General features: G+C 45.6%; 3 protein-coding genes and 1 non-coding gene across 6 annotated transcripts; 2 read left to right on the top strand and 2 right to left on the bottom strand.

Annotated features, from left to right (window-relative positions):
• Positions 1-10,055: 10,055 nt before the first annotated feature.
• Positions 10,056-47,445, bottom strand: FAM83F (family with sequence similarity 83 member F). Its single transcript, XM_038756811.1, is given in 6 exon segments — positions 10,056-10,154; positions 21,551-22,290; positions 23,485-23,606; positions 28,155-28,322; positions 46,971-47,111; positions 47,113-47,445. Coding segments are annotated over 6 exon segments (1,551 nt in total). The 3' UTR covers positions 10,056-10,107.
• A 28,394-nt stretch (positions 47,446-75,839) lies between these two features.
• Positions 75,840-162,269, bottom strand: GRAP2 (GRB2 related adaptor protein 2). 3 transcript variants are annotated; one of them, XM_038756702.1, is made up of 10 exons: positions 162,127-162,269; positions 161,902-161,965; positions 154,561-154,620; positions 104,492-104,583; positions 94,839-94,930; positions 88,525-88,644; positions 84,084-84,252; positions 81,094-81,312; positions 79,851-79,973; positions 75,840-76,285 (listed from the first exon to the last, which is right to left on the bottom strand). In XM_038756702.1, the coding sequence occupies exons 4-10, from the start codon at positions 104,567-104,569 to the stop codon at positions 76,106-76,108; spliced, it is 981 nt and encodes a 326-aa protein (XP_038612630.1). In that variant the 5' UTR covers positions 104,570-104,583; positions 154,561-154,620; positions 161,902-161,965; positions 162,127-162,269; the 3' UTR covers positions 75,840-76,105. The 3 variants fall into 3 exon arrangements, with proteins under 3 accessions (XP_038612630.1, XP_038612631.1, XP_038612632.1); XM_038756703.1 differs by lacking the exon at positions 154,561-154,620; XM_038756704.1 differs by lacking the exons at positions 154,561-154,620; positions 161,902-161,965; positions 162,127-162,269 and adding an exon at positions 153,250-153,306.
• A 5,048-nt stretch (positions 162,270-167,317) lies between these two features.
• ENTHD1 (ENTH domain containing 1) lies at positions 167,318-241,373 on the top strand. Its single transcript, XM_038756715.1, has 7 exons — positions 167,318-167,359; positions 173,319-173,790; positions 189,949-190,191; positions 198,741-198,859; positions 210,829-210,952; positions 229,751-230,209; positions 240,076-241,373. Exons 2-7 carry the CDS (start codon positions 173,442-173,444, stop codon positions 240,699-240,701), a joined length of 1,920 nt encoding a protein of 639 aa, XP_038612643.1. The 5' UTR covers positions 167,318-167,359; positions 173,319-173,441; the 3' UTR covers positions 240,702-241,373.
• On the top strand, positions 210,531-210,601 carry TRNAV-CAC. The gene has a single exon. It is a non-coding gene; the product is annotated as a tRNA-Val (tRNA).
• Positions 241,374-288,358: the final 46,985 nt, after the last annotated feature.

Here is a 288,358-nt window from a genome sequence, read left to right as displayed (position 1 = left end):
AAGCGCTTAGTACAGTGCTCCGCACATAGTAAGCGCTCAAAAAAGTGTCCTACCAATCTTTTTTTTTCAATCGTATTTATTGAGCGCTTACCGTGTGCTTGGGAAGTACAAGTTGGCAACACATAGAGACAGTCCCTACCCAACAGTGGGCTCACAGTCTAGAAGGGGGACACAGAGAACAAAACCAAACATATTAACAAAATAAATAGAGAACTCTCCAAAGCACTTAGTACAAGCTTTGCACACAGTAAATGTTTAATAAATTCAATTAAATGATCGATTGTGGGCCACTTAGAGTCATTCAGGGAGGGAAAAAGGGACCCACCAGTTGGCAGGGCAGGAGAAGAGCGGCCAGATACCCTGGTGGTGGCAGGGAAGGGGTGACTTGAGCTGCTATTGCCCTGGATATAATAATAATAATAATAATAATAATAATAATAATAATAATAATAATAATAATAATAGCACTTATTAAGTGCTTACTATGTGCAAAGCACTGTTCTAAGCGCTGGGGAGGTTAACAAGGTGATCAGGTTGTCCCACGGCGGGGGGGGGAGGGGGGCTCACAGTCTTCACCCCCATTTTATAGATGAGGTAACTGATATCCTTTGCTCACTCTCCTTCTAACTCTGCCAGTCGTTATGGGATCCTTGCTCCAAGCCTGGCCCCTATTAGTTACCCCAACCTTACTCTCCCAAGCCTCTCAACCGATAGCAAGTTGAGCAAGCCTCTCTCCTCCCCATCCCACCCGCCTTACCTCCTTCCCCTCCCCACAGCACCTGTCTATATGTATATACGTCTGTACGGATTTATTGCTCTATTTTACTTGTACATATTTATTCTATTTATTTTATTTTGTTACTATGTTTTGTATTTATTGCTCTATTTTACTTGTACATATTTATTCTATTTATTTTATTTTGTTACTCTGTTTTGTATTTATTGCTCTATTTTACTTGTACATATTTATTCTATTTATTTTATTTTGTTACTATGTTTTGTATTTATTGCTCTATTTTACTTGTACATATTTATTCTATTTATTTTATTTTGTTACTATGTTTTGTTTTGATGTCTGTCTCCCCCTTCTGGACTGCGAGCCCGCTGTTGAGTAGGGACCGTCTCTATATGTTGCCAGCGCTTAGTCCAGTGCTCTGCGCACAGTAGGCGCTCAATACATACGATTGAATGAATGAACCAGAACCACTTACCTGCCCCAGACTTACCGCAAGTGATGGAAAGTCACTCCTTCGGTCGACTATCCACCAGATGTCACTCTTATGCCACGGTGGCCTCAGCCTGAAGCTTTCCCCACAGGATGCTCAAAGGCAGAGGCGGGGGCTTGAAAAGAGAAGTGATTCAGTAGCAGGATTCTCAGCCTGGCTCTGGTTTATTATAAGGAGGCAGCAGGCCCTGTCAGAAGGAACCCATCTCAACCCTTCGGTGGTCCTACATTTGGTTTTCTTTGGCCCCAAATTTTGGTTTGATCCAGCCAAGAATGTAAACCTCATTCTCTCCTGTCCCGCCGTCAACCCCCGGCCCACGTCCTCCCCCTGGCCTGGAATGCTCACTTTCCTTCTAACTCTGCCAGTCATTATGAGCCCACTGTTGGGTAGGGACCGCCTCTACATGTTGCCAGCTTGTACTTCCCAAGCGCTTAGTACAGTGCTCTGCACACAGTAAGCCCTCAATAAATACGATTGATTGATTGATTATGGGATCCCTGCTCCAGGTCTGGCCCCTATCAGTTACACCCACGTCCTCCCCCTGGCCTGGAATGCCCTCCTTCCCTCCGCACATCTGCCAAGCTACCTCTCTTCCTCCCTTCAAAGCCCTACTGAGAGCTCACCTCCTCCAGGAGGCCTTCCCACACTGAACCCCCTCCTTCCTCTCCCCCTCCTCCTCATCCCCATCCCCCCAACCTTACCGCCTTCCCCTCCCCACAGCACCTGTATATATGTATATATGTTTGTACGTTTTTATTACTCTATTTATTTTACTTGTGCATATTTATTCTACTTATTTTATTTTGTTAATATGTTTGGTTTTGTTCTCTGTCTCCCCCTTCTAGACTGTGAGCCCGCTGTTGGGCAGGGACCATCTCTATATGTTGCCAACTTGGACTTCCCAAGCGCTTAGTACAGTGCTCTGCACACAGTAAGCGCTCAATAAATACGACTGAATGAATGAATGAATAAGCGTGAAGGATCTCTCAAAGGCCAGGGCCAATAGAAGGGTGGGTCCCAGACACAATCAATCCAAAGCAGCGTGGCTCAGTGGAAAGAGCCCGGGCTTTGGAGTCAGAGGTCGTGGGTTCCAACCCCGGCTCCGCCAATTAGCTGTGTGACTTTGGGCAAGTCACTTCTCTGTGCCTCAGTTACCTCATCTGTAAAATGGAGATTAAGACTGTGAGCCACCCGTGGGACAACCTCATCACCTTGTAACCTCTCCAATGCTTAGAACAGCGCTTTGCACATAGTAAGCGCTTAATAAATGCCATAAAAAAGGTATTTATTGAGTGCTTACTATGTGCAGAGAACTGTGCTAAGTGCTTGGGAGAGTACGATACAACAGAGCTGGTAGACACGTGTTCCCTGCCCACAGTGACTTTACAGTTTGGAGGGAGATGAGATCCAATAGATCTGATTGATTATAGTAAAGTTTAATGAATAACTGTATGAACTGGTAATTATAAACACCCATGAGCACATGTGTTGGAGAAGGTTTTTGCTAATACCATGGGTTGATTGCCCGAAAATCAAACAAATGGATTTGGGAGCAAATTAAACCAAAGTGGTTTTTGGCAGGCCAAATGACTCGACTTATATTAGCATATTTTGGACAAACTATCAGGAGGACTAAATTTCGGAAGAAGACACTAGTGCTAGGAAAAGTACAGGGAAAATGCGGAAGAGGCAGATTGGCAGCTAGATAGATAGAGAACAGATCAGCGATAACAGAAGAACCATTAGAAAGGTGGCAGATTATGGTAGAGAACAGGGCATTCTGGAGAAAGTATATCCATGGAGTCACTATGAATTGGAAATGATTCGACGGCACTTAATAATAATAATAAACGAGCTCATGAGCACCAAAGGATGTCACGCCCATTGGCCCTGAAATTATGAAACCCACCAGACAACCTGATGGCTCAGTGGAAAGAGCCCGGGCTTTGGAGTCAGAGGTCATTGGTTCGAATCCCCGCTCCGCTACATGTCTGCTGTGTGAACTTGGGCAAGTCACTTAACTTCTCTGAGCCTCAGTTACCTCATCTGTAAAATGGGATGAAGACTGTGAGCCCCGTGTGGGACAACCTGATTACCTTGTAACCTCCCCAGCGCTTAGAACAGTGCTTTGCATGTAGTAAGCGCTTAATAAATCCCATCATTATTATTATTATTACCTTCAGGAGGAATGAATGAATAGCAAGTGGCGAAGAACAATCAGTCAATCCACCAAAGACTGTAAGCTCGTTGTGAACAGGGAATGAGTCTACCAACTGCTGTTGTATTGTACCTCTCCCAAACCCTTAGTAATAACAATAATAATGATAATTACAGTATTTGTTAAACATTTAACTATATGCCAGGCACTGTAATAATAATACTAATAATGATGGCATTTATTAAGCGCTATGTGCAAAGCACTGTTCTAAGCACTGGAGAGGTTACAAGGTGATCAGGTTGTCCACGGTGGGCTCACAGTCTTAAAACTCATTTTACAGATGAGCGAACTGAGGCACAGAGAAGTTAAGTGACTTGCCCAAAGTCACACAGCGCCGACAGGTGGCAGGGCCGAGATTTGAACCCATGACCTCTGACTCCAAAGCCCAGGCTCTTTCCACTGAGCCACGGGGTGCATACGAGCAGATCGAGCTGGACAGAGTCCCTGTCCCATGTTCACAGTCTCAATCCCCATTTTCCAGATGAGGTAACGGAGGCCCAGAGAAGTAAAGTGAATTGCCGAGGGTCACCCAGCAGACAAGTGGCAGAGTCAGGATTAGAACCCATGACCTGATTCCCAGGCCCATGCTCTATCCACCACGCCATGCTGCTTGAGTATAGTGCTCTGCTCCCAGTAAGCACACAGTGCCATCAATTAAGAAGCAGAGAAGCGGCACGGCTCAGTGGAAAGAGCATGCACTTTGGAGTCAGAGGTCATGGGTTCAAATCCTGATTCCACCAATTGTCAACTGTGTGAGTTGGGGCAAGTCACTTCACTTCTCTGTGCCTCAGTTCCCTCATCTGTCAAATGGGGACAAAGACTGTGAGCCCCCCGTGGGACAACCTGGTCACCTTGTAACCTCCCCCGCACTTAGAACAGTGCTTTGCACATAGTAAGTGCTTAATAAATGCCATTATTATTATTATTATTACTATTATTATTACCACCAGGAACAGACTGCCCTGGGGTTGGCTCCCTAGCCTGCCAACACAGCATCCCCGCCCTGCCACTCTGCAGCCGAAGCCTTAGGGGACTCGCTGTCCACTTTGTCCCCTTGAAAAATTTTTTATGGTATTTGTTAAGCACTTACTATGCTCCAGGCACTGTACTGAACACTAGGGTAGATACGAGAAGCAGCGTGGCTCAGTGGAAAGAGCATGGGCTCGGGAGTTAGAAGACGTGCGTTCTAATCCTGGCTCCGCCACTTGTCTGCTGTGTGACTTCGGGCGAGTCACTTAACTTCTCTGTGCCTCAGTTACCTCGTCTGCAAAATGCGGATTAAGACTGTGAGCCCCAAGTGGGATAACCTGATTACCTTGCATCTACCCCAGTGCTTAGAACTGTGCTTGGCACATAGTAAGCGATTAACAAATACCATTATTATTATACAAGCCAATCAGGCTGGACATAGCCATGCCACGCGGCTTCTCCCGTACTCGTTACGTTGGCAGGGTGGAATGATTGGGAATTGATGTGTACGTATTTATTCTATTTATTTTATTTTGTTAATATGTTTCGTTTTGTTGTCTGTCTCCCCCTTCTAATAATAATAATAATAATAATGTTGGCATTTAAGTGCTTACTATGTGCAAAGCACTGTTCTAAGCACTTGGGGGATACAAAGTGATCAGGTTGTCCCACGTGGGGCTCACAGTCTTAATCCCCATTTTACAGATGAGGTAACTGAGGCTCAGAGAAGTTAAGTGACTTGCCCAAGGTCACACAGCAGATATGTGTGAGCCCGATGTCTCTAGATGTTGCAAACTTGTACTTCCCAAGCACTTAGTACAGTGCTCTGCACACAGTAAGCACTCAATAAATACGATTGAATGAATGAATGAATGTCTCACATAGCAGCTTTAATCCCCATTTTACAGATCAGGGAGCTGAGGCACAGAAAAGTGAAGTGACTTGTCCAAGGTCACACAGCAGACAAGTGGCAGAGCCAGCAGTAGAATCCAGTTTTTCTGACTCCCTGAAATGATCATCAATCGTATTTATTGAGCGCTTACTGTGTGCAGAGCACTGTACTAAGCGCTTGGGAAGTCCAAGTTGGCAACATACAGAGACAGTCCCTGCCCAACAGTGGGCTCACAGTCTAAAATGCCAGTCTGAAATGCCATCATTATTATTATTATTACTCTATCCATTAAGCCACACTATTTCTCATGAATGAACCTGCTGCTCCTTCCTGCACTTCCAGCATGGAAACAGAATGGGAGAGGACAGCCCCTCTGCTGCCCTGACTTGTTTCTTACGTTTAATTATTGAAATTTGAGTTTGCCATCTTAAACCATTAACTACTTCCATCTTATTCCTCTTAGATTGTGACCTCCTTGAGGCCAGCAGTTGCCTAATTAATTTTTCACTTAATATCCCCAAGGGCCTAGTTCAGTGCTCTACCCAGCATAAGTGCTCACTAAATCATTTTGATGATGATTTCTAGGTTAATCCTCCCGAGAAGCCAGGGGAATCCGTGGTGGATTTCTCACTGGGATGTTTATCCCTTGTTTTAGTAAAGCAGCCAGGAGAGACACTCACTGTTCGCCCTTTCGAGTTTGGGGATTTGATAAACCTGACGACGAAAGCTATTTTGGGCCCCATTTCATTTCATTGCTGTTCTTTCCTGAAATACTCATGGTATATGTTGCCAATTTGTACTTCCCAAGCGCTTAGTACAGTGCTCTGCACATAGTAAGCGCTCAATAAATACGATTGATGATGATGATGATGATGTAGCTTTATCCACAGTTTTCCCATTAGCTCCAACAGCTACAAAGGAGGGAATTGGAGAAATGAAGTCCAAAATTCAAAATCAAACCCAATTAGCAAAAGTCTACAATGCACGTACATTTTCCCTCTGACACGAAAAGCCACCTCTTCCAGGAAGCCTTCCCTGGTTAATGCCCACTTTCTGGGTCACCTTAGCACAAATATACGTAATAATAATGGCATTATTAAGCACTTACTATGAGTCAACCCCTGTACTAAGCACTGGGGTATATACAAGATAATTAGGACAGACGCATATCTCTTTACTTCCCTACTTTGGTTTATCATTTGTGTCTACCCTTCTCCTCTTTTCTTTATTGTATGTTTGTAATTTGGTTCCACTTGTCTTCCCCATTAGATTTTGAGCTTGCTGAGAGCACAGGTAAGGTCTTTTACCTCTGTTCAAAGTTTCCTAGCACCTAATACAGCGTGACTCAGTGGAAAGAACACGGGCTTGGGAGTCAGAGGGCATGGGTTCAAATCCTGGATCTGCCAATTGTCAGCTGTGTGACTCTGGGCAAGTTACTTAACTTCTCTGTGCCTCAGTTACCTCATGTGTAAAATGGGGATGAAGACTGTGAGCCCCCCGTGGGACAACCTGATCACCGTGTAACCACCCCAGAGCTTAGAACAGTGCTTTGCACATAATAAGCGCTTAATAAATGCCATCATTATTATTAATACTGTTGGTATACTATGCGCAGTTGGCGCCATAAACGTTGCCGCTCCTGCTGCCGCTGCATATGCCAGTAGTGAGGAGGGAAGATTTATTGGTTCCCTGTCTCAACAGAGTACAGACCATCCCTCAACCTGGAACTCCTCTTCCTCCTGGCCGGGACTCAGGCTGTCCTTCCAAGTGCATCTGCACATTTTGGGCAAACTTCTCTTCCAACTCTCACCTCCAGGAGCTGGGAATATGTCAGTTTATTGCTGTATTCTCCCAGGCGCTTAGTACAGTGCTCTGCACATGGCAAGGACTCGATAAATATGACTGGCTGACGGGTGGGGTGGGACAGGAGAAAGAGTGAGCAAACCAAATCCGGAAGAGTTCCCCTTTAAGTGGTAACACTGCTGGCCCAACCAAAGCAGTGTGGCCTAGTAGGGAGAGCCCGGGCTTGGGAATCAGGACATGATTTTTAATCGCCACTGTGTCACTTCTCTGCTGTGTGACCTTGGGTAAGTCACTTCACTTCTCTGTGCCTCATTCGTAAAATGGGGATTAAGACTGTGAGCCTCATGTGATACATGGACTGTGTCCAACTGATTCGCTTGTATTTATCGCAGTGCCTGACGTATAGTAAGCACTTTACAAATACCATAAAGAAATGAAAGAACACACATAGTTTTTCTTTTAAGATTTCCAAAATGTTTTAAGAGAGAAAAAGTTCCCTGCCCCGGGCAGCCATTCCGTCTCCCAGGCTAATTCCTCCAATGAAGTGCATTGGGGTGCTTTATCTCCATTTGACACGTGGGGAAGCTAAGAGAGACAGACAGGCAGACAGTCAGAGAGAAGGAACTAGTCGTGATAAAAACAAATGAGTAAGTGGTAGCCCCAAGGCTAGAAGTCTCTCTGCAGCCTTCAGTTTCCACAAGAAAGCTTCTCCCACAAGCCAAATGGCGATTGAAGGGGAGGCAGGAGGAGGATGGGCTATTTAATTTTGAAGGAGACAGAAGATGAGGAGGGGGGACTCCTGAAGTGGGTAGGGAATGTGTCTGTTTATTGTTACACTGTTCTCTCCCAAGCGCCTTGTACAGTGCTCCGCACACAGTAAGTGCTCAATAAATACAATTGATTGACTGATTAATGATAAACATTGGCGGGACAAGAGGACAAGAGGAAGAGTAGGAGTGCTGGAGTTGGACTACCTTCCACTTCCCAGAGGAAGAAACAGTGGGAAAGAATTTCACCGCCTCCCATCCCTTTCTAGTCCTTCCCCATCCTCTCCTCCGGGGATTCCTTCCCTCCTCCCACCCCCCAAAAGTCAGCTCCTGTTGGCATGGGGGAAGAGGGTGGCACTTGCCATAAAAGCTCTGCATGGAAGGTGCTCTAAGTTTGTTGTGGGCAGGAAATGTGTCTGCTTATTGTTGTACTGTACTCTCCCAAGCGCTTAGTACAGTGCTCTGCATGGAATAAGTGCTCAACAAATATGATTAAATGAAGGAAGGAAAGAAAGGGGAGGCAATGGGGGAGGATGAGGAGGAGAGTGGATCAGTGCAGTCTTCATTCAGTCCCAGGAGGAGAAGTGAGAAGGTATGAAGTATCAGCTTTCATGGCCCCTGAACCTCCTCCCTCCTTCCCCAGGAGAGCCTAGCGTTGAGCCCCAGGAAGAGAGAAATGTCTGTCCAGGATGCCATGAAAGAATAATAATTGTGGTAGTTGTTAAGCACTTACTTCGTGCCAGGCGCCGTTGTTCTAAGCGCTGGGGTGGATACAAGCAAATCAGGTAGGGCATATTCCTGTCTCATGCGGGGCTCACAATCTCAGTCCCCATTTTCAGATGAGGTATCTGAGGCCCAGAGAAGTGAACTGACTTGCCCGAAGTCACACAGCAGATCTTGGTGGCGGAGCCGGGATTAGAGCCCATGACCTTTTCTGAGTCCCAGGCCCGGGCTCTATTCTCTACGCCATAAAGCCCCTCTGCATCTTGCCGAGAGACCACGGAGCCTCTCTGCGGGATTCCAGGCACTGTGACACCTCAGTCATCCTCTGGGACCCTGGGAGGTGGCCTGCAGCGCCCCGGACCCGAAGGAAAGTCGTCCCCTTCCCTGCTGGGCCCGGGCAGCAGAAAGGGCAGGTGGACTGGGGCTCCGGGTTCCAGCTTCTTCCTAGACTTGGTGAAAATGAGGCCGGGAAGGGATAGAGTATCGACCCGGCCTCCTGACAAGTCACCTTGGCCGGGAAGCAGGGCGAGGTGCCAGGCACGTGGAAAAATTCCCAGAGTCGCATTGGTACCGAATGAGGATGAACGGAGGCTTTATTGCAGGCTCGTGTTTGGGATTACACCAGCATGCCTTGGGCCAGGGACCCATGGCGAAACACAGTACTCTGAGGGGCTCAGGTAAGGGATGATATGGCAGTTGAACCCCGCCCGGGCCCTGGCCTCCACCTTAAGCAGAGGTAGACTCGCTCTCAGCCATCCCCAGCCTTGGGAATGAGGTGGCAATGGAGTAGGGAGAAAACATTAAGTCTTCCACCGTCAGGGCAGCCCTTCCCTTGGTAGTCCCAGAAGCCCCATGCTAGCCCTAGCCTCGGCGCTTCTTCTCACGCAGAGGGGTTGGGCTCATGGTGTGATCCAGCACTGTGACTGGGCTGAAACCTGACCCTCCCCACCCCCAGAAAGATTTCAAACTTAGGTGCTAACAGGTACCATCCCCTTCCCCTTCCCTCCTCTCTTCCCATCCAATGTGCCACCACGTCATGGGAAAGGAGAAGGCGCCCACATCTGCCTTAAGGTCCCCAGGGTTCAAAGTCAAGTCCACAAGTCCTCGTCCCCTTCCGACCCAGTAAGTAGGAAAGCGTCTCCAGGCCCGTCTGGGCCCCATCCCACACCCCAGCCTGGAGCCACGTGACCTGGAAACAGCAGCCGGAAAAGATGGAACATTCCTCCGCGTGCCTGGCTGTAAACAAGGAGGAAACGTGGTCGTGGCTGCTGCTTTGAGGAAGCCAGCCGGAGAACGCACGCCTGTTCCGCAGGGTTGGGTGCCGCCAAGCTCTCGGGCAGGTCGGGGTGGGCCGGGGACGGTGGGGGAAGGTTCCCCAGGCCTGAGGCGGAGGGGTTCGAAGTGTGCAAACCGCTGCCATTTCCACAGGATGAGCAGGCTGGGGCGGGTGGGTGGGCAGGAGGAGTGGCCAAGTCAGTCCATCTGGGGGGTCCCCCCCGGGCACCCGCCTCATGAAATCACACAGTTTGACTTGGTGGAGCCAGAACTGGTTTTACCTGTGGAGAGATTAAAGAGGATGAAATACTGTAGCGTCACTGTCTCTTTGTACTCATTCAATTTATTCTTTCATTCAATTGTATTTATCGAGTGCTTAGTGTGTGCAGAGCACTGTACTAAGTGCTTGGGAGAGGACAATATAACAATAATTTCCCACAACAAGCTTCCCGAGCAGCCACTGTCTGAGGGGCCAGGGTATACCCAGGGACAATCCGTGATCCATTCCCCTCTACTCCTTTGGGGCCTTGCCATCTTGGCATTTTTTCATTTATCTGTTAACTTGGTGATTCATCTGTCTCCATTATTTATCTCTGATGATGATAGTATTTATTAAGCGCTCACTGTGTGTCAAGCCCCGGGGTAGACACAAGCTAATCAGGTTGGAAACCTTCCCTGTCCCACTTGGGGCTCCCAGTCTCAATCCCCATTTTCCGGATGAGGTAACTGAGGCGCGGTGACTTGTCCAAGGTCACACAGCACACAAGTGGCGGGGCAGGGATTAGAACCCACGACCTTCTCACTCCCAGGCCGGTGCTCTATCCACTATGCCATGCTGCTGCCCTGTGCTGCCTTACCACATTCCACCCCTTCTGTGACCTGGGACAGGACATATAACCTCTCGTCGTTTTCGCGTCCATAATTATGGTATTCATTAAGCACTTATTATGGGCCAAGCATCCTTCTCAGTGCTGGAGTAGATACAAGACAATTAGTTTGGTTATAATCCCTGTCCTCCTTGGGGCTCCCAATCTAAGAGGTAGATTTCTCATTATACAGATGAGAAAACTGAAGCACCAAGAGGTTTTGTGATTTGCCCAAAGTCACGGCGATCTGGGATTTGAACCCACATTTCCTGATACCTAATCGTATGCGCCTTCCACTAGACCACTCTACCTCCTCCTAGGAACAACTGATCCCTGCACCGACAATTTACGTCAAAACAATTGCCATAGGATGAGGAATTTGAGGGGCTGAGCTTTTAAAAGACTCATTTTCTCCAAACTGCTGGTATGATAAAGTCCTAGGGAAAAGGGACCCAGGCAATCTTGTATCTACCCCAGTGCACTGAACGATGCTTGGCACCTAGTAAGCAGTTAACAAATACCACAATTATTATTATTATTATTATTATTAATATTAATTGAGGCCAAGGAGAGGGACACTTAAAGGAGGCAGAGAGAGAGAGGAAAAAGGCACTTTTTTTTTAGCAGCTAAAGAGAAGAACCACTTTCCCTCCTCTCGCTCTTCTGGATAGTAGGACTGGCTTGAGGGGAATTTGCCCTTTTGGCGTCCACGGCACTCCACTCTCACCCCATCGTTGGGCTGTACAGCTGTGTGACTTTGGGAAAGTCACTTCACTCTCTGTGCCTTAGTTACCTCATCTGTAAAATGGGGATTAAGACTGTGAGCCCCAGGTGGGAAAGCCTGATTGCCTTGTATTTACCCCAGTGCTTAGAATGGTGCTTGGAACATAGTAAGCACTTAACAAATACCATTATTATCATTATTATTATGCTTTTATTTCCTCCAAGGAGCACCTGGGGACCACATTGCAATCCGAAAGGAGAGTTTGCCGAATCTGACCAGGTAAAAAATGGAGGCAGGATACTCTTCCAGTTTCTTCTCCGATTAAAAGGCCTTCTCTTTTCACCACCTCCCTCTTCCTTCTGAATCTTGATAGTCGCTTGATATTGGAGGCAGAATACTCTTCCAGTTTCTTCTCCGATTAAAAGGCCTTCTCTTTTCACCACCTCCCTCTTCCTTCTGAATCTTGATAGTCACTTGATATTCACCCCACCTTCAGCCCCACAGCACTAATGTACATCTCCATAATTTATTTTACGTAAATGTCTATCTCCCCCTCTAGACAGTAAACTCATTGTGGGCAGGGAACATGACTGCCAACTCTGTTGTATTGTTCTCTCCCAAGTGCTTGCACACGGTAAGTGCTCAATAAATACCGTTGGTTGATTCTCCCTCAATCATTATCACTGCCCTCCGTGGTGATCACGGATCTAACGATGTAGGTAACGTTAACTTACCTCTGTTCCCTGGCCAACACCAAAGACCCTACCTAAATCAAAGGAAGCATCAAATGGATTCCTGCAGCCTTCCCTCTAAGCCAGTCCCCCAGCAGGTCCTCATTAGCCCCTGCTTAAGGGCCAATTTCTTCTCCCAGGGAACATGCTCACAAACAGGATAAAATGAATTTGTTTCACTGGTTGTCAGCAGATCTCGCTAACCGTTCGGATGTTAGAGAAGCAGCGTGGCTCAGTGGAAAGAGCCCGGGCTTGGGAATCAGAGGTCAGGGGTTCTAATCCCAGCTCCGCCACATGTCTGCTGTGTGACCTTGGGCATGTCACTTAACTTCTCTGAGCCTCAGTTACCTCATCTGCAAAATGGGGGTTAAGACTATGAGCCCCATGTGGGACAAACTGATCACCTTGTGTCTCCCCCAGTGCTTAGAACAGTGCTCTGCACACGGTAAGCGCTTAACAAATGCCATTATTATTATTATTATGTTACCTTCTTGGGGTCCCCTTAGCTGCTAAAGCCCAGTGACTTCAGGAATACTACAACTACTACTAATAATAATGATAATGGTATTTGTTAAGCTCTTATTATGTGTCAAGCACCGTCCTAAGCATTGGGATTGTCAGTCAATGGTATTTATTGAACACTTACTATGTGCAGCCCACTATACTAAGCACCTGGGAGAGTACATTATACCAATAAACAGACATATTCCCTACCCACAGCAAGCTCACACTCTAGAGGGGGAGACATACATTAATACAAATAAAATGCAGATATGTACGTAAGTGATGTGGGGCTGGGAAGGGGGATGAATAAAGGGGGCAAGTCAGGGCAACGCAGAAGGGAGTGGGAGAAGAGGAAAGAAGGGTTTAGTCAGGGAAGGCCTCTTGGAGAGGTGCCTTCAATATCAATCAATCGTATTTATTGAGCGCTTACTGTGTGCAGAGTAAAATGGCTTTGAAGAGGGAGAGAGCAACTGTCATCAGGTTGGACACAGTCCCTGTCCCACTTGGGGCTCACAAACTTAATCCCCATTTTACAGGTGAAGTAAGGGAGGCACGGAGAAGTGAAGTGACTCGTCCAAGGTCACACAGCAGAAAAGTGGCAGAGCCGGGATTAGAACCCACGACCTCTGACTCCCAGGCTTGTGCTCTATCCACTGAGTCACGCTGCTTCTCCAGTCTCTACTCCTTCATCCCCCTCAGTGGCAGGAGGGGCTCCTTCCTGCCTCTCACCTTTTTATTCCCCCCGCTGCTCAGGGTTTTTGTCCTCCGACAGAGGTTGGAATGGCTCGGGGGGGGGGGGGGGGGGGGGGGGGGGGGGGGGGGGAGAGATGGAAAAGGAAGGGCTCAGACTGGAAAGGCAGTCTGAGAAGCAGCGTGGCTCTAGTGGAAAGAGCCCGGGCTTGGCAGTCAGAGGTCACGAGTTCAAATCCCGGCTCTGCCACTTGTCAGCTGTGTGACTTTGGGCAAGTCACTTCACTTCTCTGGGCCTCAGTTCCCTCATCTGGAAAACGGGGACGAAGACTGTGAGCCCCCGTGGGACAACCTCATCATGATCATCATCATCAATCGTATTTATTGAGCGCTTACTGTGTGCAGAGCACTGTACTAAGCGCTTGGGAAGTACAAGTTGGCAACATATAGAGACAGTCCCTACCCAACAGTGGGCTCACAGTCTAAAAGGGGGAGACAGAGAACAAAACCAAACATACTAACAAAATAAAATAAATAGAATAGATATGTACAAGTAAAATAAATAGAGTAATAAATATGTACAAGCATATATACATATATACAGGTGCTGTGGGGAAGGGAAGGAGGTAAGATGGGGGGATGGAGGGGGGACGAGGGGGAGAGGAAGGAAGGGGCTCAGTCTGGGAAGGCAACCTGATCACCTTGTATCCCCCCCAGCGCTTAGAACATAGTAAGTGCTTAACAAATACCATTATTATTATTATTATTATTATTATTAAAGGCTCAATAAATACCCATTAATTGATCGACTGATTGACTGCAGCTCCAAGGGTTAGTGCCCTGTGGGGCTGGGGCAGTCACCGACTTCACCAGCAGGGGGCGCCAATGTCCGGGCCCAAGCCTGGCCTGGGGAAATGATGATGATCAATAATAATAATAATAATAATAATAATAATAATAATGTTGGCATTTGTTAAGCACTTACTATGTGCAAAGCACTGTTCTAAGCGCTGGGAGGGTACAAATCAATCAATCAATCGTATTTATTGAGCACTTACTGTGTGCAGAGCACTGTAGTAAGCGCTTGGGAAGTACAAGTTGGCAACATATAGAGACAGTCCCTACCCAACAGTCTAAAAAGGGGGAGACAGAGAACAAAACCAAAACATACTAACAAAATAAAATAAATAGAATAGATGTGTACAAGCAAAATAAAGAGTAATAAATATGTACAAACATATATACAGATGATGATGATGATGGTATTTATTAAGTGCTTACTATGTGCCAGGCACTGTAATCATAATAATAATGGCATTTATTAAGTGCTTACTATGTGCAAAGCACTGTTCTAAGAGCTGGGGAGATTAGAAGGTGATCAGGTTGTCCCAGAGGGGGCTCACAGTTTTAATCCCCATTTTACAGATGAGGAAACTGAGGCACAGAGTAGTGAAGTGACTGTACTAAACACTGGGTTAGATACAAGCAAATCGAGTTAGGCAAGGTCCCCGTCCCATGTGGGGCTTCACCGTCTCAATCCCCATTTTACAGATGAGGGAACTGAGGCACAGAGAAGTTAAGTGACTTGCCCAAAGTCACACAGCTGACAGTTGGCGGAGCCGAGATTTGAACCCATGACCTCTGACTCCAAAGCCTGTGCTCTTTCCACTGAGCCACGCTGCTTCTCGGCATTGTGGAGCAGGGAGGGAGAGCGGTATAGAGAGGGGGGCAGACCTGAGCAAGGGAGGGCTCTTCACACAAAACCTCAGTCCAGCAGGGATGTTCTCTGTCTCCCCCTTCTAGACTGTGAGCCCACTGTTGGGTAGGGACCGTCTCTATATGTTGCCAACTTGTACTTCCCAAGCGCTCAGTACAGTGCTCTGCACACAGTAAGCGCTCAATAAATACGATTGATTGATTGATTGGTTTTGAAATGTAGTTGGTGTCCCTGGCCTTCGATAGCTCAGGGAGAGGGGGAAATAGAGCTCAGGACTCCAGTGCCTCGGTGCCCTTGGAAGGGAAGAGCTCCGTTCTTGCCCCTCCAGCCCTCCTCTGTGTACTTCCAAAGCGCTTAGTACAGTGCTCTGCACATAGTAAGCGCTCAATAAATACGATTGATGATGATGATGACTGCAGAGTAACAGTAATAATAATAATAATGGCATTTGTTAAGTGCTTTCTAGGTGCCAAGTGCTGTACCAAATGCTGGGAAGAAAACAAATAAGAATAATAATAATGGCATTTGTTAAGCACTTACTATGTGCAAGGCACTGTTCTAATCAATCAATCGTATTTATTGAGCGCTTACTGTGTGCAGAGCACTGGACTAAAAGTGCTTGGGAAGTACAAGTTCTAAGTGCTGGGGAGGATACAAGGTGATCAGGTTGTTCCACGTGGGGCTCACCGTCTTAACCCCCATTTTACAGGTGAGGTAACTGAGGCACAGAGAACTTAAGTGACTTGCCCAAAGTCACTCAGCCGGCAAGCGGCAGAGCTGGGATTAGAACCCATGACCTCATCTCCTCCAGGAGGCCTTCCCAGACTGAGCCCCTTCCTTCCTCTCCATCCCCCCCATCTTACCTCCTTCCCTTCCCCACAGCACCTATATATATGTATATATGTTTGTACATATTTATTACTCTATTTATTTATTTATTTTACTTGTACCTATCTATTCTATTTTTATTTTGTTAGTATGTTTGGTTTTGTTCTCTGTCTCCCCCTTCTAGACTGTGAGCCCACTGTTGGGTAGGGACTGTCTCTATATGTTGCCAGCTTGTACTTCTCAAGCGCTTAGTCCAGTGCTCTGCACACAGTAAGCGCTCAATAAATACGATTGACTGATTGATTTCCACTGAGCCACGCTGCTTCCCCGGTCCCCTGTCCCACATGGGGCTCACAGTCTCGATCCCCATTTGACAGATGAGGTCGCTGAGGCTTGGAGAAGTGAAATGACTCGCTCAAGGTCACACAGCTGACAAGTGGCGGTGGCAGGATTAGAACCCATGATCCACTACACCACAGCTTCCCATTTTCAGGTCTGGTCACTAGGGGGGAGTGTGAGTTTTCAAACTGGCCTGGCTTTTGGCTCCCAGCCCCCGGGCCTTCATTAGCCGCTCTCCAGGGCCACATTCATCCGTCAGAAAAAGGGTAGGCGTCATCTGCATACACTGTGATGGCCCCCTCGTATTTATTGAGCACTTACTGTGTGCAGAGCACTGTACTAAGCGCTTGGGAAGCACAAGTTGGCAACATATAGAGACGGTCCCTACCCAACAGCGGGCTCACAGTCTAAAAGGGGGAGACAGAGAACAAAACCAAACATACTAAACAGTGGGCTCACTTTTAGACTGTGAGCCCACTGTTGGGTAGGGACTGTCTCTATATGTTGCCAATCTGTACTTCCCAAGCGCTTAGTACAGTGCTCTGCACATAGTAAGCGCTCAATAAATACGATTGATGATGATGATACTAACAAAATAAAATAAATAGAATAGATATGTACAAGTAAAATAGAGTAATAAATATGTACAAACATATATACAGGTGCCGTGGGGAAGGGAAGGAAGGAAGATGAGGGGGATGGAGAGGGGGACGAGGGGGAGAGGAAAGAAGGGGCTCAGTCTGGGAAGGCCTCCTGGAGGAGGTGAGCTCTCAGTAGGGCCTTGAACCCAAACAGTCTCTGAACCCAAACAGCCTCGGCTTTCCCAGTCTCAGGGGGCCCCAACTTTGGTCCCATCCATGGCCCTAATCGCTGGATATGTTTGCCTGCTGCTCCCCCAGGGGGGCCTCCAGGATTTCCCCAAGGCCTCAGCCATTTAGAGTAAGGGGCCTCAGGGGGGTGAGCCTGACTCTTTTACCCAAGAAGGCCCTGTAAACCCGGTGCCTTAATAATAATAATAATGGCATTTGTTAAGCGCTTACTATGTGCAAAGCACTGTTCTAAGCGCTGGGTGGGGGATACAAGGTGATCAAGTTGTCCCACGTGGGGCTCACAGTCCCCATTTTACAGATGAGGTAACAAGCTCAGAGAAGTTAAGTGACTTGCCCAAGGTCACACAGCAGACATGTGGCAGAGCTGGGATTTGAACCCATGACCTCTGACTCCAAAGCCTGGGCTCTTTCCACTGAGCCACACTGCTTCTCTGCCTTGTGACCAAAGCAGCTGCTGAAGGGAGTGGGAGGGCTCCCCTCAATGGGTCTGGAGTTTCCCCACACTGTGGTCACTCCTGCCCTCAAAGGGACAGAAAATGGGTCTTGCGGTCAGGCTGCATTAGGTCACTTAACCCCTGTTACTTCCTCTATTCATTTTAGTTAGGCTCCCCGCCACAAGTTTATCATAAGCGTGGTGTGGGCATTTAGAGAAGCAGCGTGGCTCAGTGGAAAGAGCACGGGCTTGGGAGTCAGAGGTCACGGGTTCAAATCCCAGCTCCGCCGCTGGGCAGCTGTGTGACTTTGGGCAAGTCACAACTTCTCTGTGCCTCAGTTACCTCCTCTGTAAAACGGGGATGAAGATTGTGAGCCCCACATGGGACAACCTGATCGCTTTGTATCCTCCCCAGCGCTTAGAACAGTGCTTTGCACATAGTAAGGGCTTAAATATCAAAATTATTATTATTATTATTATTATTATTATTATTATTATTATTATTATTATTATTATTATGTGCCGTGTCCAATTTGGAAGTGAGGTGCAGCCGGAACAGGGGAGCAGGCTCAGCACCTGACTGCCCAACACGCTCCAGCTTGCGTGGCTCAGTGGAAAGAGCCCGGGCTTTGGAGTCAGAGTTCATGGGTTTCAGACTGGGAGCCCACTGTTGGGTAGGGACTGTCTCTATATGTTGCCAAATTGTACTTCCCAAGCGCTTAGTACAGTGCTCTGCACACAGTAAGCGCTCAATAAATATGATTGATGATGATGGGTTCAAATCCTGGCTCTGCCAGTTGTCACCTGTGTGACTTTGGGCAAGTCCCTTAACTCCTCTGGGCCTCAGTTCCCTCATCTGTAAAATGGGGATTAAGACTGTGAGCCTCCTGTGGGACAACCTGATCACCTTGTAACCTCCCCAGCGGTTAGAACAGTGCTTTGCACGTAGTAAGCGCTTAATAAATGCCATTATTATACTGACAGTTTCGGAGGGGTGTGTGTGTGTGTGTGTGTTTGTGTGTCTGTCTCTGTTCTGGGCAAGAACGAGTCCTGAGAAACGGAGGCAGTTTGCCTGCTGCTCCCCCAGGGGGGCCTCCCGGATTTCCCCAAGGCCTCAGCCATTTCGAGTAAGGGGCCTCAGGGGGGTGAGCCTGACTCTTTTACCCAAGAAGGCCCTGTCAGCCCGGTGCCTTAATAATAATAATAATAATGGCATTTGTTAAGTGCTTACTATGTGCAAAGCACTGTTCTAAGCGCTGGGTGGGGGATACAAGGTGATCAAGTTGTCCCACATGGGGCTCACAGTCTTAATCCCCATTTTACAGATGAGGTAACCGAAGCTCAGAGAAGTTAAGTCAGGCAGAAACTCCTCACCCTGGGCCCTGGTGGAAGGGAATGGACATGAAAATGGGTCTTTTCAGTTTCCATGGAAACCCCAGCACAGACGGGCTAGGTGGGGGACTGGACAGTGGGCGGGGGGGGGGGGGGGGGGGGAGGAGAAAGGGAAAGACGAGGCAGAGAGAGGCAAGGATATCTATTTCATCCATGAAAAGCCAAGTTCAGAGGGACTTGGGATTCAGTTTCCCCATCAGGGATGCCTCTCCCCGCTTCTCCATGGCCATCTGCCAAGCACCCAGGGCAGAGTTTAAGATGATGATGATTTTGGTATTTGTTAAGCGCTTACTATGTGCCAAGCACTGTTCTAAGTGCTGGGGGAGATACAAGGTCACCAGGTTGTCCCAGGTGGGGCTCACAGCCTTAATCCCCATTTTCCAGATGAGGTAACTGAGGTAAGTGAAGTGACCTGCCCAAAGTCACACAGCCGACAAGTGGCGGGGCTGGGATTAGAACCCGCAACCTGACTCCCAAGCCCGTGCTCTTGCCACTGAGCCGCGCTGCTTCTAAGCAGCGTGGCTCAGTGAAAAGAGCACGGGCTTTGGAGTCAGAGGTCATGGGTTCGAATCCCGGCTCCACCACATGTGGATTGATCCTTCTTTCCTCTCCCCCTCGTCCCCCTCTCCATCCCCCCCGTCTTACCTCCTTCCCTTCCCCACAGCACCGTATATATGGTTGTACATATTTATTACTCTATTTATTTATTTATTTATTTATTTTACTTGTACATTTCTATCCTATTTATTTTATTTTGTTGGTATGTTTGGTTCTGTTCTCTGTCTCCCCCCCTTTTAGACTGTGAGCCCACTGTTGGGTAGGGACTGTCTCTATGTGATGCCAATTTGTACTTCCCAAGCGCTTAGTACAGTGCTCTGCACATAGTAAGCGCTCAATAAATACGATTGATTGATTGATTGATTGATTGTGAGCCCGTGGGGCAACTTGATCACCTTGTATCCCCCCAGCGCTTAGAACAGTGCTCTGCACATAGTAAGCGCTTAACAAATGCCATTATTATTATTATTATTATTCTCTAACTGAGAAGCGGCCCTCTCTAAGCTCCGGGCTCTCAGAGCGGATGGAGAGAGGGCTCAAGAGTATAAAGGAGAGAACAACAGTCCCCCCCCGCAACTTCCCTGGGGGACCTCTCCAGCTCGGGGAGGACAGGAATGAAAAAGGGGTGCCCCAGGCCCGGGGAGCTCCACAAGTCCTCGGGTGCCCCTCTTCCCCTGCACCCCAGACCAGGCCTCAGTCGATACCCCCTCCACAACCCGAGAAAACCCAAGCAGGGTGGCCTGCCCATCCCTATCGCAAAACTCCCGTAACGGCAAAGACCTCCAGAAAGCCTCCTTCCACGACGGCAAAGAGCTCCAGAAAGCCTCTTCCCCGTGATTTTCTTTGTCCCAAGCCTTGGCTGGGGCAAGAAAAGCTTGGTCAAGTTGAATGTCACCTCCTCCTGGAGGCCTTTCCACACTGAGCCCCTTCATCATCATCATCAATCGTATTTATTGAGTGCTTACTGTGTGCAGAGCACTGTACTAAGCGCTTGGGAAGTACAAATTGGCAACACATAGAGACGGTCCCTACCCAACAGTGGGCTCACAGTCTAAAAGGGGGAGACAGAGAACAAAACCAAACATATTGACAAAATAAAATAAATAGAATAGATTTGTACAAGTAAAATAGAGTAATAAATATCATCATCATCAATCGTATTTATTGAGCGCTTACTATGTGCAGAACACTGTACTAAGCGCTTGGGAAGTACAAATTGGCAACACATAGAGACAGTCCCTACCCAACGGTGGGCTCACGGTCTAAAAGGGGGTGAGCCCCTTTCTTCCTCTCCCCCTTGTCCCCCTCTCCATCCCCCCCACCTTACCTCCTTCCCTTCCCCACAGCACCTGTATATATGTATATATGTTTGTACATATTTATTACTCTATTTATCTTACTTGTACATATCTATTCTATTTATTTTATTTTGTTAGTATGTTTGGTTTTGTTGTCTGTCTCCCCCTTCTAGACTGTGAGCCCGCTGTTGGGTAGGGACTGTCTCTATGTGTTGCCGACTTGTACTTCCCAAGCGCTTAGTACAGTGCTCTGCACACAGTAAGCGCTCAATAAATACGATTGATTGATTGATTGATGTTTTCCCCATACATAGAAGCCTCAGCTGTTCAGGCGTTTAGCACGTGGGGAGCTCCTATCGCCTAGGGCTATTACCGTGGTCATCATCATCAATCGTATTTATTGAGCGCTTACTGTGTGCAGAGCACTGTACTAAGCGCTTGAAGTGCTTTAAGTGGTCGGCCCTGTCTCTCCCAGCAGAATGAAAGCGTTTCCTTCCTCTGTCTCTCCCCAGAAATCTAGTATACGGCGGGTACCCCCCAACACCGCTGACTGACCAAGCTGACCTGTGGAGGACGCGGTCACCCCTAAGGCGCCGATGACCGAGGCCGGGAGGAGGGACTGTGAGCCCACTGTTGGGTAGGGACTGTCTCTATATGTTGCCAATTTGTACTTCCCAAGCGCTTAGTACAGTGCTCTGCACATAATAAGCGCTCAATAAATACGACTGATGGTGCTGATGACGAGGGAAGGGAGAAGAGACGCTCACCTGAGACGTCGGGGCTGCTCCGAACCGTCGAGCCACTGACGGTGCTGAGGCTGAGGGGTTCCGGGTCCGGTCTCCTCACCACCACGAACTCCCCCTCGGAGAAGGTCTCGCTGGACAGAGAGCTGACCAGGCCGTTGGGGGGCCGCTTGTTTTTCCGACTGAACAGCCCGCTGCCGAAACGCTTGCCCGTCTTGGCCCGGCCGGCCTCGCCGTTGACGGCCACCACCACCTCGCCCTTCTTGTTCGGCGAGGGCGGCTCCCGCGGCCTGGACTTCAGGTCCAGGTGGAAGCGGGAGACCAGCTTGCTGGCCCCGGCTTTGCGCGCCACGTCCTCCAGCGGGGGCTCGATGGGCGGCAGCGACTGCTCCACCGTGACGAGGTCGTGGAGGAAACTCTCCAAGCGGCGGGTCGACTCGCTCCGGCCCTCCTCCTCTTCCTCCTCCTCCATCCTCCTGCCGGCCGCCTCTTGCCTCGGTCGCGTGGCCCAACGCATCATCTCCCCTGGAGGGTGGCGGGTCACCAGCCCGTACTTGGGGTTGATGAGCTTGCGGGCCACGGTGGAGGAGGAGAAGTTCCGGTTGGGGCGGCCGGCCGGGCCCCCCAGGCCCAATCCCCGGTACAGGTCCACCTCCTCCGAAATGGCGTACAGCTCCCGGAACTCCAGGTCGAAGGGCTCCGCGTACTGCCCCGTCAGCACGAGGAGGATGTTCCTGTCCACCCGGGAGGAGCTCCACGTGAACCTACGGCGGGGGGAGAAGGGGGTGGGAAGGAGCGGTGGGCCGCTCCATCCGCCACGACGGACGGAAGCCATACCTGTCAGCCGCACTCGGCCCCACCACGGTCACTGACGCCCGAGCCCGGGAGGTTCCGGACTCATGCCCTGAGCCCGTGTTCTCGCCGGCCGAGATTGGGAATGGGAAACCACGTTAACAAGCTTCCCCGGGCCCCCTCACCTACCCAATCCAGGGCAGCTTTCTGGCAACCTAAGCTAAAAAACCGATGGATCATTCTGCCAGTCTGGGACTTTTCCCATAGGCTATAACTGGGGTGGACAAATCAATCATTCATTCATTCATTCATTCAATCATATTTATTGAGCGTTTACTGTGTGCACTGCACTATACTAAGCCCTTGGGAAGTACAAGCTGGCAACATATAGAGATGGTAATTCATTCATTCATTCAATTGTATTTATTGAGCGCTTACTGTGTGCACAGCACTATACTAAGCTCTTGGGAAGTACAAGTTGGCAACATGTAGAGACGGTAATTCATTCATTCATTCAATCGCATTTATTGAGCGCTTACTGTGTGCAGAGCACTGTACTAAGCGCTTGGGAAGTACAAGTTGGCAACATATCATCATCATCAATCGTATTTATTGAGCGCTTACTATGTGCAGAGCACTGTACTAAGCGCTTGGGAAGTACAAATTGGCAACATATAGAGACAGTCCCTACCCAACAGCGGGTTCACAGTCTAGAAGGGGGAGACAAATAATGACGGCATTTGTTAAGCGCTTACTATGTGCCAAGCACTGTTCTAAGTGCTGCGAGGGACACAAGGTGATCGGGTTGTCCCACGCGGTCCCTACCCAACAATGGGTTCACAGTCTAGATGGTCAGGTTTTCTCTCCCGGTGGGAGAGATCAGCTTGTTGCCAACTTGTACTTCCCAAGCGCTTAGTACAGTGCTCTGCACACAGTAAGCGCTCAATAAATACAATTGATCGATTGATTGATGATCCAGTGCCGATGCAGATTTGGGAGTGGGGAAAACGAGATTTTCTGCTCTGTCCCAATGCCCACTGACCCTGAAGGCCTGTACTGGCCTTGTTGGAGCTGCTTTTCTAATTAGAATTGGGGTCAGATGGGCATCCAGTCGCACCTGAATCCCTCTTGACCTTCCCCACCCCACCCCGGGGCAGAGGACCCACCTGTATGACCCAGTAGCCACTTTATCACCATCCACCATCAGAAATCGGGAGGCCAAGGTCCCTTTGACCTTGCCTGTGGGCATGTAGAATCCGACGCCTGTCACGCAGCGCACCCGGATGTTCTGGCGGGAGGAGAGGAAACAAGGGAAAAGCTCATCCATGGCCACGGCCACAAAAAAGACCAATCTGGCCCCCAAGATTCTCATTCTCAGTGAGAAGCAGCGTGGCTCAGTGGAAAGAACCTGGGCTTTGGAATCAGAGGTCATGGGTTCAAACCCCGGGCCCGCCAATTGTCAGCTGTGTGACTTTGGGCAACTCACTTAACTTCCCTGTGCCTCAGTTACCTCAACTGTAAAATGGGGATTAAAACTGTGAACCCCCTGTGGGACAACCTGATCACCTTGTACCCTCCCCAGCGCTTAGATCAATCAATCATATTTATTGCGCACTTACTGTGTGCAGAGCACTGTACTAAGCGCTTGGGAAGTACAAGTTGGCAACATATAGAGACAGTCCCTACCCAACAGTGGGCTCACAGTCTAAAAGAACAGTGCTTTGAACATAGTAAGCACATAATAAATGCCATTATTATTTATTATTTATTCACTTAGCCCTTTCTTCTTCTCCTACCCTCTCTGCGTCACCCTGACTTGCTCCCTTTACTCATCGACAACTCCCAGTCCCACAGCGTTTATGTACATATCTGTAATTTATTCATTTCTATTAACGTCTATCTCCCGCTCTAGGCTATAAACGTGCTGTGGGTAGGGAATATGTCTGTTTGTTATTGTACTGTACTCTCCCAAGCATTTAGAACAGTGCTCTGCACGCAGTAAGTGTTCGAGAAATACAATTGACTGACTGACATTTCATGGTTAAATTCCCAGTCTTGAACACCAAGAGGAGAAGAGCAGGCTGAACCTCAGGAGGAACGGGCCCTGACCTGTTCTCCTCAGGCAGCTCGGAACACGCTTCGTACCCGTCCCTACTCGCACTCGGCACCTGGGCTCCAGCGTCCCCGTGGCAGCTTGTTGCTGGGTGGAGCAGAGGGAGGCCTGGGGCTCACCCTGGTCATGCCAGCAGCATGACCTAGTGGATACAACACGGGCTTGGGAGTCTGAACGTCACGGGTTCGAATCCCAGCTCCTCCATTTGTCTGCAGAGTGACCTTGGACAAGTCACTTCACTTCTCTGGTCCTCGGTTCCCTCGTCTGTAAAATGGGGATTAAGACTGTGAGCCCCGTCTGGGACAGGGACTGTGTCCAACCCGATTATTCTGTATCCTCCCCAGAACTTAGAACAGTGCCTGGCACATAGCAAGTGCTCAACAAATACCATAATTATTATTACTAACTTTCCAACCTGAGGGAGGAGTGGGATGTGACCCAATCAATCAATCGTATTTATTGAGCACTTACTGTGTGCAAAGCACTGTACTAAGCGCTTAGTACAGAGAAGCAGAGTACAGAGAAGCAGCGGGGCTTAGTGGATAAGAGCACAGAGCTGGGAGTCAGAGGGAACTGGGTTCTAATCCCAGCTCTGCTGTGTGGCCTGGGGCAAGCTACTTCATTTCTCTGGGCCTCAGTTCCCTCATCTGAAAAATGGGGATTAAGGCTCTGAGCTCCAGGCAAAACAGGGACTACGTCCAACCCGATCAGCTTGTATCTACCCCAGCACTTAGCACAGTGCTTGACACATAGTAAGTGCTTAACAAATACTATAATTATTATTATCCGGGGGCTGGATTTCTTAGGGAATGTGACCGGCCCCCTACTCTTCAGCCTTCCCAAATGCAATTGCCCGGCTCCCTGGCGCTAACCCCTCCTTCCTCTCCCCCTCCCCATCCCCCCTGCCTTACCTCTTTCCCCTCCCCACAGCACCTGTATACATGTATATATGTTGTACATATTTATTACTCTATTTATTTTACTTGTACATATTTATTCTATTTATTGCCAGCTTGTACTTCCCAAGCGCTTAGTACAGTGCTCTGCACACAGTAAGTGCTCAATAAATACGATTGATTGATTGATTTTATTTTGTTAATATGTTTTGTTTTGTTGTCTGTCTCCCCCTTCTAGATGTGAGCCCGCTGTCGGGTGGGGACCACCTCTATATGTCGCCAACTTGTACTTCCCAAGCGCTTAGTACAGTGCTCTGCACAGAGTAAGCACTCAATAAATACGATTGAATGAATGAATGAATAACGTGGGGTCCCGTGCCAGCACCGGCCCAGGAGGATGAGGGCACCGCCCTGAGACCGCCAACTTCGCACGGGCCTGGAGGTTGCAGAGGCCCAGGGACTGAGTCAAGCAAGCACCAGGCCTTGGATTTGCCCGGGGGAAGGGCCCGCTCTCAATCAATCAATCAATTGTATTTATTGAGCGCTTACTGTGTGCAGAGCACTGTACTAAGCGCTTGGGAAGTACAAGTCGGCAACATATAGAGACAGTCCCTACCCAACAGTGGGCTCACAATCTAGAGGAAGGATGCAGATTCCGGCAGAGGCAGGTCTGGATGGTGTCTGCCACCAGGGATGGGGTGGGACCCTTCTCTGCCACAGGCCCAAGCCTCACTACCAAGGCCAGTCGGTAATAATAATAATAATAATAATAATAATAATGGCATTTATTCAGCGCTTACTATATGCAGAGCACTGTTCTAAGCGCTGGGGAATTTACAAGGTGATCAGGTTGTCCCATGTGGGGCTCACAGTCTTAATCCCCATTTTACAGATGAGAGAACTGAGGCCCAGAGAAGTTAAGTGACTTGCCCAAAGTCTCATCATCATCATCATCATCAATTGTATTTATTGAGCACTTACTGTGTGCAGAGCACTGTACTAAGCGCTTGAGAAGTACAAATTGGCAACATCTAGAGACAGTCCCTACCCAACAGTGGGCTCACAGTCTAAAAGGAGGAAACAGAGAACAAAACCAAACATACTAACAAAATAAAATAAATAGAATAGATATATACAAGTAAAATAAATAAATAGAGTAATAAATCTGTACAAACATATGTACATATATACAGGTGCTGTGGGGAAGGGAAGGAGGTAAGATGGGGGGATGGAGAAGGGGACAAGGGGGAGAGGAAGGAAGGGGCTGAGTGTGGGAAGGCCTCCTGGAGGAGGTGAGCTCTCAGTAGGGCCTTGAAGGGAGGAAGAGAGCTAGCTTGGCAGATGGGCAGAGGGATTGGGGGCATTCCAGGCCCGGGGGATGACGTGGGCCGGGGGTCGATGGCGGGACAGGCGAGAGCGAGGTACGGTGAGGAGATTAGCGGCGGAGGAGTGGAGGGTGCGGGCTGGGCTGGAGAAGGACAGAAGGGAGGTGAGGTAGGAGGGGGCGAGGTGATGGACAGCCTTGAAGCGCAGGCGGAGCTGGGATTTGAACCCATGACCCCTGACTCCAAAGCCCGTGCTCTTTCCACTGAGTCCCTCTGCGGTAGTCAATTGCATTTATTGAGCGCTTATTGTGTGCAGAGCACTGTAATGATAATAATGATAATGGTCGTATTGGTTAAGCATTTACTGTGTGCCAGGTGCTGTATTAACCACTGGGGTAGATATAAGATAATCGGGTTGGACACAGCCCCTGTCCCTTGTGGGGCTCACAGTCTTAATCCTCACGTCACAGATGAGGTCACTGAGGCACAGAGAATAATAATGATGGTATTTGTTAAGCTTTTACTATGTGCCAAGCACTGTTCTAAGCGCTGGGGGCGATACAAGGTGATCAGGCTGTCCCACGTGGGACTCACAGTCTTAATCAGCGTGGCTCAATGGAAAGAGCATGGGCTTGGGAGTCAGAGGTCATGGATTCAAATCCCGGCTCTGCCAACTGTCAGCTGTGTCACAACTTCTCTGTGCCTCAGTTACCTCATCTGTAAAATGGGGATTAAGACTCTGAGCCCCACGTGGGACAACCTGATCACCTTGTATCCTCCCCAGCGCTTAGAATAGTGCTTTGCACATAGTAAGCGCTTAACAAATGTCAATATTATTATTATTATTAGTCCCCATTTTACAGATGAGGTAACTGAGGTCTAGAGAAGTGAAGTGACTTGCCCAAAGTCACACAGCTGACAAGTGGTGGAGCCGGGATTAGACTGCATGACTTCTGACTCCCAAATCCAGGCTCTTTTTATTAAGCCGACTACGGCAGACCAGAGGCAGAGCCGGAATTAGGTCCTCCAACTCCGAGGCCCAGTGCTCTTTCCACTAGCCCATGTTTCTAAGCGCTTGGGAGTGTCTAATATAACAATGAACAGATCAAAGAAGCAGCGTGGCTCAGTGGAAATAGCCCGGGCTTTGGAGTCAGAGGTCATGGGTTCAAATCCCGGCTCCGCCAGTTGTCAGCTGTGTGACTTTGGGCAAATCACTTCACTTTTCTATGCCTCAGTGACCTCACCTGTAAAATGGGGATGAAGACTGTGAGCCCACCGTGGGACAACCTGATCACCCTGTATCCTCCCCGGCGCTTAGAACAGTGCTTTGCACATAGTAAGCACTTAATAAATGCCATTATTATTAAGGCTAAAGGCTACAGAGGAGGGGGCCGAAGGGAGCGGGGAGAGGAGATGAAGCGTACTCTTTCCAGCGTCCTAGCGACCGCTCCCTCAAACCCCGATCCCCGTAGCCTAGATTCGGGGAGGGGGTGAATAAATACCCGGATCCGGAAGTCGCTCAATTCCAGGCTGCCGCACATCTCCAGGAAGAACTTCACCCCCGCCTCATCCAGGATGATGTACACAGGGACCTGACGCTTGTTGGCGGCATCGACGATGTCTCGAAAGAGGTCTCCGTCTGTGAACTGGTCCATCACCACAGCGATCACCTGGTGGGCCGGGGAAGCAGTCAGTCCGTCAATCGTATTTATTGAGGGCTTACTGCGTGCAGAGCACTGTACTGAGCGCTTGGAAGACTACTATATGGATAACAGACACATTCCCTGCCCACTACAAGCTTACAGCCTAGAGGGGGAGACAGACATTAATATCAACAAATAAATTACAGATAGGCGATAACAGACACATTCCCTGCCCACAACAAGCTTACGGCCTAGAGGGAGAGACAGACATTAATATTAACAAATAAATTACAGATAGGTGAAAACAGACACATTCCCTGCCCACAACAAGCTTACAGCCTAGATGGAGAGACAGACATTAATATCAACAAATAAATTACAGATAGGTGGTAACGGACACATTCCCTGCTCACAACAAGCTTACAGCCTAGAGGGAGAGACAGACATTAATATCAACAAATAAATTACAGATAGGTGGTAACGGACACATTCCCTGCCCACAACAAGCTTACAGCCTAGAGGGAGAGACAGACATTAATATCAACAAATAAATTACAGATAGGTGGTAATGGACACATTCCCTGCCCACAACAAGCTTACAGCCTAGAGGGAGAGACAGACATTAATATCAACAAATAAATTACAGATAGGTGATAACAGACACATTCCCTGCCCACAACAAGCTTACAGCCTAGAGGGAGAGACAGACATTAATATCAACAAATAAATTACAGATAGGTGAAAACAGACACATTCCCTGCCCACAACAAGCTTACAGCCTAGATGGAGAGACAGACATTAATATCAACAAATAAATTACAGATAGGTGGTAACGGACACATTCCCTGCTCACAACAAGCTTACAGCCTAGAGGGAGAGACAGACATTAATATCAACGAATAAATTACAGATAGGTGGTAACGGACACATTCCCTGCCCACAACAAGCTTACAGCCTAGAGGGAGAGACAGACATTAATATCAACAAATAAATTACAGATAGGTGGTAACAGACACATTCCCTGCCCACAACAAGCTTACAGCCTAGAGGGAGAGACAGACATTAATATGAACAAATAAATCACAGATAGGTACCTAAGTGCTGAGGGGCAGGGAGGGGGGATGAATAAAGGGAGCAAGTCAAGGTGATGCAGAAGGGAGTGGGAAAAGAGGAAAGGAGGGCTTAGTCAGGGAAGGCCTCTTGGAGGAGATGGGCCTTCAGTAAGGTTTTAAAGCAGGGGACAGTAACTGTCTGTCGGATATGAAAAGGGAGGGCGGGTCCAGGCCAGAGGCAGGATGTGGGCGAGAGGTTGGCGGTGAAATAGATGAGACTGAGGCACACGAGAAGATTGGCATTAGTGAAGCAAAGTTGTACGGGCTGGGTCGTAGTAAGGGAGTAGCGAGGTGAGGTAGGAGAGGGCAGGGTGATTGAGTGCTTTAAAGCAGATGGTAAGGGGAGGCAAGAGAGTCATTCATTCATTCATTTATTGAGCGCTTACTGTGTGCAGAGCACGGTACTAAGCACTTGGGAAGTCCAAGTTGGCAACATATAGAGACGGTCCCTACCCAACAGCGGGCTCACAGTCTAGAAGGGGGAGACAGACAACAAAACAAAACATATTAACAAAATAAAATAAATAGAATAGTAAATATGTACAAGTAAAATAGAGTAATAAATACGTACAAACATATATACAGGTGCTGTGGGGAGGGGAAGGAGGTAAGATGGGGGATGGGGAGGAGAAGGAGGAGGGGGAGAGGAAGGAGGGGGCTCAGTGTGGGAAGGCCTCCTGGAGGAGGTGAGCTCTCAGTAGGGCTTTGAAGGGAGGAAGAGAGCTAGCTTGGTGGATGGGCGGAGGGAGGGCATTCCAGGCCAGGGGGAGGACGTGGGCCGGGGGTCGATGGTGGGACAGGAGAGAACGAGGCCTAACGGTGAGGAGATTAGTGGTAGAGGAGCGGAGGGTGCGGGCTGGGCTGGAGGAGGAGAGAAGGGAGGTGAGGTAGGAGGGGGCGAGGGGATGGACAGCCTTGAAGTCGAATGTTCACCTTTCCTAGGATCTGTCTAGCACCCTTCCTAGGATCTGCCTAGAATCTTGGTGAGTGAGGGGAGGGTATGAGAGCACTCAAAGCCAGTCAGCTACCCCGAGGGACCACAATGCAGGAGGGAAAGCAAAGGGAGCACTGGCACGCTCATCTTGAATGGGCATGGAGCAATGTTTAGACTCCCACATGGTGCCTGGATCAAACCTGTCAACACCCTTTCTTGTCCATGACTGGTCTCACTCTACAGTCCCCGCGGCCCCCGTCCTGACCTGCACTCCCACTAAGTGCTGCTTCTCCAGCACTTAGAACAGTGCTTGGCACAAAGTAAGCGCTTAACAAATACCACCATTATTATTATTCTCCTCTCCATTCCCCCCACTCCACCACCACCCTCTTCGTTTCCGTGGACAGAAAAGTGCTCCGTGAGAAGCAGCTCCGCAGAGTGGCTAGAGCACACGCCTGGGAGTCGGAAGGACACGGGTTCTAATTCCGGCTCCACCATTTGTCTGCTGAGTGACCTTGGGCAAGTCACTTCAATTCTCTGGGCCTCAGTTACCTCATCTGTAAAATGGGGATTGAGACTGTGAGCTCCATGTGGGACAGGGACGGGGTCCAACCTGAATTGCTTGTACAGTGCCTGGCACAGAGTAAACGCTTAACAAATACCACAATTATTATTACTATTATAGAGTCATTTTCACATTAGCCTCCCGGAGCCCACCTCTAACTCCAAATAAAAGCAACAGCAGCGACCCCCCTCTAGACTGTACGCTCACTGTGGGCAGGGACTGTGTCTATTAACTCTGTTATACTATACTCTCTCAAGCGCTTACTAGACTGCTCCGCACACAGTAAGAGCTCAATAAATACGATTGATCGACTGACCACTCGCCCGGAGCTCGCCACAGATGCATGGTACCGGTCCCTTTTCATGGAAGGAGAAACTGAGGCAAGAAGGGACACACAGAGGCTAAGATTCCAAATCCCCCAGCCGCGTGCTTCCCGTTAACCTGCCCTCTGTGAAGCTGTTAAATTTCTACCACCGGTACTTCCACTAGAAGAGATGGAGAAATAGCGCTACTTTTTTTTTTAGATCAATTACTCCCGAGTCCCGTGGTCTAGCTGTAGCAGAGAGCTCCAAGGGTACTGTGACATTTAGCTGTGTGTCATCAGGCCTGTGAGAATCGGCACCCTTTGTCGAGCCTGCACGCTTATTTCATTTATTTCCACGAGTTCACCTCCCCGAATGTAACCTCTGGGCTCCCAGAATGCAAATGCGCAGAGTCGGGAAGACTCGGGCGTCACCGACCCACATTAATAGGACGGGGACGTTGCCAAGAAAGAGCAACGTATCTCCGCCCTCCTCGACATCTCCTTTTCGTGCCTCTACCTGTGTCAGACACCGACTCAGGAAAAGGTTAATCAAAGAAGGGCACAGGCTTTTAGAAGCTGCCAGGGTCCCAAGACAAGATGGGGGCAGTTGGTGTCTCATTAGCTCAACTTTCTCTCATTTGACATCCTGCTGAAGAGCTGGGGAGGCAGGATGAGGAGGGAACTCAAAGCTGTGCGCCACTTGCATCTCAGCTTTGATTAAACACCCCAGTTTCTTTCTCATCCCCTGCTAGACTCTTAATCACCATTAAAGGGGGAAGGAGAAATAAAAGGCTTCACTCCCGCAGGGCCTCTCCTCCCAACACCAGTCAGGAATTACCAAATCCCTGGAGGTTCCCTTAACTCTTCACTCCCTGACTCCTTAAGTTCTCAGCAGCCTAGCCACTTCCAGTGTTCCCGCAACAGGGAAATCAAGAAGGTCAAATCCTGAGCCCATTTAAAGAGGCTGGAAAGTCTCTGGCTAAGCGGCCGATGGACGGGGAATGAGAAGCCCGCAGATAATAATAATAATTGTGATATTTGTAAAGCACTTACTATGTACCAGGCACTGTATTAAGCACTGGGGTGAATACAAGCAAATCAGGTTGGACACAGTCCCTGTCCCATGTGGGGCTCACAGTCTCAATCCCCATGTGAGACTCCATCCCCATGTACTCGATCTTGTACATATTTACTATTCTATTTATTTTATTTTGTTAATACGTTTGGTTTTGTTGCCTGTCTCCCCCTTCTAGACTGTGAGCCCACTGTTGGGTAGGGGCCGTCTCTATATGTTGCCAACTTGGACTTCCCAAGCGCTTAGTACAGTGCTCTGCACACAGTAAGTGCTCAATAAATACAACTGAATGAATGACTGCTTTTATAGATGTTGAGGCACAGAGAAGTGGAATGAAGCAGTGTGGCTCAGTGGAGAAGAGCACGGGCTTTGGAGTCAGAGGTCATGGGTTCAAACCCCGGCTCCGCCAATTGTCAGCTGTGTGACTTTGGGCAAGTCACTTCACTTCTCTGGGTCTCAGTTACCTCATCTGGAAAATGGGGATTGAGACTGTGAGCCCCACGTGGGACAACCTGATCAGCTTGTAACCTCCCCAGCGCTTAGAACAGTGCTTTGCACATAGTAAGCGCTTAATAAATGCCATCATTATCATTATTATTATTATTAAATGACTTGCCCAAGGTCACACATCAGACAAATGGTAGAGCTGGGATTAGAACCCATTACTTCCTTCCTCCGAGGCCGCTGCTTTATCCATTTCACCAGTCGGCTCCCGCCCCTGGCCTTTCCACTGAGCACAGAGGCCAGCAGTAGAGAATTTCACCTCTGAGGGAGATGGAGGAAGCAGTGTGGCTCAGTGGAGAAGAGCCCGGGCTTTGGAGTCAGAGGTCATGGGTTCAAACCCCGGCTCCACCAATTGTCAGCTGTGTGACTTTGGGCAAGTCACTTAACTCCTCTGTGCCTCAGTTATCTCATTTGTAAAATGGGGACTGAGACTGTGAGCCCCACGTGGGACAACCTGATCACCGTGTAACATCTCCAGCGCTTAGAACAGTGCTTTGCACATAGTAAGCGCTTAATAAATGCCATATTATTATTATTATTATTAAAGAGGGAGTGGGGCAGGGCCTTCTGAGCACACAGGGCCGAGGCTACAAAATGAAGCTGGCACAGGCTCTGGGGAATGAGAAGCCTGCAGATAACAATAATAGCAATTGTGGTATTTGTAAAGCACTTACTATGTACCAGGCACCACATTCAGGCGAGCTGTGGCTTCTAGAATAGCCTTGCCCAAACCTCACTGGCTCCCAGGGTCCGAGGAGGGAAAAGGAAAAGACAAGCAGCGTGCCCTATTGGGAAGACCATGGGCCTGGGAATTAGAGGCCCTGGGTTCTGATCCTGGCTCCTCCTCTGGCCTGTTGTGTGACCCTGGGCAAGTCGCTTCGCTTCTCTGGGCCTCAGTTTCCTCATCTGTAAAATGAGGATTCAACACCTGTTTGCTCTTTCCCACTTTTAGACTGTGAGCCCACTGTTGGGTAGGGACTGTCTCTATATGTTGCCAATTTGGACTTCCCAAGCGCTTAGTACAGTGCTCTGCACACAGTAAGCGCTCAATAAATACGACTGATGATGATAGATTGCGAGCCCAATGTGGAACACGGAGAGACTGCAGCTAAACTGATTAGTGTGTCTACTCTAGCCCTTGGTACATTGTAAGTGCTTAAAAATGCCCCAGTGATTATCATGAAGTATCCTTTCCTCCTGGGCCCAGTCCAAAACCCAGCTCCGAGTCACCATTTTCCCATCTGGCTGAGGGGCGGCTCTCGGGCAGGTCTGAACGCAAACTTGATAGAGGATTAATTAATGGGACATCGCCCCACGCCTAGGGGCCTGACCCATGAGCACCTTTGGCAAGGTGAATGACAGAGAAGAGAACAAAGACCCCCAACTTTCCACCTCGTGGACCCTCCAAGGAGAGGAGAGCAGAGAGGCAGCTGCTTTTAAAAAGTCAGTCCATCCAGATAATTGATTGAGGACCTATTGTGCGCACAGCGCAGAGGGTAGGCACAGAAGAACACACCACGATCCTTGCCCTCGGCGAGCTGGGCAGGACAAGACAAAGAGCACTCAAGTCAACAAAACTGGAATGAAAAGAATAGAGGTTACACAAACACACCTCTTCTGGACACATTTCTAAGGGGTTACTGGAGAGAGAAAAAAGTGAAATGGGATTAATCGGGGAAGGCTTTTCAGTCTAATCCATTTGATTGCACAAAGCGGGGTTGGAAGAGCCACATTGGGACAGAACAGGGTGGTGGCGTTGATAAAGGCATCCTCCCTCTCCAATCTCTCTACCAGGGGCCTTAGGATCTAATCTTCCATTCAGCAAGGGTAGGAAGGAAGGAGAAGTTATTGCTTGTCCAGTTCCCCATCTCCTATCCGACATAGGACTTTGGGGAGAGGGTTGGGGCAAGTCATCATCATCATCATCAATCGTATTTATTGTGCAGAGCACTGTACTAAGCGCTTGGGAAGTACAAATTGGCAACATATAGAGACAGTCCCTACCCAACAGTGGGCTCACAGTCTAAAAGGGGAAGACGGAGAACAAAACCAAACATACTAACAAAATAAAATAAATAGAATAGATATGTACAAGTAAAATAGAGTAATAAATATGTACAAACATATATACATATATACAGGTGCTGCGGAGAAGGGAAGGAGGTAAGAAGGGGGGGATGGAGGGGGGCGAGGGGGAGAGGAAGGAAGGGGCTGAGTGTGGGAAGGCCTCCTGGAGGAGGTGAGCTCTCAATAGGGCCTTGAAGGGAGGAAGAGAGCTAGCTTGGCGGATGGGCAGAGGGAGGGCATTCCAGGCCCGGGGGATGACGTGGGCCGGGCCAGGCAAGTCACTGGGTGCAGAGCAGTCTGCCCGAAGGCTGGGAGGAAGGTGATTTAAAAAGCAATCTTTCCCTTAAATAGCTTCCCACCCCAGCCCCCAGAACGAGTGGGGTCCCCCAAGGCCTGTTTTTGTTTTATGCTGTCGAGCCATGTCCAACTGATAGCAACACCATGGACACATCTCTCCCAGAATGCCCCAACTCCATCTGCAATCGTTCTGGTAGTGTATCCACAGGGTTTTGGCAACTACTTAATCCACCCCACCTTCGGAACTCCCCCCCCATCCCACCCCTTGACCACCCTTCTCCCCATTCCCTGTCTCAGAGAAAAGGCAAGGAAAGGAGCTAGGCTAAGACAGAGGTTAGACTTTGGGCATATCCCAACCATCACCATCCCCCCAGCTCTGTCGATCCTCTGTGAGGGTCATCACCGCAGGACTCGATCAGACTGTGGGAAGGTGAAAAGACCCACGAAAGCATGACTCTGGCCAGGTACAGGTTGGATCGGGCAAGGAGAAGCAGCATGGCCCAGTGGCTTGGAAGTCGGATGGACTTGGGTTCTAATCCTGCCCTGCCAATTGTCTGCTAGGTGATCTTGGGCATGTCACTTCACTCTGCCTCAGTTCCCTCACCTGTAAAATGGGGATTAAGACTGTGAGCCCCATGTGGGACAGGGGCTGTGTCCAACCTGATTAGCTTGTATCTAACCCCAGGCTTGGTGCAGGGCTGGCACATAGTAAGCACTTAATACCATAAAAGCAAACCAGGACAGGAAAAAGCCCCACTGGTCACCACAATCCTGCACCAATCCATCAGTGGTACTTCTGAGAGCTCACTGGGCACAGAGCACTGGACTAAGCTTTTGAGAGAGTACAATGCAACAGAGTTGGTAGGCACATTCCCTGCCCTCAAGGGGAATTAAGAGGAAGCAGAACCATCCCTCCCTAGATTCTGTTGCTTTCCTGGGTCCAACCTCATGGGGGGTTGCTAAGCCCTAAATGTGGGGGGAACTCTGGATCCTTCACTACAACACCCTCCACTCCTCCAGATCCTTCAAAACTCATCTGGTTCTCCCATGCCATCCCAAATTCATCTCCCATGCTCTCAGTCCCACCAATCACCCAAGTAACCTGGTGCACTTCTGAACTCCTCCCTACCAAATGCTAGACGACGCTGTTCTTGGTGTCCTTGTGTCATGCACTGTTAGACTGTGAGCCCGTTGTTGGGTAGGGACCATCTCTATATGTTGTCAACTTGTACTTCCCAAACGCTTAGTACAGTGCCCTGCACACAGTAAGCACTCAGTAAGTACGATTGAATGAATGAATGCATGTTTACATTTGTTTCTGTCTGCCTGACCTGGGGTGGATCTTGGCTTTTGTCAGCATATTTGTCCCAGCTCTGAGGGTAGGGCCACATCTTCCCTTTTTCTTGGTGCAGGCAGGCCGGTGGACCTTAAACCCCAGCACAGGGAGAACTTTGAAACAGCTGCCTGGCCTGGGGAGGGCTTAGAGGAAAGGGGAACCCGCTAGGTTGTGAGCATGGCTGAGCCCGGGTGGAGCGCGGCATAAAAAAGGGTTACTTGAGAAACCATTCTCCCTCTCCCTTGAGGCCAGAAGGAAAAGAAATGGGGCTGAGCTGTCAATTTTCTGTGTCTGAAGGAGTTAGCTTAAAAAGGAAGAAAAAATTTCCTGGGAGGGTGGTCTATTGGGATTCTCAACTAACTCAGGAATGATTTTGGGTTGGCTCTGCCTGGAGTCTTGAGCGGGGTGGAATAACTAACTGATCCCTGTGGGTCTCTTCGAGTCAGAGGAGGCTACGGAGTCAAGGTCAGGGTGGTAGGGCCCCTTGCAAATGAAGGCCTAGCTACAGACGGTAATGTTTTCAAGGATCACAGATAGGGAACCTGATCACGGATAAGGGATTGGTCTGATGAGGCCAACTTCGGGCTCCCAGGGCTGGGTCAAGGGCACAGCCCGTCCTTTTGGCCAGAAGCCCTTAGATAATAATAATAATAACGGCATTTATTAAGCGCTTACTATGTGCAAAGCACTGTTCTAAGCGCTGGCACTGTTCTAAGCACTGACGCCCTCAGTTCCATCACTCAGACCCTCATGGCCAGTGGCCACTTCCCACCAGTCCTCTATAGCCCCATCCCCAACAGCAGTGACAGGCAATGACTCTCCCCGCCTTCAAAGACTTATTGAAAGCACATCTCCTCCAAGGGGCCTTCCCTGACTCAGCCCTCTTTTCCCTCCCTTCTGAATCACCCTGACTTGCTCCCTTTATTCACCCCCCCCATCCCCTCCCTCCCAATCCCACAGCACTTATGGACATATCTGTAATTTATTGATTTCTATTTATGTTGGTCTTCCCCTCTAGATTGTAAGCTCACTGGGAGTAGGGAATGTGTTGTTATACTGTACTATCTCAAGTGCTTAGTACAGTGCTCCGTACACAGTAAGCACTCAGTAAATATGATTGACTGACTGGAAGCAGTGGTTCAGCTCTCCATGTCAGTTCTCCTCCTCGGCCAGGTTCTGTTATTTCAGGATCACGGACCAGACATTGGTCCATTGAGTTGCCTCGATGCTGGTCCTTTAATGGACAGGCAGCGTCTGGAGCGGGCTGGGTAGAGTTCTCTCACCCAGCTGGTTTCCTCCTTCCAGGGCCGATGATTTCAGAACCACTCCATTCCCAAACCTGGGGCAAAGTCTCCGGAGGTCAGCGGTCTTCCTGCAGCACCTCAAAGGCTTGGCTCTTGGGTCAGTCCCATACTAATCCGATCCAGAGGTCACACACACGAGCTCTGCGACCCAGAGCCAGTACACCTAAGTGTAAAGATTGGCAACCCTAATGTGGCCATTCTGACTCGGGGTAGTAAATAAGATAGGACGATGAGGCAGAGAAGGCAACATCATCTTTTCCCTTTTCCCCCCGCGCTGTTCAGAGTCCTCCATAGATCTGCTCTCCTCAGTTCTCTGAAGGCGCTCAGAAGTCGTTTGGGCGAGACATTCTTCATTCATTCACTCAATCGTATTTACTGAGTGCTTACTGTGTGTAGAGCACCGTACTAAGCGAATGGGAGAGGGCAATATAACAATAAACAGACACAATCCCTGCCCACAACAAGCTTACAATCTAAAGGGGGAGATATTCTTCCACTTGACAGCCCAGAGATGGGAAGCGGCTTGCCCCGGGTCACACGGCATTTCACTGGTTCAATCGGGACAGAAACCAGCAGCTCCTCTGGACCCTACCCCTGTCCATAGCTGACTGGCCTCAGAATCAAACGTGGAGGGGAAGGAGGATAGAGGGAGGGTCCGGCCTTCATCCGGCAGATCCCAGGTGGGTGGGAGGGACAGCAGGGGACCGGACCAGCTTCTCGGTCGTCTGCTTGGCTGCCTCCCAGAAGTACCGACAGCAGACGGGGAGCTGGGAAGAAGCGGGGCCAGGGACGGATGCCGGCCCGGTGCCAGGGCTCGCCCTCCCCGTGGGCTGACTCGGCTAGGACTCATTCGATCTTCCTCTTGTTTGCTCCCAACGGTGTATCCATCCCCAGCTGGATTACTCATGGTGGCGGGAGAATCTGACCACCACCAGAGGCAAAGCCCTAGGCAGGAGGGAGGGACACAGGCGGGGGCGGGTTCATCCCAGTGTTTATTGTTTAGAACTCCAGGTCCAGGGAATTCTCTTTGATCCTAGGAATCCCATCGCCTCCAGGCCTCCCCACCTCACAGTCCCATTTGGCTTTTCTTTCCCTCTTTCAAGAGCGAGGACAGTTGATGTGGAAGGTGACTGTCTGGCCCAAAGTGGCATGTATGGGGCAACCGGGATTCGTGTTCAGCTCTTCAGACTCTCCTCTCCCTAGCTCCTGAGTTGTGCTATTTATGAAGCAAGTACTGAGTGACAACACTGGGGCAGATTCAAGATCACCACACGAGACACAGATCCTGTCCCGAAAGGGGTTCACAATCTGAAAGAATCCCATTTTAGAGATGAGGAAAACGAAGCCCAGGGAAGTGACTTTTTTCTTAAAAGGTATTTGTTAAGCGCTTAGTACGTGCCAGGCACTGTACTAAGCGCTGGGGTAGATAAAAGCTAATCAGGTTGGAACCTATCCATGTCCCACGTAGGGCTCACATTCTTAATCCCCCTTCTATAGATGAAGGAACTGAGGCCCAGAGAATTGGTCACACAGCAGACAAGTGGTGGAGTCAAGATTAGAACCCAGATCCTCCTGACTCCCCTTCCCGTGCTCTATCCACTAGGGCATGCTGCTTCTCTTGTTTTAGGTTACTCAGTAGGTCAGTGGCAAAACGGACTAGTCCGGGAGGCCACTCCCTTTCTACTCCTGTTGCCGTTTCTTCTAAGGACGCAAATCTTTTTGACAGGTCTCTTTCTGGCTTGAGTATCTCCCAGACTCATATGCTAGCGATACTGAAAGCCAAGCACACCCTCCCAGGCGGCTCACTCTCCTATTAATATTAATTTTGCCCCGCGTCGGCCTGGGTCTGGAAGCTGGGGAGTCTGATCCTTCCATGAGAATCGCTCTAGGTGACCTTGCTTTCGGGGTCACTTCGCTTCTCTGTGCCTCAGTTCCCTCATCTGTAGCCTGGGAGTTGGGACCGTGAGCCCTATGCGGGACAGGGACCGTGTCCAACCCTATTTGCTTGTATCCGATTCAGTTAGTATAGTGCCTTGCACATAGGAAGCGCTTAACAAATACCATAATAATAATAATTACTAACAATAATGGGCTCATAATCCTGGACCACACCAGACACCGACCCTATTCCCTCCCCTCGATTCTCCTCCATCCTCCTCAACCAAATACTAGACTGTGAGCCCGCTGCTGGGTAGGGACTGTCTCTATATGTTGTCAACTTGTACTTCCCAAGCTCTTAGTACAGTGCTCTGCACACAGCAAGCGCTCAATAAATACGATTGAATGAATGAATGTCACCATCATCCAGGGCAGCTTCTATCAGTAATACTGGGACACCCAAGGCCCCAGGTTCTAATCCCAGCTCTGCCACATGTCTGCTGTGTGTCCTTGGGCAAATCACTTAATTTCTCTGGGCCTCATCCACAAAAAGGGGAATTGAGACTGTAATCAATCAATTAATCGTATTTATTGAGCGCTTACTGTGTGCAGAGCACTGTACATCCCAAAAGGGACAGGGACTGTGTCCAATTTGATTAACTTGTATCTAATCCAGTGCTTAGAACAGTGTTTGACAGACAGTAAGTGCTTAACAAGTACCATAATTGTACTTATTATTATCCAAAACTTTCACGACTAATCATTAGTATTTATTGAGCGCTTACTGTGCTCAGGGCACTGTACTAAGCGCTCGGTAGAGTACAATATAACAGAGTCGATAGACAAGTTCCCCACCCACAAGGACCTACAGGGATATCAATACACTAATAAACGCGGCCCAGGGTTAAACAGGGAAATCAATACACTAATAAACCTCGCCCAAGGTTAATGGGAGGAAAGGATTCTGGATCCAGGGAGAGGACATGCCTGGAAGCCACAAGGCTCGACCCACCCCCACAAACTCAGGGCTGTTCTCTTTGGGGAAGAAGGAAATAGTTAAGCTCCTAAGGCTTTTGGGAAGGGCTACTGGCTTTCAACTCCGCCTGCCCTTGCTCTGATTCCAGCAGAGAGCTGCATGATTCAAGCAGTGCTACGGTCTGCTTTAACAACAGTTACATTACGGACCTTTTGCACATTACTTTTGGCATTTCCTCACCTCACTGGGCTCAGATTTACAGTGTTCACGGCACAGGAAGCTGAGGTTTTTTTGCATTCGCTATAAATTAATCTTCGCCTCTAACAGCACACCGAGCAAGATAAACTACGCTAATGCCCCAAATGGCTGATGGAACAGTGCACTGGGAATCATAACTTTGGAATTTGCTTCCATCTCCTCCTTCTAGCCAAACACTAATGGGACCGGGGAACTTGGTGGGTGCTTGTGCCTAAAGATGAGGAAGTGGGCACTTTGCATTTAAATCAGGGGTTTAATAGGAAGGACAATCCCTAACGGCTCCTGGGAGAAGAGCTTAACTCACCTTTAGCAGACAGAGGAGCAGGAAGAACAGAGAGTAGGATCAGGCTGAGGTGGTTGCCCCTGGGCAAGGTGATGAATCAGTCTGGGAAGTCCAACGGGGAAGCGCTTAGTACAGTGCTCTGCACACAGTAAGCGCTCAATAAATACGATTGATGATGAAGGGGAGGAAGGGACATCTGTCTGAAGATATCCATACAGATAGCCCATCCCATGGAGGCACCCACACGGAGCCCAGCCTACAGTCTTGGAGACTTTCAAGCTTAATCGTAACCCAGAGGCTAGGCAACTGGACAGTCCGGCTCACTGGAACGTCACCCCTTCCAAGCCAGCTGCTTCTCGGTTCTTCTTGCCATCGCTTCCTTACTCTCTGGGGTTGGATGTCAGACCCCCAACCCCAAACCCTGGAAAACATGCCAGGCGGTTCCAGAAAGAGCCTCTCCCTGCTCCCTCGCCTCTTGAACAAGTCCATTGCAGGGTGGGAAGGGGAGTCCAGCCCACACACTCCGCTCCTCTGCCGCTAACCTCTTCACAGTACCTCGTTCTCATTCATTCATTCATTCGTATTTATTGAGCGCTTACTGTGTGCAGAGCACTGTACTAAGCGCTTGGGAAGTACAAGTTGGCAACATAGTTCTCGCCTGTCCCGCCATCGACCCCCGGCCCCCGTCCTCCCCCTGGCCTGGAATGCCCACCCTCTGCACATCCGCCAAGCTAGCTCTCTTCCTCCCTTCAAAGCCCTACTGAGAGCTCACCTCCTCCAAGAGGCCTTCCCGGACTGAGCCCCCTTTTTCCTCTCCTCCTCCCCCTCCCCACAGCACCTGTATATATGTTTGTACTGATTTATTACTCTTGTACATATTTTCTATTCTATTTATTTTGTTAATGATGTGCATTTAGCTTTAATTCTATTTGTTCTGACGACTTGACACCTGCCCACATGTTTTGTTTTGTTGCCTGTCTCCCCCTTCTAGACTGTGAGCCCGTTGTTGGGTAGGGACCATCTCTATGTTGCCAACTTGTACTTCCCAAGCGCTTAGTACAGTGCTCTGCACAGAGTAAGAGCTCAATAAATACGATTGAATGAATGAAAGAATGAACAGAAGGGGCCCCTCTGGCTCCAGGCTGAGTCACTGGGCAGGCAAACACTGAAGTGATTGGCCAAGGAGGTAAATATATCTAAGATCAGAGATTTATGTGCCTGAGGTAGATTAGGTCTGGTTTTTCCCTGGGGATTCAGGTGACCCTTTGGACACAAGCCTCCTGATTCTCCCTTCCTCAAGGCTGTGCTCGGCTGTCACTTTGCTGGGCCAAACCACTTTGTCAGGAGTCATCCTCCCCCAGCATTATGGCTCACATCGAAGGAAAAATGGCAATTAGCCAGAACAAGCCCCTCCAGCTGCCAAGCGCCCACGGGCACGTGTCCCCACTGTGGGAGAGGGAGCCGTGCCCTGCTGTTCCAGCTGGCCTGGGGAGCCAACTCCCACTCCCTCTCTCACCTGCTCTTCTCCTCAGAAATCCCTTGGTCCGGGCTTAGAGTAGGACAGGCCTCTCAGTCCTCTAAACCGTAAGCCTTCTGTGGGCAGGAAACTCATTCATTCAATCGTATTTATTGAGCGCTTACTGTGTGCACAGCACTGTACTATGCGCTTGGGAAGTACAAGTTGGCAACATATAGAGACGGTCCCTACCCAACAGTGGGCTCACAGTCTAGAAGGGGGAGACAGAGAACAAAACAAAACATATTAACAAAATAAAATAAATAGAATAGTAAATATGTACAAGTAAAATAGAGTAATAAATACGTACAAACAGATATACAGGTGCTGTGGGGAGGGGAAGGGGGAGAGGAAGGAGGGGGTTCAGTCTGGGAAGGCCTCCTGGAAACGTGTCTACCAAGTCGGTTGCACTGTACTCTCCCAAGTGCTTAGTCCAGTGCTCTGCACACAGTAAGCGCTCAAATACTGCTTAGTTGACTGATTGACAGGAAAGGACGGGCACAACATGGCAGCCAGGGACTCAGGGTTCTGCATAATTGATATGCAGACTCAAGTTTACATAAATGAGGGTCTCTGTTAACAACCAACTTGGACTAAACATCCAAGTCTCTTTTACACCCCCCACACAACTTCCTCCCCGATTCTAGACTGGGATGGAAGGCAGGGATTTAAGAGTGAGGGGAGCAACCTTTAGCACAGTACCAACATTGTAGGGCAGACAATGACTCTCCCTACCTTCAAAGCCTAATGAAAGCAAATCTCCTCCATGTGGCTTTCCCTAAGCCCTCCTTTCCTCTTCTCCCACTCCCTTCTGCATCACCCTGACTTGCTCCCTTTATTCATCCCCCCCTCCTAGCCCCACAGCCCTTATGCATATATCTGTAATTCATTTACTTATTTATTAGTATTAATGTGTCTCCCCCTCTAAACTGTAAGCTCTTTGTGGGCAGGGAATGTGCCTGTTTATTGTTGTAGTGTACTCTCCCAAGTGTTCAGTATAGTGCTTTGCACACAGTAAGCTCTCAGTACAACTTAATGAATATTGTACCATCCTAAGTTCCTAGTATAATGCTCTGCATGGTGCGTTTAATGAATACAACTACTTGATACCAGAGGGTGGCCCATAACCATTGATTTCAGCCAACCCCAGGGAATAATCAATTGTTTTCCCCTCTTCCTGGTCATTCTCTTACTTCATGCCCGACACTGGCCAACTTTCCCCAGCACCAGATCCCTCCCCACAACTCTTGGATCCAGGACAAACCCAGTCCAACTGCCTCACTACTCAGGGACAAGCTCCCTTCAGGGGACAAGGTCGTTCTCCCTCCCAGTTTTCTGGAGCCGGCCCCCCCAATTTGGGGGTAAACAGAAAAGTTTACCACTTCCTGGTGAAACTTTATCCCTTCTCACCCCTTTTCCTGGGCTGGTTGTTGAGCAGTGTCACATGTCATGAACAATACGTTTGCACAACCAACGCTGTATTGACGTGAAAAGGTTCTCTTCCTCAGCTTCAGATGAACAGTATTCCAGCCAAACCTGTTCTGGGGTGAATTGCCTTTACCCAGAACAGCAAACCAAGTCTGTCGGTCAGTAGTATATATTGAGCACTTACTCTGCAGAGTACCGTACTAAGTGCTTGGGAAAGATGAATACTTAATAGACATGACTCCTACCCGCAGAGATCTTACAATACAGCAGAGGAGATAGACACTAAAATAAAGATAGGGGAAAACACAAAACGCTTTCCCAGCCACTTGGCAATTGGGAAAAGCAGTGCAGCCTGGTGGATAGAGCGTGGGCCTCGGAGTCAGAAGGTCCTGGGTTCTATCCCTGGCTCCGTCACTTCATTCATTCAATCGTATTTATTGAGCGCTTACCGTGTGCAGAGCACTGTACTAAGCGCTTGGGAAGTACGAGTTGGCAACATATAGAGACGGTCCCTACCCAACAGTGGGTTCACAGTTTGACTTGGGCAAGTCGCTTTAACTTTGTACCTCGGTTACCTCATCTGTAAAACTGGGATTAATCAATCAATCAATCGTATTTGAGCGCTTACTGTGTGCAGAGCACTCTACTAAGCGCTTGGGAAGTACAAGTTGGCAACATATAGAGACGGTCCCTACGCAACAGTGGGCTCACAGTTTGACTTGGGCAAGTCGCTTTAACTTTGTACCTCGGTTACCTCATCTGTAAAATTGGGATTAAGACCGTGAGCCCCACGTGGTTTGTGTTCAACCAGACCACCTTGTATCTTCCCCAGTGTTTAGAACAGTGCCTGGCACATTCATTCATTCAATCGTATTTATTGAGCGCTTACTGTGTGCAGAGCACTGTACTAAGCACTTGGGAAGTACAAGTTGGCAACATATAGAGATGGTCCCCGCCCAACAGTGGGCTCACAGAGCTTAACAAAATACAACAGTTATTACGGGTCTGAGCACAGGTTTCGGGAGAGAGATGGTGTGGGGGAGGAGAGAGTGAGTGAGTGGGGAGGTTGAGTGGGTGAGGGTGTTAACCGAGATATCACACACATACAGACACACAGACACACACACACACACACACACAGAGCACACCACCCCCCAGCCCCAGAGCAGGCTGAGCTTGCTTTCTTTGAATGGGGACTAAATGCCTGTGGTAATTCGTTCATTCAACCCTATTTATTGAGCTCTTACCGTGTGCAGAGCACTGTACTAAGCGCTTGGGAAGTACAATTCGGCAACAGGGACAGTCCCTACCCAACAACGGGCTCACAGTGTAGAAAGTAATGGGGCCTGGATCAGGCTACTCTGGAAGACTGTTAGCCTGGCTGGGGGTGATGTAAAGTTGGGAAAGACTAGGGAAAGGGGGAAGGGGGTGGAAGGGAGTGGAAATGAGGGTGGAAGGGAGTTTTAACTCCTTGCTACCGAAGAGGCCATAGAAGCAAGAGTCCTAGGGAGCAGGGGTAATGTATGGAGTTGGGAAGGACTAGGGAAAGGGGGAGTGGGATGGGAGAGAGTGGAGAAGAGGGGCGAAGGGAGTTAGGAGAAGCAGCATGGCTCAGTGGAAAGAGCATGGGTTTTCGAGTCAGAGGTCATGGGTTCAAATCCCGGCTCTTCCAATTGTCAGCCGTGTGACTTTGGGCAAGTCACTTCACTTCTCTGTGTCTCAGTTACCTCATCTGTAAAATGGGGAGTAAGACTGTGAGCACCCCCGTGGGACATCCTAATCACCTTGTAACCCCCCCAACGCTTAGAACAGTGCTTTGCACATAGTAAGTGCTTAATAAATGCCATTATTATTATTATTATTTTAGCTCCTTGTTACCCGAGAGGCCATAGAAGCAAGAGTCCCAGGACGCAGGGGTAATGTATGGCGTTGGGAAGACTAGGGAAAGGGGGAGTGGGGTGGGAGAGAGTGGAGAAGAGGGGTGAAGGGAGTTTTAATTCCTTGCTACCAGAGAGGCCATAGAAGCAAAAGTCCTAGGGTGCAGGGGTAATGTATGGAGTTGGTAATGGTGCCTGGATCAGGCAACTTTGGGAGACTGGTAGCCCCACTGGGGGTAATGTATGAAGTTGGGAAAGGTTAGGGAAAGGGGGAGTGGGGTGGGAGAGAGTGGAAATGAGAGTGGAAGGGGGTTTTAACTCCTTGCTCCCGAAGAGGCCATAGAAGCAAGAGTCTTAGGGCACAGGGGTGATGTATGGAGTTGGGAAGAACTAGGGAAAGGGGGAGTGGGATGGGAGAGAGCGGAAATGAGGGTGGAAGGGAGTTTTAAGTCCTTGCTACTGAAGAGGCCATAGAAGCAAGAGTCCTAGGGCACAAGGGTATGGAGTTGGGAAGGACTAGGGAAAGGGGGAGTGGGATGGGAGAGAGTGGAAATGAGGGTGGAAGGCAGTTTTAAGTCCTTGCTACTGAAGAGGCCATAGAAGCAAGAGTCCTAGGGCACAGGGGTATGGAGTTGGGATGGCCTAGGGAAAGGGGGAGTGGGATGGGAGAGAGCGGAAATGAGGGTGGAAGGTAGTTTTAAGTCCTTGCTCCCGAAGAGGCCATAGAAGCAACAGTCCTAGGGGTAATGCATGGCGTTAGGAAGAACTAGGGAAAGGGTGAGTGAGATGGGAGAGAGGGGAGAAGGGGAGAGAAGGGAATTTTAACTCCTTGTTACCCGAGGGGCCATAGCAGCAAGAGTCCCAGGGTGCAGGAAAGTCACGGGGGTGAAGATGGAGGAGGGGCAGGCAAGGCCGCCCGTTAGGAGGGAAAGAGCGGGGCCCTCGGGGGGCCCGTGGGTACCTTCTGGGCCTGCTGGAGCATGACTCTGACGACCTCCTTGAGGTGGGGGCCCTTGTCCTCCTTGGGCGGGTGGGTGAAGAGGGTGACGCGGCTCAGGCCCCGGTAGAAGCCCGTGTGGGCCCAGCCCAAGTCCAGGGGGGGGGACCTCGGTGTCCGAGCGGTCGGGCCAGTAGGCCAGCGACGGGCTGGCCCCGGCGGGGGCGGGGGCCCGCTCCCTGCCCTGGCCCTTGGCGGGCTCCGGGGCCGGGTCTCGGTAGGGGCTCCAGCCGGCCCTCAGGGCCTGGCACTCGGGCCCGGACAGAAAGTCCCTTAGCTGCTCCTTGCTCAGCCGGTCCCGGTAGGCGGCCGGGCCCCGGCCCAGCAGGGCCTCCAGGGCGGCCCGCTGCCTCTCGCAGTAGTAGAAGGCGGGCTGGGCCGCCGTCAGCCGCTCGTTCACGTGGGCCTCCTCCAGGCAGCACAGCTGCGACTCGGCCATGGCTCGCCCGGCGCCCGGCGGCCGCCCACAGCCGCACCTGGGGCCCGGCGGGGCGGGGCGGCGACCCGGGGACCGCTCACCTGGACGGGAGGGGAGGAGTGGGGAGGGAAGAAGAGAGGGGAGGGGAGGAGTGGGGAGGGAGGAGGAGTGGGGAGGGAAGAAGAGAGGGGAGGGGAGGAGTGGGGAGGGAAGAAGAGAGGGGAGGGGAGGAGTGGGGAGGGAAGAGGAGAGGGGAGGGAAGAAGAGAGGAGAGGGGAGGATGGGGAGGGAAGAGGAGTGGGGAGGGGAGGATGGGGAGGATGGGGAGGGAAGAGGAGAGGGGAGGGGAGGATGGGGAGGGAAGAGGAGAGGGGAGGGGAGGATGGGGAGGGAAGAGGAGAGGGGAGGGGAGGATGGGGAGGGAAGAGGAGAGGGGAGGGGAGGATGGGGGAGGGAAGAGGAGAGGGGAGGGGAGGATGGGGAGGGAAGAGGAGAGGGGAGGGGAGGATGGGGAGGGAAGAGGAGAGGGGAGGGGAGGATGGGGAGGGGAGGGGAGGATGGGGAGGGAAGAGGAGAGGGGAGGGGAGGATGGGGAGGGAAGAGGAGAGGGGAGGAGAGGGGAAGGAAGAGGAGGGGGAGGAGAGGGGAAGGAAGAAGAGAGGGGAGGAGAGGGGAGGGAAGAGGAGAGGGGAGGGAAGAAGAGAGGGGAGGAGGGGGAGGGAAGAAGAGAGGGGAGGAGGGGGAGGGAAGAAGAGAGGAGAGGGGAGGGAAGAAGAGAGAGGAGAGAGGAGGAGAGGGGAAGGAAGGAGAGAGGAGAGGGGAGGAGAGGGAAGGGAAGAAGAGAGGAGAAGGGAGGGAAGAAGAGAAGAGAGGGGAGGAGAGGGGAGGGAAGAAGAGAGGAGAGGAGGGGGGAGGGAAGAATGGAGGAGAGGGGAGGGACTGGGGCCCAGGGGCCCTTGGAAAGGCCAGTTTGGACACGGAGAGAGACGGGCTCCCAGGCTAGGAAGGGGGAGACGGACAACAGAACAAACCCAGTAGACAGGCGTCAATGCCATCAAAATCGATAAATAGAATTATAGACATTCACTTAGTCCTACTGACTGAGCGCTTACTGGGCACAGAGTACTGGACTGTCACGGAGACGGCCCCGACTCAACAACGGGCTCACAGGCCAGGAGGGGGGAGGCGGACAACAGAGCAAAACCAGTAGACAGGCATCAATATAAATAAATAGAATTATAGCTATTCATTCAGTCGGATTGATTGAGCGATTACTGGGCACAGAGCACTGGACTGAGCCACGGAGAGAGACGGTCCCGACCCAACAACGGGCTCCCAGGCTAGCAGGGGGGAGGCGGACAACAGAACAAAACCAGTGGACAGGCGTCAATGCCATCCAAATAGATAAATAGAATTATAGACATTCACTTTTAGTCCTACTGATTGAGCGCTTACTGGGCACAGAGTATTGGACTGTCACGGACAGAGACGGTCCCGACCCAACAACGGGCTCACATGCTAGAAGGGGGGGGGGAGACGGACAACAGAACAAAACCAGTAGACAGGCATCAATATAAATAAATAGAATTATAGCTATTCATTCAGTCAGTCGTATTGATTGAGCGCTTACTGGGTGCAGAGCACTGGGCTGAGTGCTTGGAAAGTCCAATTAGGCCACAGAGGGAGACGGTCCCGACCTAACAATGGGCTCACAGGCTAGGAGAGGGGAGACGGACAATAAAACAAAACCAGTAGACAGGCATCAATATAAATAAATAGAATTATAGCTATTCATTCATTCAGTCGTATTGATTGAGCGCTTACTGGGCGCAGAGCACTGGACTGAGCGCTTGGGAAGTCCAATTCGGCCACGGAGAGAGACGGTCCCGACCCAACAACGGGCTCACAGGCTAGGAGGGGAGAGATGGACAATAAAACAAAACCAGTAGAAGGCATCAATATAAATAAATAGAATTATAGATATTCATTCAGTCGTATTGATTGAGCGCTTACTGGGCACAGAACACTGGACAGAGCGCTTGGAAAGTCCAATTCGGCCATGGAGAGAGATGGTCCCGACCCAACAACGGACTCACAGGCTAGAAGAGGGGAGATAGACAACAAAACAAAACAAGCAGACAGGCATCAAGAGCATTAATATAAATAAATAGAATTAGAGTTATATACACATCATTAATAAAATAAATTGAATAATAAATATGTACATGCATACACAAGTGCTGTGGGGTGGGAGAGGGGTAGAGCAGATGGAGGGAATGAGGGTGATGGGGAGGGGAGGAGGAGCAGAGGAAAAGGGAGGCTCAGACTGGGAAGGATTCCTGGTGGAGGTTCTAATCGTGGCTCTGCCACTTGTCTGCTGTGTGACCCTGGACAAGTCACTTCACTTCTCTGGGCCTCAGTTACCTTATCTGTAAAATAGGGATTGAGACTGTGAGCCCCCCCGTGGGACAGGGACGGGGTCCACCTCGATTCGCTTTTATCCACCCCAGCAGTTAGTACAGTGCCTGACACAAAGTAAGCACTTAACAATTACCATTATTATTATTATTATTATTAACTTCTGTGCTTCAGGTTTCTCAGCTGTAAATTGGGCTTCAATACCTGTTCTCTCTCCTCCTTAAACTGTGAGCCCTTGTGTGGGACAGGGACTGTGATCTGATTAATAATAATAATAGTTATGGTATTTGTCAAGCGCTTATTATGTGCCAGGCACTGTATTAAGCGCTGGGGTAGATACAAGCAAATCGGGTTGGACACAGTCCCTGTCCCACATGGGGCTTACAGTCTCAAACCCCATTTTCCGGTTGAGGGAACTTTTTACCCCAGTGCTTGGCCCATAGTAAGCACATAACAAATATCATGATTATCATTGTTCTCCATGGGTATGAACTCAAAAGAGAACAGGACCTGGTCCCAGGATCAAATAAGTTAATAGTATATTGTGAGGGCTTACTTAGTCTGTAAGCTTGTTATGGGCAGGGAACGTATCTGCTAATTCTGTTGTATTGTACTCTCCCACGTGCTTAGTACAGAACTCTGTACATAGTACAGAGTCCTATGTACATAGTCCAGCACTTAGAACAGTGCTTCACACATAGTAAGCGCTTAACAACTGCCATTATTATTATTATAGCAAGCGCTCAAATACCATTGTTTGATTACAGAAGACAGTAAGCGCGCTTGGTAGAGTGCAGTAGAGTTAGTAGACAAAATCTCTCCCCACAGTGATTTTGCAATCTATCCAAGAGGCAGTTTGGAAAGTCATTAAGGCATATAGTCCATTCCCTCCACTTCTGGCCCATTGCAACAGCTCTGTTTGTTTCCTCATTCTTCCAGGGTCACAAAAAACCTCCTCCACCCACTGTCCCTCACTGAGAACTTGATGGCCGGGGTAAAGTTTAACGGAAATGAAGACAGCACCTCCTGAAAGCTGATAAGTGGGGTTGCTTGGTGCTGAGGCCCCTAAATTGCTCTTCTCCTTCCTGGAAGCAGAGGAGTTTGTAGGTCAGGCAGCTGCATGCTGTTGTGGTGTGCGATTGTGGTTCAGCGTAAATACAGAACACCGTATCCCCCTTCCCCCCTCTGCCTCTATCAGCACTGTACCTGCTCTGGGAATGGCAGACTTCAGAGACCATCAGTCCAGCACCTTTCTTCAGCTTTGAATCAACTCAAACATTTAAATGAAAATGGAAAGCTTTTCACCAATAATCACATCTTTTCTGTTGCTTTTAATAATAATAATGATGATGATGGCACTTATTAAGTGCTTCCTATGTGCAAAGCACTGTTCTAAGCGCTGGGGAGGTTACAAGGTGATCAGGGTGTCCCAAGTGGGGCTCAGTCTTCATCCCCATTTTACAGCTGAGGGAACTGAGGCCAAGAGAAGTGAAGTGACTTGCCCATATTGAAGCAGCGTGGCTCAGTGGAAAGAGCCTGGGCTTTGGAGTCAGAGGTCATCGGTTCAAATCCCAGCTCCACCACTTGTCAGCTGTGTGACTTTGGGCAAGTCACTTAACTTCTCTGGGCCCCAGTGACCTCATCTGTAAAATGGGGATTAAGACTGTGAGCCCCACGTGGGACAAACTGATCACCTTGTAACCTCCCCAGCGCTTAGAACAGTGCTTTGCACATAGTAAGCACTTAACAAATACCATCATCATCACCATCATCAAAGTCATACAGCTGACAAGTGGTGGACTCAGGATTTGACTCCAAAGCCTGGGCTCTTTCCCACTGAGCCACGCTGCTTCTTTTAGTCCCCCCATCCCCATTAATCGGGGCTGACAGAGGCCTGATTACAGTAGTAATGATTCAGATTACATTCTAGTGTCCAGGGAGACTATATACAACTAGATCAGCTGCTTTCCATGTGATTGAACACTGTACAATCACCTTCATTATTTCAGTTTCTTTTGATCATGCCCTCTGCTGCTCAGTTTGAAACTATAACGTCAGAAAAGATTACCATATCATAGCAACGGCGAGTTCATTACACCCTCATTTTTTCATCTTTGCTCTGTGCTTTGTTCCTTCCAATGATATTTTCGGTATAGGGCTAAACTCAGAGAACCTAGAGTAAATGAGAATTTCAAGAAAGAAGTGCAGCAGTTTAGGAATGAAGCTGGGGAAGGGAAATTCCTATCAAAACAATTAGTTGCCGAGATGTATCAGTCACTACTCTGCTCAGGCATTTACATACCTTTGCTATCATCAAGCTGGCCATTTATTTCATCTTCCTTTTCCTATGTTCTGTTCCCTTTCCCTCTCCCAGTGGGAGACCAGTGCCTGGTGCTCCTGAGCCTCACATGGGGAATTTCTGGATCAGCAGAAATGGAGGTTTTTAAATTGATAATTTTAAATCCTTACAGATCAGGTTAAACAACTTAGCTTGCAAAAATGCCAATACCCTTGTCCATGCTCATAACCATGAATGAATGAATGCTTGAATCAATCATATGTACTGAGCAGTTACTACATGCAGAGAACTGTTTAAAGCACTTAGGAGAGTACAGTACAACAGAATTAGCAGACACGTTCCCTGTCCATAAGGAACTTACAGTCTAGAAGGAGAGACAGACATTAATATGAATATATAAGTAATTTATAATAAATACTTTAAAGATATGCACTGAAGTGATGTGGGGTTGGGGTGGGAGGAATATTAAATGTCCAAAGGTCACAGATCCAAGTAAGCAGCATGGCTCAGTGGAAAGAGCCCGGGTTTGGGAGTCAGAGGTCATGGGTTCTAATCCTGGCTCTGCCACATATCTGCTGTGTGACCTTGGGCAAGTCACTTAACTTCTCTGAGCCTCAGTTCCCTCATCTGTAAAATGGGGATGAAGACTATGAGCCCCACGTGGGACAACCTGATCACCTTGTATCCCCCCAGCGCTTAGAACAGTGCTTCGCACATAGTAAGCGCTTAACAAATGCCCTCATCATTATTATGATTATAGACAATGCAGAAGGGAGAGCGAGCTGGGGAATACAATTGAATGAAAGGAAGAGGGGGCTTAATCAGGGAAGAGCAGTGGTGGCCTGGAGTATGTGGACAGGGAAGGAGTTCCAGTCGAGGGAGAGGACATGGGAAAGGGATCGGCGACAAGATAGATGAGATGAGATGAGATGAGATGACCAGGTGACCTAAAAGCTGAGGGAGCAGCATAGCATAGTGGATAGAGCACAGGCCTCGGAGTCAGGAGGTAATGGGTTCTAATACCCGCTCCACTACTTGTCTGCTGTGTGGCCTTGGTCAAGTCACTTCACTTCCCTGTGCCTCAATTACCTCATCTGTAAAATGGGGATTAAGACTATGAGCCCCATCTGGAACAGGGACTGTGTCCACCCCGATTTGCTTGTATCCACCCCAGAGCTTAGTACAGTGCCTGGCACACAGTAAGTACTTAACAAATACCACAATTATTATTTTTATTATTAAAAAAGCACTCAAGGAGTCCTAGTTACAATTACATTAAATCCAACGCCTGGTTTCTTTTAACTCAGGCACTGCAGGCCCATTCTATTTACTTACCTATTCAGTTGCTTACTTATGTTTCTTAACGACTTACATTTTACTCTCTTACTTTTTGCCTCTTGTACAGTCGTCAATTTGGGTCCACTTACCTTGCTCCTTAGAGTGTAAACTCCTGGAGGGAAGGGACAGAATCTTTTACTTCTTTCAATTGATAGATCCCTCAGTGGTATTTATTGAGCATTTACTGTGTGCAGGGGACAATACAATAGAGATGGTAGACAGAACTCCTGCCCTCAAGGAGCTGATAATATAGAGATCCAGTGCAACTCTGTTGTAGGTTGTGTGTGCGTTCCCTAAGCACCTCAATTATGCACAATTATGATATTTGTTAAGCACTTTCTAATTTTCAGGCACTCTACTGAGTGCTGGGTATAGTTCTCATGTTCACAGCTGGTGCTCAAAAAATGCTTTTGTTGATGATGATGATGATGGTGATCAAATGGATGGGTATAAATGACATCCAAGGTCAAACTAGGAAAGATTCCTGGCAGTTTTTCGGGTCCAGCCTCTCAGGTGGTTGAGGAAGAAATGGGCTAGTCCCACAAACCCAAGCTGTCACATTTTCTCTAAGGGAGCTGAAACATCTTTCTGAAAATTCATGTCTCTTTTAGTAATTCACCACTAACATCCCTTTATTCTTCTTCCTTCCTCAGATACCTCCCACTTGGAGACCAGTTTCACGGGTGTAATTGCCTCACTTTCCTTCACAGTGCAATGCAGGTTGTGTGTTGGATAAAGATATGACACCTTATATTTAGCATTCATTGTAGTTGTGCTCACCCGTAGCACATGGCTGTATTCCCAACCCCTCCTGTGTAATTTGATTCCCTAAATAACCCACCTCATGATATATTCTTAGGTACATTTCCCACGGGGTGGGGGATTTTTTTTTTTAATCTTCCTGTAGCAATTTGTGTCACACGTTATAAAACTTTGGGCTTCCTGACTCAAATCGCTAGGTCTGCATTTTTTGCCCGTTCATTCCAGTGGCTTGTCCTAGGAGAGCAGTGTCACCCCTCACCTTCGTTGAACTGGGGAGGGGAGGCAGTTCTAGGGCAAAGCGGGTTGGTCAAAGACAGGGGAAGTGTGGCTGAAGAACTGAGGCTAGTGAGGCTTAGTACAGTGCTAAGCGCTTAGTACAGTGCTCTGCACATAGTAAGCGCTCAATAAATACGATTGATGATGATTGACTGGGTACCTGGGTCATTTTCACCAGGGTCTCGTGGGTGGCCCTGGCCAGCGGCCACTCCGGAAGGCTAGGAAGTCCAAAAGCTAGTTGGTAGTCCATTCAAGGAGCGGGGAGAGCCTTGAACTGCTAGGGATGAAGGAAGTAGAATAAGGTCAGGCCAGGAAGTGGTGGGACAGACTCCAAAAAACTGTTAGATGCAACTGCCAGAGATATATAAAGGTACCATTTTGGAGCTGGGTAGTTTCTAATAATAATAACTATGGCATTTGTTAAGCACTTACTTTGTGGCAGATACTATACTAATCACTGGGGTAGATACAAGCAAATCGAGTTGGACACACGGTCCCTGTCCCATGTGGGCCTCATAGTCTCAATACCCATTTATAGATGAGGAAACTGAGGCAAAGAGAAGTGAAGTGGCGTGAGCCCACTGTTGGGTAGGGACTGTCTCTATATGTTGCCAACTTGTACTTCCCAAGCGCTTAGTACAGTGCTCTGCACACAGTAAGTGCTCAATAAATACGATTGATTGATTGATTGATTGATTGGCCATGGTCACCCTGCAGACAAGTGGTGGAGGCAGGATTAGAACCCACGACCTTCTGAGTCCCAGGCTCGTGCTCTATCCACTATGCCACGCTGCTTCTCACAGGGAAGTGTGGTGCCCAACTAACCTAATCTCTCATCCCCCAAGAGAAGCAGCGTGGCTCAGTGGAAAGAGCCCGGGCTTTGGATTCAGAGGTCATGGGTTCAAGTCCTGGCTCCGCCAGTTATCAGCTGTGGACTTTGGGCAAGTGACTTAACTCCTCTGTGCCTCAGTTACCTCATCTGTGAAATGGGGATTAAGACTGTGAGCCCCCCGTGGGACAACCTGATCACCTTGTAACCTCCCCAGTGCTTAGAACAGTGCTTTGCACATAGTAAGAGCTTAATAAATGCCATTATTATTATTATCCCCCAACCCTATTTCCCTATCTACTGAATCGCCTCTGCACTTGAAATCTCATACCCTAAATATTTGGGTACCCCCCCACCAGGACTCATATAAATAGCCCTGTTCCCCATTAGAGAAGCAGCGTGGCTCAGTGGAAAGAGCACGGGCTTTGGAGTCAAGAGGTCATGGGTTCAAATCCCAGCTCCGCCACTTGTCAGCTGGGTGACTTTGGGCAAGTCACTTAACTTCTCTGGGCCTCAGTTCCCTCATCTGTAAAATGGGGATGAAGACTGTGAGCCCCACGTGGGACAACCTGATTACCTTGTATCTACCCCAGCGCTTAGAACAGTGCTTTGCACATGGTAAGCATTTAACAAATACCATTGCTTCCCGCTATCTTTCATTTATTTTAGTATCCATCACCTCCACTAAACTGTAAGCTTGTTGAGGCAGGGATCAAGTCTCCTAACTCTTTTATATTATCCCAAATGCTTGGTGTAGTCCTCTGCCCAGAGTAAGCGCTCAGTTACCACCATTGATTGAGTGACTGATTATTCTGTGGTCTGACTCATCTCTGCTTCCCCGAACTAGTCTCTGCCACACCTGCAGAGCAATGTGAGATCAGATTAGCTGGGCCCCTGGGGACCGGGTTGCTGCTGGACTGACCTGCCCCAGTCAGAAAGGAAGGATTTCTGAGCAGCAGCATGGCTCAGCGGAAAGAGCAAGGGCTTTGCCTCCTTCCCTTCCCCACAGCACCTGTATATATGTATATATGTTTGCACGTATTTATTACTCTATATTTATTTTACTTGTTCATATTTATTCTATTTATTTTATTTTGTTAATATGTTCTGTTTTGTTCTCTGTCTCCCCCTTCTAGACTGTGAGCCCACTGTTGGGTAGGGACCGTCTCTAGATGTTGCCAACGTGGACTTCCCAAGTGCTTAGTACAGTGCTCTGCACCCAGTAAGCGCTCAATAAATACAATTGATCGATTGATTGAGTCAGAGGTCATGGGTTCAAGTTCCAGCTCTGCCAATTGTCAGCTGTGTGACTTGGGGCAAGTCACTTCACTTCTCTCTGCCTTAGTTACCTCATCTGTAAAATGGGGATTAAGACTGTGAGCCCCCCGTGGGACAACCTGATCACCTTGTAACCTCCCCAGTGCTTAGAACAGTGCTTTCTACATTGTAAGAGCTCAATAAATGCCATTTTAAAAAAAAGGATTTAGCTCCTCCTCTTACTGGAAATTCTTCTCAGAGGAGTTTTCCACCTCTGAGATGCTCGGAGGATTTCCTGCCATTTTCTAAAGAAAAAACCCCATACTGCTTGGCTACCATGCCCTCTGCGGAAAACCTCATAGGGGTAAGGTGAATGGGGTCCTTCCCTACACAGGGGAGAGAAATAGTGTGGCATAGTGGGGAGAGCAGCAGCCTAGGAATCAGAGGACCTGGGTTCTACTCACAGCTTCGCCACTTTTTTTTAAATACTATTTTTTTAAGCCCTTACTATGTACCAGGAACTGAACTCAGCACTGGGGTAGATACAAAGTAATCAGGTTGGACACAGTCCCTGTCCCACAGCTGGCTCACAGTCTTAATCCCTATTTTACAGATGAGGCAACTGAGGCACAGAGAAGTGAAGTGACTTACTCAAGGTCATACAGCAGACAAGCGGTGGAGCTGAAACTGGAACTCAGGTCCTTCTGATTCCCAGGACTGTGCTGTCTCCACTAGGCCCTGCTGCTTCTCACTTGTCTGCTGGGTGATCTTGGGCAAATCACTTAATGTCTCTGGGACTCAGTTACCTCTGTAAATGGGGCAGCGTGGCTCGGTAGGAAGAGCCCGGGTTTTGGAGTCAGAGGTCATGGGTTCAAATCCCAGCTCCACCAATTGTCAGCTGTGTGACTTTGGGCAAGTCACTTCACTTCTCTGGGCCTCAGTTACCTCATCTGTAAAATGGAGATTAAGACTGTGAGCTCCCCGTGGGACAACCTGATCACCTTGTAACCTCTCCAGTGCTTAGAACAGTGCTTTGCACATAGTAAGTGCTTAATAAATGTCATTATTATTATTATCAGGACTGTAAGCTCAAGTAGGACAGGCTGTGTCTTAGTATAGTGCTCTGCACACAGTAAGTGCTTAATAAATAAGATTGAATGAGTGAATGAATGAATGATAGCTTGTATCTACAGCAGGGCTAAGTAGAATGGCCCACTGTAAGCGCTTAACAAATGCCATTAAACCCCTACCCAAAAAAAAACCCACCCCCAACTCTTAAGTCGCTACTTCATGAGGCAAATGTCATAAGTCTTCAGCCCCAGCTCTAATATGCCACTGCCTGAGGTCTTGCCCAGATTCACTGTTGGATGTCCAGAGTCCCAACTTCCTCCCCTCCTCCTGGGCTATTCCCAAGGGACTATGAGCCTCCGGATAGGTGGGAAAGGGGAGGAATTGGGAGGAAGTTCCTCCCTTAAATCTCTGTCCTTTCATGCCTCCTGGCCCTACCTGATGGAGTTGAGGGTGGCTCTGAGATTCCCCTTCCCTCCTCTGTTTCCTTTCTTCCCTCCTTCAGGCCCTCTCCTCCCTCTGTCTCTCTTCTTGCCTTCCTTCCCTTCCCTCTCCCCAGTTCCCTCCACCTTGGGGGCCTTTACAAGGAGATCACACTGGGCCTGCTTCCTGTTTCTTGTTTTTTCCCCCCTCCCTCCTCTCTCCCCACCTCCTCCCAGGTTGGGGTGTGGAGGGGAGGGGGGGGGAGAGAGAGAAAGAGAGAGAGAAAGATAGAGAGAGAAGTGTTGTTGTGATGGTGGAGAGAAATTCGGACCTCAAGTTCACAACTTTGCAGTGTGAAGAAGGACACTGTTGTGTTCAGATCTAGGCCATTCCTTCTGGGTTCCTCAGAGGAGACATTCCAGCACATGCTGGGATAATAATAATAATAATAGCATTTATTAAGCGCAAAGCACTGTTCTAAGCGCTAGGGAGATTACAAGGTGATCAGGTTGTCCCACAGGGGGCTCACGATCTTAATCCCCATTTTACAGATGAGGTAACTAAAGCACAGAGAAGTGAAGTGACTTGCCCAAAGTCACACAGCTGACAATTAGTGGAGCCGGGACTTGAACCCATGACCTCTGACTCCAAAGCCCGTGTTCTTTCCACTGAGCCACGCAGCTTCATTCCAGGGATACTTTGGAATGAAGAACAGTGCAAAGAACAGTGCTTTGCACATAGTAAGCGCTTAATAAATGCCATCATTATTATTTGGACCGATCCCTGTTGCCCCAGTTTTTTTGTGGCTGCTGGTTTCCTTGAGGGGACAGGGCACAGAGCTCCAAAGGGGCACAGACCCAGAGAAGGTGAAATCATGGGGCTGGAAAGTTGGTGTAACAGCAGGACTCCACACAGGAAGGCCACCCTGTGAGTTCCTCAGATTTTCATTCATTCTGCAGATCCTGAGAGACCTCAGTTATGGGCGCATGATCTTCCGACAAGAACTGTCACCTGGGGAGAAGGAGGATCAGTTTGGTGGGTGGGGATTGTTTCCCCAGGTCTTTTCCTCCCCTCTCTCCTCTCTCTCCCTGCACTGGCCTTGCTGAGTCCAAATAATAATTGTGGTATTCAAGTGCTTACTATGTACAAGGCACTGTTTTAAACATTGGGGTTGATACAAGGTAATCGGGTTGGACATGATCCCTGTCCCCAATAGGGATCACAGATGAGGGAACTGAAGCACAGAGAAGTGAAGTGACTTGCCCAAGGTCACACCACAGACAAGAGGCGGAGCCGGGACTAGAACTCAGAACCGGGACTAGAACTCAGGCCCACGCTCTTTTCACTAGGCCATGATGCTAATCCCCTCCATTTGTGCTGCTGCTTTTCATAGCCATGCAAGACAAATCCTGACTACAGGCCCCGTGAGAAGCGGAGAACCCCGGAAACCCGGAGTCCCAGATTGTGGTTCCTCCCGCAAGCTTCAGCAGGACTTCCAGGGATAGTGTGTTTTAATGCTGAAAACAAGTTTGGAAGGCGCTCCCTGCCTCAAAGCCCCAGGAGGGACATTCCTCCCACTCACCAGTGACCACCACACCCTAGTGTGGCCATCCGGAGAATCAATCAATCAATCGTATTTATTGAGCGCTTACTATGTGCAGAGCACTGTACTAAGCGCTTGGGAAGTACAAATTGGCAACATATAGAGACAGTCCCTACCCAACAGTGGGCTCACAGTCTAAAAGGGGGAGACAGAGAACAAAACCAAACATACTAACAAAATAAAATAAATAGGATAGATATGTACAAGTAAAATAAATAAATAGAGTAATAATAAATAAATAGAGTAATAAATAAATAAATAGAGTATTCTAGCCAAGAAAATCCTGACAGTCCCACGTGAATCGAACTGGGAGAAACTGGAGGAGCTCAGCAACTCGAGAAGCTTTTGGTTTTAGGTAGGACGCTGCACTTGAATGATGATCAAAACCGAGCCCCTTCACAGGACTCTTACATCCTTCAGCAAGCTGCTGCTGCAAAATCAGCTCCAAGTCGCCCTGTGCTCTGCACAGTCATGATTAACCACACCACGGCCCCAAGCAGTTGAGTAATCTGCCCAGCTCTAGGGCAATATAACGGCTGTACTTTCCAAACTGAGCTAGCAAATCAGAAGGTAGGGGATGAGCCCACTGTTGGGTAGGGACTGTCTCTATGTGATGCCAATTTGTACTTCCCAAGCGCTTAGTACAGTGCTCTGCACATAGTAAGCGCTCAATAAATACGATTGATTGATTGATTGATTGATTAAAAGAGACGGTCCTAGAGCTGGCCTTCTAAATTGGAAGTTGGGAATGTTAGGTGAGTGGATTTGGAGGCAAGGGAGGCCCTCCCTTGGTAGAGCTGGGAGTCCATCCCAGACAGGCACTTAGCTCCGGTCTGCAAGTGTCTGAGGTAGCAGCAGGATGCTAAAAGGCTGCAGTTAGGAGAGTCTTTGCAGTTGCAAGCTTTTCTGTGATCATCTGACTGTTCCCCTTGCCACATTAGCACAAGGAGGAAGTGCTACTTGTCATGGACCCCTGTAAAAAGGGGGAGGGAGAGAGGAAGGGCAATCCCAGGGTGCACAAGTGGCTCTCAGAACATGCCTACGAGCATTTTGTGGGTGGGATGCTTATAATAATAATAATGCTTAGTGGAAAGAGCCCGGGCTTAGGAGTTGGAGGTCATGGGTTTGAATCCCGGCTCCTCCACTTGCCTGCTGTGTGACTTTGGGCAAGTCATTTAACTTCTCTGTGCCTCAGTTGTCTCATTGTAAAATGGGGATTAAGACTGTGAGCTCCACGTGGGACAACCTGATAATCTTGTATCTACCCCAGTGCTTAGAATAGTGCTTGGCACATAGTAAGCACTTAACAAATACCATAATAATAATAATAATAATGGTATTTGTAAAGAGCTTACTATGCACTATGTCACCGTGTCAAGTACTGTGCAGATACAAGATAATTAGATTGGACACAGCCCCGGCTCACAGTCTTCACCCCCATTTTACAGATGAGGTAACTGAGGGACAGAGAAGTTAAGTGACTTACCCAAGATCACACAGCAGACACGAGGCAGAGCTGGTATTTGAACCCAGTTTCTTCTGACTCCTGGGCCCGTGCTATGTCCACTAGGCCATACCGCTTCCCCTGTTTCTCATGTTAAGGTCACTGAACCCCAGGAAAAGGACTTTGCCTTCAGCCCCACTAGCTACGGTACAAAGATGGAAGGACGCAAGAAGAATCAGAGACAGGGAAGCAGGGTGGCCTAGTGGATAGAGCATGGGCCTGGGAGACAGAAGGACCTGAGATCTAAAACCTGGCTCTTCCACTTGTCTGCTGTGTGACCTTGAGCAAGTCACTTCACTTCTGTGGGCCTCAGTTACCTCATCAGAAAAATCGGGATTAAGGCTGTGAGCCCCATGTGGTCCAGCTTGAGCTCTAGATTGTGAACTCGTTTTAGGTAGGGAATATCACTGTTTATTGTTGTATTGTATTTTCCCAAGCACTTAATGCAGTGCTCTGCACACAGTAAGTGCTTAATAAATACTATTGAATGAATGAATGAATGAATGAATTACTTACCTTGTATCAACCCATCACTCAGAGCCTGGCACATAGCAAGCCCTTAACATATACCATAAAAAACCTCCAAACAAACAGGGTTTTAACTGGGGCTACTGGATCACACCTTCTCTGGTGGATGAAGTACTGTCAAATGAAGGAAGACTTTAGCTCTCCAACCCCTCCCCCTAAATTTGTGCTTTCTCTCAGTTTTCCTGCAGCTGGGCTGACAAAAGCTCTAGTTCTGGGCAAAAAAAAGTCCGCAGGAATTCAAACCTTTCCATTCCGCAAATCTGCCGCCTGGAGTCCTGAGGTCAGGATTTGTTTCAACCTGGAGGCTTGCAAGCCTCAACATTTGCCGGATTATTAGCTCAGTCCACAGAGGGCTCCCAGTTGGCCACCTCGGAAACGGAGCCACTTCTGGGGTGGGAAGCCATAGCTGGGAACCGTCACCCTAGCAACTCCACAGAACCAGGTCAGGGCCCAGGGAAGTGGAGCATGATTCCTGAACAGAAATTACCCGGGGAATTCAGGTCTGCAGAGCGTAATTACCCAAGGCGGAAATCAGACGGGAGCCACGCAGCAAACACCCTGGCCGGAATGAAAGACACCAGATACTCCCTTTCACCCCCGCTACTCTGCAGAGGTCTCGGCCTCATCAATCAGTCATATTTATTGAGCACTTACTGTGCGCAGAGCGTAATATAACAGAGTCGGCAGACACGTTCCCTCCCTCGCAGCGAACTTACAGTCTACAGGAGGGAGACGGACGTTAATATAAAGAAATAAATTACAACTGAGGACATCAGTGCTGTGGGGCTGAGGCGGGGGGGAATAAAGAGAGCAAATCTGGAAGATGGAACCAGTGGCCGGCAGAAAGAGCACCAGGCTGAGGGGATGGTGCTCTGCACACAGTAAGCGCTCAATAAATACGATTGAATGAATGAATGCATAGTGGTGTTTTTTCCCCGTGAGTCTCTCTTCTCCTGGAGGCCTTCCCAGACTGAGCCCCCTCCTTCCTCTCCCCCTCATCCCCCTCTCCATCCCCACCGTCTTACCTCCTTCCCTTCCCCACAGCACCTGTATATATGTATATATGTTTGTACATATTTATTACTCTATTAATTTATTTTACTTGTACATATCTATTCTATTTATTTTATTTTGTTAATATGTTTGGTTTTGTTCTCTGTCTCCCCCTTATAGACTGTGAGCCCACTGTTGGGTAGGGACCGTCTCTATATGTTGCCAACTTGTACTTCCCAAGTGCTTAGTACAGTGCTCTGCACACCGTAAGCGCTCAATAAATACGATTTATTGATTGATTGATTGACTCCCATTCAAGCCCTCTGTTTCGTCTACTTCATGCGGCTATAGGAAAGAGCCCCTGGGCCTGGCTTTGACCAAGGCTTCCCTCTCTATAGTGCTGGGACTCTGGGCCCAGATTCTCATCCTTCTAGTCCTTGTTTTCCTCTTTCTCTACATCCTCAATTCATCAATCCATCATATTTATTGAGCGCTTACTATGTGCGAGCACTGTAATAATAATAATAATAATAATAATAATAATAATGTTGGTATTTATTAAGTGCTTTCTGTGTGCCAAGCACTGTTCAAAGGGCTGGGGTAGATACAAGGTGATCAGGTTGTCCCACCTGGGGCTCACAGTCTTAATCCCCATTTTACTGATGGGGTACCTTAGGCACAGAGAAATTAAGTGACTTGCTCAAAGTCACACAGGTGACAATTGGCAGAGCCGGGGTTCGAAACCATGACCTCTGACTTCAAAGCCCGGGCTCTTTCCCCTGAGCCACGCTGCTTCTCTAACTGCACTAAACTCTTGGGAGAGTTCAATATAACAGTTTCGGCAGACATGTTCCCTGCCCTCATTGAGCAGCTGGCCGAAGTGGATAGAGCACGGGCCCGGGAGTCAAAGGGTCATGAGTTCTAATCCCGGGTTTCTAATCTGCCACTTGCCTGCTGTGTGACCTTGGGCAAGTCACTTCACTTCTCTGGGCCTCAATTCCCTCATCTGTAAAATAGGGATCGAGGCTGTGAGCCCCGTGTGGGATAGGGACTGTGTCCAAACCGATTTGCTTGTATCCACCCCCAGCGCTTAGTACATTGCCTGGCATATAGTAAGCACTTAACAAATATCACAATTATTATTATTATCTGGTTTTCTCCTCTTGCTCCTCCGGTGGAAGTGTGGGTGCAGGGTTGACAGCACTTGTATATATTTGTACAGATTTATTACTCTATTCAACTTGTACTTATTTATTGTTCTATTTATTTTGTTAAGGTTCATTCATTCAATCGTATTTATTGATTTTAGACTGTGAGCCCACTGTTGGGTAGGGACTGTCTCTATATGTTGCCAGTTTGTACTTCCTAAGCGCTTAGTACAGTGCTCTGCACATAGTAAGCGCTCAGTAAATACGACTGATGATGATGATGATTGAGCACTTACTGTGTGCAGAGCACTGTACTAAGCGCTTGGGAAGTCCAAGTTGGCAACATATAGAGACAGTCCCTACCCAACAGCGGGTTCACAGTCTAGAAGGGGGAGACAGACAACGAAACAAAACATATTAAGAAAATAGAATAAATATGTACAAAGTTTGTGCTTATAGCTATAATTCTATTTGTTCTGATGCTTTTGACACCTGTCTACGTTTTGTTTTGTTGTTTGTCTCCCCCTTCTAGACTGTGAGCCCGTTGTTAGGTGGGGACTGTCTCTGTATGTTGCCGACTTGTACTTCCCAAGCGCTTAGTACAGTGCTCTGCACACAGTAAGCGCTTAATAAATAGGATTGAATGAATGAATGAAAGGGTTGAAGCGGGTAAGGGTGTGGGAGTATGTAGGGGTGCAGAGCTTCCCCACCTACCCTTGCTTTGGGCTAACTGGATTTCCCCTAAAGTTCCCCAGGAAGGCCTTGTGGGGTGGGAGTGGTTTTCCAGCAACAGGGGCGAGATAGTTCCTTGGAAGAGAGATCAAGGGTTTGGCCTTTTGATATGAAAATGGTGGGTGTTCCGGGACTAACAGTTGCTGGGCTCCTGCAGATACTTGTCTTGGTCTGACGGGAACTAATCAGCAGGTCATTCATGCAATCGTATTTATTGAGCGCTTACGGTGTGCAGAGCACTGGACTAAGCGCTTGGAAAGTACAATTTGGCAACATCTAGAGACGGTCCCTACCCAACAGTGGGCTCACAGTTTAGAAGGGGGAGACAGAGAACAAAACAAAACATATTAACAGAATAAAATGATTAGAATAAACATGTACAAGTAAAATAAATAGAGTAATAAATCCGTACAAACATATATACATATATACAGGTGCTGTGGGGAAGGAGGTTAAGGTGGGGGGATGGAGAGGGGGAGGAAGGGGAGAGGAAGGAGGGGGCTCAGTCTGGGAAAGCCTCCTAAAGTCGTCGGGTGTCACCATTTTCAGGTGGGCTATCCTGCCCCTTATGGGAATGCCCCACATTTTACAAAGACCACCGGAATGGGAGAGTCCCCAAATTCCCTTTGCTACGCATTGTCTAGTTATTATTAGAGAAGCAGCGTGGCTCAGTGGAAAAGAGCCCGGTCTTTGGAGTCAGAGGTCATGGGTTCAAATCCCAGCTCCGCCAATTGTCAGCTGTGGGACTTTGGGCAAGTCACTTCACTTCTCTGTGCCTCAGTTACCTCATCTGGAAAATGGGGATGAAGACTGTGAGCCCCCTGTGGGACAACTTGATCACCTTGTAACTTCCTGATTGTAACACCTTGTAACAACCTGATTACCTTGTATCTACCCCAGTGCTTAGAACAGTGCTTGGCACATAGTAAGCGCTTAACAAATACCATCATTATTATTATTATTACCCCAGTGCTTAGAACAGTGCTTGGCACATAGTAAGCGCTTAACAAATACCATCATTATAAATATATCTATCCCAGTATTTAGTACAGTGCTTGGCACATAGTAAGGACTGAACAAATACCATTATTATTATTAGTGGTAGTATAATAACAATGGCATTTATAATAATAATAATAATAATAATAATGCTTACTATGTGCAAAGCACTGTTCTAAGCACTGGGGTAATAATAATAATAATAATGATGGTATTTGTTAAGCACTTACTATGTGCCAAGCACTGTTCTAAGCGCTGGGGTAGATACAAGGTAATCAGGTTGTCCCACATGGGACAAACTTAATCCCCATTTTACAGATGAGGGAACTGAGGCACAGAAAAGTGAAGTGGCTTACTCAAGGTCACACAGCTGACAAGTGGCAGAACCCACGACCTCTGACTCCCAAGTCCCCGGGCTCTGGCCGCTAAGCCACGCTGCTTCTCTAGATATAAAATAATCAGGTCCCACAGTGCAAGTGAGAGGGAAAACATGTACTGAATCCCCACAATAATAATGATGGTACTTGTTAAGTTTACTATGTGCCAAGCACTGTTCTAAGCACTGGAGTAGATATAAATAAATCAGGGTGGACACAGTCCCTGTCCCACATAGGGCTCGCAGTCTTAACCCCATTTCACAGATGAGGGAACTGAGGCACAGAGAAGTTAAGTGAATCGCCCAAGGCCGCATAGCAGACAAGTTGCAGAGTCAGGATTAGAACCCAGATCCTCTGACGCCCAGGCTCGTGCTCTTTTCATTAGGCTGTACCGCTTCTCCAAGGTTTTTGCTATGGGAAAATAACTTCCTTACTAGAGCCATCCTTACGATCACCATCATAATCGTCATCAGTCTTTATTGAGTGCTTACACTGCGCAGAGCACTGTATTGCTTTTAGACTGTGAGCCCAATGTTGGGTAGGGACTGTCTCTATATGTTGCTAATTTGTACTTCCCAAGCGCTTAGTACAGTGCTCTGCACATAGTAAGTGCTCAATAAATATGATTGATTGATTATTGGGCATTTGGAAACACTGTTGGGTAGGGACTGTCTCTATATGTTGCCAACTTGTACTTCCCAAGCGCTTAGTACAGTGCTCTGCACACAGTAAGCGCTCAATAAATACGATTGATGATGATGATACAGTAAATACTGAGGAAGATACAGTCTCTGCCCTCGAGGAACAGATTTTCCCTTAGCCGGGGATGGGGGAGGGAACCGGCAGATATGTCCTAATGGATAGAGCATGAGCCTGGGACTCAGAAGGTCGTGGGTTCTAATCCTGACTCTGCCACATAAAAATAATAATAATGTTGGTATTTGTTAAGCGCTTACTATGTGCCAAGCACTGTTCTAAGCGCTGGGGTAGATACAAGATAATCAGGTTGTCCCACGTGGGGCTCACAGTCTTCACCCCCGTTTTCCAGATGAGGCCCACAGAAGTTAAGTGACTTGCCCAAGGTCACACAGCTGACAAGTGGCGGAGCCGGGATTTGAACCCACGACCTCTCTGCTGCATGACCACTTAACTGCTCTGTGCCTCAGTAATCTAATCTGTAAAATGGAGATTAAGACGGTGAGCTCCACATGGGACAGGGACTGTATCCAACCTGACTTGGTATCTACCCCAGAACAGTGCTTGGCACATAGTAAGTGCTTAACAAATGCCCCAATAATTAATTATTATTATTAAATTGGAAAAATAAAAAGGAAGCACATGGGGAAATAGGTACAGCTGGGAAAACGAAAGTAGATAAAAAGAAACGAATACACAAATAATGAAAACTGATGCAACGAATACACAGAGTGCGTAAACTGATGTTCACAGGAGAGCAAAGAGTGGATTACATACGTGGAAGATGGGGAGGAATATGGTTTGGCTGATTTGAGATGAGAGGGGGTTCTGTGTAGAGGGAGGGGCTGGAGACAGGGGATTCAAAAAAGAAACTCAATTAGGTTAATTTCGGAGAGGAGAAGAGTGAAAGCTGGGGTGAGGGAGAACAAAAGGGTAGGAAAAGAGACAGCCGGAGGAGAGCCTGGAATTCAACAGCCCAGAGACTGTTTGATATGCAGAAACCTGAGAGTCTCTGGGGGATTTTCAAAGGGAGGGATTTGTTGGGGGTCTCATTTAGGATGAACAGGGCAGCTAAGTGTGAGATAAACTGAAGATCAATCGATTTGGGCAAGTCACTTAACTTCTCTGTGCCTCAGTGACCTCATCTGGAAAATGGGGATTAAGACTGGGAGCCCCACGTGGGACAACCTGATCACCTTGTATCCCCCCGCAGCGCTTAGAGCAGTGTTTTGCACATAGTAAGCGCTTAATAAATGCCATTATCATTAACCCCAAAGGCCATAAACGATTCAGTCTGTCCTAGGCAAACCTTTGCTGCAGTCAGGCCTTTAATGCTTAATTTTGTAAGGGAAGTGGGGTGGGCCCTAAGCCCCCTAGAAGACTCAGGGCGTATTTAAGTGTGGAGCAACGTGGCCTAATGGAGAGACCTCGGGTCTGGGAGTTGTTAATATGTTTTGTTTTGTTGTCAGTCTCCCCCTTCTCTACTGTGAGCCCGCTGTTGGGTAGGGACCGTCTGTATATTTTGCCAACTTGTACTTCCCAAGCGCTTAGTACAGTGCTCTGCACACAGTAAGCGCTCAGTAAATACGATTGAATGAATCAATCAATCATTGGTTCTTATTGAGTACTTACTGTGTGCCTCAGTTACCTCATCTGTAAAATTGGGATTATGCCTGTGAGCCTCATGTGGGGCAACCTGATTACCTTGTATCTTCCCCAGTGCTTAGAACAGTGCTTGATGCATAGTACACGATTAACAAACACCATCATTGTTATATGAAGGGAGTGGGAGTTCCAAGCCAGGAGGAAGATGAGGGCAAGGTGTTGGTGGCATAGAGAATGGAGAGAAGGCTAATGCAGTAGTCAACGCACTTATGTACGGACCTGTAATTTATTGATTTATATTAATGTCTGTCTCCCCCTCTAGACTGTAAACTCGTTGAGGACGGGGAAAGTGTCTTTATATTGTTATATTGTACTCTCCCAAGCTCTTAGTACAGTTCTCTGTACACAGTAATAATAATGATCGCATTTGTTAAGCGCTTACTATGTGCGAAGCACACAATGTGGGAGGTGAAAGACAGAAGAGTCAAAGTTTATAACGAGGCTGGAAAGTTTTTGAACAAGGAGCATGCTGGCATGCTCAGCCATGGTCTGATAGTTAGGGGAAGTTATGTAGGAGGGAAGATGGAGTTCAGTTTTCTCCATATTGATTTTAAAGTGGTAGCAGGTCATCGGTGAAGAGGTATCTCAGAGGCAGGAGGAGCACACTATTTTTCATTTATTTCTATTAATGCCTGTCTTCCCCTGTAGACTGAAAGCTCATTTTGGGCAGGGAAAATGACTACCAACGCTATGGTACCCTCCCAAGCTCTTAGTACAGTGGTCTGCACTGTAAGCGCTCAGTAAATATCACTGATAATGATGAGTAGGAAATGCAAGATTATAAAGTAAGTAGGTGAGAGGTTGGACTGAAGAGTCATCATCAGAGAAGCAGTAGCTGAAGTCAGTGAGAAGAGTAGAGATTTGAAGGGTGAGGGGTAGGGGGAGGAGAAGGGCCAGGAGACAAAGGAAACTAGGTCAGGGCCAGGAAGAGGAGCAAAGCAGAGTATTAGATGGTGAAACCAAAGCCAGAGTTTTTAGGGGAGGAGAGTTGTCAGCTGGGTCAAGGGTAGTTGAGAGGTCAAGAAGGAGTCCAGCCCTTTGGACTTGGTCATAAGGCAGACATTGGAGAGACTTTAATAGTAATAATAATAATAATAATGGCATTTGTTAAGTACTTACTATGTGCAAAGCGCTGGGGAGGATACAAGGTGATCAGCTTGTCCCACGTGGGGCTCACGGTCTTAATCCCCATTTTACAGATGAGGGAGCTGAGGCCCAGAGAAGTGAAGTGACTTGCCCAAAGTCACACAGCTGATAATTGGCGGAGCCGGGATTTGAACTCGTGACCTCTGACTCCAAAGCCCAGGCTCTTGCCACTGAGCCACGCTGCTTCTCTAAGACTGACAGCCCCATGTGGGATAAGAACTGTGTCCCACTTGATTAGCTTATATCTATCCTGGCACTTAGTACAGTGCCTGGCGCATAGTAAGAGCTTAGCAAGTACATAAAACAAGAAAAAAGTAAATGTGTTTATCCTGAGAGTTGCAGGGAGGTGTCTAACTCATTGACCAGAACTTTATTCATGTTATTTCCCAGGTAGAGACCTGATTTCACAAAAGGTGAACTGACAGGTGCAACAAGGGAGAGAACCTCGCATAAAGCTCCAAACTGGTTCGACAGGAGCCATCTGTACCCTGGAAGTTCCCTTCTCTCAAGTAACGCTCACTACTTTGGTTGCAGTATGTGGTTGACTTCTAAAAGTGCTGAGTTTTTGTTGCTGATGAAAGATGCTTGGAGGGAAATTCTCCCCTGGGCCGTTTACACTGCCCTTTTCCCAACAGGTACTAACAAAACCAAAGCCACAACGAATGAGCAACTTTCCCTGCGTTCTGTTTTTACCGACACTGGAGTCAGCTCGAGGCAGCCTTCAAGGAAGGGAGGACTTTCCTTTCCTTTGGGGCGGTCTGCTGCTCCTTGACCTCCCTTCAGGGCTCCTAGCAGTGGAGGGGATCAGAACAGGGAATCAGGACAGGGAGTGCACAGCGGTTTGGGAGATGTGGCTGGATTAGGATTTGAGAGTCCCAGAAACTCCTACCATAAATCTTCATCAGATTAGAACCCCCTCTGAACACTTCGGGTAGTTGGCAGCTTTTTGTTCTTTGATCTCCCCCGGAAGAATCACACTGGAGAACTCCCTTGGAGAACTCATTTGCTCCCACGGCTTCAACTACTAGAACAGTGATACAAGAACAATGCTCGGCACAAAGTAAGTGCTTAACAAATACCATTATTATTATTATTATTAACTACCACCCCTATGCAGATGATACCCCAATCTACATCTCCAGTCCTCATCTCTCTCCCTCTCTGCAGTCCCGCATTTCCTCTTGCCTTAAAGACACCTCACTTGGATGTTCTGCCATCATTTTAAGTTTAACATGTCCAAAGCAGAACTCCTTATCTTCCCACCCAAACCCTGTCCCCCCCGACTTTTCCATCACTGTAGATGGCACCACCATCCTTCCTGTCGCACAAGCCCATAAACTTGGCGTTATCCTTGACTCCTCTCTCTCATTCAAACCAAATATTCAATCCATCACTAAATCCTGTCAGTCCCACCTTCACAACATTGCTGAAATCCACGCTTTCCTCTCCATCCATACTGCTACCACGTTAATGCAATCCCGCCTGCATTACTGCATCAGCCTCCTTGCTGACCTCCCAGCCTCCTGTCTCTCCCTGCTCCAGTCCATACTTTGCTCTGCTGCCAGGATCATTTTTCTAAAATAACGTTCAGGACATGTCATCCAGCTCCTCAAAAAAACTACAGCAGTTGCCTGTCCACTTCTGCACCAAACAAAAACTTCTTACCATTGGCTTTAAAGCACTCCACAACCTTGCCCGCTCCTACCTCACCTCACTACTCTTCTACAATCCAGTCTACATACTTTACTCCTCTAGTGCTAACCTTCTCACTGTGCTTCAATCTCACCTATCTCGCTATCGACCCCTAACCCACGTCCTGCCTCTGGCCTGGAATGCCCCCCCTCCTCAAATGCAACAATTCCTCTCCCCCCACTTAAAGGCTTATTGAAGGCACATCTCCTCCAAGAAGCCTTCCCAGACTAAGCACCCTTTTTCCTCTTCTCCCACTCCCTTCTGCATCACCCTGATCTGCTCCCTTTGTTCTTTCCCCTCCCAACCCTACAACACTTATGTAAATATATGTAATTTAATTAATTCCTTCATTCATTGATGTCTGTCTTCCCTTATCTAGAATGTAAGCTCGTTGTGGGCAGGGAATGTCTGTTTATTGTTGTACTGTACTCGCCCAAGCGCTTACTGCACACAGTAAGCACTCAATAGATAGGATTGAATGAATGGACTGGAGAAGCTGTGTGGCCCAATGGATAGAGCATGGACCTAAGAGTCAGTAGATCAGGGCTCTGCTCCTGACTCTGCCAATTGTCTGCTCTATGAGCCTGGGCAAGTCACATAACTTCTCTGGGCCTCAGTTACTTCATCTGTAAAATGGGGATTAATACTGTGGCATAGTGGATAAAGCAGAGGCCTGGGACTCAGGAGGTCATGAATTCTAATCTTGGCTCCACCACCAGTCTACTGTGTGACCTTGGGCAATTCACTTAACTTTTCTGGTCCTCATTTACCTCATCTGTAAAATGAGGATTGAGACTTTGAGCCCCATGTGGGACAGGGATTGTGTCCAACTCCTTTTACTTATATCCACCTCAGTGCTTAGTAGAGTGCCTGGCACATTCTAAAAGCTTAACAAATGCCACAATTATTATTATTATTTGGGACATGGACTGTGTCTAATATGATTAGATTTATCTGCCCCAGTGCTTAGTACATTGATTGGCACATAGTTAGCACTTAACAAATACCATTTTTTTTAAAAAGGAATCCTCTCTTTCCTCCACGATCCAGAGACTGGGCCCCTGGTTTTGTCCCCACTGTCTCCCCACCCCCCACTCCCAGCATGAAATGATGTTTGTTGTGGGCAGGGCTAGGGAACGTCTAACCCACGTGGCAAACTAAGGGGGGTTATTTCTTTTCAAATGATTCAAGACTCATGCTATATACAACAATCACATAGTTTAAATCCCTTTTTGGAATCCTGACTGCCGGCCCTCCCACCAAAAAGACAAAATAGAAGTTTGTGAGCTGCTGAAAACATATGGTTTGTAAATACTAGGTACAATATTACCCTACCCAATTTATGGATTATTTACTCTAATAGTTTTGAATCGGAACAATTTAGAGAGAGATCAGGCCTTCTCTCCTTTGTTTTCTTCCCCTTTCGTCATCTGTTCCTTTTCCCATCTGATGTTTGTTTTTTTGGTTCTCTGATCGCCACTCTCCCATCTATTTTTCATTTTCAACTGCTTCTTGCTTTCTCTCCCTGCTCTTTCTCTCTGTGCCCTGGACTCTCAGTGCACTTATCCTCCTTGCTGTTTTTTCTTCTTTTTATGGTATTGGTGAAGTGCTTACTATGTGGCAAGTGCTGTGGTAGATATGTTTATCAGTTTGGACTCAGTCCCTGTCCCACAAAGGGCTCACGGTCTAAATTGGAGGGAGAAGGATTCACAGAGTACAGTGACTTACCCAAGGTCACACAGCAAGCAATTAGAAGAGCCAGGATTAGAATCCAGGTCCCCCGGCTCCCAGGTCCGTGCTCTTTCCACTAGACCACGTGGCTTCTCGTTCCATTGGGATGCGTTGGCTTTCTTCAATCCTTGGAAGAAGTCTCCTATTAGTTTTTCTTTCACTTTCATTCTCCATCTGAAACACACCCCATTCAGAGCCTCTATCCTTCTCACACTGTATCGCTCCCCCTCAATCTCCAAACCCCCTTTTGATTCCATCCACTTTTGATTTTCCATCCACTTTTGATTCCACTTTTGATTCAGAAGGAAACAGAAGCACCTGGGTTCTAATCCCAGCTCCGCCACTTGTCTGCTGTATGACATTGACCAAGTCATCTCACTTGTCTATATGTGAGTTCCCTCATCTAAAAAATGGGAATTAAGAATGTGAGCCCCATGTGGAACAGGGGATGTGTCCAACCCAATTACCCCAGGACTTAGAACGGTGCTTGACACATAGTAAGTGCTTAACAAATGCCATTATTAATATTATCTGGCTTCTCTCCCCATCCTCCCGGGGGGGATTGCTGGAATACTGAAAAGCACAACCTGCATTTCACTGTCAAATGTTTCTCTCCCAAGCTCTCGGTACTGTCTGCCTTCCTAGAGTACAATCGGCCTGCTCTGCTGGTAGATTGTAAGCCCCTTCAGGAAAGGGATCATGTCTATTAACGTCACTGGGCTTTTCCTAGTGCTTAGTTCAGTGCTCTGTGCAGGGGAGACACTCGGTAAATCGGTAAATACTATTGATTGAAAGTAGGCCAGAGGAAGAGAAAAAAGAACTTGGTCTGAAACAATGATAATATTTATTAACTGCTTACTGTGTGCCAAGCACTGTGCTAAGCGCTGGAACAGATGCAAGATGATCACGTTGGATACAATCCCTGGCTAGACTAGACTGTGAGCCCATTGTTGGCTAGGGACTGTCTCTATATGTTGCCAATTTGTAATTCCCACACACCTAGTCCAGTGCTCTGCACACAGTAAGCAATAAATAAATAAATACAATTGAATGAATGAATCCCTGCACAACATGAGGTTCACTGTCTAAAAGTGGTGGGGAGAATGGGTATTCTCCCAAGCACTTAGTAATAATAATAATAATGGCATTTATTAAGCACTTACTATGTGCAAAGCACTATTCTAAGCGCTGGGGAGGTTACAAGGTGATGAGGTTGTCCCACGTGGGGCTCACAGTCTTAATCCCCATTTTACAGATGGGGTAACTGAGGCACAGAGAAGTGACTTGCCCAAAGTCACACAGCTGACAATTGGTGGAGCCGGCATTTGAACCCGTGACCTCTGACTCCAAAGCCCGTGCTCTTTCCACTAAGCCACGCTTCTTCTCTGTGCTTTTCACACAGTAAGCACTCAATAAAGTCTCTGGATTAATTCATCAATCCCCATTTTATAGACAAAGAAACTGAGGCACAGAGAAGTTAAGTGATCTGCTCAAAGTCAAGCAGTAGACAAGTGGTGATGAAAACGCAGGTCCTCTGGCTCTTTCCACTAGACATTAACATTTTCACCCTAACTGATTCTTCCTCAGCCCCAGAGAAGAACACAGGCCCTTGAACACGGGCCCTTCCACCCAGACAGTTCCAGTCAATCCACCTCACACAAAGTGCTCCTCTCTCCATCAACCTCCTCATTGGTCCTGGATCTCAAGAGAGTCATTTCTTGCAATCCAACCCCTTTGATGGTTTAAAATCACTCTGGATCTTTCTAGCGAGGGCAGACAGTAGGCGTTCTAGCCTTTGGGGAACCTCTCCAGAAACCACCGACAGGAATCCACAGACCCAGGTTTGGCAGGAACTAACTGATCCAAAAAACGATCAGCATCCCCTTCGGAGCTATGACATAGCCTCTCCACTCGTCGGTTGACTCACTGAAGTCGTCGCCCATTTCTGAGGCGTGGAGTCAGGCCCCTACAGGCCCAGGTGCCACAGGGGAAGCAAACAGGTTCCAGTGGGGATCGCCCCACAAACAGGAGCGATAAAACAGATATTACGAGTCTCATAGCAGGCTCTGTCCAAAGGTCTCAAAATACAGGATGAGTAGGGGATCCAGTGATTCTCTGGGAGATCTGTGGCAACTTGAAGGCCTCCTCATCCTCACTTCTGGGCCTTGGACCACCGTGGCCTGGGTTTCTCCATCTGTTCGGCGAGGCCATCCTACCTAACTCCACTGAGGGATGGCTGTGTCAGCAAACTGATGTTTACTTGCTAAAGAAGAAAAATCCCGGGTAAAACAAAATCAAGGGCTCCAGAATCTCCTGGGCAGAGTCCTCGAGGTGATTTTTCTCTCCTGCCAAGGAGAGATTCCCTCTCCAAGGGCCCACCGACCCTCACCTGAACCACGGCACACCGACTTCTACTCTGGCTCTTCTATTTAATACTAAAAAGGCCCTGAGGAGAAGAGTGGATGATGTCCGATTTGAATTTCAAACTAAAATAGGGACTGAGGAGTGCAACAAGCAGGGCTGTGTGTGTGTATGCGTTTGTGTGTTTTATGGTATTTGTTAAGCATTTACTATGTGCCAGGCACCGTACTAAGCGCTGGGATAGCTACAAGCTTATCAGGTTGGCCACAGTCCCGGTCCCACCTGGGGCTCACAGTCTTAATTCCCACTTTACAGATGAGGTAACTGAGGCACAGAGAAGTTAGGTGACTTGTCCAAGGCCACACAGCAGACAAATGGTGGAGCCAGGATTAGAACCCAGGTCTTTCTTCACTCCCAGTCTCATGCTCTATTCACTAGGCAACACTGCTTCTCTGCGGTGACCTAAAACACACCTCACATCAAAATGGACTCTACCTCCTTTGTTTGGCACCCAGCATAGTGAAGACATGTATCAGACTGAAATGCCCATGACAAGGGGGGGATGTGGAGAGATTTAATGGACAAGGACAATCAAAGGGTTCCATTCACTCCCTTAGCACACTTGTTAGGAGGAAGGAACAGGAGGACAAATATCTCGATTTCAGCCCCTTTCAGACCAATTATTCAACAAAATCGCCAATAAATTATGGTAATAAGACAGTGTACATCTAGGCGTATATACATAGGTACCAGCTAGGCCGGAGAGAGCAGTTCCGTGCCGGGCTCCCCTTCCACCTCCCCCCGCCCCCCAACTCTTTCCCACAGCTCAGGGCGGCTCATCGGATCACAGGGATGACGTAGTTGGCCGGGAAGAGGCCCAGCCGGCTGTTCAGGAGCCCCGTCCACCAGAAAGGGTCGGAGCTGTCCAGGACCTCCACTATGTCTCCAAAGCGGAACCCCAGCTCGTCGTCCTCCACGGCCTCAAAGTCGTACAGGGCGCGAACCCACTGCACTCGCTGTCGGGGAGAAGAGACAGAGAGGCCCGGCTGAGCTTTGGGGCGGGGGCAGGATGCCGGAGCTGGAAATGGAATTTGCAGCAAGAGGGGCCATGAAACCATCGCGTGATAACAGGACGGCCTCATGGAGGATGACCCCCATCTCCCCGCCCGCCACCTCACCCCACCACAAGACAAGCATGTGATTCTCGAGAGGGACTCCATTCCCCACACCCCCACCCAAAGAGTACCACTTGAGGCATAAGATCTTCTGAAGCAGCGTGGCTCAGTGGAAAGAGCCCGGGCTTTGGAGTCAGAGGACATGGGTTCAAATCCTGGCTCCGCCAATTGTCAGCTGTGTGATTTGGGGCAAGTCACTTAACTTCTCTGGGCCTCAGTGACCTCATCTGTAAAATGGGGATTAAGACTGTGAGCCTCCTGTGGGACAACCTGATCACTTTGTAACCTCCCCAGCGCTTAGAACGGTGCTTTGCACATAGTAAGTGCTTAATAAAAGCCATTATTATTATTATTCCACAAAGAGAGGAGAGGTGAAGTTCTGAAGCAGCAGAATGAGCCAGGTGAGATCCCAACCCCAGAACACTTCTCCCTGCATCATTTTGTTTTAGACTGTGAGCCCACTGTTGGGTAGGGACTGTCTCTATATGTTGCCTATTTGTACTTCCCAAGCGCTTAGTACAGTGCTCTGCACATAGTAAGCACTCAATAAATACGATTGATGATGATGATGATTTTGTTAGCTTTTTGGCTTTTTTAACATCTTCATAAATGATTTAAAGAGGAGTTTGCTGTGAAAGTACTGCATCCGCAGGTGATTCTAAGCTCTTCTTGTGGTGAAATGTCACACAGGGAGGGACCAACGGTAGGAAGCTGAAGGAATGTGTGGAAAAATGGCAAGTGGTTTCAGTGTGAGCATGTGCAAGGTACAAGCACTCGGGAAAATCATCCCAGTGACGGCTACGTGATGGGATCAAAGCAACAGGTCCTGACTCAGGAGAGTGATCTCTGAGTCACTGTTGCCGTCCGATGTGTGGCCACAGGCAAAAAGACCCAGAAAATGCCCGGCGTCTTCATAAAGTGGATTGGAAATATATCTGAATACTTTCGCCACTCTGTTAACCCATGGTGTGCCCTCATCTGGAATATAATACTAATGATGGCACTTATTAAGTGCTTACTATGTGCAAAGCACTGTTCTAAGCACTGGGGAGGTTACAAGGTGATCAGGTTGCCCCACGGGGGTTCACAGTCTTAATCTCCATTTTACAGATGAGGTAACTGAGGCACAGAGAGGTTAAGTGACTTGCCCAAAGTCACACAGCTGACAACTGGCGGAGCCGGGATTTGAACCCATGACCTCTGACTCCAAAGCCCGGGCTCCTTCCACTGAGCCACGCTGCTTTTGTGTGCCACATCCTAGGAAAAGCATAAAGGAGTTGAAGTAGATTCAGAGATGGGCGATTAACTCGCCCAACACTTAACCCTTTTGTGCACATATCTTTAAATTATGTATTGTAAATTATTAATTTATATTCATGTCTGTCTCTCCCTCTAGGCTGCAAACTCACTGTGGGCAGGGAATGTGTCTGCCAATTCTGTCTTACTGTACTGTCTCTCAAGTGCTCTGCACATAATAAGAGTTCAATAAATACTACTGATGATGATGATGATATTAACTAAAATAATCAGGGGGGATGGAGAAGATTACCAAAGAAAACACCCTGAAAAGATAGAACTCATCAGGCAGTCTGAGAGGAATAGTGTCTGAAATTTACAAATCATTAGGTTGTAAACTCTTCTTAAGGGCAGGAATCAATCAATCAATCGTATTTATTGAGCACTTACTGTGTGCAGAGCACTGTACTAAGTGCTTGGGAAGTACAAGTTGACAACATATAGAGACAGTCCCTACCCAACAGTGGGCTCACAGTCTCGAAGGGGGAGACAGAGAACAAAACCAAACATACTAACAAAATAAAATAGAATAGATAGGTACAAGTAAAATAAATAAATAAATAAATAGAGTAATAAATAAGTACAAACATATATACATATATACAGGTGCTGTGGGGAAGGGAAGGATCAGGTCTACTTATTCTAATGTCCTCTCCTGAGTGCTTAGTTTAGTATTCTGCACATGGTATCAATCAATCGTTAACTATCAAGTGCTTACTGTGTGCAGAGCACTGTACTAAGCGCTTGGGAGAGTACAATATGACAGAGTTGGTTGACATTCCCTGTCCACAACAGTAAGCACTCAATAAATATTTGGGATGGATTAAGAAGATAAAGTCAATACCTATGCCTGAAGGAATTGTCCATTCCTCAAGTCCCCTTATGTGTGAGTGAGGGGACACCCATTGAAGCATGCAGATAATAGGTTCCAACAGACAAAAAGAAAGATCTCTTCCCAACGTAGGTGGAAAGCCTACCAGATTTGTGACACTAGGAGGTTGTGGGGACCAAAAATAATCAGCGGCTTCAAGAGCGGGCTGCATAAATTCCTGGACTGGTGGCCCACAGTGGGTTGCTAGAGGGTAAGTTAGAAATGGAGAGGAAGAATGTGTGGGATGTTCGATCAATCAGTGGTACTTATTGAGCGCTTACTATGTGCAGAGCACTGTACTAAGTGCCTGGGAAGTTATCATACAGCACATTCCCTTCCCATAATGGCCAATTCCTAAATATTAGGATGGATGCCAAGGAGGGCCACCATCATCCCCTGGGCACTGTGGTAGACTGAATACAGCGGGCTGGAAGGATCATCTGTCCTTGGCAGCAGGGGAAGGGGAAGGGCTAGGCCCTGCTTGAGGGGGACAGCCTGCAACGCCTGGACCAGGACTGGGACCTCCTCCTCCTCCTCTTCCTCCTCTTCCTCCTCCTCCTCTGCAGCCATGGTGAGAACCCAACAACCCTCTGAGGCCCCCACGGTGCCTCTGGGCATCTATATTCCTCTCCCCCTCGTCCCCCTCTCCATCCCCCTCATCTTACCTCCTTCCCTTCCCCACAGCACCTGTATATATGGATATATGTTTGAAAAGATTTATTACTCTATTTATTTATTTATTTTACTTGTACATATCTATTCTATTTATTTTATTTTGTTAGTATGTTTGGTTTTGTTCTCTGTCTCCCCCTTCTAGACTGTGAGCCCACTGTTGGGTAGGGACTGTCTCTAGGTGGTGCCAACTTGGACTTCCCAAGCGCTTAGTACAGTGCTCTGCACACAGTAAGCGCTCAATAAATATGATTGATTGACTGATTGATCTGTCTGTCCCAGTGATGACATTGCTTATGTTCCTGGGTATCACAGTATTTGGAAATCCTAGCAGTGTGGCCGATTGGGTGCTTCCCTAATTGGCGTGTGATGGGCAGACAGACCATATCCTGGCAGTGAAGATGGCGGAGATCCCCCTGGCAGCAACAGAGCGATGTCATGCAGGCGCTTAATACAGTGCTCTGCACACGGTAAGCACTCAATAAATATGATTGAATGAATGCGAGCGGGGACGGGCCCTGGAAAGGTACCGCTGCAGGCCGGATTGGAAAAAGGCCGGTCACCTACCCCAGTCACCTGCTGGGTTACTGGGTCTGTGTGCCTGCGATGCATGAGGGCCGCGTTGCCTTCACCACTCGCTGTCGGGCCCCGCTGCCCGTCATTCATATCCAGGCTGCCTCCGCGCCGATCCTAGGAAGCAGGAGAAAGGGGGAGATGGTGAGCGTGTCGTAGTGCCCTCCCCCACGGTGCCTGGCAGTGCCTCGTCTATGCGGGGCTCAGGGCGGCGGGCACTTGAGAAACATTGCATAATAATGAGGAGAGTGGCATTTGCCAAGTGCTTAGTAGTTAAGCACTGTGCTAAGCTCTGAGGTAGATACAAGACAACTAGGTGGGATAACAGTTCCGGTCCTCCTTGGGGCTCACAGTCTAAGAGGGAGGGAGATGCTTGATGGGGACTTCAGTCCCGGCCCACAGATCTGGTCAGTCAATCAATTCTACCTATTGAGTGCTAACTGTGCGCAGAGCACTGTACTAACCGCTTGGGAGAGTCCAATGTAACGATAGCAGGAGGTGATTGGATAGCAGGAGGTGGCCCCTTTCCTCAGTGTGTCAGTTCTGATGGATGCGTTAAGGAGTATGAACGGGGGGGATGCACCCATTCTCCAAAGTGGCATTTGGGTGGTGGGTTCCCTAGGTAAAGTGTAACCATGAGAAGCAGCATGGCCTAGTGGCAAGAGCCCAGGCCTGGGGGTCAAAGGACGCGGATTCTAATCCTGGATGCTCCATTTGTTTGCTGCACGACCTGGGATGGGGTCAATTAACTTCTCTAGGCCTCTATGCCACAGTCCCTTTTAGACTGTGAGCCCACTGTTGGGTAGGGACTGTCTCTATGTGTTGCCAATTTGTACTTCCCAAGCGCTTACTACAGTGCTCTGCACATAGTAAGTGCTCAATAAATACGATTGATTGATTGATTGATTGCCTCAGCTTCCTCATCTATAAAATGGAGATTCAATCCTACTTCCTCCTACTTATACTGTGAGCCCTGTGTGGGACAGGGACTATGTCCAACCCCATGAACAGCTAGTTACCCCAGCGCTTAGATAGTAAGCACTTAACAAATACCATAATTAATTAATCAGATCGGTGCTTGGTACGTAGTAAGTGCTTAACAAGAACCATAATTATTACCATTATTATTATTATTATTGTTCTTGTGGCAGTGGCCAAGTGAGCAGAGTATGACAAAGGCATATGCTCACATCCTAGATTTGCCCTCCCCTGGCCATCCGGGTTCTCCCTGGGGCACCTGCTGGAAAGGGTGGTGGGGCTGATAGCGTTGCTGAGGCTTCTGGGCCTGCTGTGCTCGTTGATACTGGTGGGCCTGCTGATGCTGATACGTGGTTGGAGGGGGAGGATGGAGATCTGACATCTTCCTGTTCACAGGCGCCCGGATTTCTTCTCCACAAGCCCCGCCGAGACCCAGGCCTTCCTGGGCTTTGCGGTCCAGGCTTCCGCCCCTCCGCTCCTGGAAGAAGAGCAGAGAGAAACCATCACCGTCCGTCCCGCCAGGCCCCTTCCTCTCCTTGACCAGCCCTCGTGGGTCCAAAGCTTCCAGCAGCGTGGCTCAGTGGAAACAGCCCAGGATTGGGAGTCAGGGGTAGTGGGTCCTAATCCCGGCTCCGCCGCTTGTCAGCTGTGTGATTTTGGGCAAGTCACTTCACTTCTCTGGGCCTCAGTGACCTCATCTGGAAAATGGGGATGAAGACTCTGAGCCCTACGTGGGACAACCAGAACACCTTGTATCCCCCCAGTGCTTAGAACAGTGCTTCATACATAGTGAGCGCTTAATAAATGCCATTATTATTATTGTTTTTATTATTAAACTGCAAGCAGGGAATCTGTCTGCTAATTCTTTGGACTGACTCTCCTCAGTCAGTGGTATTTATTGAGTACTTACTAGGTGCAGAGTCAGTTAGTCGTATTTACTGAGAGCTTACTGTGTTCAGAGCACTGTACTAAGAGCTTGGGAGAGAAGAACACAATATAACAGTTGTATTTCCTGCCCACAGAGAGCTTACGGTTCAGTACTCCCCCAAGTTTGTACTTTCCCAAGAGCTTAGTACAGTGCTCTGAACACAGTAAGCGCTCAGTAAATACAATTGATTGATTGATTTCTCTCCAGTCTCCTATAGGCAGCTGATAAGGGAAAGGCCTTAGGTTTAGGCCCCTAAATTAAAAAGGGGGCATCCATATTCACTGTCTACCTAGACAGTCTTCTATTCTAGAAATTCAAAAGAGGCTTTTTGCCCCAGGGTTTCCCCACTTACAGACCGGGAGTCATTCGTTTACTTCATTTCTACAGAGCACAGATTGCCTTATTGGTTTATTTGTCTTCTTACAGCACAAATGGATGACACAGTGTTTTTATCTGGCGTCCCATGTCCTCACTACTTCCACACACCCAGCCCCTCACTAGCTCTTGCTATTGACTTTGTTGTACTGAAACCCGTTTTTATACCTTGGTTACCTAGAAACAAACACAGCATCTGGGCAGGAATGAGTGGTATTTACTGAGTGTTTACGGTGCGCAGAGCACTGTACTAAACCCTTGGGAGGAGGACAACGCAACGGATTTAGTAGACATGATACTAGCCCACACGAGATTATAACCGATGAGTGGGGTCAGACCAACTGAGTGTTACCCCTGTTTATGGGTGGGGAAAGTTGCCCTCCTGAAGCTCTTAGTTTTAGATGCAAATCCTGGTAATTTGATGCCTTAGCCCACTTCCTGATGGAGAGAATCCTCTAACCTTTGTAACCTTTTGTTTTCCTTCCTGGACTTGTGTGTGTTTTGTGGGTGACACTCCCCGGGTGTTTCTGTGCCCTTTCTATTTTCTCAGGCTCGGTTCCAATCAGCAGTGGGTTGGGCAGACTTTTCTTACGTCCTTCCACCTGCTGACCTCGGGCTTCTGAAACCCCGCTCCCTCCCCTAGGCTTTCTCCGTTGGCCCTCTAAAAGTAGTTCTCAGGTCCAAATTACCAAAAGAAATGAAGAGTCCATAGTCCAAATGGAGGAGAGGCTGGATTACAAACCATTCTAGGGGGCCAAAAAAATGGATTCAGTCTCTTGTTCCTCATCTCTCACTGCCCTATTTCTGGACCTCACTCAGATCTGCCAAGCCCCCTCCATTTCCAACTTTCTTGGCTACCTGAATGTTAGACTGTAAGCTCGTTATGGGCAGGGAAAATGTTCGCTAATTCTGTTGTATTGTACTCTCCCAAGTGTTCTGCACATAGTAAGAGCTCAATAAATGAACTGATTGACTGACTGGGCATTCAAATGGAGGCCAGACTGTAAACCCTGTCGGTTCACGCTGTGCCTCTGCAATGGGGAAAAACTAACTTGTTGAGCCGATGGGTCCAACAGACTCATTTCCTTAGTGTCCCACCCCAATTCAAACCGATTCATCCATTCATTTATTCAATCGTATTTATTGACCGCTTAGTGTGTGCAGAGCACTGTACTAAGTGCTTGGGAAGTACAAGTTAGCAACATATAGAGACGGTCCCTACCCAGCAACGGGCTCACAGTCTAGAAGGGGGAGACAGACAACAGAACAAAACAAGTAGACAGGCGTCAATGCAATCAAGCAAAAACTCCTCACTCTCGGCTTCAAGGCTCTCCATCCCCTCTCCCCCTCATCATCAATCGTATTTATTGAGCGCTTACTGTGTGCAGAGCACTGTACTAAGCGCTTGGGAAGTACAAGTTGGCAACATATGGAGACAGTCCCTACTCAACAGTGGGCTCACAGTCTACCTCACCTCCTTTCTCTCCTTCTCCAGCCCAGCCCACACCCTCCGCTCCTCTGCCACCGCTAACCTCCTCACTGGGCCTCGTTCTCGCCTGTCCCGCCGTCGACCCCCGACCCACATCCTCCCCCTGCCTTGGAATTCCCTCCACACATCCACCAAACTAGCTCTCTTCCTCCCTTCAAAGCCCTACTGAGAGCTCACCTCCTCCAGGAGGCCTTCCCAGACTGAGCCCCCCTTTTCCTCTCCTCCTCCTCCCCTCCCCATCACCCTCCTCTCTGCCCAACCCCTTCCCCACAGCACTTGTATATATTTGTACATATTTCTTACTCTATTTTATTTGTGCATATTTATTACTCTATTTTATTTGTACATCTATATTACTCTATTTATTTTATTAATGATGTGAATGTAGCTATAGTTCAGACCTCGCAGAGCCATGCCCCAGCGTTTGGGAAGAAATGTGCTAGAGGTTGGCACCTACCTGATCTTCTCGGGTCCCATCCCTCAGAAAGATCTGTTTCTGCCTGGAGATGGAAGAGGTTTTGTAGTACTCCACCAGTCGATTTAGGGACTGGAACTTTTCTGTCCACAGGAAATAGTGACCTTTGGCATCCCTCATGACCTTGAAATGCTGAACGTCATCCTCATGCCTGGGGAACACGGCAAACCACAGAGAAGACTGCCGATCAAACAATCGATCGATCGATGGTGTTTACGGAGCACGTACGCAAAGCACCGCACTAAACTTTTCATTCATTCATTCATTCAATTGTATTTATGAAGAGTTTACTGTGTGCAGAGCACTGTACTAAGTGCTTGGGAGAATACAAGATAACCCAGTTGGTAGACACATTCCCCGCCCACAAAGAGCTTAATAATAATAATAATAATAATGGCATTTATTAAGCGATTACTATGTGCAAAGCACTGTTCTAAATGCTGGGGAGGTTACAAGGTGTAACTTACAGTCTAGTTTCCATTAAACACTAGTAATGAGGCCAGCAGCCTTGAGCACTGTTCTCCTCCAGATCCCCAAAGTCTTTCGACCACTGAATTACTCTCCCATCACTGAAGTGCAGTTGCTTCTGGGGTAGGATGAAGCAGCGAGGCTGCACCAGTGAAACTATAACAGCAGGTCTTCAGGAGGGGCTGTGTGGAAGGCCGCAAAATTGTAGGCGGGAATTTTGCATCAGCAGAACGCTGGAATCTGTCCCTGGAGAGGCTCACAATTTCTTTATATTATTTCATCTTTCCTACTGGGTCTGTCGCCAAACCCTACCCCACTACTGGAGAAGCAGCGTGGCGTAGTGAACCAAACACGGGCCTGAGAGTCAGAAGGTTGTGGGTTCTAATTCCGGTCCACCACTTGTCAGCTGTGTGACCTTGGGTAAGTCCCTTCACTTCTCCGTGCCTCAGTTACCTCATCTGGAAAATGGGGATGAAGACTTTGAGCCCCACCCCCACCCCCGTGGGACAACCTGATCACCTTGTAACCTCCCCAGTGCTTAGAACAGTGCTTTGCACACAGTCAGCGCTTTATTATTATTATTACAAGGTGATCAGGTTGTCCCAGGGGGGTCTCACAGTTTTGACCCACCTTACCTCCTTCCCCTCCCCACAGCACCTGTATATATGTTTGTACATATTTGTTACTCTATTTATTTTATTTGTACATATTCATTCTATTTATTTTATTTTGTTAATATGCTTTGTTCTGTCATCTGTCTCCCCCTTCTAGACTGTGAGCCTGCCGTTGGGTAGGGACTGTCTCTATATGTTGCCAACTTGGACTTCCCAAGCGCTTAGTACAGTGCTCTGCACACAGTAAGCGCTCAATAAATACAATTGAACGAATGAATTTACTTTTATCCACTGCAGCTCTTAGTACAGTGTCTGGCACACAGTAAGTACTTAACAAATACCACAGTTATCATTATTATTATTACTACTACATCTTATTTTTAGATTGTGAGTCTCTGGAGGGCTAGGGACCATGTGTGGTTTTTTTCGGGCCACTTTTTCCAGTGCTCCAAACACAGAAAGTGCTTAATATTATTAATCAGGCAATCCATCAATCATACTGATTGAGTACTTACTGTATGAAGAGCACTAAGCACTTGGGAGAGTGCAATATAACAGAGTTGGTAGACACATTCCCTGTCCACAACGAGCTTACAGTCTAGAGGGCTGTTCACTTATTATTAGTCACTCAGACCGGGTCCCTACGTTCCTCTAAAACTTGGCCAGTACACGGCACAACAGAATCAGTAGACACATTCCCTGTCCACAACGAGCTTACAGTCTAGAGGGCAGTTTAATTATCATTAGTCACTCAGACCGGGTCCCTACATTCCTCTAAAGCTTGGCCAGTACACGACACAACAGAATCGGTAGACACGTTCCCTGCCCACAATTAGTTTACAATCTAGAGGGTTGTTTACTTATTAGTCACTCCAGCTGGGTCTCTACATTCCTCTAGACCTTGACCAGTAAGACAACCAGTGGAGATGTAATGGAGGCAATCGATCACTTGTATTTATTGAGTGCTTACTGTGTGCAGAGCATTATACTAAGCACTTGGGAGAGTACAATCTAACAATATAAAAGATACATTTCTCACCCACAATGAGCTTACAGTCTAGAGGGCCAGGGTCAGTATCCGATCTGCTTATCTTGTATCTGCCCCATTGCTTAGTACAGTGCTTGGCACACAGGACTGTACTATGCTGTTTTAATTTTTAACAAATACCACAATTATTATGATGATGAAACCAGAGACATTCATTCAGTCAGTCAATCGTATTTATTGGGCGCTTACTGTGTGCAGAGCACTTGGGAAGTACAAGTTGGGAACATATAGAGACGGTCGCTACCCAACAGTGGGCTCACAGTCTAGAAGACAAAGAATGGCATGGGGAGTCTTGATCACCAATCCAATCTGATCCCAATCACATTCTGCTGACTGTACACTTATTTCCAATGAGTGAAGGTGGTCGTAACCGCTCTTAAATGGATACTTTTTCCATTGGAAAAGGTCAGCCGGCATCGATGGCTCCCTGGATAGCCATCTTACTAGAGCGAGACTGAGAATAGAAAGAGCTCTGAGAAGTGACTACTCTTTTGAAGAACAAGAGTGGTCCTTCTGGAATGGGCTTTTGTGTTCTCATATGGAAAGGTGGTACTGTTCTCCCCACTGCCAAACCTCGTCTCTCCAGCCAAACGAAGAAGAGGAGGTAACGGTCTGCTGAGTTTTGGTCAGGTGGGCAGTCCCACTCAGATACTTCAGGTAGCCATGAAGACAGTCCTAAATTCAGTGGCCCACTGGATAACCTTCCACTTTGCTGTCTCTGCGAAGACACATTTATATTCACTCTTTTATTCCAGGACCTCGAGGACTTAGCGAGTACATATTCTGCTTCACAACATCCATGTGTGGAGGAGGAAAAATTACGCCCATGATATTACCATTATTCATCAATTGCCTTTCATCTAAGGTTTCAGAAGGGCCCACCTTTAACCCATGCATTTGCTCCGCAATTTTGGATTAAGGTTGGGGTGATATTTGGCGTACTGAGGCAAGCAGTGGCAAAGTGTTCTGCCCAGTGCCAAACATCAAAACAAGCAGAAATGTTCTCCAGGACTCCAGGAGCTTATGCTTTCAATTCTGAGTGTTTTACCAGTGGGAAATAAAAGCAAGCATGATTCTCTCCTTTTTTGAAGGGTGAGAATACCCAGCTCTGTGGGATTGCTTGAGCCGAGGTGTTTGTAAACTCACACAAATTACCCATGGATTCTAGCTTCTGACACCAATAGACCTCACTTTTCAATGAGTATGCACCTCCGCCCTCCAAAAACGGGAGAATCAACATCAACTAGAATCCGTCGGGATAAGAACCACCTCCACAATAACTAAAAAAGGAAACCGCGATAGTAGAATGGGCTGATGGTTTGGTACTTGAATTGATAGAGAAAGGGGGAAAATAAAGACAAATTTCCAGATTCAGTGACCAATCATTATTAGGAAAACTAAAAAGATATACCCTCTCCGATGTCCCCAAGTACTACTTAGGCGGTCTGCAAAAGGGCAGGCCCACTATTGTCCTCACATTAGTGCTTTTGTAGCAGATTTACCGATGAACTTACATAGATCTCATCCATCTTGCCGACTGGAACTCCCTCCCCTTTCTTATGCGGCAGACCATCGTTCAAAGTCTTATTAAAATCACATGTCCTCCAAGAGGCCTTCCCCGACTAAGCCCTCATTTCCCCTTCTCCCTGTGGCCTAGAGAAGCAGCACGGCTTAGTGAAAAGAGCAACGGCCTGGGAGTCCGAACGACCGGGGTTCTAAACCTGGCTCTGCCACTTGTCTGCTGTGTGACCTTGGCAAGTCACTTCACTTCTCTGGGCCTCAGTTAAAAATGGAGATTAAGACTGTGAGCCTCATGTGGGACAGGGACTGTGCCCAACCCAATTTGCTTGAATCCACCCCTAGTACTTAGTACAGTGTCTGATATACAGTAAAGGCTTAACAGACACTATTTATTATTATTATTATTATTATTATTATTTGTATCACCCTTGCACTTGGATTTGTACCCTTTAAACACTTGCTATTCACCCATCCCGAACCCCACAGCACTGATGTCATATCCGTAATTTATTTTAATGTCTGTCTTCCCCTCTGGACTGTGAGCTTCTTGTGGGCAGGGAACATGTCTATCAACTCTATTATACTGCACTTTCCCAAGCGCTTAGTACAATGCTCTGCCCACAGTAAGCACTCAGTAAATACGATTGGTTGATGAAACTGTCGATGATGTTTTTTCCTGTACTTATCGATGGGACTGCAAAGGAAGATAAATTATCTACAGTTCCTGCCCCAATCAAGGCAAGAGCAACTAAGCAAGATATTAGTTGGTTACCTCACGGAGATGGAGAAGTCACCCGGGGAGCTCTGACTGGCTCGGATGATGAAGGAGCCAACTTCTTTGCCCATGAGTAAGCTTTCTGCTTCGTGACGGGAGATCCCCTCGTGGAACCAGCTGTTGGGTGGGATAAAGTAAGGGACAAAATTGAGAAACGGTAGCGATGGGAGGTGGGAGAGGAAAAGACAGGGAGTAAAATGAAAGCACTAAAAGGAAAGAAATAGGAAGAGGCAGGGAAGGGGCCGTGGGGAGAGAGGGGAGAGAGGAAGAAAACACGATTTGAGGGTTAGCATTCTTTGCAGCGTGACCTAGTCTTTTAGACTGTGAGCCCACTGTTGGGTAGGGACTGTCTCTATATGTTGCCAACTTGTACTTCCCAAGCGCTTAGTACAGTGCTGTGCACACAGTAAGCGCTCAATAAATACGATTGATTGATCGATTGATTGATAGAGCATGAGCCTGGGAGTTTGAAGGACCTGGGTTTTAATCCTGCCACTGCCACTTGTCTGCTGGATGCCCCTGGGTAAATCACTTCACTTTTCTGTGCCTCAGTTACCTCATCTGTAAAATGGGGATTAGGGGACTGGGAGCCCTATGTGGGACAGGGACTGTGTCCAATCCAATTATCTTGTATCTACCCCAGTGCTTATACATTGCTTGGCATATAGTAAGGACTTAAGAACACCACAGTTACTATTACCATCAACATCATCATTATTAAAAATCCAATCCTTTGAAATGCCCTTGGGGGAAGCCCAGAAAAAATTCAACCTGATCCCCCTCCCTTCCCGCCTCATCCTGATAAAAGACCTTCCCAGCCTGGAGAACCTGATTCATGGCAATGCGTGGCTGCACAAAAACAACGAGTGAGTCATTTTCGAAAGCGGTGAGGACTGAAAGGGTAAAAGGGAGAGACGGTGAGGTGAGAGCTGCGCATTAGAAAAAGGTTGCAGGCTCTCTGCACCAGAGAGAGGGAAAAATGCATGATCCTAACCATGCCATGAGGCAGAGGACTCTAAAGCTTCCCGCTTCGACTCTGAAGAGGCCTCGTCCCCGGCCAACTAGAGAAAAACCGCCCTAGCCGGGAAAGCGCTTAGTACAGAGAAGCATTGTGGCTCAGTGGAAAGAGCACGGGCTTTGGAGTCACAGTCATGGGTTTAAACCCCGGCTCTGGCAATTGTCAGCTGTGTGACTCTGGGCAAGTCACTTAACAATAATAATAGTAATAATGACATATATTAAGTGCTTACTATGTGCAAAGCACTGTTCTAAGCTCTGGGGGGATACAAGGTGATCAGGTTGTCCCACGGGGGGCTCACAGTCTTCATCCCCATTTTACAGATGAGGTGACTGAAGCGACTTGCCCAAAGTCACACAGCTGACATTTGGCGGAGCCGGGATTTGAACCCATGACCTCTGACTCCAAAGCCCGGGCTCTTTCCACTGAGCCACGCTGTAACTTCTCCGTGCCTCTGTACCTCATCTGTAAAATGGGGATGAAGACTGTGAGCCCCCCGTGGGACAACCAGATCACCTTGTAACCTCCCTAGCGCTTAGAACAGTGCTTTGCACATAGTAAGAGCTTAATAAATGCCATTATTATTATTATTATTATTATTATTATTATTATTATTATTACAGTGCTCTGGGCACAGTAAGCGCTCAGTAAATAGGATGAGAGGGGACGATCGGCCTGCAGGGGGCGCACCTGGTCCGCTCTTCCACGTGGTCGAAGCGACATCATAACATCATATTTATTGAACGCTTCCTGTGGGCAGAGCACTGTACTAAGCGCTTGGAAAGTACAATTCGGCAACAGAAAGAGACAATCCCTACCCAACAACGGGCTCACAGTCTAGAAATAATAATGATGGTATTTGTCTCGGGTAACGAGGTTGGAGCTCTTAAGGAAACAAAACACACCGTCTAGGAAAAAAGGAATCGTCCAGGATGTCATGCGGTGTCCTTTGAGAAGGGAACAATGGGGCCGAGGGGGAGAGGAGCCAGCTGCCAGGAAAGAAAAGTTTCTACCGATTTCTGGGAGGTTTGGAAGGGGACTGTTTTCTTTAATACTCTACTCTATCTTTATTTATTTACTCTACTTACTCTATTTTACTTGTACATATCTATTCTATTTATTTATTTTGTTAGTATGTTTGGTTTTGTTCTCTGTCTCCCCCTTTTAGACTGTGAGCCCACCGTTGGGTAGGGACTGTCTCTAGATGTTGCCAGCTTGTACTTCCCAAGCGCTTAGTACAGTGCTCTGCACACAGTAAGCGCTCAATAAATACGATTGATTGATTGATTGGGGGCTGCTCCTCTGCCTCACACAGCCTCCCGCCTCCACCGGAACCAAACTGGAGGCCTTACCAGACTGAGCCCCTTCCTTCCTCTCCCCCTCGTCCCCCTCATCTTACCTCCTTCCCTTCCCCACAGCACCTGTATATATGTTTGTACATATTTATTACTCTATTTATTTATTTTACTTGTACATATCTATTAAATTTATTTTATTTTGTTAGTATGTTTGGTTTTGTTCTCTGTCTCCCCCTTTTAGACTGTGAGCCCACTGTTGGGTAGGGACTGTCTCTATATGTTGCCAACTTGGACTTCCCAAGCGCTTAGTACAGTGCTCTGCACACAGTAAGCGCTCCATAAATACGATTGATTGATTGATTGATTGATTTAAAGGGATTTGTTAAGCGCTTTTTGTGTGGCAGGGCGCTCTACTAACAGCTGGGGCAGATACAAGCTAATAATTATGATGGTATTTGTTAAGCGCTTACTATGTGCCGAGCACTGTTCCAAGCACATGATGGGAATGAGACAGCAGCATAATATTGTGGTATTTGTTAAGCGCTTGGATAGATACAATCAGATCAGACACCGATCAGAGGGGAGAGAGAATGGGCCTTTAATCCTTGTTTTATAGATGAGGAAACTGAAGCACAAAGAAGTTAAGTGACTTGCCCAAGGTCTCACAGCAGGCAAGTGGCAGAGTCGGGATCAGATCTTGGATGTCTACTGACTCAGGTTGGACACAGTGCTTGTCCCACATGGGGCTCACAATCTTAATCCCCATTTTATAGATGAGGGAACTGAAGCACAGAGAAGTTGCTGTGGAGATAATGGTTACCAATCTCCAATCTCAAGTTATTTGCACTGTATGCTGTATATTATAATGAGCCTCCAAATGAGCAACCTTGAGGCACTTTTCAGTTGGCTCCCCAAAATTCCGCTCCCTGAATAATAATAATAATAATAATAATAATAATAATAATGGCATTTATTAAGCACTTACTATGTGCAAAGCACTGTTCTAAGCTCTGGGGGGGATACAAGATGATCAGGTTGTCCCATGGGGGGCTCACAGTCTTCATCCCCATTTTACAGGTGAGGTAACTGCGTCACAGAGAAGTGAAGTGACTTGCCCAAAGTCACACAGCTGACAATTGGCGGAGTCGGAATTTGAACTCATGACCTCTGACTCCAAAGCCCCGTGCTCTTTCCACTGCCTGGGACCTGAAGTGCAAATCTACACCCAATCACAAATCCCCAGGAAGACCACCAACCTGATTACCTTGTATCTAGCCCAACACTTAGAACAGTGCTTGGCACATAGTAAGCGCTTAACAAGTATTATTATTATTATCATTACTACCACAAGGGCTCCTGGCCTAGCCTGCTGGATGAACTGTGGATCATCATCATCATCATCAATCATATTTATTGAGCGCTTACTATGTGCAGAGCACTGTACTAAGCGCTTGGGAAGTACAAATTGGCAACATATAGAGACAGTCCCTACCCGACCGTGGGCTCACAGTCCAAAAGACTGGATGCCGTGGAAACTTACACCAAGGCTGGGGCTGGGGGTCAATTTCCATACTTCTCTGGTCCCCTCTTATAGCCCCCTCTCCCGAAATGGGGTCTGATGACTTCAGCTGAGATTCTCCTGGGTACTAGGGGAACCCTAGGCCGTATCACTAAATTTTGATCGCTATCCTCAGCTCTTCCTCTTGGGAAATGCTCAGAATCGCCTCCCACAATGGTAAGCGTGCTGCTGGACATCTGTCACGAATCTCCAGTGGCTACCAATCAATCTGCGCATCAGGCAGAAACTCCTCACCCTGGGCTTCAAGGCTGTCCATCGCCTTGCCCCCTCCTACCTCACCTCCCTTCTCTCCTTCTCCAGCCCAGCCCGCACCCTCCGCTCCTCTGCCACGGCTAATCTCCTCACCATACCTCGTTCTCACCTGTCCCGCCATCGACCCCCGGCCCACGTCATCCCCCGGGCCCGGAATGCCCTCCCTCTGCCCATCTGCCAAGCTAGCTCTCTTCCTCCCTTCAAGACCCTACTGAGAGCTCACCTACTCCAGGAGGCCTTCCCAGACTGAGCCCCTTCCTTCCTCTCCCCCTCACCCCCCCCATCCCCCCATGTTACCTCCTTCCCTTCCCCACAGCACTTGTATGTATGTTTGTACATATTTATTACTCTATTTATTTATTTTACTTGTACATATCTATTCTATTTTATTTTGTTAGTATGTTTGGTTTTGTTCTCTATCTCCCCTTTTTAAACTGTGAGCCCACTGTTGGGTAGGGACTGTCTCTCTGTGTTGCCAACTTGTACTTCCCAAGTGCTTAGTACAGTGCTCTGCACACAGTAAGCGCTCAATAAATATGATTGATGATGATGATGATGAAGAAGGAGGCCTTTGGCAGACTGAGAGGAGGAATTTTGAGCAGCCTCTGCCTGGCCAGGCAGAGGGAACCGGACCTCCGGAATGTTCGACTATTTGCTGTCCCATCCCAACTCTCCAGAGGGAAAGGAAAAGTGGAGAGGATGGGAAGGTGGATGAGCAGTTTTGTGCACTTAAAGTCTTGCCTTCTGACAACACTGCAATGCTTGGGCTAGAAACCGGCACATAGGCACACATGCAGAATTATGCTCCTTGTCTAGTGGACAGAATGGATAGCAAATCATGCCCAAATCAAGATATTCCTTATTCCCCTTACCCCCTCCCCCCATCCTCCACCTCCTGAGGGAAATTTCCCATCCTTTCCCCTTTGGACTGTCTATGTCTTGCAGGTTTCTCCACCTTTACCACTGCAAGACATAGACAGTCTTCTTTGGGGCTGCTTGGAAATCTATATGATTCTTCTCAATACACAGCCATGCTATTTGGAGGAATAAACAACATTCACAGATGTGTGGGGAGGTAGGAAGGGAGTAACACAGGGAGAGAATTAGAAGAGTTTGGGCTAGAATAATAATAATGATGGTATTTGTTAAGCGCTTAATATGTGCCAAGCACTGTTCAGACCGCTGGGAAGAATCAGGGGTTGCGTGGATGGGAAGGTTCGGGTTCAGGTTCGGAAGTCAGGAGATCTGGCCTCTAGTTTCAGCTCTGCCACTGGCTTGCTGTGTGACTTTGGGCAAATCACTTCACCCCTCTGTGCCTCAATTTCCTCATCTGTAAAACAAGGATAATACCTGCCTCTCCCTACCTTACAGATATGCTAAGAGAATAAAATATGACATTTTTATGGTGGTTATTAAGCGCTTACTATGCACCAGGCACTGTACTAAGCTCTGGGGTAGGTGCAAGCTAATCAGGTTGCACACAGTCCATGTCCCACGTGAGACTCAAAGTCTTAATCCCCATGTTACAATTGAGGTAACTGAGGCATAGAGAAGTTACATCATCATCATCAATCATATTTATTGAGCGCTTACTGTTTGCAGAGCACTGTACTAAGCACTTGGGAAGTACAAGTTGGCAACATATAGAGACAGTCCCTACCTAACAGTGGGCTCACAGTCTTGACCAAGGTCACACAGCAGACAAGTGGTGGAGCCAGGATAAGAACCCTGATTCTTCTGACTATAAGGCTCAGGCTCTATCCACTAGACCACACTGCTTTTCCGTGAAAGAACTGTAATATTTAGAAATCCTAGACAAATCAAAAGTATGATTACAGTTACATATTTTGCAGGGCCAGACTGGGAATACTTCCACATCCACTCTGTTCTCTAATGACGGGGTTACATTTCTGACAATTCCGCATTAAGGAAGACTTGCATGTTAGAAAACGTGCACATAAGCATTTCATCTAACGTCACATTGAGTTCGAGACAGAGAGTTGCACGTGGTTGGGAAACTTGCCCCCAGATTCCCTAAGAGCATAGTGAAAACACACATTTCGGAAGAACTAAGTATGCTGCCGACCCAGTGACCATTTCCAGCAGAATATGTGGACCAACTGAGACTCCAAGGACCCCAAAAGGGAACCCTTGTGGTACTTACCCAGGGATGTGGATCTCTATGAAGTTCTTGGGGACATAACCTTCGTGACTCTTCAGCTCAGCTTTGAACCACTCTTCTTGAGAGCTTAGAATCTGCAGAGAAGAAGGTGCATGACTAAAGAATCATAAGCAGGACCACTAAAGCCAGAGAGAAATTTGGAAAAAAATTAGCTAAAAGATGTAGTTGGGAGACAAGAGTTGGCTTTCGTGCTTGTCAGAGTCTAGGCTCTCTGCTTCCCTTCTGGCCAGCTGCGTGCAAATAGGCTGATGAGGAAAGCTGCTAAGGTTGAGGGATCGCTACTAATTAGATTAATCTCTGGTCTTAAAGAGATATTTGGCCAGCAGACGTTTGTCCTGCAAGTTTATCCCGATGCTTCCACCATGATGGAACAATACAGCTCTAACATTTAAAATGGCAAAGAAATTCTTTAAAGATTTCAGGGTGTGTGTGTGCTTGTGTGTAGCATGTGTTGGCTTTGAGTTTAATGTTGAATTTAACAAGGAAATAAAAATGTGTCACACATTTGAAAGCCCCGGAGATTGCAAAAATAAAACCCTGCATTGTGTTGACTGTTGATTGTTTATATGATTTAGTGTGTTTCTGACAGTGCCTATCTGGTGACAAACCTAACAGCAGATTGAAAAAAAAAAATTAAGGATCTCTGCATCTTAAATGGCACGAACAATATCTGACTCGTTAGCCACTTAGCAGGAGGAGAATTTGATACCAATATTTTCGTGTGGAAGGGCTGGAAGGTATTACTACTTGTACATATCTATTTACTTGTACATATCTATTTACTTGTACATATCTATTCTATTTATTTTATTTTGTTAGTATGTTTGGTTTTGTCTCCCCCTTTTAGACTGTGAGCCCACTGTTGGGTAGGGACTGTCTCTATATGTTGCCAATTTGTACTTCCCAAGCGCTTAGTACAGTGCTCTGCACACAGTAAGCGCTCAATAAATACGATTGATGATGATATTAGGCCGAGTTTTTATAGAGAGCATATTTTTTTGCGTGAATGCCATCTTCATAGGTCCTGTCTCCTGCTTAGCCAGAGAATCTGCCCGACTGGCAGCCGCTCAGCACTGCCCCAGAACCACGATTATAATAATAATTGTGGTATTTGTTAAGTGTTTACAATGTGCTAAGCACTGTACTAAGCGCTGGGCTGGATACAAGCAAATTGGGTTGGACACAGTCCCTGTCCCATGTGGGGCTCACAGTCTCAATTCCCATTCTACAGATGAGGGAACTGAGGCACAGAGAAGTGAAGCGACATGCCCAGGGTCACACAGCAGATAAGTGGCCGGGCCGAGATTAGAACCCATGACCTTTTGACTCTCAGGGTCATGCTGTATTTGCTACGCCATGCAGCTTCTCTAGGCCAAGCGATGCCTTTGCGGTGCCACGATGTCACGGCCAACCTAACCGCCCGGATTCGGACGGCTACCTCGGGGTGGCGGGACCAAGACTGGAAGGGTGGAAAAACTGGAAATGGAGGGGCTGACATCAGGATTTCTGGGGCCAGTGATTCGTACTTTCTAAACTGCTACTGGATGGTGCCATCCCCGCTATGATGCTTGATGCTTAACATTTGGTTTGTCCCCTGCAGAGTCAGGTCAAAAGTGGATTCCTATAAAATAATTCTCTTCATAAAATATCTATAACTACTGTGGGATGGCACCAGGGAGCAGATTAGGGGTTCTGGGAGCAGTGGGTGGAAAAGCATATGGAAATTGTTATCCCAGGAAGTCGCATGGGCGGAGAATACCAATAGGGTTAAGAAGGATCCTTCCCGTCTCACAAGCCCATAACCTTGGCGTTATCCTTGACTCCTCTCTGTCATTCAACTCACATATTCAATCCGTCACCAAATCCTGTCGGTCCCACCTTCACATCACCGCCAAAATCCACCCTTTCCTCTCCATCCACACTGCTACTACGTTAATACAAACTCACCTGGATTACTGCATCAGCCTCCTTGCTGACCTCCCAGCCTCCCGTCTCTCCCCACACCAGTCCATACTTCACTCCACTGCCAAGATCGTTTTTTCAGCAGAAGCGTTCAGGACACTTCACCCGGCTCCTCAAAAAACCCCAGCTGTTCCCCACCCAGCTTCGTAACAAACAAAACTCCTCTCCACTGGCTTTAGAGCACTCCATCACCTCGCTCCTCTCCTTCTACAACCCAGCCCACATACTTGCTCACTATGCCTCGATCTCGCCGTCAACTCCTAGCCCACGTCCGGCCTTTGGCCTGGAACGCCCTCCCTCCTCTAATCCGACAGACAACCACTCTCGTCCGCTTCAAAGCCTTATTTGAAGGCACATCTCCTCCAAGAGGCCTTCAATCAATCAATCAATCATATTTATTGAGCTCTTACTGTGTGCAGAGTACTGTACTAAGCGCTTGGGAAGTACAAGTTGGCAACATATAGAGACGGTCCCTACCCAACAGTGGGCTCACAGTCTAGAAGGGGGAGACAGAGAACAAAACCAAACATATTAACAAAATAAAAGAAATAGATATGTACAAGTAAAATAAATAGAGTAATAAATATGTACAAACATATATACATATATACAGGTGCTGTGGGGAAGGGAAGGAGGTAAGACGGGGGGGATGGAGAGGGGGACGAAGGGGGAAGGCCCCTTGAAGGAGATGTGCCCTCCATAAGGCTCAAAACGGAGGAGACTGACTGTCAAATATGAAAAGGGAAGAATTTCCCGACTCTGGTCTCTCCATCTAGATTGCAAGCTCGTTGTGGGCATGGGAGGTGTCGGTTTATCGTTATATTGTATTCTCCCTAGCGCTTAGTACAGTGTCTGCACACTTAGCGCTCAGTAAATATGACTGACTGACTCAGGGGCCCAGAGAGATTCGATGACCTGCCTGAGGTCACGCAGCATTCATTCATTCACTCATTCATTCATTCATTCATTCAATCAATCAATCGTATTTATTGAGCGCTTAATTCTCAGACTAAGCCCCCCTTCCTCATCTCCTGCTCCCTTCTGCATCGCCCTGACTTGCTCCCTTCGCTTCCCCCCCGCCAGCCCCACAGCACTTACGTACATAAATATCATTTTATTTACCCCTTTGCTCTTCCCCTCTCCCAGCCCCAAAGCACTTAAGTACATATCTGTAATTTTATTTATTTATATTGACGTCTGTCTTCCCCCCTCTAGACTTTGAACTCGTTGTGGACAGGGAATGTCACTGTTTATTGTTGTATTGTACATTCCCAAGCACTTAGTACAGTGCTCTGCACACCGTTAGCGCTCAATAAATACGGCTGAATGAAGGATTAGGATACTTCCTGGGTAGAAGGTACCTGAGGGTTTCCTTAGAGGTAATGCTAGGGCCAAGGAGGAAAAAGTTAGATACTTTACTTGATTCACCCACAAGCATCAAGATGGAGGCCAAGGAGGGCAACTATCAAACATCCCCAGGAGGGGGTGGATTTGAGGTCTGGATGACTTGTACTTTCCAAGCACTTAGTACAGTGCTCTGCACACAGTAAGCGCTCAATAAATACAATTGAATGAATGAATGAATGAATGGGACAGCATTACTCTTGGCCTTAAAAAAGTACTAGGGAAAATAGCTTGCAGTCACTTAAGACATTTTTACTTGTCAATCAGTGATGATGATGATGATGGTATTTGTTAAGTGCTTACTATGTGCCAAACACTCTCCTAAGTGCATCCATAAAACATCATCATCATCAATCGTATTTATTGAGCGCTTACTGTGTGCAGAGCACTGTACTAAGCGCTTGGGAAGTACAAGTTGGCAACATATAGAGACTGTCCATGATTACTATGATTACTAAGTAATCATGAAAACATCCATGATTACTATGTACAAAGCACTGTTCTAAGCGCTGGGGAGGATACAAGGTAATCAGGTTGTCCCACGTGGGGCTCACAGTCATCACCCCCATTTTACAGATGAGGTCACTGAGGCACAATTAAGTGACTTTCCCAAAGTCACACAGCTGATAAGTGGCGGTGCTGGGATTAGAACCCATGACCTCTGACTCTCAAGCCTGTGCTCTTTCCACTAAGCAACGCTGCTTCTCAGTGAACCATATTATGTGTCTGCTGTGTAAAGAGCACTGCCTAAGCACTTGGGAAGTCCACCAGAAGCATGTCTTGGTCCTCTAGGGGTTTTCAATCTTGTAGGCAGACAAATTATTTCAAATAATGGGAGGAAGAGGAAGAACAAGAATATGAACACAGAGAAGCACAAATAAGTCAGGATGAAACATATGAATGTTCTTCTTCTAGACCGTGAGCCCGCTGTTGGGTAGGGACCGTCTCTATATGTTGCTAACTTGTACTTCCCAAGTGCTTAGTAGAGTGCTCTCCACACAGTAAGAGCTCAATAAATACGATTGAACGAATGAATAACTGAATATAATAATATGCGCCTATGAAAGCTCCCTCTAGACTCATTGTAGGCAGAGAATGTGTCCTCCAACTCGGTTTTTTTATGGCATTTATTAAGCGCTTACTATGTGCAAAGCACTGTTCTAAGCACTGGGGAGGTTACAAGGTGATCAGGTTGTCCCATGGGGGGCTCACAGTCTTAATCCCCATTTTACAGATGAGGGAACTGAGGCACAGAGAAGTGTAGTGACTTGCCTGAAGTCACACAGCTGACAAGTGGCGGAGCTGGGATTTGAACCCTTGACCTCTGACTCCAAAGCCCAGGCTCTTTCCACTGAGCCATGCTGCTTCTCCCCCGGTTGTATTGCATTCTTCCCAAGAGCTTAGTATAGTGCGCTGCGTATAGTAAGAGCTCAATAAATACCTTTGATGATGATATAACCAAGTGCAGAGGTGGAGTATTTAGCCATAAGTGCTATATTCTTGTATTCCTACCCTCTTTCCTTGGAATGGAGAATTCCCTCCTCCTACCATCTGGATGTGGCAGACGCATAAATAAGTTATGAGAGGAAGGAGACAACTCAGAAAATGGCACCGCTTCTTCAACCCGATCACTCTACCTTGAAACCTGCTGCAGTTTTAGCCACTGTGGCCTAAATCCCTCCCTCTCTTTTGCGGGGAATGAAAAGATGGTGAAAAAGGGAAGGGCAGCGTGAGCCCCCAAATGGTATAACATCTTGCCTTTGGAAGGGCTTCTGGGAAGGTTGTGGAAAACCCAAATGAGACTCAACTCGCCTCGCCTCTCCTCTTCATTCTGTTGACTAGTCAAATACTGCAAGATCATGGTCTCCACATAGCAACCTCTCCCTCCCCCACGTCCCACCACACCTGGTGCCTGATCTGCTCGAGATTGTGGTTCTGAAGAGGTACATTTGCAGGCTCTTCATGTGCAGGAGGCAAGTTTTCTCTTTCTCTTGTTTTCCGCACCAGGGGCTAGGTGGGGGGAGGTGGTTTCCTCCTGCCTCTGTTGGCTCAGGGCCTCGTGCTTCCTGTTCATCTGATCTCTACATCACTACAGTTTCCCTTATCTCCTTCCCTTATCAGATCGGCCCCAGCATGTCGCACAAGATCTGGGAGGGAAGTTACACACTTGAGTTTTCGGATTCTCAGCTCTTACCGAGCCGCCGAACTCCAGGTGCATGATATGCAGGGCTAGGGAATCGGTTAGCTGAGAGGTGGACGGGTGGGAGGACCTAAAATCGGATGGAAAAAACTGTAGGCAGATCTCGGCGGGATGGGGAGGCGAGCTGTTGGCATAAAAAAGGTGGATGGGTGGAGATACGTGCCAGGGAATTGTAGGCCAACAGACTGGAGGTTATTTGTTGTGTTTATGGTGTTCGTTAAGCGCGTGCGATGTGTCAAGCCCTGATCTAAGTGCTGGGGTAGATACAAGTTTATCAGGCTGGACACAGTCCCTGTCCCACAAAGGGTTCACAATCTAAGTAGGAGGGAGTAGGTTTTAATCCCCATTTTGTTTAATGGGATTTGTTAAGCGCTTATCATGTGCCGGTCACTGTACAAAACGCTGGGGAAGATACAAGCTGATCAGGTTGGGCACAGTCCATGTTCCACATGGGGCTCCCAGTCTTAAGACCCATTTTATGGATGAGGTAACTGCGGCACAGAGAATAATAATAATAATGATGATGGCATTTTTAAAGCACTTACTATGTTCCAGGGACTGTACTAAGCGCTGGGGTGATTACAAGCAAATTGGGTTGGACATAATTCCTGTCCCACATAGGGCTCCCAGTCTTCATCCCCATTTGACAGATGAGGTAACTTAGGCACAGAGAAGTGAAGTGACTTTCCCAAGGCCACACAGCAGACAAGTGGCAGAGCCAGGACCTTCTGATTCCCAGGCCCATGCTCTATCTACTACGCCATGTTGCTCCTGAGAAGGAGAATTCAAATATGCCTTTGGGTAAGGGATGGAGTAGGTGAAGAAGCACATTCTGAAAGCTTTGGTTCAAGACAGAGAAGGAGGTTAGAGGAACTTGTATAAGTAACTGCCCTTCATACTTACAGGAGATCATACGGACAGGGGAGTTCAGCTATGAGTACCTCTGTGGCTGAAAAGGCCATTAAGGGGCCCACAGTCTCGACCGCATGGTGCAGACACAAAGACTGGCTTTTGTTGGGCTAGTGTGTTTGTTGCGGAGGGTGCCTGATGCTGTTTTCGCTTTTGTCTCTGTCTCACAATCCATTTGAAGTCAGCACTGAAAGGCACCGCTTTTTTCTTTCAGGAGGCCGGGCTGGTGTATTTGCTGCGTTGCCTCTCTGCTTTCAGCTGAGACGCAGTGTTGGTAGAGGTTTTGCTTTGTTGCATCCATAAAACATCCCCCCTACCCCCTTATTTTCCGTCGCCCAATACCAGCTCACTATTCAGCAGCTGTTTGGGTATCCCATTATCATCCATTCTCCTAGCATGTCCCACCCAGCAAAGGTGTGTTGAAGTGAACGGAGCAAACTGACTGCGGTTCAGGACTTTTTTATTTTGTCTGTGATGCACTTGAATATCTGGAGGGGAGAAGGCTCTTGAAGTGCAAAAAAACAAATGGTTTCCTTCATTCTTAGTAGAAGACTGGTATTAATCCAAGTCATTTGCAGGGTGTTAGTGCCCCTACCTTCAAACCCGTTAAAAATGATCTGGAGGTGTTTTGGGATATTCGTCACACTCTTAAAGAAAAATGTATTTTACTTGAATAGACCAAAGTCAAACAAATGAATGTGGGAATCCATAACTGGATGACAGAGCTTAGAATGTAAATGAATTTGACAGTTGAGGGAAGTTTCACTTGTCTTGGTGGGGTGGGGTGGCATTCATTCATTCATTCAATCACATTTACTGAACGCTTCCTGTGTACAGAGCACTGTACTAAGCACTTGGGAGAGTACAATATAAAAATAAACAGACACATTCCCTGCATCAGGGAAACGGTGGTGAAGGAAGGGTTTCAGGATGGTTTCAGCAAGCTCAGATAATTAGGGTGCACACTATGGAAGATGTAAGCATTGCCTAATGACCAAAGAGTGGGTGAAATTTAGGTTTGGAATCTCTTCAGTAGCTAGGGATGGACAGGAGGGCTAAACTCTCAGTCTCCACCAGGTCACAGAAAAGTGATTTCTCACAGCATAAAACAACGTGCACCGGCCCTGCCTGAAAGGGTGCCCAAAGACACCGTCTAAAGTTTTTCCTGTATTTGACAAGATCAGCATTGCTTCATTATAAGGTTCAAAGTTAAGACGAGTAATGGCAGAAATTGGGGTTGGGTTCTGGCAATCTAAAATGAACTCTCCTGTAGCCTGAATCTAGATATGGGGCATGTACTTTTTTTTAACGGTATTTCCGTTTTTAACCCAAGTCTGCAAGGGCAAACTTAATGCTTGCAGGTAGTACTTCGCACAAAGGAAATAGTTTTGCAGCTGCTTAACCCAAATTTTTGACCTCTGAGCTTGCCCAGGAATCTTCTGTATTAGGGTGACTGGCTGGTTGTCAGACTGTACATTTCAGGCTTTTCCAAGCTGAGCCATTAAGAAACCTGTGGCTGAAGTTATTTGGCAAATAGATGTTTGCTCTACCTCAGGCAGACTTGGCCAGAGAGAAATGATTTGGCTTGTGTCCTACAATTATTTTCTCTAGACTATAAGCTCATCTCTAGACTGTAAACTCGACTCTAGACTGTAAACTTGTTATGGGAGGGGAATGTTTCTGTTAATTCTGTTATATTGTACTCTCCCAAGCACTTAGTACAGCACGCTGCACGCAGTAAACGTTTAATAAATAAAATTGAATGAATGATTGATTGTTTTTCCTCTTTGACCAATGTGAGTTCGTGACGATGTGGTTCCTTTATCGGAAGGGTGCTCAGTCTATCAATCAAGGATATTTATTGTGAATTTGCTCTGAGCAGAGCACTGAACTAAGCACTTGGGAGAGTACAACTGAATAAGTAGACATGATCAAGGAGTTTACAATCTGGCCGGGGAGACCTGCAAGAGAAGCAATGGAGCATAAAGTTATGTATGTAAGTGTTGAGTGGTTTAGAGGGTGGGTGGATTTCTAAGTGCTGAGAGTGTGAGGACTCATATTTACAGGTGATGAAGTAGGGAAGCGCTCCTGAGCTTTCGGACCGAAAGTGGCAACAGACTGTGAGCTCCATGCAGGACAAAGACTGTGTCCAACCTAATGAATTTCTATCTACCCCAGAGCTTAGAACAGTATTTGACACATAATAAGCACTAAACAAATACCATTAAAAAAAAAAAGAATGGAGGAGGATTGATCATCAGATGGGAGTGTGGGCTGGACAGCAGGGAGTTCTCGGGAAGCAAAATAGAGGGACCCAAGCATAACTGGGAGTTGTGAATGATCTCCAAAAGGGAAGCCTTGGATGGAAAGCAGCATGACATAGTGCACAGATCATGGGTCTGGAGTCAGAAGGTCAAGGGTTCTAATCCCGGCTCTGCCATTTGTCTGCTGTGTGACCTTGGGTAAGTCACTTCACCTCTCTGTGCCTCAGTTACCTCATCTGTAAAATGGGGATTGAGACTGTAAGCCCCACATGGGACAAGGGACTGCGTTCAACCTGATTTGCTTGTATCCACCCCAGCACTCTGTGCAGTGCCTGTCACATAGTAAGCATTAACAAATTAACAAATGCCATAATAATAACATAATAATAACAATAATAATTATTGGCAGGGTTGGTAATGTGAGCTGCATGTGGATAGGGTTATGTGGGAAACACACAACTAGAGGAAATCTGGAAGACCAGTGAAACTTGACTGTGAGTCCCATGGGTGGGAAAAGGACTGTATCTGGCCTGATTAAGTTGTACCTACCCCAGCGCTTAGAATGGTGCTTGACATATAGTAAGGGCTTAACAAATACCATTAAAAAAAACCCCAAATACCAACCAAAGCCTTAATAACTGTGCAACAAAATACCGACAAACATCTATGGACAAAGAAAAACTGAAAAAATGAACATGTGCTAAAAGAAACAGGCACTTCCTAGAAGGACCTAAGTCCTTCCGTTCCAAACTTGTAACTGCCATTATGTTTAAATCATTCAGGAGAATGAAATAGCTACCCGAACTCCTTAAGAAGACTCCATTAAGCCACGATCTCATATTGATTCTTTACCAGAGCTGCCCCATATCAATACAAATAGGCTTTGTCCCTCGTACCTTCAGAATATCCCCAGCTCGAAAGCTCAGCTCATCCTCCCCAGAGGCGTTGAAATCAAACTTGGCCGTGGCTTCCATATCGAAAGGCGAAGCTGGAAGAGAAGACATCCTGTCATTGCTTTTCGTTGTTTTGTTTTGTTTTCCTGAATGACAAGGATATTCATTCATTCATTCAATCGTATTTATTGAGCGCTTACTGTGTGCAGAGCACTGTACATAGCGCTTGGGAAGTACAAGTTGGCAACATATAGAGACGGTCCCTACCCAACAGCGGGCTCACAGTCTAGAAGATATGTGCCCTCAAACCAGACCAGACCAAACCACACTACCGACACTAGTTTGACTGGCTTAACTGCAGAGACAGCAATGTCACGTGGTGATGACTCGGTTAGGATACTGGAATCAATGGGATACTGTGCCCTGCATTTAGGGAATTCCCCTAATCTCCAGACGCGGATGGCAGGAAGTGCAGAAGGTTTTCGAGGACTCACGCCAACGCTTCAGCGGTCTATTTTCCTCTTTGCCTTTATCTCATTTTAACTCGGGGCTGGTGCCCCTGTCTGTCATCCAGTTCTAGTGATCTCTGTTTCCTGTAGATATGGGTAAGAGATGTGGCTATCTCTTCTCACTTAAGACAGAAGCAGCTGTTATTCATTGACAAGACTTTACTGTACACGCTGCCTATTTCCTTTGCAACCATATCTCATGATGTGGTATGAATTAGGCATAAGATTTTTTTTTTTCTTCTCTGGACTAGGTTCCCCCAAGGCCCTACTCAGAGAAGTGGATAGGGCTCTGGACTCGTCTATCTCACCACCTATCTCACCACCGAACACTCACCTCTGGCCTGGAACACCCTCCCTTTTCATATTCAACAGACAATCACTCTCCCCACTTTCAAAGCTTTATTGAAAGCCCATCTCCTCCAAGAGGCCTTCCCTGACTAAGCCCTCTTTTCCTCTCCTCCCACTCCCTTCTGCGCCATCTTGATTTGCTTCCTTTATTCACCCCCCAATCCAGTCCCACAGCACTTATGTACGTGTCTGTAATTTTATTTATTTATATTAATGTCCGTCTCCCTCTCTTGACTGTAAGCTCATCTTGCGGAGGGAATGAGTCTGTTATACTGTTATATTGTACTTTCCCAAGCACTTAGTACACTGCAACACACTGGACCGACTGACTGACTGATTGAGAATTGTGTCTTTGCATGACCCTGGAGAAGTTTAGTATCTGGCCAGGTGTGTGTTGAAGACAACAGTGGGTTCGGTGATGGCTCCCCTGCCTGCTGGTTGGTCAGTCAGCCAACTGTATTTTCTGAGCACTTACCATGTGCAGAGCACTATACTAAGCACTTGGGAGATTAAACTACAACAGAAATAGCAGACACGTTCCCTGCCCATAACGAGCTTACAGTCTAGAGGGCAGTGGGCACAGGAATGTCGAGATGAAAGAGTGTGGCAAGTGGCACTGAGCCAATCACTAACTGTGGTACTTGTTAAGCACTGACTATGTGGCAAGCACTATACAAAGTACTGGGGTAGATACAGGATAATCAGGTCTCACCTGGGGCTCACAGTTTAAGTAGGAGAGGGAACAGATACTGAATCCCCATTTTGCAGATGAGGGAACCGAGGCATAGAGAAGTTAAGTGACTTGTCCAAGATCACACAGCAGGCAAATGACAGAGGTGGGATTAGAACCCCAGACCTCGGGCTCCCAGCCCAGTGCTCTTTCCACTAGGCTCACTGCTTCTCATCAACTCCATCGTGCAGGTTCCCCAACTTGAAGTCTTCCTGACAGAACTGAGGTTGCTTAGGAATTATTTCAGACCAAAATGAGGTTGTTTAGAAGTGAGATTTCAGCCACACAATGGAAAAAGAAAACTCACCCCTTATTTCACAGGGGTGATATGTGGGAGATCATCTATGAACGTTTTATTTTTTTTGCAGGCTGATTTTTTAAATGCAAGGAATTATTACTTGTCCAACCTGGCCGAAAGGATCATAGAGTCCTTTCATTCTCAGCTCTTCTAAAAATTCATCTTATTACGGGGCTGAGTTTAGTCTCTATGACCCATTAAATCCTTGTCCTCTGGGTTAGGACTGACTGTCAAGATGAGTACAGTGTTGCAAGCTGTAATTTGGCAGACATTAACCTTACGCTGCTGGGAATTGGACTGAGACTCAATCAGTCACTTCATTATGTGATATCAAACTCTTAATTGCTAGTAAGCTAGAATCAGGCTGGTATTAAAACAGGACATTCCACATCCTAATTTTCCTTCCTAGAGTCTTCCAATCTACACTAGGAGATGGGGAAAAGAGTAGACAGTACGTGACTCCAGATGAGGAGGAGCTGCAGGGATAATGCTGATATTTTTTTCTGTCAGCAGCAGTAGTAGTAAGAGGATTTATTGAGCACCGTATGAGTGAAATACACTATACTATATGGCATGCCCTAGTGGAAAGAGCATGGGATTGGGAGTCAGAAGACCTGGGTTCTAATTCTGGTTCCACCCGTGGCCTGCTAGGTGACCTTGGGCAAATCACTTCACTTCTCTGTGCCGCAATTTCCTTGCCTATAAAATGGGGATGTTCTCCCTGTTCTCCCTCCCCCTTAGATTGTGAACCCCATGTGGAACAAGGACTGTGTCCAGCCTGATTATCTGATATCTACCCCATGGCTTGGTACGGTGCTGCTCCCATAACAAGTGCTTAACAAAGACTACTGACATATTTCTAGACTGTGAGCCTGTTGTTGGGTAGGGATTGTTTCTATTTGTTGCTGAACTGTACTTTCCAAGCTCTTAGTACAGTGCTCTGCACACAGTAAGTGCTCAAATATACTATTGAATAAATGAATGAATGAATTATGCACTTGGAAAAGTACAACAGAAGCACAAAGCACACTCTCTGTCCATAAAGAGTTAACAATCCAACGGAGGAGGTGGACGTAAAAATATTTACAAAGAGTGGAACCGATAAATAATTGAATGTTTCATGACTTGGGGTGTTGGGAATTAATTAGGGAAGGCCTGGTGGACAGGATAGGATTTTAGGAGTGCTCTGAGAGTGGGGAATCGTTCAATGGCATTTATTGAGAACTTACTGTAAAGAGAGCACTGTACTAAGCTCTTGGGAGAGTACGATAATAATAATAATGATGATGGCACTTATTAAGCGCTTACTATGTGCAAAACACTGTTCTAAGCACTGGGGAGGTTACAAGGTGATCAGGTTGTCCCACGGGGGGCTCACAGTCTTAATCCCCATTTTACAGATGAGGGAACTGAGGCACAGAGAAGTTAAGTGACTTGCCCAAAGTCACACAGCTGACAATTGGCGGAGCCGAGATTTGCACCCATGACCTCTGACTCCAAAGCCCGAGCTCTTTCCACTGAGCCAGGCTGCTTCTCTATGTAACAATACAACAGGAAAATTCCCCGCTCAAGACCAGTGTGATCGATTTGGGGAAGGGGAGGGTTTCCCAGGCCAGGAGAACAGTGAGTGAGGGATCAGAGGTGGTTAAGATAAGAGTGGGATAAAGTTAACTGGTGGGCTTAGAAGGAGCGAAGGACAGTTTGCCTTTCCAGAAGATGACATTTAGGGATGTGCGATACCTGATCCCAAAGAATATAATACTGATCCTAACCCAACTCTCTGAGGCAAAGATAAATATCACTTTGGAGCCACGACATAGTTAGAGATCTGCCCCCATTGTTATATTTCCGAATAAGAAGTATACAAATTTCACACACTTCCTTCTTCAGTTTTTGCTGATCTTATGATGAGAAGTTGGAGTCCACTGCCAAAGCGCTGAGCAGTATTGTGTGTGAAGATGGTGCAGCTTGGGGCCCCAGCCCTGCTGTGTGAAATGGGCTACTCCTCCTTTCTCAGGTTCTAGTCTCAGTCCAGTCAAGTTTAGTTTACCATGAGCAAATATTAAGCTCGAGGAGGATTGCTTCTCACTCCAGTTAGCCTTCTGTGATTCACTTCAAATCTTTCCCCATCGATCAATGGTATTTATTGAGCATCTCCGGTGTACTGTTCTAAATGCTTGGGAGTAGTATGACACAACAGGATTTGTAGACACATTTCTCATCCACAAGGAGCTTACAATCTGGAGGGGAAGACTGACACTAATGTAAATAAATAAATTACGGATATGTACATAAGTGCTGTGGGGCTTAGGGGAGGGTGACTATCAAGTGTTTAAAGGTTGCAGAGCCAAGTGCAGAGGTGACACAGAAGGGAGAGGGAGTAGGGGGAAAGAGGGCTTCATCGGGGAAGGCCTCCTAGAAGAGATGTGACTTTCAAAGGCTTTGGAGGTGAGGAGAGTGGTGGTCTGTCATCGGCGGATGCGGAGGGAGTTCCAGGTCAGAGGGAGGATGTGGGCGAGATAGCTGAAATTGAGGTACAGTGAGTAAGTTGGCGATGGAAGAGCAAAACATGTGGGCTGGGTTGTAGTGGGCAATCACAGAAGTAACATAGGAGAGGGTGAGCTGATTGTGTGCTTCAAAGTCGATGGGAAGGAGCTTTTGTGCTTAGAACAGTGCTTTGCACATAGTAAGCGCTTAATAAATACCACTATTATTATCGTGTGTCGTGGAGGTGGCGATAACCGGAGGTTTTTGAGGAGAGGGGAGATGTGGTCTGAGCATTCTTTTAGAAAAATGCTCCAGGCAGCAGATCATTAGCCAATGATGGAGAGAGACAGGAGACAGGGAGGTCAGTAAAGAGGCTGAAGCAGTAGTCAAGGCAGGATATAATAAGTGGATTATTTGCTTTGGATTAGCAAAGTAGCAGTTTAGTACTTTCTCCTCACCTAAACACTTAAATACAATCCTGTGGCACTTACCTAAGTATCTTATGTACCTGATTATTTCCTCCTCTAATAATAATGTTATTAAACACTTACAATGTGCCAAGCACTGGGCTAAATGCTGGGGTTGAGAGAGATAATAATAATGGCATTTATTAAATGCTTACTATGTGCAAAACACTGTTCTAAGCACTGGGGAGGTTACGAAGTGATCAGGCTGTCCCATGTGGGGCTCACAGTCTAAACCCCCATTTTACAGATGAGGGAACTGAGGCACAGAGAAGTTAAGTGACTTGCTCAAAGTCACACAGCTGACAGTTGGTGGAGCCAGGATTTGAACCCATGACCTCTGACTCCAAAGCCCGGGTTCTTTCCACTGAGCCACGCTGCTTCTCAGTGAGCCACACTGCTTCTAAGTGAGCCACTCTACTTCTCAGATAATCAGATATGCCACAGTTCCTGCCCCACATGGGCTCAAAGTCTAAGCCAGGCTGATCTGCTTATATTGTATTTACCTCATATCTACCTCAGTGCTTAGTTTGTCACTTAGTAAATACTTAACAAATATCACAGCTATTAAGATAGAGGGGGGAAATAGATATTTTACTCCCCTCATTTTACAGATAGGAAAACTGAGGCTCAGGGAGGGGAATTAATTTGCGCAGGGCCACAGTGCAAAGAAGTAGCAGAGCTGGGGCTAGAACCTGAGCCTCCTGACTTCTAGTTAACAATAATAATAATAATGATGGCATTTATTAAGCACTTACTATGTGCAGAGCACTGTTCTAAGTGCTGGGGAGGTTACAAGGTGATCAGGTTGTCCCAGGGGGGCTCACAATCTTAATCCCCATTTTACAGATGAGGGAACTGAGGCCCAGAGAAGTGAAGTGACTTGCCCAAAGTCACACAGCTGACAGTTGGTGGAGCCGGGATTTGAACCCCTGACCTCTGACCCCAAAGCCCGGGCTCTTTCCACTGAGCCACGCTGCTTCTAGTTCTGTGCTCTTTCCAAGAGGCCCCGCTGCCTCTTGGCATTTTCATTCGTTCATTTGTTCAATCGCATTTATCGAGTGCTTGCCATGTGCAGAGCACTGTACTAAGCGCTTGGGAGAGCACAATACAACAATCAACAGATACTTTCTCTGCCTACAACCAGCTTACAGGCTAAAGGGCAGGGAGACAGACGTCATTACAGATAAATAAATGACAGATATGTACATAAGTGCTATGGGGCTGGGAGGAGGGGAAGAACGAAGGGAGCAAGTCGGGGCGACCTTAGTCTGGTAAGGTCTCTTGAAGAAAATGTGCCTTCAATAAGGCTTTGAAGTGGGGAGAATCATCGGATTTGAGGAGGGAGAACATAATTTACTTTGGTGTCTATCTTCCCTGCTAGAATCTCAGCTCCTCGAAGGCAGGGCTCCTGTTTATTAAGTCTACTATCCTCTCCCAAGTGTTTGCTACAAATTTCTGTACTCAGCAGGTGCTCAGTAAATCCCATTGACTGATCGATTGATCATCGTGGGCCATACTGGGTGGTGTTAATCATTCCTTAGATCACCAACCTGTTTGGTGCCTTCAAATGGGTAGCTATTATCCACCCTGAGAACTACCCTGAAAACAAAGATCCTATTTCCATGCAAATTTCTCTTAACAGAAGGAAGGGAAGAGATAGACTACTTAGTCTAATAGAAAATTACATAAATTAGAGGCAGAAAATACAGATAAGGCGCACTTCAAACACAACTCTGAGCAAGTAGAGGATTGTTTCCACACTGCAGGTAGCTCAGCGTGGGCTTAAGTGCAGTATTTAGGCCGGGTGGGTTTTAAGCGACTCCACTGAGGCAGGCAGTCTGAAGCAGAAGGTTTCTGAGCCGCATGACTGGTAAGATGTGAGGTGGATGATCTGGGAACATCTTGTGATTCCTCCATTCAAAAAATTAAAAGACTTTTTTTCTGATAGTTCCTTTTCGTTTTGTTTTTTTTTTTTGTTTTGCTTCGATGGTATTTGTTAAGCACTTACAACGTGCCAGGCTCTATACTAAGAGCTAGGGTAGATACAAGATAATTAGGATGGGCACAGTCTTCCTCTCACGTGGAGCTCATAGTCTTGATCTCCATTTTACAGATGAGGTAATTGAGGCACAGAGAAGCTAAGTAACTTCCCCAAGATCACACAGCAGACAAGTGGCAGAATGGATGTTGGATCTCAGGTCCTTCTGATTTCCAAGCCCGGGGATCTATACACTAGACCCCGCTGCTTTATTTCCTTTGTGAATTGAAAGCTCTCAGGGCTTCACTTAGCAAGGGTGTGAACGAAAAAGGCAAGGAAGAAGATGATGGGGAGGGGAGAGAGAAAAGGGGGAGTTATTTTTTTAAACACAGTTACTGTGCCGTGCTGGGGACAAGAAACGGACAAACCAACTCCCTCCACCCGTCCGCCGGCAGCCAGCCCTGAAGAAAAGGAGCAATGTTCAGAAAGCATTTAGCGTCTTCTCTTGTCTGTTTTCAATTTCAGTGTTTCTGACCTCAGGTGAGAGCTGGAGAGAAAGACGCCTCTTCAAAAAACCTAACAGGAGGATTCTGTGTGCTTTTCCTTGCCAAGAGTTGAATCTTTAAATGACTGAAGCGACTCCCCACAGTACTTTGGAGAGCATGTCAGGTTTGGGCTAAATAATGCCTTCTCTGTCAGCCTTTCCCCTATCAGTTCTTACCGTCCATTTGTCAGTAATCCTGACTGTGAACCGGGCCTGGCTCACTCTCTCACCTCTGCTTCCCACCTCATCTCTTTGATTTCTCTCTTGCGTTCTAATCTGCTCCTCCGTAAGAATTTGTACAGGATGCCCGCCTCCTTATACCCTGATCCTGTGGTAGAGAATTGCCCTTACCCCTGCTTCCATTTGTAATGTTTAAGCCTGTTTGCCCCAGAGAAGCTGGGAGCATTAATGCCAGCACATTTGGAGATAATAATAATAATAATAATAATAATAATAATAATAATAATAATGCCATTTATTAAGCACTTACTATGTGCAAAGCACTGTTCTAAGTGCTGGGGAGGTTACAAATCTGGGATCAGGTTGGCCCACGTGGGACTCACAGTCTTAATCCCCATTTTACAGATGAGGGAACTGAGGCACAGAGAAGTTAAGTGACTTGCCCAAAGTCACACAGCTGACAAGTGGCAGAGCCGGGATTTGAGCCTATGACCTCTGACTCCAAAGCCCGTGCGCTTTCCACTAAGCCACGCTGTGCTGCCTCCCGGAGAGGAACCCAAGAGCTAACAGGCATTAACACTGAAACTAGCTTTTTTTTTCCAATGGTATTTGTTAAGCGCTTACTATGTGCCAGGCACTGTTCTTAGCACTGGAGTAATCAATCAATCAATCAATCAATCGTATTTATTGAGCGCTTACTATGTGCAGAGCACTGTACTAAGCGCTTGGGAAGTACAAATTGGCATCACATAGAGACAGTCCCTACCCAACAGTGGGCTCACAGTCTAAAAGGGGGAGACAGAGAACAGAACCAAACATACCAACAAAATAAAATAAGTAGGATAGAAATGTACAAGTAAAATAAATAAATAAATAAATAAATAGAGTAATAAATATGTACAACCATATATACATATATACAGGTGCTGTGGGGAAGGGAAGGAGGTAAGACGGGGGGATGGAGAGGGGGACGAGGGGGAGAGGAAAGAAGGGGCTCAGTCTGGGAAGGCCTCCTGGAGGAGGTGAGCTCTCAGTAGGGCCTTGAAGGGAGGAAGAGAGCTAGCTTGGCGGATGGGCAGAGGGAGCAGGGCATTCCAGGCCCGGGGGATGACGTGGGCCGGGGGTCGATGGCGGGACAGGCGAGAGCGAGGTACAGTGATGAGATTAGTGGTGGAGGAGCGGAGGGTGCGGGCTGGGCAGTAGAAGGAGAGAAGGGAGGTGAGGTAGGAGGGGGCGAGGTGATGGACAGCCTTGAAGCCCAGGGTGAGGAGTTTCTGCCTGATGCGCAGATTGATCGGTAGCCATTGGAGGTTTTTGAGGAGGGGAGTAATATGTCCAGAGCGTTTCTGGACAAAGATAATCCGGGCAGCAGCATGAAGTATGGATTGAAGTGGAGAGAGACATGAGGATGGGAGATCAGAGAGAGTAGGCACAAGGTAATCCAGTTGGACACAATCTCATTCTCCATTTTACAGATGAGAGAACTGAGGCACAGAGAAGTGAAGTGACTTGCTCTAGGTCCCACGGCAGACAAGTTCAGAGTCGTTCTTAGAACCCAGGTCCTTCAGACTCCTAGGCCGGTGGTTTAATCCTCAGGCATTCCTGCTTCTTCCCCTGGATGGAAGCCGGGGTTTGGCTGGCGAAACAGAGTTATCTCCAAACTGAATCTGTCCAATATTAACAATGTCTCTACAAGTTCTCAGTTTTAAATCTCACTGTGAAGACAACACTTAACCTTCTCACTGTGCCTCGAGCTCATCTATATCGCCGCTGGCCTGGAATGCCCTCCCTCCTCAAATTTGACAGACAATAACTGTCTCCTCTTTCAAAGCCTTATTGAAGACACATCTCTTACAAGAGGCCTTCCATGACTAAGCCTTCCTTTCCTCTTTTCCCTCTCCCTTCTGCGTTGCCCTGACTTGCTTCCTTTATTCCTTTATTATTATTTTTGAGAAGCAGCGTGGCTCAGTGGAAAGAGCACGGGCTTTGGAGTCAGAGGTCATGGGTTCAAATCCCAGCTCTGCCAATTGTCAGCCGTGTGACTTTGGGCAAGTCATTTAACTTCTCTGTGCCTCAGTTACCTCATCTGAAAAATGGGGATTAAGACTGTGAGCCCCCTGTGGGGCAACTGATCACCTTGTAACCTTCCTGGTGCTTAGAACAGTGCCTTGCACATAGTAAGCGCTTAATAAATGTCATTATTATTATTATTATTTATTCATTCCCCCCGACCCAGCCCCTCAGCACTTATGTACCCATCTGTAATTTATTTATTTATAGTAATGTCTGTCTCCCCCTCTAGACTGCAAGCTCATTTTGGGTAGGGCATGTGTCTGTTTATTGTTATACTGTACTCTCCCAAGAGCTTAGTACTTGAGTACAGCACTCAATAAATGCGACAACGATTGAAGGAATAGTGTCTTCAACCAAATACCAGAGCAGAAGGCCAGGACCACCTCACAAGGACAAAATTCAAGGCTGAGCCCTTAGAACCATTTCTTGCTTTAAGAAGAAGGTCTCCATTCCAGCATTCAGTTGACCGGCCTCCGGTTATACAGCATGACTAAAAGAAACTCACGGCAGGCGGGAAGAATATATTATTTTCACGTTCGTGACTTGTTGCCTGTTCTTCTGAACCAATCTGCCACCAAAGGTTTTCTCACAAATTACTGTAATTCTCACTATGCATGAAATGTGTCGGTGGGATTTTTCAAGGTAATGAAGGATTCCATTCACCTTTTGAGAGCGACTCCGGCTTTTAGAACAATCACAGAAGCTATTTGCAACAGCCTGGCTGAACAATGCTGCGAGGGAAAATTCATTAGCCAAGGAGACCGGCGGCGTGTCTGCTCCCTGCAAACCCGACCGAGGTTGGAAAAAGTTCATGAATTCTGCTTGTCCCTTATCTGCGCTACTGCTACCCAACTTCTTAGCAAGCTCACAACGAGGGGGTTTGGCAACTAATACTCGCAGTCACAACTGGACTCTGTAGGGCTGAAAAACGCTGAGGTGAGTTCGAGTAAAGAAGGCTCCGATTGCTTCTTTGTACTTGCCTTTCTGTGGCCCAGAACTGCCTACGCCGTTGCCATATTGAGTGCCCACTTTGTGCAGAACACAGTACCCGGTGGACAGCTGCTCTTGTTCCACTGATGTGAATTTTCTCTCTGTCTACTATGCCAACTTGCCAAGGTCAGGATTCCTGATGTGACTTGGAGTTACAATCAATCAATCTGTGGTACTTATTTAACTCTAATGACGTGCAGAACACTTTACTAAGTGCTTGGGAGAGTACAGTGCAAGTACTATGAGTACGATGAAGTAGCATGGCCAATCAGAGAGAGGACTGGTCTGCAGTCCGAAGGACCTGGTTTCTAATCTCGGCTCAACCACTTGTCTGCTGTGTGACTTTGAGCAAGTCATTTAACTTCTCTGTGCCTCAGTTACCTCATCTGTAAAATGGGGATAATAATAATAATAATAATAATGGCATTTATTAAGCACTTACTATGTGCAAAGCCCTGTTCTAAGCTCTGGGGAGGATCCAAGGTGATCAGGTTGTCCCACGTGGGGCTCACAGTCCTAATCCCCATTTTACAGATGAGGTAACTGAGGCCCAGGGAAGTGAAGTGACTTGCCCAAAGTCACACAGCCGACAAGTGGCGGAGCAAGGATTTGAACCCATGGCCTCTGGCTCCCAAGCCCGGGCTCTTTCCACTGAGCCACGCTGCTTCTCTGAGAAGATTTAGAGATTAAGAGATTAGAGATTAAGACTGTGAGCCCTATGTGGGAGAGGGACTGTGTCTAATCCAAGTACCTTGTATCTACCCCAGCACTTAATACAGTGCCTGACATATAGAAAGCAGTTAACAAATACCACAATTAGTGTTATAATTATTTACTCAGAAAGGGCTTAAAAATACCATGACTATCATTCCCCATTCTCCCTTTACCAGACTGACATGCTGCTGGCATCTCCCTGTCCTTTCCAACAGGACTCTGTATAGCCCTGGGCCTTGTGTCCATGGTCCCTTCCCTCCAGGCTGATGGGTCTCTGGAGAAAGACAGCAGTGCAGGGAAGCAAGGAGACTTGAATCAGGCACCCCCCTCTTATAATAATAATAATAATAATGACATTTATTAAGCGCTTACTATGTGCAAAGCACTGTTCTAAGCGCTGGGGAGGTTACAAGGTGATCAGGTTGTCCCACGGGGGGCTCACAGTCTTAATCCCCATTTTACAGATGAGGTAACTGAGGCACAGAGAAGAATAATAATAATGACGTTTGTTAAGCGCTTACTACGTGAAAAGCACTGTTCTAAGTGCTTGGGGGATACAAAGTAATCAGGTTGTCCCACATGGAGCTCACAGTCTTAACCCCCATTTTACAGATGAGGGAACTGAGGCCCAGAGAAGTGAAGTGACTTGCCCAAGGTCACACAGCTGACCAGTGGCGGAGCAGGGATTTGAACCCATGGCCTCTGGCTCCCAAGCCCATGCTCTTTCCACTGAGCCATGCAGCTTCTCTAAGTGACTTGTCCAAAGTCACACAGCTGACAGTTGGCGGAGCCGGGATTTGAACCCATGACCACTGACTCCAAAGCCCGTGCTCTTTCCACTGAGCCACGCTGCTTCTCTGGCATTTTATGGCATTTGTTAAGCACCAGACACTGTACTAAGTGCTGAAGTAAATACAATCCAATCAGGTTGAATACAGTCCATGTCCCACATGGAGCTCACGGTCTTAATCCTCACTTTACAGATTAGGCAATTGAGGCACCGAGAAGTAAAGCGACTTGTCCAAGGTCACCCAACAGACCAGTGACCCAGCTGGGATTAGAACCCACATCCTTCTGACTCTTAGGCCCAGGTGCTAGCCAATAGGCCACACTGCCCCTGCTCCTTTCCTGAAGTCTCCCTCTCCCCATCTAGATCATTGTAAGATCACTGTGGGCAGGGAACATGCCTGTCAACTCTGCCTTAATGTATTCTCCCAAGCGCTTAGTACAGTGCTCTGCACACAGTAAGTGCTCTGGGCCTCAGTTCCCTCATCTGTAAAATGGGGACGATGACTGTGAGCCCCCCGTGGGACAACCTGATCACCTTGTAACCTCCCTGGTGCTTAGAACAGTGCTTTGCACATAGTAAGCGCTTAATAAATTCCATTATTATTATTATTTATTCCTCTATTTTACTTGTACATATTTACTATTCTATTTTGTTAATGATGTGCATTTAGCTTTAATTCTATTTGTTCTGATGACTTGACACCTGTCCACATGTTTTGTTTTGTAGTCTGCCTCCCCCTTCTAGACTGTGAGCCCGTTGTTGGGTAGCGACCGCCTCTCTATGTCGCTGACTTGTACTTCCCAAGCGCTTAGTACAGTGCTCTGCACACAATAAGCGCTCGATAAATACGATTGAATGAATGAATGAATGAATAATACTTCCGACTGACTGACTGAATGCTCAGTGGGAAAGAGCACGGGCTTTGGAGTCAGAGGTCATAGGTTCCAATACTGACTCAGCCAATTAGCTGTGTGACTTTGGGCAAGTCACTTAACTTCTCTGGGCCTCAGTTACCTCGTCTGTAAAATGGGGATGAAGACTGTGAGCCCCCCGTGGGACAACCTGATCATCTTGTAACCTCTCCAGCACTTAGAACAGTGCTTTGCACATAGTAAGCGCTTAATAAATGCCATTATTATTATTATTATCATTATTATTATTATTATTATTATTGTTATGTCCTTCAGGGTGGTGGCCGCTTTGTTGAGTCCCACCCACTGGGAGGTGTGAGGTCACCAATTACCCCCCACCCCCCACCCCCAGGAGACAGCCCTGGGACAGTCTCCTCTTGCGCAGAATTGGGGCAAATCAAAACTGCTCCTAAACAATTTTCTCCCTCCAATTTGTTCTCCCATTAAGGCCTGTCTTCTCACAGTCAGGAATGGAGCTCATACATAACCTGTTTCGGAAAATAATTCCGGTCTCTCCCCACTGATTTTAAGGACAAGCTCAAAGGGCTTTGGGAAGAAGGCTGGCTTTGAAAGCTTGAAGAGGAGGAGGTCCCTGTAAAATAATATTTTCCTGTAAATATGAGAAGAGAAGCTGGTCTGATGTGTTCTATCCAGTAGAGGACAGCAGTGCACCCCAAGCCTTCATCCACGTTGCCAGTCCATTTAATGCCTAAAAATGCCCGGAAATCCACAAATTCGGCAAATGAGAGTGGAACTAATATCTAGATGAAGAAGTCCGATTTATTTCATCCGACAGAGGGCAATGATGCCCCCAGAATTTCATCTGGCCATTTCAGGCGATAAGGTTTCTTCTCAGACGGGTTTTGCATGAACTCTCTACAAATACTTGAGTTTTTAAGGAACATCAAATTTCACACATTGCAAGTGATCCGAGACACAGAACAGAACATAAAACTTCCTGAGCTATGAACTTCCTGGCTTCCGTTACTGCTTCTAACAAACTCCCCTTTGAGGAAACCGCTACGACGCTACGAGCTGTTGTGTCCACCCTCACATCTAGCCTAAATAATAATAATAATGATGGCATTTGTTACTATGCGCCAAGCACTATTCTAAGCGCTGGTGGGGGGGATACAAGGTAATCAGGTTGTCCCACTTGGGGCTCACAGTCTTAATCCCCATTTTACAGATGAGGGAACTGAGGCACAGAGAAATCAAGTGACCTGCCCTAAAATCATCTGCTTTAGGAAAAAACCTCCCTATTAGCGCAACTCTGACGACTTGACACCTGTCCACATGCTTTGTTTTGTTGTTTGTCTCCCCCTTCTAGACTGTGAACCCGTTGCTGGGTAGGGACCGTCTCTAGATGTTGCCAACTTGTACTTCCCAAGCGCTTAGTACAGTGCTCTGCACACAGTAAGCACTCAATAAATATGATTGAATGAATGAACTCTAGAATTTGCCAGTGCAGATTCCTTTCCTGCACAAGGTGGGTTTTAGAACTGTTGCCAAATCTCCTTTCCTGGTGATTTCAAAGAAGAGGTAAATCATCTTTCTGGGGTGAAAGCAGGGTGATGGGTCAAACGATTCATTATGGGGGCTCTTGGGTGGAAACTCCAAAAGTTCCATTACAGAAATAAAAACAAGCAACTGTCTGGTTATGTCTGGTCCCATGGAGGAGTACTTTAAGCTCAGCTCCAGGAGTTCAGCAGTCTTCTCAGAGCACGGTGCCTTCCCCTCTGACGGGTTAACATTATCCTTGCGGAGCAGGTTCGACATTTTAACTCCACGGCCTGAGCAAGGTTTTTACTTCTCCTTGGGACTTGACCTTGAAGTGTTCTCAGTTAGGCAGCCGCTAAAGGATCAATGGGATTCTGCAAGATTTTGTGCCCAACAAGTCTTCTTATCTGGGGGTGGTGGTAATGGTAGTGGTGATGGTTATTAAGTCCTTTCAGTGTGACAAACCCCGAAGTAAGTACTGGGAAGAAATACAAGAACAGTGATTCAGACCGAGCGTCTGGACTCACTGGACCGTGGGCTTAGTGGGAGAGGATGGGGGGAGGGGAAAAGGAAGGGAAATATGAGGAGGAGGGAAAGGAAAGGATGGAGAGGGAGGAAAGGATGGAGAGGGAGGAGATAAGAAAGGGTTGGAAGGAATAATAATAATAATAACGATGGCATTTGTTAAGTGCTTACTATATTACAGGCACTGTACTAAGCGCTGGGATGGATATAGGCAAATTGGACATATGTGGGGCTCCCAGTCACAATCCCCATTTTACAGTTGAGGTAACTGAAGCCCAGAGAAGTGAGGTGATTGCCCAAGGCCACACAGCAGACAGGCGGCTGAGGCGGGATTAGAACCCTTGACCTTAGAGAAGCAGCGTGGCTCAGTGGAAAGAGCCCGGGCTTTGGAGTCAGAGGTCATGGGTTCAAATCCCGGCTCTGCCAATTGTCAGCTGTGTGACTTTGGGCAAGTCACTTAACTTCTCTGTGCCTCAGTTACCTCATCTGTAAAATGGGGATTAAGACTGTGAGCCCCCTGAGGGACAACCTGATTGCCTTGTAACTTCCCCAGCGCTTAGAACAGTGCTCTGCACATAGTAAGCACTTAATAAATGCCATTATTATTATTATTATTATTATTATTCTGACTCCTAAGCCCATACTCTATCCATAACGACATGCTGCTTTTCAGTGATTTGTCTTCCCAAGGTTTTAGAATTGGCCCGCTTCTGCCCAAATCTCCTGGGTTTGGCTTGGGACTGGTTTGGGTCTAGACTCCTCTGAGGGTCTTCTCCAGGGAAGGGCAGCCACTCCTGACCATTTGAGCTGGCCCCCACAGATTCCCAGGGCTGAGGACTGTAGGGAGACAGGATCGGTACTGGCTTCTTCCTCAGAGCCATGGGGTGCTGGCCTTTCCCAGCTTATGGCTTGGGGATGTCCCAGCAGAGACCCCTCAGAATGTGAACTAGTTCTTCCCTGAATCGGGATGGATTCAGACACAACCCAAGCCTTTCCTAGTCCTTAAGCAGGGGACTAGCATCATGTGGACAGAGAGCAGACTTTCCCTTAGGCTTTAGATATTTCTATCTTAGCTACAACTGAGGCGGCGAGGTAACCAGCACTGCCCATCAGAGATACTCTATCCTTGCATCAGTCAATCAATCAGTGGTATTTATTGAGCATTTACTATGTGCAGAGCACTGTACTTAGTGAAGCAGCATGGCCTGGTGGCAGTAGTCCAGGCTTGGGAGTAGGAGGACGTGGATTCTAATCCCATCTCTGCCACTTGTCTGCTAAGTGGCCTTGGGCAAATCACTCCACTTCTCTGGGACTCAGCTCCCTCGCTTGTCAAGTGGGGATGAAGACTGTGAGTCCCACGTGGGACAACTCGCTTACCTCAGCGCTTAGAACAGTGTCTGCCACGTAGTAAGCTCTTAACAAATACCATTATTATTATTCTTAGCGCTTGGGAGAGTACAACAGAATTAGCAGAAACACTCTCTATCCCAAATGAGCTAACAGTCTAGAGGGAGACATTTATTTCATTAATAGATGATATATTAGTACAGTGCTCTGCACATAGTAAGTGCTCAATAAATATGATTGATGATGATATATGCAATATAAATAAATAATTTATAATCTATAATTGCATCAACATTATTCTTATCTTACCCCATTCTTTCCTCCACCAGTTGTTTTTCTTTCTGTCCCTGGGAGAGGAGCACTAGCGCTAATACCTCAGGCTGAGGGTGAGGGTGAAGCGGTAGAAAGCAATGATTCCACTTTTAATCTAGACTGGCAGTGCCAATCCAGAAGACCCCAAGAAACAGAGAATTATGAATAGAGCTGTCCAGGTTTCCCCGGTCTCCCATCTATTCCTGTCCTGTGCTCAGGGATGTTTGACACCGAACAATTCATCCTCTCTCAGGACCCTACTTTATCTGAGCACAGCCAGCTGGAATGCCCGGAGTGACAAGTCGCTAACTGTAGTTAATCTTCGGTGAAGAATTAAGGACAACAGCACACGGCAGCCGGAAGGGTGGGGTACGTATGGGGTGTGTGCCTGAAAGGATAGCAAAACTGATCCGCAGACACCTTTTTAAGCCAGCCTAGAGCTCTTCACAAAGCCCTGTCAATGCCTGTCAGTTCTGCCCTGTGATATCTGGTGCTATTTCAATCCTCAATACCTCCTCCCAGCCGGGTTAATACCCTTCACCCTGAGCCTGCTCTCTCAAATAAGAACCATCTCCCTATTTTGGTTTAAGGTTGGGAAAGACTGTCATTGCTGTGTTTTTTCAACAATTTATAGGCAGGTTTTTTTTAATAGAATTTGTTTTAGCGCTTACGATGTGTAAAGCACTGTTCATTCAGTCGTGTTTATTGAGCGCTTACTGTGTGCACAGCACTGCACTAAGCACTTCTAAGTGCTGCGGTGGGTACAAGTTAATCAGATAGGACACAGTCCCAGGTCCCTATGGGGCTCATTGTCTAAGTAGGAGGGAGAACAGGCATTGAATCCCGATTTTACAATTGAGGAAGGAGACCCAGAGAAGTTGAGTGACTTGCCCAAGGTCACAGAGCAGGCAGGTGGTAGAGCCGAGATTAGAACCCAGGTCCTCTGACTCTCAGGACGGTGCTTTATTTACTAGGCCACGCTGCCTCCAGACTTTGCGCAACTGAATATTTTCTCAGAATCCCTTCTCTCCTCGTGTAAGCCAAGTTGTCGGGCCGCAAGTCCCTTTCTGCCAATGTGAAATAAGTGAGATTTCATTCATCTCAGTATTACTTTTCTCTCATTTTAATGAGCTCCTTCTGCTTCCTGAACAAGGTTTTTGGGCAATGGGAGCTGTCAGAGGGCATCTTTCCATGAAGGCAACAGTGCTGATGACCTAGCTCTTTGGAGCAAAGGAAGGCAGGAAAACCGGCTATTTATGTAGGAAAAAAGTTAACATTTGATCCCACCTCCCCCGAGTTCTCCCCACCCCCGCTATTCTTTACCTTCATGGGCTTCATTTAAATCTCAAAGGATTAATATTTTGTCACTGGTCAGCTCATTTCTTTTGAGGCGCTTCAAGAGCTTTGCATATCATTTTGGGAGGGAACACAACAATCCTGAAGATTCAGAGTAAAACCTGGCAAACTGGAATCCTGGGATACAAATATTATTGTGAGCAAAAGCTACCCAATATTGCTAATCTATTTATTATCAGAGTGCTAGCCACATTTTTGTATAATCTTTTCACGCCTCATAAATAAGATGGTGACCCATATATGTAGTTTGTTTTAACCAAATAGTTGTATCTTTGCCTACCAAACATCTCGCCTTGATCTAGGCTCGAGTGATAACCTCTCCTTCCCTGCTGACAAATGAATGCAAATATTTTATTATCTGAATCTAATAATAGCTAGGATCTCTGATTCTTGGGATTTTCCTTAACATTTATGTAACTTCAAGTCCAAGAGACCTTCCCTGATTAATTCCTCATTTCCTTTACTCACTCCCCCTTCTGTGTCACCTATGCACTTGGCTCTATACCCTTTAAGCATTTAATATATGCTCCATCCTCAGTCCCACAGCACTTACATACTTAACTAAAATTTATTTTAATGTCTGCCTCCTCCTTTAGACTTTAAGCACCGTGAGGCAGGAAATGCTCTAGACTATAAGCTCGTTGTATGCAGGGACTGTGTCTGTTTATTATTATATGGTACTCTCCCAAGTGCTTAGTACAGTGCTCTTCACACATTATCATCAATCATCAATCATATTTATTGAGCGCTTACTGTGTGCAGAGCACTGTACTAAGCGCTCAATAAACATAACTGAATGAATGTGTTCACCGAAGATATTATTTTGTCCTCTCCCAAGAACTTAAGACATGCTCTGTGCACAGTAAGTGCTCAGTAAATACCACTGATTGATTCTCCTTCAATTGTCACCAACTGCTGTTTAGTCAAAACAGTCTATAGACCTTCTATCAGAGACTGTCGTTCCCTTTTCTCCAAAATGGCATCAAAAATCTCCACAAACACTTCATCTGTCAACATTTGTCACAAAATTCAGAGTGCTCCACATGTAAAGTTTTATTTAATGCCAGCCCTTCCCTGTACGCTGCCATTCTCTTAACTCACTTTATTGATATATCTTTCATTCCTTTTTGAGCTTTTCTCCGTATTTATTTAGATTTTCTCCAAGAGCTCAGCTCAGCAGCTCAGTTTCTTGAACTGATGCTGTTTACTCAACTGCCTTTAAATGTTTCTGCTCCTCTTTGGCTTCTTTACCTTTCCAAAGCATCTTCCACCAACCTGGAGCATGCTGAAAGGAGAGGAATGCTTCACAGCCTCTGGTTTTCTGACTCCCATTGCTTACGTATCCCTGTGCCAAGGAAATGGACTAGGTCTTTTTGCCTCCTTCCTAGACTTGCCTGGATTTTGAGGTTCAATCTCCCCTTCAATGCAGTTCTTCCATCAGCATGGAGCAGGAAGGAGAGGGGGTGAGGGTGAGTTGGGGGTAGAGGGGGGCGGGAACGGGGGTTAGGACAGAGAGGGAGGACTGTGAGCCCCCATGGGGGACAGGGACTCGGTCCAACCTGATTTTCTTGCATCTACCCCAGTGCTTGGAACAATACTTGGCATCTAGTAACTGCTTAACAAATACCACCATAATAATAATAATGATGGCATTTATTAAGTGCTTACTATGTGCAAAGCACTGTTCTAAGCGCTGGGGAGGTTACAAGGTGATCAGGTTGTCCCAAGGGGGCTCACAGTCTTAATCCCCATTTTACAGATGAGGTAACTGAGGTAGATGAGGGAAGTGAAGTGACTTGCCCAAAGTCACACAGCTGACAATTGGCGGAGCTGGGATTTGAACCCATGACCTCTGACTCCAAAGCCCATGCTCCTTCCACTGAGCCATACTGTTTATCTAATAATAATAATTACAATAATGATAATAATAATAACAATTATTACTATTATTATCAGTTACATTCCAAAGTACTGATGCATTTTTTGGGCGATTATCTATTTGGCTTTCTCTCTTTTCCTCATTGTAAGTAAATTCCCAAGAATCAATGGCGGCCTTGTAAACAAAAAAATTGGCAGTGGAGGCATGGAAACAATACAGTAAATTTCTATTGATTTTTTTTCCCAAGTAACTACAGCAGCATATGGGGAAGAGGAAGTGGAAGATGGAGGGGTGGATTACTTATCTTGGGTAGAAAGGGGAGAAGGGGGACTTGCTTCCCTGCCCTTGGCCTAGAGAAGCAGTGTGGCCTAGTGGAGACAGCATTAGTCTGGAAGTCGGAGGGTTCCAATCTCAGTTAATAATAATAATGTTGGTATTTGTTAAGCGCTTACTATGTGCCAAGCACTGTTCTAAGCACTGGGGTAGATACAAGGTCATCAGGTTGTCCCATGGGGGGCTCACAGTCTTAATCCCCCTTTTACAGATGAGGTAACTGAGGCCCAGAGAAGTTAAGTGACTTGCCCAAGGTCACACAGCAGACAAGTGTTGGAGCCGGGATTAGAACCCACGACCTCTGACTCCCAAGCCCGGGCTCTTTCCACTGAGCCATGCTGCTTCACAGTTCTGCCACTTGTCTGCTTTGTGATCTTGGGCAAATCACTTCACTTCTCTATGTCTCAGTTCCCTCATCTGTCAAATGGGGGGTTTATACTGTGAGCCCCATGTGGGGCATAGACTGCATCCAACCTGATTATCCTGTATCTACCCCAGTGCTTAATACAGTGCCTAGCACATGGTAAGCACTTAACAAATACCACTGACAACAACAGCATCAATCCCACTCTGATGCTTCCCATGTTTAGAATCACATTGGTTGATTAGAGAAGAATCTTTAATGCCTGCTTCCTTGTACACATTGCCAAATACTTACACTCAAATATTAAGAGTCCCTACTTGCCCTATCGGGCATCTCTTTTTAAACAAACATAGACTATTTCAAACAATATTCCTATCTAGTGTATACAGAAAAGGATACATCCTTGCAAACAATGGTTTACTTTATGTATTTTTACGTAAGGCATAGAAGTTGATTAATCTTATCTTCCCCCCACCCTGTTGGATGTCCAATATCTTTCCTCAGCAGCAAGAATTTCAAATATCTTGCTCGCCTTTAGGCTATTTGAAAAAGTGGGGCTACTGACTTGTTTCCTTCATGGAACAACAGGAAACCCCATGATCCAACCCACTCTCGCATTGAATTCCTCCCTCTCTGAACATATTCTGATTTCCCAGGGGGGGATTATGCCTAATGTTTCTTCTTTCAAAGATTCATAGCCTAGATCCATACTCTCCTCTCTCAACCTCATTTCCATTGATTGTTCCTAACCTTAATTGGTCTTTTGTTATTGGTTATGTTCTCCCCAGCCTGAGCTAACTGCAAAGCTTATTTCCAGTTATTCCTCACCCCCTTCCTCCCCTGATTTGTTTTCCCTTTACATTATCCTTCACCAAGATTCCCTTTCACCTACTTCATGTTTGCAAATTCCTCTGGGCTCCTCTCCAAAGCCTTTCCTTGCAAACACAACTCTGCCTTCTCCCTTTTACAATAAGCTTTCCCCTGGGTCTGTTTGCCACTCCCTGATGCTTGAGCAGATGAAAAATCAGCAGTGATGATTTTTCATCATTGCTTTCTCTCCAACCCTTCTTTCTCTGTCAGCTTTCTCTTTTACCTCACCACCATTTTCAATTCCCCACCTACATTCCCACCCTCGCCCCACCACCCTGCTCTATTTTGTTTCCTTTTCACTTGAAACTAGTTTTCTCTTCCTGTATCTGTAAGACTCCAACAGGTCCTCCTTCCTGGGCCAGGATCCACTGTGGCCATCCCTTCTGCTGCTATTTTCTTGACAACCATCTTGTTTGGAGCTGGCTCTGAACTAGAATCTGGGTGTCTCCTTTTGGGGAAGAAACTATGCCAGGAGATAAACAATATTATTATTGTTATTATTATTATTAGTAGTAGTAGCTGTTCTATGAATCTAATGTACCCTTTATTAGCATTCAGGTTGAAAAACTCTCAGGTACGGGCTTGATTCATTCATTCAATCATATTTATTGAGTGCTTACTGTGTGCAGAGCACTGTACTAAGCGCTTAATCTTAAACCTTGCCACAATTTTACCTCATGTCTATGTTCCTCCAAACAACCCTTAATGTATCCAAGATCTTATTTGGATGGTTACCATTTCAGTCATATTATAATATCCAATTCCTCTAATATTTTATTTTTTTAGTAGAATACACGCAGCCTCTATTCTAGATCTACTTAATAACATCAATGCAAACTGCTTCCAGCGCTCTGTGTCTTCTCTATCTACCGAATCCAAAAGCCTACCCTGTCCAATCCTTAAGTTTACAGCAAATTATTTCATGCCCTGGAGTTGTATACTGGCAAAAACATCTCTGGGCACCACCTTTAAGAAATGATTTAGTTGTGTTCATGCCCTATCTACATTGGCATTTGCTTGTATCCCCGTATATCTAATCCTGATTTTGTCCTTTAAATGGTTGATTCTTCTTCCTAAGAGACTATGTAAATCTTTCTTTCTCCTGTGGACTTGTGTTTTCTTCTTCTTGGGGAATTATTTAGGGAAAAAAAGTGGTTTGCCACTGCCAGAACCAGTAATAGTTTTTGCCCTTTTCTCTTCCCCTTCCTATTAGGGAAGTGTCCTTCCTCCTCCTTCAGCAGTAATTCCTGTACCACCTTCACTTCTTCCTTCCCCTTTCCACACTACGATTGGATAGAGCACGGGTTTGGGAGTCAGAAGGTTATGGGTTCTACTTCCAGCTCTGCCACTTGTCTGCTGTGTGACTTCAGGCAAGTCACTTTGCTTCTCTGGGCCTCAGTTACCTCATCTGTAAAATGGGGACTAAAACTGGGAGCCCCATGTGGGACAGGGACTGTGTCCAACCTGATTTCTAGTCTGATTTCTAGTCTTCTAGACTGTGAGCCCACTCTTCTAGACTGTGAGCCCACTCTTCTAGACTGTGAGCCCACTGTTGGGTAGGGACCGTCTCTGCATGTTGATAACTTGTACTTCCCAAGCGCTTAGTACAGTGCTCTGCACACAGTAAGTGCTCAATAAATACAATTGGATGAATGAATGATTTGCTTGTATCCACGTCAGCGCATAGTACAGTGCTCGGCACATGGTAAGCGCTTAACAAGTACCATAATTATTATTATTATAACTGGGGCTGGCACACCCTAGAAGATCCCAGTTGCAGCCTGGATAGACTGACTGGTTCATATTTTAAAACAGCAGAGTGTTCCTTCCCCATGCTACTTCCCAACCAATTCCTCCAGCAACTTGTCTTTTCTCACTCTGCGCTAATCTCCTTCTTCTTCCATATCGATGGCAACCATCTTAGTGTATATCTATGAGTTCACAGAACTTCTCTGGGAGGTGAGGGACTCGTCAGCATTACCCCATATTACAGAAGGGAAAACTGTGGCCCAGAAAAGCTATGGAAATTAAACAAAGCTACACAGCAAGTGAGGGGCTTAACCAGGGACTTGTTTTCCTCAAGGATGGGTACAATGAATGCTCTTTCCCTTAGATCAATCGATGGTATTTACTGAGCGTTTACCGAAGGCAGAGCACTGAACTAAGAGCTTGGGAGAATACGATATAATAATATTGTATATCATATAATAACAATGTGGTATTGAACACAATATGACAGAGTTGGGAGATGTGTTCACTACCTACAAGGAGCTTACAGTCTAGAAAGTATAACTGACCAACCTCCAGTCTAGGTGTGGCAAAATGTGAATAAGCGAATGGGCCTAAAATGCCACATTTAATAATAATAATAATAATGATAATAATAATGATGGCATTTATTAAGCACTTACTATGTGCAAAGCACTGTTCTAAGCGCTGGGGAGGTTACAAGGTGATCGGGTTGTCCCACGGGGGGCTCACAGTCTTCATCCTCATTTTACAGATGAGGTAACTGAGGCCCAGAGAAGTTAAGTGACTTGCCCAAAGCCACACAGCTGACAACTGGTGGAGCCAGGTTTTGATCCCATGACCTCTGACTCCAAAGCCCGGGCTCTTTCCACTGAGACACGCTGCTTCCCAATAATGTTGGTATTTGTTAAGCACTTACTATGTGCAAAGCACTGTTCTAAGCGCTGGGGGGACTACAAGGAGATGAGGTTGTCCCATGTGGGGCTCACAGTCTTCATCCCCATTTTCCAGATGAGGGAACTGAGGCCCAGAGAAGTGAAGTGACTTGCTCAAGGTCACACAGCAGACATGTTATTATGTGGGGGAGGCGGGATTCGAACCCGTGACCTCTGACTCCCAAGCCCGAGCTCTTTACACATATGTGCTATGTTTGTTGCCAGGACTTCCAACACTTGTTTGGGTGTTGTACACTTTTTACCTTCAGCGGAGTGGCATATCTCCCATGTCACGAGCCATCAGATGCTTCTAACCCACCTAAACCAAAGTTTCCTCCTGCACTTTCTGCTTCTGCAAGTTAAAGCTAGCTGAATGATGATGATGATGGTATTTGTTAAGCACTTACTATGTGCCAAGCACTGTTCTAAGCACTGGGTAGGTACAAGATAATCAGGTAGTCCACGTGGGGCTCACGTCTTAATCCCCATTTCACAGTTGAGATAACTGAGGCACAGAGAAGTTAAGTGGCTTGCCCAAGGTCACACAGCAGACAAGTGGCAGAGCCGGGATTAGAACCCACATCCTCTAACTCCCAAGCCCGAGCCCCCTCAGGACACTCAAATTGCCAGGGAAGATGGCTTGGGTTAGGCCCCTACGTCACTGCCTTCTCCAGCACCTGAATGAGAAAAATTACTCAATCGAAGGGGTTAGCCTCGAATCCTCATCTTAGAAACCTGTGCAGATCATCATCATCATCATCAATCGTATTTATTGAGCGCTTACTGTGTGCAGAGCACTGTACTAAGCACTTGGGAAGTACAAGTTGGCAACGTATAGAGACAGTCCCTACCCAACAGTGGGCTCACAGCCTAAATCCTAACTGAGGTCAGATCTGACAGGCGAACAACAAGAGAACCATTAAAAGGGGCTTTAGCATGTGTTTTTTTGGTCTGTCAAAACCTGAGAAATTTCTCCCATCGGAGGGGGGATTCTTTCAGTCGTTCCCCTGGATTCCCAATGTGTAAAAGAGGCACAGAGTCTGGCCTGAGTCTACAACAAGAGACAAACCTCCCTCTGACATGATGATACCCTCTTACTTCCAAGCAGTGAAGGTGATCCTTGGGCCTATCAATCAATCAATCATATTTATTGAGCGCTTACTGTGTGTAGAGCACTGTACTAAGCGCTTGGGAAGTACAAGTTGGCAACAAATAGAGACAGTCCCTACCCAACAGTGGGCTCACAGTCTAGAAGAGTGGGCTCACAGTCTAGAAGCCTATCCCATCAAGATTCCCGTGATCTCCATTTGAAACTCAGGATAGAGAAAGGGAGGCCCTATGGGCCTTCAGGACCACATTAAAAGTGGGCTGCACAGATGGCTGGTTTCTCTCTGCTACCCACTCCTACCCAAACAGAAAGAACAAGGTAAAAAGAAGGGAAGGGAAAAAAGGACATTGAGTGTCAAGGCCTCCATGGGCAAATAATAATAATAATAGTATTTTTTAAGCACTTACTATGTGCCAAGAACTGCTTTAAGCTCTGGGATACATACGAGGTAATCAGGTTGGACACAGTCCCCTGTCCCACATGGGGCTCTCAAGTCTTAATCCCCATTTTACAGATGAGGTAACGGAGGCACAGAGAAGTGAAGTAACTTTCCCAAAGTCACACAGCAGACATGTGGCAGAACCCGGATTAGAACCCTCATCCTCTGACTCTCAGGTACGTGCTCTTTCCAGTAAGCCATGCTGCTTCACATCTTGACTCTGCACCGCGCTTTCAACTTCAGATTGAAGTGACCCCATTTGATGAACGTTTTGGGATTTGTTGGGCCTGATCCAACCTGCCATCAAGGAAAGGGATGGCATTCTCGCTGATTCCCCCTGCCTCCTCCTTTCCTTCTCTAATCACGACAAATATATTTATACTCACTTGATGAAGTCAGCCCGACAATGCACCCCTAATCTGCAGTGATCTGGGCTCCAGAATTGCCGGGGTGAACCTGCTGTCTCTCTCGGACTAAGCAACATGAAACGGCTAATACAGACCCCGGGAATAATTTCCTGGGGAATAAAAAGCAATCCCTCGACTCAAGCATAGCAATGAGTTTTCCAAGCTGCTCCTAACGAGCCAGCCCTTAAGGAACGCAGCCTTATATGAACTTGGCGACAATCAGGCATTTTTGTGAAGTTTCCCCACCCCCACAAATGAATGCATATTAAAAAAAAAAGAAAACGCGGCCACTTCCTTCTGCTTGGGTGGTTTTTTGATCTTATGGCTTATGGAGCTAACTGTCTCTCAATTTTGGTTCATGGTTCTTTGTAAATTTCTGTGACATCTGCTACATGGCTTAATTCAAATTCGTTATCTGAATAACAGTTGCTGATGTACGAGAATATACGTGTGGGTGGGTGTGATATGTATACAAGTTTAAGCTCTGTAGAGAGGCTTTAAACATGGATATTTGGATGATTGGAGGGAGTGTATGGATATGTGTGGATTACATACATGTATGCAAATGAATATCTGGGTATTGTTTGTGTATCTGCTCTATGAGCAGAAAACTCACTTATTTGCAAAGTCAATTTCACTTGAAATTGCACAAATGCAACAAGGGATAAAATTTGGATCTGCGTGGGTGTTAGGATAATGAATGCATTCTTTGCTGTGTAGTTGAGTGAAAACATTGAATATGCATACTACATATGTTCATACGCATATCTGGGAAATGCAGTTTTGTAATGTACTAAGACCTAGGAAACATTCTGGTCTGAGAAGCATCTTGGTCTAATGGGAAGAGTGCAGGCATAGGAGGCAACGGACCTGGGTTCTAATCCTGACTCTACCACTTGTCTGCTGGGTGACCTTGGGTAAGTCAATTTACTTCTCTGTGTCTCAGTTTCCTCATCTGTAAAATGGGGATTCAATACCTGCTCTCCCCCCCCTACTTAGACTGGAAGCTCCATGTGGGACAGGAATTGTGCCCAATATAAATATCTTGTATCTATCCTAGTACACAGTACAGTGCATGGCATACAGTAAGCACTTAAGAAATATAATAATAATACTAAAAATTAAAAAAATCTCTTGCCGAGGGGGAGTCATCAATGCCATGTGACAGTATCTCTCATGTCTGAGCAGCAATGCTCATCTGAATGGCATGGGACCAGAAAAGACGTACTACTACATTTAGATTTGCACCCTTTATTCACCCCTCCCTCAACCCTACAGCACTTACGTACATATCTGTAATTTATGTATTTATCTGACTGTAAGCTTGTCCTCTATACGGTAAACTCAACATGGGCAGGGAACTTATTTGCTAATTCTGTTGTACTCTCCCACGTGCTAATACAGTGCTCTGCATGTAGTAAGCGCTTGGTAACTACCATCGATTAATTAATATCTGTCTCCCATTCTAGACTGTAAGCTCGTTGAGGGTAGGGAATGTATCAACCAAATCTGTTACACTGTACTCTCCCAAGCGCTTAGTACAGTGGTCTGCACATACTAAGCACTCAATAAATGCAATTGATGGGTTGATTTGCTACCAAATTTTCAAGGCCATAGTGTGTACAGAGAAGTGTTTTCCAACGATCTTGTCACATAAGAGTATATATGGTGTATATATGGTTGTACATATTTATTACTCTATTTATTTATTTATTTATTTTATTTGTACATATCTATTCTATTTATTTTATTTTGTTAGTATGTTTGGTTTTGTTCTCTGTCTCCCCCTTTTAGACTGTGAGCCCACTGTTGGGTAGGGACTGTCTCTAGATGTTGCCAATTTGTACTTCCCAAGCGCTTAGTACAGTGCTCTGCACATAGTAAGCGCTCAATAAGTACGATTGATTGATTGATTGATTGATAAGGGTACACTCTCACCTGCAGCAGTATCATCTTCAAACACAAAGGAAAGCTCTGCTCTCAGGACCCCAGTAAATAATTGGAGCCAGCAGTGATTGCAGTGGAGGTTGAAAGAGTGAGTCAAGTCCAGGGGGTTGTGGGAGAAGAGGCAGGAGGGTCACAAGCCGTGACCTAGACTGTAAACTCCTTGTGGGCAGGTAATGTGTCTTTTTATTGTTACATTGTACTCTTCCAAGCATTTGGTACAGTGCTCTACACACAGTAAATGCTCAATAAATATGACTGACTGACTCCACCCATAACTGGATCTCTCCCTGTAGTCCTCCAAAGCTCCTCCGTGTTAGCTCTCTCCACCCCTTTAGCCTCCCCAAAGAGGAAAAAGCAGAACAGATATCTCTTGGCCAGAAACTCCTGTTGAAGTGCCCAAGAGTCTCCTATAACCAACATCCCTGTTTGTATTTTAAATGAATGGTATGTGGCTCATGACTAAGGTGTCATTTCCTCTTCTTCCACTCCTTTCTGTGCTGCCCTTGTATTTGGATTTGCTCGCTTTATTCCTCTCTCCCTCAGCCCCCTGGCACTTATACGTCCAAATCCATAATTTATTTATATATATATCAATGTCCGTTTCCCCCTCAAGACTGTGAGCTCACTGTGGGCAGGGAATGTGTCTACCAAATCTGCAATATTGTACTCAAGCTCTGCTCCCAGGAAGCGCTCAATAAATATTACTGATTGAATAATTACACCTACAAATTCCTGATAAGGAGGGTCCCTGCTCCCAGCATACTCTGTGCACACGGGGCTCGGGACAAAAGCCAAGACTCTGAGCCCATTTTGTGTATTTGTGTTGTGTCATAATCTTTCGTCACTCCCAATATGTCTGTCTCCGATCCCTTCCCTCCACTTAAACTCTAGATTATGAACCCCACCGAGAGACAGGGACTGTATCTAATTTCTACTTGGGTATTCTTTCCCAGTGCTTAGTACAGTGCTCCGCACAAAGCAAGCACTTAATAAATACTGTTACTACTATCACTTCTAAACTCTACCATATGTAAACACACTTGTGAGTGCACAGGGCATGAGTTTGTGGATATGAACCTGATTATAATATTGTGGAACACGCAGCAAGATTGAAATGATCAGTACCTGCTTAATTTCAATTTTTAATTAACCTTCATTGTTTTAAAAAATAATTGCTCTCAGGCCAAAACTTTGTCCTTCATTACAAAATGAATAATGTTTGGGGGAAGATGATGAAAATGGCCTCTGACAGTTTTGAGGACAAAAACGTGAAGTGTCTTTTCCTCCAGCTAACATCCCATTCCCAATTACTGTATTTCTTTAGAGTTTGACATTCATTCATGAATGAGTTATTTCACAGACCAAAAGTTTCCCACAGCCAGAAAATAGTCTATGCTAAAATTGAAGACAAAGGGATTGAAAGCGGCAATCTGCAAGAATAAAGTTACGTGACTGTAGATAAGCGGTGATTCCAGTTGTTTCTGGCTCTCAGTATGCAGTTTTTATTTGCATTTCCCACTACCTGGGCCAGCCAGAGGATTTTTCACACAACTGGAACCGGCATTAAATCAATAAAGGAAAATTACCATTTCCTTAAGGGTCTAAAAAGCATTTAAGGAAAGCGGGTTCTGCCTACACATAAAATTGGGCAGAATTTGTATCTGTGCAGTTATAAATTGCCACCTAGACTGACAACTCTTATTTGCCTAGAAGTACAACTGTGGCGAAATCTGGGGAGGGAAAAAAGCATCTGAATCAGTTTAATGGCATAGCTTCTTTTGCATAAATTGAATCCACCAGTAAAAAACCAGGAAAAAGTGGGTTAGTTGCAGCATTTTTCTCCCTTTTCTTTAGTTATAAAGGAACCATTCCTTTTTCTCTTAAGTCATTCTAATGCCTCTTTGAATTTGACTTTTTAAATGCCCCCCAATTCAAAATGAAAGTTTCTGGGTTTTTTATGGTAATTGTGAGGGCCTTATTATGTGCCAGACACTGTATAAGTGCTGGGGTAGATCCAAGCTACTCTGGTTGGGCACGGTCCCTGTCCCACGTGGGGCTCACAGTTTTAATTTTACAGATGAGGTAACTGAAGCACAGAGAAGTCGAGTGACTTGCTCAAGGTCACACGGCAGACAAGTGGTGGAGCTGCGATTAGAACCCAAGTCCTTCTGACACCCAGGCCCGAGCATTAGATGTATATATGTTTGTACAGATTTATTACTCTATTTATTTATTTATTTATTTATTTTACTTGTACATATCTATTCTATTTATTTTACTTTGTTAGTATGTTTGGTTTTGTTCCCTGTCTCCCCCTTTTATACTGTGAGCCCACTGTTGGGTAGGGACTGTCTCTATATGTTGCCAATTTGTACTTCCCAAGCCCTTAGTACAGTGCTCTGCACATAGTAAGTGCTCAATAAATATGATTGATTGATTGATTGATTAGGCCACACTGCTTCTCCAGCATTCATGGTTCCCTCATAATTGCCCTTGTGTACGTTACAACGACTGTACTGAATGCTTTAATTTAGGCCATCTCGTTGTGTCCAAGATGAGGGATAGTAATTTGCCCAATTAAGAACAGAGATGAGAAAAGTGCTCTTCCACCTTTCCTGCATGCTCTCCAGTAACCTAAGCTACTGCTAGTAAAGGAAAAAAAATGCTCCGTTGCATTGCTACTGAAGCGAAATAACAAAGCTCATTCCAGGGAGTTCAACAGCTGGGAGCAGCAGAATTGTTGCTAGGGAATGGTTAGTAGAATTGTTGCTAGGCTATAGTACCCAGCTCTACCCTAAATGTGACCGTGCTTGCTTATTTTAAGGGACTGTCCAGCTGGGGAAAGACACAGAAGAACTCCCTTCCCCCTCTTCCTCACCCGCCCCGACAGAACCATCCTCTCTGCCCTCTGTATAAAACTGCGAGAGAGTAAAAGATTCCTGGAGATGAGAATGGAACTCACCTTTGTACTAAGGTGCATCTTTTAATTTGAAAATGGAAAAGAATAAAATAACTGCAAACATCTAAATAGAAAACACTAAACTTGAACAGGATCAGACGGGAAAAGAGTTCAAAAATTCTTGAACACCTAGAAAATTGAGCCTTTCCTAAAAGGAAATTGGAACTGGTAAGGGAGGTTATGAAGCAACTTAATAACTGCTTCACACATATGAAATCATTGGTACAGAGGATGGTGACCAAATATTCTTCGTGTGCTAAAATTGTAACTCTAGGGATTTTTAGGTTTACTCTAAGAAAGAAATTCTCACCTTGAAAGGTTGGTAGATCTTGGAGGGCAGATGTTAAAGTACAAGAGCCTAACAAATATCACTATTATTACAAGGTGGATTACCATCTTATGTTTTGTTTTTAAGTGGTATTCGTTAAGCGCTTACTTTGTGCCAGGCACTGCACTTATGTGCTAGGGTAGATACAAGAGAAGCAACATGGCATAGTGGATAGAGCACGGGCCTGGGAGTGAGACAGTCACGGGTTCTAATCCCTGCTTTGCCACTTGTCTGCTACGTGACCTTGGGCAAGTCACTTCACTTCTCTGGGCCTCAGTTACCTCATCTGCAAAATGGGAATTGAGACTGTGAGCCCCATGTGGGACAGGGACTGTGTCCAACCTGATTTGCTTGTATCCACCCCAGTGCTTAGTCCAGTTCCTGGCACACAGTTAGCGCTTAACAAATGCCATGATAATTAATACGAGCTAATCAGGATGGACACAGTCCCTGTCCAACATGGGCTCACAGTCTTATTCCCCATTTTACAGGTGAGGTAACTGAGGCGGAGAGCAGTAACTTGCCCGAGGTCACATAGCAGACAAATGGCAGAGCTGGGATTAGAAGCCCAGTCCTCTCACTCCCAGGCCCTGGCTCTTTCCACTAAACTACACTGATTCTTGGCTCTTCTGTTTCTTGCGGGAGCAGCAGGACTAAAGTTGATCAGTCAGGAAGTCCCTAATGCATGAGCATGAATATGATAGACTGTGGGACCTGATTTTTTTGTATCTACCCCAGCGCTTAGTACAGTGCTTGGCAAATGGTAGCCTTTAATGTGAGGAGGGAATGTGTCTGTTTTTTTGTTGTATTGCACTCTCCCAAGTACTTAGTCCAGTGCTCTGCACACAGAAAGCACTCAATAAATACGATTGAATGCTCTGCACACAGTAAGCACTCACTAAATATGATTAAATGAACAAATATGTTTTGTTTCTCTGTCTGTCTCCCCCTTCTAGACTGTGAGCCCATTGCTGGGTAGGGGTAGTCTCTATATGTTGCCGACTTGTACTTCCCAAGTCTTAGTACAGTCCTCTGCACACAGTAAGCACTCAATAAATACGATTGAATGCTCTGCACACAGTAAGCACTCACTAAATATGATTAAATGAATAAATATGTTTTGTTTCGCTGTCTATCTCCCCCTTCTAGACCGTGAGCCCGTTGCTGGGTAGGGATCGTCTCTATATGTTGCCGACTTGTACTTCCCAAGTCTTAGTACAGTCCTCTGCACACAGTAAGCACTCAATAAATACGATTGAATGAATGAGTAAATACCATTATCATTATTATTATTATTATATGTGCATGCATACATGGTGCAACATTTACAGTAGCCAGGTCACTCTGACTTTTAGATCCAGTATGCCGGTCTTGTTAATAGCTCAAAGAGCTGCTTCCATCTCCAAGCATGCACCGTCATTACCCTAACTTCTAGATCCTTTTCTGCTTCCGACAGAAAGGGAAATTTAGGGGAAATGGGGACTTTGAAGGGCTCTTGAGGAGCTGGAAGAGGGAAAAACAAGTCAGTTGTCGCCACCACCCAGAAAACCACAGAATCTGGAAGAATCTGGCATTGAGACAATGGTTGTGGACACCACTACTTTCCAGTTTCCCCAAACTCTAGTAATAATAGTAATGATAATACTGATATTTATTAAGCTCTTATTATGTGCCAAGCCCCACACTAAGCGATGAGGTAGAAGCAAGATAATTAGGTCCCTCATGGGGCTCATGGTCTAAGTCGGAGGGAGAGCAGGTATTTAATCCCCATTTTACCGATGAGAGAACTGAGGCACACAGAATTGAAGTGACTTGCTCAAGGTCACACCGCAGGTATGTGGTGGAGCCGGGATTAGAACCCAGGTCCTCTGGATTCCAGGCCCAGGCTTTTCCCACTAGGCCATGCTGCTTCTCTACCATGGTCTCTTTAAGAATCAGAACAGAAGCCTCAATTTCCAGGCTTCTGGGCCAGTATTAATGGATGGCAACATTGATTCCAATTTTCTGCCTTTCGTGCTCTTTGTCTATCGCCTTTTACCATCATACATTTTTAGGGCAATGACTCCACCGGGCATCTTTTCGATGGGGTTAGTGTGCATGTGTGGGCAAAGCTGTTACGGTAACGAATAGCAGAAATTGGCTCTGGTTTAGAAAACCATGTCACCTTGAAAATGATGCATTTTCTTCTCCAAGCTGAAAGTCAGTTTCGTTTCCTCTTTAAGTAGTATTTTCCTAGGTGATTTGGTTCAGCTTGCTTTGGGGGTATAGGCAGTGAGATCACAGTCAATATGACAAAGCATAGCCCGATTTGATGAACAACTTAAACACGCCCCCCAATCCAAATCAATATTAATCTAGTCCCCCCAGGAGAGTGATCAAGATTATTTTTGGCACCAGGGGCTCAGAAGGCCATTAGGGCTCCATTTGGTCAAATCAGTGCTACACAAAGGCAGTCCTCAGGAAAGGATGGAAATGATTCCCTCAACATTTCTCGTTGCCTGGAATTGTTCTACTCTGACTTTCTCTGAATGTTGATACAAGAAGCAGCGTGGCTCAGTGGAAAGAGCCCGGGCTTGGGAACCAGAGGTCATGGGTTCTAATCCTGGCTCTGCCACTTGTCAGCTGTGTGACCCTGGGCAAGTCACTTAACTTCTCTGTGCCTCAGTTACCTCATCTGTAAAATGGGGATTAAGACTGTGAGCCCCACATGGGACAACCTGATCATCTTGTATCCCCTCAGCGCTTAGAACAGTGCTTTGCACATAGTAAAGCACTTAAAAAATGCCATTATTATGATTATTTTCAATGTTCATGAGAAAAGAAATTAGTATATACTTTTGGGGCCTATTTGACACGGGACTTGATAAGATTTTAAAGTAAGGCATGATAGTCCTTAAGCAAACTGTTGTGAATGTGCTCGTGTGTTCCTAAAGTCATGTTGGCAGACTGTCTGACTTCATTTGCTGTCACCGTGTAGTGAAAAGCTAGGCAATAAATGCTTAGAGAAGCAGCGTGGCTCAGTGGAAAGAGCACGGGCTTTGGAGTCAGAGGTCATGGGTTGAAATTCCAACTCCACCACATGTCTGCTGTGTGATCTTGGGCAAGTCACTTAACTTCTCTGGGCCTCAGTTACCTCATCTGTAAAATGGGGATTAAGACTGTGAGCCCCACGTGGGACAACCTGATCACCCTGTATCCTCCCCAGCGCTTAGAACAGTGCTTTGCACATAGTAAGCGCTTAACAAATGCCAATTTTTGTTATTATTATTATTATTATTATTATTATTTGTGGCTCAGTCTTGGGGCTTCTTTTCCTGCTGTGACCACTTGCCCCCTGGCCCCTTCCTGGCTGGGATGTTCTGCTTTTTGCAGTTTGCCTCCATTCCCCACTGGTTCTGCGGTTCTGGGCCCTGTTGCGGATTTGCTCTGCAACTCTTTCAAGTCACCCCTGGCATAAGCCTTTTTTTGGGGGGCGTCTTCCCCAGTACTCAAACAGGGGTGGAAGAGCGGGGTTTAGTGGATAGAGCACGGGCCTCGGAGTCACAAGGACCTGGGTTCTAATTCTGGCTCTGCCACTTGTCTGCTGTGTGACCTAGGGCAAATTCTTTTTTCTTTCTTTCTTTCAGTCATATTTATTGAGCGCTATACTAAGCGCTTGGGAAGTACAGGTCGGCAACATATAGAGACGGTCCCTACCCAACAATGGGCTCACAGTCTAGAAGGGGGAGACAGACAAATCACTTCACTTCTCTTGGTCTCAGTTCCCCCATCTGAAAAACGGGGATTAAGAGTGTGAGGCCCATGAGGGACAGGGACTGTGTCCAACTTAATTAGCCTGTAGCTACCCCAGTGCTTAGAACAGTGCTTAGCACATAGTAAGCGCTTAGCAAGCTCCATAATTATTATTATTAATTGTTATTAATGTAAGCACTGTGACAATCTTAATAGGCAGCTCTGGAGGGGGGGTGAGGGAGGTACTGTGAAGGAGAAGAGAAGCAGTGTGGCTCAGTAGAAAGAGCCCGGGCTTTGGAGTCAGAGATCATGCGTTCAAATCCCGGTTCTGCCAACTGGCAGCTGTGTGACTTTGGGCAAGTCACTTCACTTCTCTGTGCCTCAGTTATCTCATCTGTAAAATGGGGATTAAAACTGTGAGACTCCCATGGGACAACCTAATCACCTTGTAACCTCCCCAGCGCTTTGAACAGTGCTTTGCACATAGTAAGCGCTTAACAAATACCATCATTATCATTATTATTGCTACTGTGGTCAATTGGGTTATTTTACCTTACCCCATCTACCTCTTTTCCTTTGTGTGCTTTTTTCCAAGAGAACCGCATAGGGGTGAAGGCCCCCAAGATCTGGGGGTGGACTCTCCAGCTGGCTTGCACTGGATCCCCTAAAAGATGCGGGTCGGATGTAGCCGAGGCTACCCGGGTAACTGACTGAGCTGAACCAGTAATAATAATAATAATAATAATGATGATGGCATTTATTAAGCGCTTACTATGTGCAAAGCACTGTTCTAAGCGCTGGGGAGGTTACAAGGTGATCAGGTTGTCCCACGTGGGGCTCACAGTCTTAATCTCCATTTTACAGACGAGGTAACTGAGGCACAGAGAAGTTAAGTGACTTGCCCAAAGTCACACAGCTGACAATAGGCAGAGCCTGGATTTGAACCCATGACCTCTGACTCCATAGCCCGTGCTCTTTCCACTGAGCCATGCTGCTTCTCTTCACAAAGTAACCAGTGTCACTCTGCTTCAGTCAATTAATCAATCAATCATATTTCTTGAGCTGTGTGAGGAGCACTGTATGAAGCACTTGGGAGAGTACACTGTAACAGAATTGGTAGACACATTCCCTGCCCACAACAGTCTACAGTCTATAGTAGCCTCAAATAGGGGAAAAAACAAATTACTGAGCCTTCTCTAGCAGGGCATAGTCTTAATAATAATAATAATAATAATAATAATAATAATAATAATGGCATTTATTAAGCACTTACTATGTGCAAAGCACTGTTCTAAGCACTGGGGAGGTTACAAGGTGATCAGGTTGTCCCACGTGGGGCTCACAGTCTTAATCCCCATTTTCCAGATGAGGTAACTGAGGCCCAGAGAAGTTAAGTGACTTACCCGAAGTCACACAGCTGACAAGTGGCAGAATGGGGATTTGAATCCTTGACCTCTGACTTCAAAGCCCGTGCTCTTTCCACTGAGCCACGCTGCTTCTCATGCCCAATTTGAGGGGGTTCCACAGCATTAACAGTTTGTTACCCCTTTGAATGCATTATTTTAGCAGCATGGTCATGCTCTAGTTTTCTAGATTCATGTAATGCTCTGAGATGGAAGCCAGGGCAGCACAGCTAAGTGTGGGAGAGCGTGCAGGACTTCAGTCTGTAGAGAAATGACTTAGAAAGGGTGGCAGTTCTTCAGTTGGTCTGTTAAAAGAATGAAGGGAGAAGAAGCTGCATGGCCCAATGGAAAGAACAATGGACTGAGAGTCAGAGGATTGGGGTTCTGATCCCAGCTCTGCTATTTACCTGCTACAACAACTGGAAAATGGGGATTAAATGCCTCTTTGTGCCCCTTATGGGCACAGGACTTCATCTTTTCTGATCGTATAGTACCTACTCCAGTTCTTGGCACGTACTTGGCTCAGTGGAAAGAGCACGGGCTTTGGCGTTAAAGGTCGTGTGTTCAAATCCCGGCTCCACCAATTGTCAGCTGTGTGACTTTGGGGAAGTCACTTCACTTCTCTATGCCTCAGTTCCCTCAGATGTAAAATGGGGGTTAAGACTGTGAGCCCCCAGTGGGACAACCTGATCACCTTGTAACCTCCCCAGTGCTTAGAATAGTGCTTTGCACATAGTAAGCACTTAATAAATGCCATAAAAAGTGCCACCATTATTATTACGTGATTATTACAATTATCATTAGAATGGAGGAGGTGATGGTTGTGCACAAACAATGCAGGGGGGGACTCTGTTAAGAAGTCAGGAAGGGAGAGATTTATTCATGGATGATGGAAGTCTAGTGATGATGACTTTAAAGGAAAGAGGAAAATGTTTTCTAAAATAAGTGAAACCTAGAAAACAGAAGCAGTGCCAGGAAAGGGTTTGGGGGGGCCCCATCTTGAAAATGCTCACTGAAGGGTGAGAGGAACCTAGAGGTACAGTACGCAAAGCACAGGAGAGCCGCAACAACAATCTGAAATCCTGATTCTAGTTAAAACCAGCCAAATTCAATTTAGCGTCACAGAAACCGTTACAGAACATTGGGATCAACTAAAAACATACCGCAGAGGAAAAGGACCAATTTAAAGTAAAACCTAAAACACTGTAAAAGTTAGTTCTGCTATCACTAATAGTATCTTAAAACATCAAATATGACTAACATTGTTTCCCTTTTTCCTCCTTCACAGAATTATGATAATGAAATGAAATTGGTCTGTTTCACTTCTGTTTCTAGTTAGCATCACTTCTTAGTTTTCTCATGCTACTAGGATTTGCGAGCATCTTGTTTTCTGTTATTTCAGTTTAAAGGAATTCATCCTATAAAATTCCTCCTTTTTTAAAAACAAAATCTAAATTTTGGGTGGTCAGCTGGTGCCGAAAACATCTTTTAAAAATGTTGCCTGTATTTCATATTAAGAAAATGCGTTCTGCTTCTTATTGGAGAAGGAGCAAAAAAGCTATATTACCACAGTATGTCTTTGCTACAGCAGGAAGCAACAAAACTCTACCTGCACCATTTTAAACAAGCAAAAAAAAAAAAAAAATGAAAACCCAGCTCAGAACTGTTTTCACAATTAGGGGAATTGATGGTAACATTTCCAGGAATAATTATTATTTACATAACACCTTTCACACCATTTAATAGAATCCCAATTATGTAAATAAAAGAGTCACATACTAATTCCACCAGACCCTCCAGGGTTGAGTCTAATCAACTGTGTAAGCTGGACTATACAAATGAATATGCCTGTTTTAGTATTCATATTTGGTTTCATAACTCGATGGCTCCAAATATGGGGATTTTCAAGCTGAAATAAGAATACAGGCAATATTAAACCACAGCTCTGGGGGCAGGAAATCAATCAATGATATTTAATGAGCGCTTATTGTATACAGAGTACTGTACTAAGTGCTTAGAAAGTACAAGGCATCAGAGTTGGTTGGCATGGGCCCTGCCCACAAGGGCCTTACAGTATGAGAAGGAGCTTGGCTCACTGGAAAGAGCACGGGCTTTGGAGTCAGAGATCATGGGTTCAAATTCCGACTCCGCCAATTGTCAGCTGTGTGACTTTGGGCAAGTCACTTCACTTCTCTGTGCCTCAGTTACCTCATCTGTAAAATGGGGATTAAGACTGTGAGCCCCCCGTGGGACAACCTGATCACCTTGTAACCCCCCAGCGCTTAGAACAGTGCTTTGCACATAGTAAGCGCTTAATAAATTCCATTAAAAAAAAGAAAAAAAATATTTTTGTAGTGTAAGCAAAGGTGGGAGAAGGTAACGAGACATTTCCCACTACAAGTCAACCCACACACTCTGCTACTCTAACTAACCTACTCTCTGTACCTCGCCATAGATCCCTTGCCTACACTCTCCTTCAGACATAAAAGCCCTCCCCCTTCACGTCCAAAAGACCACCACTCTCCCCCCCAACCATTTAAAACTTTCCTAAAAGCACATTTCCTCCAAGAAGCCTTCCCAGACAAAGCCCCTTATTACCCCTATCTGCCCTCCCCTCTAAATCGACTATGGACTTGGCTGGGAACCCCTTAAGCATTCTGACACTCACCCCAGCCCCACAACAGTCATGTAAATATCCTTATATTCATTCATTTATTCAATCATATTAATTATTATTATTATTATTATTATCATTAATAATAATAATGGTATTTGTGAAGCACTTACTACATGCAAAGCACTGTTCTAAGAGCTGGGGAGGTTACTAGGTGATCAGGTTGTCCCACGGGGGGCTCACAGCTTTAATTCTCATTTTACAGATGAGGTTACTGAGGCACAGAGAAGTTAAGTGACTTGCCTAAAGTCACACAGCTGACAAGTGGTGGAGCCGGGATTTGAAACCGTGACTTCTGACTCCAAACCCCGGGCTCTTTCCACTGAGCCACGCTGCTTCTCGAGCTTATTGAGTGCTTACTGTGTGCAGAACACTGAACTAAGCACTTGGGAAGTACAAGTCAGCAACATATAGAGACGATCCCTACCCAACAATGGGCTCACATTTTCCTCTGTCCCCAACCTACTTTAATGTCTGTCTCTCCTTACAGACTGCAAGCTATCCATGGGCAGGGATTGCATCTGCTAGGTCTGTCGTGTTGTACTTTGCTTCCCTGAGTATTTAGTACAGTGCTCTGCTCACAGATAAGTGCTCAACAAACGCCACCGATGGCTTGACTGATTTCTCTGTGCCTTAGTTTCTTCTCAGCCGCGGCAAATGCCACTGATTGCTTGACTGATTTCTCTGTGCCTTAGTTTCTTCTCAGCCGGGGATGTGGCAGAGATGAATAAACACAACGTCTGTAAGCAACCTGAGCATTTTGCAGCCAAAAGAGATTACACTCGCCTGAACGTTATCGGTTTTAGAATTCTGTAAGACTAGGGTCCTAATTTGAAAGGGTCATTTACTATTTCTGAGCAATGAGACTCTCTCAGTGTTCTGTCGCATTCCAGCATTCCCAGGAGCATTGTTTCCCCGGCTTCTGTGTTTGAAGATGGCCCTTCCGATGGTGAGGTTACAGACGCAACTGTGCTGTTTATGAGAAACAATCTCTCCCACACAGGGCCCATAAAAAGGCACCTAAACTCTCTCTAAGTTCGTTGTGGGCAGGGAATGTATCTATTTATTGCTTTATCGTACTCTCCCAAGCGCTTTGTACAGTGCTCTGCACGCAGTAACCGCTCTATAAACACGACTGAATGAACCTTTTCTCACTTCTTAGCATTAAGGTAAACATAGGCTCTTAAAGGAGCAATACTCAAATATCAAGGGTGCTGTAAGTAATAATAATAATATTATTGTTAAACACTATTGGTGTCAAGTACTGTACTAAGTGCTGGAGTACCTACAAGATAATCAGGTTGACACAGTCTCTGCTAGAGACCAGAGTGGGGCTGCCTGTATTTGCCTTTAGTTTGGGGTGTTTTGGAGTATGTGTGCCTGGAAAGCAGCAGTATCTGGGGTGTGCTACCTGGGAGAGAGAGCTCGGGCCATGTCACCGATCCTAAACTGGTTCTGGACCTTCTGGGACCCAGGGATCATCAGCCTGAAGTCACTGCAATATGGTCTGCCCCAGGGCTGGGCCGACTTTGGAGCTTCAGAAGTTCCCCTCAAGAGGATGGGACGATCCTAGCTGGGTCCCCTATGGGGTTCAGACCTCTTTGGAGGATGGGAAGGAAAAAGACCAGATTGGGCTTCTAGCCCCACCAAAGGACCACAGCTCTGAAAGGGGCTACTGAAATGAATCGGACTTTCTGGGTACCCTCCAGATGAATCGGTATGGAGTAATAGGCTTCCTGATCCAGACCCACATCAGCTGGGGAGTCTTTAAAGCTCTGGAAGTGGTCTGCGGCCAGTGGAAGTGGGCAGTATTCCCCACTGCTCATGTGCACTTTTTGAAAATGGTATTCATTAAATGCCTACAATGTGCAAGACCCTGTACCAAGCACTGGGATAGATTAGAGCTAATCACGTTGGACACAGTCCAACATGGGGTTCACAATCCCCATTTACAGACGAGGTTACCGAGGCCCAGAGAAGTGAAAAGACTTGCCCAAGGTCATGCAGCAGACAAGTGGCGGATCTGAGAAGCAGATTTGAGAAGTAGCGTGGCTCAGTGGAAAGAGCACGGGCTTTGGAGTCAGAGTCATGGGTTCGAATCCTGGCTCCGCCACATGTCTGCTGTGTGACCTTGGGCAAGTTACTTAACTTCTCTGAGCCTCAGTTACCTCATCTGTAAAATGGGGATTAAGACTGTGAGCCCCACATGGGACAACCTGATCACTTTGTATCCTCCCCAGCGCTTAGAACAGTGCTTTGCACATAGTAAGCACTTAACAAATGCCAACATTATTATTATTATTATTATTATTATCTGGGATTAGAACCCAACTCCTTCTGACTCCTAGGCCTGTGGTCTAGCCACTAGGCCACGCTGCTTCCCTGACACGAGGAACTCCAGGCAACATAAAGACCCAGTGCCAAAGAGTCCAGGAAAATATTTAAATAGGTGGTTTGTGCTTCATAGAGTGAACCCCCAAGCACTTCATATTTTCCCACACATTTTCCAAGAGTTCCATGACTCTATCGAGGGCATCGAACCAGATCAAATGTATTGGAAAAAATGAGGCCTGCTTAGTTCCCAGGATTGTTTTCTTCAGTACCTTGAGGGTTTCAAGTACGAAGAGGACACGGCTCGGCCTGTCTAGTGAAATCTAATGCGATTACCTCTCCAGGTGAACTGCTCCTACAATGATGTCTTCATATCAATTATAATTCAATATGGTCAGAAGCCAAAGCATTCCAGAAGCACTTGAGGTCAAGTTATACTTATCAAATAACAAGGTCAGTAATCTAATCAAAGAGGGAATAATCTAGCATCTTAAGAATGAGTTAAGTGGCTTTTTACAAGAGCTCTTACTTAAGGCTACAAGAACACTCCAAGCTAGTTACAGAAGGGATAAGGCAATTCTACATTTCCTCGTGAATGCCCCTCGTGTCAAGGTAGAGTGTATCTAAGACCTGGAAACTTTGGGTAAGTGAGGGGAAGGAACAGAGTCATTAGAGAATTGGCTAAGAAAACGATTCAGGAACTGAGGGTATGGTAAGAAACCAGAGCCAGATTTACAAGACTGCCTTCTCACGGATTTTACATGATTTTGTGGGTTTTAGGAACAAAGAAAGGACTTCAACGACTTCATGGATTTTGAAAGTTGTTCATTCTTTTCCATTTCCATTCCATTCCTCAAATCTGTAAGCCCTCTTAGGAAGAAATTTCCCTTCAGCCTACCACCTGGACTAGGTAAATAGTTATCTATTCACTTTTTCAGTTTTCCAGTCTCCTGTTATAGCCAGTTTTTTCTCTCTATTGTGTCCTAACTGCAGATAATTTTACATCTGTCTGTCCCATTAGATTGTTGACTCCTTGAGGACAGAGGTTTTGTCTACTTGCTCTCTTCTAGGCTGTGAGCCCATTGTTGGGTAGGGAACATCTCTATATGTTGCCAACTTGTACTTCCCAAGCGCTTAGTACAGTGCTCTGCACACAGTAAGCGCTCAATAAATACGACTGAATGAATACTCTACTCTTCTAAAGTTTTGGTATGAAACTCTTCACACAGTAGTAGCTAAATAAATGCTATTGACTGGTTGATCAAATGATGGTTTCTGGGTGGGGGGAGCCCCAGTTGCTGTGGCTGGTGCTCACTGGACTCAGTTTTTTTTTCTAATGGTATTTTTAAGCACTTACTATGTGGCAGGCACTGTACTAAGCGCTGGAGTAGATACAAGATAATCGCAGTTCCAGTCCCACATGGGGCTCATAGTCTTAATCCCCATTTTACAGACGAGGTAACTGAAACGCCAGAGAAGTTAAGTGACTTGCCCAAGGTCATACAGCTGGCACATAGCAGAGTCAGGATTAGAACTCAAGTCCTCTGACTCCCAGGACTGTGCTCTTTCCACTAGGCCACCCTGCTTCCCAGTTCAGTTATGGGCTCGGGGGGGCGGGGGGGGCGGTGAGGGGGATAAAATTTTCAAACGTTTTTCTAGGTTCAACTACGTCCTTGACAAAAATATTGAGTGGCTTCTCTAGTATAGGGCTGGAACATCCAGCAATTTAAAAATCCAAATTGGAGTCCCTGATGGATGATGTGAGGGAAAGTTGGAAAGCTCAGAATCTCAGGAGGGTGTTTAAGTCAGGCTGATTCTATGGAAATTTTATTAGTGGTACTTCAGGGAAACAGTAAGTCTTCAAGATATTTAAGTAATAATGGCAGACAAAAAATTAGTCCCCTTTCTGAGATAAAAAATATAATCTGCTCTCATAAGACCTTTTTTCTTTTATGTCAACTCTCCACCCACCGTCACTTCCCATTTTCTATTATTCTTACAAGATAAGATAATTTGGAAAATTTATGCATTGCTTGATGCGTGAAAACAACTGATGTTACATTTCATTTCAAAAGTGGCTAACGCTGTTATTTTTATTGTTCGACATACATGGTTTAGTTGGATTCAGAGTCTACCACTGAAAAAAAAGTCCCACTGCACCAAACCAAAAGAACTCGGATCATAAGACAACTTGAAGGGTGTGTTATAATAGAAGTCATCTGTTTTATCCCAAAGGAGCCTCAATAACTTTACAGAATCAATACTTTTACAGAATTATTGTACACAGAAATCCCTATGTACATTGCATGCAGCTCCTAATGCAGAAAACAGGGGCTGCTTAATGGGGCTGACGATGCAATATATGAAGCCCAGGTCAAGAAGTGAAAAATAGCTTTCACAATTCAAACTGTTGGAAGGATCTCAGGCAAACAGTCGAATTGGAATTTGGCTTATTAAGTACCTTAACTGTTTTACAAACGTTATGGAATCGTTAGAAATCCATTAAGATGACATTGCTTCATTTCTGAGCTATGTGGACATATTGTGTAATAAGACAAATACGGTAAGGGTTCTATGTTTACTTCTAGGGCAGCATTAAACAAAAAACAAATGCCAGTTGGGACAAATTTGTTATTAAGATCCAGCACTAAAATGAAAGCTTAATAATCAAAGATTTGAAAGAAAGGGAAAAATCCCTTTCTCCTGGGTGAACTTACAGTTATTAGAGAATCCCATTAGTGACATTATAACTCGGCTGACACTTTTTTTCTTGCCCCAAATTGAACTAAAATATCTCACAGGAATTTGTTTTGAAATGTAAACATTTCTGTAAGCTTGAAACTTAAAAATATGCATTTCCTAAAACCCAAGTTGTCTGATTCTTTCCTTGTACAGCTTGGTATCAACTTTTTGTGTGTGAGGCACTGGGGGGAGAAGAGAATTGAAAAGCGAAGATGTAGAGCTCACATAAAATTGCTAAGTTTTTGCTAAGCTAGTTGTGTTGTCTCAAGCTGTTTTCAAAAATCTGGAGGCCCTGAAGCCAAAATCTTTGGCAGCTCTCCTGTCCTAACGTATGGAGGAGTTTTAAACGGTTTTCAGGCGAGCAGGGGAATGAGAGAAAAACCATTGCAGGCTGAACTTTGCAATGAAACAGATGTCATTCTTTTTACTATTCACAGCAACTGAAAAATTTAATTTTGAACGACAAAAAGGAAGTATCACTGTTCAAAGTGCATTGTCAGTACATGCGAGTTGCTCCCACAGAGGATCAGATAACCGGTTGCATCTTAAAAAAGGGTCAGATGTTTTATAACTATCGGGGACATTTAATATGCAGTAAAAGATAAGATTGACCACACCTCGTAATCCTGAAGAGAAAATGGATTGCCTAATGACCAGAAATATGCCACTTCTCTTTGAGTGCCTTTTTCTGTGGAAACCTGTAGAGCCACAGCCAAATTCGTTTTTACTGTATCTTAATAAGGGAAGTAGAGACATGCGCTATTCTCCCTATTTTACAGATAGAAAAAATGAGGAACACACTGGTTAATTAAGCTTATCCCAAAGACTGTGGGATACGGAAATGAAACCTATCCCCGGGGTCTACTGTTAGAGACCTACAGTGCAATTAGTGAGTAAAATTAGAAAAAAGGAAATAAGTGCTCGATTAAATGTTCACTACATTCAAGTAGCACTCAACTAGCACTGGATAAGGAGATGCCTGTGACATCACATGTTTCTAGACTGTAAACTCGTCTCTAGACTGTAAGCTCATTGTAGGCAGGGAGTGTGTCTGTTTAGTGTTCTACTGTACTCTCCCAAGAGCTTAGTACAGTGTTCTGTGTGCAGTAAGCGCTCAATAAATACAATTGAATGACAGAATGAATAAAAATGTCCCACCTTCTAGCTGACTCAGCACTCACACCTTTTATCCACTCCTCCCTCAGCCCCCCAACAGTTATGTACTTATCTGTAAATTATTTATTTGTATTAATGTCTGCCTCCCCTCCAGACTGTAAGCTCACTGTGGGCAGGGAACGTGTCTACCAACTCTGTTATACTGTACTCTCCCAAGCGCTTAATACAGTGCTCTGCACACAGCAAGTGCTCAATAAATATGGCTGATTGATTACTCACCTGAACCTTCTAGACTGTGAGCCCGTTGTTGGGTAGGGACCGTCTCTATATGTTGCCAACTTGTACTTCCCAAGTGCTTAGTACAGTGCTCTGCACACAGGAAGTGCTCAATAAATACGACTGAATGAGTGAAATGAACGTAAAGTGGGCCCTGAAGGCACTGATGGGCAGAAAATGGGTAGAGGGAGAAACGTTTGAAAAGGGCTGATGAGGATGATTGCAATTGCACAAATGTACTTGCCTGACACATAGTAAGCGCTTAATAAATGCCATCATGATTACCGAGTGCCCCATGGCAGCAGACAGCAGACTTATTGACCTACCGGCTTCCAGGCCTGAATTTTCGGAAGAGTAGGAACCCCCAACAATTCATTCAAAGTTAGGTCAATAATCCAATTTTGTGCGCAGGGATGCTTTGGAACTCCCATTCCTCTGAACCCCCAAAATGTTGCAAAATTTTACCACGGTGGCCCCTAATGTACAAAGGAAGCAGTCCAGTACTAGTACTTAGGACAGTGCTTGGCACACAGTAAGCGCTTAACAAATGCCATCATCATTATTATTATTATGAGGGCCGCATCTAGACCGTGAGCTCCCTCTAGACTGTAAGCTCGTTGTAGGCAGGGAATGTGTCTACCAACTCCATTCTGTTGTTCTTGTACTCTCCCAAGCACTTAGTACAGTGCTCTGCATAGGGTAAATGCTCAATAAATATGATTGATTGATTATCATCCTGTGGGGAAAATGAAGGCCTGACAGGAATCTGGATTATTCATTGAATATTTTGCTAGTCTGTATAGACCAAGATATATAAATGGGACCTAATGTACTGACTTTTTCTTCATGTATCCTATTTTATTTTGAGGGAGGTGCCTAGACTTTTACCCACTCTCTATGTCACTTTTATTCATTCATGTACTGCCTCCACAGCTACACAGACCACGATGACCCGGCCGATAACTTTGCCTCACAAATTAGCCTCCGAAGATGACTTTATAGTAACCTGAATGCATTAATCATCAGAACACTCCACAGGTAATAGGCGGAGGGCTAGCACTGATCATACTGAGCGGCAAATAGAGAAGCAGGCAGGTCACAATGAGTCATCAACGAGACCAGACACTGAACAGATGACAATAAGCCGGTTCTGTACTGGACGAACCTCCTGGGAGTTTGAAATTCTTTTTTTTTTTTTTTTTACAGAATCCAAATTTTTCTTATGACAGAAGACACTGGAAAGTTTTGAGCCTAGCATTTTCCATTGCAGTTCAGCACAGTAGCAGTCTCAAAATTCAGGCTATGGTAGAGACCGCAGACAGGGTATTTTTGGATGAGAAACGGTTCTCCTGTGTGCCTTTCCATCCCCCTGAATTTGAATGACTGACAGGTTTTTGCCACCCTTCTCTCTACTGCCAGAAGGTTCGGACTCTGGGGAGGGGCCCATTGGGCCAATGGCCATCGGGGTGGGGGGCTGATAAAACCCAAAATGACGAACTGTCAATTCTTGATCTCATAAACTCATTGTGGGCTGGGAATATGTCTATCATATTGTTACATTGTCCTCTCTCAAGTGCTTATTACGGTGCTCTGCACACAGTAAGCACTCAATAAATACGGACGACTAACTTACCAACCTCAAAGCTCCTGGTTGGGAGTAGGGGGCGGTCCGTGGGGCATCTCTGCTATGCGGCTGCAATCCATAATTCTTCCCACACGGTCCAATCTCACTAGTTATGTTGCAACTGAAACTTGCATTGTACTCTCCCAATAATAATAATAATTATTATTATAGTATTTGTTAAGCGCTTACTATGTGCCAAGCACTGTTCTAAGCGCTGGCATAGATACAAGGTAATCAGTTTGTCCCACAGAGGGGCTCACAGCCTTAATCCCCATTTTCCAGATGAGGTAACTGAGGCACAGAGAAGTGAAGTGACTTGCCCAGAGTCACACAGCTAACAAGCAGCGGAGTCGGGATTAGAACCCACTACCTCTGACTTCTAAGCCCGTGCTCTTTCCACTGAGCCACGCAGCTTCTCCAGGTTCTTTAGTACAGTGCTTTGCACCCAGTTAGTGCTCAATAAATGCGATTGAATGAATGAATGATTGGGCCGGGAAAATACCAAATTTTTACTTGCCAGATCCCAAAGTATCAAGGTAAGGGGCCATGGAATCATTAATGAGGTAGATGAGAAAGAAACAAAATACAACATCTCTTCACCAAATGTGTGGTAATCATATCCAATTAATTACCATGGGAAATGGTGCCAGTTGGAGAGAGGTTGGGAGAAAAAACATGGAAGAACAGGGAAATTTAGAGATGTAGGGGAAAATGCTAGAGGTGTTAGCATTCCCCCCCTTCAAAAACCTTTAACTTTTGCCCTGTCGACCTACTCTGGCAGGTTGATGTCAAGGCTCCTCCACACAACCTGCAGTGTCTATCAGAGACAGAATTCTGGATCTGGGAATAGCATTTCTTATTTCCCGGTTCCAACCCAAGCAAATCTCATCCAGAAAAGTTAATTTCTTTTAGGAAAATGTCTTTCTATAAATATGCCTGCCACCCGCCCCCCCATCTCCACCCCCACAGCGGGGCCTGATTTCCCCAGATATATTTGCTCAGAGTTCTCCAATCCCCAGAACTCTGGGCACCAGTAAGGCTGGTGAGCAGAGAGGAAGACTTTTTCTTAATTGTATCTGTTTAGCACTTATTATGTGCCAGATCCTGTTCGAAACGCTGGAGTAGACACAAGGTAATCAGTTGGGACAGCCACGTGGGGCTTAATCCCCGTTTTACAGATGAGGTAACTGAGGTACAGAGAAGTGAAGTGACTCGCTTAAGGTCACAGAGCGGACAAGTGGCCGAGCAGGGACTAGAACTCAGCTCCTTCTGATTCCCAGGACCATGCTCCATCTGCTAGAACATGCCACTTTCCCTTCGTGTCAGGCTGAGCGGCTCACGGACGTCTCTTTATTTCTGTCGCACCACGTTCATTTGTTCCAAGCCGAGAGCAGCTGAGAGCCACATAGGCTAATCGAGCAGCAGAAGTAAAGGAATTTCCACTCTTCAATCTCCATCTTCTAACAAATCTGTCTCTAATTCATACCTGCCCGGGGACACCGCCACCCTTATTCCAGGCCCGCATGCTGGCAGAATCTCGGTTCACGCTTCATTGCTCCAATCGCAGGAATATGCTCCCTTCCACCTCCAGTGGTTTGGTCCACGCTTCTGGCAAATTCTTTGTTCTTATGGAAACATTGACAGAGCATCTTTTGCCAGCCTGAGATTCGATTGAAAATTCTAAAGAGAGAAGGATACTAAGGAAGGGTCACCCTCAGCTATGAATGGCGACGTAGAGGTCACCTCTGCTCTGCCTTGCTCCTAGGAGTGAAAAATGGCAAAAATGTTCTCATTAAGAGGGAGACGATCTAGTGGAAGGAAAATGAGAGTGAGAGCCATGGCCTTCTGTGCGCTTTTGAACAAGTCTCTTCACCTGATTATGCCTCAGTTTCCTCATCTGTACAAATGGGGATATTAATACTTGCCCTTGCCTACCTCAAATAGACACTGTGAGGAGAAAGATGAGATCAAGTAAAGTGAAAGAGCTTTGGGAAATAAAGTGCCATGTATATTCAAGGTACATTATTGTTAAATCTAGAGCACTGTAATATTTTTGCCTGATGATCGGACCCACTTTATTGACTTGGGGAGTGTGGGGAAAAATATATCTTTCCAGGTCAGGTTAGCTGGTAGGAGATTTGAGAGCAGCATAACTGAAATACTTTAAAATAGTTGTTGCTTTATATTGTGTCGGGATTTGGGAGTATTTGTGATGGACATATTGCAATATAATCCCCCAAATGAATAAATAGGAGGATTTTACTCTGAATTTTGGTCAAAAAAATTTCCATGGACCAAAGAAGCTAAAGGGATTTTTTGTTGGTCTTTTAGTTCCTCTTTTAAAGGCTTCTCAACGCAGAGATTCAGATCCTCTGTTGGGTGCCCAAATATGTTGTGGCGTACTCCATTTTACTGGCACTGAAGCATTTAACATTTAATAAAGAAAAATCAGAAAGGTTTCGTGTTCTTCAAGTGTCCTCTAAAGAAAGGGGTTGAATAAGGCCAGACCACAACTACCGTGTTAATAAGACTTAATTTTGGCATTGGATCCCAAATGGTTTTGAAAAGGTCAATAAAATCCCTGGTTACATTTTCAAGTGCAATAAACATGTGGCTGAGCAGCACAGGAAAATGAAATGGCTCCACGTTTAAGCTATTTGAGACCAGAATGTCAATCAATAACTGGACAGTTGCCTCCTCAGCACTACATCATAGTTATAGGAGGTAATGGTGTATGCTATTGGCAAGAAAGGTCTCTTTGACCTCAGGAGAGGTTAAAAAAAGTAGTTAAATATACCTGTTTTTTAGCGGGAGATCCCCTTGAGCCACTCAGCATTCAACTGGTACTCCAATAAGGCTGTTAAACCAAAAAAATAATAAAAAGGAATTTTGATTTACAAAATAAACATTTGGCCTCTTCTAAATTGCCTGTCACTCTTGGAGATATTTCCCATTTAATATTTTCAAAAAAAAAATACCCCGATGTAAGACTTACATGTTTCCATAAAAAAATTAGACCAAAAGGGAGACCCTCTGATTATTTATCGAGTGATGACTGAGAGCTCAGCTCCATCTCTCATGATTTCACATAAAATGCTAGATAAAAGAAAAACCATAAAATATGCCTAGATCATTCCGTTAAGCTCAGTTTCAGAAGCTGGAGGGGAAATGGGAAAAAGTAATAAATTGAAAAGATTATTCATGACCAATTGATCAATTAAGCCGGTTTTCACTGAAGAAAAAAAGGTGGGGGCAGAGCCAATTTAACACGGAATGTGTCAGACTGAAGTGGAAACTATAAAAATGATTAATACTCCCTCATTTATTTTTTATTTCCCTTTAGAAACAGCATTTGAGTAGTTCAGCAGCACATTTAGCTACCGGGAGGCAGGCACGCGCTCTGCTGTGAAGACAAACACAAAAGTTGTTTGTTGCAGGAGTAAGAATCCAGGCATGACCTGATGGGATCTCCCAACCAGAATAGCGGACAAGCTTTGGTCCCGAAGCTTCTGGACGGGGAATGTGAACGCGGGTCTTAATTGGAGAGATAGTGGTTTGTGCAGCCTCTCCCCCTCGTCCCCCTCTCCATCCCCCCATCTTACCTCCTTCCCTTCCCCATAGCACCTGTATATATGTTTGTACATATTTATTACTCTATTTATTTATTTATTTTACTTGTACATATCTATTCTATTTTATTTTGTTAATATGTTTGGTTTTGTTTTCTGTCTCCCCCTTTTAGACTGTGAGCCCACTGTTGGGTAGGGACTGTCTCTATATGTTGCCAATTTGTACTTCCCAAGCGCTTAGTACAGTGCTCTGCACATAGTAAGCGCTCAATAAATACGATTGATGATGATGATGATGATATGTTGCCAACTTGTACTTCCCAAGCGCTTCGTACAGTGCTCTGCACACAGTAAGCACTCAATAAATACGATTGATTGATTGATTGATTGAAGTGACAGTTGCCCTCCCATTTTTCTTAGTTACATTCCCATGGGACCATGGAGTGCAACATGCAAGTAGCATAGACTTCGGAGTCTAACCTCGGCTCTGCCACTTCTCTGCTGTATGACCTTGGTCATGGCTTAGTGGATGGAGCACAGGCTTGGGAGTCGGAAGGACATGAGTTCCAATCCCCGCTCTGCCACTTGTCTGCCGTGTGACCTTGGGCAAGTCACTTCACTGCTCTGGGTCTCAGTTTCCTCATCTGTAAAATGGGGATTAAGACTGGGAGCCTGATCCAGCACTCGGAAAAGTGCTTGGCACCTAGTAAGAGCTTAACACATGTCATAATTGTTATTATGTGGGACAGGGACTGTGTCCAACTTGATTTGCTTGTCTCCCCACAGCGATTAGTACAGTGTCTGGCACATAGTAAGTGCTTAACAGCAGGAAGCAGGGTGGCTCAGTGGAAAGAGCCCGGGCTTGGAAGTCAGAGGTCAAGGGTTCTAATCGTGGCTCCGCCGCTTGTCAGCTATGTGACTTTGGACAAGTCACTTCACTTCTCTGTGCCTCAGTTACCTCATCTGTAAAATGGGAATTAAGACTGTGAGCCCCACGGGGGACAACCTGATCACCTTGTATCCTCCTCAGACCTTAGAATAGTGCTTTGCACATAGTAAGCACTTAACAAATGCCATCATCATCATCATTATTATTATTATTAACAAACACCATGATTATTATTACTATTAACCTGTCTGTGCCTTGGTGACCTCATTTGTAAAATGGGGATTAAGAGTGAGTTACACATGGGACAGGGGTTGCATCCAACCTGATTATTTTGAATCTACCCCAGTGCTTAGACCAGTACCTGGCATATGATAAACACTTAACATATAACATTAAAAAAAGCAGCATACCGTGGAAGTGGACGCTAAGGTATTTTCTATGCAGAACATGTTTTACAGCCAAAATGACCACGGCAGTGCAAATGCTGTGCTGTAGTACTGAAGTAGGGACTGTCTCTATATGTTGCCAAGTTGTACTTCCCAAGCACTTAGTACAGTGCTCTGCACACAGTAAGCGCTCAATAAATACGATTGATGTTGATGATGAAGTCCATTGATAGCCGCCGTGGTCTTCGCTGCCCGTATTAGCCATTTTTCAGGATTCCTGCCCACCTTGGGAAACGCCCTAGGTCAGCGTGGCTCAGTGGAAAGAGCTCGGGCTTGGGAGTCAGAGGTTATGGGTTCTAATCCCATCTCCCCCACGTCTGCTGTGTGACCTTGGGTAAGTCACTTAACTTCTCTGAGCCTCAGTTACCTCATCTGTAAAATGGGGATTAAGACTGTGAGCCCCACGTGGGACAACGTGATCACCTTGTATTCCCCCCAGCACTTGGAAAAGTGCTTTGCACATAGTAAGTGCTTAACAAATGCCATTATTATTATTATTATTATCAATTAGCCCATCAATCGCTGGTATTTACTGAGCTCTTACTGTGTGCAGAGCCCTCTACTACACGCTTGGGAGGGTACGATACAAAAGAGTTGGTTGACATGACCCCTGCCCTCAAGGAACTTACTATAGTGGAGGAGACAGACATTAAAATAAATTACAGATCGAGGAAGCGGCAGAGCAGGAGGGTGTGGATGAAAATGCTGTGGGGCTGGGGGTTGGTGAGGGTCAGGGACTTAAGGGGTACAGACGCAAATGCATAGGCAACTCAGAAAGGAAAGCTTTGAAGACGAAGGGAGACAGAACCCAAGTCACCTGTTTCCAGAACTATGCCCTTTCCACGGTCACGCTTTCAACAGAGCAAAACTGTTGGTCTGTCCAATACGGTCTCTTATTTTGGATAGTCATCAACAGTGTTTGTTTCTCAGAATCAAATTCCTTGCAGCGTAGACAAATTAAAATCAAGCCAGATTTGAGTTCTAACTCTAGCAAACAGCTTTTATTTTTATTTTTTTTTGCCCTGAAGTTTTGAGGCTTTATAACTTCTTATCTGTTGTGTGATCATGGGGAAATCATTTTCCTAATCCCTCCAATCAAGCAGTGATACTTACTGAGTGCCTACTGACTGTGTAACACTGTAGTAAGCCCTTGACTAGTGCCAGAAAGATTAGTTCAATAAATATATGTCTCTTTATTCCTCAAAATTCATTAATCAATCAATCGCATTTATTGAGTGCTTACTGTTTGCAGAGCAGCACAAAATGTAACACATACCATCCCCATACTGTGTGGTAGACATGTTCCTGGCCCACAAGGAGCTTACACGAGACGGGCATTAATATAAATAAATAAATATAAATAGATAAATAAATTATGGATATGAACACAAATGCTGTGGGGCTGAGGGAGGGGCAAATAAAGGTGCAAATCCTAGAAGAACCCAAACTTTCTGAGGACAGAAATGATTTAGAAAAAAGAAACTTCGTTCTTCAAAGATTTGTAAAATGAAAGCGGATATTTTCCCTATTTTCAGCAGATGTAGGCTTGTACGGGCAAACGCTTCTTTGACGGGGCAAATTATGATCATCAGTCTGTCTCATGCTTTGAATATTTGAGGGCAGACTAAGTGGATGTTTTTTCCCCACCATTTAAATCCTAGAATATCCTGAGACCTGCCAGTAGCCTCCACCTTTATTGAGTTAAGAAATCCCAGGTGAAGGTTCTATCGGAGGTTAATTCTTGAACAGTTCCAGAGCTATCCTGACTCAAGATAAAGGGGTGAATTCTTGTCACAGAGGGTCATGAGTCCTAAATCACTAAGCCAACCACAATCTTCGAAAAGAGGTTATAGTTTCTGGGAATAAATGGCTGAGAGGCAAATAGGATCATTTTCCACTCTTCTAGAAAACAGTAAAAGCTAAAAGCGATGGGCTGAAGATGAACACCTATAAATTCAGATGAAGCCACTGGGAGAAAACAAACACGCTTGGAGGCAGTGAGAAAATGAATGAATAGCAAGGAAATAATTAATAATAATGGTACTACTTTGAATTTACATTTCTTCATATCTGTGTTATTTCATGTATCCTCATAAAATCTTTGTGAGCTATATTTAAAAAAGCCAAAGCCAGTGGGTAGGGGGGGAAAGGATGGTTATCAAGGTCAAAAGTGCTGGAGATATTCCAAAGAACACTGCCACGGCTATAGAGATACTTCTTTATTTTGGACAAGGCTGCCTGTCTTATCTCCTCCCTAGAAACATAACAGGCATTTTAGGAAGGAAAAATGACCAATTTGGGAAAGGCTGTAAGGAGGTCTCACTATTTCCTACCTCAATTTTTCACTGATTTGGTAGACACAACTGAGAATCCTTCATCCATTGTAATTGTTGTAATTGAAGTGGGAACCGAAAAGAGGGAGCGAAAAAGGGGAGAACTACATTAGTGAAAAGTGTCAAGGGTCAAACTTATTTTGTGAGGCTAGGGGCTAGTTCCCCAGAGCAGTATGGGAACATACAATCTGTGGCAGTTGCTCACGCTAGTACTCTTCATCATCCTTCCCTTTTGTTTCCAAGTGGGTTTTTTTTATAGTATTTGTTAAGCGCTGACTATATGCTGGGCACTGTACTGAGCACTGGTGTAGATACGAGTTAAACCGATTGGGCACGGTCCCTGTCCTACATAAGGCTCGCAGTTTTAATTCCCATTTTCTAGATGAAGTAACTGAGGCACAGAGAAGTTGAGCGACTTGCCCAAGTTCACACAGCAGACATGTGGAGGAGCCGCGATTACAACCCAGGTCCTCCCTACTCCGAGGTCCATGCTCTATCCACTAGACCGTACTGCTTCTCGCAATAATGCTACTCCAACTATAAATTACCATATTTGGGGAAAATAGACTCTCTCTCCCTCTCTAGACCAAAAGCTCCTTATGGACAAGGACTGTGTTTACCAGTTCTATTGTACTGTGCTCTCTCAAGTGCTTAGTACAGGGCTCTACACACAGAAAGCACTCAATAAATGCCTTTGATTGATTACTATATTGTCTACATTCATTTATGCAAATTTTATATTATATTAAAAAGTCTGGTTCTAAGTACATCCTATAATATTCATTAATGTGTCATCATCTGGCAAGAGTATTTAAGTCAAAATTCAGGAGTAACTGGAGGTGGTGAGAGAAGGAGTATGGCCTAGTGGATATAACATGGGCCTAGGACTCTGGAGGATCTGGATTCTAAACCCAGCTCCACCACTTGTCTTCTGTGTGACTTTGGACAAGTCACTTCACTTCTCTGTGCCTCAGTTACCTTACCTGTAAAGTGAGGAATAAGACCGCGAGCCCCATGTGGGACATGGACTGTGTCCAACCCGATTATCTTGTATCTAACCCAGCCCCTGGCAATAATAATAATAGCAATAATAATTGTGGGATTTGTTAAGTGCTTACTATGTGCCAGGCACTGAACTACATGCTGGGGTGGATATAAGCAAATTGCGTTGGACATAGTCCCTGTCCCATATGACTTAACAAATACAATAAAAAAAAAAAGGAATAGGGGTACTGGGACCTGTCAATTTTCTGCACGGCAACAGGCTGGCTTTTTCCTGTATTTCAAAGTTGGAGACAATTCTGGGGGAGTTGAATATCAACAAGTAAAGGGACCAAAACAGAGAATGTCCCTAGAAAGTAGGAATCTTAAGAAGGAACCTGGTTGCGGTAAAATTTGACATCGTAAAAGGAGCCGGTTATATTTGACAAAATTTGACATTGTAAAAGGGGCCGCATATGTATCGTGGGGTGAAAAGATTTGATTACAGGAGGTCTGCGTGGAATATTTCATTCCACGCTTCCAAACCAAGTAAGAAAAGGGAGATGTTTTATGAGGAAGGCAGAGAAAATGTTTTAAAGATTTCCTCAAACCCAACTTATAAAATGCAATGCAAATCAAGCATCTTGAGACAGTTTTCTAAGGCTCCTAAAACAAAAACACCAAACCATTAATTTTCAAGCTCTCCATTATCTTTCTCTGACCTACTCTCCTGCTCCTGCTCTATCCCAGTTCACCTTCTGTGCTTTCCCCAAACTACCGTCGAACTATTCCTCACTTCTGACTAGTCTGGGTTTGCTTATACTTTTCCCCTTGCATAAACTCCTACCTCAAATCTACCAAACCAAGTTCCTCCCCATCTTCAGAGTCCTCCTAAAATAATACCTCCCCAAGAAAGCTTTCCCCATTTACTACTCTTTGAGCTTTGTTTAGTAAGCTGATTTAGTATTGTCTTATTTTTCTTTATAGGTTTGCAATCAAACCCCTGCCTTATTCTTATATTGTTAGCCTCTAAATGGCCAGGGACTATGCAAATTCTCTCCATGTATTTTTTCCCCAGTCCTTAGTACCATGCTCAGCATGCAATAAACTCTTAATATATATGGATACTACTACTACCCACCTATCTGATCATACCCTCTTAAACTGTAAGCCCCATGTGGGACCGGGACTCTGTCCGATCTGACTGTACTGAGTCTAACCCAAGGCTTCGCTCAGTGCAAGTAAGTGCCTCACTAGTACCACCATTATTATTTAGCACATAAGTAGTTAACACTTGATGATGCAGAGGAATAATTTATCAAAAGGGGCATAGTTATTTTTTTAAAGGAGATGGAAAGGAAAAAGCGATGGAGGCAACAAATTACAAACTCAGTATGGCCTACTCTTTATGACAATACTTTCCTGAGCTGCAATGCAATCTGTCAGTGAATAACTGGCTTTCCTAGCTACATGCTAATGCCTAAATATCTCTGTGGGGAAAAAAAAATCATCCTCGTTCATGAGGAATAGCTACTGTTGCCGCCGCTGCTGCATTTAGATAGCGAATACAGTAGTAACACGGGTATCAAAAAAACCAAACCCAAAACAACCTAGCAACAAAATGTACTACATCATTCATTTTTGCCTTCCGCAACTGTTAATCTTGACTGAGGGGCAGAAGGAATTCTGGAGTGAAAATGGGAATTTAACCTCTATTGCCCAATAAATCCTTAGCCTCTCTGCTGAGATGGCCAATAAGAGGCCGTTAGTGTCAATTACTGTGATGCTCTTTGGGCTGCAGACGTGTGTCCCAGAAAGAAAAGTCGGACTGCTCCCACACCCAGCCCCCTCCAGTTAATTAACTAAGACATTTTCCAAAAAAGGAATAAAGCGTACATCAATGCAACGAGGATGACATACCTTTTAGGGTAGGTAAGGCTGATTCGGCGTCCCTGTGTCAGTTTCCAAATTGTGATATTCCACCCTAAAAAGAAGATGAAATCAAATATCAAAAATTTGGTATTTTCAGAACGGCAAGGCCATAGCGTTCTCCTTCCCAGACAAAAATCCTAACAAAGGGTAGAAGCCCGCAAACCCATTAATAAGTACTTTGACCTCCATCCTCCCCTCCCCCGGCCCCCTTACCCTTTCTCCTGGAGTTCAGCCAATCATTCAGTCAGTACGCTAACCACACAGGAACTAACAGACACGACGCCTCAGTGAGTTGGGTGTGAGTCTTAGTTTGTGTGGTTTTGTTTTTCTTGCTGCCAGGGCTGACTGCAGGAGGTTCAGTGAGCCTCGCTGGCTTCTGTTGGGGTGGCGTTTGAACAGAAGTTGCATGCCTTAAATTACATTCACCTAAGGATAGGTTGAAGACTCCCCCTTCTCACAACCCACCCCCCCACCACGCATCTGCTCCTGCCTACCCCAGTTGGCTAAAATTTGGTAGTTCTTCAGCAGATGCCACACTGACCACAGATTTGGCGGGAAAGAGGAGGTTATACAGCCATGGCAGCCCCACGAGGGAAGGACCCCTGTGCGAGATGCAGGGGAAGGAAGAGGGGAGGGGCCGTACGTGAGGTCTTCACTGCCATCAGCTTACTCTCCCTCGTCCCCCTGCTCGACTTGACGGGGGTCAACTTGGAAGAGAGGGCACATTTCCCACTTCAGTCAGCTCCTGCCCCTCCAACCCAGTGGATACCATTAGGCAAAGCCTGATAACTACCACGATCATTCATTTTTCTGAGTTTGTTCAGCTAGTTTCTCACCGAAGAGCTCGTGATTACCTTTCCAAAAGCATAATCTGTTTTAAGGAAGCTGGCATCGCCTCATTTCACATTCAGAATGAAACGTTCTGATCCCTCTGAACGATTAGCACCCACTGTGAAGGGCAGGCAGGAATTTTACACGCAAGAGCTATTTATGGCCCGAGTGACTCCGGCAGAGGTCCAGTGGCGTGACTTAGGGCCACGGTCTGACCGGTGGTTGCCAGGGTTAGCTGCTGCGGTCTTCACTCACAGAATGTGAGTCCCTCAAGGGTCAGGGACAGTGTCTCATTCCCACCTGTATACTTTTTCCCAACACTTAGTACAGTTCTTTGCACACAGTAAGTGCAAAATAAACACTATTACTACTACTACTAAAAGCAGAAAGGAAGAATGGCCAGAAGAGATAACGTAAAAGGGAGTAGGTGGGAAGGAAGGGGAAAAGTCATTCCGTGAGTTGGCTGGTCAAATCCAACCTTGTAAAGTTTTGCTCTTCAAGCTCCTTTTCTCTCCTCAGGTCATGGGTTCTAATCCAGTTCCACCACTTGTCTGTTGTATAGCCTTGAGTAAGTCACTTCACTTCTCCGTGCCTTGGTTACCTCATCTGTAAAATGGGGATTGAGACTGTGAGCCCCACGTGGGACAGGGACTGCGTCCAACCTGATTTGCTTGTATGTACTCCAGTGCAGTGCAGTACAGAGGATGGTACATAGAAGGTGCTTAACAAATACCGCAATTATTATTATTATTATTGCCTCGATGCCTCTTCTAGCGATCTACTGCTTTCCATTCTCCTCTTCACACATCAACTTCCAAGCTGAACCTACAAAGCCACCAAACCAGTTGCCTCCATTTTAAAATCTATCCAAACGGGGCCAAGGCTATGAAATCCTAAGCCCAACACAAGGTTGTTTCTTTAGCCACCCACTCTCCACTTATTCCTTTCCCAGTTGCCTCATTCCTGTCTCCTCCTTCCTCAACTTACCTATAATTATAATAACAGCATTTGTTAAGCACTTACTAGGTGCCAGGCACTGTACTGAGCGCTGGAGTAGATACAAAATAATATGCTTGGACACAGTCCCTGTCCCATATAGGGCTCACAGTCTTAGTCCCCATTTTACAGATAAGGTAACTGAGGCACAGAGATGTTAAATGACTTGACAAAAGTCACAAAGCAGACAAGTGCTGAAGCCAGGATTAGCAGCAGGTCCTCCTGACGCTCAGGCCCACGCTCTATCCACTAAGCCACGCTGCTTCTGCTTCTCTATTGCTTCTCCATTCCCTTGGAAGGCAGGACTTCCAATATACACTACAAATTTATAATAACAATAATAATGATGGCATTTGTTAAGCGCTTACAAGTACTGTTCTAAGCGCCGGGGTAGATACAAGGTTGTCAGATTGTCCCAACGTGGGGCTCTCAGTCTTAATCCCCATTTTACAGATGAGATAACTGAGGCACAAAAAAGTGAAGTGGCTTGCTCAAGGTCACACAGCAGACAAGTGGCAGAGCTGGGGTTAGAACCCGCGACCTCTGACTCCCAAGTCCGGGCTCTTTCCACTTAAACCATGCTTAGACACCACCGAGATAGAGGGTGTCAGAAGTCCCTGTTTACAAATGATAAATTCACTTCAGAGAAGGATCTTATGCGACTTGACATATTAGCGTGACCACAGTGACTGTAACAAGGTTCCTCAGGGTTTCTCACTTGAGGCGTTCCTCCAACTGAATTGATCTGTCTTTGTAAACAGGGTAAAGGGTGTAGATGTGTATCTCCAAGGAAGTGGGGACCATTTCCAACATTTCTCATAACATAGCCATGCTGGGTGCACAGAGGCTAAATAGGTCTTCTCGTCCACAGTAATTGCACAGATTTGAACTACATAGCTGAAAACTTGTCAACTTAAACTACCAGAGCAAACTACTATAGATGAACAAAGTAATAATAATCATGGTATTTAAGGGCTCACATCCATGTTCTCTTAAAGTGCAACCTCCTTCTGGGTAGAGAATATGTGTTTTGTTTTCACTGTACTTTGCCAAGACAGTATCGTCCAATCAATCAATCAATCAATCAATGAGTCAATCGTATTTATTGAGTGCTTACTGTGTGCAGAGCACTGTACTAGGCATTTGGGAAGTACAAGTTGGCAACACATAGAGACGGTCCCTACCCAACAGTGGGTTCACAGTCTAAAAGGGGGAGACAGAGAACAAAACCGAACATACTAACAAAATAAAATAAATAGAATAGATATGTACAAGTAAAATAAATAGAGTAATAAATATGTACAAACATATATACGTATATACAGGTGCTGTGGGGAAGGGAAGGAGGTAAGATGGGGGGAATGGAGAGGGGGATGAGTCCACTGTACTCAGTAGGTGGATAGACCATACTGTTACTACTTCTGCTGTCTGTACAAACAGTCAAGATCTTATGGCCCCTGCTCAGTTTAACAAGGCTCATCAGCACTTCCTCGGATCTCTCTCTAGTTCAGGAGCTAAAGTAGTAGCTAAACTCTTTCTAGTTTAGCAGCCAACCCTCTTCCAATCTCGTTGGGGGGGCCTCTTAGAAGTGGAGGCCTGAAGAGGGGAAGGCAGGTTTTAACATCTCCCAACCTCAGTGAGGGAGATAATGCTACTAAACCTCACTCCAGGCAATATTTAGTGCTTTGTACTTAGGGCGGGATCTGAAGGCTATGTCTTTAACTCACTCAGACTCAACCACCCATTCTCTGGGTAGCTAATGCAAGGTTCCTTAGATAACTGCTTCTGAAGATGTGTTTCTTTTGCAAACCCTTTATTTGATGATAACATAAGATTTGATTTAAGTATTAGCAGAAATAGCCATGTATCACCCAGGTATGATAATAATAATAACGATGGTATTTATTAAGTGTTTACTATGTGCAAAGCGCTGTTCGAAGTCCTGGGGGGATACAAGGTGATCAAGCTGTCCCACATGGGGCTCACAGTCTTAATTCCCATTTTACAGATGAGGTAAATGAGGCACAGGGAAGTTAAGTGACTTGTCCAAAGTCACACAGCTGACAAGCAGCAGAGCTGGGATTAGAACTCATGACCTCTAACTCCCAAGCCCGTGCTCTTTTCACTGAGCCACGTTGCTTCTCTAAGCACTCTCTCTTTCTGACAGATAATTCCTCTTTTCATGTAACTCTCTCATTCTCATCTCCCCCGTCTCTCTCTTTTCTCTTAATGGTGCTCAATTCTTCACTTCCCTAGGCCTCAGTTCACGTTTGAGCAATCCTAGGGCTTTTCACCAGGGGGATCTTTGCCCCTAACTTGCTCCATAGCATTTGACATTCTCCCAAATCCATATAATAATGATAATAATAACTCTGGTATTTGCTAAGGACATACTATGTGCCAGGCACTGTACTAACTGCTGGAATGGATACAAGCAAATCCAGTAGGACACAGTCCCTGTCCCATGCTGCAGTCTCAATCTTCATTTTACAGATGAGGTACCTGAGGCCTAGGGCATAAAGTGACTTGCCCAAGGTCACACAGCAGATGGTGGTGGAGCCGGGATTAGAACCCATGACCTTCTGACTCCCGTGCTCTATCCGCTATGGCCACGCTGCTTCCACATGAACTTGGACACCATGTCCATGCTGCAGAATTCATTCTATTTATTTTATTTTGTTAGTATGTTTGGTTTTGTTCTCTGTCTCCCCCTTTTAGACTGGGAGCCCACTGTTGGGTAGGGACTGTCTCTATATGTTGCCAACTTACACTTCCCAAGTGCTTAGTACAGTGCTCTGCGCACAGTAAGTGCTCAATAAATACGATTGATTGATCGATTAATCATTATTACTATAATAGTAATAAACACCAGTGATCGATTGTGTATCTATGTATATACATGTATATATGTGTATATATATACCTGTATATGTATACCTATATATGTATATATATGTATATACATATATACAGGTATATGTATATATACATATATATGTATATATGTATATATATATACCTGTATATATGTATATATGTTTGTACATATTTATTACTCTATTTATTTTACTTGTACATATCTATCCTATTTATTTTATTTTGTTAGTATGTTTGGTTTTGTTCTCTGTCTCCCCCTTTTAGACTGTGAGCCCACTGCTGGGTAGGGACTGTCTCTATATGTTGCCAATTTGTACTTCCCAAGCGCTTAGTACAGTGCTCCGCACATAGTAAGCGCTCAATAAATGCGATTGATGATGATGATTGATTGATTGATTGATTGGTGTATCACTGTTTCCCTGTGGGCAGGTTGGCTGGCCATCTTTGACGGCCAAGGCCGGAAGTAGTTCTGGTGAGGGGAGGCCTACTGGTCTTGACCCCTCCCCCACCCCGCCCTCCTAACGGTCGACCGCCACGGACCAATCGCGAGGCGGCACCTCGAGGGGGCGGGCCGGTTGAGGGGCCGAACGAGGCGCGAGGCCGCCTGGCCGCCTCCCTGATTGGAGGTTGGCGGCGGGAGCCCGTTTTGATTGACAGCCGCTCGACATTGGGCGGGAAAAGGCCCGCCGGCCGCCCGCCGGCCTCCCTCCCCTCAGGGCCTCCCCTCAGGGCCTCCCCTCAGGTAATGGCGGCCCCGCCCCTCGTCCCTCGCCCTGGAATTAGCCCTCCCGGCCCAGCCCAGCCCAGCCCAGCCCCACCAAGCTAAGGGGCGTCGAGGAGGGGAGGAGGAAGAGGAGAAAAGAAGGGGATGGAAGGGAGGAGGAGGAGGAGGGAGAGAAAAGAGGAGGAAGAAGAGAAGAGAGGAGGAGGAAGAGAAGGAGAAAAGAGGAGGCAGGAGGAGGGGGAAGAGAAGAGAAAAGAGGAGGAAGAGAGGAGGAGGAGAAAAGGAGGGGGAAAGAAGGGGAGGAAGAGAAGAGATAAGAGGAGCGAGAAGAGGAGGAGGAAGAGAAGAGAAGAGGAGGAGGAAGAGAAGGAGATAAGAGGAGGCAGGAGGAGGAGGAAGAGAAGAGAAAAGAGGAGGGGGAGAGAAGGGGACGAGGAGAAGAGAAAAGAGGAGGAAGAGAAGAGAAAAGAGGAGGAAGAGAAGAAAGGAGGAAGAAAAGGAGGGGGAGGAGGAATAGAAGAGAATAGGAGGAGGAAGAAGAGAAAAGAGGAGGAAGAGAGGAGGAGGAAGAATAGGAGGGGGAGAGAAGGGGAGGAGGAGAAGAGAAAAGAGGAGGAGGAAGAGAAGAGAAAAGATGAGAGAGGAGGAGGAGAAAAGAGGAGGAAGAGAGGAGGAGGAAGAAAAGGAGGGGGAGAGAAGGGGAGGAGGAGAAGAGAAAAGGGGAGGAGGAGGAAGAGAAGAGCAGGAGGAGGAAGAGAAAAGAGGAGGAAGAGAAGAGAGGAGGAAGAGAAGAGAGGAAGAAAAGGAGGGGGAGAGAAGAGGAGGAGAAGAGAAAAGGGGAGGAAGAAGAGAAGAGAGGAGGAGGAAGAAAAGGAGGAGGAAGAAAAGGAGGGGGAGAAAAGGGGAGAAGGAGAAGAGAAAAGAGGAGGAAGAGAGGAGAGGAGAAAGAAAAGGGGAGAGAAGGGAGGAGGAGAAGAGAAAAAGGGAGGAAGAAGAGAAGAGAGGAGGGAGAGAAGGGGAGGAGGAGAAAGGGGAGTAAGAAGAGAAGAGAGGAGGAGGAAGAGAAGAGAATAGGAGGAGGAAGAGAAAAGAGGAGGGAGTGGGGAGGAAGAGAAGAGAGGAGGAGGAGAAGAGGAAAGAGGAAGAGAGGAGGAGGAGAAAGAAAAGAAGGGGTAGAGAAGAGGAGGAGAAGAGAGGAGGAAGAGGAAGAGAGGAGGAGGAAGAAAAGGATGGGGAGAGAAGGGGAGGAGAAGAAAAGACAAAAGAGGAGGAAGAAAGGAGGAGGAGGAAGAGAGGAGGAGGAAGAAAAGGAAGGGGAGAAAAGGGGAGGAGGAGGAAGAGCAAAGAGAGGAGGAGGAAGATAAGGAGGGGGAGAGAAGGGGAGGAGAAGAGAATAGAAAGGAGGAGGAGGAAGAGAAAAGAGAGGAGGAGGAAGGTAAGGAGGGGGAGAGAAGGGGAGGAGAAGAGACTAGAAAGGAAGAGGTAAGGAGGAGGAGGAAGAGAAAAGAGGAGGAAGAGGAAGATAAGGAGGGGGAGAGAAGGGGAGGAGAAGAGAAGAGAAAGGAGGAGGAAGAAAGGAGGAGGAGGAGGAAAAGAGGAGGAGGAAGAGAAAAGAGAAGGAGGAAGACAGAAGGGGAGAAGAGAAGAGAAGGAAGAGAAGAGGAAGAGAAAGAAGAGGGGGAGAGATGGGGAAGGAGGAGGTTAAACGCTTCGAACCAGTTCTTCTTCTTCTGAGAACTTGAATTCTACCAGGCTCCTCGAATACCACTGACTTTGCAGGCATTTTGCAGCAAAGATGATACAACCCAAAGAGCTGGTTGAGAACGGCCCTTCACCATTCGAGGACTAGATAGAAGAGGCTCTCCAAGGATGTCAAGCCCCCAGTGCCTAACAGCTTTTAAACTTCCCATGTCTCCTGCTTCATTCATTCAATCATATTTATTAAGCACTTGCTTACTATGTGCAGAGCATTGTATTAAGCTTAAATTGAGTGCCCTACCATAGCTTTTTTTCCGTACGGTATTTAAGTGCATACTTTGTGCCAGGCGTTATACTAAGTGCTGTCATCCCCATTAAGGCTTTTCCCCATGCAAGACCAAGGGCCCTCTGGTTTACCCGAATTTGCAGGGCCCGATTTAGCCGTAGGGCAGTGGCTGCCCCTGCTTGGAACTCCCAAATTGTCATTTCTGTCCCCGGATTCAACGCTTTCTAGAAATACCATGAAAGCAATGCAATGCTAACAACCTGCTACTCTTCTCTGTTTCACTTTATAGAGAACTCTAAGGTAGAATAAGGCTTGATAACTACTTTCCTGTCATTATTTGGGCTATTTAAAAAAGCATCATGTTAATACCATAGAGCAAGGGAATCAAAACAAAGCAGCCTCAACGTTGGAACAAATCAAGTTTAGTCTGCAAGCTAGACTCTAGACGTAAACTCACTCAGTCAATTGTGTTTATTGGGCACTTACTGTGTGCAGAGCTCTGTATTAAACTCTTGGGAGAGTACAATAAAACAATATAATAGACATATTCCCTGCCACAACGAGCTTCACTCTAGAGGGGGAGACAGACTTTAATAAAAATAAATAAATTACAGCTATGTACATAGGTTCTGTGGGGTTGGGGGAAGGATGAATGGCACTTAGTACAGTGCTCTGCACACAGTAAGCGCTCAATAAATATGAGAGTAAAAGGAGCAAGTCAGGGGGATGCAGAAGGGAGTGGGAGAAGAGGAGAGGGCTTAGGAAAGGCTTCTTAGAGGAGATGTGCCTTCAATAAATTTTTGAAGTGGGGAAGAGTAATTGTTGGATATGAGGAGGGAGGGCATTCCAGGCCAGGGTCAGGATGTGGGCGAGAGGTCGACGGTGAGATAGGCAAGATCGAAGTAAGGCAGACCAGATGGGCAGGGAACGTGTCCATTAACTCTGTTGTATTGTGCTCTCCCAAGCGCTTAGTACAGTTCTCTGCACCCAGCCCTCAACAAATATTGATGATGATGATAATGATGATGACAAACACCGTTGACATAGTGATTTGGAGCCCCGCCCCCCCCCCGCCCCCAACCAACGCCCAAACAAAATGATCAAGTATGTTAAATCTACAAACTACATGGTCTGAGTTTGCAGCATTCCTGAGAATTGAAGTTTTGGGCTCTAGAGACTTTCCCTTTGCTGGAGGCTCTAAGATAACCGAAACTGGGGAATAAAAGACTTTCATCTCTACAGGTTCTAATATAATCTCAAATGAAACATCGCAACCTCAAGGCATTTGAGATTTGAGCAGTTTTGGGGAGATAGGTAACCGACACAAATAAAAGCAACTGACATTAATTATTATTCCCTCTTTAGTGTTCTTAGAAGATAGCAATAATTGAACAGATCTGGAAAATTCACTTAACGATATTGAACGCCCACTACTACTAGGTGCTAGGGATTAGCCTGGAAGCACAATACCTTGTGGTGCTGTTGAACTTGCAGTATTTGTTCTTGGTGAATGTGAGCCAGTGGGCGGGGATCACTTTCAATCCTTTTTGTGCAGCAAAGACTAGGAATTCCTGAGCCCAAAGCAGGACTATTTCTTATTCCTCCCCTGAATCCATCTTATCCTTTGCTCCCTTCCTCCTCTTGGCCCAGTATTGTTTTTAGAAGCCTCCACAACCAGACTATAGTCCAGGAAGCAGTAAGCTTCAGTGGAAAGCGCACAGGTTTGGGAATCATCTCAGCTCTGACGCTTACCTGTTGGGTGATCTTGGGCAAGTTGCTTAACTTTTGTGTGCCTCAGTTCCCTCATCTCACACAATGGGGATTTAATACCTGTTCTCCCTCTTACTTAAACTGTGAGCCCCATGTGGGACAGGAACTGTGTCCAGCTTGATTATCTTGTACATCCCCCTGTGCTTAGTACAGTGCTGGCCACATAGGAAGTGCTTAACAAATACCATAATTATTATCATTATTATTTAGCCTCTGCCATTCCCTATGGGCTGCTCTGCTGAATAGTACCCACTACCGTAGGTAACATGGTGTTTGAGGAACAAACGGAAAATTAGAATCCAGGTGTAATTCTGGAATTTTTTAGTGGGAGTAAATAAATATAAGAAAATCCTTCACAAGCCCGTGTGACAAATAGTAGTAAAGTCCAAAGAAAAGTCAGGAGTGTTCACAAAAACGAACATAGGTGGTAAAGAAAACAAGCAACTGATGTCGACAGTTCCACCCCACCGGGTTATGATTCTAAACAGTGGGTTTTTAATCGGCTTGTAAAGAAACAGATCAATATTTGCTGTTTTAATCAATGTCACAGTGCATCACTGCATCAGGTGAGATTTGGGAGAGGGACAAGAAAGGACAATGGTGAACGAAAACCCTCATGATTGAAAATTGTAATAGCTTACTGAAACACATTATGCATCAGGTTTTTCACTGCCGGAGTGAGATAGATAAAAAAAAATGCCTCCATTTGAAGTTCAAACCAGAGAAAAACCACGGAGTTGTAAAATGTGCAACTCCCTACTCATAAAAATCCTTTTTCTCTTCTGCTTCGCTGGGTTTGTGATAGTCTCTTCCTGAGAAGTCTTAATTAAACAGATATATTTCCCATCTAGCTTATTTGAGGGTGTGCATACTTCGATAAAAAAGGTTAATTGTCAAAAAAAGAGGGAATGAGTTCAATCAAATTTACGCCCCTCTTGCCCAAAACCCACTAATCAATCAAGCCCAAATTAGGGGTCAGGAAGGACCAGAAGGTGAAGCAAAATGTAAACAGATTTGTTAGGAATTTTGATATCTTTCCTTTTGTGTGCGTGCAGCTTTATTAATAAAATCCGATTACGGATTGTCTCTGCTTCATTGGGACTGGGTACTTGTCATGGCTTGAAATCAATTCGCTGCACGGAAACATGGCAGCCTGTGATGGAAACTGTAAGAATACTGACCCACCCTACTGCAAAATGCAGTGATGAAAAAGAAGAGAGGAAAGGGAGTAGTCGAGTCTCATAAAGATATAAATTGACTATTCACAAGTATCATTTAACATTTATGGAGATTCATCCTCTTTTCATGTTATCAGCATAACAAATAAAATGCAGCCCTTGATATGAGAATGTTGTGAAACCTAACAGACACATTTTGTTCACTAAAGAAATCAGTCTATATTATCATAGTTCATCTGGAAAATTGTTAAGACATTTGCGACCCAAAAAAAACAAACCCAAAACAACTCTTCCTGGAAATTTATCAGCTTTTCTCTCACTAGAAAAGTGTTCAACTCTTCATCTCTCCTTCATACCTCTCCGAGGCTGTTTAGATGATCCTATCTCCCCAGAGCAAAACCTGAATTTAGAAATAGGAATGTAAACTCACTGTGGGCAGGGAATGTCACTGTTTACTGTTGTGTTGTACTTTCCGAATAGTACAGTGCTCTGCACACAGTAAGTGCTCAATAAACACGATAGAATGAATACAAGTTACTCAGGTTTGATCACAGCCCCTGTCCCATGTGGGGCTTACAGTCTAAGCAGGAGGGAGACCAGGTATTGAATCCCTGTTCTACGGATGAGGAAACTGAGGCAGGGAGAAGCTTTGTGACTTGCCCAAGGTCAAACGGCAAGGAGTTGGCATTCATTAATTTCATGCATTCAATCATCTTTATTGAGCACTTACTGTGTGCAGAGCACTGTACTAAGCGCTTGGGAAGTACAAGTTGGCAATTATATATAGAGACGGTCCCTACCCAACAACAGGCTCACAGTCTAGAAGGGGGAGACAGACAACAAAACAAAACACGTGGACAGGTGCAGGATTAGAACCCAGAACCTCCGACTCCCAAGCCCATGCTCTTTCCCCTAGGCCATGCTACTTCTCAATACCTTACAAACTGAGAATGCGAATACCTCAAATTTCTCTCAACTGCTTTGGTTTCATACGCACTGATTTATGAGAAACTAATCAGTGACGTGTCTGCTGTTTAATTTGCAGGAACTTGAGAGTTTAATGAGATGGAGACTAATCATTTCTATGCGGGATCAGCACTGCAGAAAAACCATCCCTTGTCATTTGCTTGGTAAAAAACACCTTCCCTAACCCCTCCCGGCCTCATCCATGGCTCTCAAGAGGCAAGTGAAGAACTTTGTGAAAAATTACTCAGAAGCTGAAATAAAAGTCAGGGAAGCCACCTCAAATGACCCTTGGGGTCCTTCTAGTTCGCTGATGTTAGAGATCAGCGATCTCACATTCAGCGGAGGATCTCTCTCGGAGATTATGAATATGCTGTGGCAGAGACTGAATGACCACGGAAGAAACTGGCGCCACGTGTACAAGTCCCTGACGCTCATGGACTATCTCATCAAGAATGGTTCGAAGAAAGTTATTCAGCAATGCCGAGAATGTTTTTTTAACATCCAAACGCTGAAAGATTTTCAACACGTGGATGAAGCTGGAAAAGATCAAGGTAACGGTTATAACAATTGGAAAAGGTCCTGCCAGTGAAAATGATAAAGCCTTTCGGGGGTAATTTAAACCTAAGAGCTGGAGGAAAGCTGCCAAGCAGGCAACTCAAATTAAAAATTGCTTGTCGTGGACAGGAAATGTGTCTACCAACTCTGTTATATTGTTTTATCGTACTCTCCCAAGTCCTTAGTACAGTGCTCTGCACACACAGTGCTCATTAAATGCAATTGATTGATAGAGGACAGTCAATCAATTGAATTTATTGAGCACTTTCTCTATGCAGAGCACTGTATTAAGCGCTTGGAAGAGTGTACACTTTAATGACATAACAGACACATTATTATTCTATTTATTTTATTAATGAGGTGTATATATATTCCCCCTTCTAGACTGTGAGCCCACTGTTGGGTAGGGACTGTCTCTATATGTTGCCAACTTGTACTTCCCAAGCGCTTAGTACAGTGTTCTGCACACAGTAAGCACTCAATAAATACGATTGATTGATATATAATTCTATTTATTTACATTGATTCCTGTTTACTTGTTTTGATGTCTGTCTCCCCCCTTCTAGACTGTGAGCCCGTTGTTGGGTAGGGATTGCCTCTATTTGTTGCTGAATTGTACTTTCCAAGCGCTTAGTATGGTGCTCTGAACACAGTAAGCGCTCAATAAATACGATTGAATTGAATTGAATTTCCGGCCCACAACGAGTTTATGGTCTAGAGGACAGCGCATGTGCTCATGAAAAAGAATACTGTGGTCATTAGGGCTGCTCTAGAGGAAGAATAGACAAACTATTTAGGAACAAATCAGTAGTTTTCTTAAAGGAAGATGCAAAAGCATCTTTAGGTTAATAATTAACCTAAACCCTGAGAAGCAGGGTGGCTCAGTGGAAAGACCCCGGGCTTGGGAGTTCAGAGGTCATGGGTTCGAATTCCGGCTCCGCCACTTGTCAGCTGTGTGACCTTGGGCAAGTCACTTCACTTCTCTGGGCCTCAGTGACCTCATCTGTAAAATGGGAGTTAAGACTGTAAGCCCCACGTGAGACAACCTGATCACCTTGTATGCCCCCAAGCGCTTAGAACAGTGCTTTGAACATAGTAAGCGCTTAATAAATAAATGCCATTATTATTCCCCCTCTCCATCCCCCCTTTCTTACCTCCTTCCCTTCCCCACAGCACCTGTATATATGTATATATGTTTGAACATATTTATTAATCTATTTATTTATTTATTTATTTTACTTGTACATATCTATTCTATTTATTTTATTTTGTTAGTATGTTTGGTTTTGTTCTCTGTCTTCCCCTTTTAGACTGTGAGCCCACTGTTGGGTAGGGACTGTCTCTATATGTTGCCAATTTGTACTTCCCAAGCGCTTAGTACAGTGCTCTGCACATAGTAAGCGCTCAATAAATACGATTGATGATGAATTAAATGATAAATAGTATTGTCAAAATCAATGGGTTTTTTTGAGTGCTTTCTCTGTGCAGAGTACTGTACTAAGCACTTGAAAGAGTACAATATAACAGAGCTGGTTTCCTGCCCCAAAATGAGCTGGCAGTTTAGGGGAGAGACAGACATTAATATAAATAAATGATTTACAGATATGTACGAAAGGACTGTGATAATATACTGAAGGAAGGAGCTCTGTAGCAAATGAATAGGGCGTGGAAGAAGCCATAGGAATAAATGATATTTTAAGCTATTTGTTTGGCATAGAAAATTAATACCGTCAATGGGACACACCATAATTACTGAGGAAAGAGAGCTTAGTCACAAAGGGTGAAGAAATATTACAAAGGATTCCATGGATTATCCAGGGGAGTTCTCATTAGGAAATGAAAACTATACACATAAAAAAATCTTTGGGCATAACAATACAAATGACATCTGCAAGTGGGGTTGTTGGAGGGTCAATATCTGAGTTGTGACTGGGAATGCAGAATAATGATGCAATTCAGAAGGACACCAATTCTATTACAGTACGGTTCGAAGCAGCGGGGCCTAGTGGAAAGCACCTGGGCCTGGGATTCAGAGGACCTGGGTTCTAATCCCAGCTCTGCCACTTGTCTGCTGTGTGACCTTGGACAAATCACTTACTTTCTCTGAGCCTCAGTTCCCTCATTTGTAAAATGGGGATTAAGACCGTGAGCCCCATGTTAGGAAGGGTCTGTATCCAACCCGATGACCTTGTATCTATCCCAGTGTTTAGAACAGTGCTTGACACGTAGTTAGTTCTTAACAAATACTGTGATTATTATTATTCTTATCATCATTAGAGTTAGTCTATTTACCCTTGTTATATAGTTAAACTTCATTATATGCCCATTAATGCTTCCCCTTAGAGAAGCAGCATGGCTCAATCAATCAATCAATCAATCATATTTGAGCGCTTACTATGTGCAGAGCACTGTACTAAGCACTTGCTCAGTGGAAAGAGCACGGGCTCTGGAGTCAGAGGTCATGGGTTCAAATCCCGGCTCCACCAAATGTCAGCTGTGTGACTTTGGGGAAGTCACTTCACTTCTTCGGGCCTCAGTTACCTCATCTGTAAAATGGGGATTAAGACTGTGAGGCCCCCCGTGGGACAACCTGATCACTTTGTAACCTCCCCAGTGCTTAGAACAGTGCTTTGCACATAGTAATCGCTTAATAAATGCTATTATTATTATTATTATTATTATTACTATTATTCCCCAATTAGTATACAGGTTGTCCTCAGACTTATGACAAAATTGGACCTGAAATACTGTGTTATAAGTCAAAATGTGATGTCAGTAAGTCAAAATGTGTGGTAAGTCAAAATGTGTGATAAATCAAAATGGGTAATGTGTGGTAAATCAAAATGTGGTAAATCATATGAATGACGTTATAAAAATGTAATATGGGGGATTGCTCCTTGGACCAAGGTTGTATACCCAGAATTGTGTACTCAGCCAACTATACCTAGTAATATTGGTAAGTTAATATATTTACATTGTCAGAGAGGTTCCATGATAGGGTAGGTGAATTATACTTTATTTGAAATAAAATGAATATGTTGACTATGGCTGGTGACTCTGCCTGGAAGTCAGACAGTCAGGCTCTGCCACATGTCTGTTGTGTGACCTTGGGCAAGTCATTTCCCTCCATCTGTGTTTCAGTTACATCATCTGTAAAATGGGGCTTAGGTCTGCGAGACCAACTCTATCCAACCTATTTATCTTGTATCTTGTAGGGAAGCACCGTGGCTCAGTGGAAAAGAGCCTGGGCTTTGGAGTCTGAGGTCATGGGTTCAAATCCCGGCTCCTCCACTAGTCAGCTGGGTGACTTTGGGCAAGTCACTTAACTTCTCTATCCCTGAGTTCTGTCATCTGTAAAATGGGGATGAAGATTGTGAGGCCCCTGTGGGACAACCTGATCACCTTGTAGCCTCCCCAGTGCTTAGAACAGTGCTTTGAACATAGTAAGCACTTAATAAATGCCATTATTATTATTATTATTATTATCTACCCCAGCACTTAGTACAGTGCCTGGCACATAATATGCACTTAACAAATACCATAAAAAAGGTAACCCCTCTCCTCCCTGCACCCTGTCCTCTCCCAGTCTCCCCCTTCTAGAGTGTGAGCCTGCTGTTGGGTAGAGACCGTCTCTATATATTGCCAACTTGTACTTCCCAAGTGCTTAGTACAGTGCTCTGCACACAGTAAGCGCTCAATAAATACGATTGAATGAATGAAGGAATGAATGAACCCTCCACCTTCTTTAAACGTATTCCTTCCTCCTCCACTACAGTGCTCTGCACACAGTAAGCGCTCAATAAATACGATTGATGATGATGATGATGATGATGATTATGACATTTTAAATTATTTTTCTATTTCCCTGCAACTCCTTTGAGTCTTCCATTTCCTCCCTGCCCCAGGGGTAGGTTCCCTGAATCTATATCTCACCTATCCCCTGTAGCTGTGAACCTCCCCCACACCACTCCCATTCCCATGGTCCCTTCCATGGCCTGGCCTCTCCTCCCCCTGCACTGTAATTTAAAAATCAATTTCATTGCCAGGTTAGTTTAAAACTAATACTGATGAGAAGCAGTGTGACTTAGTGGCTAGACCATGGGCCCGGGAGTCAAAAGGACCTGGGTTCTAATCGCCGCTCCTCCACTTGTCTGCTGTGTGACCTTGGGCAAGTCATTTAACTTCACCGTGCTTCAGTTACCTCATCTGTTAAGTGGGGATAAGAGTGAGAGCCCAGTGTGGGACAGAGACTGTGTCCAACCTGATTAACTTGTATCCGCCCCAGCGCTTAGAACAGTGCCCGGCACATAAAAAGTGCTTAACAAATACCATAAGCATTATCACTACATGGCTCAATAGAAAGAGCTTGGGAGTCAAAGGATGTGGGTTCTAATCCTGGCTCTTCCACTTGGCTCCTGTGTGATGTTGGGCAAGCCATTTAACTCCTCTGTGCCTCAGTTACCTCACCTGTAAAATGGGGATTAAGACTGTGACCCACGTGGAATAATCTGATTACCTTCTATGAACCCCAGCACTTATAACACTGCTTGGCACATAGTAAGCGCTTAACAAATATCATTATTGCTATTATTATTATTGCGAATAACAATAGTGGTATCAGTTACTAACCTCTGGAGCTGCATTCAGTGAAAGGGCTGGCCTGGCTGTTAAATAAATAGTTATTTATACCGTTAAAGAAATTTAAAAATGGCAGAAAGCAGAGGCCTTGGAAGTGAACCAAGGGGCTGGAAGGGGGGTAGATTCAAGAGCATGTTAAGGGAGAGGTACATGGGAGTGCGCAGAAGTGGGGAAACAATTGGCAGATTCATTCATTCATTCATTCATTCATTCAATCGTATTTATTGAGCGCTTACTGTGTGCAGAGCACTGTACTAAGCGCTTGGGACGATTCAGTAGGGAGGGTCATGGCCATGTCCATCTTATCTCTGATGAAATACTGTGCTGAAGGCAGAAAATAAAGCAAATGCCAAAGATGTAAATGTAAACCATTGTGTAATAAAATTGAGGCAGGGTGTAAATTTAGAAACATAAATGCTGTTCATTATAACTGAAATTGTAGTAGGAGTAGTAGTGATAGTAGTAGTTGTGATGGTGTGTGACCCAGAACAGGTCACTTCACTTCACTGTGTCTCAGTTACCTCATCTGTAAAATGGGGATTGAGACTGTGAGCCCCACACGGGACGGGGACTGTGTCCAATTTGATTTGCTTGTATCCACCCCTGTGCTTAGTACAGTGTATGGCCCATAGAAAGCTCTTAACAAATACCATTATTATTAGTAGTAATAGTAGTAGTGTTTATTGAGCACCCACTTAATAATAGTAATAATGATAATTGTGTTTTTTGTCAAGTGCTTACTATGTGCCAGGCAGTGTACTAAGCGCTGGGGTGGATACAAGCAAATCAGGTCAGACAAAGTCTGTGTCCCATGTGGGACTCACATTCTTAATCCACACTTAGGGAAGTGCACTTATACTAAGTACCAAGGGAATAGAGACCAAAGAAATAACACATTCCCTGCCCACAAGGAGGCAAACATAAAAATATTAATCCCTCAAATCAAGAACTGCTTTAAAATCCCTGCCAATAACCTAGAAAATAGTATTTATTGCAGTTAAGATTTTCCTTAACATAGGATTTTTATTTCTCAATCTGAAAAACAATATAAACAAATTTCACTTAAAAAGGAGTAAATTAAAATTACTCAAATTATGTCCTGTCTCCAAGGGAACAAGATTTGGAGATATTACTTATATCTTTCAACTTGCATAGGAAAAAACCCCACTATCTTTGACTGTGCAATGTCCAGGAGGTGGGACACAGAACTCTGGGTGGTGGAATGGTTATCTACAATTGGATAAAGTAGAACTGAAATTCCAGAGAATGGGATAGAAAAGCTGGCAGCTGATTTGGGGGACAGCATTTGAATGGCTTTAGATTTACTGAAAATAAATATTTTCCCTAACCATCTCCCAACATCCCCCACTGAAAGAGTTTTAAATGAAAGCCACCGGGGCACAAAGCTCAGTTGATTCTAAGGTCAGGAGTTATTTTCTTCTAAATCATTGATTCCAGTTCTGAGAAGATTGGTAGTGATTGGAAAATGTTACAATCCGAGCCTCGTCTCTGAGGAAAATCAGTTCTTGCTTTCGGTTTTTGTGATGTGCCAGAAACACTAGACCAGTAAGAAATAAATACCTCTAAGAAAGGGCACTAACTGCCACCTTTACCGACAATTTACAAAGAAGTAACGCCTTATATAAGACTATACTGCTGATCTTTCCTCTGCCCTAGAAATTTTCATCTTAAATTAAGGTTGATGCATATATATGTAGTTGTACTCGAGCTCTTAGTACAGTGCTCTGCACACAGTATGTGCTCAGTAAATACCACTGATTGATTAATGTCTGGTAATGTGAAAATGTGCATTTCGATTATTCATACTATGCTTTAAACTCCATAGGTTATAGATGGCTATTTCCTTAGAGACTAAATTCACTAAAATAAAAAGGAAGTTGTTTTAATATATAAGAGGGTGAAGTATTTGGTAAAAAAAAAAAATTGGGTTATTGGTTCAACGCAGGTGTAGGTCTCTAGGACCTCTCACCATCATTATGAATATCATTTACAGAGTGCCCTCTGGGTGTGTGGCAGTGGACGAGTCATGATGGAAATTTTATTCTCCTTTTCCACAGAAGGAATGGGTAAGAGAAAATGGTCTTAAATTGCATAAAGGAAGGGAGAATTTAGTTCAAGATCAGGTAGAATTTCTCAACTGTAAGATTGACTAAAAACTTGAATAAGCTACCAAAAGAGGCCACATAATTGACAAATTCGGACAACTTATTTAAAAAATCAGTCACCCAATAGTATTTATGGAGCACTCTCTGTGTGCTGAGTACTGCACTAAGCGCTTTGAAGAGTACAATAAATGCAAGAAACACGTTCCCTGCCAACAAGGAACTGACAACTGAATGGGGTTGGCCAGGCACCTAATAATTTACAGATAGATAAAAAAAGAAGTGCTTAGATTGCAAAACACGTCAATCGATAAATACAAAAATGGAATGGGGAGGTTGTGAATACAAACATGTTGAGTTGGTGCAAAAGTGCTGAGATGATAGCTGGGAGGGTGAACTTGAGGAGAAGATAAATGAATCAGGGAAAGTTTTATTGACAACTTATTAACTTCCTGAACTTTCTTCTTTGTTACTCTAGAATTTTATTGCAATAACATTTGTTCTCTTGTTTTCAGTAGTTGTACTGACTCTCTCCATGGTCATTCCTTTTTCTCAGCTTGGCTTTCTTGGAGTTGTGATATTTACTGTTTGGACAAGAAGGGGGTTTGCAGTGGACGTTCCTTGTTTCCTTTTGGGCATGGGGATCAGGCTGTCTTTACTTTCCTCATTCCCTCATGGGAAGAAGAGATGAATTAGGGAATGTCTTCTGGAAGAGGTGATTTTTTAAGAGGGCTTTAAAAGAGGAATGGTGTGTTTGGTGAAATGGAGGGGAAATGACAAGTAAATCTGTAAGGCTAGTCTTGTATAATAATTGTGATATTTATTATGCACTTACCACGTGCCAAGCATTGTTCCAAGCACTAGGGTAGATGCAGTGTTAAACTCCTTTAATATGTAAGCTTGTTGTGGGTCTGGGTTCATGTCTACCAACTATAAATGTTTAGTACAGTGCTCCGCACAGAGTAAGCCTTCAAAAATACCATAAGTGACTGATGGATTGATTGACTGAAAGCATAAACAGTGGTTTGGAGGGTCTGTCAGACTCCCAAAATGTTAGAGAAGGAAGCCCTTATTTCTTTCTCCAGTTTATTCAGAATGCCCGAGGAGATAACACCTGGAACAAAGTTATTTGACTTGTCTCTCACTGATTTCTTATACAGTCTTCCTTTACAGGTTTCTTTTAGGTACAGCAAGTATATGTCAGCAATATTCTATCACTAATTTCCTAGTAGCTACACTAGCTGCTGTCTCTCCTCTTTCCCATTAATCAATCAGGAGCATTTATTGAGTCAGTCAGTTGTATTTATTGAGCACTTACTGTGTGCAGAGCACTGTATTAAGTGCTTGAGAGTACAACATATAGACACATTCCCTGCCCACAACTATCTTACAGTCTTGAGGGTGAGCTTACAGTCTTGAGGGTCAACTATGTGCAGAAAGCTGTACTAAACACTTAGGAGAGTACAATAAAATTAGTAGATGTGATCCCTGTCTTCAAGGAGTTTACAATCTAGTGAGGGAGACAAACAAATACAGACAGGAGAAATTGATAGAGTTGATAAGCTATGTGGGTAAATGCTAAGGTTACAGGCTAAGAGCTCTAGTTCTAAGAAAGGGGACATGTGCCCCTGTAATCAATCAGTGAATGGAAATTATTGAATGCTTGCTTGAGCAGAGCACTTTACTAAGCACTTTTTAAAATGGATTTACTAAGTATTTACTATGTTCCAGGCACTGTACTAAGCACTGGGGGAGTTACACGATGCTGAAGTTGGACACAGTCCATATCCTACATGGGGCTCACAGTCTTAATCCCTGTTTTACAAATGCGGTAACTGAGGCACAGAGAAGTGGTGGAACCGGGATTAGAACCAAGGCCCTCCCGATTCCCAGGCCCCTGCTCTACCCACTGAGTCATGCTGCTTCTCTGGGCCACTGGGAGAATGCAATCCAATAGAGTTGGTAGTCACATTCCCGGTCCACCAGGAATCCAGAGTAATATCTCCTTAATACTCCAGTACTGTCTTTATTGCCCTTCTGTTTTTTTCCATCATACTTCTAGGCCTTGTATTCACCCATGAAGGGAGAGTAGCTAGTCTCTCGGTTCTCAAAGTCCGGGCAGTATTTATTTTTTCACACTGGATGAACAACTTTTCTCATAACTAAGAACTTATGTAGTAGTCTCTTGCCAAATGAAAAGGAAAGAAAAGAAAAAGATATTCACGGGCCTTGGAATTCTTTGACTATACTCTGTGTAATGACTTAGGTCCAGATTCATTTATGGAGGGCCTTCATTCACATCCCTGTCCACTTCTAACTTCTTTCATGGGGCTAGGAAGGTTCTAACTTCAAAGGAGATGTTTCCCTGACCAATGTTATGTAGTTCTACTTCTCAAGGTGGTTGATTTTAAAAGGGGCATCAGGAACCACTTGTTTTGTGTCTGAGTCATCGTTTAAATCTGATCTGTCTTCTAGACTATGAGCCCACTGTTGGGTAGGGACAGTCTCTCTATGTTGCCAACTTGTACTTCCCAAGCACTTAGTACAGTGCTCTGCAAACAGTAAGCGTTCAATAAATACGATTGATTGATTGATTGATCTCACCCTCAGATCATTTGGGTTGTGAGAATCCTGGCAGAGGAATTTTTCATCAAAGAAATCCCCTTGTTTTCCTCTCTCCGTGACAACCGAATCATTCCTCTAGACTCTAAGCTCATTGTGAGCAATGTGTCTGCTAACTGTTGAATTGTACTCTCCCAAACACCTAGTCCAGTGCTCTGCCCATAGTAAACACTCAAGAAATGCCACTGACTGATTCCACGAGTGGAATTTTTAAAGCTCATAAGGATCAGGGGGAAATCTTTAGTGCTTCATTTAGTCAATCCATTAAGGACTAGAGCCTTAAAGCAGTTAGAAAACAGTTCCATTTTCCTGAATTGGGCTTGCAAATGGCCTTACAGAAATGGTACGACCACAGATGTTGGTTCCAATTGCAAACGCAATTTTATACTTCGGGGTTAGTGGAGCCTGGTGCACCTGGAATTTAAATGGAAGGAACTGAAAAATAAGGAGGCCTCGTCCACCAATATCGTCTTTTCAGGGTGAGACCTTTCTCGGAATTTTGAAACACCCCATTTTCCAAAACCCCTTGGAATTAGAATTTACTAACAGAAGGTAGGTCTGACTAGGAGAAGCGGCGTGGCTCAGTGGAAAGAGCCGAGGCTTTGGAGTCAGAGGTAATGGGTTCAAATCCCGGCTCCGTCAATTGTCAGCTGTGTGACTTTGGGCAAGTCACTTCACTTCTCTGGGCCTCAGTTACCTCATCTGTAAAATAGGGATTAAGACTGTGAGCCCCCCGTGGGACAACCTGATCGCCTTGTAACCTCCCCAGCACTTAGAACAGTGCTTTGCACATAGTAAGAACTTAATAAATGCCATCGTCATTATTATTTTTATTATTATTAATAGGAACGTCGGAAAACATCGGCCAATTAGTGACCAAGAAGAGTTTTTTAATTTCAAGCGAATAATTTCTTACTTTCCCTCCCTCCTTTTCCTTTCTATGGGGAGCGCTTTGGCCCAGACATACAATCTCAATCCTAAGAAAGTTTGTTTAAAACCTACTGGAAATCAGATTAACTGGGGAGGTGTTAGGAATTGGTATTTCAGACCCTGCAAAAGCAGTGAGAGTTCTGGCTTGCTGCTGTGGTTTGAATTGAAGGAGCTTCAGTGTTGCTTCTCTATTTTTCTTCATCTTTATCAAATGAGAATTCTGACTATAACTATCGTACGTAATTTGAAAATGTCTGGGGTGCCTATGACTCTTTCCTTGGTTCTCCACCATTATCAGTGACAGGCTATCTTTCACATGGATTGAAGGAGTTATCCTGTGGTGTGGATCTGATTTATGAGATTTGGAAAATTACTAACTCTACCTTCAGAGTGTTTGATCATTCTAGATACTGGCCAGTATCTTGGACTTACTTGTGAGCTTGTCTTGTGGACATAATGCCCATATTACATCGTATATTTTGCTGCTATTTGTATGGCTACCCTTATTAATTGACCCAAAAATGAAGGAAAGATAAAGAAAATCAAATGCAGTTTTTTTTTTAATTTTCCTTACTTGGAATCGCCTCAAGTGACACACAGAAAAAAAATCCTTACAATCATGAAATATGTGAAAAATTTCATTTTTTTCAGAGCTGCTTAATGAATTAAAAATAAAACTAATTAAAAAAGGGAAGTTGCTGATAACATACTTTCTTTTCCTTCAGCGGGCATCCTACAGAATCAATTCAAGAATGGTGCTTCTGGGTAAGAAAATGAATGCAATTATGCATAATTTGGTGTTTTACAGAAAAATCCTTTCCTTTTGGGCTAGAGAAATCCGTGGGGCCTGCATGGCCCATAGATGAGTAAATGTCCTAGCGTTTTGTTTTTTAATGGCATTTGTTGAGTGCTTACTATGTGCCAGACACTGTAGTAAGCACTGGGATAGATTTCAGATAATCAGGTTGGGCATAGTCCCTGACTCACATGGGGGTCACAGTCTTAATACCCATTTTAGAGATGAGGTAACTGAGACACAGAGAAGTGAAGTGATTGTCCAAGGTCACCCAGAAGACAAGTGGCAGAGCTAGGATCAGAACCCAGGTGCTCTGACCTGTGTTCTGTGTTCTTTCCATTAGACCGCACTGCTTCTCTTAAGCAGTATGTTGGATAGGTAGAAAAGATCAGCAAAGCTTTCAGTTTTGAGTTACCATTGATGATCTTTGGCTATTTCTAGGATTGTTTTTTCTGGGTGCAAACTGGCACGTAATCTTCGTCACTTTCCCTGGTGACTTGACTTGACTGTCATCTGCATCAGGCAGAAACTCCTCACCCTGGGCTTCAAGGCTGTCCATCACCTCGCCCCCTCCTACCTCACCTCCCTTCTCTCCTTCTGCAGCCCAGCCCGCACCCTCCGCTCCTCTGCCACTAATCTCCTCACCGTTAGGCCTCGTTCTTGCCTGTCCCGCCATCGACCCCCGGCCCACGTCCTCCCCCGGGGCCTGGAATGCCCTCCCTCTGCCCACCCGCCAAGCTAGCTCTCTTCCTCCCTTCAAGGCCCTACTGAGAGCTCACCTCCTCCAGGAGGCCTTCCCACACTGAGCCCCTTCCTTCCTCTCCCCCTCGTCCCCCTCTCCATCCCCCCCATCTAACCTCCTTCCCTTCCCCACGGCACCTGTATATATGTATATATGTTTGTACATATTTATTACTCTATTTATTTATTTATTTTACTTGTACAGATCTATTCTATTTATTTTATTTTGTTAGTATGTTTGGTTTTGTTCTCTGTCTCCCCCTTTTAGACTGTGAACCCACTGTTGGGTAGGGACTGTCTCTATATGTTGCCAACTTGTACTTCCCAAGCGCTTAGTACAGTGCTCTGCACACAGTAAGCGCTCAGTAAATACGATTGATTGATTGATCTGCAGCGTGCTACCTTCTGATCCTTGTGACTCTCCACCAGGGCCCAGATTATAAACATTTCTTCCTTGCTTTCATCCTAAACCAGTTTTCCAGACAGCAGGTGTTTGGGCATTATGCCTACAGCCACTCTCTACTTATCGGGTTTATTAATCGATCGATGGTATCTACTGAGCACTTACTAAATGCAGAGCACTGTACTGAGCGCTTGGGAGAGTACAATACAACAAAGTTGTTAGAAGCGTTCCCTGCCCACAATAATAATAAAATAATAATTATGGTACTTAATAATAATAATGACATTTATTAAGCGCTTACTATGTGCAAAGCACTGTTCTAAGCGCTGGGGAGGTTACAAGGTGATCAGGTTGTCCCACAGGGGGCTCACAGTCTTCATCCCCATTTTACAGATGAGGTAGCTGAGGCACAGAGAAGTAAAGTGACTTGCCCAAAGTCACACAGCCGGCAATTGGCGGAGCCGGGATTCGAACCCATGAACTCGGACTCCAAAGCCCGGGCTCTTTCCACTGAGCCACGCTGCTTCTCTTGTTAAGCATTTACTATGTGCCAAGCACAGTTCTAAGGACTAGTGTAGGTACAAGTTAATCAGATGGACACAGTCCCTGCCCCACGTGGGGCTCGCAGTCTCAACACCCATTTTACGGAGGAGGTAACTGAGGCACCGAGAAGTTGAAATGGCTTGCCTAAATCCATACAGCGGACAAGTGGTGAAGCTGGGATTGGAACCCATGATCTTCTTACTCCCAAGCCCGTGTTCTATATACTATGCCATGTTTCTAGTGCACCTCTTCGGCCTAGCCTCCAGGGAAAGTTGTTTAATGGAGTCATCATCATCATCATCATCAATCGTATTTATTGAGCCCTTACTATGTGCAGAGCACTGTACTAAGCGCTTGGGAAGTACAAATTGGCAACATATAGAGACAGTCCCAACCCAACAGTGGGCTCACAGTCTAAAAGGGGGAGACAGAGAACAAAACCAAACATACTAACAAAATAAAATAAATAGAATAGATATGTACAAATAAAATAAATAAGTAGAGTAAAAAAATATGTACAAACATATATACATATATACAGGTGCTGTGGGGAAGGGAAGGAGGTAAGATGCAGGGGATGGAGAGGGGGACGAGGGGGAGTCATCTCTGAGGAACCAATTCTGCCCGGGTGTGTTTGCAGTGGCTTTCTTAAAGAATTATTCATTCATTCATTTGTATTTATTGAGCGCTTACTGTGTGCAGAGCACTGGACTAAGCGCTTGGGAAGTATTCCAGGAGCTGGTGAGGCTGGGAAACCATCCCAATCACCTCGGGGCTCCCCCAACCCCAAATCATCCTGACTAGTGCTGTCTTCCCCCAAGGGCAACAGCCACTGTGGACTGGTCTTTCCAAGCTGTCCCACGCCACCATTCATTCATTCATTCAATCGCATTTATTGAGCGCTTACTGTGTGCAGAGCACTGTACTAAGCACTTGGGAAGTACAAGTCGGCAACATATAGAGATGGTCAATCAATCAATCAATCAATCAATCGTATTTATTGCGCGCTTACTGTGTGCAGAGCACTGTACTAAGCGCTTGGGAAGTACAAGTTGGCAACACAGAGAGACGGTCCCTACCCAACAGTGGGCTCACAGTCTAGATGGTCCCTACCCAACAACGGGCTCACAGTCTAGAAGGGGGAGACAGACAACAAAACAAAACATGTGGTCAGGTGTCAAGTCAGCAGAATAAATAGAAGTAATAATAATAATAATAATGATGGCATTTGTTAAGCACTTACTATGTGCAAAGCACTGTTCTAAGCGCTGGGGGGGATACAATGTGATCAAGTTGTCCCACGTGGGGCTCACAGTCTTAATCCCCATTTTTACAGATGAGGTAACTGAGGCTCAGAGAAGTTAAGTGACTTGCCCAAGGTCACACAGCTGACTTGTGGCGGAGCCAGGATTCGAACCCATGACGTCTGAATCCAAAGCCCGGGCTCTTTCCACTGAGCCACGCTGCTTCTCTATAATAATGGCATTTGTTAAGCGCTTACTATGTGCAGAGCACTGTTCTAAGCGCTGGGGGGGGGTTACAAGGTGATCAAGTTGTCCCACGTGGGGCTCACAGTCTTAATCCCCATTTTACAGACGAGGTAACTGAGGCTCAGAGAAGTTAAGCGACTTGCCCAAGGTCACACAGCAGACATGTGGGGGAGTGGGATTCGAACCCATGACCTCTGACTCCAAAGCCCGGGCTCTTTCCACTGAGCCACGCTGCTCCTCTAAGCGCTAAAGCTAAAGCGCTAGTAAAGCTAGAAGCACATCATTGACAAAATAAATAGTATGTACAAGTAAAATCGAGTAAGAAATCTGTACAAACATATATACAGGTTCCGTGGGGAGGGGAAGGAGGTAGGGAGGGGGGGATGGGGAGGGGGAGAGGAGAAAGGGGGCTCAGTGTGGGAAGGCCTCCTGGAGGAGGTGAGCTCTCAGTAGGGCTTTGAAGTAGGGCTTATGTTGCCAGTTTGTACTTTCCAAGCGCTTAGTACAGTGCTCTGCACATAGTAAGCGCTCAATAAATGCGATTGATGATGATGAAGGGAGGAAGAGAGCTAGCTTGGCGGATGTGCGGAGGGAAGGAGGGCATTCCAGGCCAGGGGGAGGACGTGGGCCAGGGGCTTGGGAACTCTGGCACTTACTCTGTGCCAGGCACTGTACTAAATGCTGGGGTGGAGAAGCTCACTGTGGGCAGGGAATATATCACTGTTTATTGTTGTGTTGTACTTTCCCAAGCACTTAGTACAATGCTCTCCACACAGTAAATGCTGAATAAGTACTTTTGAATGAACGAATACAAGCCACTCGGGTTGGACTCTGTCCCTGTCCCGCAAAGGGCTCACAGCCTTAATCCCCATTGGACAGATGAGGTCACTGAGGCACGGAGCCGTGAAATGACTTGCCCAAGGTCACATAGCGAAGCAGCGTGGCTCAGTGGAAAGAGCCCGGGCTTTGGAGTCAGAGGTCATGGGTTCAAATCCCAGCTTTGCCAGTTGTCAGCTATGTGACTTTGGGCAAATCACTTAACTTCTCTGTACCTCAGTTCCCTCATCTGTAAAATGAGGATTAAGACTGTGAGCCCCACGTGGGACAACCTGATCACCCTTTATTCCCCCAGCGCTTAGAACAGTGCTTTGCACATAGTAAGAGCTTAACAAATATCATTGTTATTATTATAGCAGTCAAGTGGCAGAGCAGGATTAGAATCCAGGTCCTTCTGATTCCCAGGCCTGTACTCTATCCACTAGGCCACTCTGCTTTTTTGAGCTTAGCACAGTGCTCTGCCCACTGTAAGGGCTCAATAAGTACCAGTACCAGTAATAATAATAATCATGAGAGTTAAGTGCTTATTATGTGCCAAGCATTGTATTAAGCACTGGGGTAGATATGAGATAATCAGGACCCACATGGGGCTCACATTTGAAGTAGGAAGGAACACAGGTACTGAATCCCCATTTTGCAGAGGAAGGAAATGAGCCTCAGAGAAGGTAAGTTATTATTTGCAACCAACTGCTGCAATATTTTAAATTTAGTAACAAATGTGATGTCAGTATGGGATAACACAGATTTGCCAAACATTGATAGAGCATCAACTTCTAAATACATTTGCTTCCTCCATCATTACTAAAGAAAGCCAATTTGTCAAAACTGGGACAGCAGTGAAATTCAGATTACCTTTCCAGTAACTTATTGGTAGGTATAAGGAGAAGGTGGCATTTGTTCTTAGTTACCGTGCATTTTCCTACAATCAGCTATTTGTGACCTCTCTAGTTAATTCTTGGAATCTCTTTCTTTAGGATGAAATCCACTTCGGTTCATTTCCTTCTCTAAACTAGATCCAATATATTTATCAGGTTATTACGTTCGAGAAAAATCTAAGCAAATAATAGCTTTGTTGATGGATGAACAACTGTTGCAAAAAGAGCGTGAGATCGCCTGCCGAACAAGGCGACGAACGTCCTACTCGGTGACATTCCCCAAAGGATTTCCAGCTACAAGTCACTCACCTACTTCCTCTGCCTCTGCCCCGCCACCAGAGAATCCCGCTTCAGCGAACAAGTGTAAGCTTTTCAAAGTCCCAAGGCTGCACCTTTCTAGTACGTACCGTGAACTTTATTATTCTGATTCGCTGCATCTGCTGAGTCCTTACTTTGTGAAGCTCCTGTCGGGGAGGGAATGTGTCCCCCGACTTGGTTGTAGTGTACTCTCCCAAATGCTTGGTACAGTGCTCTCAATAAATACTAATGATTATGCAGCCTGTGGTACTGAGCTCTGATGAAAGGTCAAAGGATGAGAATTCAAAACTGCTCTTAGCTCACAGGGGACTCACAGTTTAAAATCTAAAAGGGGTGGGGAGTGGATTTGAGAGGAAAAGGAATAACAAGATAAGGCAAAAACAATCAATTAATGAACACGGTAAGAGCTTCAGTAAGTTACTGCCAATCCCACTGGTATGCTCATCTCCCAGGTTTGCCCCTTCTTCTCCACCCAAATTTCTATGACCTTGGTGCAAACTGTGGCTTTCCTTGACTAGAGTATCGCAGTAGCCTCCTTGCTGGTCTCTCAATCAATCAATCAATCGTATTTATTGAGTGCTTACTGTGTGCAGAGCACTGTACTAAGCGCTTGGGAAGTACAAGTTGGCAACATATAGAGACAGTCCCTACCCAACAGTGGGCTCACAGTCTAAAAGGTGGGCTCACAGTCTCAGCCTCCAGCCTCTCTTCTTTCCAATCCATACCCCATGTTGCCTTTGCATAGGTCTTCTTCCTGAACCATCATTCAGCCCACATTTCACCTCTTCTTAAAAACGCCCCACTGGTTCCTTCTATTTCTTTGCAAATAACTTGAAGTGTGAGCCCCAAATGGAACAGGGACTCTTTCCGACCTGATTATCTTTTATCCGTCCCAGCACTTAAAACAGTGCTTGACAAATAGTAGGAGGAGGAGGAGAAGAAGGGAGAGGAAGAAGAAGAGGAATGAAAAAGATATACAGCAGCTCCTAACTAAACTCCTCACAATCAGCTTCCAGGATCAATCAATCAATCAATCGTATTTATTGAGCGCTTACTGTGTGCAGAGCACTGTACTAGGCGCTTGGGAAGTACAAGTTGGCAACATATAGAGACAGTCCCTACCCAACAGTGGGCTCACAGTCTAGAAGGGGGAGACAGAGAACAAAACCAAACAGACTAACAGAATAAAATAAATAGAATAGATATGTACAAGTAAAATAAAGAAATAAGGATCTCCACCCTCTGGTCCCAGCCACCTTTCCTGCTCGCTTTATGGACTCTTCCCCAGTCTGCTTTCTTCTCTCCTTCCAAGCCAGCCTTTTAGCTGTATCTCACTCTTGACTCTCCCCACTTCACTCCCTCACTCACGCTGTTGCTCTGACGTAGAGCTCCCTTCATTCCCACATCAGACTGACAACAGTTCTCCACACAAAGTCTTACAAAAATCCTTTCTCCTAAAACAAGTTTTCTCCAATTAATTTCCCAGCCCCCCAAGCCATATCATCCTTTCAGCCATCTCTAGTACTTAGAAGCTCATTTACACTTTCCTTAGCACATATGTTTGTATGTCCGCTCAATCTATTTATTTTCAACTTAAAGTTCAGTTTCCAGGAAACAATGGTAGAATGTTATGCTGGATTCCCAAAGCAGTGCTAATGAGCTGCTGATGACAGTGTTGCCAAGGGACCCTTTGATTTTGCTTGAAAGAGCTGCTAAAATAAGCATTCCTGTAAACCTTATCACGTTTTAACCACTACACAGCCATGATTTTTTTTTAAATAGCATTTGTTAAGTGAACTTTACTAAGCGCTGGGGGAAAATACAAGCTAATCAGGTTGAACACAGTCCATGGTCCACATAAGGCTCACAATTTTAATCCCCACTTAACAGATGATGTAACTGAGGCACAGAGAATTAAGTGACTTGCCCAAGGCCACACAGCAGACAAACAGCAGAGTCAGGTTTAGAACCCAGATCCTTTTGAATTCCAGGCCAGGTTGCTACCACTCTATTCCTCCATTCTAATATTGCATTTTATCTTTATTATTTCGTAAAATGCCAGATTCTGGCAGAAATGTCTGTACCTGGACTTGGTAAAATCCTGTCGCACATGCTGTGCAATCAGATCATCAGCAGCAGCATTTACTGAGCACCTTGTACTAAGCACTTGGAGATATTCAAGTAAATGATGCAGTCTCCGCTCGAGAAGCACTTACAATGTGATTCAAAGATAGTGCCTCAATTTTGGCTGTCTGCAATTCTGCTGGCCAAGGACCAGATCTCACTTTCAGATGGATTGCTGACCTCTCAAATACCCCCAGTTCTCTCAAAATGCGAGGTTTGCAACCTTGCAAAACTTTGTGTTCTGGGCTCTACAAGCAGTTAAAATCAATCAATAGATTAATGGCATTTATTGAGCATCTACTAGATGCAGAACATTGTACTGAGCATTTGGAAGATTTGTAAAATGGATGTAGGAGTTAAGATCTCTGGCCTTGAGCTTACAATCTAGGAGAGACACACCAAAATAATTTACCGATAGGGAGAGGATAAAGGGAATATAATAACAATAATTGTGGTATTTGTTAAGCGCTTACTATGTGCCAAGCACTGTTATAAGCGCTGAATATGTACATAAGTTAATGCCTAAGTAACAGGGTACATAAGGTATATACATAAATGATACATAATGATACATACATACATACATACACACCTCCTCAGCCCTCCCATGCTAGTTGACTGTTCGCTCCCCTCCCCAGGTATCTCTGCTCCCTGACCCCCCTTACTGGCCCACCCTACTCCAGCTCTTAATAGTTTGTATCTGCTCTCTGTGGCATCATTGTCTGCCAATTCTATTATTGCCATAGCATACTGATTGCTCAACTACACCCTGTGATGCCATCACCTACTTTTATCATTGCTACTGTTTTATTGCTTCTGCATCTCAATTGTTAACCCCCCGCGGTACTGTCACTCGCCCTGCTGACCTCACCATGAACTTTCAGTTCCCTTGCTCCCAACTGCCATTCCCATTCCTCACCTTCCCCTTCCCCTCTCCCACCCAGCTGTTTCCCTCCCTCTCACCCACCAAGACCGCTCCCTCTCAACCCCTACCAAGGATTCCTCTGTACCAGCGCAGGTCCTCCGCTTCTCCCTCCCGGCCCCCCTCCTCCCCTTCTCCCCGCCCCCACCCCATCCCAGTTCTCCTTTCCCATCGCCACCCCCCTTCCCACTCTCCCCGCCCAGGCCCCCGCCAACTCACCCCAATCCAAACCCTCCCCACCCCTCTCACCCTTCCCCCTCCCTCCCCACCCTCGACAGCTGATGCCAAGTGTGGCCTCTGGAACCCCCGCTCCGTTTTAAGTAAGATCCCTTTCATCCTGGACCTTTTCCTTTCCAGTTCTCTACTCCTCCTCGCCCTAACTGAAACATGGCTGTCGCCGGACGACACGGTCTCTTCTGCTGCTCTCTGCAGTGCAGGCCTCTTCTTCTCCCACTCCCCCAGACTCACCGGAAAAGGAGGAGGTGTCGGTTTCCTTCTCGCCCCCCAATGTCGCTTTCGCACTATCCCTCCTCCCCCTTCCCTTTCCTTCCCTTCCTTTGAAGCCCACATTATTCGCCTCTACCACCCCCTCCAGATTCTTGTAGCCGTCATCTACCGCCCTCCGGGCCCCACTTCCAACTTCTTTAACGACTTTGACCCCTTCCTCACCTTCCTTCTCTCCTTCTCCATGCCCACTCTGATCCTCGGAGACTTCAATATCCACATGGATATCCCTAACGACTCCTCTGCCGCCCGCCTTCTATCTCTCCTTGACGCTGCCAACCTCTTCCTCCACCCCACCTCACCCACTCACCAACTTGGTCATACCCTCGACCTCATCATCTCCTACCGCTGCACTGTGTCCACCCTCACCAACTCTGTGATCCCTCTCTCTGATCATAATCTTCTCACCTGCCTCCTCACTCACACTCCTTTCCCCTGTAAATCCGTATTACTCCCTCACAGAGATCTCCGCTCTCTGGACCCCACCCATCTTTCGGAGCGCCTCACACCCCACCTCGCCGCCCTCTCCTCTCTACCCAGTCTTGATGATCAGATTACTGCTCTCAACTCTACCCTTTCTACTCAGCTAGACTCGCTCGCTCCCCTTTCCCTTCGCCGCTCTCGCACCACTAACCCACAGCCCTGGATCACTGCCACTGTCCGCCTCCTTCGCTCTTATGCTCGAGCTGCCGAACGCTGCTGGCGAAAGTCTAAACACCATGCCAACCTCGTTCACTTCAAGTTTATCCTTTCCTGCCTTAACTCAGCCCTCTCTTCTGCCAGACAAAACTATTTCTCCTCCCTTATTGACACCCATGCCCATCACCCCCGCCAGCTCTTCCGTACATTCAGCTCCCTTCTCAGGCCCCCGGTTCCTCCCCCCTCCTCCTTCCCTCACCCCCAACGATCTGGCCTCCTACTTCATTAACAAAATTAAATCCATCAGGTCCGACCTCCCCAAAGTCTCTTCCCCCCTTTCTCCAACCCCCCGGCTCTCAACACTCTCTGCTACTCTCCCATCCTTCCCAGCGGTATACTCAGAGGAACTCTCCTCCCTCCTCTCAAGTGCTACTCCGGCCACCTGTGCTTCTGACCCCATTCCCTCTCATCTTATGAAATCTCTCGCTCCATCCCTTCTCCCCTCCTTAACTTTCATCTTCAACCGCTCACTCTCCACTGGTTCCTTCCCCTCTGCCTTCAAACATGCCCATGTCTCTCCCATCCTAAAAAAACCCTCTCTTGACCCCACCTCACCTTCTAGTTATCGTCCCATATCCCTCCTACCATTCCTTTCCAAACTCCTTGAACGAGTTGTCTACACGCGCTGCCTAGAATTCCTCAACAACAACTCTCTCCTCGACCCCCTCCAGTCTGGCTTCCGTCCCCTTCATTCCACGGAAACTGCGCTCTCAAAGGTCACCAATGACCTCCTGCTTGCCAAATCCAACGGCTCATACTCTGTCCTAATCCTCCTCGACCTCTCAGCTACCTTTGACACTGTGGACCACCCCCTTCTCCTCAACACGTTATCTGACCTTGGCTTCACAGACTCCGTCCTCTCCTGGTTCTCCTCTTATCTCTCCGGTCGTTCTTTCTCAGTCTCTGTTGCAGGCTCCTCCTTCCCCTCCCATCCTCTTACTGTGGGGGTTCCCCAAGGTTCAGTGCTTGGTCCCCTTCTGTTCTCAATCTACACTCACTCCCTTGGTGACCTCATTCGCTCCCACGGCTTCAACTATCATCTCTACGCTGATGACACCCAGATCTCCATCTCTGCCCCTGCTCTCTCCCCCTCCCTCCAGGCTCGCATCTCCTCCTGCCTTCAGGACATCTCCATCTGGATGTCCGCCCGCCACCTAAAGCTCAACATGTCGAAGACTGAGCTCCTTGTCTTCCCTCCCAAACCTTGTCCTCTCCCTGACTTTCCCATCTCTGTTGACGGCACTACCATCCTTCCCGTCTCACAAGCCCGCAACCTTGGTGTCATTCTCGACTTCGCTCTCTCATTCACCCCTCACATCCAAGCCATCACCAAAACCTGCCGGTCTCAGCTCCGCAACATTGCCAAGATCCGCCCTTTCCTCTCCATCCAAACCGCTACCCTGCTAATTCAAGCTCTCATCCTATCCCGTCTGGACTACTGCACTAGCCTTCTCTCTGATCTCCCATCCTCGTGTCTCTCTCCATTTCAATCCATACTTCATGCTGCTGCCCGGATTATCTTTGTCCAGAAATGCTCTGGACATATTACTCCCCTCCTCAAAAACCTCCAATGGCTACCGATCAATCTGCGCATCAGGCAGAAACTCCTCACCCTGGGCTTCAAGGCTCTCCATCACCTCGCCCCCTCCTACCTCACCTCCCTTCTCTCCTTCTACTGCCCAGCCCGCACCCTCCGCTCCTCCACCACTAATCTCCTCACTGTACCTCGCTCTCGCCTGTCCCGCCATCGACCCCCGGCCCACGTCATCCCCCGGGCCTGGAATGCCCTCCCTCTGCCCATCTGCCAAGCTAGCTCTCTTCCTCCCTTCAAGGCCCTACTGAGAGCTCACCTCCTCCAGGAGGCCTTCCCAGACTGAGCCCCTTCTTTCCTCTCCCCCTCGTCCCCCTCTCCATCCCCCCGTCTTACCTCCTTCCCTTCCCCACAGCACCTGTATATATGTATATATGGTTGTACATATTTATTACTCTATTTATTTATTTATTTATTTATTTATTTTACTTGTACATTTCTATCCTACTTATTTTATTTTGTTGGTATGTTTGGTTCTGTTCTCTGTCTCCCCCTTTTAGACTGTGAGCCCACTGTTGGGTAGGGACTGTCTCTATGTGATGCCAATTTGTACTTCCCAAGCGCTTAGTACAGTGCTCTGCACATAGTAAGCGCTCAATAAATACGACTGATTGATTGATTGATTGATACAGGGAGGTTGAGCGTACATAATTACTTTTACAGGGTGAGAAGTGCTAAAGTGGAAGTGGTGGAGGGATAGATTAGAAATTAATCTGGGAAGACCTCCTGGAAGAGATGTGATTTCGGAAGAGTTTTGAAGATGGGGAGAGTTGTGATTTGTAGGATTTAGAGGAGGAAGGAGTTCTAGGTAGGGAAGAGATGGAGCAAGGGTTTGGTAGAGGGAGGGATGAGAATGAGGCAGAGTTAATAGGACAGTCGGAGAGGAACAAAGAGTGTGAGGTGGGGTGTGGCAGGAGAAGAGAGTAGCGTGAGAGAGCATATTGAATGTCCTAAAACCGATGGGCCAGCATTTTCGCTTCATTCATTCCTTCAATCGTATTTATTGAGCACTTACTGTGTGCAGAGCACCGTACTAAGCGCTTGGGAAGTACAAGTTGGGAACATATAGAGACGGTCCCGACCCAACAACGGGCTCATAGTCTAGAAGGGACTTGATGAGGAGAAGAAGAATGGGCAATCATAAGAGGTTTTTGAGGATAGGAGTGGCATCTGCAGAAAATTGTTTTTACAAAAATGATTTGGACAGGCCGAGTAAAGTGCCAACTAGGGAGGGAAGACATGGACTTTTGGGAGGAAGCTGATACAGTAGTCAAGCCGGAAGGCAAGTGTCTGGACCAGCCTGGTGGCCATTTGGATGGAGAGGAAGGGGTGGACCCTAGAAACAGGAATTTTCAATCCAGTTCTGTGATTTGTAATCCTGCTGTTCTAATCTGCCAGGATCTGACATTTTCGGAAATAATGTAGGTCTCTTTAAAACTAGTGTGGCTCAATGGAAAGAGCATGGGCTTTGGAGTCAGAGGTCATGGGTTCAAATCCCTGCTCCACCAATTGTTAGCTGTGTGACTTTGGGCAAGTGACTTAACTTCTCTGTGCCTCAGTTACCTCATCTGTAACCCATCTGTAAAATGGGGATTAAGACTGTGAGCCCCCCGTGGGACAACTTGATCACTTTGTAACCACCCCAGCACTTATAACAGTGCTTTGCTCATAGTAAGCACTTAATAAATGCCATTATTATTATTATTATTATTATTATTATTATTATTATTATTATTTCAATAGTTGCTCTATAACAATTTTTGTTATTCCCATTCTTAAATTACCCAAATGCATATATCCACTTTGTTTTAAAAACAAATTTGCTACTCTTTACAGCGAATGTTAAAGTGAATTCAAAATGAAAAGTATTAATGGAAGATATCGTAACTAGATAAGCTAAATTTAAATGAACAATTAAAACTCATAACACTAGATATAAAAGTGATATATGTCTTCACCATTGCCAAATATCAAATTTTTGCAGCTAAAATAAATGTGTGGTTCTCCGATTTGCCATGTGGTATCATAACATTAATTGTCAAAGAAATTGGAATGAAACCATTTGGGCAAATTAAAGGATGAAAAGTTTTCTGTTTAAAAGGATAATTCTCAAGAAGATGAAAGAGATCTTGTTCAACTCAAAGATCTGAAATGGTGACAAAGGAAATATTTGAATATTGAAATTATTGGTTTATTTTCATTTGCCTATTCCTTCAAGTGCTTTGAAGCGTTTTTTTTTTCTTGTAGAGGATTTGAGTTTTCTTCTCTTTCGCTATCAAATGGTCTATAAACCCCTGATTAGTTCCTCCATTAGAACACAAGGAAGCCATACTGCAGTAATAAACTGTTTTTACAGACTAATTAAAATACTTGTAGTGGGGGTAGGGATAATGTTAGTCTTGCTTTGCTAGACAGTCATTTGAATAATTTTCACATTTTCACTCCGCTTTTTTCATTTGATTGTTTCCTATTTTTTTTTAAAAAAAACACAACAGCATAAGGCATGTTTACAATACTTGTGCTTAGAAACAGAAGGCATGAGAGTAGAAACTACGTAACTGAAGTGATTTTGGAATCGACCTGAGTTTGCTATCCTAAAAAAGCGCAAACACCGTTACCATTTACACTTAACCGAGTGGCCGTCAGTGTTATATTTAGTGGACTAAATGAACCTTCAGGGGAATTTTTTCCACTGATTACCTCTAGGATATTTAGCACTTGCATATCATTACCCCTGCTTTTTTCTTTTTTTTTTTCCAAATCCATTTTAAAACTATCTTTCATCGACAGGACATGCCCACAAGACAGAAGAGAAGCAAGAGCAGAACCAATCCTTTCAGATGCCAAGCAAAAACACAACATCCCAAGAAACACTGCCACTCAAAATCAGTGCCTGGAAATCCACCGAGGTAAATCCTGAGACTCTGTTGAGGGGAATAATCACGCTTTTTCGGGAAGCTGATTGTTTTTTTCCTGTTGGTCACCATTAGGAAGTATCTTCTACATGCGGTGCACTATATTAGACCCTAGAGAATTATACAGACTCCTTTATAAACTCCCAATTTCCAGGGCCAGGATAAGATGCGGGTGATCTCACACACACCTGAAATCACGCAAAAACCCCACAATCAATCCATCAGTCAGTCAACCATATTTGTTGAGCACTTACTGGGTGCAGGACACTGTACTCTGCACTTCTTTCACTGTCACTGTTGAGCTGGCTGGGGTGTACCCCAATAGTGGTTTCAGGTGAGGAGACTCCTGAAGCAGGGAGCTCCCACAAATGCCTATAAAATCTGTAAGAAGACATAAGACAGGAACATATGAACATCTAATATTGTACAGCCATAAACACCAAGTACTAAGGCATTCCTGGATCTAGTGGAATGCCTGATCTGGAAGTTTGATCTGGAATCTTGAAAGAAAGTGCCAAGCGCTTAATTCACTGCTTTGTACAAAGTAAGCGCTCAATAACTACTATCGAATTGTAAGGGTTTGGAAGAGTTTGGAAGACAAGATTGATTACGGCTCGACCAAAGGGAGTGGGAGGGAATTCTGCGGAGAGAGGGGAAATAGCCTGTGTAACAGACAAGCGTAGATGCTGGGAAGTCATTTTCAGGAGATAGAAAGATAACTTGCTTGTTAAGTCAAGTGAGCATGAGCTGGAATTGTGTGGAAGATGAAAGCCATTAAACCAGGAGTAAGGATGAACATATGGGGGAGGGTCTTAAAGTCCTGAAGTTTAAATTTGATTTAATTTTCAGTCTTCAGGCAGACCTTTTTATTTTTGTATTTTTACCTTCTATGTGGCAGTGAATAACTAGAAGAAGACCATGCATGTTAGCAGCTATGCTTTTGAAACAAGGATGTGACCATTTGTTATTTGCGATGGGAATACTGTCTCTTATTTGTCTCCGTTCGGTCTCTCACAGAGAGAGAAATTAAATCGATTTCTGAGTTACCATCTCAGTTTGGGAGCTTACAAGCAACTTTTGATTCAGACTCCTTTATAAACTCCCAATTTCCAGGGCCAGGATAAGAAGCGGGTGATCACACACACCTGGAATCACGCAAAAAACCCACAATCAATCCATCAGTCAATCAGCCATATTTGTTGAGCACTTACTGGGTGCTCATTTGATTCAGTTCCTGAATTCTTTCTCTGTAAGGCCATAAAAAATGCTTCCTCCCTCCCTACCTACCTTTCATCCATCACTCTGGAGGAGTCTTTATAGGAGCAGAGGGCGGGAAGAATACTGGGGAAGGTTTTCCGGTTTTGATGGAAAACAGCTACAAATGGTGAGGCTCCATTAATCAATGAATCAATCCATCGAAGTATTAAGTGCTTACAGTGTGCGGAGCGCTGAACTGAACACTTGGGAGAGTACAGTACAGCAGAATTGATAGGCATGGACCCTGCCAACAAAGAGCCATATGGTCAAGAGGGGAGATAGACATTAAAATAAATTAGGGATATGTACGTAAGAGCTTTGGGGCTGAAGGTGGGGTGAATATCAAGTGCACAGAATCAAGTGCATAGGCGAAGCAGAAGTGAGTGGGAGTAGGGGAAATGAGGGCTCACTCAGGAATGGCCGTTTGGAGGAGATGGGATTTTAATAAGTCTCTGAAGATGGGAGAGTGGTGGTCTGTTAAATATGGACGGGGAGGGAATTCCAAGCCAAGGAGAGGACATAGACAGGGAGTCAGCAGCAAGATAAACGAGATTGAGATGCAGTGAATAGGTTGGTGTTAGAGAAGCGAAGGACAAGAGGCTAAGGATTATTCCTCCCCAGCAATAGTTAATTGCCATACTTACTGTTGTTGTTGTTGAATTATTATTGTTCCTGTGGTGATTACTCTGTTCCTCTTTCCCTGTATGTCAGGGTCTAGTCACCTATCCTCTAGATATTGAGCTCCTTATGGGTCGTAAGTGTAAATCAGTGTCCTTGCATTTTATTGCAGTGCTGAGTAAAGAGCTTCATGATCGCTGTTATTCCTGCAATGACTTACCGGGTTAAACTAATGGTCCATTTAACCCAGGATCTTGTCTTCAATAAAGATACTTGGAAGAATGGTGGGATGTTCGTCCTCCTGATCATCCACCTTCATGGTTGGAAATGAATCTTCCACCATCTTGAACTCTCCACCGTAACATCCAGAAATTTTCTTTCTACTCAACCAGAAATGTTTATTACGCATATACAGTGGCAAGGCACTGTATTAAATGCTGGGAGCATAATAATGATAGTATTTGTTAAAGACTTACTGTGTGTTGAGCACTGTTCTAAGTGCTGGGGTAGATACAAGCTACTCAGGTTGGACAAAGTGCATGTTCCACATGGGCCTCCCAGTCTTAATCCCCATTTTAGAGATGAGGTAACTGAGGCACAGAGAAGTGATGTGACTTGTCCGAGGTCACACAGCTGCCAAGAGGCAGAGCTAGGATTGGAACGTGGATCTTTCTAACTCGCAGGCCCATGCTCTATTTACAAGGCCATGCTGGCAATCGATTGATATATCCTTGGCCTATGAGGGGTTCACAGTCTAAAGGAGAGGAAACTACCAGGGGGTTTCATTGTCTTCTCTTGATCTGGGTAATTTATATGCACTACCGTCAGTACGCTTGTTAAGATTAAGCGCTTAGTACAGTGCTATGCACACAGTAAGCGCTCAATAAATGCGATTGATGATGAAGATTCTTTTCTCTCTGTGACCTTTGATTGTTTCTTGGATCCAATTTGTTCCATCCCACCCCTGAAATTGACTGACTGACTGTTGTACTGTAGTAACAATAATAATTATAGCATCTGTTAAGCACTTACTATGTGCCAAGCACTATCCTAAGCGCTGGGGTGTACAAGTTAATCAGGTTAGATGCAGTCCCTGTCCCATATGGGGCTCACACTCTTAATCCCCATTCTACAACTGAGGTAACTGAGCCCCAGAGAAGTGAAGTGACTTGCCCAAGGTCACACAGCAGACGTGTGGCAGAGCTGGGATTAGAACCCAGGTCCTTCTGACTCAGAGGCCTGTGCTTTATCAACTAAGCCATGCTGCTTCTTGTTCTCTCCTAAATGCCTAGTATAGTGCTCCGTACATAGTAAGTGCTCAATAAATACAACTGACTGATTGATTGATTGATTTATTAGGGCAGGATTTCTGGGAAAAAGGAGCTCCGTAAACCAGCTGCCCACAGCATGGCCTAGTGGATAGAGCACGGGCATGGGAGTCAGAAGGACCTGGGTTCTAATCCTAGCTCTGCCACTTCATCATCAATCGTATTTATTGAGCGCTTACTATGTGCAGAGCACTGTACTAAGCACTTAAAGCACTGTTCTAAATGCTGGGGAGGTTGGAAGGTGATCAGGTTGTCCCACGTGGGGCTCACAGTCTTAATCCCCATTTTACAGATGAGGCACAGAGAAAAGTGACTCGCCCAAAGTCACACAGCTGACAATTGGCGGAGTCGGGATTTGAACCCATGACCTCTGACTCCAAAGCCCGGGCTCTTTCCACTGAGCCACGAACAGCTTGTCACTTGTCTACTGGGTGACCTTGGGCAAGACACCTCACTTCTCTCTACCTCGGTAACCTCATCTGTAAAATGGGGATTAAGATTGTGAGCTCTCTGTGGGACAGAGATTGTGTCCAACCCGATGACTTCGTATCTACCCCAGCACTTAGAACAGTGCCTGGCACATAGTAAGCACTAACAAATATCACAACTATTATTATTATTGATGATGGCATTTATTATGCACTTACTATGTGCAAAGCACTGTTCTAAGCACTGGGGAAGTTACAAGGTGATCACGTTGTCCCACGTGGGGCTCACAGTCTTAATCCCCCTTTTACAGATGAGGTAACTGAGGCACAGAGAAGTGAAGTGACTTGCCCAAAGTCACACAGCTGACAGTTGGCGGAGCTGGGATTTGAACCCCTGACCTCTGACTCCAAAGCCCCGGCTCTTTCCACTGAGCCATGCTGACTTGCCCAAAGTCACACAGCTGACAACTGGCAGAGCCGGGATTTGAACCCGTGAAGTCTGACTCCAAAGCCCGGGATCTTTCCACTGAGCCATGCTGTGTGACTTTGGGCAAGTCATTTAACTTCTCTGGCCTCAGTTACCTCATCTGTAAAATGGGGATTAAGACTGTGAGCCCCCCGTGGGACGACCTGATCACCTTGTAACCTCCCCAGCGCTTAGAACAGTGCTTTGTACATTGTAAGCACTTAATAAATGCCATTATATATATATATAACAATATATATATATATATATATATATATATATATATATATATATATATTCTCTTATTATTAGGTTTTGAGTCCTTGAGGAACCTGGGCCTTTCAGGAGATCAGGACAGCATTAGGGGGTCGGCCACTGAAGGATTGGGCCTAGATCCTTTCCCTGTTTTGGGAGGCCCTCCAAACAGACAAAGAGCTCCATTAGTGGGGAACTGGTGCTTGGAAAGGACCTCTAAGGAGCTGCCTTGAGGCCCCGTCAGGGCCGGGAGCCTTGATATACTTCCAATCCGGCAGAGGCTCTGGGATCTATGGCTAGTAATTCCTGACAAATCACCTAGCCAAGGGCTTAAAACCATTCAACCGGCTGGTTGGGAAAGGGCTACGCAGGAGCAGAATCACTGCCACCCTAAGCTCAAATAGTGCTCCCTTCTCCATGGGTCCTTGAGGGCGGGCTTTGGACCTACAAAGTATGTCTGCTGATTTGCAGCGTGGCTCAATGGAAAGAGCACGGGCTTTGGAGTCAGAGGTCATGGGTTCAAATCTCGGCTCCACCAATTGTCAGCTGTGTGACTTTGGGCAAGTCACTTAACTTCTCTGGGCCTCAGTTACTTCATCTGTAAAATGGGGATTAAGACTGTGAGCCCCCCGTGGGACAACGTGAACACCTTGTAACCTCCCCAGTGCTTAGAACAGTGTTTTGCACATAGTAAGCACTTAATAAATGCCATTATTATTATTATTATTATTATTATTATTATTAGTTTTATGGCATTTGTTAAGCAATTACTATATGCCAGGCACTGTTCTATGCTCTGGGGTGGATACAAAGTAATTATATTGAACACAGTCCACATCCTACATCGGGTTCACCATCTAAATCCCCATTTTACAGATGAGGTAATGGAGGCACTGAGAAGTGAAGTGATTTGCCTAAGGTCCCACAACACACAAGTGGCAGAGCCGGGATTAGAACCCACATCCTCCAACTCCCAGGCCTGTGCTCTATTCATTAATGTTTGTCCTGGTGCAAAGTAATACGGGAGTGGGAGTCCTCCCTTCTTTTCCCCGCATCTCCCCCACCCCCCACTGATTAACCCTAACTAAACTTTTGTTTCTATGGTATTTTTAAAGCATTTCCTATGTGCCAGGCACTGTACTAAGTGCAAGGTAGATGCAACTTGAAAGGGGAAATTTTCAGGAGTTCAAGCATCCCCATTCTCCACCCCTGCCCCCGCCTGCCCCTCCCACCCCCCATCTCTACAAAAGGAGAATAGGGCTTGTTCTTGGTAGAAAAGGACATTTCATAAGACTTATGTCTCTAATTGTTTAGTCAGCAAGGGCAAAGCAGGCAAATACTACCTTTTAAAAAAACAGTTTGGGATGAAATCGGCTTTAATTAGTTCATTTTTCTGAACACGAGGAGGAAGTTTGCCTCAAAAAACAACACATAAAGCTCTTAACAAAATAGAACTCTCCAGTAGGGCAGCTCCTGGCTAAGTGACATTTTAATTCCTGAAGAAGTCTTTCATTTTTATTACCTCTAGATATAAATCTGTTTATTCTGAACTTTAGTTGTTTTTCTCACTGAATCTGCTAATTAACAAAGCTATTTGTGTTCAGTAAGGGGCTTTCAACCCCCCTCAAAGCTCATCATTATCATCATCATCATCATCATCTTCTTCTCATTCTCATTTTCCCTTCTCGTATTCGACTTGATGCTACAATGAGGTGGTGATGTCGAATTTTTGGTCACAATCATTTCCATGGCAACAGATAGGCATGTGAGTTGGTTCAGACAAAATTAGAGCTGACCGCCAACCTTCCGTCTAGTCGGGAGCTACTGAGTGGTTTGGGGTATCTGAAAAGGCCCGTCAGTCCTGCATTGCGTCTTTGGTCCCACTCACTAACAAGAAGGAGAGCGATTATGACAGTATTAGTCACTCATCTTTAAATATGACGGACAATCCTCTACGTTCCAGCTACTGAGGTCATTCTTAGGGTCATCCTTAATTACATATCTGTGGCAGAAGAAGAGTTGGAAAATGGTATGTTGTGAGCCCCAAATACAAAATTGGCTCAGTGCAGGGATGAGCAGGTGAAAATATGTTGGCTAGTTTCATCATCATCATCATCATCAATCGTATTTATTGAGCGCTTACTATGTGCAGAGCACTGTACTAAGCACTTGGGAAGTACAAATTGGCAACATATAGAGACAGTTCCTACCCAACAGTGGGCTCACAGTCTAAAAGGGGGAGACAGAGAACAAAACCAAACATACTAACAAAATAAAATAAATAGAATAGATATGTACAGGTAAAATAAATAAATAAATAAATAGGGTAATAAATATGTACAAACATATATACATATATACAGGTGCTGTGGGGAAGGGAAGGAGGTAAGATGGGGGGGATGGAGAGGGGGACGAGGGGGAGAGGAAGGAAGGGGCTCAGTGTGGGAAGACCTCCTGGAGGAGGTGAGCTCTCAGTAGGGCCTTGAAGGGAGGAAGAGAGCTAGCTTGGCGGATGGGCAGAGGGAGGGCATTCCAGGCCCGGGGGATGACGTGGGCCAGGGGTCGATGGTGGGACAGGCAAGAACGAGGTAAGGTGAGGAGATTAGCGGCGGAGGAGCGGAGGGTGCGGGGTGGGCTGGAGAAGGAGAGAAGGGAGGTGAGGTAGGAGGGGGCGAGGTGATGGACAGCCTTGAAGCCCAGGGTGAGGAGTTTCTGCCTGATTTCATGGTTACTGCAAACTACAACATTCCTTACAGGTAGGTCAGATGCACAAAGGCAACTGCCCTGGACTTTGTGCTAATGGCTGGGCCACTGAACTGACCAAAGATATCATGTGGGTATGGATTTCTGTGAGCCCCAGGGTGGCACTGCCTCCAGCTTAACTCATCCACTGTCTCATCCTGATTCCAAGACTGTTCCAGCCTGAGAGGGGTTTCTGCTGGCAGGCCAGGGGGCCCAGGGGTTGGGAGGGGAACCTGCCCTAGTCTCTAAACAGTGCTACTGACTGGTGAAAACCTCAAACCAAGCTGGAGGAGTTTCTAGAGCTGGAGGTTGGTTGGTTTGTTTGTTCGTTTTATGATGTTTTGTTAAGCGCTTACTATATGCCAAAAACTGTTCTAAGTGCTGGGGTAGATATAAGTTAGTTAGGTCAGACACAGTCCCTTTCCCACACAAGGCTCGTGGTCTAAATAGGAGGGAGACCAGATAATCCCCATTTTGCAGTTGAGGAAAAAGGCACTGAGAAGTTAAGTGACTTGCCCAAGTTTACGCAGCAAGGAAGTGGCACAGCCAGGATTAGAACACAGGTCCTCTTGACTCCCAGGCACAGGCTCATTCCATGAAGTCATGCTGCTTCTCTGGAGGTAGCCTGCACCAAGCCTGCACCAGAAAAGCAGCAGGGCCCTAGGGAAATAATAATAATAATAGTAATAGTAATAATAATAATAGCATTTGTTAAGCACTTACTATGTGCAAAGCACTGTTCTAAGCGCTGGGGAAGTTACAAGGTGATCAGGTTGTCCCACGGGGGGCTCACAGTCTTAATCCCCATTTTACAGATGAGGGAACTGAGGCACAGAGAGGTTAAGTGACTTGCCCAAAGTCACACAGCTGGCAATTGGCAGAGTCGGGGTTTGAACCCATGACCCCTGACTCCAAAGCCCGTGCTCCTTCCACTGAGCCACGCTGCTTCTCCAGAGCAGGGAAAAAGCAGGGACCTGCAAGTCAGAGGATTTGGGTTCTAATTCTGCCACTGTCAACTGCCTACTGGGTTATCTCGGAGAAGCAGCTTGGCTCAGTGGAAAGAGCCCAGGCTTTGAAGTCAGAGGTCATGGGTTCAAACCCCGGCTTTCAGCTGTGTGACTTTGGGCAAGTCACTTCACTTCTCTGGGCCTCAGTTACCTCATCTGTAAAATGGGGATTAAGACTGTGAGCCCCCCTAGGGACAACCTGATCACCTTGTAACTTCCCCGGTGCTTAGAACAGTGCTTTGCACATAGTAAGTGCTTAATAAATGCCATTATTATTATTATTATTATTATTATCTTGATCGAGTCACTTCACAGTCACTCAACCCCATAGCACTTAAGTACATATCATTAAATTATATATTGGAAATTATTTATTTATATTAATGTCTGTCTCCTCCCCTAGACTGTAAACCCATTATGGGTGGGGAACCTTTCAATTAACTCTGTTGTATTCTCCCAAGCACTTAGTACAGTGCTCTGCACTTAGTAAGCTCTCAATAAATATCATTGATTGATTCACTTCCCTGGGGCTCAGTTTCCTAATCTGTAAAATGGGGATTTAATACCTAGTCTCCCTCCCTTGTAGACTGTGAGCCCCATGTGGGACAGGCGCTGTGTCAGACCTGATTAACTTGTATCTACCCCCGTGCTTGGTACAATGCTTGGAATAGGGAGCCCTTAACAAATGCTGCCATTATTATTACATTTAAAACAGGGCTCTGCACACAGTAACCACTGAATAAATAGCATTGACTGATGGATTGATTGAAGAGGTCATCCTCCCAGGCTGCTCCAGACTCAGGTCTGGATTTGCACTGGGAAGTAATTCCATCCTGGTTGGGAAAAGGCCATGCAAAGCATTTACAGACTGCTCCAGCCCTGGACTTCCACCTCAACTACCCGGCTTCTGTAGCCCAGGGACAAAGCTGCCTTCAAGCAGCAACCTAATAAAAGTCTGCCGCAGGGACAGCGGTGCGGTGGCAGAGCTGAGTGCCAGCGTCACCTTGCTGGAGAGCTGGCACCCGCCCTGGTCCGGCCCAGTGCTCCAGCGAACTCTGTTTTCTGGTAATCATTTGCCATCATCAGCCAAATGTCTCATTATGCGGTTATTAAAACTAGCAGCTCCCTCCTTGTCCTCAAGGTTTGGCTTTGAACGGGCTGCTAGTGTTGCTGCAACATGGGGTGGGAGTCTAGGGGGGGGAAGGAGAGAGAGGAAGAATGAGGAAGAGAGAGAGAGGGAGGGAGAGAGATGGAGAAAGAGGGACAGAGAGATGGAGAGATGGAGAAAGAAAAGTGAGGGAGAGAGAGAAGGGTGAGGAGGAGAGGTATAGAGGAAAGATCCTCTTATTAAAAGTGACATGTGACCCTGCAAAGACAAGGGCTGAGGTAGAGGCAGTGGCAAGGAGAAGACGTGGCATGGAGAGGAAAGCTGCAAAGTGGATCAGGCTGAGGAAACCGGGAGCCGACAGACTCGAGGTTAGGGATGGTGGCACTAAAGGAGTCCTGAACCCTCCAAACAGAAGCCCTCAGAGATTCAATTCTCGCCCTGACTAAAAGGAAACAAAAAGAGGACATGTATCCGCTTTTCTTGGCGGCGCCAGATCCTTAAAGACTTTCCAAGGGGAAGTCTGTATTGATACGCAGGATGATTTGTCATCTCCTTATTCTGACTTGGTCAATTTTAGTTTTATTGAGTCTTACTCTACCACGTGAAGCAGTTAGAAACCAGAAGAGGATTTTCCAAGTAAAAGAGCTGAGGGAGGGGACGAACAAGGGCTAGTCCTGAATAAATAGAAAGCAGATCAAAGTGGCAGTTCAACCGAAACAGAAGAGAGTCGAGGGCGGTGACTCATTCATTCATTCATTCAATTGTATTTATTGAGCGCTTACTGCGTGCAGAGCACTGTACTAAGTGCTTGGGAAGTACAAGTTGGCAACATATAGAGATGGTCCCTACCTGACAGTGGGCTCACAGTCTAGAAGGGGGAGACAGAGAACAAAACAAATTAACAAAATAAAATAGAATAAATATGTACAAGTAAAATAGAGTAATAAATGCATACAAACATATATACATATATACAGGTACTGTGGGGAGGGGAAGGAGGTAAGGAGGGGGGATGGGGAGGGGGAGGAGGGGAAGAGGAAGGAGGGGGCTCAGTCTGGGAAGGCCTCCTGGAGGAGGTGAGCTCTTAGTAGGGCTTTGAAGGGAGGAAGAGAGCTCAAGTTTAAGCTCAAGTTTAAGACTCAAGTTTACTGTGCGGAAGGAGGCAATGGTAAAACACTTGTGTATTTTTACTAAGAAAATTCTATGGATACACTACCGGAACAATTGCAGGTGGAGGTGGGGCGGTCTGGGACGGTTGTGTCCATGATGCCGCTATGGGAAGCAGCGTGGCTCAGTGGAAAGAGCATGGGCTTTGGAGTCAGAGGTCATGGGTTCAAATCCCCGCTCTGCCAACTGTCAGCTGTGTGACCTTGGACAAGTCACTTAACTTCCCTGTGCCTCAGTTACCTCATCTGTAAAATTGGGATTAAAACTGTGAGCCCCCCGTGGGACAAACTGATCACCTTGTACCTTGTAACTTCCCCAGCACTTAGAACAGTGCTTTGCACATAATAAGCGCTTAACAAATACCATTATTATTATTATTATAGGTTGGAAATGAGTAGACAGCATAAGACAAGTTCTAGAGGAATGTAGCCAGCCTGAGAGACTTATGATAAGTAAATAGCCCCCTACAAGCCCCAAGCAAGCACTCAGTAAATACCACTGATGATGATCATGAGGCACTCAGGTAGAGTAGCAGAGAGTTCTAGGAACTTGCCACCCATGCTTAGCAAATGTCCCTTCAGCCTGATTTCTAGAAGCCACAGTCTTCTTGTGCTGAAACTGTGAGCACCTGAAACTGTGGGAGGGGGAAACACCTGCCAGTGAGAGTTCCACAGAACATAACCTGGTCCTGACTACGTACTAGGCCATTGGGCTGTGATGGGAACTAGCTGAGTCAAATTAAACAAATGCGATGCCCTGCCCCAGGGGCGTTAGAGTCAAAAACAGGCAACCTCACATGAACAAACATTAAAGCATAGAGAGATATGAAACAGCACGGCCTCGTGGAAAGAACGTAGGCCTGGGATTCAGGGGACCTGGGTTCTTATCCTGGTGCCTCCACTTGTCTGCTGCGTGACCTTGGGCAAATCACCTAACTTGTCTGTGCTCAGTTCCCTCATCTGTAAAATGGGGATTCAACACCCATTTTCTCTCTTGCTTAGATTGTGAGCCCCATGTAGGACGGGGACTGTGTCCGACCTGATTATCTTCAATCTACCTCAGCTCTTAGTACAGCGCTTGGCATGTAGTAAGCACTTAACAAATGCTACCATTATCAGGTTATCTTCTTGTCCACTTGGTGAAGTGAGGCAGTCAAATGAATATTTATTGTCCAGTAGACTGTAAGCTTGTTGTGGGCCGGAAATGTATCTACCAACTCTATTATATTGTACTCTCCCAAGCTCTTAGTAGAGTGCTGTGCACTCTCAGAGTGCTGCCTCCTCTCAGAGGGGGATGTAGCTCAGTGGTAGAGCGCATGCTTCACATGTATGAGGCCCCGGTTCGATCCCCGGCATCTCCAATTATGTTTTCCCCCTTCTAGACTGTGAGCCCACTGTTGGGTAGGGAACGACTCTATATGTTGCCAACTTGTACTTCCCAAGTGCTTAGTACAGTGCTCTGCACACAGTAAGCGCTCAATAAATACGATTGAATGAATGAATGAATGAATGAATGTGCACACAGCGAGCACTCAATAAATACGATTGATTGATGGATTGAATTTTTTACTCTTTCCTTTATCGTCAGGACCTGATCATATTTTATGATGATGAAGCAAAAGCTCTTTGGCCACCAAGATCTCCCGCCAACCTCTCGTCAGCATCAGAATTGTCCAGAGGACAGCCAGAAATGCCTTATTCCTGGGACTCAGGTAACATGGTGAAATGAGGAGGTCGCCAAAACAAGAGCAATAGAATCACCAGGAAGGAATTTCCTCCTAGCTTGAAATGTTCATTTCACAAAATGTAAATGCTGCCAACTCTTATTTATATGTGGTAGTGGGGAATAGAGAAGGCATGGATAAATCCAGAGAAAATCCCCAAACCTCATTTTAAACTTTAATTTAATTTCCCCTCCTCACAACCTTTCATCATTCAATCTATCAGCAGTATCTACTGAGTCCGTACTGCGTGCGGAGACCGTACTAGTCCCTTGGGAAAGTATATTAGAATTAGCCATCAAAATCCCATCCTCAAGGAGTTTACAATCTGGCTGAAGAGACAGACACTAAAGTATATTACAGAAAACATGAAATAATAGTCTGTATAAAATACATACATAAGTACTATGGGGTCGTGAATACTTAAGTGCTTAGGGGTGACCTTGATTCAGTCATTTAACTTCTCTGTGCCTCCATTTCCTCATCTGTAAAATGAAGATTCAATACCTGTTCTGCTTCCCCCTTCGACTGTGAGGCTTGGGTGGGAGAGGGACTGTGTTGGACTTCATTACCTTGTATCTACCCCAGTGCTAAGTACAGTGCTAAGCACACAGTACACACTTAACAAATACCACAATTATCATTATTATGATTATCATCATTAAATGGTGTGAGAGTGCTAACATAGTCCTTCGGGGATATAGAGTGGGGAGATTAGAAATGAATTGGAGAAGTTCTCCTGGAGATGAAATTTTAGAAGGGCTTTGAAGGTACCCTCCTGGGAAGCAGCATGGCCTAGTGGAAAGAGCGCAGTCCTGAGAGTCAGAGGACCTGGATTCAAATCCCGGCCCCACCACTTACTGGCTGTTGTGACCTCGGGCAAGTCACTTAATTTTTCTCTGCCTCAGTTATCTCACTGGCAAAATGGAGATTCATTTTTACCTTCCTACTTAGAATGTGAGCCCCATGTGGGACCTGATGATCTTGTATCTACCCCAGTGCTGGGCTGGGCACATACTCAGTACTTAACAAATACCACAATTATCACGGATAATGCTGTGGCCGGGTGGATAAAAAGGAGGAAAAAGTTCCAGGAAGTGGAGAGGACTGGGACAAAGAACCAGGAGCAGGAGAGGTGAGAAGGAGGCTCAGTACCTCAGTTTCAGATAGCTTGAGAGGAATGAAAAGAGCAAGCTGTAGTGTAGAGGGAGAAAGTAGCTGAAAAGTGGGATTCAGAGAGCTGATTGACTGTCTTAAAACCAATTGCCAGGAGTTTCCTCCTGATGTGGAGAGGAAGGGGTAACCACTGAAAGTTTCTGAGGGGTGGAGAGACGTGCAGAAAGATGTTGTAGAAAAAAGATCCAAGGAGCAGAGTAAAATATGGACTGTAGAGGGGAGAGATTGAAGGTAGGGAAAGCATGATAAAAGGTGATGCAGTCATCAAGCCAGGATATGGTAAGTGCTGTGACCAACATGATCGTCATTTGGATGGAGCTGAGAGGGCAGGACCTGAAAGCGCTGTGAAAGAAGAACTCACAGGATTTGGCAATTGACTGATTATGGACGTTGAGAAACAGGGAGGCGTCAAGGTTCTTGCCAAGGCTGTGGGCTTCAAAGCTGAGCATGATGCTATCGTTGTCAACTGTGAGGGGAAATTTGGTGGAAGAGAGGGTTTGGGAGGGGAAAATATGGAGTTTCATTTTAGTTATGTTGAGCTTAAAGTGTCGGCAGTACATCTATGTAAAGATTCCCCTCTTAATAATAATAATGATGGTATTTGTTAAGTGCTCACTATGTGCAAAGCACTATTCTAATTGCTGGGGGGATACAAGGTGATCAGGTTGTCCCACGTGGGGCTCACAGTCTTAATCCCCATTTTACAGATGAGGGAACTGAGGCACAGAGAAGTTGACTTGCCCAAAGTCACACAGCTGACAATTGGTGGAGCGGGGATTTGAACCCATGACCTCTGACTCCAAAGCCTGTGCTCTTTCCACTGAACCACACTGCTTCTCTGTCTCCCACACCTTAAAATCACCCCCAGGGAAAAGGCTATCTTTCCTAGCCTTAGCCCTGTCAATTCTAGGGGAATATACTGCTGTTAACTCACAAAAAAATAACTGTCCCCTCTACCAACCATAGACTGCCAAATGAACCCTTGTAGAAAGCTGACTGCTGAAATGTTGGCATGATTAGAAAGCCGGCAGCCACTCAAGCACAAAACACTGGCGATATGTATTGTTAATAGGCAGGGTTTAGGATTAGCAATTTGATCCCTGGAGTCCCTGAAAATCATATCACTGGTTGCACTTGAATCCGAAATCTAATACATTTCCCTCTGGTTTAGGATTAACAATTTGATCCCTGGAGTCCCTGAAAATCATATCACTGTTTGCACTTGAATCCGAAATCTAATACATTTCCCTCTGGTGATAGATGACTGTGACTTCTCACATGAGAATCCATGTATAGGAACTTTTGAAATGTCAATTCTCCAAAGGTTGCTACAGATGGAGATTAGTTCTGTCCTGCCAGCTATCGTGATTGGTTTCAACACCCAATGTTGTTATCTGGAATTTCTTATAAATATTAATGAGTAATTCCCATTGGCTGTGTAGACAGCAAAGCCAAACATTTAACTTCATGCTTCCAAGAATTAATTCCTGGAGTAGTAGAGACCGAGCTTAAAAATGACCAGGGAAAATTTGGTACCCTTCCCCAGTTATCCTTTTTTTAGTGTAGCCTGGAAGGAAGGAGTACTTTCAATCAATCGTATGTGCAGAGCACTGTGCTAAACTCTTGGGAGAGGACACTATAACAGAGTTGGTAGACACATTACTTTGATATGGTGGGAAAGAAAATCACACATATAAAACCTAAAAATTATTTCAGGAAAAAATTGAGGTTTGTTTAGTGCAATCTGCCTGCCCTTAATTTAAAAAGGCTTGGTGGAGAAGCAGCGTGGCTCAGTGGAAAGAGCCCGGGCTTTGGAGTCAGAAGTCATGGGTTCAAATTCCGGCTCCGCCAACTGTCAGCTGTGTGACTTTGGGCAAGTCACTTCACTTCTTTGGACCTCAGTTACCTCATCTGTAAAATGGGGATTAAGACTGTGAGCCCCCCGTGGGACAACCTGATCACCTTGTAGCCTCCCCAGCGCTTAGAACAGTGCTTTGCACATAGTAAGCGCTTAGTAAACGTTATCATTATTATTATAGTTTGATTTCTTTGAGTTGTAATTAAGTTGTGAGAACTGACATATTTCTGTCTTCTATTTTCAATATTTCTGGGCCTTCCTTTTATATTTCATTATTACTTGGTCTTTAGATGAAAACAGGCTCTTTATTAGGAGTGCATTTACAACAATTTCGCTATCACTGAAGTCACAAAAGATGGTCCTTGAACCTTTTTTTTGCTATTCTAAGTAGATGACTCTGACCTCTGGTGGGCAAAATCTGTAGAAGCCAAAGGGTAAAGAAGAGTTACGTTTTCCAATCTAAAGATGTTTAAAAGGCAGCAGGAAGGTCATACTGAATATAGAACCAGAAAATGGAAATTATTTTAGATTTTTAAATTTTCAATGCGGCATTAGTTTCTTTAAATTTAGTAATATGAAATATCAACAATAGCAGGTTCTTCATACGGTAGTTTATGCTTGAGAAGCAATTCCTTTTGTAAAAATCCAGTTAATTTCATTATTTTCCCCCTTCCTTTCCTTTCAAAAATACAGTATATGAAAAGGAGATAATATAATCTGTGTAAGTATACTGTGTGATATGTATATCTTTCTAAAATGCCTACTATGCAAATGGGAATAAAAAACCCTGAAAAAAAATGAAGATTCTTTTTTTTTTCCCACTGCTGCAAATTTAATGTCAGAGTCAGAGCTGCCTGCAGTAAAAGCCAATTAAAGAAGGGAAAGACTAGAAAGCTGTAACTACATTTAAGGATGCCACCTTGTTGTATTTATCCTTCAGGGACCAAATTATTGCACCACTTTGATGTTGCATTTTGAATTCCCAAATAAATAGAGATATACTCCTGAAAATCCAAACTCATTCCAAGTAGCTGTCCCAAAGAATGTTCCACATGTTTAATGGGGGCCTCTTCCATAAAAACTCCCCTCCCGATCCATTTTCCACCAAGGGGGTTGATTTTAATCTAAACTGAGGTGTTATTTGTCTTAAACTGGCTTTTGGCTCCTTCATCTGCACAAATGCAATTCCTGACTCCGATCTGAGACCACAAGATATGTGGCACTACGACAGTCATTTCGAAGAAGAAGCCAAGCCAAGGAGTGATTCAGAATGCGCAGTTCTTTCTTTTAAATTCATGCTAAGGATCAGAACGATTGCAGATGGAGGTGGGGCGTTCTGGGAGAGATGCGTCCATGGCGTCTCTGTGGGTCGGAGACGACTCCATGGAATAAGACAAGTCAAAGGATCAGAAGCAACGTGGCCTCGTGGAAAGGGCCTCGGAGTCGGGAGACCTGGGTTCTAATTCCGGCTCTGCCACTGGCGTTGTGTGTAACCTGTGCTCTGTTGTCTGTGCTTGTTTCCTCATCTGTAAAATGGCAATTAAACACCTGTTCTCCCCCACATCAGTGAGCCCCATGTAGGTCAGGGACTGTGTCTGATCTGATTTCGCCTTTGCACTTGGATTTCTACCCTCCATTCTCTCCACCTTCAGCACTTATGACCTCTTCTGTAATTTATTTTAATGTCTGTCTCCCCCTCTAGACTGTAAGCTCCTTGTGGGCAGGGGATGTGTCTGCCAACTCAGTTGTACACTCCCAAATGCTTAGTACCGTGCTCTGCCCACAGTAAGTGCTCAATAAGATTGATTCATTGTTCAGCACAGAGCTTGTCGTGTAGAAAGTGCTTAACAAATATCATTATTATTACTAATAATAAAGGCAACAAACTAAAATAATTTGTAGGTAGGAAGGAAAACAGGACAGGTACATGAATTAGTGTCTACGTAACAGGGTTTGTAACGTTTGGGAAATGATGTGGGAGGGTATGAATACTTAAGAGTTTAGGTGGCACAGAAGTACTGAAGAAACAGATGAGGGGTTATAACCTGGGGAGATTAGAAATTTGATGAGGAAGCCCTCTTAGAGGAGATGTGATTTTTCAAAGGCTTTGAAGATGTACTCTTCCAAGTGCTTTGCTTTTTATGTTGCCAATTTGTACTTCCCAAGCGCTTAGTACAGTACTCTGCACATAGTAAGCGCTCAATAAATACGATTGATGATGATGATGATGCTTTGTACAGTGGTTTGCACATGGTAAGTGCTTGATAAATTCAACTGACTGACTATGAATGAATGAATGGGCATTGCTGTGTTTTTTTTGGGATATGAAGCGGGAGGGAGTTCTAAAGATTGGAATAGTGGGTTAGGTAGGTTAGGCCAGAAAGTTTTCATGGAATGAAGGAAGGATGTGAATTAGTGAAGTGGAATAAGGGGAGTATGGCATTTGTTTCAGATTAGAAGCAGGAAAAGGCAAAGCGTGCGTGATGAATGCCAAGTAGATGGACTAAGATAATAATAATAATACTTATGGTATTCATTAAGCGCTTACTATGTGCCAGGTGCTATAGTAGGCTCTGGGATGGATACAAGCAATCTGGTTGGACTCTGTCCCACATGGGGCTCCCAGTCTCAATCCCCATTTTATAGATGAGGTAACTGAGGCCCAGAGAAGTAAAGTGACTTGCACAAGATCACACAGCAGACAAGTGGCAGAGCCAGGATTAGAACCCATGACTTTCTGATGCCCAGGCCCATGCTCTATGGAGTACACTAACTAGGTCCCACGACTCCTTCATCTGCAAACAGTTCTAGTGGGTGGTCACGAGCATCAGGACAAATCCCTTGGTGCTGCTGACCCGCAGACATCCAGAGAAGGTGGCCCCTACTGCTTGATCTTCAGTTGGTCACTGGTGTAATGGTTCATTGCCTTTTTGGGTATCAACCATGGAGCTGTGTTTCTTGGGCTGCCCTGTGGATAAGGCCCTGTAATCAACACATCCTTGGCTGCGGGGAGGACTTGCTGGAACTCTGCCTCAGAGGGATTGCTTAGTATCTGCAAGAGAAGCAGTGTGGCCTAGTGGAAAGGTCACAGGCTTAGGAGTCAGAGGACCTGCGTTCTAATTCTGGCTCCGCAACTCATCTGCTCCGTGACCTTATACAAGTCACTTTTCTTCTCTGTACCTCAGTAACCTCATCTGCCAAATGGGGAATAAGACTGTGAGCCCTATGTGGGACAGGGACTGTGTTCACTGCGATTATCAAGTATCTACTCCAGTGCTTAGTAGAGTGCCTGGCACATAGTAATCACTTAAATACCATTTGTAAAAAGAAAAAGGTGAGCCTTGGAACTTCACCTCTCCATCTTTACTCATTACAATTTGTTATTTGAGGCCCTAAGGGAAAAGGCTTCAACCTGGACTTTACCACCAGGAAAGTTGAATTTTGTGAATTTATCTCCCCGTCTCTCTTTCCCTCCTTCTTCCGCTCCTACCCTGTTTCCAGTCCTCATCTACCAGCTTCCACCCAAGTGTAGCAAAAACCAAACTGATTCTGGGTCCCTACCTCCAAACACCAAGGAGAGGTTCCCTTCCTTATCCAGCCTGAACGCAGAAGGGGGTAGGTGATGAGAGTCGCAGAAGAGAAAATTGGGACTAAGCATATGGAAGGTGTAGAGGCTGGAAGAGACTATAGAACGAAAGAACAGAAGTCGGGGGTCATTTTGGAGGATGGAAAAAAAGAGAAACAAAGTGACGAGTCTGCAGTCTTTGTATTGGGGAAATATTTGATATAGCTGAATGGTAACCACATATCCCTAATAGCTCCGTTTTTAAAAGTTTAATTCTAAGCACAAAAATTTCATTTTCAACACAGTCACGCCCTTGATATAGAATTTTCGAGTTCTAGGTCTGTGCTAAGCAGAGATCCCTAAGCCCACCGAATAACATGGCTGCAGCTTGGTGGAGTTTGTAATCTAACTAATCTAAAACTAATAGGCCATTTTTAATACGCAGTGACAAACTGATATCGGTGTAAGCTGCTTGATTTTAGTTGCAGAAACAGCAGTTGAAACATCCAAGGAAGGCTGAGAAATAGGACACTACCTTTAAAAGTCTGAAATATTTGACTCATTTTGGGGGGAAGCAAGTGAGGTATGACTAAAATGGCAGTTACTAAAAGCATGACACCGGCAATCTTTAATCCTTTTCTCTGAGCAATCGAAGTTCTTTCACCTAATTACTCATTTTGGATGGTGGGTTGTCCACAGGATATTACAGTGACCTGTCTGAGTGTTCCCTTGTAAAAAAAAAAAAAAACAACATAAGAAAATCATGACTCCGGGTCATGTCTGCACCTGCCAGAATCTTCTTGCAGAAGATTTGGGGTAAGGTCTGGAGTTACTTTTGAGTTTCTTCTCTTGTTGTTTAAAGTCAGAAGTGTTCTAGAATCAATCAATCAATCAATCATATTTATTGAGCGCTTACTGTGCGCAGAACACTGTACTAAGCGCTTGGGAAGTACAAGTTGGCAACATATGTAACCTGAATTCCCTGTAGCTAGTAGGCTTCTTCCAAAATTGCAAAATTGCAACAGTGGCTCTTGGCTTTTTTTTTGGTCTTCTTCAAGCTGCTTCCCTTATTCCATAAATCAGACTAAACACCAGAAAACCAGACAAAATAGACAAGGCAGTGCCTGACCTAGTTGGTTAAGAGCAAAATGAAATTCCCTTTCTTCCATTCTAATGGCTTAATAAGATTAAAAAAAAAAACTGGTTTAAGACTTCACGGTTACAGTACAAAATTATCTAAGCATTCAGTCAGCGGTATTTGAGTGCTTACTGTGTGCAGAGTTGGGTGCACACCAAGCAATAGGATTGGTAGACATGATTCCTGCTCACTAGGAGCTCGGAGTTTAAATGGGGAGAAGACATTAAAATAGATTACAGAAAGGAAAATGGCAGACTCCAAAGCTATGCACATAAGTGCTGTGAGGTGGGGGTATTTTGTAGACAATAATTAAAGGTTTTTGAGGAGTGGAGAGATGTGGGCGGAACAATTTTAGGGGAAATTGATTTGGGCAGCAAGGTGAAGGGATGATCCTGGAGGCAGAGAGACCAGTAAGGAGGCTCATGTAATAGTCAAATTGGACTATGACAAGGCTTGGACCAGCACGGTGGCTTTTTGGATTGAGGGAGCAAACTCTCCAGGGAGGAAACTATACTTCATTTAGCGCTGTTTTGCGTAATACAAACAGTACAGTGCTCTGCACACAGTAAGCACTCAATAAATACGATTGAATGCATGAATAATATCCTGGTTTCACTGATCTAATTAAGAGTGCTAACCAGCGTATAGGAGCGCTTCCCTTCCCCACAGCACCTGTATATATGTATATATGTTTGTACATATCTATTACTCTATTTATTTATTTTACTCGTACATATCTATTCTATTTATTTTATTTTGTTAGTATGTTTGGTTTTGTTCTCTGTCTCCCCCTTTTAGACTGTGAGCCCACTGTTGGGTAGGGACTGTCTCTATATGTTGCCAACTTGTACTTCCCAAGCACTTAGTACAGTGCTCTGCACACAGTAAGCGCTCAATAAATATGATTGATTGATTGATTCTAGTTGACGTTTCCCAAGCAACTTGTACTGTTGTATGCATCCCAAGAACAGTGTAGGTGCTCAACAAATATTTCTGCTGATGCTAAGCTATATTTCCTTAAGAACTATTGTAATCCAGCAATCAGTGGTATTTACTGAGCCCTTGTATGTGCAATGTACTGTACTATGCACCTTGGAGAGTACAATACAATAAAGTTATGAGTGTCTTCAAGGAGCTTGCAATCTAATCAAGGAGACAGACATTAAAATAAATTACAGAGAGGGGATGCAGCAGGGTATAAGGATATGTATATCTGTATACATATCCTTATACGCAGCAGGGTATAATGATATGTATATCCTGCCTGATGTGCAGATTGATTGGTAGCCACTGTTGGGTAGGGACTGTCTCTATATGTTGCCAATTTGTACTTCCCAAGCGCTTAGTACAGTGCTCTGCACATAGTAAGCGCTCAATAAATACGATTGATGATGATGATGATGATATCCTTATATCCTAAGTGCTGTGGGGCTGGGGTGGGGTGAGTATCAAGTGCTTAAAGCACTTGAAGCACGAAGATATGAAGCACTTGAAGAATCGAGAAGCAGCGTGACTCAGTGGAAAGAGCACAGGCTTTGGAGTCAGAGGTCATGGGTTCAAATCCCGGCTCCGCCAACTGTCAGCTCTGTGACTTTGGGCAAGTCAGTTAACTTCTCTGGGTCTCAGTTCCCTCATCTGTAAAATGGGGATTAAGACTGTGAGCCCCCTGTGGAACAAACTGATCACCTTGTAACCTCCCCAGCTCTTAGAACAGTGCTTTGCACATAGTAAGTGCTTAATAAATGCTATTATTATTATTGTTATTATTAAAGCGAGCAGACCAAGTACATAGGCAACACAGAAGGGAAGGTAAATAAGGAGGGAAAATGAGAAAGTCTGGGATTTTGATAGGGCTTTGAAGATGGGGAGAGTAGTGGTCTATCCAATTTAAAGAGGGAATGTGTATGAGGCCAGAAGGAGGATGTGAGGTCAATGATGAGAGAGATGGGATCGAGCTACATTAAGTAGGTCAGCACTAGATCAGCAAAGTGTGCAGACTGGGTTGTAGCGGGAGGTGAGCAAACTGAGGTAGGAGCGGGAAAGCTGATTGACTGCCTTAAATAGTAATGATAGCATTTATTAAGCGCTTACTATGTGCAAGGCACTGTTCTAAATGCTGAGGAGGTTACAAGGTGATCAGGTTGCCCCACGGGGGGATCACAGTCTTAATCCTCATTTTACAGATGAGATAACTGAGGCACGGAGAAGTTAAGTGCCCAAAGTCACACAGCTGGCAATTGGCAGAGCCGGGATTTGAACCCATGACCTCTGACTCCAGAGCCCGTGCTCTTTCCACTGAGCCACGCTGCTTCTCGTTAAAGCCAGTGGGTAGCAGTTTCTGTTAGATGCAGAGCAACCAATGGAGATTTTTGAGGAGCGGTGAGAAAAGGGCGGCACGATTTTTTAGAAAAGTGATGCAGGAAGCAGAGCAAAGTAAGGGGAGGATTCACTCATTCATTCAATCGTATTTCTTGAGCGCTTACTGTGTGCAGAGCACTGTAGTAAGCACTTGGGAAGTGCAAGGCGACAACATATAGAGACGGTCCCCACTCAACAACGGGCTCACAGGCTAGAAGGGGGAGACAGACAACAAAACAAAACATGAGGATACAGTCGTTGAAGCTGGATATGATAAGTCGCTGAACCAGGGCGGGAGCAATTTGGATGGAGAGAAAGGGGCGTATTCTACAGATGTTGTGAAAGTAGAACTGACAGGATGTGGTGACAGACCGAATTTGAGGGTTGAATGAGAGAGATGAGTTGAGGTTAATGCCGAGGCTCTGAGCTTGTGAGACAAGGAGGGTGGTGGGGTTGTCTACAGTGATAGGAAAGTTGCGGAGAGGTGAGGGTTTGGGTGGGAGGATGAGGACTTCTGTATTGTACAAACATAAAATTTGCACAATTTGATCCCCCCAACTCTGATAAAATGACACTGAATATGTAATTTGGGGGATGGAGGAGTAGCATGGCCTATTGGAAAGAGCACAGGCCTGGGAGTCGGAGGACCTGGGTTCTAATCCTGACTCTGACAGTTGCCTGCTGTGTGACCTTGGCCTTGCTGTGTCACGGCAGCTGGTGACGCTGCTGTGAGAAGCAGCGTGGCTCAATGGAAAGAGCCCGGCCTTTGAAGTCAGAGGTCATGGGTTCAAATCCCAGCTCTGCCAACTGTCAGCTGTGTGACTTTGGGCTTGTCAGTTAACTTCTCTGTGCCTCAGTTTACCTCATCTGTAAAATAGGGATTAAGACTGTGAGCTTCCCCCCAGGGACAACCTGATCACCCTGTAACCTCCCCAGCGCTTAGAACAGTGCCTTGCACATAGTAAGTGCTTAACAAATACCATCATTATTATTATTATTATTAAGGCACTTCACTTCCCTGTGCCTCAGTTTCTTCATCTGTAAAATGGGGATTCAATGCCTGTTCTCTCTCCTACTCAGACTGGGGGGTCCATGTGGGTCAGGGACTGTATATACCCGTATAAATGTATATATGTTTGTATGTATTTTTTACTCTATTTATTTTATTTGTACATATGTCTATCTATTTTATTTTGTTAATATGTTTTGCTTTGTTGTCTGTCTCCCCCTTCTAGACTGTGAGCCCGCTGTTGGGTAGGGACCGTCTCTATATGTTGCCAACTTGTACTTCCCAAGTGCTTAGTACAGTGCTCTGCACACAGTAAGCGCTCAATAAATATGATTGAATGAATGAATGAAAGGGACTATGTCCAATTTAATTAATTTGTATCTACCCCAGTCCTTAGAGCAGTGCTTGACACATAGTAAATGCTTAACAAATACAATAATAACAATGCTGCTACTAGTACTAATGATGGTTATTTATCTTGATACTTTTAAATGTAGATATTACTTGGGGTGGTTACTTAGTACTCAATATTGCTGATCTTTAAAGAAGGTTTATAGAAAAAATGAGGTGAAAAGACATTTCTCCAAATAAAAAAACAAGTTTTTATTTTAACTTCGCATTCTCCGTGTTCAAATTTAGCAAAGTACAAACATTTCTACTTTGTCTTTTTTGTGTCTTAATCATAAACATGCATTTTTAGGGCCTTACACAGTTTAAGCTCATTTCTAACCCCCAAAATAATTTCATTTAAAATAGAATTAAAACCCGGGGTGGTGTGGGGGGGAGAATTCTTTGAAAATTTTGAGTTTTTCTTGATTCCTTGTCTGTTAAAATGAAATTAAATGAATGTATAAATCCATCCTAATTTTGTCACATGGATTTAGTTGATTTGGTCGAGGTATAAAGACCTGCCAATCATGCTACGGTCAACAAGAGAATCTGTATTTTGAAACGTGATATATGGAAAGGCTAATCATTCGAAACTGCAACATAAATATTTCTTTTATTTTCTTCTGGGGCATTTCCCCTTTCACACTGTAAAGAATTTCTAGTTTCCTTGTGTAACCAGCCCCCTGGACTAAGCACCAAATTTCTCACTCATATAGAGCCTTCTCCTTAAAGTCAGGGCTTGAATTTTATTAAATTTTGGATTAAGCAAGGTTATCTTTGTCATTGTTATGTATATTAACAGGGGATTGTGAAATCAGACAGTTCATTCAACTAACGGCCTCATTTGCAAACTCCCGAAAAGGATAATTTTACTGAAGAAATACTTACCATGTGGACTCCATCAGATATGCATCATCATCAATCGTATTTATTGAGCACTTACTATGTGCAGAGCACTGTACTAAGCGCTTGGGAAGTACAAATTGGAAACATATAGCATTTAGCAAATGCTATAAACATTTAGCATCACTAAAAGCTTCTGAAATGTAAACTTCTTTCTACTCAAATTTAAAAAAGCACACACAGAAAATAAAACCCAATAAAGAATTAATAATAACTTTAATTGGGAATAATAATAATAGTGATGGCATTTGTTAAGCGCTTACTATGTGCCAAGCACTGTTCTAAGCACTGGGGGGAATATAAGTTAGGTTGTCCCACATGGGGCTCACAGTTTTAATCCCCATTTTACAGAAGAGGTAACTGAGGCCCAGAGAAGTTAAGTGACTTGCCCAAAGTCACACAGCAGACATGTGGCGGAGCGGAATTAGAACCCGTGACTTCTGGCTCCGAAGCCCGGGCTCTTTCCACTGAGCCATGCTGCTTCTCTAAGGATATAATAGATCCTTGCCCACAAGGAGCTTAGAGTGTAATGCAGGTCAAATTTCACTGTAGGCATGAAACTTAATTTGTTTATGGATAAATTAGGATTTTTGAGATCCTCAAATCATTGTCTGTAGTCTGTTTTTTGAATTTCTGTATTGGTAGGCATAAATTTAATCATATTTGAACATATTTCCAGTGAAAGGCATTTTAAACTATGGATGTGTCCTTCCCGGTTTTGTTTTGAAGCACATCTGTCATTTCATTTTTTAAAAATTAAAGTTATTTATTGTTAGACTATAATTAGCATCATATCATTTTGAAGCATGTGCAATCATAAATAAGAAATACCATAACAGGTTTTGCTGTAACCTGGGTTTTCAAAATAAGAAGAAAAAAGCAGTTTAGATGTCATCCCTCCCCTCACTTTCTCCCATTTTTGAGGTAACTGGAAAATTAAAAATTCAAATTTAGTATCATTAACCCTCACTGGCGAAAAATGTAGTCCAACTTGAAATCATCATCATCATCATCAATCGTATTTATTGAGCGCTTACTATGTGCAGAGCACTGTACTAAGCGCTTGGGAAGTACAAATTGGCAACATATAGAGACAGTCCCTACCCAACAGTGGCGTCACAGTCTTAAAGGGGGAGACAGAGAACAAAACCAAACATACTAACAAAATAAAATAAATAGAATAGATATGTACAAATAAAATAAATAAAGAAATAGAGTAATAAATATGTACAAACATATATACATATATACGGGTATATATGTATACCAAATCAAATAATAAATCAAATAAAAAGAAATCAAATAAAAGAAATCAAATAATCCTTTCAGCATCTCAAAGATTAGGGGCCTCACGGTCAAATTTTAGTACAATGTTCAAGGTAGAAAAACAATGAAAAATTGTACTTTCACTGAAAATCAAAATCCAGGGTAAGGATTGTAAAGGTTGAGAAGGAGTGTAGCCTAGTGGAAAGAACGTGGGCCAGGGAATCAGGGGGCCTGGGTTCAATTCCTGCTTCTGTTACTTGCTGCTGTGTGGCTTTGAGCAAGTCACTTAGCCTTTCTCGGGCCTCAGTTGCCTCATCTATAAAATAGCCTTGAAATACCCATTCTCCCTCCTACTTGGACTGTGAGTCCCACGTGAGACACATCTTGGATCTCCCCCAGTGCTTCGTGCAGTGCTTGGCACACAGTACGCACTTCACAAATATCCACAATTATTAGAGAAGCAGCGTGGCTCAGCGGAAAGAGCCCGGGCTTGGGAGTCAGGGGTCATGCGTCCTAATCCCGGCTCCGCCACATGTCTGCTGTGTGACCTTGGGCAAGTCGCTTAACTTCTCTGAGCCTCAGTTACCTCATCTGTAAAATGGGGATTTTATAATAATGGTAGCATTTGTTAAGCGCTTACTATGTGCAAAGCACTGTTCTAAGCACTGGGGAGATTACAAGGTGATGAGATTGTCCCACAGGGGGCTCACAGTCTTCACCCCCATTTTACAGATGAGGGAACTGAGGCCCAGTGAAGCTATTAAGGGATTAAGACTGTGAGCCCCACGTGGGACAACCTGATCACCTTGTATCCCCCTCAGCGCTTCAAACAGTGTTCTGCACATAGTAAGCGCTTAACAAATACCATTATTATTATTATTATTATAGTAAGCGCTTAACAAATGCCATTATTATTATTATTGCTATTATTTTGATGACATCAGATAATATTCAGGTTAGAAATTGTTAAATTTTAACTAATATGCATTAGATGTAATTCCCTTGGGGAAAAACAAGCATATTAAACAAAGCACCTAAACAATATTCCTGGCCTTGTCCCCAGAAGATAGCATAATTTGCGTTGGCTCGGAATGTACTAATGTGGGCTAATAATCTCCACCTCTAGCATCAGGACACATAAATGATGTAGTGATCGTAGTAATAATACGAAGGGCTTACTATGTATAGAGCACTGTACTAAGCACTGGAAAAAACAATTCATAGACATGAGTTATGGCCCTCCAGTGAATATGATTTTGGATGATGCCAAACAAGAAACAAATCCTGAAGAGAAACTTTTATGGACAAAATGCTTTTAAAGAATTGTCCAACTTGGAGGTGAAGAAGTGTGTACACTTACCTTCTAGTGATTCTTTGGAAAATCTTCATAGTCTTGCCTTATGCCGTCGAGTTGTCTCTGACCCATAGCGACGCCGTGGACAAATCTCTCGCAGAACACCCCGCTACCATCGGCAATCATTCTGGTAGCGTTTCCATAGAGTTCTCTTGGTAAAAATCCAAAAGTGGTTTACCATTGCCTCCTTCCGCGCAGTCGACTTGAGCCTCCGCCCTCGACCCTCTTCCACGCTGCTGCCCAGCACGGGTAAGCTTTGACCCGTTAGCAGATTGCCTTCCACTCGCTAGCCACCGCCCAAGCTAGGAATGGAATGGACAGGCCTCTGCTTGTCTACTTGTATAAAAAAGTTGAAAAGTGAAGCTGAAAACTAATTTTTCAAATCTTATTTATTGCCTATCAGCCTTTAAATAGGAGGCCAGGCGTTAAGAAAGGAATGGCAAAGACAGCAAAGGTACTGTACTTATTGAAGTGCCTACTGAGTGCGGCGCACCAAACACTTGGTGTCAGTGAACAAGAACACATTGCACTTTCCAATATTACCAGTTAGCTCTTGTTTATCATTTGGAAAGGTAGAAAAACATTATTCATTTGCAGTTAATCGTGCTATATTCTCTCCCCTTTTCAAACGATGATGTAAATTTGACCATTACGAACCACTGTCCTACCTCCATTTCCCGTCATCATTTTCCGCGGCATTCACTGAGCATTTACCCAGGGCAAAGCACTGTCCTAAGCTCTTAGAAGAATACATCAGAAACACACAGTCACCGCCTTCCTGAAGCTTACAACTTGTTTACTAAGAGAGCTATTTATTCAAAATGTATTCAGTCCACACACGCACCCGCAAGAAAGAATTAAACACTTAGTTCTAATATATTATTTAGCTAGACATACCGTGCCTTTAAAAATAATCCGTGTCTACCTTAAATTGGTGCATTAGTACACTTTTTCAATCTATCTACTACCTTAACAATATAAAACTCTAGCCGATAGCATATTGGCCTTTGTTTTATCTCTAGGCACTCTTTCCTTTGAAAAGCATAATTACTAAAATAGGAATCCCTTCAGTCATGAATTTTTAAACCAATCAGAGATACATTTCAACGGGTTGCTTCTTTTTTTTTTAAATCTCATCATACCTGCCAAGTCTCTCTTTGTAATCTATAATAGGGTTCTGTGCATCAAACTAACAAGAGAATTGGTCACAGCAACAGAGCAACTCCATTGGAATGTAACACCTATTATTAAAATCACAATATGATGAGATATAAAACACACTAAAGGGCAAACCAGAAAAATGGCAGTGGGAACAACAGAAAAATGAAAAGGGCATCGAAGAATTATGTTCATAATCTGTGGAGAGGGTCGTCATGGCTTGGAATTCCAATCTGGAGCTTGCTTGTGAACTGATCCCTCCTGCCACTTATCTGCTTTGTGACCTTGGGCAAGTCATTTCACTTCCCTGTGCCTCAGTTATCTCGTCTATCAAAAGACTGTCAGCCCCACATGCGACAAGGACTGTGTCCAACCCGATTTGCTAGTATCGATCCCAGCGCTTAGTAAAGTGCCTGGCACATAGTAAGCACTTAACAAACACCATTTTTATTATCTGGAACAGCACTAATAGACCACAGAACTTGATTTGGAGGTGAGAGAGGGCTGTCTTGAGATGGGTCTTTGCTTTTCTCTCTAGTGATGGAGAAAAGCTTGCCTGAAAGTTTCTTGTTATAATAATAATGATGGTATTTGCTTACTATGGTAAGCTTACTATGTGACCAATTCTGTACTCAGCACTGGGGTAGATACAAGATACTAGATAACTATGGGCAGGGAAAGTGTCTACTGTTATATTGTACTCTCCCAAGCACTTAGTACAGTGCTCTGCACACAGTAAGCACCCATAAATACAACTGAATGAATGAATGAAAATACAGATACAGTCTCTGCCCCTCGTGCGGCTCAGAGAAGTAGGAGGGAGAACAGGTATTTCATCCCCATTTTATGGGTGAGGAAACTAAAACACAGGGAAGTTGTGATTCATTCATTCATTCATATTTATTGAGCGCTTACTTTGTGCAGAGCACTGTACTAAGCTCTTGGGAAGTACAAATCGGAAACATATAGAGACAGTCCCTACCCAACAACGGGCTCACAGTCTAGAAGGGGGAGAAAGACAACAAAACAAGTAGACAGGTATCAATACCATCAAAATAAATAGAATTATAGCTATATATACATCATTTATAAAATAGAGTAATAAATATGTACAAACATACATAAGTGCTGTGGGGAGGGGAAGGGGGTAGGACAGAGGAAGGGAGGGCAATGGGGAGGAAGTGCTTAGTACAGTGCTCTGCACACAGTAAGCACTCAATAAATACGATTGAGTTAAGCAGTGGAGTTAGGATTTGAATTCAAGTCCTGTAAATACCAAGTCCATGTTCTTTCCACTAGGCTACACTGCTCCCGTTTTGGAGAGTTTACCCAGATTACCCACATTTTGTACCTTCCCTGGAGAGCTCATTGTTCTACACTGTTTGAGCAATCATCCACTCCAACTTTCAAAAAGGATTTAATTTCCTTCCTATTATTCAAACAAGGATTGTTTGGGTACCATATCAAAAGAGCGGGATGCGTTCTATTCCAGAGTTAACAAGACACAGGACTCTTGCAAAAGCAGACATCCCAAGGCCAGGCAGAACCTAAATTTTAGATTCCCCTTAAGCTTTGAGTTTAGCAATTGGGATATTGGTTAAGCCCTTACTACACGCCAAGCACTGTACTAAACACTGGGGGGAATGCAAGGTGATCAGGTTCCATATGGGGCTCGCAGTCTAAGTAGGAGGGAGAAGAAGCATTGAATTCCCATTTTGCAGATGAGGGATGTGAAGCAAAGAGAAGCTAGTGATCTACCCAAGGTCACACAGCAGGTATCTGGCAGAGCTGGGATTAGAACTCACGTCTTTTGATTTTTCTAGGCCCGTGCTCTTTCCGCTAGGCCACACTGCTTCCCAGCATAAGATAATTTTTGTGTTTCTCCCCTGGCCCCTGCCCCTACTACATTTTCCTGTGTAACCTAATTGCCTTAAGTCATGACAGACGTCTACCTTCTCCAGTCTGAGTTTTTGCCTATGTTGTGGTTATTACAGCCTTCTAGCCTTAATTAACCCAATCTTACTCCGTGAAGGTAGGAAATATAAGGGGATGCGGCCAGCCTGTGATTTAGAAGGAACTGGGAGAGGCCTAGTATACAGAATGGTTCCAAGCCTCTGTTAAAAAAGACTACTGGTTTAAAATGTTTTATTTTCCTTCTTGCTTACAGTCCCTTCACCTCGGTTTTCTATAAAGCAGCTGGCGGAAAATTTTGGTACCACCCCCTAGACTGTAAGCTCACTGTGGACAGGGAACGTGTCTACCAACTCTGTTATATTGTACTCTCCCAAGTGCTTAGAATAGCATCCTCTACATAGTAAGTTCTCCATAAATACCATTGAATATGATGATCGAGCAAAGCTGGCTTGCAATGAGTACTGATTGCTGCAATGTTAGGAAACTGATTGCGTTCTAGGTATCACGGATAGCTTCCTGGATTTCACTGCTTGTGATTTAATGTTAGTTTTGGCACTTTCGTGACACTGAGGAAACTGTTCAAAAAATAGACTGCAACATTGGTGGTAACCAACATTGGTGGTAATCAGAGGAGATGGGATGCTACTGTACATGAAGTAGGTTTAAAAAAAAATTAGCATTCTGATTTGTTGCTTTACAGATGCAGTTCCTGTCTCTTTGGAACAAAGCTCATTTGCCCAAGCAAATTTGGAGTCAGGGAGGAGACCAGATATAACGATTTCAAATTTTGCTACCCGAAAAACTTTACAGCTGCCTCCAGGAAAACCCTCCGCTCTGAACAATTCTGAAGCACTGGGAATGATGCACGATTTTTGGTCCCCAAATGGAGAAGAGTTTGTTAATACTAATCTAAAGTCCTCAACCTCAGACAAATTTTCTCACAAGCCTCAGGCTTCTGTCGAGACCCTTTATGTTTCTTCTGCGTTGAAAGCGTTTCATCCTTCCAGGAGAAGTGAAAGTGGGAAGTACCTGAAATCAAGTTTGTCTTCTTCCATACAAAATCCAGAGATGAGCAAAACGGCTTTGCCAAACTTCAGTTCAAGAACCTCCAGTATTGTTCCGGTGGATAGTACGGGCTCCAACCCCTACACACAACATGGTGAGTCTTATCACCCCACATGGTTTGTGTATTAAGCTTTTATTTTTATCCTTCTCAGGAGCCTTACTACATCATCTCTCCTTTTCTTGTCCTCTCTTTTCACCTAGCGCTTGTACAATGTGCCTTCCGAAACCGGTCCTTTAGATAAAGGTGCTAAAACATAATTGATATCTTGGGTTACCAGCACTTGGGGGAGAGATTTACCACAGGCACTGAGCCACATAAATGGAGATCAAATTAGAAACAACCAGCGTTAAATAAGAGCTTCCTGTTTGACAACTGAGGTAGTTAGTATGGGTCTGTGCAAGGGAGAAGTTTCATATTTGTGTGTGTTTTGGTCTCCAGGCTGAACTATGTGGAGAATATGCTAGAACAGTCTTCTCCCTCTCTCTCACCCTCTTATCTGAAAACATTAAAGAAGGATGCTTCCCAAGTGTTTAGGACAGTGCTCTGCGCACAGTAAGCACTCAATAAATGATTGAATGAATGAATGATGTAATGTGGTGCAAGATAAATGAGAAACTGGGGTCAGATCCAGAATCTTTTCTGTTGCCTGATACTATTTGAGCCCTGTATTATGTGATTATGTCTATTCCTTGAAGAGGAATAGGGCTAGTGCAATTTTTGGCTCAGGCATTCATCTAAATATTAACCATATTGTCCCTTATTGGGCATAATAATCCTTACAAACCAGTATTAACATAATGCCTTGAAACTACCTTTGGCTCAGATGAAAGGCACCCCATTAATGAAAATAACTAAAGTTGTTATATTAAGATTCCCAGAAATGCACAAATTAGTTTTAACAAGGAGAGTGCCATGTGAAAGAGTGGAGAAAGCTACAGGAAAAATGTGAAAAAAGAATTCGCACTCCTCCCTTTCCACTGTTCAAGGGATTAGTGGTTAGTGGTTTCATGGTCAACTCAGCTTTTTAACTGAGACAGTGGGTTGGCTAGATTAATGGATGAGAAGCCCATAAAGCTTTATTAGAGGGAATTAGAGCTGTTAGAAGGATTCAGAGATATAGGAATGAGCGGTCCGTGATGGGCTGTTAAAAGGAAAAAATGGTACATCCATATCCATGAGGAGGGTTGTGGGGAAGCAACCAGCTGTCTTTATTATTAGGTTTGAAATCAGAATCCTGAGAATCTGAGCTATTGATCTGCTCTAACGGCATTCTGAAGGTGTTAGGGCTTTTGTCTTGGAAGCTAGTCAGTGTTGGGCAATTTGTCAACTTGTATGAACTCAAGGAAGTCTTCAATGCACTGCTTCAGAGATCACTAAAAACTAGGTGAGCCCTTCAGAGGGACAGATATTGTGTCTAATTTTCACCTGTGGATTCTCTCCCGGCACTTAGAACAGTGCTCTGCACACAGTAAATGCTTAATAAATACCACTGATGGACAATTACTCTCACCCCATTCAAAGCCTTACTGAAGGCAAATCTCCTCCAAGAAGCCTTCCTTAAGCCCCCTTTTCCTCTTCTCCCACTCCCTTCTAGTCGCCTGACTTGCTCTCTTTATTCACTTCCTCTCCCAGACCCACAGTACTTATGTACAGATCTGTCATGTATTTATTTATATCATTGTCTTTCTCCCCATCTAGACCTGTAAACTCGTTGTGGACAGGGAATGTGTCTGTTTGTTGTTATACTGTACTCTCCCAAGTGCTTAGTACAGTGTTCTGCACACAGTAAATGCTCAATAAATATGATTGAATAAATGAATCCCAGAATTCTACCACTACTATTCATTCAATCATACTTATTGAGTGCTTACTGTGTGCAGAGCACTGTACTAAGCACTTGGAAAGTACAAGTTGGCAACACATAGAGATGGTTTGTACCCAACAACGGGCTCACAGTCTACTATCCTACCACTACTACTACTACTACTACTACTACTACTAATAATAATAATAATAATAATTTTTGACAAAGGAGTGTACATTTCAATTAGGCAGTTTTGCAAGAAAAGCAATCTTTGGGCCTAGTCACACCAGTAATCCTTTAAAATTCATTAATATTTCTGTCAACTCTAGCTAGGTTAATTTAGGGCAAGTGTATTTTTTTGAAGATCATATTTCCATTTAATACTACTACTACTACTACTACTGCTACTAATAATTTTTGACAAAGGAGTGTACATTTCAATTAGGCAGTTTTGCAAGAAAAGCAATCCTTGGGCCTAGTCACACCAGTAATCCTTTAAAATTCATTAATATTTCTGTCAACTCTAGCTAGGTTAATTTAGGGCAAGTGTATTTTTTTGAAGATCATATTTCCATTTAAAGATCACTTTGAGGGGCAAATCTGCAAGGGACAAACCTGAAGTTAAGTCCCAACTTAAAATTGGTGTAAATTGCATTATGCAGGCCTAAATCAGGTTTCTGAAGTCATGTAACACCGAGGAAACTCTGGCAACGGCATTTTTGCCAGATTGTTAGCACTTTATGCTTTTCCATTTCCAAATAGTATTTCCCTTCTGAAATACCATCACCTCCAGGAAGCCTTCCCTGATTAATCTCTCAGCTTCCCATCCTATACCTGCCACAACTGCCACTTCCACACCACCTAAGCATTTAGGTACTCACAATCCCCTTAAACTCTTAGCTGCATATCTTTGTACTCTATTGCTTCCTCCTACGTACAAGTTATTTTAGTTCCTCTTTCCCCAGCTACACTGTAAGATCCTTAAAGTAAGGGATCATGTCTACTAATTCTGCTGTACTCTCCCAAGCACTTAGGTCAGTGCTTAAGTAATATCATCGATTAATTGATTGCTCTGCACACAGAGGCACTAAATATACACTATTGATCTACTGATGGTTTTCTCCTAAGAATCCAGGCAAGCAGCCTTTGATTTGGAGGGTAACAATGAGCCCAAAGCACCCTTATATAGAGTTATCAATCAGTGGCTTCCCATTTCAAGTAGGAGGAATTGAGGAGGATGCAGTCTCCCGACAAAAATATCCTATTTGCCTAAACTCAGCCTACCACGCTGAAGTTCAATAAAATGTACTAGTGGCAAATACGCCTATGAATAGCTGGTAACAGAGGCACAGAGAAGTGAAGTTACTTGCCCAAGGTCACACAGCAGACAAGTGGCATAGTAAATAGAGCACAGGCCTGGGAGTAAGAAGGTAATGGGTTCTAATTCTGGCTCTGCTGCTTGTCTGCTGTGTATCCTTGGGCACTTCCCTTCTCTGTGCCTGTTACTTCATCTGTAAAATGGGGATTGAGATTGTGAGCCCCATTTGGGACAGGGACTATGTCCAACCTGATTTGCTTGTATCCGCCCCAGCGCTTAGTACAGTGTCTGGCTAGTAAGCACTTTAAAAATACCACAAGTGGTGGAATTGGGATTAGAATACAGGTCCTCCTGACTCTCGGGCCCTGGCTGAGAATTTACTGTCCTCTAGACTGTAATCTTGTTGTTGGCAGTGAATGATTCTGTTTATTGGTGTTTTGCACTCTCCCATGTGCTTAGTACAGTGCTCTGCACACAGTAAGCACTCAGTAAATTCAATTGAATGAACGGGCTCTATCCATTAGGCCATGCTAAAGCATTTGTGATGTCTCCATTAGAATGTAAATTACTTGAGTGTGGAGACATTAATCTTTTTCCCTATGTATCTTCCTGCCGCAATAATGAAATATGTTGACTGACCCAATAATTATTGCTTTAATACTAGTTGGGAAGTAAGTGTATTCTCATTCTTGAATTTTTGAAGTATCTTTAAATTGATGGAATCCATCAAGAGCAACATCACTGCCAGAATGATCAACAGCCATTTCGATTCGGAATGTTTTGTATGCACTCCCATTTTGCCCTTTTGTCTTAGGCAGATTCAGAGTTTTGTCAGAGTTTTAGTAACCTATGTGACTGTATAACATTTATGAATGTATAATAACCTAAGATCTTGGCTTTTCCCCCCTCTTAACTGCCTGTTAGCACTTCCCTCTTTTTTTATTTCCCCTCAGGGTGACTTCTTTGTTGCTAGACTTTTCCTCTACAGCCCTGAGCTTTGTTTCTCTTCCCCTCTAGACTTTCTTTAGCTTTCTCTGAGTTCTCCTTTCATGACTTTCCTAGGTTCTCTTCTATCTCTCCCAATCATTTCCTTCTTAGTTTTTTTAGGGTGGGCTTTTCCTGGCCAACAGGGCTTTCTGTTTTCCTTCCCCTCCTCTCCTTTTGTTTGTCTTTACTTTCAGATTCTTTCCTCTCAGCGGCTTGCTTTCTGCCTTTGATGGTTTGGGGGCTAGATACTTTCCACACTAACTGCACGATTTAAAGCCCGTGTCCACACAGGCATTATTTTTTGGATAATTTTTCAGCAGGAAGATCTATTTTTGACTTGAACAAGCCTGATGCTAAGTTTCAACCCCAAATGAGCAGGGATTGAGCAGTGCAGATAAGATGAGTGTTTTTAGAGTCACATATCATTACCCCTACAATCTGAGCCCACCCCTGGAAGCAGACATCAGCACGTGTCTGTAATGGATAGGCAGAGCTCTCCTTTCAGGCTCCAATCCTCCTTACGCCCCCCAACACATACACACACAGCACTTGGGGGTGGGTTTTAGGTTGCCTCAGGACAGTCCCCAGAGCTGGCAAGAAGATGAAGGCCACCCAGGAACCATTCTCAAGCCTACAAAACATCTCGGCAAAGACTAGCTGAGTCTACAGGTTCTCTACCAAATCATTCTGATGCTGCAGAAATCTCTAGGAGCAAGGCTTTCTAATGTTAACCATGTAGCAAGACAGATTAGCGCCCTTAGACCTAAGTGGCATTAGATATATATTTTTTTAAATCTGTCATTAGATTTGCCCTTTGCAATCACGGCCAAAAAGTTTAATTCTACATTTCCTAGATTTTTTTTTTTAGTGAGAATGTATTATCTAATCGGCAGTAGAAAGAGTCAGCACATATCCTGTTGTGATCATTGGCACGAATCTTTATTTCGACCTACCACTTTGTTCCTTTATTTGTTCAATTTTGTGCATTGGCATTTGGCTAGTGGGGTTGGTCTTTCGTTAAAGCTGTTCTCTCTCCTCACCTTTTGCTAGTGAAAGAAACCGAGTGGGACACCAAAAGAAGCCATTTAATCGTGCTATTTTTCTATTTTATATAAAAAGCACCCAAATTGTAACAATTAACCATCCTCCAAAAGAAATGTGAAAGAGTCAGTTCGGCAAACAACTGCTAAAAGCTATCTTCCAGTTCCTTCTGGTCAGAGGGGTTTAAAAGAGCTGTAGGGAGCCATGGGCCTCTATTCTGCCCAGTGGGGTAGCAAACATAGGCTAAACTGACCCCAGGCTTCTAAGCCAATAACAATTTCAGCAGGAGTTTTCCTGCTTGGTTTAGGAAAGCACAAAGCCCTATCATTGTGGATCTAATCTAATACACCCATCTAAAACACACCTTATAGAAAAGGAATTTTGTGTCTTATCAACCCAACCCTCCAAATAATCCAGTCCCTCGATTTAGCTCCATTATCCTCTAGACTGTGAGCTCCCTGTGGGCAGGAGTGTGTCTGTGGTTATATGATGATGATGATGATGATGATGATGGCATTTATTAAGTGCTTACTATGTGCAAAGCACTGTTCTAAGTGCTGGGAAGGTTACAAGGTGATCAGGTTGTCCCACATGGGGCTCACAGTCTTAATCCCCATTTTACAGAGGAGGTAACTGAGGCACAGAGAAGTTAAGTGACTTGCCCAAAGTCACACAGCTGACAGTTGGTGGAGCTGGGATTTGAACCCATGACCTCTGACTCCAAAGCCCGTGCTGTTTCCATTGAGCCACGCTGCTTCTCCTATATTATATATATTCTCCTATATTATATATATCCTATCCTATCCTATATTATACTCTCCCAAGTGCTTAGTACAGTGTTTTGCAAACAGTAAGTGCTCAATAAATACAACTGAGTGAATGAATGAATTTAGCTCTACTTCAGAACCAGAGCAAAAAAAAGTTTACTTTTATTTATTATGGTATTTGTTAAGTACTTTCTAAATGTCAAGCACTGTTCTAAGCGTTGGGGTGGATACAAGTTAATCAGGCCAGAGGCAGTCCCTGTCCCACATGGGGCTCACCGTCTAAGTTGGAGGGAGAACTGCGTTGAATCCCCATTTCACTGTTGAGGAAATGGAGACACAGAGAAGTTAAGTGACTTGCCCAAGGTCACACAGCACACAGCTGGCAGAGCCGGGTTTGGAATCCAGGTTCTCTGACTGCCAGTTCCAGGCTCTTTCCACCAATAGTAATAATAATAATGATGATATTTGTTAAGCGCTTACTATGTGCCAACCACTGTTCTAGCGCTGGGGGAGATACAAGGTTTTCAGATTGCCCCACGTGGGGCTCACAGTCTTAAACCCCATTTTCCAGATGAGGTAACCGATGCACAGAGAAGTTAAGTGACTTGCCCAAAGTCACACAGCTGACAAGTGGTGAAGGCAGAATTAGAACCCACAACCTCTTATCCCAAGCCCGTGCTCTTTCCAGCAAGCCACGCTGCTTCTAGACCACACTGCTTCAGGTTTGCATCTTAATGAGAGTGACAAGTGAACAAAGCCACTTAGGTTTCTTAAAATGAGACATTTTCTATAGACAGAAAATGTCAGGACATCATAGTTCTGCGATATAGCTTTATGACATATCAGGTATTGTAAATCAGCATAAAGATTCTGAATAATAATCGGAGTGGAAAATGAAACGCTGTCCCTGTTTTGCACAATGAGGAGTTCTGAATGTGTTCAGTTAATGAAATCCATCCACCTTCCGAAAAATCATGAATTGTATTTAGAACAAGTGGGAATTTTTATGTGAGAAGCAGTGCGGCTTTGTGGGTAGCTCACGGGTCTGGGATTCTAATTCCGGCCCCGCCACTTGCCTGCTGTGTGACCTTGGGCAAGTCACTTCACTTCTCTAGGCTTCAGCTACCTCATTTGTAAAATGAGGATTAATACTGAGAGCCCCAGGTGGGACATGGGCTATGTCTAAATTGATTAGCTTGTATCTACCCCAGTGCTTAGAACAGTGTCTGGCACATGTATGTTCATCTCTAGACTGTAAGCTCATTGTGGGCAGGGAATTTGTCTGTTTATTGTTATACTGCACTCTCCAAAGCACTTACTACAGTGCTTTGCACACAGTAAACACTCAATAAATGACTGTATGAATGAATGAAAGTGCTTAACAAATACTGTTAAAAAACACCCCTCTCAAACTGAAATTACTGAAAAATTTCCCATTTTGATAAACCATTATGGGTGCATGTGAGCAATCCAGGAATATCTAAATATTTTTGGATTTCAAGTTGAGTGTGACATTGTTGTTGGCTGTTGGGAATAATAATAATAACTGTGGTATTTGTTAAGCACTTACTATGTGCCAAGCACTGAACTAAGTGCTGGGGTAGGTCTCACATGGGGCTAACATTGGAGCATACGTATTGAATCCCCATTTTGTGGATGAGGGAATTAAGGCACAGAGAAGTTAAATGACTTGCCCAAGGTCTCACAACAGCCCATGCTCTTTCTAAGGCCCACAAATTATTTTTGTTCCCCACCTCCAATCAACTGTGCTGTCTCTCTAATCCAAAATGGGTCAACACTTGCTACTCCTTCCATCGTGTTGCTTCATATTCCTCAGTATTTCTGATCCAACCTTACAAACGTTTTGTGCTTGAGTTGTGGGAACTTGGTCATTTGTCAGAGCTATTCTCTCTCCTCACCTTTTGCTAGTGAAAGAAACTGAGTGGGACACCACAAGAGGCCATTAATCCTGCTGTTTTTCTTTCTTATATAAAAAGGCACCCAAACTGTAACAATTAACAATCCTCCAAAATACAACTAGTTCTAATTTTTCCCCTCTCCAGCAGTTTCAAATACTTCAACCCAAAGTGTCTTCCTGCTCACTGCTTTCACCCTATCTCTCCCCTTTCCAGTTTAGACACTTTCTTTGCTTCATGCGTAAGCTTTCTCACACTCAACCTGCATGAACTCTTACTTAGATCAATGAACTCTTACTTAGATCAATTCATCATTCTCCCCCTAATGATCAGGTAATCCCACCTCCAGCTCAGTCAGTCTAACACCACATTCCTTCACCACATTCACTTACCTCCCTTTATTCTATTAGTTTTTATAGTCCATCTTATATTTTATATCTTATAGTCCACCTTGAATATCTTCCCACCTAAATCCCAGTAAATTACCTCCCTTCCTTCATTGAAGTTCTCCTTAAATCGCAGCTCCTCCTCAATGTATTGAGTGGGAACCGAAAGAAATTCTCTTTAATCACCTGGCCTTTGGTCCCTGCTTCTACCAGCATGCTAATCACCTCTTTGAAATGGGAATAGTGTGGGATCCACTCACAAAGATACATCGCCATTACTCCAAAAACAAACAAGGACAAAAGGGGAAAATGAACATGGAAGCAAAAACAAATTAGTATGAAAACAAGAAGAAGAGTGTATATTATATGCCTCGTCTCTTTAAGTTCTATGAAGGCAGGCCTTTATCTTTGTATGTTCTGTTTTGTTCCTACCCATTCATTCATTCATTCCATCGTATTTATTGAGCACTTACTGTGTGCAAAGTACTGTACTAAGCACTTGGGAGAGTACTATATAACAATAAACAGACACATTCCCTGCCCACAAGGAGCTTACATTGTCTAGCACCTTTATAACTGTACAATAAATTCCAATTGTTGAGCCTGGGTTGTGGTAATGATGTGGATAGTGATGACCTTGAAGTTGTTGATAAAACATTAAGCACTTCTCCCAGAATTTCTCAGGGATGCTGAGTAGCAAATGGTGGATTTCCAGAGTTGATCTTATCCTCGGGAACAAAATAACAGAAAATCGAGTCCCTTGTTTGGAATCCCATTTAGCAGAATTGTTGGCAAAAGGGAGAATAGAGCTCATTCTGTGTGTGGCAACTTGTAGTTTAATGCAGCCACCAGCCTTCTGGTTTAAAAAGCAGAGAAGCAGCATGGCTCAGTGGAAAGAGCGTGGGCTTGGGAGTCAGAAGTCATGGGTTCTAATCCTGCCTTTGTCACTTCTCAGCTATGTGACTTTGGGCAAGTCACTTAACTTCTCTGTGCCTCAGTTACCTCATCTGGAAAATGGGGATTAAGACTGTGAGCCCCATGTGGGACAACCTGATTACCTTGTATCTCCCCCAGCACTTAGAACAGTGCTGGGCACATAGTAAGCGCTTAACAAATACCAAAATTATCATTATTATTCTTATTAAAAATGTATCCGGGAATGGCTTTCAGTATTTTACTTGCTAACAGAGTGTTTGTCTCATTTAGGATGAGGCCCAAGAGTTCCTTGATCGGATTTTATTTAACTTGCACAAAATCAATGACATTTATTGAGTGGTAACTGTGTGCAAAGCACTATACTAAGCTGTTGGGAGAGTACAGTATAACAGAGTTGGTAGACACCTTCCCTGCTCACAGTAAGCTTACTGTCTAGAGGACTGAGTTATTCCCTACCAACTCTGTTATCTTGTTGTATTGTACTCTCCCAAGTGCTTAGTACAGTGCTCTGCACAAAGTAACTGCTTAATAAATACCATTAATTGATTGATTAATCCAAGTTTGTATTAATATTCTGGAGTAAATCTGGTTTATTGAGGCAACCTAGTGCTGTTCCTCTAGCATTGTTTTCTGCAGTCTGTATGATGTTTGTTCCTAATCTACACTGATTAGGTCTCATGATTATATTAAATGCTCTTCTACCTACTCCTTTCTCGTGAAACTTTCTAGAATAAGTTGTAGTTTTAAATAGTAATCACCCGTAGATATCGTATAATATTTTTCTCTCATTGACAAACCTTTCAGATTTGACCAGCTCTGGAGGAACACCCCCCTTCTTTTCCTCCTTCTCCATTTCATCGCCCGATTCTGCTACCCCGGAGGACATCGTTCGTCCTTTGCCTAAATATTCTGACGAATCACCCTTCTGGCCCTCGCAGGGCAAGTCCTCCTCTTCCATTTTTTTCAAAGATATGAAGATTAGAGTCAACTACCCTCCTGCTCCCTTTGGGGTGTCCTCAGACGAAAAGGAGACCGGCCATATCAGTGCGCTGGACTTTCTCCCTAATTATTCCAATCCTGCCGGAAACCCATCGTGTTTAGAAAACAGAACTGTCGACGTTTCGGAAAGTGACTGGGTAGCATTTTCCACCCAAGAGGTATCCGGTCTATCCTCTGTGTCCAGGGATAATATTCTGGCAAATAAAAGCCTCCCTGAGGAGAATGGGTCACCCAAACCCATTTTAGTCATTTTAGGAGAGATAAAAAGTGCTTTAGAGGGATTGCGTGGAGATCTAAGCAATGCGGTACAAGAGCTGCGTATCATCAAAGGCCACCTGGTAATCATGGCTAGGAAGAGTCAGGAAACCAAAAAGGCTTTGATAATTTCTCCAACTCCTACAGACTCACCAGTCAGGCCTTCACCTTCATAGTGGACCCTTTTGCTATGCCAGATGGATATTCCTGAGGGTTTAAGAGTTGACCTTTCACCTGACTTGAATTTCCTGCTGCAGGATTATGGTGCCATCTTACTTTTTTCCTATAAAATGTATTAATATCTAAAAAAATCAATCAACACGCTTGGGGACATTTAATGAGAAAAATAATTTTAGCTTCTGTAGAATGTTTTGAGTTTCTAATTCCAAGCCATCCAGAATGCACAAGAATGTTACCTTTCAAATGTTATGACTTTGAAGTGGAAGGTGAAGATTAGCAGCTCTGAAACCTGAAGTCCTCCTGGCCAGAGCTTAGATTGGAAGGAGGAAATCTTTCCTAACTTACAAATACAAAGTTTCCTTGCCAGCAAGTACCTCTGCTCTGGCTTAAAGGGTCCACTTTTAAGGTTGGGGGAATCTAAATATAGGTTGGACTTAATGTTATGCTCAGCTGCAGGCGTTCAAACCAAGTATCAAAAATTTCTTTTTTTTCCCCCCTGCCTCTTTTGGTATGTGGCCAGATAGAATCTAGGTTAAAATTCCAGGTAATTGACTGTAAACATCAAATAACTCAGATAAATTGTCTGTACTTTTATTTTAAATTAAAATAAGAATACAAGTGAACCGACTCTTACCTTGCGTTATGGGAAATAAAGCATTTTTCTGTTATTTTTTTATCTTGTCTTTTTTTTTCTTGATTCAATAGTTCAACTTGCAAATCAGCCAAGTCTCAAATTGTTCAGGGTTTGATAATCCAACCTTGGGATAATCCAGCCCTCTTTCATCTCCTGTTTCCTGCTGCCTGCCTTTTGAGGATTTCACTTTTCATTAGAACCTTGCTAAATGGAAGGGAATGGAGTGAAAACTCAACTCATCAGTCAGTTTGCTGCCTGCCAGCACTTGCAACAAAATGTTTGATGGGGAATGAGGTGAAAACTAATAGTTAAAAGATAGTTAAATGCACAGCGCAGTACTAAGTGCTTGGGGAAGTTTAATACAACATAATTAGCAGAACTGCACCTTGCCCATAATGAGTTTACAGTCTAGGGGGTGTTATCTGTGGATTTCACTTATCCATTCCCTGGCTGTCTTCTCCTTTAGCATGCACAATCAGGAGGTGGATATTTGGGGAAATAAAGTCCTCCCCATCTTTTTTTAACAAATCTTACTTCCTGCTCCTCTTCCTAGGATGCAGTTAGTAAGACAATTGGAATTTTTCTTTACCGTTCACCAGCATAAGTAGTTAATCAACTTGAATAAATAACCATTATGAGATATGAATACAGTCTCTTCTTTAATTTCTCAAATTTGATGGAAAATCCTCGATGTCAAGTATAGAGGTATCCAATTTACTTAGCATAGTGCCAAGCACTTAGTTCAGTGCTCTGCACACAGTAACATCTCAATAAAATACCACTGATTGATGAAGGAATAATCATTAGAGTACCGGAATAAAATATCTGCATCTACAACAGCTAACTATAATTACTGTTGCATTAGCCCATTTTATGAAAAGGACATGCCTTCGTTTCCTAAATCATAATTTCAAAACAAAAAAAATGTAGTAAAAAGATCCCACTGATAAGCATCATAAAATCAGGTTGCACTAAAAAGCAGGGCTTAAATTAGAAGTAGGATACTATGGGATTCAAGTTTTGTTGTTTTGGGATGGCTTGGGAAACACATCCTTTAATGCAAGGGTGGGGGAGATGTGAAACCTCTTTTGGAGATTTTGAAGGATGGCTATATAATGCATTAAGCCCCTTCCTGGAGATTGTAAACTCATCCTCTAGACTGTCAACTCACTGTGGGCAGGGAATTGCACTCTCCCAAGCACTTTGTGCTCTGCCCATAGTAAGAGCTGATTAAATATGAATGAATGAATGAATGAGATTGCTATAGGTGAAAATTGAGAATAATAATAATAATAATAATGGCATTTATTAAGCGCTTACTATGTGCAAAGCACTATTCTAAGTGCTGGGGGGGGATACAAGGTGATCAGGTTGTCCCACATGGGGCTCACAGTCTTCATCCCCATTTTCCAGATGAGGGAACTGAGGCACAGAGAAGTTAAGTGACTTGCCCAAAGCCACACAGCTGACAAGTGGCGGAGCCGGGATTTGAACCCATGACCTCTGACTCCAAAGCCCATACTCTTTTCCACTGAGCCAGCCTCGAATCGGCTGTTCTGAGTCATAGGCCATTCACTGAAGAGACCTGCGTTAGATCCCCTGAAACCATCTGGGGAAGTAGCCAGAAACTCAACCTCTGGTCCTAACAAGCAACAGAAGAAACCTGGGAAATTTCCTTTGGGAAATTTGTCCTTTTACATCACTTAAAACTCTAAGTAGGTTGCCCAGATATGAGTTCCTGTGTTTCTTTATTTGTTCATACAACACAATTAGGTTTCTTCTTGGCTATCTTTATTAAAAGGCTCAAAGCGGTACGGCTGGGGTGAATTTGAGAGAGGGTTTCTTCCTGATTCAATAAGCGCCTCCCTTACTAGATCAAATAAGCTGGCGAACTATATATTTGCGATCACCTATGAAACAGCCTTATTTAAAAGTCACGTAACTTCTGTGGTCCTGCTCTCCTGTAGTCTGGTTTATGTATAGTTCAGAGATGATGACACTAAAAAAAATTATAGGAGATTTTGTAAGAAACTGTTAGAACAGAGTTTGAGCACTTTAGTTTTCACCTAGCTATCACATTTGAAAACGTTAAGTCTTTAGGGAGTGAAATGGTCGGCGACAGTTTGTAGTGCTTATAGATCAGAAGAAGGAAAATGATTTAATAAAGAACAAATGTGTCATGTTGAAAAAATGGAGTGAAAGTAGTAGCAATACGGGATTTCCATATTGTACTCTTTTTACAAATTGAGGTCTGTAAGCTTCTTATGGGCAGGGAACACGTCTACAACAATACTGTACTTTCCCAAGTGCTTAGTACAGTGCTCTGCACATAGTAAGCACTCAGTAAATAGGATTGAATGGATGAATTAGGACCAACTTTCCACTAGGCCATATTGCTTCTCTTTTGGAGGAGAGGGGATTGGAATGAACAAACAACTGATTTTGATTCCATCGTGCAATCCTTAAGATTGCAGTACCTTCAAAAATGCCTGTTTTCTTATCTCTACAGTGATGATAATACTGTATCACCATTTTAGCTCTCTGCATCACCAGGATAAAGCAAAGAATGTGGGCAGAACTTTGGACACCTCAGACAGAAGTGCTCCATAAATGCCAAGGTGTTCATGTTTTATTAATGTCAAGCATTATTAAGTAGCAATTTTTACCCTGAATACACTTTGAGAATGCATCAGAATCCCACGCATTACCCAAGTTAAAAGGATCCCTTCCTATGTCTCTAATGGAAATTTATACCTGTATGGTAGGGAGGAGTGCAGTAGGGTAAAGTTAAATGCTTTCAGCTTTTAGGAGGTGCATAAATTCAAGTGATGAATGCTGTTATAATTCAGAGTATCCCATCTAATACAGTCTTCAAATTACTGAGGGAGCCTAAAGAGGGGTCTGCTTTGAATATGCTTCCTTTATGTCAGGATTATCACTCATTCATCGTTGAGGGTGAATCTTATTGTTTTAAGAATACTAGGAAGCTGCCCAGAATATAGCTTAGATGGAAAGTGAAATATGTAGTATCCAGTGGAAGGTAAAGGAGGAATATGGTAAACTGGAGCTTCATCAAACTGCAGTCTGGTCAAATTGTGTGAAAGCAGCATTCCCTAATGGAAAGAGCACAGGCTGGGAAGTCGGCAGAGCTGGGTTTTAATTCTGTCCCCATAACCTCCCTGCTGTGTGACCTTGGGCAAGTCACTTAACTTCTCTGCGCTGCAGCTTCTCCATCTGTAAAATGGGTATTCAATACCTCTTCTCCCTCCCACTAAGACTGGAAGCCCCATGCGGGACCTGATTATCTTGTATCTGCCCCAGTGCTTTGTACAGCCTTTGGCAAAAAATAAAGGCTTAACAAATACCACAGTTATTATTAACACCTCTATCTCTGAGGAAAAAAAGATCAATAATAATATAATAATAATGATGGCATTTGTTAAGTGCTTACTATGTGCAAAGCACTGTTTTAAGCACTGGGGTGGGATACAAGGTGATCACATTGTCCCATGTGGGGTTCACAGTCTTAATCCCCATTTTACAGATGAGGTAACAGGCTCAGAGAAGCTAAGTGACTTGCCCAAAGTCCCAAAGCAGACATGTGGAGGAGTCAGGATTAGAACCCATGACCTCCAACTCCCAAGACCGTGCTCTTTCCACTGAGCCACGCTGCTTTGAGGAATCTTCTGTTTCCTAAGCCCTACTGCTTCATTGTCTTTGTCGTCATTGCATTCAAATGCAATTTGAAATACTTGCCCGGGAAACCATCTTAGATAGAATAGAGGCTATAGATTGACTTTGTTTAATTCATTAACATAATTAATCTCCTTTAATGCATGGAAATTAGTGTTTCCACGTGACTCATTAATCTTTGCTTCATCAACTAATTGTCATTGTCATGGTATTTGTTAAGTGCTTATTCTATGTCAAGCACTGGGCTAGATACAAATGGATTAGGTTGGACACAGTCTCTATCCCGAATGGGGCTCCCAGTCTAAGTAGAAGGGAGAACTGGGGAATTGAGGCCTGAGAGAACAAAAAAGTAAAATGACTTGCCCAAGGTCACACAGCAAGCAATTGGCAGAGCTGGGACTAGAACCTAGGTCCTCTAACCCCCAGGCCTGGGCTTTTTCCACTAGGCCATGCTGCTTCCTACTAAGCCAAACATTTTCTGGCAATGGGTGTCAGCTTAGAAGAGTTTATCTGAAGGGGATTTGAAATGCATGGTTATTAGTGGCCATAAATTGCCTTCCTGGGAGATGGGACTTACACTGGAATTGGGCTGTTGGTTTCGGATTAACCCAGAGGGAAGTATACCCTTTCCTGAAGGGCTCGGATCATTCAAACGTCTGAGAGATCGAGAATGTCCAACCTGGATTCTCCAAGCAGTCGATCATTAGTAACCCTTCAGATATAAGACCGATTCCACCTAGCAGGCAGCGGGGAGCTGGGGGTGGAAGATTAATTACCTGGCTCTTAAAACGGAGAAGAGGGTCAAGAGAACTGGGAATAACCAGGCTGGTCTGAATTGCTCTTGCAAGAGAACAAACTTAATGCATGAAGATCATGGATGCTGAGTAATCCCGAAAATGAAAGCCCAAAGTGAGCTATCAATTTAACAAGCTCGGAATTGCAAGCAACAGTAAAAATGCCAATAATAGACCCAATGTAGGCAATTTCAATTGGCAGTTTGAAAGCTTTTGGAGAAAGGGACTAATGTGAGCATAATTGAGAAGCTAAGTTTGTCCGGAAGGGAGCAGGCAGTGATGGAAAGGATGGATAGACAACTGTCACAGCTCAGTGGAAGCCACATCAAGTGCCGCTAATCAGAACCTGTCTGGAGTTGATGAATACGTTAGAGACAGGTACCAACAGACACACTTCCTCCCTCCCTCAGGGGGAAAGAGCAAAATATCCCCGATGAGGCTGTCACCAAATGCTACTAGAAACTTTTCTTGAATTCACCAAGAAGGGACGCTTGCAAAAGGCACACTACTCTTGATTCTCTAGACTGTAAGTTCACTGTGGGCAGGGACTGTATCTGTTTATTACTGCGTTGTACTCTCCCAAGTGCTTAGTACAGTGCTCTGCACGCAGGAAGCACTCAATAAATACGATTGGATGATTGATTCCCAGCCCCCTTTAAGCACAAGCAAAAATGTAGGTGTATGTTTATTAAGCATGTCCCAAAGAGATAGCAAACATTACAGTGGATGCTTAAACTCAAGGCCCTACTGAGAGCTCACCTCCTCCAGGAGGCCTTCTCAGACTGAGCCCCTTCCTTCCTCTCCTCCTCGTCCCCCTCTCCATCCCCCCCATCTTACCTCCTTCCCTTCCCCACAGCACCTGTATATATGTATATATGTTTGTACATATTTATGACTCTATTTATTTATTTATTTTACTTGTACATATCTATTCTATTTATTTTATTTTGTTACTATGTTTGGTTTTGTTCTCTGTCTCCCCCTTTTAGACTGTGAGCCCACTGTTGGGTAGGGACTCTCTCTATATGTTGCCAATTTGTACTTCCCAAGCGCTTAGTACAGTGCTCTGCACATAGTAAGCGCTCAATAAATACGATTGATGATGATGAACACTAGGTTAGAGACTTCAAAGTGGCTCCCTGTCTCTGCCCAAAGTGTAAAATTGAAAAAAGGAGATCTGCCCATCATAATTGTGCTAAACTGATTGCCCAGATCAAATCCCAGTTAAGGTTTACAATCTCTCTTTCCCCCAAACCCACTTTTGACATATCCCTGGAATACACAACCCTAAACTCTGTCGTGTGGCCCAACTGCAATAGACTTGTATTTCGGGATGAAGCAGTTACTAGCGTAACTAACGACAGGAGGGCAAACTCTTATTTTCTTTGGAAAATTTCCTTTCCAGGAGGGGTAGCAGCTCGGGGACATAAACAATAGATCAGTGGTATTTATTGAGCATTTACTGTGTGCAGAGCACGGTACTAAGCGCTTGAGAGGGTACAATATAACAGAGTCGGCAGATACGTTCCCTGCCCACAACGAAGGAACTCGATCACTCCCTTAAGAGCTGTACCAGGGATGTGATTTGTCACCTTAACAACTCTGGTCTGCCCACAAACTGCTTGAATATTCACTCGAGTGGGTGGATTGTGGGCATTTATATGAAGATTTCTGTCTTCCCTTTTTATTTAGGACTAACCGTCCTTCAAATGCAATTTGAAATACTTGCCCGGAAAACCATCTTAGATAGAGTAGAGGCTATAGATTGACTTTGTTTAATTCATTAACATAATTAATCTCCTTTAATGCATGGAAATTAGTGTTTCCACGTGACTCATTAATCTTTGCTTCATCAACTAAAATGGCCATGGTTCATGGGAAGAGATATTATGAAAAACCTAGAAATATCTCAGTCTTTAGAAGAGCTGAAAGAGAAAAAAATAAACTTATCTGTCTGAAATTGTCTAGACACCTCAGTGGCAGTTTTTAAGCAGCTAGATTTCAATTACTAATCTGTAGAGATATGCAGCAATATTTTGGGGGGCAGGAGGGTAGGAGCTGAACATTAAGAATCACTACTCAGTTTCTCAGATCATTGTCAATTGTCACCTGGACAAAGGATACAAATGGGAATATTTATATTTCAATAAACCTATCCATTAAGTCATTATGAACAGATAAGCAGCGTGGCTCAGTGGAAAGAGCACGGGCTTTGGAGTCAGAGGTCATGGGTTCAAATCCCGGCTCCACCAATTGTCAGCTGTGTGACTTTGGGCAAGTCACTTCGCTTCTCTGGGCCTCGGTTACCTCATCTGTGGCCTCAGTTACCTCATCTGTAAAATGGGGATTAAGACTGTAAGCCCCCTGTGGGACAAACTTGTAACCTCCCCAGTGCTTAGAACAGTGCCTTGCACATAGTAAGCGCTTAATAAATGCCATTATTATTATTATTATGACCTCTTTGAGAATCTGTCTGCCTAACAATCTCCTAATGCCATTGGAAAAACGAATGCTTCTATTTCTTTTCATTCTCCCCTCTAATTTATCTTCATAACTACCCAACTTCATCAATTCTGAGGGGTTATTTCTCTCTCTGCGGTGTAACTCGCCCAAGGTCACACAGAAGACAAGTGGTGGAGCGCTGGAATTAGAACCCTGGCCCTTCAGACTCTGAGACATGCTCTATCAATCAATCAATCAATCTTATTTATTGAGCACTTACTGTGTGCAGAGCACTGTACTAAGCGCTTGGGAAGTACAAGTCGGCAACACATAGAGACTGTTCCTACCCAACAGCGGGCTCACAGTCTAGAAGGGGGAGACAGAGAACAAAACCAAACATACTAACAAAATAAAATAAATAGAATAGATATGTACAAGTAAGATAAATAAATAGAGTAATAAATATGTACAAACCTGCTGCTTCTCTAAGTTCAAGTGGCAAGAAGGAACCAGAAAGTTAATCTCCCTCAGGATCAGACGGTCTCTACCCGCAGACCACACTAACTCCTGGGAGAGCCGGCTTTGGAGGCCTGAGGTCATCCTCTATGACATCGCCATGGGAAGGGGCTTATGGAGGCAGGGAAGCTACTGTTTCCCACTCCCTTCCTGGATGAGTAGAGTTCAGTTAAGCATGATGCACATAATTTATCTCAGCCCACCACACAAATGACCCGGAGTCCTCTGGGGCGGACCATTATGAGATGCTGTTGTCAGGAGAGAGGAAAGAAGTGCAAAGTGTGGAAAAGGAGGAAGGAAGAGGAAATTCAGGTACCAGGAGAAAAAGAGGAGGAAAGAGGAAGGAGAAAAAAGAAGGAAGGGGAGGGAAGAGGAGAGAGGAGGTATGGGAGAGAGCAGAGGGAGTGGAGGGGAATCAGAAAAAGAGACTCGGACAGCCAAAGGCCTGGAGATCATAGCTTGACTTTAAGATAGCACGGAGGCTTTCTGCATTATTCTAGGGGGTCGTGGAACTTCAACTGTTGGCCCAATTTGGGACGTGGCTCATAGGCAGCAGAACAAACCCCACTTGAACAGGAACACCAATTCCAAAAACTATTAAAAGAACTCGTCAAAGCCTTTGGAGGGTGCCACAGAAGGTAACTGGGAAAAAAAAGAATCACTGCTCTAGTGCCACAACTTTGAAACAAAATGCTACTGTGGAGTAACCCTGCATCATAAGGCTGTGGGGTCAGGCTGTTGGATCTTTTAGAGTTGGGGATGGGAAATGATATAAACTCAAGCCGAGAAAACAATCTAATGCCCGTCAATACCCAGAAATCAAATTCAACCCACATGCTCCTGCAGGGATGGCTACTGCAGAGATCTGCATAGTCTGTGCTCCCCGGGCTAGAGAGAGCAGGCCCGTCCTAGATATTTGAGAGCCTCTCCTCCCCTGAGGAGTTGGCAGGAAGTGTGAAAGGAGGTTTGCTAAGTTTGGAAAAGGCTACCAGTACTCTCAATCAATCAATCTTATTTTCTGAGCGTTTGGGAAGGTACAAAACAACAGAATTAGCAGATGCATTTCTTCTTTCACCTCTAGCCAAGCTCCGGAATTTAGGTCCCAATTTCGGTGATTGGGGTTTGATCTGAAAAAGTAAATTTAATGCTATTTTTTCATGGATAAGCAGAGCCCATTTTTTTCATTAAATGGAGCCTTATTTAGGGATAATGACATAGATTCAGCTAGCTCTGGAGGTTAGATGGGAAACAGAAATATTCCCCATAAGTCGCCTTTGTCAGGTTGTATCTGAGAACGCCAGTCATTTTTCCGGATACAGTTTCTTTGTCCAAGGGTCAGTATCAGCATCGGGACTAATAATAAAATGGGTCATTAACATTTTTAGACAATGGTTTTAAGCTCCAATTAATTCCATTTAAAATTTTAAAAAAAATTTTTTAAAGGCACGTAAGTACCTTAATCCCTTCTCCAAACTTAAACTTTCTGATCTGAGCCCCAAGCAGGATAGGGATTGGGTTTAATTCCCACTCGTGTACTTTCTCATCGTCAGTCATATTTATTGAGCACTTACTGGGCATAGAGCACTCTACTAGGTGCCTGGGAAAGTACAATACAAGGGAGTTGGAGACCGGTTCCCTTGCCCACAATGAGCTTACATTACAGGATGAACAGGATGAACAGGATGTTGAATTGAAACAAACACATTCCTATGTTCTGGTAGATATTTTTGAGGTTGTTACTCGTATCTCTTTAATATTTTCAAATGCCAAATACACTCACTTCCTTATTTAACTAAAGAAAAGGTTAAAGATTGATTTTATGCCATATTTGCATTGGACTAGTCTTATAGGGCCACTGTAAAGATGCAGTGGAGAGCAGATGAGAACTGATAATAATAATAATAATAATGACAGCATTTATTAAGCACTTACTATGTGCAAAGTACTGTTCTAAACACTGGGGAGGTTACACAGTGATCAGGTTGTCCCACGGGGCGCTCGCAGTCTTAATCCCCATTTTACAGATGAGGTAACTGAGGCACAGGGAAGTTAAGTTACTTGCCCAAAGTCACACAGCTGGCAATTGGCAGAGCCTGAATTTGAACCCATGACCTCTGACTCCAAAGCCCGGGCTCTTTCCACTGAGCCACGCTGCTTCAGTGTGGCCTAGTGGGTCTAGTACAGGCTTGGGAGCCAGGCCCAACCACTTATCTGCTGTGTGACCTTATGCAAGTCACTTCACTTCTCTGTGCTCAGTTACCTCATCCTTAAAATGGGGATTAAAACTATGAGCCCCACGTGGGGCTAGAGAAGCGGTGTGGCTCAACGGAAAGAGCATGGGCTTGCAGAAGTCATGGTTCTAATTCCAGCTCCACCGGTTGTCAGCTGTGTGACTTTGGGCAAGTCACTTAACTTCCCTGGGCCTCAGTTCCCTCATCTGTAAAATGGGGATGAAGACTGTGAGCCCCATATGGAACAACCTGATTACCTTATATCTCCCCCAGCGCTTATAACAGTGCTTGGCACATAGTAAGTGCTTAACAAATATTATTATTATTACTATTATTATTATTAGGGGCTTGGACTGTGTCCAACCTGATTACCTTGCATCTCCCCCAGTGCTTAGTACAGTGACGGGAATACAGTAAGCACTTAACTAATACCATAAAAAAAACAAACAAAAAACTGTTTACCCAGATGAATAGTAACTGGCTTATTTTAGAAACACAACTTGGGTTTCAGACTCAACAGAGTTCACTTTATTATTATTAGTATTAATTTATTAGAATTTTAGAAAGCATTCAGGACATGAATTTTATTAGTAACAATAATAATATTTGCTAAGCGCTTACTATGTGCCAAGCACTGTACTAAGTACTAGGTTGGATACAAACAAATCGGGTTAGACACAGTCCCTTGTCCCATATGAGACTCACAGTCTTAATCCCCATTTTTTACAGTTGAGGCACCTGAGGCCCAGAGAAGTGAAATGACCCGGCCAAGATCACAGAGTAGGCAAGTGGCAGAATTAGAACACAGGTCCTCCCGACTCCCAAGCCTGTGCTCTATCCACTAGGCAACGGTGTTTTTCTTTTTGCATCTCTTTGCAAAGATCTGTTTTCCCTTCACTTCCCTCTCTAAGATAAGGTGATAAGCCTGATGAAGGAGGGCTTAAAGAAAAGTTTCAATTAAGAAAAACCTTTCGTCTGGATTTTAAAGTTTCACGACAACAAGTTTGTCTGGAAGATTTCTGTCAAGCCTTCCCTGGAACCAGTCAAAAGCAGCAGGCTAAATGTCAGGAAATGAGTTCCCCGAGAAATCAGACATTTGGTGAGGGCCCTGGGGAGTGGCTGACAGATGCGGGAAACAAACAAAGGCACAGATTCTCACTATTCACCGAATAAACCAGTGAAGGCCCTGGCTGGGAATCCTGACGCTTAAAGATAAAGCAAGCAGAGCTTGGCTTCAGGGAGGTACTGTCTGTATTCCAACTGGGTTTTTTTTGTTTTATTTTTTGTTTTTCAAATTTAACCACCCCTGTGAAAGATTCTACCGAACCACAATGCTTAATTCTCCTGCTCTGTTGCACAGTTCTGTATACAGGAGGTGGAGATTTCTTTTTCCTCAGGCAATCAATTTAAGCTCTGAAGAATGAAATTCAACCATTCATCTCAAGTTTGCTGAGCGATGAATATTTAACGATCAGGAAACCATCCAATCCTGGGGAAAAAAAAAAAAGCAGCCAGACCTAATGTGTCTACTTAATGACCTTATGCAGCTGTGAATTCCACAGGTTAACTAGTCGGGGATTTTTGTTAGGTAGATTTTCTTCTCCATTTTCATTTCCTCCATTATAGACAGAGATTCCAGTTCTATTTCTACAATAGTTTATTGGTGTTGTGAGGCAGCCCCCTTTATTCTCATTTGGCTCTGGTTTATAATAAGATGAATAACTCCAAACATTACACACTGAGGAGTAGCCTCTATCATCATGCTGACCCCTTACCATTTCGAAGCTCAATTAGCTAAGAGTCTTCCCTCAAGATAAGGAATGGTGTATTCTGATAAAGACTGTAGCCTAATAGATAAAGCACTGTCCTAGGACACAGAGGACTTGGGTTCTAATCCCAACTGTTGTGTGATCTTGGGTGAGTCAACTTCTCACTTAATTTGAGAAGTGAGTCACTTAACTTCTCTGGGACTCATTCATTCAATCATATTTATTGAGCACTTACTTTTTGCAGAGCACCGTACTTAGCGCTTGGGAAGTACAAGTCGGCAACATAGAGAGACGGTCCCTACCTAACAACGGACTCACAATCTAGGCCTCAGTTTCCTCAACTGAAAAATGGGGATTGAAAACCTGTTCTTCCTTATAGTTAGATTGGGACAGGGACACTGTCCAGCCTGATTAACTTGTATATACTTTAGCACTTAGAAGAGTGCTTGACACATAGTGTTTAACAAAAAACATAAAAAATGCTTACTGGTCTATTTTATGCTTTATTACTAAGCAGTTATGTTCAGAGCATTCAAAATTTGTGTAGTTCTTGAACCATTTGTTTGTGTTTATATTAATCTATCGAGTTACAATTTCCATATTAAGGGAACAACCAGTTGTGCTAGGCCTAGTGACTTAATAATAATAATGATAGCATTTGTTAAGTGCTTACTATGTGCCAAGCACTGTTCTAAGCACTGGGGGGATACAAGATAATCAGGTTGTCCCACATGGGGCTCACAGTCTCAATCCCTATTTTACAGATGAGGTAACTGAGGCACAGAGAAGTTAAGTGACTTGCCCAAAGTCACACATCTGACAGGTGGTGGTGCCGGGATTAGAACCCAAGACCTCTGGCTCATGAGCCCGTGCTCTTTCCACGGAGCCACACTGCTTCTCCAAGTCTAAGGATAATCTTCTACGCAGAAAGCATTCTTTCAAAGAAAAATGATAAACCATGATGTTAAAATTCCAGTAGCCAGTTTCAGTCTAAAACTATCTACCCTGGAGAGATTTGGGCTGATTTGGTAATGCTTTTACCAGTTATAATAATGATAATAACAATTTTGGTATTTGTTAAGTGCTTACTATGTGTCAAACACTGTTCTAAGCTCTGGAACACTGTTCTAAGTTATTTAAAGCCTTTACCACAGCTATATCAAGAAATCATTCCACACAGCTCCGAGGGACATTACAAGGCATATGTTTAACCTGGAGTGCCACCGCAGGACTAAATGCGGACTCAATCACCCCCACCAATTAAACCTGCAGGGAAATTCTACGGAACCAGAATGCAATAAGCCAAACTGGAATTTGGTCAAGGATTCGGAATTAGCATCTTTCCCCTTGTAGAAAGTCTGACAGCTAGGTTGGACCAGAAAGGTGGGAGGAAATGGTTTCTGAGCCATGCTGGTTCTCAGGTCAGGCCCCACACATGGCAATGAGGAGGAAATGCCTTCTTATCCACGGTCAATCTCCACGCCTCCCCGCTAGTTAGAAACCAGGGGAAAAATACGATTGGAAGATTAAGCTACCTGCAGCTTGGACTGGCCTCATGAGAGCTGCTCAACAATTAGTGTCTAGGATCTCTCTTGTTTTTTTTCCGTGTTTTTTTAAACGGTATTAAGTGCTGACCTGTGCCAGGCATTGTATTAAGCTCTAGCTTAATACAAAATCAGGTTTGTTTGTTTTTTAATGGCATTTTTTAAGCACTTACTACTCTCCAGACACTGTTCTAAGCACCAGAATAGATAGAAGATTAACAGGTCGGATACAGTCCCTGTCCTACATGGAGCTCACAGTCTTAATTCTCATTTTCCAGGTGAGGGAACTGAGGCCTAGAGAAGTGAAGTGACTTGCCTAAGGTCCCGCAGCAGACAAGTGGCAGAGCTGGAATTAGAAACTAGGTCCTTCTGACTTCCAAGCCCGTGCTCTATCCACTAGGCCATGCTGATTCTCAAGGCAAAGAACCACAGACTATTGAGACAATTCTCCGACACATCAGCCAAAAGTCAGATCTGGGGACAATTACTTTGATTTCCTGCTCTGCAAGTGGAAACCCTTCCCCTCCCACCAAAACACACTCTTGATGCTTGAGGGAAGGGGAAGCAACGTGGCCTAGTGGATGCAGCACAGGCCTGGGTTCTAATCCCAGGCTCTACCACTTGTCTGCTGTGTGACCCTGGTCAAGTCACTTCACTTCTCTGTGCCTCAGTTACCTCACTGTAAAATGGGGATTAAGACTGTGAACCCCTAGTGGGACCTGTGCTGTGTCCAACCTAATTAGCTTGTTTCTACCTCAGCGCTTAGTTCAGTGCTGGGCACATAGTAAGTGCTTAAAAAAAAAAGGGGAGAGGGGGACAGGACTGGCCACTTGTTGAACCATCAGACTGATTTGTAGCCAGTCCCAAATCCCCTGGAACCTGTGGAAGAGGTAGCAAGTACCCCATCTATGCCAGGGTGCATCCTAGCTGAGGGCCACATTGCAGCGTGATGTGGAAATTTCATGGTTTCCAGCTGTTAGGTGGGACCACGCAACCACATATTTTCAGCATAATGGAAAACTGGAAAACTGGAAAAATGCATCTAATTTTCCTGTCATCCATTGGGTCAGTGGCCTATTGGAGTAGACACAGGGGAAGTGCCATGTGCCCAAATGCCCAACTGGGCAATCAGAGATAATAATAATAATAATAATAATAATGGCATTTATTAAGTGCTTACTATGTGTAAAGCACTGTTCTAAGCGCTGGGGAGGTTGCAAAGTGATCAGGTTGTCCCACAGTGGGCTCACAGTCTTAATCCTCATTTTACAGATGAAGGAACTGAGGCACAGAGGAGTTAAGTGGCTTGCCTGAAGTCACACTGCTGACAAGTGGTGGAGCTGGGATTTGAACCCATGACCTCTGACTCCAAATCCCGGGCTCTTTCCACTGAGCCATGCTGTTTCTCCATGATGCTACCCGGTCCCATTGCTGCTGGCTCCATTTGTTAGTTAATGCCCTGCTATAATCATGGCAGTAGGGAACAGCCACCTAATACTCCCGCCCACAAGAATAATAATAATAATAATAATTATGATACTTGTTTAGTGTTTACTATGTGCCAAGCACTGTTCAAAGTGCCGGGGTAGATACAAGTTCATCAGGTTGGTCACAGTCCCTGGCCTACATGGGGCTCACATTCTTAATCCCCATTTCACAGATGACATAGCTGAGGCCCAGAGAAGCACAGTGATTTGACTAAGGTCACCCTGTAGACATGTGGCGGAGATGGGATTAGAACCCAGGTCCTCCTGACTCCCAGAAGGTCTGTGCTCTATCCACTGAGCCATGCTGCTCGGAAGGAATAACGCAAACCTGCCCCAAAGAACTCCTGGAAGAGAAGGAGATGAGATTAGAGGAAAACTTGAGAGATGAGTGAACTAACCCACAGAGGATCCATTAGCATGACTGTATGGGCAAGGGTGGGTGGTCAAAGTACGTGTCTAAGGTTGGAAAAACCATTTGTCAAGAATTAAGATCTCTCTTCTTTACCTTCTGAGACTCTAATACCTTTACCGGTCAAATAAAACGGGTGACGGTCCAATTTCCATGGCCATTGGTGCTGGGAAGACCCAGGCTTTGTCAGTCAGACAGTTATTAAGTGCTCACTGTGTGCGGAGTACTGTACTAAGCACTTGGGAGAGGACGATACAACAATAAACAGACACATTCTCTGACCACAATGAGCTTAAAGTCTAGAGGGGGGAGTTGGGGGAATTGTGTGAGTTGGGCGATGGTGGCTTCATTTCCAGAGGCGGGGAGTTAAAGTGGGAGGGAAGGAAATGGCCAGTACCTATAGTCACGGAGCCAGAAGGAAGCACATCCCAAATCCTTGACCCAGCTCCACTTTGTCCCCCGTGACTCTTCCTTCTACATAAAATGGGCTTCTTGTGTAGATCATCAATCGTATTTATTGAGCGCTTACTACGTGCAGAGCACTGTACCAAGCGCTTGGGAAGTACAAATTGGCAACACACAGAGACAGTCCCTACCCAACAGTGGGCTCACAGTCTAAAAACTCACAGTGTAGATGTCCGTCCTTTCCTCCTGTCCTTCTGGTCAGCTGCCAGGTTGCAAGGAAATGAGATCCATGTGGTTTGACAGTCATCCCAGATGTATTTGACTGGGAAGAGACCTGCCTTGTGAGATCTATGAAGGTCACAACTTGTGAGGGAGGACACTGGGGAGAGTAAACATCTTAATCAGATCCGGGGCCTCTTCTTCATTACGGACCAGAGTCTCTCCCCATTTTTCAAACTAATCAGAAACCTCATTTCGGTTTCTTATAGGCTCAGTGACACCTTACATAACTAGGAGAAATTCAATTTATGAATCTACCTCCACAGCCAAATACCTTGAAATCAAGTATCAGCAGGGAGTCTTCTAACGCCAGAACCAAACAAAACCCACCAGGAGGCCAACTGTACCCTTCACTCTTGAGTCTGTAGCAGAGCCACATGTTTATGTTTTAGCTTAACATGTTTCTGTTCCTCCCCAGTCTGTCTAGTACAAAATTTCAGGGGTAAATAAAAATCTCACAATTGAATTTAAGTGGTGTCAGACCCTTCCAAATTCATGTTCCAAACACCTTCCCCTGCCAGCAAGAAAGATACAAATACAACAGCAAAGTTGTCAATTAATAGTAGGCCTTGACGACAGTCCCTCTAGATGGTAAGCTAGTCGTGGGCAGGGAACGAATTTACCAACTATGTTGTGTTGTAATAATAATAATGGCATTTTTTAAGCGCTTCCTATGTGCAAAGCACTGTTCTAAGCGCTGGGGGGGATACAAGGTGATCAGGTTGCCCCACATGGGGCTCACCATTATCATCCCCATTTTACAGATGAGTAACTGAGGCTCCAAGAAGTTAAGTGACTTGCCCAAGGTCACACAGCAGACATGTGGTGGAGCTGGGATTCGAACCCATGACCTCTGACCCAGAGCCCAGGCCGAGGGACAGGAAGCAGCATGGCCTAGTGGATAGAGCACTGGCCTGGGAATCAGAAGGTCCTGGTGTCTAATTCTGGCTCTACCACTTGTCCGCTGTATGACCTTGGAAGTCACTTCACTTCCCTGTGCCTCAGTTCCCTCATCTGTAAAACAGGGATTAAGACTGTGAGTTCCGTGTGGGACGGGGACTGTGTCCAACATGATTTGCTTGTCACCATCCCAGTGCTTAGAACAGTGCCTGGAACGTAGTAAGTGCCTAACAAATACCAGATATTATTAGGAAAGCATAGAGGGCCTCTCCACATCAGAGAAACAAACCCCTCCTTCCTCCTCCCCAAAGTTCCCCAGGGCCTGGGCTCTTCCTCCCTCTCCAGTAGGCAGGGAATGGATGGAGTCCTGAGAATGGGGAACAGGACGGGTATCGTTTACTTGGAAATTCCTGATCCAATTATAGGAGTCTCCGAGCAATGCCGCCTCTCAGTTGAAAACTGAGAGTCCGTGTTCATTCAGTCAGTCATCAATCATATTTACTGAGTGCTTACTGTGTGCAGAGCACTGTACTAAGCGCTTGGGAGAGTACTATACAACAGTGAGCAGACACATTCCCTCCCATAATGAGCTTACACCTATAGTTTACTGTACTTGTCCTCAGTGAGCCCAGGCTGGTTGCAAATGATTCAGGCAAGCAGGATACCTGTTTCTGCGGGAGACAATTCCCCACTCTAATAGATTTCATGGTGGGAGACTTTGCCCCAGGAGTCAGCTCAATTTCAACCCATATTTCCCGCTACACCCGCTGAATCCCACTGAACAATTCTCCCTCCTTAGTGTTTATGCCCCTCAAATACTTAAAAGATTAGTCATTTTTTTTGGCTGGGTGACATGCATTTAGTTTCCTTAATCTTTCTCCATAAATCAGGCCCTCTGGCTCCTTCAATCACCTTAGTGGGTCTTCCCTTAGCTGCGGAGGCCTAGCCATGCGTGCTCTGGGGTCCGTGAACAGAAAGTTTTACCTGGTGATGCTCTGAAAGAGCCCGTCTTCCTCCGAGTGGGCCCATCTGGCACTGTTTCTACAAAAGCGATGCCCGTTCATTTCCCAGCACGTCAATAAGCACCCTGCCCCTCCCTGCCCCCACAAATGTGAAAGCAGAGAGACAAACTTCCCATCAGGAGTCCCCTATTAGAACATGACTGCAGCTGTTTACCCTGTCAACAGATTATTCTTCTGGAACGGGAAGGTCTTAACTTGCACGGCGGCTCAGTCGACCTCGATGCTTCATTTCATCTTCCTGGGGATGGGCCTGACGGCTTTAGGTAGGGAAGGAGGAAGGAAAAAATAAAATAAAGCAGTGCATCTTGGCAAGCAAAAATATCCCCAAGGGCATTGTGTTATCAACGGACCTGGAGGAAGTGGGCTTGTTGGGGGGAGGAGCCAGATGAGCAGCTGACTTGCTCTCCTGAGGGGATGATGATGATGATGACGGTATTTGTTAAGCACTTACAGTGTGTTAAACACTGTTCTAAGTGCTGGGATAGACACATGCTAATCAGGTTGGACACAGTCCCTGTCATTCATTCAGTAGCATTTATTGAAGACTTATGAGAAGCAGCGTGGCTCAGTGAAAAAATCATGGGCTTTGGATTCAGAGGTCATGGGTTCAAATCCCTGCTCCGCCAACTGTCAGCTGTGTGACTTTGGGCAAGTCACTTCACTTCTCTGTGCCTCAGTTACCTCATCTGTAAAATGGGTTTTAAAACTGTGAGCCCCCCGTGGGGCAACCTGATTACCTTATGACTTCCCCAGCACTTAGAACAGTGCTTTGCACATAGTAAGTGCTTAACAAATACCAACATTATTATTATTATTACTTACTGATCATTCATTCATTCAGTTGTATTTATTGAGCACTTACTTTGTGCAGGGCACTGTATTAAGCACTTGGGAGAGTAAAAAATAACAACAGACACGTTCTCTGCCCACAACAAGCTTATTGGGTTCAGAGCATGGAGCTAAGTGCTTGGGAGAGTACCCTCCTCCCTTTCTCCATCCCCTGCGCCTTACCTCCTTCCCCTCCCCACAGCACCTGTATATATGTATATATGTTTGTACAGATTTATTACTCTATTAATTTTACTTGTACATATTTATTCTTTTTATCTGGTTTACCTGTTTTGTTTTGTTGTCTGTCTCCCCCTTCTAGACTGTGAGCCCACTGTTGGGTAGGGACCGTCTCTATATGTTGCCAACTTGGACTTCCCAAGCACTTAGTACAGTGCTCTGCACACAGTAAGCGCTCAATAAATACAATTGAATGATTGAATGAATGAATATAACAATCTACAGACGTATTCCCTGCCCCAAAGGAGCTTACTCAATACGGTGCTCACAGTCTTAATTTCCATTTTACTGATGAGGTAACTGAGGCACAGAGAAGTGGAGGGACTTGCCCAAAGTCACACAGCAGACAAGTGGCCGAGCCAGGATTACAACCCACGTCCTTCAGACTCCCAGATGAGAGCTCTATCCACTGGGCCATGATGCTTCTTGGACTCTGATAATGATGGCCCATGGTAAATAGCATCAATCCTGCCAGCCCTGAATTCCCAAGCCTGTTGCCTCTTGCAAGCATCAAAGGGAAGGGTGTCCGGCAGCAACACAAAGACCCAGCTGGTGATTGTGCCTGCCACTCCAAGAGATGTACAGCTCTAAAAAGACTCTCCTTCTGGCAAGGCTAAGAGCAGCAGGGAATTTCAATTCTCATTCTCTCTCTCCCCCTCAGTGTGTTTCTGATGAGTAGCACGGAAGTAAGGGCCTGGGACTCAGAAGGACATGAGTTCTAATTCTGCCTCTGCCACTTATAGGCTGTATGACCTTGGGCAACTCACTCCCCCCTTCTAGACAGCAAGCCCGTTATGGGCAGGGATATTCTCTCTTTATGGCTGAATAGTACTTTCCAAGCGCTTAGAACAGTGCTCTGCACATAGTAAGGGCTCAATAAATATGAATGAATGAGTAAATATGAATCAGTGAATGACTTCTCTGTGCCTCAGTTACCTCATCTGTAAGCACTTAAATGCCATCATTATTATTATTATAAATTGTACTTCCCAAGCACTTAGTCCCCACAGCACCTGTATATATGTATATATGTTTGTACATATTTATTACTCTATTTATTTTACTTGTACATATTTATTCTACTTTTGTTAATATGTTGTGTTTTGTTCTCTGTCTCCCCCTTCTAGACTGTGAGCCCGCTGTTGGGTAGGGACCGTCTCTATATGTTGCCAACTTGTACCTCCCAAGCGCTTAGTACAGTGCTCTGCACACAGTAAGCGCTCAATATGATTGAATGAATGAATGTAAAATAGGAATTAAGACTGTGAGCCCCATGTGGGACATGAACTGTGCCTAATCTGATTACCTTGAATCTACCCCAGTGCTTAGAACAGTGCCTGGCACATAGTAAGCACTTAACAAGTCCTATAAAAAACAAACAAACAAAGAACAAGTACTCTAAGTAGGGCTCCCAGCAGGGTGAACTTCCCCAAACCACAGATCCTGGACCCTTTCTGTTGGGGTGGAAGGGAGAGGATTAGGATGGCATTCTTGTCCCGCCTGGCCAGAGAGATCCAGAAATTTTTTGTTAACCACAAGAACTCTGTCCATTCAGGTATGGAAAGATGGCAGTGGGACAGCCCAAAGCAGCACTGCCCATTCAAAGCCCAGTTTAGGGTTACTTTAAATCATTGCCTCGTGGCTCTCTCCTTTTCTGGTACTTCCCATTTTGGCTGCAACACAAACCTCTCCAACCCTGTTCCTGGCTTGACTCCACTTTACAGATAAGACACAGCTGGGAAGGCCAGGTCTGCCCTGTGCCCCCCTTCCCCTGCTCTACAGATGCAGCTCCCCAGGGCCCCCATGGGGATTCACACCTGAGGGTGGTTTTCCCTTTTTTTTTAATGGCATTTGTTCAGCCCTTAATGTGTGCTAGGCACCCTACTATGCACTGGGTACAAGCTAATCAGGTTGGACACAGTCCATTTCCCACATATGGCTCACAGTCTTAATCCCCATTTTACAGATGAGGTAACAGACACAGAGAAGTGAAGTGACTTGCCCATGGTCCCCCAGCAGAAAAGTGGCAGAGCTGGGATTAGAACCCAGCTCCTCCTCTGGGTAGATACAAGATAAATCAATCAATCAATCAGTCATATTTATTAAGCACTTACTATGTGCAGAGCACTGTACTAAGCGCTTGGGAAGTACAAATTGGCAACATATAGAGACAGTCCCTACCCAACAGTGGGCTCACAGTCTAAAAGGGGGAGACAGAGAACAAAACCAAACATACTAATAAAATAAAATAAATAGGAGAGATATGTACAAGTAAAATAAATAGAGTAATAAATATGTACAACCATATATACATATATACAGGTGCTGTGGGGAAGGGAAGGAGGTAAGATGGGTAAGAAGGAGGTAAGATAAATGGGTTGGACACAGTCCCTGTCCCACATAAAAGTTCAGTCTTAATCCCCATTTTACAGAGGAGGGAATCAGAGGCACAGAGAAGTGAAGTGACTTCCCTAAGGTCACCCAGCAGACAAGTGGCAGAGCAGGGATCAGAACCTAAATCCTTCTGATTCTGAGGCCTGGGCTCTATCTATTAGGCCACTCTGCTTCTCTGCACTTCATTTTATTTCACTTCCATTTCAGGCCCCCCAGTCTCTCTCTGGCTCCACAGAGCAGGCAGCAATCCACTGTGTGGATCTCAAGAGGCCATCTGGTTGGAGGGGGTGATCAGGATCAGGTGCCACCACCACACCATTCTGGGCAACCAATCCCCATCCTTAGAAAGAAATCGCTTTTGCTCTTTTAATGGCACTTGTTAAGCACCTACCATGTGCCAAGCACTATTCTAAACATTGGGGTAGTTAGAAGATAGTCAGGTTGGGTTCAGCAATATTTACTGGGCCCTTATAGTGTGCAGAGCAACAGTTTAAGCACTTAGGAGAGTACAGTAGAGTTGGTACTATAAGAAGCTTATAATGGGAGCACAGAAATTAGAATAAATTACAAATAAGGAAAATGAGAGAATATAAGGCTAATCGTAAGTGCTTTGGAGGTGGGGTGAATATCAAAGTGCTTAAGCCCCAAATGCACAGGTGATGCAGAAGGGAAAGTAAATAGGGTAGGGAGATGAGGGGTTAGCCGGGGAAGGGTTGGAGGAGATCTGATTTTTAGTAAGGTATTAGATGGCAACCCCTTCACCTGGGGTCACCTGGGACAGCTCTGAACAGCCTCAGCTGGCTCAGAAACAGGCTGAGCCTGAGGTTCAGTCTGAATTGGCTGTATTCCCTTTCACTAGGCAGAATACCGCATCCCACCTATCATCGCTATTCAGACAATTTGGCATCCCAGACAAAAACTGGGAGTCAACAGCCGCAGAGAATCCAACTCAGCAAACTGCAACCAATAAATGAGAGGCTCTCTTTGAGCAGAAGCTTCGTACAGATTGAGAGACAAGGAGGCCAGAGAAAACAATGCTACGTACTCTGAACAACAAACACAACAGCAGGACAAGGCGTGGCTTAGTGGAAAGACGATGGGCTCGGGAGTTAGAGGACGTGGGTTCTAATCCCCGCTCCCCAACTTGTCTGCTGTGTGACCTTCGGCAGGCCACTTGACTTCTCTGTGCTTCATTTACTCCATCTGTAAAATGGGGATTTAGGCTGTGAGCCCCACATGGGACAACCTGATTACCTTGTATCTACCTCAGCACTTAGAACAGTGCTTGGCACATAGCAAGCACTTAGCAAATAACCCGGCTTCCCTCCCCTCCCGCCCTCGGGTGGAGTCCTGGGAGGGGTGAGGGCGGTGGAAGCTCTCTTCCTCCCTTCAAAGCCCTACTGAGAGCTCACCTCCTCCAGGAGGCCTTCCCACACTGAGCCCCCTCCTTCCTCTCCCCCTCCCCATCCCCCCACCTTACCTCCTTCCCCTCCCCACAGCACCTGTATATATGTTTGTACAGATCGATTACTCTATTTTACTTGGACATATTTATTCCATTTATCTTATTTTGTTAATATGTTTTGTTTTGTTGTCTGTCTCCCCCTTCTAGACTGTGAGCCCACTGTTGGGTAGGGACTGTCTCTCTATGTTGCCCACTTGGACTTCTCAAGCGCTTAGTACAGTGCTCTGCACACAGTAAGCACTCAATAAATATTATTATGGTTAAGAAGGGACAGCCATTTCGAATGCACATTACAGCTGGCACTGTTGGCTTCATGAGTCAGCCACACACCCACCCCTGGATGAATTTCACTGTCAGTGGTGTCTTGGAACACAAAGGACAATTGTATAGAGATACACACATGCACAGCTTTGCATACAGTAAGCGCTCAATAAATATGATTGAATGAAATGAACACACACACACACACAGGTGATAAATGTATAGATCTTTTCAAGAGGGTGTCCAATTTGCAAGGTATTTTGGGAGAAAAAGCGAATTTCTAGGGACATTATTATCAGTTCAGGAACGCCGGTCCCTATCCTGGAGTTGCTTGTGGGTGAGATTCGTCTACCAGAGGTCAGGAAACTGTAATCCTGGGGTGGAGGGGCTTCATTCCAGAAAGGACAGAAGATTCTTAGCCAGGATATGCCATTTCGGGCACTAAATCTATAAGCCGGAGGCTCCCAGACTCAGAGAGCACGGTGCCATTTGTCACCCTCTCTGCACGTGCTGAGAGTGATTGAGGGGCATGTCAGGAAACGGGAGGGTCTGGCTACAGAAGAACAATTTCCCCTCTTTTCGCCCCAAATTTTACCTCACTCCAGAGTTGCGGGGGCCAAGGCCGTCAGCATTCCCCATTCAGCTCCAGAGCTCTTGGCGGAGCTGAAGGGCACTTAAAACACCCCCCCACAACCAGAGAAGCAATCAATCAATCAATCAGTCATATTTATTGAGCGCTTACTGTGTGCAGAGCACTGTACTAAGCGCTTGGGAAGTACAAGTTGGCAACATCTAGAGACAGTCCCTACCCAACAGTGGGCTCACAGTCTAGAAGGGGGAGACAGAGAACAAAACCAAACATACTAACAAAATAAAATAAATAGAATAGATATGTACAAGTAAGATAAATAAATAAATAAAGAATAATAAATATGTGCAAACATATATACACATATACAGGTGCTGTGGGGAGTGGCTAGAGCACGGATCTGTGAATCAGAAGGACCTGGGTTCTAATCCTGGCTCTGCCACTTGTCTCCTGGTTGATGTGGGATGACACATCACTTCTCTGTGCCTCAGTTTCCTCAACAGTAAAATTCATTCATTCATTCACTGAATCGCATTTATTGAGCGCTTACTGTGTGCAGAGCACTGTACTAAGAGCTTGGGAAGTACAAGTCGGCAACATATAGAGACGGTCCCTACCCAACAACGGGCTCACAGTCTAGAAGGGGGAGACAGACAACAAAACAAAGCACATAGACAGGTGTCAAAATCGTCAGAACAAATAGAATTAAGGCTATATGCACACATCATTAACAAAATAAATAGAATAGTAAAATGGGGATTAAGACTGTGAGCCCCATGTGGGATATGGACTGTGTTAAACCTGATTATCTTAAAAATAATAATAATAATAATAATGATATTTGTTAAGTCCATACTATGTGTCAGGCACTGTATTAAGCACTGAAGTATGTGGGCAGGGAATGTGTCTATCATTATTTTGTACTCTCCCAAGTGCTTAGTACAGTGCTATGCACACAGTAAGCACAGTAAGCACATTCAGTATGTCTCTACTTGTTGCCAACTTGTACTTCCCAAGCGCTTAGTACAGTGCTCTGCACACAGTAAGCGCTCAATAAATATGATTGAATGAATTGAATGAATGAATTCAGTAAATATGATCGATTGATCTACCTTCAGAGCTTAGTACAGTGCCTGGCACATAGTAAGTACTTAATAAATGCCACAAGAAAACCCAAAACAAACCACTAAAAATAAAAAAAACCCCTCACCTCCCCACACATGTCATCTGAGCATCCAGTAAGAGCGTAAACCCAACGAAGCATCCTCAGTTATTAACCAAGTCCCCAAGGGGTACTTGGCATGAGATCTCACGGCCAGACTCTGAGGGATCTCATCCAGACAGCTTTGTTCCCAAAGAGGGAGGCGGAGGGGGTCTTCTTGGTTCAGGCTGAGTGAGAGGACCCACCTATTTCTGTCTGAGGACAATGACCAGGAGTCCCACACTGAGGTGCCAAATTCTCCCCCGTCCCGCCACCTAGAACGCAACCAAGATCTCCACGACTCCCGCATTTCAGCCGCAGTGAGAGGCAAACACCCACAAATCCTCACGGAAATGGCACCCTCAGCGGGAGGCGCAGAAAAGTCTCAACGGAAGCCACCGCCATCCTGCTCACTCGTGCAGGGGCCGTGGGCAGTTCTCCAAGGCTTCCAGCTCTGCCAGGCCTTTAAAGTCCTGGCATATTTATTACTCTATTTATTTATTTATTTATTTATTTTACTTGTACATTTCTATCCTATTTATTTAATTTTGTTGGTATGTTTGGTTCTGTTCTCTGTCTCCCCCTTTTAGACTGTGAGCCCACTGTTGGGTAGGGACTGTCTCTATGTGTTGCCAATTTGTACTTCCCAAGCGCTTAGTACAGTGCTCTGCACATAGTAAGCGCTCAATAAATACGATTGATTGATTGATAAAGTCCCACTCGGGGTGACGCAGAAGAGAAGGGGAAACAGCAGGAATGGCCTTGGATGCTGAGTCCGGCCGTTGTCTGTAGGCCCCCCTTTCCTCTTCTCCCTCTCCCTTCTGCATTATCCTGACTTGCTCCCTTTATTCATCCCCCATCATCATCAATCATATTTATTGAGCGCTTACTGTGTGCAGAGCACTGTACTAAGCGCTTGGGAAGTACAAATTGGCAACATATAGAGACAGTCCATGCCTAACAGTGGGCTCACAGTCTAAAAGGGGAAGACAGAGAACAAAACCAAACATACTAACCCCACAACACATATGTACATATCTGTCCTTTATTTCTTTATAGTAATGTCTGTCTCCCCTCTAGACTCGTGTACTAGTAATGATAGCGGTTATTGTGAACCCCTTGGGTGCAATGCTAAGTATTATCTATTTTACTGAGTTAATTTTCCCCCCTTCTCTCTGTCTCGCATGTGTCTGTCTGTCTTTTTTGTCTGCTCTGTTATCCTCCACTCCCGACTCTGTTCTCCTCCACTCCCACCTCTGTTCTCCTCCACTCTCTTTGGAAGCCCCGACCCCAAAGGGAAGCAGCATCAATCAATGAATCACATTTATTGAGCGCTTATTGTGTGCAGAGTTCTGTTCTGAGCACTTGAGAGAGGACAGTACAACAGAGTTGGTAGAACCATTTCCTGCCCCCAGCAAGCTTATGGTCTAGAGGGAGAGGCAGACATTAATATGAATTAATGACTTAATGGAAAGAGCATGGACCTGGGAATCAGAGGACTCTGCCGATGGCTTGCTATGGGACCTTGGGCAAGTCACTTTAACTGCTCTCATGCTTAGACTGTGAGCTCCACGCAGAACAGGGACAGTTGTCTAGCTTAATTAATTTGTACCTACCCTAGCGCTTCAAACAATGTTTGACACATAGTGTTTTGTCTGTCAAATAATAATAATAATAATAATAATAATGACGGCATTTGTTAAGTGCTTACTATGTGCAAAGCACTGTTCTAAGCACTGGGGGGATACAAGGTGATCAGGTTGTCCCACGTGGGGCTCACAGTCTTCATCCCCATTTTACAGGTGAGGTAACAAGCACAGAGAAGTTAAGTGGCTTGCCCAAGGTCACACAGCTGACAAGTGGCTGAGGCAGGATTTAAACCCATGACTCCCAAGCCCGAGCTCTTTCCACTGAGCCATGCTGCTTCCCTTCCCTGCTTTAAATTTGACAGACAATTACTCTCCCCCTCTTCAAAGCCTTACGGAAGGCACATCTCCTCCAAGAGGCCTTCCCTAAGCCCCTGCTTTCCTCTTCTCCCTCTCCCTTCTGTGTCACCCTGACTTGCTCCCTTTGTTCTCCCCCCGCCCCAAGACCCACAGCTCTTATGTACATACCTGTAATTTATTTACTTGTATTGATGTCTGTCTCCCCTCCTCTAGACTGTAAGCTCATTGTGGGCAGGGAATATGTCTGTTTATGGTTGAATTGTACTCTCCTAAGCGCTTAGTACAGTGCTCTGCACACAGTAAGTGCTCAGTAAATATGATTGAATGAATGATAGAATGAATGAGCATAATAAGTGCTAAAAAATACCATTAAAGGGCCCCACTGCTGAAAAATCTAATCCCCAGTCCCACTCTGAGCTTCAGAAAATATCATCACATTGCTTAGCGAGCCATAATCATTATTCTGCATCCAGTCAAACCCACTCACCAAAGCAGGGCACATCACTGAGCTGGCCTCGTAAATTAATTTCAGCCTCCAGGCTAAGGAGAAAAAAGACCCCATTTCAGCAAGGGAAGCATGAAGAAGTCAATAAAAACAGAAGGTTCTACCCCGAGAGCGTTGACAGATCAGTCCATTTAGTACGCTGGTCTGTACTGAGCGCCGCAGGTGGGCAGAGCCATGTACTAAGAGATGGGGGAGGTGGAAGAGGGCTACAAAAGCCTGTGGCTGCCAAGGTTTCAACTTCCAAATCTACTTTGCTAGCTCTGACAGCTCTCCTTCTCTGCGAACTGCCATCTCCTCCTGCCTCCAGGATGTCTCTATCTGGAAATCCCACCGGCACCTCAAAGTCAATGGGTCCCAAACTGAACTCATCTTCCTCTCCATATTCCCCATCTCTGTTGGCATTATCCTTGACATTTCCTTCTCTTTTGGCCCCCATATTCAGTCTGTCAAGAAACCTTGTCGGTTTCTAATCCTCAGCATCTCAGTCAATCAATCACAATTATTGAGCGCTTACTGTGTGCAGAGCACTGTACTGAGGGCTGGGGCAAGCACAATCAAACAGAGTTGGTAGATACGTTCTCTGCCAACAATGAGCTTACAGTCTAGAGGAGGAGGCAGACATTAATAAAAATAAATGACGGATATGGACGTAAGTGCTGTGGGACTGAGGGAGGGGTGAATAAATGGTGAAATTTCAAGAGCAAGGGGGAAGCAGAAGGGAGTGGGAGAAGAGGAAATAGAACTGTGCTCAGAGCTTAGAACTGTGCTTCGCATATAGTAAGCGCTTAACAAATGCCATTATTATTATTATTATTATTATTATTAAATGAGGACTTGGGGAAGGTGAATTAGAAGCACTTAGAATAGGGCTCTGCCCAGAGAAAACACTCAATAAATACCTTTGGTAGATCACATCTCTTCCAGGAGGCCTTCCCTGATTAATTTCTTATCTCTCCAAATGATGTCCTCCATTTCATCATCATCATCATCATCAGTCGTATTTATTGAGTGCTTACTGTGTGCAGAACACTGTACTAAGCGCTTGGGAAGTACAAGTTGGCAACATATAGAGACAGTCCCTACCCAACAGTGGGCTCACAGTCTAGAAGGGAGAGACAGAGAACAAAACCAAACATACTAACAAAATAAAATAAATAGAATAGAATAGATATGTACTCCATTTCAGTCCCCTGCCCATGTAAGTACTCACAACACCTAAGTACGTGTCATTACTTCCTGCAATCTGTAAGGTATTTTAGTGTCGCCTCTGCTAGACTGTAAACGCTTTGAGGGTGGTGGATGCTGTCTGCTGGTTCTATTTCATTCTTTCAAAGTCTTAGCACCTGTTTTCTGCATACAGTAGGGCTCTCTCAATGAATGATGGAGGCAGGTTCCGCTCCAGGCTTCCAGTGATTTACTGTTGTCAGCTTCATCATCTTTAGGACACTAACAAAATGTCTCCCGGCCTGAATTATGGCGAGAGTCTGCTAGCCGGGCTGTTTGAAGTATTCTGTGAACCTGGGGCCAAAGGCTGCTAATTAAAGGCTCCTGGTCCATATTGCGGGAGAAGTGATAGATTGGCAGGCTGGCACGGTGCCACCATCCTCCTGCCAGCTTCTCTGGGCCTTTCAGAACTGAGAGATGTGGCTCGGAGAGGTAGAGGGGAGTGGATAGGGATTTGGGGAGGGTGCTGGGAGCCTCTTTGTGGTCCTGAATTGCTCATCCTCCATCACCTGAAGACACCTGGGTCAGGGCTGGGAGCGGGAAGGGGGGCCCGGGCTCACTCCCCAGGGCTTCCACTGGGGTCTTCTGCCAGGTATGAGGCAACAACCTGGCTAAAACCACTTTCTCAAATACTTAGAAATAATAATAATAATAATAATGATGGCATTTACTGATTCAATTCAATTCAATTCAATCGTATTTATTGAGCGCTTACTGTGTGCAGAGCACTGTACTAACCGCTTGGGAAGTACAAGTTGGCAACATATAGAGACGGTCCCTACCCAACAGTGGGCTCACAGTCTAGAAGGGGGAAGACAGAGAACAAAACAGAACATATTAACAAAATAAAATAAGTAGACTACATATGTACAAGTAAAATAAATAAATAAATAGAGTAATAAATCCGTACAAACATATATACATATAGGTGCTGTGGGGAAGGGAAGGAGGTAAGGCGGGGTGAGGGAGAGGGGGAGGAGGGGGAGAGGAAGGAGGGGGCTCAGTCTGGGAAGGGCTTCTAAGCTACTAAGCACTTACTATGTGCAAAGCACTGTTCTAAGCACTGGTGGGGGGGATACAGGGTGATCAGGTTGTCCCACGTGGGGCTCACAGTCTTCATCCCCATTTTAAAGGTGAGGAAACTGAAGCACAGAGAAGTTAAGTGACTTTCCCAAAGTCACACAGCTGACAATTGGCAGAGCCAGGGTTTGAACCCATGACCTCTGACTCCAAAGCCTGTGCTCTTTTCCACTGAGCCACACTGCTTCTCTAGTACAGCACTCCACACAGAGTAGACACTCAGTAAATACCACTGATTGATTGGCTGTGCGGTGCGACTGGGGAGGACTGGAGAAGAAGCATGGCCTAGTGGCTAGAGCACGGGCCTGGGTGTCAGAAGGACCTGGTTCTAATCCTGTGCCACTTGGCTGCTGGATGACCCTGGGCAAATCACTTCACTTCTCTGTGCCTCAGTTCTCTCATTCATTCAATCGTATTTATTGAGCACTTACTGTGTGCAGAGCATGGTACTAAGCGCTTGGGAAGTACAAGTTGGCAACATATAGAGATGGTCCCTACTCAACAGCGGGCTCATCTGTGTCCAACCTGATTTCCTTGTATCTACCCCAGTGCTTAGAACAGTGCCTTGGCACATAGTAAGCACTTAACAGACACCATTTTAAAAAAAAAGGGGGCAAGACCCAGCCCATGAGTGAGTCAGAAGGCGAAGACTCCTCTACTCCCACGGGCTGAACCAGTGGGCTGATCCAGGGTGGCCACCTGCTCTCCGGTTCATTCTCCCGTGTCCTGGTGCCAACCCCGAGACAGGTTTTGTTGCCCATTCGTGCCCACTCCCCACTCCACCTCTCCAGGCAAGAGCCAAGCTCGCCAGCAGCCTCCCAGGAGGAAGAGGACCCTCAGACTTCTGGCCCCGGACTTAGAGGTATCCCCATCCCTCACGCTTTGCTCCGGTGCCCTCCGTGCCAACCGGCCTCTGTTCCCATGGGTGGACTGGACCTTCCTGGTGCCCACAAGGGCCCTGCCAGCCTCGTTCCAGGTCTCGAAGGGCAGAGAGCAGCGCAGGCCCCAGCCAGCTTTAACTGAGGGCTGGATGAGGGAGGGGTTCCATGAGGAAGGGTCCTCCCTCTGGAGAGCTAAATGCCAGGAGGGGATGGTGAGCAGCCGGGTCAGAGGGATGCCACAGGGGTGGGGAGGTGAGGACAGATGTTAGAAAGAACTGGGAAATGGCTGTGGTAGAAACCCCTCTCTCAGCGACACACAATAGAGTCAGAACCCTAAAAAAAATAAAAAAGAGAGATTGGATTCCCTGTTGCCCCCACTGCCACCAGGGGAGAAAGGGTTAAAGTTTTGTAAGCTATAAAGGAGGAAAAGTGTGTGTCTGTGTGTATAATAATAATAATAATAATAATAATAATAATAATAATAATGGCATTTGTTAAGCACTTACTATGTGCAAAGCACTGTTCTAAGCGCTGGGGGGGATGCAAGGTAATTAGGTTGTCCCACATGGGGCTCACAGTCTTAATCCCCATTTTACAGATGAGGTAACTAAGACCCAGAGAAGTGAAGTGACTTGCCCAAAGTCACACAGCTGACAAGTGGCAGAGCTGGGATTAGAACCCATAACCTCTGACTCCCAAGCTCAGGTTCTTTCCACTGAGCCACACTGCTTCTCTAATGTGGTGGGTGGGATGAGGGGGCAGGCATTTGGAGGGGAAGAGCCAAATGAGAACTAGATGGAGGGAAAAATGGGGATTCGGAATTTGGTGGGAACACAACCAGCATTCTGGGAAGAGAGAGAGAAAGGAAGACTGCAAGGTGAATGTCATGTCAGGGCAGCTCCGCACCTTCCAACCGACAAGCCCGGAAATGATAAGGGATGTAATAAGAGCCTCTCGACATGCTTCAGGCTGAAAGCCAGAAAGGACTGAAAACACAAAGTCCAATTGGACGTCGCACAGAAAGGATCCGATGTCAGGAGGGTCTTCTCCCTCCCCTGATTCCTGTCATCCTAATTAAGGCTCCCCAAAGAAAAGGGGCAGTTCTGATTGCCCACGCTCACGGGACGGGGAAAGGGGAGACCGTGGCCGTCTGCAGCCCCCTCCCTCCAATTAGGGAGAAGCAGAAGCATTTGAGGAAGATCAGACGCCCTGGATTTCCTAAAACCCCAATGCTGCAGTACTCATCTTAGCCCTGAAATAATGAGTCCCCCAAACCTGCTCTCTTCAGAGACCCTTGGCTACTGATGAACGTTACCCTTCAACAGCGGAAAGAGGAGGGAGCTGGCGGCTTTCAACCCAGGAATTTTGCTTTTGGACACATCATAATTATTATTATTATTACTGCTATTACTACTACTAATAATAGTATTTGTTAAGCTCTTACTGTGTGCCAGATATTGTATTAAATGCTGGGGTGGACACAAACAAATCCGGTCAGACACAGTCCCTGTTCCATGTGGGGTTTACAATCTCAATCCCTATTTTACAGATGAGGTCACTGAGGCTCAGAGAAGTCAAGTGACTTGCCCGAGGTCACAAGGCAGACAAGTGGCAGAGCCGGGATTAGAACCTATGCCCGTGCTCTATCCATATGCCATGTTGTTTCTTGATACACACATATATAAGTATCTCAACTGAACATGTGTCCTGAGTGCACGCGTATTTATAAACACACATGCATGAACATACACACATTTGGAAATATGCAAATTTGTTCTCTCTCCTTTCAGGCTTGGAGAAGCACATCTGCTCCTCGCCTGGAAGGATTTCTTTTGATGAGTTGAAGGCTAAGGATGAAATCCAAGGAATCTCACCAAATCAAGCAAGAAAACATTTTGGGGGTGTTTGATTGATTGGGGATAAAAGAAGGATACCAGATCCTTCAAAAAGCCCACTGGTGGGTGCTTCCCGGAGAGGAAAATGGTGGGGGAGAAGATGATGAACATGATGGAGTCACACTTCTGGATTTGGCCCCAGTGTTTAGAACAGAGCTTGGCACGTAGTAAGCGCTTAACAAATACCATCACCATCATCATCATTTGGTGAAACTGGGTCGCAGAGAAGGGGACAATGGGTGAAATTAATAGTGGGGATGATCCTGAGGCTGGAAGGGCCTCCACTTAGCTGCTGGGTGACCTTGGACAAGTCACTTCACTTTTCTGTGCCTCAGTTCCCTCATCTGTAGAATGGGATTAAGACTATGAGCCCTACGCGGAACAGGGACTGTGTCCAACCTGATTAGCTTGTATCTACCCCAGAGCCTGGCACGTAGTAAGGGCTTAACCAATGTCATAATAATAATAATAGCATTTATTAAGCGCTTACTATGCGCAAAGCACTGTTACAAGGTGATCAGGTTGTCCCACGGGGGGCTCACAGTCTTAACCCCCATTTTACAGATGAGGGAACTGAGGCCCAGAGAAGTCAAGTGACTTGCCCAAAGTCAAACAGCTGACAATTGGCAGAGTAAGGATTTGAACCCACGACCTCTGACTCCAAAGCCCGTGCTCTTTCCCACTGAGCCACACTGCTTCTCTGTGTCATAACAAAGCGGGGCCAGCTGCCCTGCTGGTTTTGCCGGTGCGTTCTTTCTTGGGGCTGGAATTTGGTGGAGGAGGAAGGGGGCATTTGAAACTGGAGGGAAGCAGGGCAGTTCCGGGGGGGGACCCCGTCTTCCATTTTTTTGTCCCCCAAACCACAGGTAATAATGATGGCATTTATTAAGTGCTTACTAAGTGCAAAGCACTGTTCTAAGCGCTGATGGCAAGTCCCCAGTTCAAAGTGTAGTTACAGACCAGGGCGGCCAGGCGGGGATCTGTGCGGAGAGGTCCACGGTGAGGCTCGGCCACAGCTCAGGGAAAAGTCCCGGGCACACTGGAGAACTCAAGGGCTACTATTTGTTCTCCCCTATGGAGTCCAGTTCCCAGCTCCGCTTGCGGGAGGCTCTCTAACCCAAGCCCTCCCTCCAATCAATCAAGAGATGCCACGTGGCCTAGTGAACAGTGTGAGCTTTGGAGTCAGAGGGCCTGGGTTCTAATTCCGCTCTGCCAATTGCTTGCTATGTGACCTTGGGAAAGTCGCTTGACTTCTCTGTGCCTTGGTTTCCTCAACTCGTAAAAAGGGGATCCAACACCTGTTCTTCCTCCTACTTGGAGAAGCGGCCTGGCTTAATGGAAAGAGCACGGGCTTGGGAGTCAGAGGTCGTGGGTTCTAATTCAGGCTCCGCCACTTATCGGCTGTTTGACTTTGGGCAAGTCACTTAACTTCTCTGGGCCTCAGTTACCTCATCTGTAAAATGACTGAGGGCTGGATATAATAATAATGATGATGGCATTTGTTAAGCGCTTACTATGTGCAAAGCACTGTTCTAAGTGCTGGGGGGGATACAAGGTGATCAGGTTGTCCCACGTGGGGCTCAGTTTTAATCCCCATTTGCCAGATGAGGTAACTGAGGCTCAGAGAAGTGAAGTGACTTGCCCAAGGTCACACAGGACTGTGTCTGATGTAATTGTACTTACCCCAGTGCTTAGAACCATGTTAGACACATAGTAAGCTCTTAACAAATACCATTAAAAACATCAATCAGTGGTATTCATCGAGCACTTAAGGTGTGCATAGGACTGGGCTATGCATTTGAGAGAGGACAGTACAAGAGTTGGTAATAACATTCCCTGCCCATGGTGAGCTGACAGTCTATTCATTCAGTCGTATTTATTGAGCGCTTACTGTGTGCAAAGCACCATACTAAGCATTTGGGAGAGTACAATATAACAACAGACACATTCCTGCCCACAACGAGCTCATAGTCTAGAGACGAGATCACAGTCTAGAGGGAATAATAACCCCCTCCAATATAATAATTGTGTTATTCATGCATTCAGTCATATTTATTGAGCACTTAATTTGTGCAAAGGACTATACTGAGCGCTTGGGAAAGTACAATTTAACAATAAAGATGCATTAGATGCTTGTCTCCCCCTTCTAGGCTGTGAGCCCACTGTTGCGTAGGGACCGTCTCAATATGTTGCCAACTTGTACTTCCCAAGCACTTAGTACAGTGCTCCGCACACAGTAAGCGCTCAATAAATACGATTGAATGAATGAATGAATGAATTTCCTCCCCACAGCGAGCTTTCAGTCTAGAGGGGGAGACAGACATTAATATAAATAAGTAAATAAAGTACAGATTTATGCATAACTGCTGTTGTATATTGAGTGCTTACTCTTTTTCAAGCATGGTGCTAAACTCTAGAGCAGATTCAAGATAATCAGATCAGACACAGTCCCCGTCCCCCCACGGGGCTCACGGTCTAAGGATCCCCTGACTCCAGGCTGAGGTGCCGGGGAGAAACAGGCCATTTTCCACCTCAGGCGTGCTCTGCTCTGGCAACGGAACGGGGTCCAGGCCCCAAGGGCTGCCGATCCGGCGGTGGGGACCGACTCCATAAAGTTGTGGGCGGGAGCTGTACATTTCCATCCTGTGGGTGGACACGCTCATTCCACTCGAGCAGGTGGGAGAAGGTGATTGCCGACGGCACTGGGGAATCCAGCCAGACAGGCAGGCAGCTAACCTCCACCCCCCGCCTTCCCTGTCCTCACTTACCTTAGCTCCTTCCTCTGGTACCCGACTCATTGCCATAGCAACCACAATCTTAGGTCATGCAGCTAAGAAAGAGAAAATGATGTATGCCATCACTGAATAATATAGTCTAGTCAAAATCTAATTTTCATTAGCGCCATAATGGTGGCGGTACACAATCACACATCCATTAATACCATTAATACCAATTCGGAAATTGGGTTCTGGATAAAAATGCCGAAGATTCAGAGTTTGCTTCTCTTAAGAAAACAAAACAAAACAAAATTTAATTTGGGGGGTCTATTTTGCAGCCTCCTCTTTTGGTGCCGTTATTAATGGGAGGATGGTAGAGAGAAGAGCCATTCCACTCTCTGGGGGAGGGGTCGGGAAAGTTGTGGGATGGAAGGGGATGGGTAGGATGGGGAATGGCGGGAGGGGGTGAGGAGGCATGGGGATGAAGGGGTGGGATGGGTATGAATGGGTGAGAAGGGGAGGCAATTGTTGGGCCCCTTAGCAACCACGGAGACGGCTGCCCTACCCGCCCACACTGGCTTTCAGTTATTTCAACCTTTGAGTCCTCCCCGAATCCATCTGGGCACTTCAGCCAGTGGGACTCCACTTTGGCCCCGAACTCCCCCTTACAACAATCTTCCTCATACCCCATCCTCCAAGTTCCATCCCAGCTCCGGATTAAAGCAGGGACAATGGGATTAGCCAAACCCGATGGGGCTAGAAGCAAGGCCTGGTAGAGCAGAATGCTCTGCACACAGTAAGCGCTCAATAAATACAATTGAATGAAATGAGAGGGTCACCATAGACTTAGTACATAGGCTACGTGGTCATCCTTCCTCTCTGATCACTTCTGCTCATTCTCCTTTGCTGGCCCTCTGTCCCCTGCCCCACCCATAAGCCACGAGAGGCCTTCCAGAATGCTGAGCCCTGCATCACCTGCTCTGCTTGCTTTATACCCACTCCTGAAAGGTGAGTATATAATAATAATAATGATGATATTTATTAAGCACTTTCTATGTGCATAGCACTTGTCTAAGCTGCTGGGGAGGTTACAAGGTGATAAGGTTGTCCCACGGGGGCTCACAGTCTTAATCCCCATTTTTACAGATTTTTTTTTTGATGGTATTTGCACTTAAATACCATGATTATTATTATTACAGATGAGGTAACGGAGACACAGAGAAGTTAAGTAACCTGTCCAAAGTCACACAGCTGACAATTGGCAGAGCGGGATTTGAACCCATGACCTCTGACTCCAAAGCCTATGCTCTTTCCACTGAGCCATGCTGCTTCTCCCACTTTATACCCACTTCCATGGTTTCAGTTACAGCACCGCGTCTACAAGGACAACTCCCAAGTCCGCATAATGATAATGATGGTATTTGTTAAGCGTTTACCATGTGCCAAGCACTTCATGTGTCAGTCCTGTCCATACACCCACTCTGCAGGCTCACCTTTCCTTCTACACTGGGGACATCTCCACCTGGATGACCCACTAGGGGTTTTTTTGTTTGTTTTTTAATAGTATTTAAATAATTACTACATGCCGGGCACTGTACTAAGCACTGAGGTAAATACAAGCTAATCAGGTCGGACGCAGTCCACATCCCACTTGGGGCTCACAGTCATAATCTGCATTCTAAGGAGGAGGAAACAGAAGCACAGAAAAGTAAACTGACTAGGCTTAAGGACCATCCCTTAAACTTAATATGGCCCAAACTGACTCCTCCCATTCCTTCTTTTCTGTCCTAAAAAAGCAGCTTGGCCCAGTGGATAGAGCACAGGCTTGGGAATTAGAAGAACCTGGGTGACTCTGTACTAAGCTCTTGGGAGAGTACAATGTGACAACCAGAGTTGGTAGAAACATTCCCTGACCATAATGAGCTTACAGTCTGGAGTCTATCTTAAGGCATTCTGCTCCATCACCAGACTCTGGGTGAAGGAATTGTTTCCTCATGTTTAATTTGAATCTGACATCCTCCACTTTCGCTGAACGCCCCTTGTCCTGGTGCCCTGTTGGATGCAATCCCGCTGGCCTGTCCATTTCCTGACCCCAGGCCTAAAATGATGATGATGATGGTATTTATTCAGCACTTTACTATGTGTCAAGCACTGTTCCAAGCGCTGGGCTAGTTACAAGATCATCAGGTTGGACACAGTCCCCATCCAGCATGGGGCCCAGAGTCTTAATCCCCATTTTGCAGATGAGGGAACTGAGGCACAGAGAAACTAAGCAACTTGCCCAAGGTCACACAGCAGACTTGTGGCAGAGCCGGGTTTAGAACCTAGTTCCTTCCAACTCCCAGGCCTGTATTCTATCCACTAGACTACGCGGAAAAACTCAGACACAATTTTAATGGTGCTGTTCAACCAGGAGCTCTCCTCGGCGGCTCTCCCACGGCCCCCCGCATCCAGCATGCAACTCCCACACCTCTCCCTTATCTCTGGAGAGCCTGCGCCTTCCTCCTGGCATTTTCTTGATTTATAAGCGCTCCGAGCAGCCCACAGCCAGGCTCATTACTCACTCTCCAATCCCCACAGCGACTGGAGCACAGATCATTTCCCCCCGGCGAAAACAAACTGCTCTTCGTGTTGGGGCTCGGCAGAATCATGCCCTGCTGGCTCATGGTCCCATCTGGTCCTCGGGCTCTGGCCTTCCAGAAGAATCCAGGGAGGGTGGACCTGTGAGTCGTGGACACCTAAATTCCAGAAGGAAGACCTGACCCGGGCACGGCAGGACTGGACCCTGGGCACTGAGGCATTCTCTGCCCACTCCCCGGTGTCCTGAGTGATTGCTGGTTGCCATGCCAGCCCAAGTTGCCACAAGGCAATTGAAAGATACCTAATGAGGCCACAGGGAGCATCAGAAAGTGGTTTCCAGGGCATTTAGAACTCTAATAGCAAAGGCTGGAGGTCACACAGTCGCTTCCCCTGCCTCCATGTGGGTCTCACCCAAATCATCCCAGAGTGCTGGGCATCTAGGAGGCCCTGGAAGATCCCAATTCTCAGCCTTCTGGGGAAATCTCTGTCCCCAGGAGAGATTCTGGACTGTTCCACAGGCCCTGGCTTTGCCCCCTAGCCAACATCCTCGCGATGCCCTGCCCGGGCTCTCGACTCCTTCACTTCTTCTCAGTGGCAACCTCCACCATCACCCAGTCCCCGATCCGCGACACCCCATCGGCGGGGCAGTCCTCAGGGCCCCGGCACTTCGCAGCCAGTACTGCCCACCGGAAGGCCACAGCTGCCCCTGCCCTCTCTCTGGGCTGGAAGCTGCTCACCGTGGCCTCGGCCTCTGGAACCCAAACCTCCACCCACCCACTGCCCCATCCCCCAGCTCAGCCTTTCTCTGAGTCAGCCCTGGGGACCACAGCTGCCCCCCTTGGGGATGAGTCAGTGCCATCCATCACACACACACTCACACACACAAAAGATCATATAGTTCAAATTTAGCTTTGTGGCCGATGCCAGTGGTCGAATATTTGGGGGAGGTGTAAGCGGATTATAACCATATACAGATGGGCTCCAGGGCTCACACCGGGGTGGCAAGCTAGTGCTGCATTGCAGAACACTGAACACCACGGCTCATTTTGCCTGGATTTGTTCCCCCAGGTGGCATCCAGACCCACGTTGGTGCCCAGGGGAACTTTCTCCTGGTGCAGCCATGCCTTGGGGTGGGCAGCGTTGCATACACCTGCTCAGGCAGGGGTGAGGCCGGGGCAGTGGGTTTTAAAGTGCAGTGGCTCCACCAGAGAGGATGGTGGGATGCCAGAGGCGGGGGCTGACGGGGGGCACTTGGGTGACCGAGACCCAGGCAGGAAAGAAAGAAGAAAGAGAAAGAAGCGGTCGATCTCCTCTTAGATGATGATTAAAGAGGTCTCATTCGACTTGGCTGGCTCCCGCATGGCTCAGTGGAAAGGGCCCGGGCTTTGGAGTCAGAGGTCATGGGTTCAGATCCCTGCTCCACCAATTGTCAGCTGTGTGACTTTGGTCAAGTCACTTAACTTCTCTGTGCCTCAGTTACCTCATCTGGAAAATGGGGTTGAAGACTGTGAGCCCCACATGGGACAGCCTGATCACCTTGTATCCTCCCAAAAGAACAGTGCTTTGCACATAGTAAGCGCTTAACAAATGCCATCATTATTATAGTGAGCAAGCTCAAGGTGCAATGGCCTTTAGGCTAGGGAGACCAACAAGTGATTCAAGGGACCCAGGAGCCCCTTGACACCTGGCCTTTTCCTTTTGTTTCCTGCTTTCATTCTCATCCTTTAACTCCTTTCCCTTGTCTTCACTGCATCGCTCATAGACAGTAAAACTGAGGCTCAGAGAGATTGGGGGACTTGCCCAAGAGCACACAGCAGGGATATTCAGGGTCAGAACTAGAACCCAGATCTTCTGGTTCAGGGTTTTTTCCACTCAATGTCCAATGTCTCCCGGGTAATTGTGCAGGGAGGGCTGAAGGCTGGCTGCTGCGGGATAAGGAAGAATCAGTGGACTGCAGCTCCTGGGGAAGGGCAGGGCAGGAGGGAGGGAGAGAAGGCAGAATACCTCCACTGGCTGTTTATCATCTCCAGCTCCTGGGACCTCGGGCCAGTGACAAACACCTTCTTTTCCAATCCCTGAGCATCTGAGGAAAACAAGAGCAGACGGCTGTATCGATTTTTTATTATCAGCCAAAGCACCAGCGCTTGGCAGAAAATAGCTAGAAAACAAGGGTGGGGGGAGAGAGAGAGTATGAGGGCGAAAGAATAAGAATGGATGAACAAAGCCCGCTAGCTGTGCCCCTGTAATAACCCAATGGGCAGGCAGCTGGAGGGGACTCAGGGGAGGGTAGAAAAAAATCTTTCAGGTACGCGAATGCCTGCTTCAGACAAGCAGTGTGGTCTAGTGGAAAGAGAGTGGACTTGGGAATTAGGGGACCTCAGTTCTGATCCCCACTCGAATTAGGAGACTCGAATTCCGATCTCCACTCCACCACTTGCCTGCTGTGTGATTTTAACTTAACCGTTCTGGGCCTCAGCTTTACCATCTGTTAAATGGGGTTGAAATACCATCTCTCCCTCCCCCTTAGATTATGAGCCCGGGTGGGACAGGGACTGTGCCAGTAAATGCCATTGATGAATCGATTGATTGGGGAAGTCTTGTTCTCCTCCCAGGATTTAGCTAAATCCTGGCTACAAGCCAGGCCCTGTGCTCTCATTCATCTGGTCCCCCTTTATGCACATCAGGGAAGCAGCGTGGCTCAGGGGAAAGAACATGGGCTCTGGAGTCAGAGGTCATGGGTTCAAATCCTGGCTCCGCCAATTGTCAGCTGTGTGACTTTGGGCAAGTCACTTAACTTCTCTGTGCCTCAGTTACCTCATCTGGAAAATGGGAATTAAAACTGTGAGCCCCCCGTGGGACAAAACCAGATCACCTTGTAACCTCCCCAGTGCTTAGAACAGTGCTTTGCACATAGTAAGCGCTTAACAAATGCCATCATCATCATCATCATCAAATCAATCAATCAACGATGGTATTTACTGAGCACCTACTGTTCATTCAATCAACTTGTACTTCCCAAGACAACTTGTACTTCCCAAGTGCTTAGTACGATTGATTTATTGATTGATATTTACTGAGCGCTTACTGTGTGCAGAACATGTAAACACAGTACTAAGGGAGTGGAAGAGTACAGTACAACCATGCTGATAGATAAGATTCCTGCCCCAAAGGAACTTACAGTGTAGAGGAAACGGAGAACGGCTCATCCATGTTTTCAACCCACCCTTTGGAGATCCCCACTGAATCATCTGAAGCCAACTAATCAAAACTTGATGAATTTTTCCCTGTTCTAACTTTGAAGATATTGCTTTCTTCATCAAGTATCCGTCAACAGTATTTATTGAGCACTTATTATGTGCAGGGCACTCTATGAAGAGTTCGGGAGCATACCATACAATGAAGTTGGTTTCAGACCCTTCCCAGTTGCTTCACATCCCCCCTCAAACCAGGACGTATTGTCTTGCTAAAGCGAGGAGGGACCAACTGGAGAGAAGGGACCAGTCTTTATTGCTGAACTGTACTTTCCAAGCACTTAGCACACTGATCTGCACAAAGTAAGTGCTCAATAAATATGATTAAATGAACAAATTGAATGAAGGAAGGAAGAGCCCGGGCTTTGGAGTCAGAGGACATGGGTTCAAATCCCGGCTCTGCTAATTGTCGGCTGGGTGACTTTGGGCAAGTCACTTCTCTAGGCCTCAGTTACCTCATCTGTAAAATGTGGATTAAGACTGTGAGCCCCCCATGGGACAACCTGATCACCTTGTAACCTCCCAAGCACTTAGAACAGTGTTTTGCACATAGTAAGTGCTTAATAAATACCATCAAAAAAACCCCCCAAAACCTAAACCAAAAACAGTGGACAGAGGGGCAAAGGGAGGGTCTCATACACACACTCTCTCTCTCTCTCTCTCTCTCTCTCTCTCTCTCTCTCTCTCTCTCTCACTTTCCCCATCCCTTTGGGGACACATACACACATAAACATACACATACCCAAACATCCTCCTCGCAGCCCCAAGAGGATGCACACACACATACACAAACTCACACTCTAACTCTCCCCATCCCCATGGGGACACATGCACACATGTATGCACACGCACATTCACTTTCCCCATCCCTTTGGGGACACCTGCACACATATACATACACATAACCAAACATCCTCCTCTCAGCCCCAAGAGGATACACAAACACACACTCTCACACTCCCCATCCTCATGGGGACACATGCGCACACACACACACACATTCCCATTCTCATCACCTTGAGGATGCGCGCGCACACACACACACACACGCATACACATGTTCTCACCATTCCCGTGGGGACACAAACCATCAGCCATCCCCCACTCACTTGCAGCTCCATCCAGACTTAGTTTGTTGTTGTCCAGACTCATCCCTGGACCGCCTCTCCACTCTCCCCTCCACACACCCCCTGTGCCCCCTCCCTGCATTCTGCCAGCCCAGAGCACAGGCCGGGAAGGGATGGAATCCATTTCCTAGAGGAGGCACCGGGTGGAACTGCACTGAAGCCAGCAAAGCATTAAATTAGCCCCAGGGCAAAAATAACATCTTTAATGTAAAAAACCAAAAATAAATATAAGGCAATTTGGTGTCTTTAATTGCCACCAGAGATGCTCGGAATTGCAATGAGCCGCTGACATCTCCCGGGACAGAGGGCGGCTCTGGCCTGACCTTTGCAGGCCAAGGCATTTTCACTGGATTTAGCATCGAGGATTGTCTGCTCCTCTCCAAAAGCCCGGGCCCAGGCCCGTGGAACCCAGAGAGCAGGGAAGTGGGAGGGGAGATCTACCACCGGGCTATCTGCCTCTGGGGGCTGGTGGACAGAGATGGAGGGAGGGCAGGATTTGGGGAGAGGAAGGGGTACGAAAGGAGCCGGGGGTTCAGAACGCTAGACCAAGGTTGTGCGGAAGCGGCTTCAGCTTCAAGCGCTCTGAATCTCCAGCCTGGAAATCCATAGAGGGGATCTGCTGGCCTTGGGAAATGGTTTCCGATCATCAGCTGGTGAAAACAAAGGCCTCCCTGGGGCCTTGGCCTCCCTGAAGCTAATAATAATAATGATGGTTGCATTTGTTAAGCGCTTACCATGTGACAGGTACTGTACTAAGCGCTGGGTGGAATACAAGCAAATCGGGTTGGACACAGTCCGTGTCCCACAAGTTTAATCCTCATTTTACAGACGAGGTAACTGAGGCCCAGAGAAATGAAGTGGATTTGCCCAAGGTTACACGGCATACAGGTGATGGATCTGGGATTAGAACCTCTGACCTCCGGACTCTTAGGCCCGTGCTCTATCCACTAGGCCTCACTGCTTCTCTATTGAGTCCTGCCCCAGATCATTCCCATGTTCCTTAACGTCTCCATCAGCGTGAGATCAGGGAAATGAGGAAAGAGGTGGGAACAGCGTGGCCTGGTAGCTAGAGCCCGGGCCTGAGAGTTCTGAGTGAATTGTGTGACCTGAGCAAGTCACTTCACTTCTCTGTGCCTCAGTTCCCTCATCTACAAAATGGGGATTAAGGCTGTGAGTCCCATGCGGGACAGAGACTGGGTTCAACCTGATAAGCTTGTATCTACCCCAGCACTTAATACACTGCCTGGAACATAATAAACGCTTAACAGATACTATAAATTTTTTTTTAAAAAAACCAAATAGCTAGACCACTTACCTCCTTGGGAAAAAGGTTTGCTGGGAAAGACAAGACAAAATGACTTGTTTGGGCAGGGGACGGGTGTCATAGCTGGCTCTTCTTGGAACTAACTGCAGCTCTACAACTGGTGCAGGGATGGGGTTACTGGGGGAGCAAAACATTTAAACCTGCCCCCGTCGAGCAGGGTGCAGGATGAGACATTTAAAACCATCCATTTGACAACCAAGTAGGCTGTGTTAAGGTGTGTTAGAATTGGACAATTGGTTTTTCACGAAAAAAATACGCAAAAATGTCATTTTCCTTGGCTCCTCTGCACAGAAAAAGTAGCTGACCCCTGGTCCAAAATGAAGGATTTTCTATTATCTGAAGAATTCAATGATCTATGAATTCCAAGCACCCATGCTCTCCTGTTTCTTCTTTCCTCCCTCTCTTTCAAGACCCAGAATTGCCCGGGTCCTGAAAGTAGTGCATGCCAAGTGGGATAAGGCTCATTCTCCACCCCAAGGGCCAGTGATTGCTTGGCTTGGCATTCACTCCGAAAGGGTTTGAGGGAAGGGAGAAAAGAGAGGAAGGAAGGGCAGAGGAGAGAGGGAAAAGATGGGGGAAGAGAGAGAGAGCAAGATGGCCAGGGAAGGGAGAGGGAACGAAGGCTAGTGGTATGTCATTGGCACCTTGCCCTCTGAGGAGCGGCGCTACGTGGCTAAACACTCAAGGCTGCAAGAAGCCTCTCACCTTTTAATGACTTTGCACTGGAGGAGCAAAGTGGGAGTCTTCTTTCCACCGGGCCCTGCTGTGAAACTGTGATGGGAAGAGTTTTCCAGGACAGTCCGGCCCCCACCCCCAGGCCCAAGCCCCTAAGGGTCCATCACCAGCCGGGCCCCAAAGGGTCCCCAGCATCAGGAAGAAGGGGAGCCAAAGATGAGACTGAAGCCTCCAGTGGCAAAAGGTCCCGACCCACTTCCTCTTCTCCCACTCCCTTCTGCGTCGCCCTTGCCCTTGGATTTGCGCCTTTTATCCATCCCTCCCTCCACCCTACAGCACTTATAATAATAATAATAATAATTTTGGTATTTGTTAAGCGCTTACTATGTGCAAAGCACTGTTCAAAGCGCTGGGGAGGATACAGAGTGATCAGGTTGTCCCATGTGGGGCTCACAATCTTAATCCCCATTTTACAGATGAGGTAACTGAGGCACAGAAAGTTAAGTGGCTTGCTCAAGGTCACACAGCAGATGAGTGTCTCCCCCTTCTAGACTGTGAGCCCGTTGTTGGGTAGGGACCGTCTCTATATGTTGCCGACTTGTACTTCCCAAGTGCTTAGTACAGTGCTCTGCACACAGTAAGTGCTCAATAAATATGATTGAATGAAAATGAATGAGTGGCAGAGGCGGGATTAGAACTCACGGCCTCTGACTCCCAAGCCCGTGCTCTTTCCACTAAGCCACGCTGAATTATTCTTATTATTTATTTGAGGGAGGAGCAGGGGAATGGGGAGAGGGATCTTGTTCTCCTGCCTCCTCCTCAGGCAGAAGTGGAAGCAGAAGGAGGAGTAGAGGTGAGAACAGGATGGGGGAGCCTCGCCTCTCCCTTTCTGACACAACCAGAGCTTGGCTGGGAATAATAATAATAATAATAATAGCATTTATTTAGCACTTACTATGTGCGATGCACTTTTCTAAGCGCTGCGCTAACTCTCAATCATACAGCAACCTAGGCACCTTCCTTCTCTTCCTCTTCCCTCACCACCCATGGCCCCTTTGAGACCCTCTGCCGAGTTATTCATCCTTCCCCTGACCTGTCCACCGTGAGCAGCTGTCAGCAGCTCCGGACAAAGAACCGGCAAGGGGGTGTGGGGGAAGCCGTCAGGGGAGGGTGTGGATCATCTGTGGATTTCAACAAGGGGCTAATGAAGCATCTGCAGGTCACAATGGAGGACGCTGCAGGCTGGTGGGCAGGCCAGAGACACCCAGCAGGGTGGGTATTTGAGAAGTTTGCGCCTGGCTACAGCCCTGGGTTGGCTGACCAGTGGGATCTGTGTCCAGAAAAGCTCCATCTCCACCTCTCTGCCCTCAACGCTCCACCTTCACAGCTCCGCCCCCACATCCCACTTCCAGAGCTCCACGTCATAACTCCGTGGAGGGGCAGAAAGCAGCAAACACCACTTTGCCACTCCCAGGGACCCTTTTCCATCTGGGAAGCCTGGATTTTGAGGGAGTAGCAGGAAACAAGAGGAGGACAGTTAGAAACACATTTAAGTGGTATTCGTTAAGCGCTTACTATGTGTCAAACAGTATTCTAAGCACTGGTATAGCTACAAGCTAATTAGGTTGGACACGGTCCCTGTCCCGCATTCATTCAATCATATTTATTGAGCACTTACTGTGTGCAGAGCACTGTACTAAGCGCTTGGGAAGTCCAAGTTGGCAACATATAGAGATGGTCCCTACCCAACAGCGGGCTCACAGTCTAGAAGGGGTACACAGTCTAGGTAGGAGGGAGACAGGAGAACTGAGGCACAGAGAAGTTGTGACTTGCCCAAGGTCATGCAGCAAACAATTGGCAGAGCTGGGATTAGAGCCCAGGTCCTCTGACTCCCATTCATTCTGCAGAGCACTGTACTAAGCGCTTGGGAAGTACAAGTTGGCAACATATACAGACGGTCCCTACCCAAAAGCGGGCTCACGTCCCGAGTCCCAGGCCCGAGCTCTTTTGACTTAGCCACTTTGGCAGATCAGCTGAGCAAGCTCCCTGCACTGTATGTTCTCAGTATACTGATTATTGGGTAAAATCGCCTCCCCCAGAGAATGAACACCAGTAACACACACAGAGGTACTTCTGAAATCGCCTTGGTTTTAATTGAGTATGATACGATTGGCTGTTGATTGCTTGGTCTACAGCTGGACTGTATATAACACCGGATACTAACCATCAGCAACTAGGATTAAAATTCTGTCACATGATAGAAACTGTACATCTGACTGGAAGTTTGTTAGTAAAAGGGGAGAGAGGACAGGAGCCGGGGAAGACAGGGAGGAGGAAAGATAGCTGGAGAAGGGAAGGATAGGACCACCTCTCTGATTCCCTCCCCCTCTGCTCCCCTCCCCCGGTTTGCTCCCTGGCGTTCGGTTGAGAACATCTATTATTGCACAAAGACGAGTAGAGTATCTGGGTGAGGCGTAAACTGCAACTCTTAAAACAGAAACCCGTTCACAGTTCAGCAAGGAGGAGGCGGGAGGAGGTCCAGCAGCAGCTTGAAAGGAAGGTTAGGTGGATAGGAGGTAGGTAAGTAGGTAGGTAGGTAGGAGGTAGGTAGGCAGACTGGGAGGAGATGAGGTCAAGAGCTTGCAGCTGGTTGTCATTTAGGATCTCCCGAAGCACAACAGCGCAGCTAAATAAGCCGCTTCTGAACATCGGAATCATCACAAGGCCGGCCTCCTCGTCTCCCTCCCTCTCTCCCTCACGGGTCCACTGCAGGGGCAGGACATGAGGGGGTGTATCTTGTGCTTATCCAAAGGGTGTGAGGGGCGGCCTGCCAGGCCGACCCGGATCACTGTGGTGGTTGACAGACAGAAGGTCCTGTCTGGGTTCACCCGTTTCTCTCTCTCTCTTTCTGGTGGCCATTGTGCCCTCCCAGCTTCCCCTGGCAACGAGCTAGGTGGCGAGGGGGAGGGAAGGATAAGAGGAGCAGGAGGTGTGCCCCCTTGAACCTCGACCCTCAGGGCCCTTCTCTTCTCCTCATCTGCCAGGGCCCAAGAGCCGGGATCTCCCGATGCCTCTTCTGCACCCAGGAAACGGCTCCAGCTCTGAAGAAAGGATGGAGACCCCGATCCCGTCTCAGCTTCTGCCCTGATTCTCAGACAGGATCGTTTAAACAGAGGAGTCTCTCTGTCCCTCCCACTCCCTCTTTGAGAAGGCCCCCCCAACCCGCCCTAACTGGGGAAGAGAAAAAGACTAAACACTCACTAAAGCCAACCGGCTCCTCCGTTTCCACGGAAACCCTGCTCCTAGGCCTAAAGCCTTTCCCTGGCATTAGGGTGGCCAGAGGAG

Source organism: Tachyglossus aculeatus, chromosome 14 (assembly GCF_015852505.1).
Source record: "Tachyglossus aculeatus isolate mTacAcu1 chromosome 14, mTacAcu1.pri, whole genome shotgun sequence".
Taxonomy (NCBI): domain Eukaryota; kingdom Metazoa; phylum Chordata; class Mammalia; order Monotremata; family Tachyglossidae; genus Tachyglossus; species Tachyglossus aculeatus.
This window is presented reverse-complemented; position numbering and strand designations above follow the sequence as displayed.

Coding starts and splice junctions, on each gene's coding strand:
- GRAP2 (XM_038756702.1), bottom strand. CDS start 104,569: ATGGAAGCCACGGCCAAGTTTGATTTCAACGCCTCTGGGGAGGATGAG. Junction 84,253..88,524: donor GACTTCTCCATCTCCGTGAG/GTAACCAACTAA, acceptor CGTGTTCCCCAG/GCATGAGGATGACGTTCAGC. Junction 76,286..79,850: donor TAACCCAGCAGGTGACTGGG/GTAGGTGACCGG, acceptor TCTCCCCGACAG/CGAGTGCAGTGGGTTCGCGC.
- ENTHD1 (XM_038756715.1), top strand. CDS start 173,442: ATGGCTCTCAAGAGGCAAGTGAAGAACTTTGTGAAAAATTACTCAGAA. Junction 190,192..198,740: donor CCCAAGGCTGCACCTTTCTA/GTACGTACCGTG, acceptor TTTCATCGACAG/GACATGCCCACAAGACAGAA. Junction 210,953..229,750: donor GCCTTATTCCTGGGACTCAG/GTAACATGGTGA, acceptor GTTGCTTTACAG/ATGCAGTTCCTGTCTCTTTG.